At 37.3% G+C, this 265,865-nt stretch overlaps 12 protein-coding genes and 2 long non-coding RNA genes across 15 annotated transcripts in view; 8 read left to right on the top strand and 6 right to left on the bottom strand.

Annotated features, from left to right (window-relative positions):
• The first annotated feature begins 5,929 nt into the window (after window positions 1-5,929).
• Window positions 5,930-10,186, top strand: LOC120464569 (uncharacterized). The gene is made up of 6 exons (XM_089120957.1): window positions 5,930-6,847; window positions 7,296-7,619; window positions 7,849-8,148; window positions 8,345-8,656; window positions 8,861-9,181; window positions 9,680-10,186. The coding sequence occupies exons 1-6, from the start codon at window positions 6,796-6,798 to the stop codon at window positions 9,829-9,831; spliced, it is 1,461 nt and encodes a 486-aa protein (XP_088977083.1). The 5' UTR covers window positions 5,930-6,795; the 3' UTR covers window positions 9,832-10,186.
• Window positions 10,187-18,089: 7,903 nt separating this feature from the next.
• Window positions 18,090-33,903, top strand: LOC120486365 (uncharacterized). Its single transcript, XM_089120654.1, has 12 exons — window positions 18,090-18,225; window positions 21,028-21,186; window positions 21,387-21,575; window positions 21,953-22,255; window positions 24,082-24,375; window positions 28,056-28,358; window positions 28,558-28,851; window positions 31,138-31,446; window positions 31,644-31,934; window positions 32,135-32,431; window positions 32,615-32,935; window positions 33,440-33,903. Exons 3-12 carry the CDS (start codon window positions 21,407-21,409, stop codon window positions 33,529-33,531), a joined length of 2,673 nt encoding a protein of 890 aa, XP_088976780.1. The 5' UTR covers window positions 18,090-18,225; window positions 21,028-21,186; window positions 21,387-21,406; the 3' UTR covers window positions 33,532-33,903.
• Window positions 33,904-34,638: 735 nt separating this feature from the next.
• calr3a (calreticulin 3a) lies at window positions 34,639-39,200 on the top strand. The gene is made up of 9 exons (XM_039682381.2): window positions 34,639-34,831; window positions 35,603-35,704; window positions 35,826-36,029; window positions 36,143-36,237; window positions 36,862-37,071; window positions 37,166-37,279; window positions 37,742-37,885; window positions 38,519-38,611; window positions 38,700-39,200. Exons 1-9 carry the CDS (start codon window positions 34,741-34,743, stop codon window positions 38,904-38,906), a joined length of 1,260 nt encoding a protein of 419 aa, XP_039538315.2. The 5' UTR covers window positions 34,639-34,740; the 3' UTR covers window positions 38,907-39,200.
• A 683-nt stretch (window positions 39,201-39,883) lies between these two features.
• Window positions 39,884-50,762, top strand: rad23ab (RAD23 homolog A, nucleotide excision repair protein b). Of its 2 annotated transcripts, XM_089121097.1 has the most exons (11): window positions 39,884-40,118; window positions 41,217-41,298; window positions 41,494-41,573; window positions 43,895-44,181; window positions 44,258-44,304; window positions 44,376-44,503; window positions 45,226-45,352; window positions 46,523-46,677; window positions 48,471-48,620; window positions 49,484-49,643; window positions 50,158-50,762. In XM_089121097.1, exons 1-10 carry the CDS (start codon window positions 40,050-40,052, stop codon window positions 49,595-49,597), a joined length of 1,239 nt encoding a protein of 412 aa, XP_088977223.1. In that variant the 5' UTR covers window positions 39,884-40,049; the 3' UTR covers window positions 49,598-49,643; window positions 50,158-50,762. The 2 variants fall into 2 exon arrangements, with proteins under 2 accessions (XP_088977223.1, XP_039538859.2); XM_039682925.2 differs by having other exon boundaries at window positions 49,484-50,762.
• Window positions 50,763-52,247: 1,485 nt separating this feature from the next.
• On the top strand, window positions 52,248-56,296 carry LOC120486249 (kelch-like protein 23). Its single transcript, XM_039682137.2, has 3 exons — window positions 52,248-53,842; window positions 55,266-55,674; window positions 55,917-56,296. Exons 1-3 carry the CDS (start codon window positions 52,834-52,836, stop codon window positions 56,221-56,223), a joined length of 1,725 nt encoding a protein of 574 aa, XP_039538071.2. The 5' UTR covers window positions 52,248-52,833; the 3' UTR covers window positions 56,224-56,296.
• Window positions 56,297-56,840: 544 nt separating this feature from the next.
• Window positions 56,841-65,700, bottom strand: cers4a (ceramide synthase 4a). The gene is made up of 11 exons (XM_039683017.2): window positions 65,254-65,700; window positions 64,407-64,586; window positions 63,624-63,741; window positions 62,340-62,458; window positions 62,198-62,255; window positions 60,545-60,595; window positions 59,629-59,721; window positions 59,416-59,544; window positions 58,964-59,070; window positions 58,114-58,270; window positions 56,841-58,029 (listed from the first exon to the last, which is right to left on the bottom strand). Coding segments are annotated over exons 1-11 (1,206 nt in total). The 5' UTR covers window positions 65,256-65,700; the 3' UTR covers window positions 56,841-57,837.
• Window positions 65,701-85,796: 20,096 nt separating this feature from the next.
• fbn3 (fibrillin 3) lies at window positions 85,797-166,207 on the top strand. Its single transcript, XM_089133835.1, has 65 exons — window positions 85,797-85,888; window positions 87,574-87,850; window positions 92,421-92,503; window positions 93,158-93,256; window positions 98,286-98,381; window positions 99,480-99,575; window positions 106,204-106,401; window positions 108,579-108,704; window positions 113,355-113,480; window positions 117,979-118,131; window positions 122,579-122,791; window positions 122,866-123,006; window positions 123,885-124,004; window positions 124,841-124,966; window positions 125,278-125,400; window positions 126,176-126,451; window positions 126,553-126,606; window positions 127,016-127,141; window positions 127,280-127,405; window positions 127,478-127,597; window positions 128,061-128,198; window positions 129,203-129,253; window positions 129,333-129,458; window positions 129,685-129,912; window positions 131,245-131,370; window positions 131,449-131,577; window positions 131,833-131,958; window positions 132,260-132,385; window positions 133,739-133,861; window positions 133,934-134,059; window positions 134,804-134,929; window positions 134,995-135,117; window positions 135,213-135,335; window positions 135,430-135,555; window positions 137,834-137,956; window positions 138,220-138,342; window positions 138,616-138,777; window positions 140,484-140,552; window positions 140,637-140,762; window positions 142,017-142,142; window positions 142,282-142,431; window positions 142,518-142,589; window positions 142,861-142,986; window positions 143,060-143,185; window positions 147,391-147,516; window positions 147,593-147,709; window positions 149,098-149,226; window positions 149,364-149,483; window positions 149,635-149,760; window positions 150,624-150,776; window positions 153,024-153,086; window positions 153,171-153,296; window positions 153,607-153,726; window positions 155,531-155,653; window positions 155,729-155,860; window positions 156,250-156,375; window positions 156,594-156,800; window positions 157,713-157,838; window positions 157,931-158,053; window positions 158,869-158,985; window positions 159,092-159,220; window positions 159,794-159,913; window positions 159,987-160,218; window positions 163,170-163,329; window positions 163,922-166,207. The coding sequence occupies exons 2-65, from the start codon at window positions 87,675-87,677 to the stop codon at window positions 164,294-164,296; spliced, it is 8,628 nt and encodes a 2,875-aa protein (XP_088989961.1). The 5' UTR covers window positions 85,797-85,888; window positions 87,574-87,674; the 3' UTR covers window positions 164,297-166,207.
• Window positions 98,161-109,098, bottom strand: LOC148995694 (uncharacterized). The gene is made up of 3 exons (XR_016169454.1): window positions 108,789-109,098; window positions 108,571-108,716; window positions 98,161-98,428 (listed from the first exon to the last, which is right to left on the bottom strand). It is a non-coding gene; the product is annotated as an uncharacterized LOC148995694 (long non-coding RNA).
• On the bottom strand, window positions 151,020-155,599 carry LOC148995693 (uncharacterized). The gene is made up of 2 exons (XR_016169453.1): window positions 155,510-155,599; window positions 151,020-153,718 (listed from the first exon to the last, which is right to left on the bottom strand). It is a non-coding gene; the product is annotated as an uncharacterized LOC148995693 (long non-coding RNA).
• A 135-nt stretch (window positions 166,208-166,342) lies between the features above and the next one.
• LOC120486832 (cortexin 1) lies at window positions 166,343-188,341 on the bottom strand. Its single transcript, XM_039682992.2, has 2 exons — window positions 188,256-188,341; window positions 166,343-173,416 (listed from the first exon to the last, which is right to left on the bottom strand). The coding sequence occupies exon 2, from the start codon at window positions 172,743-172,745 to the stop codon at window positions 172,482-172,484; it is 264 nt and encodes an 87-aa protein (XP_039538926.1). The 5' UTR covers window positions 172,746-173,416; window positions 188,256-188,341; the 3' UTR covers window positions 166,343-172,481.
• Window positions 188,342-201,815: 13,474 nt separating this feature from the next.
• timm44 (translocase of inner mitochondrial membrane 44 homolog (yeast)) lies at window positions 201,816-210,379 on the bottom strand. The gene is made up of 13 exons (XM_039682967.2): window positions 210,286-210,379; window positions 209,635-209,742; window positions 209,386-209,556; window positions 209,074-209,154; window positions 208,761-208,910; window positions 206,103-206,239; window positions 205,880-205,965; window positions 205,555-205,647; window positions 205,342-205,466; window positions 205,211-205,261; window positions 203,424-203,513; window positions 203,142-203,252; window positions 201,816-202,666 (listed from the first exon to the last, which is right to left on the bottom strand). The coding sequence occupies exons 1-13, from the start codon at window positions 210,313-210,315 to the stop codon at window positions 202,547-202,549; spliced, it is 1,353 nt and encodes a 450-aa protein (XP_039538901.1). The 5' UTR covers window positions 210,316-210,379; the 3' UTR covers window positions 201,816-202,546.
• Window positions 210,380-211,403: 1,024 nt separating this feature from the next.
• Window positions 211,404-216,574, bottom strand: ticam1 (TIR domain containing adaptor molecule 1). The gene is made up of 2 exons (XM_039682927.2): window positions 216,339-216,574; window positions 211,404-213,716 (listed from the first exon to the last, which is right to left on the bottom strand). Exon 2 carries the CDS (start codon window positions 213,617-213,619, stop codon window positions 211,922-211,924), a length of 1,698 nt encoding a protein of 565 aa, XP_039538861.2. The 5' UTR covers window positions 213,620-213,716; window positions 216,339-216,574; the 3' UTR covers window positions 211,404-211,921.
• Window positions 216,575-217,206: 632 nt separating this feature from the next.
• On the top strand, window positions 217,207-230,154 carry uhrf1 (ubiquitin-like with PHD and ring finger domains 1). The gene is made up of 17 exons (XM_039682987.2): window positions 217,207-217,346; window positions 219,072-219,234; window positions 219,709-219,954; window positions 220,736-220,884; window positions 221,242-221,457; window positions 222,587-222,702; window positions 223,467-223,653; window positions 224,152-224,275; window positions 224,352-224,459; window positions 226,022-226,126; window positions 226,212-226,318; window positions 226,425-226,587; window positions 227,547-227,684; window positions 227,772-227,889; window positions 228,291-228,442; window positions 228,824-228,922; window positions 229,663-230,154. Exons 2-17 carry the CDS (start codon window positions 219,082-219,084, stop codon window positions 229,810-229,812), a joined length of 2,331 nt encoding a protein of 776 aa, XP_039538921.1. The 5' UTR covers window positions 217,207-217,346; window positions 219,072-219,081; the 3' UTR covers window positions 229,813-230,154.
• A 2,952-nt stretch (window positions 230,155-233,106) lies between these two features.
• The window catches only part of kdm4b (lysine (K)-specific demethylase 4B), a 59,326-nt gene continuing 26,567 nt past the window's right edge, over window positions 233,107-265,865 (top strand). The window contains exons 1-11 of the mRNA XM_039682986.2: window positions 233,107-233,236; window positions 237,377-237,767; window positions 239,317-239,492; window positions 239,894-240,008; window positions 241,994-242,187; window positions 248,086-248,135; window positions 253,085-253,188; window positions 258,102-258,239; window positions 262,859-263,055; window positions 263,449-263,684; window positions 265,069-265,250. Coding sequence (XP_039538920.2) covers window positions 237,396-237,767; window positions 239,317-239,492; window positions 239,894-240,008; window positions 241,994-242,187; window positions 248,086-248,135; window positions 253,085-253,188; window positions 258,102-258,239; window positions 262,859-263,055; window positions 263,449-263,684; window positions 265,069-265,250 — 1,764 coding nt within the window. The 5' untranslated portion in view covers window positions 233,107-233,236; window positions 237,377-237,395. The remainder of the gene's footprint in view (window positions 233,237-237,376; window positions 237,768-239,316; window positions 239,493-239,893; window positions 240,009-241,993; window positions 242,188-248,085; window positions 248,136-253,084; window positions 253,189-258,101; window positions 258,240-262,858; window positions 263,056-263,448; window positions 263,685-265,068; window positions 265,251-265,865) is intronic.

Here is a 265,865-nt window from a genome sequence, read left to right as displayed (position 1 = left end):
AGTAGCTTAGCAATGTTTCTAAGGTGGGGAAAGGCTGTTCTTGTAACATATGAAATATGATTTTCGAAAGACAAGTTGCAGTCTATAACACCCAGGTCTTTTACTGTAGTGGATAAAGTAACAGGACGTCCGTCTATATTAAAAGTTGTATTGCGAGAGGTTTTGTGAGTAGTTTTTTGGACCAATAAGTCATACCTCCGTTTTATCTGAATTTAATGGGCTGTGTGCACATGCGTAGTTTCGAACTTCCGCTTTAATCAGAAGTCGGCGTATCAGTTTCCGGTCTACGACTGGTCATCCGCATCCACTAATAAACAAACAAGATGAGTTCTGCTGTTGTACGAAAAAAAGAGTTCTTAAACACATCTAAGTTTCTAAGAACTGTAGGTGGATCCGTTTCACACCCGTTTGCAGTGTGTGTTGCGGTGCAGGATCTGTTAGTACGTTCACATATTATTATGAAGCGTTTGCACAGTGAATAACTGATCCGCGGCTGTACAGCAAACACATACTTAATATTTTTATTATTTTTTGCGCGTCGATCAAAATGTCTATTTTGTGCAGCCACTGCGCTCGAAGGTTGGTGTTTATCAGCAAGCAGTAGAAGCTCAAATGGCTGTTAGCGACTTGAAGCAGAGCAAGTACCGCACAGCAGTCTCCGAACGCACCATGTAAACAGGTTAGGGCTTTTACTTTTCACTGATAACAGCAGCACAGCGATCGTTTCCACACCGAATCTATTTCTGCTGTGCTGCAAACGCTGGTGGTCAAAATGATAAAGATTGACCTGAAAATGTAGTAATTTCATCATAAATGCGTTTAATTAAATAAAATGTTGTAATCTCACCATAAATGCACATTTAATCAAGGAAAACTACAAGTTACTTCAACCAGGCGACAGAATGAACTCGTCTCGATCGTGGAGGCGGAAAAATAAGTTTTGTGACATGCAAGATCTTTAAAATTAAGATGCAAAAGAAAAGGCAAGTCCGCTGCTTTTGTCAATTTCAAGTTTTAATTTAAATTATTTGCGATTTTAATATAGGAAATATTTGACCACTTGCTTGAGCAGCCCTACCTGTTGTTAACAGCCCTACCTGTTAGATTTTATATCTTTGAGACATTGTTTAAATTGTGTTTAAACGTGCATACAAAGAATCGCAATGCTGACACAACCTTTTGTTTTTTAAAAATAAGTTGCAGCATAACTTCTGGACTTTAAATAAAAATAATAAGTATGTGTTTGTTGTACAGCCGCGGATCAGTTATTGACTGTGCAAACGCATCATAATAACGCACTAACAGCACGATCCTGCACCGCAACATACACTGCAAACGGGTGTGAAACGGACGTTAGATTCACCTACAGTTCTGAGAAACTTAGATGTGTTTAAGAACTCTTTTTTCGTACAACAGCAGCACTCATCTTGTTTGTTTATTAGTGGATGCGGATGACCAGTCGTAGACCGGAAACTGATACGCCGACTTCTGACAAAAGCGGAAGTTCGAAACTACGGTTGTGCACATAGCCGATAGCAGGAAATTACGCGTCATCCAGCAATTTATATCTTTGAGACACTCTGTCAGTTTAGATGAGTTAGTGTTTTCGTCTGGTCGTGATGAAATATATAATTGAGTGTCGCCATCATAACAGTGGAAATTAATTCCATGTTTTCTTATAATATTACCAGGTGTAGCATATATATTGAGAGAGAACTCAGCTTAAAGGACATCTCAATTCTCTAATTTCACTGCGAGGATCGAGGAGGCTTCCAGAGGAGTCATTGTGAGGGTACACGGATGTATTATGAAGAGTTTTATTGACTAATGACGCACGGTCGCAATCATTTTAATTTATACTTTACCTTTGCAGTTTATATAAAACACACATCTCAGATATTTCAACAGGGCATCTTTCTTTATTATTATTTATTACTAATTTATTAAATAACCAAACTTCTAGAACATAAGGGCAGATCCTTTGAGCGCTGACAGTCGAGTGATCAAGTATTCCAATGTATAAAAAAGCTTTCATTCGATTCCTCCATTTCTTTCCTTTCAGCCTTCCCTCGCGTCCTACAGGGGGTGAGCTGAGATGTGGGGAAAGGAAACAAGGATGCACACATAAGAAATGAGAAGCACCCATGAAGTGTGGGGGAGGTTGGTTATTGCATGCTTGAGTTACAACAACTTCCTGTTTTGAGCACTTGTTTTTCAACTAGAGTTTTAAAAGAGTTATTTTGCTTAGATTCATCAATATATTAAAGTCTGAAGTTATGAACAAGCATTTCTCATCAAATTTCCCCAAGACCAAAACTTTCTGGTAACCAAATGATATTTCTCTGAAAAAAACGATTACATTTACTGTATATTTGCATTAATGTGCGCTAATGGATTTTGTTGTAAGAACACAGGCAAACATTATATATATGATTTAGTGGCTTTTGAGTCTAAATTAACCCTGAAATGGTTTTTCTCTTTTATTTGATCTGTACTAACATCAGTGTGTCTGGTTTGATCTGTACTAACATCAGTGTGTCTGGTTTGATCTGTCGGGGGATAAACAGCTTCTGCTGGATGTTTGTCGTCTCTGTGTGTTGTCAGTATTTTGTGGCCGAAGCGTTTCTTCATTTTCTCGCCAGCTAATAGGAAGCTCACAATCTTCCTCACAAAACATCTTTACACTGAAATAAAGTTAATCCATCATCAGACAAATAAGAGTCACAGGTCAAATATGATTGACAGCTCGCATCACTAAATAGTAGATACAGATATCTAAGCCAATATTTCACTCTTCTGCTGTTAGTTTTGATTCAGGGCCAGAAATCATTTATAAATGTGAGATCAGCAAAAGCTTGTTGATGTTCGTGATGTTAAAGGAGACGAGTGTGTGAGCGGAAACTAACTGATGTTGGGGGAGGATTCACACACAACTTGATAAATATCTCAGTTCAGTCTTCCAGATCAATCTGAGTGTTTCAGACATTAAGAGTTACTATCGTGGGCTTTTCAGTGAACCGATGAAGAAGATGTTTCTCAAATTAGTTTTGCTCTGTTTGTGTTTGTGGCGTCTGGATGGTGAGTTTAAATGTGTTTTCATGACTTCAGTTGTTTCTGTTCTGATGTGATAAATTACTGGTTAAATTAGTCAGAAAGGATTAACATTCACTGCTATTCTCATATAGAACAAATAATGTGTGATTTTGCTGAGAGATAACACTCTTATTTGAGATTAAAGTCGATGTTTTTATTGCAGAGTTATTGATTATATAAAACTGTTTAACTATTTCTCATTTTCATTCATCATATTTTGTGTTTGAACTTCTGCAGAATATTAATCACTTCACATTTAAATGATTAAAAGTATTTTAGGGAAGCTTAATCAAATCAATATCAAGTGATTTTAAAGCTTTAATCTGTGAAAAACTCTGTTCTTCAGGAGGGGTTGGAAATTATGTTGTTTGGACAGAGTTTGTGTCAGTGATAGAGGGAGAAATAAAGGATGATGATGTGATTCAGTGGAGGTTTAAAATCACTTTAATAGCAGAAATCAATGTAACGGGCCGACAGATTCACTGTATATGATGATGTTCTTGATGGGAGATTCAGAGACAGACTGAAGATGGACAATCAAACTGGATCTCTGACCATCACAAACACCACAACTGAAGATGAAGGAGATTATAAACTACTGAGCAACAGTGAGATCAAGATCATCAGATCCAGAAGAGCTGAAGGAGATCAAGCACATATTCACACATCAGGTGCATGATTGATGATGTCATTTCTCACAAACTGATTTGCCAAATATATTTGTGAGGTTTATTACTTTTTGGCTTTATATTTTTTTTAATCTTTTATAGTAAGTACTGAAATCTAAAGCAGAACGCTGAACTTTAAAGGTTCTTCAAGTGTGTTATTTGCTCTTCTACTGTTTTTTTTCATAATAAATACTGAATAATTGAGCTTGACGATTTTTGAGGTTTAAAACAATCTTATGTGTAAGGCTTTATTGTTGATATTTCTCTCAGATACAAAAATAATAATAAAGAGACACAGATCGCACTTTAAACTGCTGTATATTTGCTGTATGTATTTTCTTGCCTTTATCAATAAAGTTTCTCACTCTGAGGTTCAAGAGTCTCTCCATGTTTTATTACATTTATTATGTCGAGCGCCTCGTGGAGGAATACTAACTTTATATAGATATTATTTAACAATACTGATAGGCCTACTGTTTTTCTATCTACAATAATAAACAAACAACTTCCACCTGAGAAAATACTGATTTGGGCCACATTATAATATACTTTGAGATCACAGTGAAATACATAAACACAACATATCGATCCTCCATTTCCTCCGACAGGGAATGATAAAGTCTTTAAATCGCTAGTGTGATTTGTCTCTGTGGTCTCGTCTGAGGAGCAACTCCTCCATCTAGTGGCTCACCCTGAACTCACATGTTATCAGGAGTTATTCACTCAGATCCAGTGATTGTTACTCAAGAAAGCCACTAGATGGCGCTGTGTTCAGTGTTATGTGACGAATACACTGTGCAACGAGTAATGAAGAATAAAAGCACATGTTGAAGTGTTCAGAGAAAATAAACGGACATGTTAAGACACTTTATTCAAATCACTGAACAAATCATGATATTCGGAGTGAACTATCAGGATATTTTCTCTTTTTCAGACCATTCTCTGTAAGTCAAGTCACCTTTATTTATATAGCGCTTTTTACAGTACAGACTGTTTCAAATCAGCTTTACAGAGATAACAGGAAAATAATACAGCAAAGTTTGGAGAAAACCATGATGTCATTGTCCAGCTAAGTTCAGTTCTCATATAATGCTGTCAATGCAGGCAGATCAATAATATTGTTGAATATTAAATAGCCAATGGTGAAAAAGACCAAAATCCATCAGTGACAGAATGGAGAAAACCTTGTGAGAAACCAGACTCAGTCGGGGCCAGTTCTCCTCAGCCAATGAACAAACAGTGTGTGATTATGATTCAGGCAACATTATAGGCCAGAAGTCAGATTGGATCAGAACATTCAGAATATTATCCAGTTCATCTGGTTGAAGATCGGAGTCACGCTGGTCTGGAGCTCGAGTTTGTTGAGGATCAGTGTCGGCTGTCGTGTCGATGAGGGGAGAGTCTAGTTCACACAATCTCTGCTGACTCTTCAGGGATGCGTTGTGGTCGTGTCTAGGCTCAGGTCCACCATCTGATCTGGATACGGCCCGGATCCGGTAGATTACAGTAAACCTTTCGGCGGATCTAAACTATGCAGCCTAACATTGAGTTATAGAAGTCTATAATGTGTTTGCTAAGCCAAAGAGATGTGTTTTTACTCTACATTTACAGTAAACTGACAGACTGTGTCTGCTTCCCGGAGTCGGACAATGCTATGAAGACTTCCAGAGTTTAAAGAGAGGAAAAGGATCTTCCACCAGCAGCCGATTTTGATATTTTAAGATTGCAATAGATGTGAAGGACTATGATGCGTATATAATGTGTATTTATGGTTGTGTGTGAAAATCCCAGTAAATTGGCAGTTTCAGAAAAACTCAGATCAGTCCGAAGTCGCCCCCTACACTCTTAGAAGAAAAGGTTCTATTTAGATCCTTAAAAGGTTCTATCAGCACTACGTGTTTGGAACCCCTAAAAGGTTCTACACTCTTAAAAAAGGGTTCCTCTGGGTTCTAGAACCCTGGGGTTCCATACTTGGCCAATAGAACCTTTTACCAAAAAAAAAAGGTTCTATATAGAACCATTTTGGAGTTCCATATATGAAGCGGGGGAACCATTTCTTCTAAGAGTGTATGTGACACTATTTGAGGGAACAGTACGATGTACATTTTAGGACATCCTCAGATCTCAGTCATATGACAAAAAGGCATGGGGCGAAACGTCAGCTCTTTTACTCTCTTCATGAGTTCAGTTCTTGGAGAGTTGGGGAGGGGTGCGCCAGTGATTCTCTCAGCAGTCCGGACTATATCCGCTGTAGTCTTCTGAGGTCTGATTTGGTAGCTGAGATGATCCAGACAGTTATAGAAGTGCAGCGGATGCGTTCAGTGACGGCAGAGTAGAGCTGTATCAGCAGATCCTGTGGGAAGTTGAACTTCTTCAGCTGGCGAGGGAAAGTACAGTCTCTGCTGGGCCTTTTTTACAATGGAGTCAATGTGAGTGTCCCACTTCTTAAATAAGTGCTCTTGATGACCACTAGAGGAGTCTTCCCGTTTCCCACAATCACTGTGGCATTTTATTAGTCATAGAATTTCGCTCTTAACTCAGTTATTAGTGATAATTAAATAAAATAATGTAAAATAAATAGGCTTATGAAGCTCAAATACCCAACAGCATTAGTTTGAGTTATGTGGGCGTTTTAGAGAACCATTAGAGAAACTCTGAGATCAGTCTGAGAGGAGAAACAATCCAGACATTTGATCAGAAATGAAGAACAAACGTCCTGAAGAGAGTTACAGGAGAGAGCAGAGACGAACACTCTCAGGAAATCAAGACAAGATCAAACTGTTGCTTTAAGATGTTTTTAACATGTTATTGAATGTCATCATTGACTTACAGGAAGTTGAGGCGTACTGGAGCTCAAAGTGTGAAATAATCATCAGAAATAGAGTTTGACGTCACGTGCATTAACACTTACAGGTATTTTAGCTTATTGTAGAGTTTCACTCCACTTTACTCTACAGAGCAGCTTCACATCAGCACGTCTGTCATTTTATCAGTTTTGAAGAGTTTGTCTTTTCATATTTGTGGACTGAAACTGATGAAGATGTTTCTCCCTGTTTTGCTCTGCTTGTGTTTCTGGCGTCTGGATGGTGAGTTTAATGTGTTTTTATGACTTCAGTTGTTTCTGTTCTGGTAACATGTAATAAATGTCTGGTTAGTTTAGTCGAGGAGGATCAACATTCACTGTTATTCTCATATAGAAATAATTAAACTGTGATTTTACTGTCAGATCAACTTTGAATTCAGCTCTAAACTCAGTTATTATTAATTGACTAAAATAATATAAATATTAAGATCAGATAATCAACAGCATTAGTTTTAGTGTGACGTTAAACATTACAGTAAAAGTCGTTTTTTTCGTTTTTCGTTATTATTCCATATATAAATATATTTCTCTTTTCATTCATCATCTTTCGTCTTTGTAATGCTGCAGAATATTATTAATTTAATAATGATTTAAAGTATTTTAGTGAAGCTTCATCAAACCAACATCAAGAGATTTTAAAGATTTAATCTGTGAAAAACTCTGTTCTTCAGGAGGGGTTCACGATTATGGTTTTAGGCCACTGTCAGTGTCAATGATGGAGGGAGATTCAGTCTCTCTAAACTCTGACACAGAAATAAAGGATGATGATGTGATTCAGTGGAGGTTTGAAAACACTTTAATAGCAGAAATCAATAAACGGGCCGACAGATTCACTGTATATGATGATGTTCTTGATGGGAGATTCAGAGACAGACTGAAGCTGGACAATCAAACTGGATCTCTGACCATCACAAACATCACAACTGAACATGAAGGAGATTATGAACTACAGATCAACAGTGAGATCAGAGAGAGATTCAGTGTCACTGTCTTCGGTGAGTCAAATATTTATTTCACTTGTTTTATATTTTAATCACCACAAATATACCATAAATAATTTAAACTGTTTTTTTGCTTTTGAAGTTTGATGATGATATTCATATTTACTTTTATAAACCATCAAATGATTGTTTTAATTTGTGACGAACCCTATTTCTGTTTGTTCTTTGTGTGTGTGTGTGTGTGTGTGTGTGTGTGTGTGTGTGCATGTGTTTGGTGATTCAGTCCTGGTAGCAGTGTTTGAGGGAGATTCAGTCTCTCTAAACTCTGACACTGAAATAAAGGATGATGATGTGATTCAGTGGAGATTTGGAGATGGAAACACTTTAATAGCAGAAATCAATAAACAGGCCGACAGATTCTCTGTATATGATGATGTTCTTGATGGGAGATTCAGAGACAGACTGAAGCTGGACAAACAAACTGGATCTCTGACCATCACACACATCACAACTGAACATGAAGGAGAATATGAACTACAGATCAACCGTGAGATCAGAGAGAGTATCTTTCTCACTGTCAATGGTGAGTTCAAAAATGGTTACACCTGTTTTTTTATTTATTTAAATGAATTCATACACCATTTTGTTTTTCGTATTTTATATTGTTTATTTTTAATGTAAATTTTAAAGTATTCAATTTAGTAAACCATTATAAAGTGATTTAACAGTATTAATCTGTGATAAACCCTGTTTCTGTTTGTTCTCTGTGTGTTTGACAGATGAAGTGAAGTCAGTGTCAGTGATGGAGGGAGATTCAGTCTCTCTAGACTCTCGTCTCACTGAAATAAAGGATGATGATGTGATTCAGTGGAGGTTTGGAGATGAAGAAACTTTAATAGCACAAATCAATGTAACGGCCGACAGATTCACTGTATATGATGATGTTCTTGATGGGAGATTCAGAGACAGACTGAAGCTGGACAATCAAACTGGATCTCTGACCATCACACACATCACAACTGATCATGAAGGAGATTATAAACTACAGATCAACAGTGCGATCAGAGAGAGTTTCTTTCTCATTGTCAATGGTGAGTTCAAAAATGTTTACACCTGTTTTTTTTGTTTGTTTGTTTTTTAAATTAATTCATACACCATTTTGTTTTTCGTATTTTATATTGTTTATTTTTATCGTAAATTTTAAAGCATCCAATTTAGTAAACAATTATAAAGTGATTTAACAGTATTAATCTGTGACAAACCCTGTTTCTGTTTGTTCTCTGTGTGTTTGACAGATGAAGTGAAGTCAGTGTCAGTGATGGAGGGAGATTCAGTCTCTCTAAACTCTGATCTCACTGAAATAAAGGATAATGATGTGATTCTGTGGAGGTTTGAAGATGAAGAAACTTTAATAGCAGAAATCAATGTAACGGCCGACAGAATCGCTGTATATTATGATGTTCTTGATGGGAGATTCAGAGACAGACTGAAGCTGGACAATCAAACTGGATCTCTGACCATCACACACACCACAACTGAACATGATGGAGATTATAAACTAGTGATGTTTATAGGAAGAAGATTGTCATTAAAATTATTCAAAGTTTCTGTCTATAGTGAGTAGAGATAATTTTTCTTCTCTTTCAAATATTCTTATTTACTATTTATATATATTTACTATAATATAAAATAGTAACGGGCAATCATAATAATTAAGTTAAATATAAAAGATTTTTATCACCATCAAATAAAAAACATTTTAGTATAACATCAACTTCTTCACAGTTAACAGGAATCGCAGCTTTTCTTTGTAAATAATACTGAGTTCTCGGAATATTTGGGTCTCGGGACTCTTCTAAAATAGATGATTTTACAGGATGATTTCTTTGTCTCAGAAGAAACTTTACAAAAAACAAATACTATTTACATATTGAATTGTTAAATCGTCTATAGTTTGAGATGACAGACCGTATAAAAAAACTCACTTGCAATAGAATAGATTGTTGATTAGATTTGATCATATTTCTGTATATTCATAAATATTAGTTGATGTCAGCGCTGATATTAGTGTTTATTGACTGATCTGATGTCAGTTTGATGTGTTTATTCCTCAGACTCTGTCCACTGCTGTGGTCCTACTGAAGCTGTGATCCGATTGGTCCTCTCTGCTCTGGTGGGCGTGGCTACTGTCATCATTCTGGTTTATGACATCAGATCCAGAAGAGCTGAAGGAGATCAAGCACATATTCACACATCAGGTGCATGATTGATGATGTCATTTCTCACAAACTGATTTGCAATATATATTTGTGAGGTTTATTAATTTTTGGCTTTAAATATTTTTTATCTTTTCTACTGAAATCTAAAGCAGAACGCTGAACTTTAAAGGTTCTTCAAGTGTGTTATTTGCTCTTCTAGTGTTTTTTTTTTCATAATAAATACTGAATAAATGAGCTTGATGATTTTTGAGGTTTAAAAAAAATCTTATTTGTAATGCTTTATTGTTTATATTTCTCTCAGATACAAAAAAAATAATAAAGAGACACAGATCTCACTTTAAACTGCTGTATATTTGCTGTATGTATTTTCTTGCCTTTATCAATAAAGTTTCTCACTCTGAGGTTCAAGAGTCTCTCCATGTTTTATTACATTTATTATGTCGAGCGCCTCGTGGAGGAATACTAACTTTATGTAGATATTATTTAAAAATACTGATAGGACTACTGTTTTTCTATCTACAATAGTAACTTCCACCTGAGAAAATACTGATTTGGGACACATTATAATATACTTTGAGATCACAGTGAAATACATAAACACAACATCTCGATCCTCCATTTCCTCCGACAGGGAATGATAAAGTCTTTAAATCGCTAGTGTGATTTGTCTCTGTGGTCTCGTCTGAGGAGCAACTCCTCCATCTAGTGGCTCACCCTGAACTCACATGTTATCAGGAGTTATTCACTCAGATCCAGTGATTGTTACTCAAGAAAGCCACTAGATGGCGCTGTGTTCAGTGTTATGTGACGAATACACTGCAACGAGTAATGAAGAATAAAAGCACATGTTGAAGTGTTCAGAGAAAATAAACGGACATGTTGAGACACTTTATTCAAATCACTGAACAAATCATGATATTCGGAGTGAACTATCAGGATATTTTCTCTTTTTCAGACCATTCTCTGTAAGTCAAGTCACCTTTATTTATAAAGCGCTTTTTACAGTACAGACTGCTTCAAATCAGCTTTACAGAGATAACAGGAAAATAATACAGCAAAGTTTGGAGAAAACCATCATTGTCCAGCTAAGTTCAGTTCTCATATAATGGTGTCAGTGCAGGCAGATCAATAATATTGTTGAGCATTTAGAGCGTCACATCCGGGTCATAATCTATAGCTGTGGAATATGAATCATGTGAAGATATCAGAGGACACTTTCATACACACAGTTATAGCAGACGATCTGTTCCTGATCCTTTAAACCATTAGAGAAACTCTGAGATCAGTCTGAGAGGAGAAACAATCCAGACATTTGATCAGAAATGAAGAACAAACGTCCTGAAGAGAGTTACAGGAGAGAGCAGAGACAAACACTCTCAGGAAATCAAGACAAGATCAAACTGTTGCTTTAAGATGTTTTTAACATGTTATTGAATGTCATCATTGACTTACAGGAAGTTGAGGCGTACTGGAGCTCAAAGTGTGAAATAATAATCAGAAATAGAGTTTGACGTCACGTGCATTAACACTTACAGGTATTTTATCTGATTGTAGAGTTTCTCTCCACTTTACTCTACAGAGCAGCTTCACATCAGCACGTCTGTCATTTTATCAGTTTTGAAGAGTTTGTCTTTTCATATTTGTGGACTGAAACTGATGAAGATGTTTCTCCCTGTTTTGCTCTGCTTGTGTTTCTGGCGTCTGGATGGTGAGTTTAATGTGTTTTTATGACTTCCCGGTTCCGGCTGATCTAAACTATGCAGCCTAATTCGAATTTAGGAAGTCTATCAGATTTAAACTGTTCAGACAATTTGAACTGCGGCGCAAACAAACATGGGCTTGGGGCACAATTCCAGTAGTAAGAGAAGCATTAACAATGTTCAAAATGAGAGGACTGATCGATGACAGACACTCCTTGAGAACATAAGTTGGAACAGGATCCAGGGAACAGGTAGTGGAACTCATCGTTATAATTAATTTGGAAATATAATCAATGGAGACAGTTTGAAAACTAAGGAACCGGGTAAGCGGACAATTTAAAGGCTGAATCTCAGGAGGTGCACAGAAAGAGACCGAAGTAATACGCTGATAAATATTCTCAATTTTATCAGCAAAGAATTTCAGAAACGTATTGCACTGCTGCACGGTGGAACAGATGAGTGAATTAGTAGGTTTAAGTAGTTTGTTGATTACTTTAAACATCTTGTTTGGTTTTGCAATACCGTGATTAATGATTTGAGAGTAATATTCGGTTCTTGCTATTTTTGTCATGATCCTGGTCCCTTTCTCGGTTCTTTGTCTCCCCCTGTTGGTTATCCTGTGTTCTCGCTTTCTCCGCTGTTTCATTATCTACAGCTGCGGCTGCTTTATGCTCGTTATCCAATCATTCTTTCACACCTGCTCTCCCTTTTCTCTAATTCTGTCGGCTTCTTTTACCACTGCTTTTCTGTACCTCTTTGCCAGATTATTCTTTGAGCCAAGACGTGTTAGTCTGTGTATGTTACCGCTCGTGCGAGTCCCGTCCTGTCCTGTCCAGCACTGTGCTACTGTGAGTTTGTTCCACTGCTACATTGTCGCTACTCAGCTGTGCTTGTTTCAGAGCCCCTGTCTGATGCCAGCTCACCTCCACTAGCCGAGGCAGGCCCGGTTCTACGGGGGTGCTTGAGGGTGCTAAGCACCCTCAAACAAAAGTGAAAGCACCCCTTAGATTATTTTGCCGACAAAAGAAACACAGTCGGATTTCAAACTCATACAAATAATAGGTTACACAAACTAAATCAATTAACGTGATTTTTCAAATCAGAATTTATTTCAGTATTTCAGTATTATGTTTAATGCATTAAATTGGTTGTGCCCTTTCGCGATCGTATTACCCACAGGTGACGCTGCCTGTCTCTTTAATTGCCCACTTTGTTTGCGTGTGTGCGTCCCGCTCAGGAAATTCGTTAGCGACGGGGCTGCCTTTAGATAGCCAATAAAATGTCTCTATATAAATCGGAATGAATAGAGAGTCTCTGCAACGGCGGTAGATTGAAGTGCGCGCAGTGCGTCCGAGTGAAGATTGCGCGAGACACAAGAGAACTGTATCCATGAAACTGACAGCAGTGGCAAATAGTGCTCAGCTTGATTTCAAAAACATCAAATTTAACCAGTAGCTAGATGTCTTAATTAAGAGCGAACTAAATGAATGCTCTGCTAGTTAACTGGAGATGTTTTATCTGTAGTAGGTAAATCTGTTCCTCAATATTTCCAAAAGTGGTGGGTACAAAATTACTAATGACGAAATCTGGTGGGGATCGACATCGAGTGACCAGCATTTAATCTTTAAACGAGCTGTTTCGTTTAAAAGGACTGATTCATTGTCGTCAGAAACTAAATGTCTAAAATGTACGTTACTTATATTAACTTATTTATTTAACTGCAGAATAAAATCAGTTTCAATACTTCACACATTTGCATATAGGCTACTGCTGTTTTTTGGGGGGGAAAGTAACATTTCTTAAATGAAATGATATGTAAAAGACAAAAACTCATACAGGGACATATGCTACTCGATCATGGATATCGAATATTGTTTAACATTTGAGCACCCTCACTATTTTCAAAAGCACCCTCAGTGATTTGGTTCTAGAACCGGGCCTGAGCCGAGGGATCTTCCTCCCGTGCTCGCCAGGGCTGCTGTGGTTCTTCGGTGTCTGATTTCACCTGCCGCTCTCGCTGGTCAGCCTTTCCACTGCACACGACATTCGCATACGATTGTCGCATGTCGCCCCCTAGTGTCAGTCGCAGGGAACTTTGAAATTGGTCGTGAAGCAACCGTTACCCTAGGATATTCACAATGGTAAAATTAATGATTTTAATAAATGTAATGCATGCATGAATATATCTACACAAAACAAATGACCCTCAATTCATCTCAAATAAAAATATAGTAGTATAAATATTGGTTTAATAGTTATAAAATATTTTTTCTGCTATAGTTAATTATAACCAACATTTTACAGAGCGAGCGTTTACAGAAAAACATTAAAGAGTTAAAATATTGGTAATTCTAGCCTCGCGCTCATAGTTTTTATTAGAATACATCACTTCCGGTTGGCAGGTCGGATACGGTCTAGCCGCAGAAGTTCAGATATTTCAACGGATCCAAAGCCCAAAACGGATCCGAATTTTCCGCATACGCATATGATCGGAACTCCCCGCAGCTCCCGTACGACTCTCCATTGGAAATGAATGACTTCCGGTCCGACGGCGGTCGTTTGTCGTGTGCAGTGGAAAGGCGGCTAAACGCTGCATTCACACTGGCAGTTGAAATCAGCTCCGTAATACGCAATACGTTCCCAACGGACGTCGTACTACACAGTGAAAAGCGTCGGACGCGGGTAGAACAAAAATGGCGGAGAGATTAAAGTTTGTCAGTTCTGTATGATCTCTCTGATTAGGGTTTATGCTGCGTGAGGAAAGTTGCTCAGGACGTTGACATGTCAGGTCGGCTAAAAAATGAGATATAGTGGTCAATAGTTCAATGCCTACCTTCAATTTAATTCTATTAACTGCCCTTATAAACGTTAGAAAGTCATGAAAATAAAAAATGACATCACAACTTATCGTTATAAAATCAATATTTATTTTATTAAAAGTTAATAATTCAGGTTTGTTTATCAGTACCATAGCAACGGTCAACTTCCGCTGGAATTGTCGGATAGGAACCGTCCGTAGTTTTGAACGCATCCGGATGACCAACGGACACGATTTTCTTCGCACCGCACTCGGTCGGACCCGTTTCGGACCCATTCGCATGCGGTCTGCGAATCTCCATAGAAAATGAATGACTTCCGGTCGTTTCGCAGCCGCATCGGAGCTGATTTCAACTGCCAGTGTGAAGGCGAGTCTCGCCTGTTACCTGCTCTGCGGGTCGACCTTTGTTGAACTTTATATTATTTGTGAACAGTCCTTACCTGTGGACATCTTTCCGTTCATTAAACTGACTTCTTGCTGCAAACGCTTTTGGGTCCTCTGTCTGTCTCATCACAATTTTAGGGGCATTGCTGTACTGAACCAAATGCTCATCATACATAAGTTTATGAACGGTGAGCCCTGATTTCTTATACTGTCGTTCCAGTAATACAATATAACTTACAGTATAATACTTACAGTATAATACAGTATAATACTTATACTGTAAGTATTTTAGAACTAAGGGTTTATTATTCTACTATTTCGAGACAACACAATCTTACACTGCAAACCTTCTTGTAATAGTATATTCCAAAACATCGGCTTTATACAAATTATAGGGTTCATATCTGCATTTAGACAGTACTTTCTTTAAACAAAATTGCTCTGAGAACTAAAACTATTGCAACTTTTGCTTTAATACTGGAGAAATAAACTCTTGTTCATGTAGTTACGGAGTCAGTGTGACGTCTGCGGGCTGTACATTAGTGTTGCTTGTTACTCTTTTGTTCCATTAAGTTAATAATAAAACTTTCTTTTATTTTTTTTTCTTCTATATATATATATATATATATATATATATATATATATATATATAGTATTTTTGTGTTATTTTTCCATTTATAAATGTATTTCTCTTTTCGTTCATCATCATTTGTATTTGCACTGCAGAAGAATATTATTAATGTCACATTTAAATTATTGACTTCACCAAACCAACATCAAGTGATTTTAAAGCTTTAAACTCCATTCTTCAGGAGCGTTGGTGAAGTCAGTGTCAGTGATGAAGGGAGATTCAGTCTCTATAAACTCTAATCTCACTGAAATAAAGGATGATGATGTGATTCAGTGGAGATTTGGAGATGAAGACGCTTTAATAGCAGAAATCAATAAACGGGCCGACAGAATCGCTGTATATGATGATGATCTTGATGGGAGATTCAGAGACAGACTGAAGCTGGACAAACAAACTGGATCTCTGACCATCACAAACATCACAACTGAACATGCTGGAGAATATAGACTACAGATCAACAATGAGATCAAGAGATTCAATCTCATTGTCTTCGGTGAGTTTAATATCAGTTTCACCTGTTTTATATTTTAATCAGATACAATTCATAATTCAAACTCCATTTTGCTTTTGGTGTTTAATAATGATATTCATTTACTTTTATAAATCATTAACTGATAATCTTAATCTGTGACAAACTCTGTTTCTGTGTGTTCTCTGTTTGTGTGTGTGTGTGTGTGTGTGTGTGTTCTCTGTTTGTGTGTGTGTGTGTGTGTGTGTGTGGTGATTCAGGACTGATGTTAGTGATGGAGGGAGATTCAGTCTCTCTAAACTCTGATCTCACTGAAATAAAGGATGATGATGTGATTCAGTGGAGGTTTGGAGATGAAAACACTTTAATAGCAGAAATCGATAAATGGGCCAAAAGATTCACTGTATATGATGATGTTCTTGATGGGAGATTCAGAGACAGACTGAAGCTGGACAATCAAACTGGATCTCTGATCATCACACACACCACAACTGAAGATACTGGAATTTATAATCTACTGATGTATTCAGGAACATCAAAAGCATTCAGAGTTTCTGAACTTGATAAACTACAGATTAAGAGTTTTATTTTTATTCTCGCTGTCATTGGTGAGTTAAAATAACGTTTACACCCTTTTTGTAATTAAACAATTTAAATTAATTCATGCACTATTTTGTTTTTGTTATTTTTATTGTTTGTTTATTTTTAATGTAAATTTTAAACCATTCCATTTAGTAAATCATTATAAAGTGATTTAACAGTATTAATCTGTGACAAACCCTGTTTCTGTTTGTTCTCTGTGTGTTTGACAGATGAAATGAAGTCAGTGTCAGTGATGGAGGGAGATTCAGTCTCTATAAACTCTGGTCTCACTGAAATTAGGCTTGAAGATGTGATTCTGTGGAGGTTTGGAGATGAAAAGACTTTAATAGCAGCAATCAATAAACGGTCCGACAGATTCACTGTATATGATGATGTTCTTGATGGGAGATTCAGAGACAGACTGAAGCTGGACAATCAAACTGGATCTCTGACCATCACAAACATCACAACTGATCATGAAGGAGAATATATACTACTGAACTTTTCAGGAAGATCAAAAGTATTCAGAGTTTCTGTCTATAGTGAGTAGAGATCATTTGTCTTCTCTTTCAAATATTCTTATTTATTTGCCTCTTGAATTGTTAAATCGTCTATAGTTTGAGATGACAGACCATATAAAAAAACTCACTTGCAATAGAATAGATTGTTGATTAGATTTGATCATATTTCTGTGTATTCATAAATATTAGTTGATGTCAGCGCTGATATTAGTGTTTATTGACTGATCTGATGTCAGTTTGATGTGTTTATTCCTCAGACTCTGTCCACTGGTGTGGTCCTACTGAAGCTGTGATCTGATTGGTCCTCTCTGCTCTGGTGGGCGTGGCTGCTGTCATCATTCTGGTTTATGACATCAGATCCAGAAGAGCTGAATGAGATCAAGCACATATTCACACATCAGGTGCATGATTGATGATGTCATTTCTCACAAACTGATTTGCCATATAAATGTGTGAGGTTTATTAATTTTTGGCTTTATATTTTTTTTATCTTTTCTACTGAAATCTAAAGCAGAACGCTGAACTTTAAAGGTTCTTCAAGTGTGTTATTTGTTCTTCTAGTGTTTTTTTTTTCATAATAAATACTGAATAATTGAGCTTGACGATTTTTGAGGTTTAAAAAATATCTTATTTGTAAGGCTTTATTGTTAATATTTCTCTCAGATACAAAAATAATAATAAAGAGACACAGATCTCATTTTAAACTGCTGTATATTTGCTGTATGTATTTTCTTGCCTTTATCAATAAAGTTTCTCACTCTGAGGTTCAAGAGTCTCTTCATGATTTATTACATTTATTATGTCGAGCGCCTCGTGGAGGAATACTAACTTTATGTTAGATATTATTTACCAATACTGATAGGACTACTGTTTTTCTATCTACAATAATAAACAAACAACTTCCACCTGAGAAAATACTGATTTGGGACACATTATAATATACTTTGAGATCACAGTGAAATACATAAACACAACATATCGATCCTCCATTTCCTCCGACAGGGAATGATAAAGTCTTTAAATCGCTAGTGTGATTTGTCTCTGTGGTCTCGTCTGAGGAGCAACTCCTCCATCTAGTGGCTCACCCTGAACTCACATGTTATCAGGAGTTATTCACTCAGATCCAGTGATTGTTACTCAAGAAAGCCACTAGATGGCGCTGTGTTCAGTGTTATGTGACGAATACACTGTGCAACGAGTAATGAAGAATAAAAGCACATGTTGAAGTGTTCAGAGAAAATAAACGGACATGTTGAGACACTATTCAAATCACTGAACAAATCAGGATATTCGGAGTGAACTATCAGGATATTTTCTCTTTTTCAGACCATTCTCTGTAAGTCAAGTCACCTTTATTTATATAGCGCTTTTTACAGTACAGACTGTTCAAATCAGCTTTACAGAGATACCAGGCAAATAATACAGCAAAGTATGGAGAAAACCACAATGTTATCAATAATGTTGTCAATGCAGGCAGATCAATAATATTGTTGAATATTAAATAGCCAATGGTGAAAAAGACCAAAATCCATCAGTGACAGAATGGAGAAAACCTTGTGAGAAACCAGACTCAGTCGGGGCCAGTTCTCCTCAGCCAATGAACAAACAGTGTATGATTATGACTCAGGCAACATTATAGGCCAGAAGTCAGATTGGATCAGAACATTCAGAATATTATCCAGTTCATCTGGTTGAAGATCGGAGTCACGCTGGTCTGGAGCTCGAGTTTGTTGAGGATCAGTGTCGGCTGTCGTGTCGATGAGGGGAGAGTCTAGTTCACACAATCTCTGCTGACTCTTCAGAGCTCAGCGCACTTGGATCGGCGTTCGTTGATCGACTGGTAGAGACTATTTTTCCAAGATGGCTTCTTCCTGTATTCTCTTTTTTTTTTTTTTTTTTTTTTTTATGCTTTATTGTAAACATCAAGTAGCATGTACATTGTAATTTCTCATACAACATATTTCACATGCCTCGAAGTTGACTGTGTGTATAAAATATCTTTTTATTAAACTGTTTGGACACTGACAAAGCTCTCAATGCTTCGGTTTGAATGTAGGGACCCTATGCTACCGTGTTACTGTGGGGCTATTTTGAGCCTTGTTAGTGGTAATAACAAGCGATTTTTATTTGTCATTACTCTATACCCTATATACTAGCGTTATAGGCTAAACTGTTTTTAGAGATAAAACTATTTACATTCGGCAATCATGAAAACAAATCTCAGATAACGGTTGACTAGGTAACAATGTGTAATTAGACCAAAGGTTCATTTTGCGCCGGAGTTCTCCTTTAATTGTCCAATCACACTGAACTCATCGTCAATGTGAGCGTATGATTTCCCTTCATTCACTCTCTGATGCTTCCTCTACAGCCCTTGCAGTAACATTATTGTAATGGAAAAATTTGATTTCATTGGTATGTTTATGCAACTGAAATGCAGGAGCGAGACACTTCGGGAACAGCTGTGCCCTCTGAGATCAGAGGTCATCTGGTCCAAGTGGGTCTTAAGGGTCAGATAAATCGAGGCTAGCAGCCATGGGTCCTTTATCTAAGGAAGAATGGCAGAAAGAAGCCCTGCTTCTAGGAAGACCTTAGCTGTGTCTGAAACCGCTCACTCGTTCACTCATTCACTAATCCCTATATATAGTGTATGGCATTTGAGTGCACTATATCTGCAAGGAGTGAACGAGATGAAGTGAGTGATTTCGGACGCTGACGTTTACACTGTGCGTCGGAGAGTTGGAGCTGTCGCAGAAAAGGCTTCGTCACGCGTACTGATAAAACTCCTTTTATCTTACATTACCTACTTTATAAAATAATATTAAAAACAATAACAATCATATTGACTTTATTTTGTAATTATACCTCCGTGCCAGCTTTGTAGGCTCATCGACTGAAATTGTACATAAACTCTCACGTTCACAGATGACGTGTCGTCGAGCGCCCTCCGGCGGCCGTTATTATGTTCAAAACGACGATTAACGGATATTTTTCAAATCCTCCACTGGATGTAATGTAATCTCTGGTTTAAACTTGCTCGCGCCGAACTTTCATGCGCGCTCAGTTCTCTCCGCATTGGATTGTGGGAAATAGGGCTTCAGCGAGTGTACATCGAATGTACACTCGAATTCAGAGAGGATTGTGGGTAAAAGTAGTGAATGATTGTAGGGAATGATGTCGTTCACTCAGAATTCGGACACCACTACAAAATGGCCGACACCCGATATAGTGCACTATATAGTGGATAGGGAGCGATTTCAGACACAGCTCTTGAAATCAGTATGTCCAGTTCTTCCTGGTGTTGTCTCACTCATTCTACAGCATATGCAACATGACATCATGACTTTTGTGTAAACATACACGCCACTTTCGAGTCAAGTGGCGTGTTATCTCTACGCATTTTGAGCTATCCGCGTGTATGCGCGTGTTTGCGTGTATGTCTACGCCATTAACGTCCGCGTCATTCCGCGTGTCTGTACACAACGTCAAATGTCCAGTCATAAATGCCATTAACCCCAGTGACGGTTAAGTTTAGGGATGGGGTTGAGGTAAGTCATATATTTATATAACGTTAAGTCAACGGCGTTCATAAACACGCCGAAAAGCGATTATGCGTCTTGATAGCACGCCAAAAATGGAAATACGAATTGGCGTGTTTACACACGCTACTTCATGAGATCAGTCTGGCATATGTGTTATTCAGGGCCTTCTTGCAAGAATAAATAGCCTACCTTTTAAAAGACAATTGATTCAGTGTCTCTTACGCAGTGATGATGGTTTGATTGAAATTCGTCACAACAATTATATATGGGAACGATTTATCCAAAACTGCCTCTATGCCTACCAGACTTGCATGTGCAGTAAGTTTAGTCTACGCTTTCTTGTTAAAGTGAACTTTTGTTTTCCTCTGGTTCTCTGGCCTCAACCACATCCTGAAACCTTTCGGCGGTCGGGCCAAAACGCCATCTCGCAACTGCAATCTGCAAACAATAGTTATAAACTCAAGCATTTCTTATCATCATATTTATTCAAGACCAAATCTAACATGGAAATCTGAAGTCTTATTTGGTTTCAACTGAATAAATCAGATTTACAGGCTATTGTTCTCATTAAATTGCACTGATTGACTTTGTTATAGCAAAAATGGTGAAAGTCGTTCACTAAATGGAGAGTGTAAGCGGCTGTTTTTGTGAGTCGAAGTGAAACTGCTGTGGTCTGATTTATCTTCAACTAATGTGGTCTGACCTGTTGGTGGACAAACAGCTTCAACATCAGTGTTTATTATCAGATGAATGAGGTCAGTGAGTCTGTTAATTTGTGGGTGAGGCGTTTCTTCATTAATTCTCCTGCTTAAATTAACCAAATAATCAGACTTTCACTCCATACAAAACATCGTTACAGTTAAATAAAATGAATCCAATTATGAAATCATAAATCATTGATGAATCATCAACACCAGTTGGTATAGACATTTAATCTAATATTTCACTCTTTCAGGACTTCCTGTTTTACAGGAAATGGTTTTGAGAATAAACTGTGACGAAGGTTCAGTCTTCATTGGGAAGATCACACACACACACAGCATCAGTGCAGTCGTGTTTCAGATCAATCTGAGTGTTTTTTTTAGTGAACCGATGAGCAAAATGTTTCTCAAATTAGCTTTGCTCTGTTTGTGGCGTCTGGTTGGTGAGTTTTAAATGTCTTTTTATGACTTCAGTTGTTTTAGTTCTGGTACCATGTGATAAATTATTGGTTAATTTAGTTTGAGAGGATCAACGTTCGCTGTTATTCTCATATAGAAATAATTGAACTGTGATTTTACTGTCAGATCAAGCGCAGATAATCAACAGCATTAGTTTTAGTGTGCGTTAAACATTAAAGTAAAAGTGTACTTTTTGTTATTTTTCCATATATAAATATATTTCTCTTTTCATTCATCATCTTTTTTCTTTGCACTGCTGCAGAATTAATAATTTCACATTTAAATGACTAAAAGTATTTTAGTGAAGCTTTAGCAAACCAACAAAAAATAAAGCTTTAATCTGTGAAAAACTGTTCTTCAGGAGCGTTTGCTGATGAGTTTGTAAAGGTGGGAAATTCAGCCTCTTTAAACTCTGGTCTCACTGAAATAAAGGATGATGATGTGATTCAGTGGTGGTTTGAAAACACTTTAATAGCAGAAATCAATAAACGGGCCGACAGATTCACTGTATATGATGATGTTCTTGATGGGAGATTCAGAGACAGACTGAAGCTGGACAAACAAACTGGATCTCTGACCATCACAAACACCATAACTGAACACACTGGACGTTATTATCAACAGATCAACCATGTGAAAAGGAGTTTCTTTCTCATTATCTTTGGTGAGTTAAATATTTGTTTCACTTGTTTTATGTTTTAATCAGATACAATTCATAATTCAAACTCCATTTTGCTTTTGGTGTTTAATGATGATATTCATTTCAAATTTACAACTATTTACTTTTATAAATCATTACCAGGGGCCCGTTTCAATAAGGAGGTTCAACCAACTCTGAGTTAAAGCTTGAACTCAGAGTTGACTTACCCTGAGATGGGAAACTCTGAGTTTTCGGTTACAGAACAGCTGAAATTAGTTAGTTCAATCAACTCTGAGTTGACTGACTCTGAGTTAAGCGCGTGCACCACAGCTATAAAAAGCCATTATCAATGGAGCGCAGATATGAGTCACCATGGCAACAGCGCCAGACTAAAAGAGGTGTTGAGTATAATTAATTACCAAGTAATCTAAATATTGTAATTTAATTAAAGGGATTACTCTTAATTATTCTTTAATTTAAAATAAAATATGATGCAATTACATTAAATAGGCTACTGCATAAACTATAGACCAATTCAGTATAAAACAATAGTGGATTTAGCATACATTTTTAAAAGGTATATTTTTATATAACCTTCTCCATCTACACACTTTGATCAATTCAAGAATAATTCATGCAATTGTATTTTGTTAATTTGAAAGCATTAAAAGTGCAGTTTCTTGTCTCTCCTCCTTGTATTAATCAAGTGGTTGAGGTTGATATAGGATTTAGTAATATGTAGACCAATACTTTCTAGAGATAGTAATTATTACATTAATCTAACTACACCGTTGAAGATGTCATTTGTTGTTAATAATTCATAACTATTTTAGAGTAACTGTTATAATATCAGAGGTGAAACTGGAAGAATGTTATTCAACCTAAAGTAGTCTACTATTACTTTGATACATTTTTACTTAAGTAAAAGTAAAATTACCAGTCTAAAAAATCTTCTCAAGTAAAAAGTAGTTAATTTAAAACATGAGTAAAAGTTGCTGAGTAACTTGTTTAACAGCGGGGGTGGGGTGGGGGACTCCCCCATGTGGGGTTGTAACGTATGAGAGTTTCACAGTATGAGAACCGTCTCAGAAAATATCACGGTTTATGGTATTAAACAATTATTAAATATATAAACTGCATTATTAAATTACGGTTATTATTTTCATCAGTTAAAATGACAGTTAAATAAATTAAACATTTGTTCAATAAAACATAATATCAACTAACTTCAATAATTGATTATGATTGACATCTTATTTTTTATCATTAATAACTTATTAAATTTTATTACAATTTTTTCAATGATTTAATAGAAATATATTATCCAAAACAGTGGTAATCAAATAAAAGTTTAGCAAAAGTTTTAATCCTTTTATTTTTTGGCAAAGTGCTGCAAAACAGATTTAGTCAATTAAACCATGGACAAACAATATATATATTCCTTAAAGAATGTGTAAATACATTTTAGTATTATTGTTGGTGTTTAAACAGCACTTCCTCATTAAAAAAAGGGGAGGAGACCGCAAGAAACTCTGGGTTTACTGAAGAAAACCTGCTCCCGACCAGGTTAGGTTCACAGAGTAAGTTACCATGGTAACTGACTCTGAGTATAAGTTACCTCTCTTTCAGAAACGGGCTTGACTTACTCTGCTTTCTCGGGTTTGATATACCCCCTTTCTGAAACGGAAAACCCAGAGTTTCCCTCATTTCAGGGTTAACATACTCAGAGTTCTCACTTAACCTCCTTTCTGAAACAGGCCCCTGACCGTCTTAATCTGTGACAAACTCTGTTTCTGTTTGTTCTCTCTCTCTCTCTCTCTGTGTGTGTGTGTGTGTGTTTGGTGATTCAGTCCTGGAGGTAGTGATTGAAGGAGAATCAGCCTTTCTAAACTCTGGTCTCACTGAAATAAAGGATGATGATGTGATTCAGTGGAGGTTTGAAAACACTGTAATAGCAGAAATCGATAAATGGGCCAAAAGATTCACTGTATATGATGATGTTCTTGATGGGAGATTCAGAGACAGACTGAAGCTGGACAAACAAACTCGATCTCTGACCATCACAAACACCACAACTGAACATGCTGGAGGTTATAGACTAGTGATCAACAGTGAGATCAAGAGTTTTGTTCTCGCCGTCATTGGTGAGTTTGAAAATGTTTACACCTGTTTTTTAAAGCTGCAGTAGATAGTTTGAGAAAACGTTGACTTTTTGAACGAGAACAACATACAGGTCCCACCCCCTTGCTTTCTGCTGCGCTACTTCCACAGCTCCTCCCCCACAGCTCCTCCCCCCACAGCTCCTCCCCCACAGCTCCTCCACCACAGCTCCTCCCCCACAGTTCCTCCACCACAGCTCCTCCCCCCACAGGTCCTCCACCACAGCTCCTCCCCCCACACCTCCTCCCCCCACAGCTCCTCCCCCCACATTCATAGCCTACTGAAAATCAGCCTTTGGAGCTTCATCATTGGCAGCTCCATAGTAACCATACACAGTAGCAACAGTTTATCAAGGTTTCTTCCATCAGTGTAGCAGCTTGTGTTGGGGACACTGTAATGTAGGCCTCATAAAACTTTGTGCACTTTAGACAGGTTAGTGTTGTTTTGTGTTCAGTGACAGAGTGGATTACTGTGTGCTGGATCATGTTTGCTGGGGCTGCTGTCTACATCTGCTCTGTAACTTAACTGAAGAAGCCCATTTGTCTGGAGCTGAAACATTGAGGCCAGCATTGGTGAATTGCTGTGGGTTATGAACTCTCTGTGGTTCTTAAAAAGTTGGGGGGAGATTGTTAATTCTTGCACAGAACTTTCTGATGGGCCTGTGATGGTTAAAAATTAATATCCTTCATCTTCCTCAATCATACATTCTTCTTCACACACCAGATTTCCACTTCCTTTGCACATCCGTGCATGCCATCCCTGTCTTGCCCTGACTGACTGCATTCTCGACCTAAATAGAGTCTCGAAGTTATGACTTCCCTTTGTAGGCCAAAACGCGTAAGTGAGTTAGCATTTTAGCTAAGTCTTTGAATGGGTTTTTGCTAAATCGCCTGAAATAAGGTCTGTGGTTAACAGAGTCTCTAAATATTTCCATGTTTTGATCTATGACATAAAAACACACCAGTTATGACCTGCTTGTGTTTTTTAAACTTTATTGTGTCTGTGTTTTTTTTACTTTATAGGCTTCAAAATGTACATTTTGCATTAACTTGTAAAGATTATCTTGATAGACAAAACGAGTAAGGGTCACAACTCTTTGTTAAACACAGATCTTATTTTTTGTGATTTCCCAAAAGTCTGTGGGGAAAATGCATTGCTTTTCGACCAAGGGAACCCATGCGCCGCTAGCTTCCGAGTTGTCCTACAAAGTGACGTCATCACTTCGGTACTCTATTGAATTAAATGCTATTATCCAACAATCTTAGGCTAAAGATTTTAAGTGAAGGCTACTTTTATTACAGTTGATATTACTCTTGCCACCGGGTTCGGGGATTGCCGCCTCGACAGGCACCGGAAGTAAAGGATGCCGTCAAGCTGAAGAAGGAGTCCTATCGGGCCTGGTTGGCTTGTGGGACTCCGGAGGCAGCTGACAGATACCGGCAGGCCAAGCGGACTGCGGCCCGGGTGGTTGTGGAGGCAAAAACTCGGGCCTGGGAGGAGTTCGGTGAGGCCATGGAGAAGGACTATCGGCTGGCCTCGAAGAGATTCTGGCAAACTGTCCGGCGCCTCAGGAGGGGGAAGCAGTCCCCCACCAATGCTGTTTACAGTAGGGGTGGGCGGCTGCTGACCTCAACTGGGGATGTCGTCGGGCGGTGGAAGGAATACTTCGAGGATCTCCTCAATCCCGCCGCCACGTCTTCCATTGAGGAAGCAGAGGCTGAGGGCTCAGAGGTGGACTCGTCCATCACCCTAGCTGAGGTCACCGAGGTAGTCAAGAAACTCCTCGGTGGCAAGGCACCGGGGGTGGATGAGATCCGCCCTGAATACCTCAAGTCTCTGGATGTTGTGGGGCTGTCTTGGTTGACGCGCCTCTGCAGCATCCTGTGGTGGTCGGGGACAGTGCCTCTGGGATGGCAGACCGGGGTGGTGGTTCCTCTTTTTAAGAAGGGGGACCGGAGGGTGTATTCCAACTACAGGGGGATCACACTTCTCAGCCTCCCTGGGAAAGTCTATGCCAGGGTACTGCAGAGGAGAATACGGCCGATAGTGGAACCTCGGATTCAGGAGGAACAGTGCGGTTTTCGTCCAGGCCGTGGAACACTGGTTCAGCTCTATACTCTCTACAGGGTGCTGGAGGGTTCATGGGAGTTTGCCCAACCAGTCCACATGTGTTTTGTGGATTTGGAGAGGGCATTCGACTGTGTCCCCCGAGGTGGCCTGTGGAGGGTGCTCCGGGAATATGGGGTCCGGGGTCCTTTGCTAAGGGCTGTCCGGTCCCTGTATGACCGAAGCAGGAGCTTGGTTCGCATTGCCGGTAATAAGTCAGACTTCTTCCCAGTGCATGTTGGACTCCGGCAGGGCTGCCCTTTGTCGCCGGTTCTGTTCACAATTTTTAAGGACGGAATTTCTAGGAGCAGCCAGGGGCCGGAGGGTGTCAGGTTTGGGGGCCGCACGATTTCGTCTCTGCTCTTTGCGGATGATGTTGTCGTGTTGGCCCCTTCACACCTGGACCTTCAGCATGCACTGGGGAGGTTTGCAGCCGAGTGTGAAGCGGCTGGGATGAGAATCAGCACCTCCAAATCCGAGGCCATGGTCCTCAGTCGGAAAAGGGTGGCTTGCCCACTTCAGGTTGGTGGAGAGATCCTTCCTCAAGTGGAGGAGTTTAAGTATCTTGGGGTTTTGTTCACGAGTGTGGGAAGGATGGAACGGGAGATTGACAGACGGATCGGTGCAGCTTCTGCAGCAATGCGGTCGATGTACCGGTCTGTTGTGGTGAAGAAGGAGCTGAGCAGTAAGGCAAAGCTCTCGATTTACCGGTCAATCTACGTTCCTACTCTCACCTATGGTCATGAGCTTTGGGTCATGACCGAAAGGACAAGATCCCGGATACAGGCGGCCGAAATGAGCTTTCTCCGCAGGGTGGCTGGGCGATCCCTTAGAGATAGGGTGAGAAGCTCGGTCACTCGGGAGGAGCTCAGAGTAGAGCCGCTGCTCCTCCACGTCGAGAGGGGTCAGCTGAGGTGGCTCGGGCATCTGTTCCGGATGCCTCCTGGACGCCTCCCTGGGGAGGTTTTCCGAGCACGTCCCACTGGGCGGAGGCCCCGGGGAAGACCTAGGACACGCTGGAAAGACTATGTCTCCCGGCTGGCCTGGGAACGCCTCGGTGTCCCCCCAGAAGAGCTAGAGGAAGTGTCTAGGGAGAGGGAAGTCTGGGCATCTCTGCTTAGACTGCTGCCCCCGCGACCCGGCCCCGGATGAAGCGGAAGAAGATGTATGTATGTATTACTCTTGCCAAGGTCTGATTTCTGAGAGATTCACGCAACGCATAGCAAAAATGAAATGATCACAAATCCGTCTCTCACTCATTAGAGATTTTAGATAAGGTATTTGACTTCGGAAAGACCCTAATCTACTCCAGTAAAAAAATCTGAAGGATGACCCACCCACATTTTTTTTTTGGCGTCTGACGCCCATGCTTGAGATCTTTGTTACACCTCTGCTCTTGAGTCTCATAATCCTCAAAGTTAGCTGACTCAGGAAGAACATCATTTCTGTGTCCAGAAGATCACGATTCTAATCCCACTGAAGACAACATTCCAGGTCTTAGTCTATAGTCCCTACTTCTATATCCTTACAGTTTCTGTTTGTTCTCTGTGTTTGACAGATGAAATGAAGTTAGTGTCAGTGACGGAGGGAAATTCAGTCTCTCTAAACTCTGATCTCACTGAAATAAAGGATGATGATGTGATTCAGTGGAGGTTTGGACACACTTCAATAGCAGAAATCGATGTAACGGCCAACAAATTCACTGTATATGATGATGTTCTTGATGGGAGATTCAGAGACAGACTGAAGCTGGACAAACAAACTGGATCTCTGACCATCACAAACACCACAACTGAACATGATGGAGATTATAGACTACAGATCAACAGTGTTTTCAAGCCTTTTGCTCTCTTTGTCTTTCGTGAGTTAAATCTCCCCCCCCCCCCCCTGTTTTATGTTTTAAACATGACAATTATACAATTAATAATTCAAACCTCATTTTGCTTTTGGTTTTTAAAGATGATATTCATTTCAAATTTCAATTTCAAATTTACTTTTATATACCATCAAGTGATCGTCTTAATCTGTGACAAACCCTTTATGTGTGTTCGGTGATTCAGGACTGGAGTCAGTGATGGAGGGAGATTCAGTCTCTCTAAACTCTGGTCTCACTGAAATAAAGGATGATGATGTGATTCAGTGGAGGTTTGGAAAGACTTTAATAGCAGAAATCAATAAACTGGCCGACAGATTCACTGTATATGATGATGTTCTTGATGGGAGATTCAGAGACAGACTGAAGCTGGACAAACAAACTGGATCTCTGACCATCACAAACACCACAACTGATCATGCTGGTGGTTATGAACTACAGATCAACAGTGAGATCAAGAGATTCAGTCTCGCCGTCATTGGTGAGATCAAGAATGTTTACACCTGTTTTTAAAAATGAAAAAATGTAAACTACTTCATACACCTTTTTGTTTTTACAGTGGGGCCAAAAAGTATTTAGTCAGCCACTGATTGTGCAAGTTCTCCTACTTAGAATGATGAGAGAGGTCTGTAATTTTCATCATAGGTACACTTCAACTACGAGAGACAAAATGAGAAAAAAATAACATTGTAGGATTTTTAAAGAATTGATTCGCAAATTATGGCGGAAAATAAGTATTTGGTCACCCACAAACCAGCAAGATGTCTGGCTCTCACAGACCAGTAACTTCTTCTTTAAGAAGCTCTTCTGTCCTCCACTCGTTACCTGTATTATTGGTACCTGTTTGAACCCGTTATCTGTATAAAAGACACCTGTCCAGAGCCTGCAAACTCAACCATGGCCAAGACCAAAGAGCTGTCGAAGGACACCAGGAAGAAAACTCTAGACCTGCACCAGGCTGGGAAGAGTCGATCTACAATAGGCGAGCAGCTCGGTGTGAAAAAAACAACCGTGTAAGAAAATGGAAGACATACAAGACCACTGATAATCTCCCTCGATCTGGGACTCCACGCAAAATCTCATCCCGTGGGGTCAAAATGATCATGAGAACGGTGAGCAAAAATCCCAGAACTACACGAAGGGACCTGACGAATGACCTGCAGAGAGCTGGGACAAAATAAGTAACACACTACACCGAGAGGGACTCTAATACTGCAGTGCCCGCCGTGTCCCCCTGCTGAAGCCAGTACATGTCCAGGCCCGTCTGAAGTTTGCCAGAGAGCATATGGATGATCCAGAAGAGGATTGGGAGAATATCATGTGGTCAAAATATAACTTTTTGGTAAAAACTCAACTCGGCGTGTTTGGAGGAGGAAGAATGCAGAGTTGAATCCCAAGTACACCACACCTACTGTGAAGCATGGGGGAGGAAACATCATGATTTGGGGCCGTTTTTCTGCAAAGGGGACAGGAAAACTGATCCGTGTTGAGGGAAGAATGAACGGGCCATGTATCGTGAGATTTTAAGCCAAATCCTCCATCCATCAGTGAGAGCCTTGAAGATGAAACGTGGCTGGATCTTCCAGCAATGATCCCAAACACACCGCCTGAGCAACGAAGGAGTGGCTCCGTAAAAAGCATTTCAAAGTCCTGGAGTGGCCTAGTCAGTCTCCAAACCTCAACCCCATAGAAACTTTGTGGAGGGAGTTGAAAGTCTGTGTAGCCCCGAAACATCACTGCTCTAGAGGAGATCTGCATGGAGGAATGGGCCGAAACACCAGCTACAGTGTGTGCAAACCTGGTGAAGACTTAAGGCCAATTTATACTTCTGCGTCGAGGGTACGCCGTTGTGAACGGCGTTGGCTACGCACGTAGGCGACGCCGTTGTGAGCATTTATACTTCTGCGTTCAGGTCTTGGTTGCTCTGCAGTACTGCTCCGAAACACTAGTTGGCAGCGGAGGGTTTTAATGTTCCAGTGTGTTTAGATTCCTCACGGCTAGGTTACTACAAACAATATCGACTGAAAGAGAGCTGATCATGTTGGAGTTGGAGCTTATTGAGGTGGAAAAACAGTTCACTTTAGTGAAATTACTAAAACTGAAAGGCAGAAACGAGAGAAGATGTCGGAGGAGATGGTACGTGCGGAAATCATACACAGTGGTGGAAATGCGTGAGAAGGTACGTGCGGAAATGCGTAGGAGGAAATGCGATGCTACCAAGCCGACCAATCGCCAATCTTGCGGTCTGCGTCGTCGCGACGTGTAGTTACATTTTTGAAGAGGTGCGCGTCAGGCGACGGCGAAGGGTACGCGGTATGGGACGCGTCTGTGCGTATGCTACGCCGTACCTACTGCGCGCACCCTACGCAGAAGTATAAATTGGCCTTTACAGGAAACGTTTGACCTCTGTCATTGCCAACAAAGGTTATGTTACAAAGTATTGAGTTGAACTTTTGTTATTGACCAAATACTTATTTTCCACCATAATTAAAAAATAAATTCTTTAAAAATCCTACAATGTGATTTTTTCCCCCTCATTTTGTCTCTCCTAATTGAAGTCTACCTATGATAAAAAAAATTACAGACCTCTCTCAATATCAAGTAGGAGAACTTGCACAATCAGGCTGACTAAATACTTTTTGGCCCCACTGTATATTGTTTATTTTTAATGTAAATTTTAAACCATTTAATTTAGTAAATCATTATAAAGTTATAGTATTCATCTCTAACAAACCCTGTTTCTGTTTGTTCTCTGTGTGTTTGACAGATGAAGTGAAGTTAGTGTCAGTGGAGGAGGGAGATTCAGTCTCTCTAAACTCTAATCTCACTGAAATAAAGGATGATGATGTGATTCTGTGGTGGTTCGGAGTTGAAAACACATTAATAGCAGAAATCGATAAACGAGCCGACAGATTCACTGTATATGATGATGTTCTTGATGGGAGATTCAGAGACAGATTGAAGCTGGACAAACAAACTGGATCTCTGACCATCACACACACCACAACTGAAGATGCTGGGGATTATAGACTACAGATCAATCGTGTTTTCAAGCCTTTTGCTCTCTTAGTCTATGGTGAGTTAAATACACCCCCCCCCCTCGTTTTATGTTTTAATAAAGATAATAAATAATTCAAAACTTATTTTGCTTTTGTTATTTAAAGATGATATTCTTTTAAAATTTAAAATTTCTAACTATTTACTTTCAGAAATCGTTAACTGATCGTCTTAATCTGTGAAAAAAAAAATGTGTTTGTGTGTTTGGTCATTCAGGACTGAAGTTTGTGAAGGAGGGAGATTCAGTCTCTCTAAACTCTGACACTGAAATAAAGGATGATGATGTGATTCTGTGGTGGTTTGGAAACACTTTAATAGCAGAAATCTATAAACGGGTCGACAGATTCACTGTATATGATGATGTTCTTGATGGGAGATTCAGAGACAGACTGAAGCTGGACAATCAAACTGGATCTCTGACCATCACACACACCACAACTGAACATGAAGGAAATTATCTACTACAGATCAACAGTGTTTTCAAGCCTTTTACTCTCTTTGTCTATGGTCAGTTTAATTTTTTTCCCCTGTTGTATGTTTTAATCAGGATAAATATACGAATAATAATTCAAACTACATTTTGCTTTTGGTATTTAAAGCTGATATTCATTTCAAATTTAAATGTCAAACTATTTACTTTTAGAAATCATTGATCGCCTTAATCTGTGACGAACCCTGTGTGTGTGTCTGTGTATGTGTGTGTTTAGTCCTGGAGTCAGTGATGGAGGGAGATTCAGTCTCTCTAAACTCTGACACTGAAATAAAGGATGATGATGTGATTCAGTGGAGGTTTGGAGATGAAGACGCTTTAATAGCAGAAATCAATGTAACGGCCGACAGATTCACTGTATATGATGATGTTCTTGATGGGAGATTCAGAGACAGACTGAAGCTGGACAATCAAACTGGATCTCTGACCATCACAAACATCACAACTGAACATGCTGGAGAATATAGACTACAGATCAACAGTGAGATCAAGACTTTCTTTCTCACTGTCATTGGTGAGTTCAAAAATGTTTTTTTTTATTTAAATGAATTCATACACCATTTTGTTTTTGTATTTTATATTGTTTATTTTGAACATAAATATTAAACTAATAAATTTAGTAAACCATTATAAAGTGATTTAACAGTATTAATCTGTGATAAACCCTGTTTCTGTTTGTTCTCTGTGTGTTTGACAGATGAAGTGAAGTCAGTGTCAGTGATGGAGGGAGATTCAGTCTCTCTAAACTCTGATCTCACTGAAATAAAGGATAATGATGTGATTCTGTGGAGGTTTGAAGATGGAAAGACTTTAATAGCAGAAATCTATAAACAAGCCGACAGATTCACTGTATATGATGATGTTCTTGATGGGAGATTCAGAGACAGACTGAAGCTGGACAATCAAACTGGATCTCTGACCATCACAAACACCATAACTGGACATGATGGAGGTTATAATCTACTGACGTTTACAGGAGGAAGATTCTCATCAAAAGTATTCAGAGTTTCTGTCTATAGTGAGTAGAGATCATTTTTTTTCTCTTTCAAATATTCTTATTTACGATTTATATATATATTTACTATAATATAATATAGTAACGGGCAATCATAATAATTAAATCAAATGTAAAAGATTTTTATCACCATCAAATGAAAAACATTTCAGTATAACATCAACTTCTTCACAGTTAACAGGAATCGCAGCTTTTCTCTGTAAATAATACTGAGTTCTCTGAATATTTGGGTCTCGGGACTCTTCTAAAATAGATGATTTTACAGGATGATTTCTTTGTCTCAGAGGAAACTTCACAAAAAACACAAATACCATTTACATCTTGAATTGTTGAATCGTTTATAGTTTGAGATGACAGACCGTATACAAATCTCATTTGGAACCGAATATAAGATTGTTGATTAGATTTGATCATATTTCTGTGTATTCATAAATATTAGTTGATGTCAGCGCTGATATTAGTGTTTATTGACTGATCTGATGTCAGTTTGATGTGTTTATTCCTCAGACTCTGCCCACTGTTGTGGTCCTACTGAAGCTGTGATCCGATTGGTCCTCTCTGCTCTGGTGGGCGTGGCTGCTGTCATCATTCTGGTTTGACATCAGATCCAGAAGAGCTGAATGAGATCAAGCACATATTCACACATCAGGTGCATGATTGATGATGTCATTTCTCACAAACTGATTTTGCATATATAAATGTATGTCATATATATTAATGGCTTTATATGGTAATCTTTTTCAGTATCGAAATCGCTGAATTTTAAAGGTTCTTCTGGGTTTTTTTTTCATAATAAATACTGATGATTATTTGAGTTTGTGCTCTCTTTCAGTGTCAAATTTTAACAATGCCACTTCATTGTTTATATTTCTCTCAGATACATAAAAATAATAAAGAGACACAGATCTCACTTCAAACTGCTGTATATTTTATGTATTTCTTGCCTTTATCAATAAAGTTTCTCACTCTGAGGTTCAAGAGTCTCTCCATGATTTATTCAGAGGAATAGAAACTTTATGTATATTTTAAATATTTCAGCAGTGTACCATATACAGCTTTATTTGTACTTCTTATAACAATATGTAAAACATTATGTTTTTATTTTATATACTTTTTGCAATATATATTTCAGTATAAACAACATGAGGGGTAAACAAAAGGCAATTTTGAGAAAACAACGTGTACCTATTAAACAGCTGTGAAGTTTTCCTTGCATTTAAGTTTTTATATTTGGATACTGTTTCTAAATATATTTTTATATAAATTTTATACTGTTCAAAATTTGAGATTTGACTATGAATATAGTAACGGCCAATCATAATAATTAAATCAAATATAAATGATTTTTATCACCATCAAATGGAAAACATTTTAGTATAACATCAACTTCTTCACAGTTAACAGGAATCGCAGCTTTTCTTTTTAAATAATACTGAGTTCTCTCCAAAATATTTGGGTCTTGGGACTCTTCTAAAATATATGATTTTAAAGGATGATTTCCTGTAAATTTTACAAAAAAAAACACAAATATCTTCCATGTTCACTTTAAAACGCAGTCCCACAAATAAGAGTCCTTGAAAGTAATGCTTGCACTTCCTCCGTGTTCCAATCACGTGCTTCGCTGATGCCCCGCCCACACCACTAACTCTTCACTCGTGGTCTCCTCTGATTGGCTGCGCGTCCAGCCAATGAGTCTCAGCCATCTGTGCAGGAACACAACCGAGCCATATTTCCCTGAGCATTAGCTCGAGCGGTTCATTATTATATCAGGATCTTAATATTAATACAGATCCTTTAACAGTGCAGAGATGCGGGTCGCTGCAGCAGTGTGCTTTATATCTGCACTGGCTTTCACTATACACGCAGATGTCTATTTTAAAGAGCAATTTCTGGATGGAGGTAAATCTCTCTTCGTGCATTACACCAGTCACTCACAATTTCTCGGAGATAGCCGATAAATTTCGTGAAAAAAATCGATTTTCTTGAAATAATGTCAAACTAATGTATTTTAAGATGTAGGAAGCTATTAAGTTTAATGCATTTCTGTGATCAAAGTCATTTGTATTGTTTCACCGGTGTCACTTTCATTACTATATTTGAATATTAAACCGTGTTTTACAACATGTCATGCTAAGAATACATGATTTGTGAAAATGATTCAGATTTTTGTCTTAATTCGTGGATTTTGACGTATGAATTTTGAATCAAAGTCTTAGGTTTTGGTTTCAGTTCACTGTTTAGACTATTAAACGGTAGTTGTCGTCTTAAAAACAAATTTAAGACACTAGACTTGCGTATATTATTTACTTGAGCATAATTTAAATGCACCCATGTTAAAATTCCTGCCTGAAAATATTTTCGTGTAATGGCTGATGAACAATACATGGTCAATATGTATCTTTTATAACTTATAAATATTTTTAAATGTTTATCTCTTTTAACATAGGTAGATCTATCTTATAGAAATAGTGCTTTTTTTTACTGTAATATTTTAAGTTATTTCTTGATGACAGCAAAAAGTTATTTAAAAATAGGGACGATATTTGCAGCCACAACTACATATCCAATATCGGTTTATATGATATAAATAAAATAGATAATATTGATGACTCATATGTTGAGCATTTTTGCTATTTTCGCAAACGGCTAAACTAAACTTTGTCTCTCCAGATGGTTGGAAAAGCCGATGGGTCGAATCCAAACACAAATCCGACTATGGCCAGTGGAAACTGACCTCAGGGAAATTCTACGGCGATGCTGAGCTTGATAAAGGTCAGAGGTCACGGCTTCTTTCACCGGAGCTCGATGGCTTATGCAAATGTCATCATCTTTAAAGAAAATTCAAATAGTCAATGTGAGGTGACTTATAATGCAATGGTTTTTCCCCTTCAAGGTCTGCAGACAACTCAAGACGCCCGGTTTTACGCTCTATCCAGTCGCTTTGACTCGTTTAGTAATGAGGGTAAACCAGTCGTGATCCAGTTCACTGTGAAACACGAGCAGAAGATCGACTGCGGAGGTGGGTACGTGAAAATCTTCCCCGCCGACCTGGACCAAACCGATATGCACGGCGATTCACAGTACTACATCATGTTCGGTAAGTCATGGATGGTGAAATGACGTTTTGTTTGAAATAATTTACATAGCCAACACTCATGGCATATACTTTTACTATATTTGTGCCATTTACACTTGTGATCTTCCTTGTAGGACCCGACATCTGTGGCTACAGCACCAAGAAAGTTCACGTCATTTTCAACTACAAAGGCCAAAATCACCTAATCAAGAAGGACATCAAATGCAAAGTATGTTAACTGTTTGAACAAAGATGTAAAAATGCAGGATCCAAACTTTTTTCAGACCTTAGGTACACACATTTTACAGAAATGAAGTGTAAAAAAGTTGTAGAATTGTGCGTTCACTTTAAAGCAAATATAATGTACTAAACTAAATTTATTATAAACAAAATACATATTTTCTAAAATACTTTGGACTCTGGAAATCAAAGCCATAAGTATAAACTAGATGTGTTCCAAATTTGAAGTTGGTATCACAAAAATTGGTTTCGTTTAGGTGCTGTACCAAAAATAGCCACCGGGTGACAAATCAACAATATCAAAACAGTCGCCAAATCTGGAGACCTTGAGTCTCAGACATTCCCGACGACATGTTTCGTCAAGATTAGAGAAAGATTTTGATTATAAAATAGCACAGTATAATATGAAACATGGTTCTGCCTACTAGTGGGAGGAGCTTGTTTTAAAGTACTGTTAGGTAGCACAATGTCTGGTTTTCAAAGGATGGATTTTAAGCTTTCAAATGATGCCTAATTGATTTGTGGTAGGAAAAATGTGTGCGAAATGGCTGTTAATAGGTTGAAATGTTTCAAAAAGACAAAATAATTCAGTTGCTCTGTTTGCGCCCGTCAGGACGATGAACTCACTCACCTGTACACGCTGATCCTGCGGCCGGACCAGACGTACGAAGTGAAAATCGACAACGAGAAGGTTGAGTCTGGCTCTCTGGAGGAAGACTGGGACATGCTTCCTCCCAAAAAGATCAAGGATCCAGAGGCCAAGAAGCCCGAGGATTGGGACGACCGGGCGAAAATCGACGATCCCGAAGATGCAAAACCTGAGGCACGTTGTCAATCGATGGTCACCATAACCTGAACTGTGCAGTATTTCTAAATAGTTGTTCTTAGACATTAATCCATATATCCCTGTGGTTCAGGACTGGGACAAACCCGAGAACATTCCCGACCCTGATGCCAAGAAACCAGACGATTGGGATGAAGACATGGACGGAGAATGGGAACCTGCGATGATCCCCAACCCAGAGTACAAGGTACAAAGCCACAGTCCTCACGTAGAAGATCCTAATCTTAAACTCAACCGAACAAGCCACAAAGTGGTTGAATTGGATTAGTTTGACAGTTGGGGGACCAGCTAAAACCAGTTTAGGCTGGTCTTTCCGGAAGAGTAGGCGGCTAGCAGAAGGTTTTGGGTTCAATCCAAAGTAGGTTTGGACTTTTTGAGAGGGATTAATGCCCTTAATCAACATCACATGGACTATTTCTGCAATTTGCAGTATTTTAAGTGATCGTAAAGGTAAAAGGTTGATCTTCTTGATCAGGGGTGTGTTTCCCAAAGCCAAATATAATTGCAAGTTCTGTCATTACCAACAAGATTTAACGGAACTTGCGACCATAGTTGGTTAACGATGCTTTTGGGGAACGTATCTAAGTGATTGTTTATTAAGCAGGAACCAGTTTCACCAACTGATCTAATGACGTTTTGTTGATTGTAGGGCGAGTGGAAACCAAAACAGATCGACAACCCCAACTACAAAGGCACCTGGATTCACCCTGAAATCGACAACCCAGAGTACACAGCAGACGACGCCATTTACAAATTCGAGAAGATCGGCGTTCTTGGACTGGATCTTTGGCAGGTACGGTTTCGATTGGTGTGCTGTCGGTTTTCAACAGATTTAGTTTGGTGTTCACTGGTAAAATTTAAGCAGACATTTGACAACTTTTTGAGGGGGGTTTTGCGATCAAAATGGCTTTTGTGGTGGTAATTTCTGAAATTGGGTTAGGGTTACGGACACATTTACCATATTAGGTATGATTTTTAGAGCTACAATATCTTACCAGTGTTATTTTAGTATCATTGATGTACTATTATGGTTTTATTAATATTTTGAGGGTTTTTTGGGCAAAAACAAACAAGCTTTCTGCATTTGTCTTACCAAATTCTGACACACAACTGTTTATTTTTGCAAATTAAAAAGAAAACAAAGTATTTTACAACGAAACGTTCGAGAACAGCATTTTCTCATGTTTTTTTTTGGTCAAATTCATGGATGTTTTGACATGTTAACAGAATTAAGAGAAGTGAAACCAAGCGTGCAAGTACCCCATTGGGATCTTTTTCATGCCATAATACATCAAGAACTTTATTTAGTTTCATCACTAAATACATTTTGTCAATAAGTTATATAATACTGCACTTTTTGTAAAGATTTTGTGGTTAAATGGTGAATGATTCAGGAAATTTGATCTCAGACTTACCTTTCTTATAGGTGAAATCTGGAACCATCTTTGACAACTTCCTGATCACCGATGATGTTGAGGAGGCTGAGAAATTCGGTACAGAAACATGGGGCGCAACGAAGGTAATAAATTGGGTTTATCTCCACAGCAATGTGTTCAGTTGTACATTTTGATGATGTGCGTCTTAACGGTGTTGTATTTGTGTATCAGGGGCCAGAAAAAAATATGAAGGACCAACAGGAAGAGGAAGAACGGAAAAAGCGGGAAGAGGAGGAAAAGAGCAAGAAGGATGATAATGAGGAAGATGAGGATGACGAAAATGAGGAGGATGAGCCAGAGGAGGAAGAGCACACAGAAGAACCTCCTGAGGAGGAAGAGGAGGGTGACGACGATACGCTCACCAAAGACGAGTTGTGAAGACTCCCTTGCTGAATGAGCAGATCTGACGTGTTTCTGTTGTGTTTTTCTTTAAATGTGGTGTGAATTATTGGCTCTGCCCCTTCTAGTCAAATGTCGCATCCCTAAACTCAAATTTCTTTTGGTTTTGCTGCTAGAAGCCCCACCCCAACATGTTCATAGTACGACCTGTTAAACTTTAGACTAATAGATGTTTGGGTTTTCTGTTCCCGTCTCGAGGCGTGCAAGGGGAAAATTCTGATGTTGATCATATGTTGGATTTGCACTTTTTTAAATAAATGATTTATTTTTAAATCCTCGTCTGGGTCATTTTTCCTACATTTTCCCTCAGTATGTGGATTTTAAATTGTCATAATTTTAGTTTGAAAGAGTAAGGTCATTTATTAAGCAAAATAAACACTTAAAGAAAACCATTAAAGCGTATTATTCAGTTTGGTTCAGAATTTGCATGATTTATATATTTATTGGTGAGGATTTAAGTAAAACGTTGTACAACTTTCCTGACATAATGACAAAGTCCCATTAAAATACTTTTTAAATTTCCTAATTTAGTTTGTTATCCTTTAATTAAGACCCTATTTTCATGTTGACTTTTTGACCATTTTAAATCATAATTTTGTAACTGTGACGTAGTATGTTATAACTTGGACTTTTTTTGTGGTCATTTTGACTTTCTCATCTTGTCATGATTAAGATTTATCAAAAAAATTGTAAAATGAGCTCTTTATAATAAACGATGTGTACATATTGTCGAAAAATAAGTAAAATAACGTTTTTTATTTAAAAAATAGCCCACTTGAATATATTTTATTTCATTTATAAGAAATTTAAATGTGTTTAAGACAGCTCTATCTTTTTCTTCGTTTCCAACATCGCTGTTTGTCACTGACCTCGTGAAGATAGTTCTGAGGAAAGTTCTAGAAACCAGTTGAGTATTTATTCCGATATTTCTAAAGTCTAAAGACTCTTTGGGGTCACTGTACGTCCACGTGTCTTGTCCTATTCAGCAAGTAGATGGCGTCTTCCCGTAACACTCACACACCCGCTCATCCCTGCCGAAAAGATAGCTGAGTCACATCTCCACACGCGCTCATTCAGGACACTTCCGAGGCTGTTTTTCGCGGGGTCTCGCGCTCGAACACAATGCTGACGATCACTCTGAAGACGCTCCAGCAGCAGACATTTAAAGTGGAGATAGACGAGGAGCTGACGGTGAGTGTGCCTGTTTGTGCCCGTGTAAACATGTCTGTGCTCGGGCATAACGCGCTGGGAAACGCCGCGGCCTCCGGTGCTCTGATACATGTGGGTCGCGAGCGCGGACAGCCGCTGTCATTGTAGAATAATACACTAGAATAGGTGACGTCACAGAGCCGCACATTCTAACGGCTATTAATTTGAAAATAACGGTCGCGTTGTTCACTTCAACGGTCTGTTTACACTCTCGTCTATGGCAAGCAGGTTTAACACCTATTCGATTAAACTATAAGCATTTTATGTTACTTATTTTATTTACTAATCCGATTGTGACTAGTATCTTTTGTATTTCATCGGTTTCTATTCATTAGTAGGCTACTTGTCCCAAAAGTTCGTCACTTATGCTTATTACTTGTACTTGTTCCTTTGGGACTACCACTGCTATCCACACAAGTTTAATTGTCAAACAAATTGTTCATTTTTCCCGTTGACCTCACTGTTAACTATACACCAACTAGTATATTGTTGCCTGTGCATCTTCTAGTTTTTCTATTAAATAAAATATTCCGGTTTTATTAGTCCTTATTAATAAAATATTGTATTAGTTCTTATGTATACTAATATTTATTTAGTAGACATTTGTATTTATCCCAACTGTGACTACTAACATTTATTTTCTCACTAGTTTACTTACCATAAGTGATAACTGGTAAGAATGGCTATTTTAACTTAATATTCAAAAATGTATATTACTAGAAATGCAAAGTATGCTACTAACTAACAACTGAAATAGGCCTACAAGTGTCTAATGAATAGTAGCCATATATCTATGGTAGTTTGATTTTAGGAATAAATATTAAAACAGCTTGCCATGCTTCTGATTTCCTTGAATGACTAGGTTTATTGATTACTGATATACTATATAATGTTATAAAATATTTGTACAACTTTTTAATTAGAGTCAGATTAATGTGTCTCAGTCATTTAAAAAGTCATTAAAAGTTTGAAATAATTTGTGGTGAAAATAATAAGCTGAATCGAATTACTTTGGTTCTTTAACTTATTATATAAAATATGTATCTGATGAAATATTGTCCTTGTATATTGTAAATACAGGTAAAGGCTCTTAAAGAAAAGATACAGGAAGAAAAGGGGCAAGATGCTTTTCCAGCTGTCGGTCAAAAACTAATCTATGCAGGTCTGTTTCTTTCAACAGTTATACAACTTGTTTTCTTCTTCTTTTAACATTTTTATTTCTGGCATTGCAAAATTTAAATATTAAATACCATATTTTGCTTTTCCATGCATCACATTCTTTTTTGTGTGGATCTCTTATAAGATACTATTTTATTTATTTATTTATTTATAATGTGTTTTTCTCCATGAAATGCAGGCAAAATTTTGAATGATGATATACCTCTAAAAGAATACAAAATAGACGAGAAGAACTTTGTCGTGGTGATGGTTACAAAGGTACGGCTGTTTTATTTCTCGCAATCCTCTCATTGCCTTCATCAGGTTTTTGCATTTTAGCATGTTCAACATGTATAAACGCTTCACTTCCATTAAAGCAGAATTAATTCTTTGAATTCTTAAAGTAGCTATGTTTCAATCCATGTATTTTCCTTTTGAAGTTTGCGATACTGCATATAAATCGCTGAATGGAAATATCGAGATGTGCTTAAAATCTTAAAAATGTATGCACATAATAAACAAACATACTAATGCTCAATAAACTTAAACGTTAAGAAAACGTGTGATAGAAACACATTTACAGAATAAATTCCACTATGTGTAAAAAAATCAACAGACGATGTGATTGGATAACTGGACTAACCAGTGGACCAATCGCATCGCACAGCATCTCACATTTTGTTTTAGTTGTTCTGTCATCAAAATGATTTGGTATTAATCCCATCTAGAAGTGTCTCACATTATTGCGTTCACAATTGCAAACATCAGGCGTCTGAATGCAAGAAAACATGACAACAGTTACTATTGCATTTTGTCTGTGTCAAACCAGGCGCGATACCTGATAAAGAGTTTTTGTTCTAAGTTTTGTTAACAGTTTCTATTTCTGGAAAAACGACATATGTTATGTGGGGGGGGGGGGGGGGCAACTTTTATTTGTATCATCGCTAAGGGCCGTACACACCGGGGCGAATATCGATGTGTGTTATTCGCCAGCATTTTTCAGCTCGTTTTTTGTTCACATCCAAGCGATTTTCGCTGAGTGAACATGTAAATTCATTCATTTGATGACGTTTAACGTTAAACAGAAATAGTCGTATACTTGCCGTATATCTTCTTCGCCGTTTCGTATGTGTGCTTTGTGTTTCAGCGCCCCCAAGTCGTGTTTTACTGTAACTTTAGAAGTTCGAGACATGTGAGCAAAAGCGCCAATCTCATTGGTAGGGCTGGGCGATATGGCCCAAAAATCATATCTCGATATTTTTTGGTCAAATGGCGATATACGATATATATCTCGGTACTTTCTAAGTTTTCTATTTAGATAAAGAAAATCTTTATATTTAAAAAAAAAAATATATATATATATATATATATATTTAAAAAAAAAAAATATATATATATATATATATATATATATATATATATATATATATTCACATTCGGCCCAATGATATCCTACAAACAATGTTGATATTGAAGGATATGGAAACAAATATAATATAGGCTATGCAATATATTATGTGCAAAAAGCTTTTGTTTTTATATTGACTAGAAGCTAAACTAAAAATGAAAATAAAAACAAACAAAAGCACAAACTAATTATATTAGCCTGCATTTGATTACCCCATTATAATCACTTTCACTTTCATTAAAAATATATACTTGTAGGTTTAAAATTCCACATATGGCACATTTATTTTCTCCAACAACAAATATTTTAGCAATATGTTTATTTTAGTCAGAATTATTGCGTACTACGTAGTACTATTCACGCGCATGCGCGCGCCGGCGCTCGTTCAAGGAAGCATGAATTTTAGCGGAGATTCACTTCCAGAAGCTCGTCCTCTTCTGACATGGACATATTTGTTGTGAAATGGACATATTTGCTTTACTTTCTAACATTTACAGATGGAGAATATGTGAAATGTAAGTTGAGCACTGAGGAAAGCACCACTCAAACGAATTAAACAGCGCAAGTATATCTGTCAGTCAGCAACAGTGTCTGTCAGAGCATTTGACAGGGCGGCAAGCTGCCTTAAACTTGTTAACTATATCAAAGTGATTTTGACGCAATTAATATAAGCTTGTGTCATGTTTAGGACAAATTGTACTACGTAGCCTAGCTACTTTCACTGCAGCAGCTCACACTGCAACCTCCGCTATTTTTCAGATGTGCTCATATCAAACTACTGTATCGATATAAACGGTATTGCCTCATTCCATATCGTTTCAAAAAATATAACGATACATCGTACATATTCGATATATCGCCCAGCCCTACTCATTGGTCAGTTTTTGACGCGGTGCATCAAACCAAAAAAACTAACCTGAAGTGGTTTAAAAAAAAATTATTATGCTTTTATGCGTGGCGTTTTTCACGTCGGTGTTTACACTCACATTAGCGCCTTTTTGTTTAGTAAAGGCGCGTTAAACGTCTGCGAATATCGCGCGCGAACTTCGTCCCGGTGTGAACAGGCCTATGCTTTGCGCACATTTCAGATGTTTTATGCCATGTTCCAATATTTCGTAAAAGTTACATTTGCAACTTTGGATACAAACATAGCTAGTAGTTCTCTGTGCAGTCCTTGTTTCTCTTTCTACAGCCTAAATCTGCCACACCTCCACAAGCTCCTGCTCCAGTTAGCACATCTCTCGCCGAAACCCCCGTCCATCTACCCACGACTCCTGCCGCCTCCACAGTGCCTGAATCAACCCCTGCTCCCGCTCCTGTAGAGCCAGCGCCCATCACAGCGCCCCCTGCTGCCTCGGAGGCTGCTGCCGAAACGCCCGAGACTCCTGAGACTCCTGTTAGCGAGACTCCTGCTCCGATCTCAGAAGAGGAGAACCAGGCCGCCCAAGAAGAGCAGGCCATCGCCCAATCAGAAGCCAGGTATGGCCACGCCCACAAAAAATAATGTTTTTTATTACTAAAAAGAATGAAAATCTTAATTTGTAATTTTGTGTAGCATTATAGATGAGTTGGGTCTTTTAGAAGCAGCTGCATCCATACTAGGTAAGTTTGGGTTATTTGTTTTTGTTATAAAGGAGAAATGAACTTGACGTCAATATCTGTCGTTTTTTTAGTTACGGGTCAGGCGTACGAGAATTTGGTGACGGAAATCATGTCAATGGGTTATGAGAGGGAACAGGTTATGGCCGCCTTACGAGCAAGTTTCAACAATCCGGACAGAGCCGTGGAGTACCTGCTTATGGTAAGAGTTTTATTACCTGAAAACGCTTTAAATGCATATTTGTGCTTAACGGCAACATGAAATGACATTTGTATCTCGTTTATTTTGGATTGTGACACGTTTCTGAGTGAAACAGGATTTTCTGTTTCAACTGTTCAAGAGTGGGTCCATTTCGTTGGCAAAGTAGCTTATTTAATATGTTGTTTGGATAATTACTCAACTTTTTAAAAAATGACTTTTTAAATGTGTATCTTACATCAATGCAAACCATTTAGATCACCAAACAACTTTTTTTGGTGATCTAAATGGAAATCGAACCTTTAAAAGTTCCAGAAAGATATGTTTAATTTTATTCGTTTGTAATTTGTATTTGAACTAGTCTTGTGTATTGTTGGTGCTGCAGGTAAAAAAAATAAATAACAATATAGTTGCAACGATATTTGTCTGTTCATTCATGTTGTCATGACGACTGGACGCAAGTATGTCACGTAAAGTCCTTTAGTGCGCTCGCATAATTGCAGTGTGAAACCAAACCGAAACTTTCTGAAAACGTGAACTTTGGTTCGGATCTTGGTGCTGACTTTCAGGTGTGACAAGTGTTAATCAAAACATTGAGAAGTCGTTTAATTTTTGGGGCCAAGACATTTCATTTTGACTTATAGCGCCTTGTTTGACTTCACACATCAGTGTAATTCCGATTTAAACCACACAAATTCACGAGTTGCTAATGTCCGTTCCTCAAGGGTATTCCCACAGAATCCGAGCAGCCGCCACAAGAAGTGGTTCAGCCCAGTGCCGTGTCCAACCCCACCCCCCCTGCCCCACAGCGACCTCAGCCTCCACCCGCCGCCACACCCGCCGCAGCCGCCGGTGAGTGGACATTTGTTCAGGACTCATGGAAATAGACGCTAGTTTGGCCTTCAGCTGCCACGTTCTTGCTAATTCCTTAAAATGTTATTTCGGTAGCACAGCTGATGGAGGAGTCTTGACTATTTCAGTACACTTGGATGTACTGGTGTTCTTTACTTAAGTGTTTTTAACTTAATCGTAATGTATTGTGTTGCACATTTGATTTTTAAACTGTTTGAAACACTGGTTAAACTATTTACTACTTCTTGAAATTTGGTGATTTGTTCTCATTTAGGGTCATGAATGTGCATGCAAAATATTGAGGCATAGATGTGTTTTGGAAAGGCTGTACACATTTTGGTGAATGCGATTGTGTTGGACCCCATTGGTTTCCATTCAATTCCCCAAAAGTCAACACTTTGAAAAACAACAAAGAAGCATGGTGAAAAATAGAAAACCTTTATTATAGACTTAAAATATGAAATATGTAAGATCTTTAAGTACATTTTAGAAATGTTCTTAAAATATTTTTTGGCTGTTATTTTTCTGAAAGGATAACAATTACTAGTTGTAGCACTGAAAATAAGTCCAAGAAACAGATATAGCAAAAAGTCAAAATCCATTTACAACAAGTACAAATAGCGATAAATCCTGTTTAGTATCTAGTGTACAAATAATGTTAGAGACTATTTATACCTGTAGTTATTTGCACCTCAGAGTAAAATCAGTCTCTAAAATTTGTTGGAAAACAAAGTTAAAACATTTCTTTGACATGTTTTTTTACGACAGCACAGCTAATTTCGAAAAAAAAAGTTTAACAATACAAGCGTAAGAATATTTTTTAACAGTTCATCATTTCTCAATTTTATTTTTTTTTAATAAATTTATATACATTTGTTTTATTTTAGTAAATGTTTATTTTATTTAAAGTAGCTGTTATGATTTTAGTTTTTAGTTACAATGTTTTTCGTAGTGTTGTTTTTCGCCAGATTGTAACACGAACACGTATCCATATTCTCAACACATACAGTTTAAACACACATTGACATTATTTTTACTTGACATAAATTACACAGTGTTGCAAAAAAAAAAACTAAGTTCAAAACAAAGAAAATCCTTTTTTTTTTCACTTTTCCTTGATTTTTGGTCTCGGGCCAGACTCCTGTACAGCCCTTTCTATACTGTGAGCAGGTGAGTCCGGATCGGCACCGGTGACGGCGAACCCGCTAGAGTTCCTGAGGAACCAGCCGCAGTTCCAGCAGATGCGGCAGATCATCCAGCAGAACCCGACGCTCCTGCCGGCGCTGCTGCAGCAACTGGGCCGAGACAACCCGCAACTCCTGCAGGTGGGCGGAGCTTAGCCGAGTCCCGGCCAATAGAGTGCTGCGGTGACAACTGGGAAATTTTCACATTCGTCTTGACTAGTCAAACATTTGTTTCCTCTGAAATTGTCATGAAATTTTCACACAAAGTATAAAATAGAAATGTTACTTTGGCAACTAGCTCAAATAAATAAAGTTTTTGGTTTAACATTTTACAATTGGGTAGTAAATTAAAATTAGTTTTCTACATTAGTTAACATGAACTAATAATGAACAATACTTCTAAACCAAAAATGAAATTAAAATTAATACGATTTGACAGCACTATATGTTTAATGTATGTATAATAATATGTTTGTGTGTGTACAAACCGATTAATCACATCTAAAATGAAATTTAGTAAAGATATGTGTGTGTATATATTATTTTTATTTATATTTATACACACCCACATATACATACATATTTTCGTGATGTCGTGCTTTAGAACAAAATGTCCAAGTATTGTCAACTTATACCTTATTTTACTAAATTGAAAAACCCTATTATAATAATATATATAATAATAATATATAAAAATCCATAGGAAAATCATGAGGGAAGCAGTGGCGAATTAGTCTCCCGGGTTTTGGCGCATTTACGTGAGCAAAACCACCAATCTCATTGGTCTGATTGGCGTTTTTTTTTTTTTTTTAAATGACACTTTTACAGGTGGCGTTTTTCGCGCGCGAAATTCGTCCCGGTGTGAACTGGCCTTTAGGCTGTTTATTGGTGGGCGGAGCTTAGCCGAGTCCCGGCCAATAGAGTGCTGCGGTGACAACTGGGAAATTTTCACATTCGTCTTGAATAGTCAAACGTTTGGTTCCGCTGGAGTCGTGAAATTTTCACACACCAAAGGAAGAAATAGAAATGTTACTTTGGCAACTAGCTGAAATAAATAAAGTTTTTGGTTTAACATTTTACAATTGGGTAGTAAATTAAAATTAGTTATCTACATTAGTTAACATGAACTAATAATGAACAATACTTCTAAACCAAAAATGAAATTAAAATTAATACGATTTGACAGCACTATATGTTTAATGTATGTATAATAATATGTTTGTGTGTGTACAAACCGATTAATCACATCTAAAATGAAATTTAGTAAAGATATGTGTGTGTATATATTATTTTTATTTATATTTATACACACCCACATATACATACATATTTTCGTGATGTCGTGCTTTAGAACAAAATGTCCAAGTATTGTCAACTTATACCTTATTTTACTAAATTGAAAAACCCTATTATAATAATATATATAATAATAATATATAAAAATCCATAGGAAAATCATGAGGGAAGCAGTGGCGAATTAGTCTCACGGGTTTTGACGCGTTTACGTGAGCAAAACCACCAATCTCATTGGTCTGATTGGCGTTTTTTTTTTTTTTTTAAATGACACTTTTACAGGTGGCGTTTTTCGCGCTCGAAATTCGTCCCGGTGTGAACTGGCCTTTAGGCTGTTTTTTTTTGCCTAGGTCGAAAGACAATGAGACTTTCGCAATTTTACAATTTGCATCTAGCCTGGCTAATGCCAGACGTCGTCTCATTGAGATTGAGACGTGGTCTGGGAACCACATGTTTATTTTCTCGTATTTGAGGCGTGTTTTACGAATGCCCAGAGTACGTAGCTCATAGCCAATCGTGTCAATTATACCAGGTGACGTATGTAGAGCCACAGAAATTATACGATGGGTCCAAGATATATGTGTACACGATGGCGTATGTAGGCAATTATTTCAGGATGGTGACGATTTGTATGCTTGCAGCAAATCACGCAGCATCAGGAGCGGTTCGTGCAGATGTTGAACGAGCCGCACGCTGTCGAGGCCGGAGCCGCCGGAGCCGCCGAAGCGCCCAGCGAACCACAGAGGAACTACATCCAGGTCACGCCGCAGGAGAAGGAAGCCATCGAGAGGGTGCGCGCACACTACCAGCGCTTTTCTAGACAGCTACTGGCAAATATTTCACAAAAATGTCACATTAGTTAAACATTTGGTGTCGTGGAATTGTCACACAAAAAATTACAAAAATTAGAAATGTTGCTTTGGCAACTAGTTGAATAAATTAAGTTTTTGGTTTAACACTTTACAGTAAGTTCCCTTATGTTAACGTTAGTTAACTCTAAACCGAAAATTAACATTAATATTATTAGACAGCACTATATATATATATATATATATATATATATATAAACATATTATATAAACAAACTTTTACGTTATATTCAATTAATCATTTTGAAATCGATTATTTGTGATTAATCGCATCTTTAATGAAAGTTAGTATATGTGTGTGTATTATATTTATATATATATTTACACACACACATATGTATATGCATAAATTTTAAACATGTATGCAATTAATCAATTTGATAGCATTATTATGTATATTTTGTATAATGATTGTACAACGATAATGATTAACTATTACTAAATTAACTCAAATTAAATTTAAGATTATTTACATTATTTAGATACTGTGAAGCTGCTTTGATGCAATCTATATTGTGAAAAGCGCTATATAAATATACTGGACTTACATAAACATGAAATTATTATTACTAAAAATGTATCCATAATTTTTTTATATATATATATTTTATTGTCCTAATGGTCATGTAGTTGTTTTGTGAAAAAGCAGAACTAAAACAATTTAAAATAATGTATTTTAATTGTCATAATAATGTGTTTATTAATTATATTATATTCACATGCTTTTAATTTTTAATAGTTACACATTTTTTTGCCGAATCTTAAAATCTGCTTATGTTTTGTAGTTAAAAGCTCTGGGTTTTCCCGAGGGACTCGTCATCCAAGCCTACTTCGCCTGCGAGAAGAACGAGAACCTGGCCGCGAACTTCCTGCTCCAGCAGAACTTTGACGACGAGTGAACGCGGAGGACGCCGGCGGAGAGGATGCGAGCGTGCGCATGTTGTGGTGCGTTGTGTGTGAATGTGTGCGCTGACGCGAAGAGGAAGTCGACTGATCTTCCATGATGGTTGTCGTGGAGTTTAAACTGAAGCCATGATGTGAGGTTATAGCCAATATCAGCACAGCGTTTTTATTTTGATAGATATAGCCGATCCTCCACGATGTCTGTTGTCTGTCTGGTTTCTGCTGCTATCACTGCTGTGTGCGTCGAGCGAGTTAAACCCCGGCCAAGCTTCATTTTTCGCCATCAGAATTAATGTTTTTAAACTGTAGTATTAATAAATAGGCGATTCAGTCAGGGTAGATGCCAAATTTAGTTTGTCGCCAATGGCGTTGAATAAATATGGCGTGTGCTCTAACTTCTCTAACTGCCATTTTATGTCATTTTTAACGTTTCATCATTTCCTGTCCAGCTTTCATTCAGTGGATGCCACACAGTATTTTGAGCCCACAGTATCGATGGTTGAGAATGCAGTCGGCTACTTACAGTAACTAGATTTTATTTCTGTTATGTTTACAGTCTAACCAACATAAAACCAGTTTGGTATGCAGTAGAAACTCATGCAGTGGTTTTGAACGGAGCCCGAAATGCTGCAACAATCGTAGGTAATGTATGTAGTGAAGCAACTGAATGTGATCGAGTGTCTCAGCGCGTCTCTAAAACCTCATGAAAATATGCATACATGTCATTTAAATATTTGTACATATTTGAGTGAAGGAGAAAAAAAGAGTGTTGTCTTGGTCTCTGTTGTACACGTGAGACAGTGCCAAACGAAATTAGAAACTGAAAATGGGAGAAATTGCTGTGCAGTGTTAAAAGTGGATGCAGAATGCATATATTTTTATATAAATGATGTATCCTGCTCCTATGGGTTTGATTTGTATAGAGTTAAAAGTGCTGGAAGGGTGTTATTTTTAACAGGTATAGGCAAGAGTCCTGTTTACACTATGTGATGTAGTTTTGAGTTTTTATCTCAGCGTTTTGTATACTTTCTTTTTTTTTTGTCTGATGTGTAGAAAGTAAACATGACAGAGTTTGGTCTTAAGCACAAAATGGTTTGCTGAGTGGTTTATGAATGTATTGTTTTAGTGGTGTGTGAAATAAATTGCTTTTAAAAAGCTTAATTGGAGTTCCCTATTGGATGGCCAGTCGCACGTAGGTCTAGAGCGCTGCTAGCCAATAGGAACGCAGGATATTTCAGGGAGGCGGGCCAGAAAAAATACACAAAATCATAGGTTCGAGTCCCGTCTCGACCACAAATACCATACAGTGTATCTAGATTAAAAAATGATTACAAATTCATGTCAAGTACGATTTACATATAATAAACTAAATTTGTGCTGAAAATATAATAAAACTTATAAGATTTGTTCTTGTGTAGGATGTACGAAATGTCCAATTATCTCAATAAACATTTAAATTATAATAGGGTATAGTTCTCTTTTAATATAGAAAATATTTGAATGTGAATAATTGCAAAGAACATTTTGATAATGTTTTAGACCTTTATTTGTTTTAGAGATTTTCACATTATATTTCTTTAACTATGCACAGAAATCCAATATATATATATATATATATGAAATATAACCAGAGTAAACACCAAATAATAAGTTTATCATTTTATTTATAATACATAATACAATAATATACATATTATTATGTAAAACTGAAAAAGGTAATGTATTAAATACCGGGGTTCGATTCCCCGACGGGGAGGTGGCAAACTTTTGACTATCTATTTCCTTTTTATCAGGTAAGGAAAATTAAAGTATCAAAAAACAAATTTACACTTGTTATTTGTACTCTTTACACAGTTCTTCTGCAGTTATACTTGAAGTTAAAGGGTTAGTTCACCCAAAAATGAAAATTCTGTCAGTATTTACTCACCCTCATGTTGTTCCAACCCCGTAAGACCTTCGTTCATCTTTGGAACACAAATTAAGATATTTAAGATATTAAGATCGCTCCTGCATACAGTCCATAGGCTTCTTGAGGGACTGGCTCTTGCTGTCCCCGAAAAGTCATTAAAGACATCGTTAAAATAGTCCAAGTGACTACAGGGGCTCAATCTTAAGTTTATCAAACGACGAGAACACTTTTGTGCGCAAAAAAACAACAAAAATAACGACTTTATTTCAACTATTCACTTCCTTCTCCATGGGCCTGTAGTCAGTTAACGTAGTGTGATTGCGTAGAGCTACGTCACACGTAGGCTCACTATTGGCCGACGCTGGTCATGTGTGTGTGATGCGTGTGACGTACAATAACAGAAGCTTACGCTATAAACTAGTAACCTGACTCGCGGAGAGGAGAAAAATAAACGAATAGTTGAAATAAAGTCGTTATTTTTGTTGTTTTTTTGCGCACAAAAGTGTTCTCGTCGTTTGATAAACTTAAGATTGAGCCCCTGTAGTCACTTGGACTATTTTAACGATGTCTTTAATGACTTTTCGAGGACAGCAAGAGCCAGTCCCTCAAGAAGCCTATGGACTGTATGCAGGAGCGATCTTAATATCTTAAATATCTTAATTTGTGTTCCGAAGATGAACGAAGGTCTTACAGGTTGGAACAACATGAGGGTGAGTAAATACTGACAGAATTTTCATTTTTGGGTGAACTAACCCTTTAAATGTATGAACATTGAATTGCATTATACCAGTGAAATCAAACAAAGAAATAGGATGTATACAAAATTTACAAATACAAAAGGTAGGCTACAATTGTGCAGTTGTTTGAAATGATTTATCTGTTTTTTAAGAGTCAGTTGACGCTAGTAAACGGTGACAAGATTGCAAAAAAGTTTAATGCTATTAATCGAAAATACATGAAATCCTCCATGTAGTGTATTCTCTAAAGGCATTTATTTATTGAGCCATATAGAGATTTGTTTTAAAAAAAATCATCAATATTTCCCCAAGTAAAATCCTCATATGTGTTAGAACATTTCAGTTGTCCAAAATCTACCCCTTGCAGTATTGACTTAAATCTTGCATACGTACACATTTCAAACCTTGATGTGGAGACTGATTCAGTCTTGCAGTGTATAATAATCCTCGAAAAAGATATTCACAAAAGCATTTTGTGTGCTTTTTGAAATCAGGCATTGCTAGCACTGTACCCAAGATATATTTAGCCCTTGTATTCCTTTGCTTGCTGACCCCATTCCCATGGAGAGTATGTGACAGGCTATAAATGTCACATGATTCGCTTCAGCAGAGAAGCAAGTGGTGGGAGGGTAAGTGCACAATCATGGCTTGTGTAAAGCAAGAAGTAGGTACCAATGTTCGGAGCCCAGAACCTGAGAAAGATTTAATTGAGGAGGATCAGCATGGTGTCATTGTCGCTCCTGACGTAGTGCTCCAGGTGGAGGGAGAGTTATTCTTTGTGAACCGCAATCATTTGGCCCAGCTGAGTCCCTACTTCCGAGCCTTGTTCTTCGGTGGCGGTCGGGAGAGCACTAGGAAGCACATTGAGATTAAGGGAGTTGGACTGTGGCAGTTTCAAACCCTGATGGAGTTCACAAAGAACTTAAAGCTGACCCTAGACCGAAAAAACGTCCTTGATCTTCTGGAGGCCGCCGACTTCCTTCAGTTGGACAGGGCTCGGCTACTCTGCTGTAAGTTCTTGGAAAGGCAACTGCATCATAGTAACTGTTTGGGAATGATGGCATATGCTTGGCACCTTGGCTGTCTGGACCTCTACGTCGCTGCAAGGGAAGTAGCCTTGACCCATCTACCTGCCATAGCCTCCGAGCAGGACTTAATGGTCCTTTCAAAGGAAAGCATTGCCAACCTCCTCGCTAGCGACAACTTAAGCATTCCCAGGGAAGACCTGGTCCTTGACGTCGCCCTTCGCTGGGCAGCTTTTGACCCAAGTCGGGAAGAAGACTTCATGGAACTAGTGGGCCTGGTTAGGCCTGAGTGCTTAAGTCTTCCCTACATTACGGATCTTCTGACCAAGATAAACAGTTCAGACCCACGTGCTAAGCTAATTTGTAAACTGAACGATAACTTGCCCTGTAGTTGGACTATGGGCAGGTCTATCCCCAGAACTCGTTCAAGGGAAACTCTGTTTGTTCTCGGTGGGCCGCATGAGCAAGAAGAGCAATTGCTGTACCAGTTCCACCCCTACAGTGGAAGGTGGCAATCCCATCCACCCCTGCAAAAGAAGTGTCTCACACAGTACTCCGTGGCTGCAGTAGGTAACAACCTCATCTGGCCCTATACATTTTAAGTTGTTAGCACAATGAAGTGTTGCATGCCTTTCCCAATATAAGCCTTTTATGTCAGGAGTGCTCAAATCTGTTCGTGTAGATCTACCCAATTAAAAGTACTACACTTGTAGTAGCAGAGAACAGCATATAACCAAAAAAGCTTTGCGATATGAACAGCCAACTAGCCTGGGTTTCCCCATTATGCCACGACGTTATTCGCGCTGCTAGGCAGTCTGGATACCATGAACCAAATTTTCCCCTGAAATAGGGAACCAATCACAGAACGGGGAGGGAGCACAGGCGCATTTGATAGACATTCGTAGCAACCAATAATTCGGCTCTGGCATTCGTAAACCACGCCTCAAATACGAGAAAATTTACATGTGGTTTCCAGACCACGTCTCATTCTCAATTGCCGCGTTTCCACCGCAGGAACTTTCCCCAGGAACTAGGAACTTTGGGGTGGTACTCGGTGTGTTTACACCATAGGAACCAGGGTCTAGGAACCAGGAACCCTAGGAACCCCCCCCCCCCCCCAAAGAAAGTCCCTGCTTGTGAGGTGGTACTTTTTCAGAGTTCAGGAACTTTCGGGGTGGAACTTGTGCGCTGAACATGCTGATTGGTTCTCACCACGCTATTCTTTCTGCCCAATGACGCGCGTTCGTCTCATCCATCTCACGGTCAATGTCCGCTGATAACAAACGTCTACTTTTATATCTAGCATTACGAGCTTTCTGAATACGCTTTGGGTGCTCGTCTCTTTTCTGCCGTTTTGTTAATTACCTCGTTAGTAAACCAATCGCACACAAAAGCAGCACAGCTTGAATCTCCTCCATACAAAACTCAAAACAAACGCGCAGGCTTGGGAAGAGCAGTCGCACGCAGTTCAACGTCACTACTAATCTTCCCGCCCCAGACCGGTACTTTAGTTCGCGGTGTAAACGCAGTAAGCAAGCGGTCTGGGGGGAAAAAGTTCCTGTGAAAAAAGTTCCTGGGACAAATAGTTCCTGGTAATTGCTGTGGAAACGCGGCTAATGATACATGATCTGGCGTTAACCAGGCTAAATAGCCAACCAGAACTATTACCAATTATTGTGCAGTCATACTTGAAGTTAAACAACTTTATTTGTTCTCTGTGGACATGATAAGAAAGAAATGCAGTTGTAGTATCAGTTTCACCCCTACAGTGGATGGTACCAATCCCATCCATCCCTGCAAAAGAAAAGGTCCTTTCAGAAGAGTTCAGTTCCAACCCTGCTCCCATACACCTGTTTTGTAACGATCTGAATGAGCTTGTTTAGGTGTTTGATTTGGGAACTTTGCTTTAAGGTAGATCTCTAGTATCAGAATAGGGACGTTATTACGCATTCTTTGTCTTACGGTCCTCACCAACGCTATTTCTTTCTCTAAGGGGACTGCATAGTAGTGACTGGAGGCTACTTTCGGGATGTGTTGTGGTACAACGTGGATTGGGTGAGCATTTATCAATGTGCCAATGAGCAGTGGGTGGATGGCCCGGCGATGCAAAAGTCTAGACACAGCCACTGCTCAGCGGCTCTGGAGTTCCAGCTGTTTGTGTTTGGCGGTAGCACGGATGAGGGACCCGTGGCTGACGTTGAGAGGTTGGTTCTGGGAGCAGAAGAATGGGATGCCGTCAGTCCTATGGTGAGGGCTGTGGAAAGGGCGGCTATTGTCAGTTTGGGGACTTGTATTTACGTAGCATGTGGTCTGGATGAGAATGGCGACGTTTACAGTGGGATTCAGAGGTACAGGCCAGAGGTTGACCAATGGGACGTGGTGTCATATTCTCCATTCCCACGGTGAGTAAACAAAATTGTGTCCAATTTGTTTAAGGGAAGAGTAGGGCAACTCTGGCCCTCACGGTCTGATAAATCAAGTCTGATAAATCAGGATTACTTGAAATCTGATTAGGATTGAAGGTAAACATTGCAGTACAATGGACCTCGAGGGCCAGAGTTTCCCACTCCTGTTTTAAGGCCATACACAAGTGCCACTTAAACCAGTCCAGTATCAGTTCTGTACACATGTACTTCTTTTCCAGTTACGACCTTCTCGCAACAGAGCTCAATGGTGCCCTCTATCTGCTGGGAGGACAGGCTCTGCGCTTAGACATCGACACAGACGAGTGGACCATTCTTCAAGAGGACTGTCTGGACAACAAATTCTTCACAGGCTGTGCCACAGTAAACGGGCAGGTTTACATACTGAGCGAGAGGAAGATTAACAAAACATTCCCTAACATGATCCTACTGGACCCTTACATTGACACTTGCTTAGAAATTGATGATAAAATACCTTGTCCCGTACCCATACGAGGTTCAGTCACAAAGCGTGTGAATCCCTTCTGAAGCCACGGTTCTTTCAGCCAAATGACACAATAAACCAAATTTTGTTGAGCAAGGTTGGGGATAATTATTTATGTGAGGAAGTTACGACGTCACTCTGTAGGCCAAAACGCGGAAGTGAGTTAGCATTTTAGCACTACGGTTCCCTCGCTCTAAAGCCTATGGGATTTTTGAATGTTTTTTTGCTAAATCGCCTGAAATAAGGTCTGTGGTGAACAAAGCCTCGAAATATTTTCTCGTTTTGATCTATGACATAAAGCACACTGTTTAAACCTGCTTATGGTTTTTTAAACTTTATTGTGTCTGATTGTGTTTTTTAAAAATATTTATATAGGCTTTAAAATGTATAAATTTTGGATTAACTTGTAAAGATTATCTTGATAAACAAAACGTGTAAGGGTCACAACCCTTTGTTAAACACAGATCTTATTTTTTGCGATTTTCTGCAAGTCTGTGGGGAAAATGCATTGCTTTTTGACCGAGGGAACCCATGCGCCGCTAGCTTCCGAGTCGTCCTACAAAGTGACGTCATCACTTCGGCACTCTATTGTTCTTATTGTTATTCAAAAGGTCAGAGAAAATGGGGGAGTGAGAAACAAGTATGCAATAATAACACAATATCGAAGATGGAAGTTCTTATTTCATAATATATCCCACTTCTGTCGTCGTTACAAGTTATACAACATCTGCAGTGTGTTAGTAAAATCCCAATAACTAAACATACAAAAACAATCTCAGGTCATTTTAAAACAAAAGTCAAACAGTGTAGGACAGATGCACAGATTTCAGACAAAGGCTCAGTTTATGGATATTGTGCAAATAAACAACTCGTATTCTAAACATTAATACATTTCCAGCCCTATGAAGAACAACAAAAACATTTAGCCCTTGGAGCAGATTCAATAATCAAGGGGTCTACATAGGAGTCCTCAAATCCCACTGCCCACTTCTATGCACAAATCATCGCATTTCTTGTATAATAAGGCAATGCACAACAAAAAATACTATCTTACAAAACAACAAGCCCCAGTAGTTCCTTGCAACAGTAGCAAAATCACAAAGACGATTGGATATTTCACCAATAGATGGCGCTCTAAGTCTTTTCTAAGCGGACCACAAATGCCCGTTTAGAAAAACAAGCACAGAGCTTACACTTTCATACAACCCAGAAGACTAAAATATCCATGTTTTCTTCTATTAAAAATACTTAAAAAGAATGCCACTAAATATTATGGGTATCTCTCGTCAGGAGAGCGGACTTTTGTTAACTTAACAGTCTAACGAACAGTCGCCACACATTAGCAACCTAATTTAAACAGTTCAATAAGTGTTTGTGAATCTTTTTTATGCACCCAATCTGTTTGATTAATTAGTCTAACTTTAATTAAACCAATTAAAGACAGCGCTTTGAACCCATATATCAAATATACTCTAATGGTAATGGAATAATACAAACAAGTAGTATTTATTCTACGCAATCAGTGCATTAGATTCTCCATATCACACAACCAAAACATTGTTAAATCAAAGTTGGATCTTGACAAACAAGATAAACCAAGAGGAGTGGAGGTGATTTAACATGTTTAAACATAAAAAATACATACAGTAAAGTAGCTTCTATCTGGCTTTAGGCATTCTGCTATTCATTTTTCGTCTCTGATTGGTTAAATTGTTCAAAACACAGTTATTGGCCAATGATGCCAATTTTGAGTTAAATGCACCCTTTTTCTGCTCCCTACTGCACTCTTCTTCTCCAACGTCATCTTCATCAACCTCACTCTCTTCATCACTCCGTTCATCGCGTTCCACCTTAAAAACACGTTGACGTTTCTTAAATGACCATTCCGTAACACTTAGAAAAAAAGTTAAAGACATGGCGACTTTGATACTTACTTTGCCCAAAAATACAAATTTGTGAACCATTCGAAGAATCAACCAAGCCCAGAAGATGTGCAGTGCTTGAAGAACCAGCAATAGGCCGTTTAAGAAATAATAACCGGAGTACGGAGGAAAGACGTCCAAAGAATCCACCACAGCTGTGTAGATAACTCTGGAAATTAAGTTTATAAGTAATGTTTTAAGCCATCTGGACATCTGAGAATGTATTCAAAATCAGTAGTTCACTTTTAAAAAACTTTAGCTGATAATTTACTCACCCCCATGTCATCCAAGATGTCCATGTCTTTCTTTCCTCAGTCGAAAACAAATTAATTTTCTCCACATAATGGACTTCAATGGGGTCCAAACGGTTCAAGGTCCAAATGAGAGTTTCAGTGCAAACTGTTCAAAGGGCTTTAAACGATTCCAGACGATCAATAAGGGTCTTATCAAGCGAAACCATCGCTCATGACTCGAAAAAAGATTTGAAACGAGTTTAAAAAGGAGTCACAAACGCGCATCACAGAAAAGAGCAAGGCGAGCATTTGTGCTTAAAAAAAACTTTTTTATTTATTTTTGAAATGACCAATTGTTTCGCTAGATGAGACCCTTATTCATCGTCTGGTGTCGTTTAAAGCCCTTTAAAGCTGCACTGAAACTCTCATTTGGACCTTGAACCGTTTGGTCCCCATTGAAGTCCATTATATGGAGAAAATCCTGGAATGTTTTCATCAAAAACCTTAATTTCTTTTCGACTGAGGAAAGAAAGACATGGACATCTTGGATGACATGGGGGTGAGTAAATTATCAGCAAAAGTTTAAGAAGGCTTTAAACGTGCCTTCATATATGATGCGATGACGTTACCTGCACGGGAAAACCACGAGGCGAGTTAGCAGGAAAACCACAGCGAAAATGACAAACAGGGCATCGCAGGTCTTCCTCCATCCAGCGTAATTGAACATTTTGGCAGACTGCAAATCAACAATTAAACAAAGATGACATTTTAAGGTTATTTATGTGAGCGATAAACTGATGGAAGTCAAGGTCGTTTATGCGTTTCTGTTACTATTAAGGAAAAAAATAAAATTTTTGAATCTATAATGTATTTCCTGGTATTTATTTACCCCTGAAGCAAAAAGAACCTGAAACTAAAATAAATCTGACAAGATTTAAACTATTTTTACGATGAATTTTGTGGACATTTTAATGTTTGACTTAAGTGCCAATCGGGACTATAAAACTATTGTTTCAATTGTATTACTAATGTTTCCTAAGACTAAGACTCACAGAACAGCCAATCAAATTCCTCGCTTTACCTCCAGCAGGAAGTCCGAGGAGTCGTGGACGAGCATCACCAGGGTTCCCACTCGGACATAATTGGCACAGTACGAGAATGCGATGAGGAAAATGGTGGCGATGTGGTGAATGATTTGCTCTTTGAAGTCCTAAAAATCCAGGACAAAAACACATAAGCACAATTCATCACTTATAAGATCCTTATAAGTTCATGCTGAAGAAGTCAAACTTACTTTGCGCTTTATGTCCACAGACACGCAGAGCAGAAGCGAGAGGTAGAAGGACAACTCCATGATGTAATACCAGTACTGAGCTTCTGCTACGCCCTACAGATCAAATCACAAATAATCAGGAAAAGCACAACTAGGAATTTTGTCTATCTGTCTATATATCTGGCCTTAAAACCTACTTTTAAATCTACTTTTTAATCTACTAAAACCTACTTTTAAAATCTACTTACATAAAACTATTTCAGAATTAAAAGATTTTAAAACTACTTCAATTTTTCGCCAGCCTTTATTAAGCCAAACATCGAAGTTTGTCTTGACTTAAAAAACATATTTATATAGTTTTAAATTAACATCAATATTCAAACAAGTGAAAGGTAAAAAGTTACAGAAACATTTTATCCTTAATTTCTGAAAACAAAGGGGATTGATGGTTCAATATATTTCTATGATTGTTTTGATGGTATCGCACTAGTTCCTAGTTCAGCTCAACAGAGTGGGTTAGGTTCGGCTTATTGCATTTTGTTCATTGTAACTGTTTATGTTATGCACATGAGTCTCCCAACGAGAGATTTTGTAAATTGTTTTTTTTTATAAATAAATGTGTTCAATAAAAAAATAATAATAATAAAAAAAAAAGAGAGATGAGAGATCATCACCCCCACCTAGCGGCGAACCAATTGCATTTCCAAACAGTAATGATGTTCATCATTGATGACGTAACAAAGCCTCGTTTACTGAAATTGAACTCTGAATCACTGGTTTATTTATTTTTTGTTGTATAATGTTTGCTTACGAACTGTGATGCTTGTATGTTTGTAACTTGTATTAAAAAAAAACATCACTGATTGAAAAAAAAAAAAAAAAAAAAGGGTTAGGTTCACAGGAAGTGAGCGTGTGTCGAGAGGCGTTTGTTACAGACCTGTCTTGGGTATCCGTGCCAGCATTCCCGATGATCCCAAAACCATGACGTCTGAAGAACATCATCAAAAATGATTAATTGAGAATGTGCAAAAGTTTTGATAACAAAAACACTTTTTTGGAGTAACATGCACCAATTTATAGGGATGCGCGGTATACCCGTACTGCAAAAATACCGGTATTTAATATATTGCAAACGGTACAATATCATAATTTTGTTAAATTCGGTATTTGATGCGCTGCTGTTTCGAATTTCTCCACTAGGCGGCAGTGCGCTACCGAAACTGACGCGGGTCACGCGAAACCGGCAAACGCTGACGAGGAAACACGGTGGATCAAACGAAGCTCATTCAAATTTCTTCGTGCCCGAAATCAAATAGAGAGAGAGCCGTATGAGTGAAATAAGGCATTACTTTGCCTAAGTTATGAGAATAGTAAAGAAACAGAGCTCAACGAACCACTCGGCAAACGTTGCTTTAAATAATGTGTTGACATGGGAGGAGGCAACACATCAAATCTGCCGAAGCGCTCGTGAGTTCCTTGTTCAAAGAGTTCAGAGATCGACAGGTGAGTTCATCATTCAACTGATTTAATTTAGACTTTTATTGAACACTGAACAGCGCACACACATAAGAGCGTATCAATTAAATATGATACGGTAAACACGAAAGCTCAAATCTTCTTGCATGACACGCTAGAACCAATTCAGTTTACGTCTCGTAATTTTTGCACTTTCAAACAAACAAACATATGAATTTAATTTGAATGAATAAAGTATACAAGTGATAATAAAACGAATGGCATATGCCACTGTGGCAGAGAGAGAGAGAGACTGAGCGATTAATATTACTAATATTACAATTAAGCTACATAGATTTGTCAACATTCATTTGGTACCCTGGCCTAACAATATAGCATTTATTAATCTAGATCAATTAGTAATAAAATGACCTAAAAATGTTATACTAATACATGTTTAGCATCTTAACATTACTTTATACATTGTATACATAATATAAACACAAACCAAACAGTAACCAATCCAAGATGAATGAATGCTATAAATGTTGATAATTCTCTGTTGATGCATGACAGCTGGTTCACGTGTAATTTTATTTTTCGATTATTATTATTATTATATGTTAATCTAAATAGATAATAACCTATTTTAACTAATTAATTTTTTAGATTAAACGTTTTTGGTTTTTTGATACTTTTCTTTCCACATAGTGGAGAGTTTGAAGCAGTGTTTAATAAAATTTTTCAATTGACTTAAATTGAAACTTTTTTTTTTCCGACTGTAGTATCGATTTAGTATCGATACCGAGGTATTATGTTCTGGTATCGTACCGAAGCCAAAATTGTGGCCATCCCACTGCTACATAAGTGGAGAAACTAAAACTCATTTTGAGAGATATGTATGCATTGTAACTGAAATCTACAGACACAAATAGACAGTAAAATAAATATTAAAATGTGTATTTGGGATGTTTTATTTCCACAAGTCTAAAATAAGACAACTTGTCTTACAACAAAAACCAAAATATCTTGATATTTCTCTCGCAAAGGTGATCATGAGGGGTTGATTCTGAGGAAAGAGCTGGTAAGATGCTTTAGAGATCACAGCAGAGTGAAAGTCGTTGGAGATACTCACATTAATCAGGGAGATGAGGCCAGATGAGAACGCGATGAGATAAAAGACAAATCTCCACCTGAGAAACCAGACAGAAAGGACCACTCTAATCAAATGCAAACCAAGCACTAATTATGATGTGGCCAGAAATATGTGAGCGTACGAAGCTTCGCAGAACTTCCTGGTGTTGCTGGGTCTGTCCTGGTTCCGGCGCTGACGCAGCCAGGTCTGGATTTGGCGCTGTGTGAGTCCGCAGCGCTTCTCCAGGACCGCCAAATCATTCTGAAGAAAAACACACACACACACAAGAAATACATATTAAAATTGAATGCATAATTACACTGGAACTCATTATATTCTTTATCACTACTATATATACAGTATATACACTATTATTTACAACAGACATTTATTAATCTGTCTGATTTAATTAGGGCTGTCAAACGATTAATTGCGATTAATCGCATCCAAAATAAAAGTTTGTGTTTACATAATATATGTGGGTGCACTGTGTATAATTATTTTATATATATATAAACACACACACATCCATGTATATTTAAGAAAAAAAAAGAAAAAAAATATTTATATATTATATAAATTCTATATAAATCTATATACAGTATATACATGAAAATATTTCTTAAATATACATGCATGTGTGTGTGTTTATATATATATAAAATAACTATACACAGTATAATTATTTTAAGAAAAAAAAAATTAATATATTATATAAATTCTATATAAATCTATATACAGTATATACATGAAAATATTTCTTAAATATACAGGCATGTGTGTGTATTTATATATATATATATATATATACAAAATAATTATACACAGTGCACCCACATATATTATGTAAACACAAACTTTTATTTTGGATGCAATTAATCGCTATTAATCTTTTGACAGCCCTAGATTTAATAATTATTTAAATGTAATGATTTTTAATGAACTATTTAGTTTAATTAATGATTTATTTAAATATTGATTTAATTTTAATTAATTAATTAATTTTTTATTATTTTATAAAATATACTATAATTATCTTAGAGTATTAATTATCTTATTACACTTTATAATCTTTAACAATGTCTAAAAGTTTTTTTTTTTACTAAATAAATGTTTAATATTACATTCTAATCTTCTGCTGCCTGCACATCTCAGCACTGAATGTATAATTCAAGGAGAATGCAATCCCAAAATGCATTGCAAAAAAAAAAAAAATTAAAATATTTTTGTTTAATACTGAAAAATATTGCTAAAACAAATATATTTGACTAAAAATGCACAATTGTACCCAATATTTGTGTGCTACATACTCGTCGTCTTCATCAGCTGCCTATGTAGGGTGTGACAGTGACATCAGATCCTCTGATGTTGATAAACAGAATTAAATATCTCATTTTACACACAGGTGCACATGTGACTCACTAACCTGTGACGGCTGTTTCTTCTTCTGCAGGTAAAACGCCTCCAGCTTCGGGACAGGCGTGACATGAACCCAAACCCTGTCACGGACGCCCAACCATCGGCTGAGCGGCAACGCCACAACCCTACGGGACACACACAATGGCTTTTGTTAAAGGTGCGACACGGTTCACAGCAAATGAAAAAGATGCACTTTTGACAGCTGATGCTGCCTGTAACTCATGATCTTTATTCAAACGCAAGGTGGTGTAGACCCAGATATTGGGGACCATCTGATAAATAAAGGCCAAGATTTAGTTTCAGGAGGACGTAAGAAACAGCTGTCGTTGCAACCAGGAGAGAGTCGCACCCTTTAGCAGGTCTACGCTTGAGCCGCCCATCCAGATTTACTGGCAAACAAACTTGACAACTCGAGAATAATTGTGAATGTAACTGTAAAGGGCGAGTCCTTCACCTCACAACCAAAGGAAATCAATCAAAAAAATATTCAGCATATTTGGTGTAGACAAGCAACATTTTGTTGATTTGCAATATGCTTGTTAGCCCCGCCCACAGCGAAACTCATTGGTCCAAAATATTGCTTGTCATAAATATGCGTTTAACATGAAATATCTTCTGATTGGTTGACATTGTTTTCACATCGCACAACAGTTTTGTGTCAATAAGCCACATTGCGTAGAAGCAAGCTTTAAAGCTACAGAGCACTATGTTCTATAGTAATGTAATATATTTAATTTAATGTTATTTAATCTAATAAATAATTCAATGAAGACATGATATTGATATCGACCTTTCGAAAACAAAGCGCATCGCGATGAAACCCAGGGCCAAGGGCAGGCAGATGAGCAGGTCACGGGGTGCGGGATGCCGACTTCCATCTGTTGCCCCGTCTGCGATATCTTTCCATGTGACGCCAGGAGGAAGCCAGAAGTCCTGCCGCCAAATCCACTGGTTTACAAGTTCCTCTAGCCTACAGACACAGTATGAGGAGAAAGTCAAAAAAGGCCGCAAACTAATTACAACATATAAACCATCTACCGATGACGCAGATAATTCCGTCAGCAGTAGCTGGACTAATATCATTCACAAACTCTATATAATTAATAATCACAGAGTTTTGTTGTTGTTGCTTTAACTGTTTAATTTTGAGCAGTTGATGTGATAAATGCATTACTCTCTCTGACAGCTGAGTTTAAACTATATAATATTACGAGAAACGTACAGTACATCTAGATAATCGGCCTCCATGACGTCACGAGTCCACAGCGATTAGTCGATAGTTTTCAGGCCGATATTTACAACAAATCAGATTAAATCGCGATCTAATACCACATATTTATTTAATCATATAGATTTTTTTAACTAATCAAGTGGGTTATTAATCTTTTTTTAAGACGTTCAACAAAATCATTAATTATTCACGATTAAATAAGAAGAAATGCAAAAAAGCTCTGCAATCTAATTTTTTTTATGATAAAGAGTTAAAGTTTACTACTTTCGACTCTTTGCTTTCGTCTGTCATATAATAAGACACTTAACGTATAAAGAAAACAACGAAAAAGTCCTTATATTACTATTTACGTTTATAATTACGCGATTATTATAATAAATACAAAAAAATCATTACAGTAGCTTACATGCTTCAATGATGAGGATGAGAGCTGATGATCGGTTACAGGCCTTTTCAAGGCGTCTTTATTTGAATTTAGTGTTCTTAACAATAATAATAATATTCCCGATCTTCGATATAAACAGCATCCATCATCATGATCGCTCTACATCGAAATAAAAACAATCCCTCGCGCAGATTCTTCCGGCGAATTCGTAGGAATGCGCGCGACCGCGTCGACGACATCAACTCGCATCCACAACATCGACCTCTGTTTTTGAGTCTTTTAGAAGCTCCCACGAATAAAACTAGTCCTGCATTCATGAAATGATCCCAGGGTCGCGAGAATCCATGAATCCGCCAGAGAAACGGGAGATCTCGACAGCAGAAGCAGCATCTCCTCCGTCTCTCTCTCCATCAGGGAGGAAAGGAAACATCCTGCTGAGTCTGAGTGCTGCTGACTGTAAGGTGCTTTGCTTTCCATTAACACCAGTATAGACTCCGGCTCCCCCTACCGACCATTAGATGAACATACACTATCTATCTATCTTTCTACGTGTGTTGACTGATAATTTTCTAAAGATCAAGCAAAATCTGGTTTTGCTGAAATCTCTGAAATCCCCCTTTTCCTGTTTAGTGTTTCTGCCAAGAAAATGACTGACGGGTGTTTAGAGGCTCTGCCAACTTAGTGTCAATTAAGTCCTGTCTGTCTCGCTCATTACAATCCATCCACTGTCTGTTTTCATATCAGAGGGGATTCCAAAAGGAGGAAAACAACATTATTAATTGTTGAAAACATTTCTTAACTAAACCATTTAGTGCTTTGTAAGTAATCAGCAATATTTTAAAATGTATACAATGTTTAATAGGCAGCCAATGCAGTGTTGACAGAACCGGGCTAATATGGTCATACTTCCTGGTTCTGGTATAGGCCCAACAGACTCTTACCAACAGGGAAAACCATCAACAATAAAAAATGCATGATTATGTGGTGTCATGGAATCAAAAAATGTGGTTATAATGAAAGTCAATGGGGCAAAAACAGCCTCGAACGGGAGAAAAAGTTCAAATCTGATGCTGCACAAAAATTTCTAATCTTTGACATGTCCAAGACTGTGATAAAAGGTTAAAAAAAATCCAGTCCAAAATCACATTTTAATAAGTCATTTTGTGTGTTTTTCCGCCAAATCAGTGACATCATTTATGAATTTGGCAATTTAGTTTTGATCAGGACAGAGGTTGATGAATAGATTTATGCAAATAATTATGAAAAAGTAGTGTCTGTTTTCAGCCGTGAACAACGAAGTGTAGGGAATTTGAACAAATGCACAACAGTTAAAAGAGCTCGAAAATGTCAAGCGCACGATGTTCATTATTAAACAGCAAGCACAAACTATGCAAAAGCAGCAGTCCAAATTCACTCACTCGTTTTCATTCACTCCTTGGGAATAGCAAATCAGGGGGTGATTCGAACATATTTCATATTTATCGTTCTTGATGTGAACAGGCCTTCATTATTTATATTCTGGGAAATAATAACCAGTCAAAATAAATTCTGGGAAATAAATTCAATCAGTTTTGAAGTCTATAAAAATGAGTCAAGAAAAATAGTTAAAATGCAGTCAGTAGCCTATTATTTCTGCTTTATACTTTGATTGTGGAAACGGAAACGTCAAATTGAGGGCATTGCATTATGGGATGCAAGCATAAAGAAAAAAACAGCAGGAATAGTGTGAGTATTCTGAACAAAGCCACAGATTCATGTTTAATGGCTGCACGTCTGCTGTAGTTTCAGCAGAGGGCGCAATGCCACATTTGTTAAGTCACGTTTCTTTGTTGGCAGTTGCAGTCGCAGCACGAGAGACCTTTGGCTGTTTAGTGCATGATATTAGTGTATTGCGCAAAAACATGCAATCTTTCAGCAGTGAGCCGTGTGTGTTTCTATAATGTCATGCCAAAGCGGTGTCTCTGATTGTGAAATTTATTTGCTCAGTGAAAAACAAACGAGAAGACCAAAGAGGCTAAATCAATTTCATATTTTGGTCTTTTCTACATCAAAAATGAATTTAGACAAAATCTAAACGGATACGACCCAGTCTGGCCTTTCAGACTAAACCCCCCGCTCCCATTCCTAACATGTTGAGCCAATATTTCCAAGTCTTATCCTCTCTGCGGAGGCAGCGAATGTCTTGTGGAGGTGTTGAAGAGAAACAGGGACAGGGAGATGAAGTTCGTGGTCCTTCTGTCCCCAAACAAAATGCACATAGTGAAATAATCTAATGTTCAGTGACAATTAACACAGATGTAAGTAGCTAAAAACATTAAATCAGCCTAGAAACACCCAGAACACACATGTAACTGCCTAGCAACCAGCCAGGGAACCCTTAGAAACCACATAGAACAACCTAACAACCAGCCAGAACACTCAAGCAACTGCTTAGCAACAAGTTAAAATACTCTAGTAACTGCCTAGCAACCAGCCAGAACATCCTAGAAACCACCTACCTAGCAACCATCCAAACCGTTAGCATGTTTAGCACCCAGCCAATCCATTATGGCACCGGTCTACCAACTAGTCAAAACAACATAGAAACCACCTAGAACAACCAAGCAATTAGCCAAAACACTCTAGCAACTGCCTAGCAACCAGACAGAACACCCTAGAAACCATCTAGAACAACCTAGCTAGCAACCAGCCAAAACACTCTAGCACTCAGTCAAAATACTTTAGTAACAGCCTAGCAACCAACCAGACTACCCCAGAAACCAGCCAGAACATCTAAGGCACACCCCAGCAACCACCTAGCAAGGTCATAGCAACGAGCCATAAACACCACTAACAACTTCCTAGCAACCACTCAGAATACCCAAACAACTGCTAAGATGGCAAGCTCTCAGAACTATCTTGGTTTGAATGGGTAAATCCGGTTTGTTTGGATTTCTGGAAGTTTTTCAAAATGCATATATTGAACAAGTACATCATGAATCCATTTTCCAAACCATGTTTTCATCGTATCATGAACCAGATCTGTTTCTTAACCACTAGAGCGCCAACAGTTACAGGGTGTATCTTTAAGATGAGTCACTGTATTTGAGAATAGTGTCTGTTTTCTTTCATTTTTCTTACTGTTTTCAGCTTGTTTATGGGTTTAATTACCAAGTAAACATTAGCTCGAATAGCATGCGTCATATTTACTGTTGAGGCTGAATAAACTTTCTGGGGGGCAAATACTTGAAAGTGATTCTCACTAAGCGAATGTTTAGAAGCCCATCCTGCTTCTAATTTACAAGGAATGGTTGTAATTCTATTAAAAAACAAATACTTTGTCATTTGTCTCGCTTTCAAATCCTGAGGTAAGTAGACGGAGATCTACTTACCTCAGAAAAAAGAGGTCAGGCATCACTTGGCGGCCATCTTGCTAACATCTTCAGCAGCTGTTTTCTATGGGCAATATAAGTTAAAAACAATGCTATCATGAAATTGTACATAAAAAAGAAGAAGAAAAAAAGAAAAAAAAGTAATTCTGTCACCCAGAACATCCAGTAACCGCATAGCAACATGTTAAATCCACACTAAACCCCTCAGCAACCCCATAGCAACATGATAAAACCACTCTAAACAATCCAGCAACCGCATAGCAGCATGTTAAACACACTAAACAGCCCAGCAACCGCATAGCAACATGTTAAAAAAACGTACTAAACAGCCCAGCAACCGCATAGCAACATGTTAAAAAAACGCACTAAACAGCCCAGCAACCGCATAGCAACATGTTAAAAAACACACTAAACAGCCCAGCAACCGCATAGCAACATGTTAAAAAAACACACTAAACAGCCCAGCAACCGCATAGCAACATGTTAAAAAAACACACTAAACAGTCCAGCAACCACATAGCAACATGTTAAAGCATCTCTAAACAGCCCAGCAACCGCATAGCAACATGTTAAAAACACACTAAACAGCCCAGCAACCACATAGCAACATGTTAAAAAACGCACTAAACAGTCCAGCAACCACATAGCAACATGTTTAAGCATCTCTAAACACTCCAGCAACCGCATAGCAACATGTTAAAAAACACACTAAACAGCCCAGCAACCACATAGCAACATGTTAAAAAACGCACTAAACAGTCCAGCAGCCCCATAGCAACATGTTTAAGCATCTCTAAACACTTCAGCAACCGCATAGCAACATGTTAAAAAACACACTAAACACTCCAGCAACCGCATAGTAAAATGTTTAACATGTTGCTATGCGGTTGCTGGAGTGTTTAGAGTGATTAAATCATGTTGCTATGGGGTTGCTGAGGGGTTTAGTGTGTTTTTAATATGTTGCTATGCAGCTGCTGGGCTGTTCAGTGTGTTTTTTTAACATGCTGCTATGCAGTTGCTGGATTGTTTAGAGTGATTAAATCATGTTGCTATGGGGTTGCTGAGGGGTTTAGTGTGTTTTTAACATGCTGCTATGCGGCTGCTGGGCTGTTTAGTGTGTTTAGAGTGATTTAACATGTTGCTATGGGGTTGCTGAGGGCTTTAGAGTGGATTTAATGTTTTACTATGCGGTTGCTGGGCTGTTTAGTGTGTTTTTAACATGTTGCTCTGGAGTGTTTAGAGTGGATTTAACATGTTGCTATGTGGTTGCTGGGCTGTTCAGTGTGTTTTTTTAACATGTTGCTATGCGGTTGCTGGGCTGTTTAGTGTGTTTTTTTAACCTGTTGCTATGCGGTTGCTGGTGTGTTCACACTAAACAGCCCAGCAACCGCATAGCAAAATGTTAAATCCACTCTAAACCCCTCAGCAACCGCATAGCAACATGTTAAAGCATCTAAAAAAGACCCCAGCAACCCCATAGCAACATGTTAAATCACTCTTAACACCCTAGCAACCCCATAGCAACATGTTAAATCCACTCTAAACCCCTCAGCAACCGCATAGCAACATGTAAAAAAAAACACACTAAACAGCCCAGCAACCGCATAGCAACATGTTAAAGCATCTAAAAAAGACCCCAGCAACCCCATAGCAACATGTTAAATCCACTTTAAACACCCCAGCTACCAAAAGGCAACATGTTAAAACCACTTTAAACACTCCACTAACCGCATAGCAACGTTAAAACATCTCTAAACACCCCAACTGCATAGCAGCGTATCAAAACCACTCTAAACACATTAAAACCACTCTAAACACCCCAGCAACCGCATAGCAACATGTTAAATCCACTGTAAACCCCTCAGCAACCACATAGCAACATGTTTAAGCATCTCTAAACACCCCAGCAACTGCATAGTAACATGTTAAAAATCCTCTAAAAACCCCAGCAACTACAGAGCAATGCTGCGATATCCATCCACAATACATAGTATCATGGAAATGTATTTTTCTTTCTTCAGTGTAGTTAAATGTAACAATAAAATGATACAGGAATCGATTTTTAAATGCATCAGAAGTTTAGTTGAGTTTAGAAAAATGACTTGTTTATTTACATTTTTTATTTTTAAATTAATAAATTGAAAATGTATTCTTTGTCTGGCCCCACTGTTATATTCAGAAACACCCTGTTCAGACCGGAAGTATTCCATACAGACATGAGGTTTTGTTGTAAACGTTAGCTGGTTTGGTCATAGCATTTAACCATCAAAAAGATCAGAGAGATGTAACAACATGCTGTTTCCCTAGTCTTTCATTGTCCTCAGATGATCTCAGGACTTCTCTGCGTGAGATCATCGCTCGTTGTCATTTCATGAATGATCATCATGATCAAAGCAGTTAATTCTGTTCCAACTGAGTCATCTACAAGGGCACACTGGCCTGAGGATAATAGCCACCATGTGTGGAAACACATTTATGTTATGAGGATGACTGCAGTCATTGAGAAGCTTTCTGGCACAAAGTTGTTGTTTTTTTTGTTTTTGTGTATTACTTCATTTGATATAATGAGGCACATTTATAGAGTTTAGCAGGTCAACAGTGTCAAGACAAAAGAGGTTCTTGTTTGAAGTGCCCCATTATGCTATTTTAACTATATTATCGATTCTAAACGATTAATCCATTGTTCTTGTTCGTATCCCTGGGTATCAAGTTCTGAGGAAGAGCTGCGTTTCAGATGTGCTTATACACGGTCGTTTCTGAAAGCAGTCACTGGGCCATCTGAACAATCAGAGCAGAGTAGGCCAATCACAACAGACTGGGGCATGCCTAGGTCGTCCAATCAGAGCAGAGTAAACTCTTGGAAAGGTGGTTTATACGTAGACCAAATCCTTTTTTGAACCATTTCAGCACTGTGAGAAAAGAGCTGATTCAGCAATATATACAGTATGAGAAAATTTAAGTTTTTTTTTTTTTTGGATGCACGTAAACCTATTGTAGAAGATCTCCAAAACAAAATTAGTAACCATTTAGACACAATAAATGGGAAACAAGTGCCACTTTGATTTGTTTTTACATGACATCACAATAGTTACAACCTGTCGAACTCGAACTGGAAAATTGTAAACGATAATTTCAACAGGCTATCTTGGTATCTTATGTAAAATAAATACATTTAAAAATTAATTATATATATATATATATATATATATATATGTGTGTGTGTGTGTGTGTGTATAATAAAATGTAAAACATTTTTCAATCAACATCACTAAATCTTTATTAGTGATGTTAAAAAAATGATTAATTAAAATAAAAAAGAAATGTAAAAAATAATCATACAAATCTCTTATAAGATGCCAGTGTTCTAATTTAATTTATTTATTTATTTTTAATACTTCTATCACAATCTCACATGCTCCTTGCAGTTTCATTATGAGCCTCTAGGGGTCCACTAACCCCTGGTTGGGAAAACCCTGCGGTGACTCAGGAATATTCAGAAATAACATTTGATAGTTTATTGAGCAAGGTTAACTAGGTTGCCCTTGGCTTTCTGCAGGGGGTGGATTGTCTCAGCTGTTATTGAAAGGTGCTAATCAGTTCCTCATTAGAGGCCACACACAACACTGACAGTCTGCCCTGCAACAAAAGGCCCAATTGACAACTCCCAATTCACAGGCTAACCCCAAATCAGCAGGACACAGCATCTATATCCTGCCCCATCTAACCTCACATACACACACTCTTTGGGTTTCCACAGATTTCTAGAACAAGCCTGATCGCGGTCAGGAATTCACCTCGCTTCACGGTAAACCTCATAAGAGACAGGATGAGGTGAAGTACCACTCACCCATAAAACTAACCAACTACAGGCAACATTTCATGAAACTTTTATATTAACGCATATAAACGTAACTTTTAAGGTAACTAATTTTGTATAATATATAATTATTGGGCACTAGAATTTGTTTTCACATTCATATTGATATGAAGTCAAAATTTAAACAATAAGACTGAAAGTCAGAAAGTTGTAATTGTGTGAAATAAAGTTGTAACTATATGAGAAAGAATCAAAATGGTTAAATAAAAAAATTGCAATTAGAAAGTAGGTCAAAATAACAGTGGCAGCTGTGAGAAACAAATTCGCAATTTACGAGAAATCACTATTGTGAGAAAAAAAGTTGCAATTAGAAAAGAAGTCGCAACTACAAGAAATAAAAGTTGCAATTGTGAGAAATAAAGTTGCAATTTCCAAGAAATATTTGCAATATAAGATAAAAAGATGCAATTATGACAACTAATCACAATGGTGAGATATAATTTAATATTTTAAGTCACCATTATAAGAATTAGAAAATAAGTCGCAACTAAACTACAAGAAATCAAAGTTGCAATTGTGAGAAATGAAGTCACAATTTACGAGAAATATTTACAATATAAGATAAAAAAAGATGCAATTATGAGAAATAGTCACAATGGTGAGATATAAAGTTGCATATTTATTATTTTAAATCACCATTTTAAAGGCCATTGCACGCTGGGTCCGTAATTTTCGTATGCGTTTTTTCGTATTCGCGATTCGTTGGCTCTGAATTCTCAAAACACCATTCAAACTCCATTCAAACTGCTTGCTACAGATGCGAAAAATGCAGAAAATCGAACCCGATTCGATTTTTTTTTTTTTTTTTTTTTTTTTTATGACGGACGAAAGTTTCGGAGGCGGTGTGCAAGCATGATTGACATAATGTGAGGTCGCATTTATTTTTTAATGTGCGGAAATTTCAAATGCGAATTTCGGACTCAAGGGCCTTTAGAATTACAAAATAAGTCGCAACTAAACTACGAGAAATAAAAATCACAACTATGTGAAGTCGCAATAATTTTCTTTATTTTGAAGTGGAAACAAGTTTCCATTGGATCTCAATTAAAGTGAAAGCATTACATTTTAAACAATTAAACTTACAAAACCACCCTGAGTTATATTGCCTAATGACGAGCGGTAATAATAAACTCCATATTTTGCTAGAAAAGAGCTCACACCACTATACAGTTTTTCACGTGGGCCTAACTCTCATCTCATCCAAATTTTCGTGCCCATTCAATCTTGTATTGGAATTCGGTCATTTGAACGCAAGCCATGCTTAAACGTAACCGAGCGAGAAGTCTGTTTAGGCATCCGTTTGAAAAATGACCTCTCCGTGCCGGCCGAGAGTGAGTTTCGCTGAGGAAGACTGCATTCCACTCCCATCTTAAGTGGCCGTGCCCTGCTAAATGTATCCCATGCTGCACCGGGCTTGCTGTGGCTTCCAGAGCTGGCAGAGTGCAATCAAAAGCCAAACTTCAACAACTACCAGATGGCCGAGAGCATGTTTGAATGAGACTTCCCTTTCATGGACCACACACCTTCTAAAACAATGGTTGTTTTCTTAATGTTGCTAATATTAATTCTGGGAATATGCCGAAAATCTCCCTGAAGAGCATTTTAGTGCTCAGATTGCTCTTTTAGAGATCAGGAGATGTAATGCAGATCTGGATTCATGTTTCACTTAAGTATCATCTTATAAACCCAGTGCACCAAACCCAAATGAAGCCACGTGGAGGAACAAACACAGCGAAGCAGATTCATATCCGGCTCAGATGTTTCCCCTAAAAATTACCAACGGAGAAATACAAACAGACAGAAATGGGTCTTCTTGACATAATAGTATAGATAAATGAAATTTAAGTAAAGATAAATAGTGTTAATAATAGCCTGATAGATGGACGGACAGACAGACATACAGACAGGTAGACAGAAAGACACTTTGTCAGATAGACGGATGGGTGGATAGATAGATAGATAGATAGATAGATAGATCGATGGATGGATGGATGGATAGATGGATGGATGGATGGATGGATGGATGGATGGATGGATGGATGGATGGATGGATGGATGGATGGATGGATAGATAGATAGATAGATAGATAGATAGATAGATAGATAGATAGATAGATAGATGGATGGATAGATTTTCTCAGAACAATTTCTAAATTTTTGAGAAAATATATTTAACTTTGTTGAGCAAATATTTAATCCAAACTTTATTCCAAACTTGACCAATAGTGTAATGTCCCAATAAACAATACATTACCTGTCAAAGTGAATATATTATGCTTTAACTACAGCACACAATAGAAGGTTATGAACTTCAAAATGATCCCATGTGTGGCATCGAACAGCTGGTTGGGTTGACCCGTCAGTCGACGAACGGATCCACCCCCGTCCACACACTCCCAAACCGCGACTTCAAAGCAGCCGCCTGGGAATCCCACAGAGGTGCCGCTGCTCCGCGGCCTAGCCTGACAGGATCGCACTTGCTAATGCTAAGCAAACAGACGTTTGACTGTCTTTGAGCGCCGTCTTCTCTCCAAGCTTACGGGATAAAATTCACAAAGCGGAGCACCTCAATATCTCGTTTTTTAATTGGAAAAGTCGTTCTCCAATAATCCCACATCTCTTCTTTTCTTCCTTAAAATCAATACTTGAGCTGAATAATGAGCTAATGTTATGAAAAACCTTTTTCCTAGTAGCGTATATAGACCAAGTCAAGTTAATAATGTTCTCAACAGAATGTTTTTTTTTTTTATGGTAGACCAAATACAAAGTCTATTATTCACCCAGTCAACTTGTGAGCAATAAAACATCCTCTTGAATCCAAACAAAGGACTACATAATGTGAACTACATAGGAAACGACAACAAAACCCCAGGCTGTATATTCCAAACTATTTGCACACTTTATTTCCCTGCTTGTGTTTGGCGTGTTTGCACAAGGGTGTTGGTGGGTTTGATGCACTGGGTTTCCTGCATAGTTGTCAAGACACATGCAAACACAGCTGGCCTCCTGATTGACTCTCAGCAATACTGACCCACTACAAAATGGCGCCAAACGTGACCACACAAGTCCAGGGGGAGGGGGAATGGTGTCTGAGCTCATTTTGACGTCTTGAGCATGAGACTGTTGTAGTCTAGGCTTATCTATGGGTGATCCGAGGTTATCACAGCTTGGTAAACGTACATTCTTTACAGTATATAACAGGGCCATAACGTTCTCAGAACTTTGGCTAATATTCTGTCTCAAAGTTATGAACAAACGTTCTTCCACTAACATTAATAGAATGTTCATTCAAATGTTTTAGTTCATCAACGTTTTTAGAATGTCACTAGTTCTAGAATGTTGGAATAACATTCAAAAGTAACATTCCCATATTTTTTTTTTTGCCAAACGGAATGTTCCTGCGATTGGTAACTGGGTAAAGTACCAAAATAGTCAATCCACAAACACTGACCTTTCATTCCTGTGCTATGAGGCAAGTTGCATTAAAAACAGCTGCAGGAAACGCCGTAGACCGTGGGCACAGGTAGGATATGCTGGTGATCGAGCCGTCGAGCATCTGTTCTTCCCGTCCGTAATGATATTCCAGGCTGTCTATCCATTTGTCCAGGGTACACCTGCTTTACTTGATTTTCAAACCCATAAAAGAGGCTGTTTGGTGCTGTTTCCACTGTGCTGGAACTAGTCATTTAGGGCTGTTAAGGATTGGGTGCTATTAGAAACAGTTGAGTTCCATGCAATTGTTGCGTAAACCAAGCAAACCAAGATCCAGGATTTGCCCTAAAAATCATTAAGAGAAATAATAATTAAAAAATCCAAAAGAGACAATTGCTACAAATTTGAAAATTAGACAATTTGACATTTAAAGGTGCACTAAGATTAATTTTAACTTAGAAAAGTTTGTTCATATTCACTTGTGAATTTCATTATTTTTTAAACTATAATAAAAAATGAGTAAAAGATACCCTGGACCACAATAAGCTTATGTGTCCATTTTTTTAAATTTAGATTTATACATCACCTGAAAGCTGAATAAAAGCTTCACATTGATGTATGGTTTGTTAGGATAGTTGGCCAGGAATCTGAGGGTGCAAAAAAACTAAATATTGAGAAAATGGCCTTTAAAGGTTTCCATTTCTGTTGGCAATTGTGCTGAATCCACTTACAAAAAAAAGATTTATTTAAGGTAGGAAATTTAATAAATATCTTCATCATGATCTTTACTTAATAGCCTAATGATTTTTGGCATAAAAGAAAAATCAATAATTTTGACCCATACATTTTTTTGTTGGGTATTGCCACAAATATACCCAACTTAAGACTGGTTTTGTGGTCCAGGTCATTGTTGAGTGAGAGCATATGTAACAGAATTCAAAACTTTGAAAAAAATGAATTGCATAACCTGAATTTTCCACCAAATCTGAACGTAACGGTTTAAAGCATATATGATATATATGGTCAGATTGTGTGGTTCAGGTTTACGCCATTTATCCTTCTGTTTTTACGTATTAAAGAGTACAAACAATTAATAGAAGGAAAAACAAACAACTAACAATTTTCAGTTTCAATCACAGATGGCGATAGGGAAGCTAAAATTATGTAGAAATGTTTGAGTTCACAGTAGCTTGGTAAGTAAGTTCGCATAAAAGAAAAAAAAAGGGCGAATTATGTGCATTTCCTATCAAGTTTTTTGAGCGAATGACGGTGGTATTGGTAGCCTAGTAACCAACAGGAGACAGCAGATTGGTCATGTTCTACGGCAGAATTTATTCGACAGATGCGTTTCAATCTCCCATTATATCGATTCACGAGTTAAAAACCACCTCAAGCAAGCATAAAACTTTTTTTGCAAATTAAAGTTGTTGTTTTTTTTGCAATTTGCCACTTTCATCACTCCATCATGATAGTTCAAAATTTGCAGTTTGATGGAAACATAGCTAGTGACAAAGATTTTGGTATCTTGGGAAGTCTAGACAGTTTGAGCCGTTGTCAAGATCTCTTCTGAAACTCGGGGTGTTTTTCTCAGCAGAAGTAGGAGAAGTTTCTCCAGTTTATCTGAATTCCATCTAGGCAAAGCATATTCTTTGCTATTGGAGCTTCATACGTTCAAAGCCCAACTACGCTACTCCCATTTAGTATTCCTCCAGTGGCATTATATAACCCACTTACTTTGCAATATCTCACAGCTTTAGCTGTATGTGTTGGAAAAGAAACATCTTTGTGTTTGCTTTTAACGTCTTTTTGCGTGAGTTGTGACGCCATTTTCACCTCAGCCATAAGGGGGTCTGGTGGCCACTGACTGAGCCATATTTTCAGGGTCATTTTCAATGTAAACAACAAGCACTGGAGTGGCTGAGATGGGGAACCGCTGTGTAAATAATCAGAGATCTGGAGCACGTCCAGGTTTATTATTGCTGATCTAAATGACTCCCTCGCTCTGGCTTTCTCATAGTCTCAACAACACCCTCTATCCATCTCATTTAAAGAGGACTTATTACTTTTCAACATTTTCAACTTCCAACTAATGTTGCTATTTTAGCATGAAAAAGCATTGAAATTAGCGGTTATTATAAAGGGCATGGTATTTTCTAAAACACGCTCAAAGCGCTTGACCAATCACAACACGCTGCTCCAGCCGACCAATCAGCTTTTCAGAGGGAGGGGCTTCATAGAGACAGGAACTAAACAGAGCGTTACTGACAGACTGGGAAGAAAGGCGCTGCAACAGTGTCAAATATGGGAAAAATAATGTTTGTTTGTTTTTTTTATCATACAAGCATCTCTAGATAACCCCCAAAACTAAATAAAGACTAGTTAAAGGGCATGGCCTTTTTAAGAAAGTATTAGATGTATCACAAGCAAATGTGAGGTAGCCAAATTAAATACACAGTGAGAAAACACACAATTCTGCTTCCAAATGCTAAAACCTTTGACAAAAGCTTCCCTACAAAGAGTTAACGTCTGCATAATAGACATAAGTCAATTAAATGCTATCTCACTGGACTTAAGAGAGGAATGTGTGAGGATTAGGTCCTCAGCAGGACGCTCCTCATGGTAAGGGTCACTGTCTGCCGTCAAATATAGTCAAAACATATCTGTTACCCTACTAAAAACCAAAAACGGACCTACAAGACCACTTGAAACCTGATTTGCACACAAGTTCGCCCAAGTTTTGGGGACTGCAAAATGCTGACGAAACCATTTCCCAAATGGAACCAGGTGTTTCGAGACCCAAATGTTGAAACAACATTGCAGATGATTAGGGTTGGGTATCGAGAATCGGGTATCGAGAATCGGGTATCGAGAATCGAGTATCTGGTATCGAGTATCGAGAATCGGGTATCGAGAATCGAGTATCGAGAATCGGGTATCGAGAATCGAGTATCGAGAATCGGGTATCGAGAATCGGGTATCGAGAATCGGGTATCAAGAATCGGGTATCGAGAATCGAGTATAGAGAATCGGGTATCGAGAATCGAGTATCGAGAATCGGGTATCGAGAATCGAGTATCGAGAATCGGGTATCGAGAATCGAGTATCGAGAATCGGGTATCGAGAATCGGGTATCGAGAATCGGGTATCAAGAATCGGGTATCGAGAATCGAGTATAGAGAATCGGGTATCGAGAATCGAGTATCGAGAATCGGGTATCGAGAATCGGGTATCAAAAATCGGGTATCGAGAATCGGGTATCGAGAATCGAGTATCGATTGGAACCAGGACTAACTTTCAAATTTTCCCGGAATCGTTCAAAAGTTAAAATTTCGATTCTTAGTTTCGATATTCACAGTCCACCGAGCGGAAGAAGAAACCGCTGAACAACACCAAAGAAGAAGCGTCGGCATAACCGCGCGAGTCGAAATTGAGTAGCTTACGTCGGTGGTCCAAAGTGTGGCTTCACTTTTCTAAAAATAACGAAATTTCGGCAAAATGCTAAATTTGTGACAAAAGGAGTATTTGTGACAGAAGGAGTATTTCCTTCAGAAAGGATTATTTCCTTCAGAAATACCATTGGTTAGCAAGGTTAGCTAAATTTGTTTGACCCTGCCTCTTAAAAGAATCGGAATTGAGAATCGTTAGGAACCGGAATCGAAACAAGGAATCGGAATCAGAATCGTTCAAATTCGAACGATACCCACCCCTACAGATGATTATGAATTATTACTGGAACAAACTTACATGACAAGTTTACGGTCAGGTTAAACCAAAAAACATTCAGGGTGTACCAAGACAAGTTGGTTCCCTGGAGCGCAAATAGTTCTTTTAGCATGGCTCCCTGTCCACTTGCTCTAGCGACTGGATTTGAGTTATCAAGGAGAAGCCGTTGAGATCAACGTCCTCCAACCCTCGAAATTAACTACAGATGCGAAAGTTTCATCCAAACCTGGAAGTGCACATCCGACCTTTTTTAAGATTAACGACCAAATTAAGTAAGGAGTCAAAGTGGTTTTTCGTTCCCTGCATGAATGGCGTTTATCTAAACGGATCTGTGGTTTTTCTGAGGGTGTGAATGGATGTGTTCTCTCTGGGGTGGAGATATGTTTGGACATTGGAAAACCACTGATGCAGAGTATTTTTAATCAGGACCGGATATTTAGTAATCTCATGACCTTGTGATTCCTTGTGTTTACTGAAACAGAAGGCAGCTGTCGTTGGTTTAAGACAACGTTTAAGCAAACTGGCTCAGTCTGACGTCCAAGACATTGTTACATCACATCTGATGATCTAGAACAAATTCAAATGAGTGTTACTGCGCATTTAAAGGAACAGTGCAACTATAAATGTACAAAATCATTATATACTTCAACAGGAACGATGTTGTAGATGTCACAGCTGCACTTTTCCAAACAACAAAAGTCTTTATAAGGACAAAAGAAACTGCATAAAAAGTATTTTAAAAGTGGTTGTTGCGACTTGCACACTTCATTCAATGGCATCTGAAACCATATGATAGCTTTGTGTGAAAAAAGTCTGAAATTTAAGTAGTTTTTCACTGAAAATGTACCCATCCATTGTAGGGCTCTCATTTTCGCACATTCAAATATTGGTGAAAATAAATGTGGCATTAAAAGATAACATTAAAATATGGCAGAAGAAGCATGCATTGCACCAAGTTTGACATCACCACAAGACATCAACTAGTGATGTGACTCATTTTTACGACTCATACCTGATGCAACCAATTTTGGCAAGTTCCCACTTAATGCATCATATTAGAGATGTTGCACACACTTTTAATAAACACTTGCCTGGATTCCTGTGGATACTGAGCAATTTGAACACTGTTTATCTCTCTTTCAATGTACAAAGTACACAATGGGGAAGAGAGCACCACTTAGAATAAGCAAAGTCTTTGGGTGTTAATGCGTTCAAGTCTTTAATTTATCCAAAATAGCGTCAGAACGTACACATCTTTAGGGTTTGGTATGGCTGCGCGCAGTAAATTCCTGCCGTTTCTTAGATTCCCGTTCGGCAGAATGTTTTATGTGCGCTTGAGAGTGCAAGACATGTACATCTGAAATCCATTAGTCCACAAGCAGACGCTCTGAGCGCTCTATTGGAATTCCAACTCGTTGCCAATTCCCTTTTCTTCCTTTACTCAACATTTCTAGCTTTGAGTAGGACCATGGATTTGCCTTCTGGGAACTTGTCGCAGAACTTGTCTGTCACTTGGTAATTTGAAGAAGCAATCTCATATAACACGTTTTATCAATGCAGAAGCTGTTCTCACGTATGCAATTCCCACTCATGCCTTAAAGGCGTGTGATGGTGTTTGGCATTGGAGCACGGCTTTGTTTCCTTTTTTCGGGATGACACAGGTTGAAAACAGCTTGTCTATGTCCTCCTTTCCGCCTTTGAAGTTGTGCATTCTTACCTTGCTACATCACGGGAGGTCTACAGCTGCCTCGGAGGAAGGTGAGGTTAGCATTGCTGAAACAGATACGTATAAAAAAGAACAAGGTGTTTCGGTCAAGAACAAAGGGTTCTCGAGATGTTAAAGCACCAGAAATTAGAGTGACGTAAGAGCTTCCTACCAAAAATAGCGATGTTGGGAAACTAACAGAATGAAATTCAAGGACTTTATGAGGTATGGTGGATTCTTTCAACCGATGATCACAAATTACCTCAGTTCTTCACCCTTGTGTCATTCTAAACCTTTCCTCAAAAGAAGATGTTTAGCAGAACTCCGGCGCAAAATGAACCTTTGGTCTAATTACACATTGGTACCTAGTCAACTCAACTTATCTGAGATTTGTTTTCATGATTACCGAATGTAAATAGTTTTATGTCTAAAAACACTTTAGCCTATAACGCTAGTATAACGCTAGTATTTAGGGCATAGAGTAATGACAAATAAAAATCGCTTGTTATTACCACTAACAAGGCTCAAAATAGCCCCACACTAACACGACAGCATAATAAGGGTCCCTACATTCAAACCGAATTATTGAGAACTTTGTCAGTGTCCATACAGTTTAATAAGAAGATATTTTATACACACAGTCAACTTCGCGAATTCAGGAAGAAGCCATCTTTGAAAAATAGTCTCTACCAGTCGATCTAAGAACGCCGATCCAAGTGCACTGGTGAGATGTGAATAAGGTGAGCGCGAACAGTAGTCTACGTGTACATATTGAAGACAAGAAAACGGTTTGTGGTTGTGTTTCTTCTGGAAACAACGGACCATATGAGATCTGCATAGTTCAGCGCACTTGGATCGGCGTTCGTAGATCGACTGGTAGAGACTATTTTTCAAAGATGGCTTCTTCCTGTATTCGCGAAGTTGACTGTGTGTATAAAATATCTTCTTATTAAACTGTATGGACACTGACAAAGTTCTCAATGCTTCGGTTTGAATGTAGGGACCCTTATTATGCTGTCGTGTTACTGTGGGGCTATTTTGAGCCTTGTTAGTGGTAATAACAAGCGATTTTTATTTGTCATTACTCTATGCCCTAAATACAAGCATTATACTAGCGTTATAGGCTAAACTGTTTTTAGAGATAAAACTATTTACATTCGGCAATCATGAAAACAAATCTCAGATAACGGTTGAGGTAACAATGTGTAATTAGACCAAAGGTTCATTTTGCACCGGAGTTCTCCTTTAACTATTCATTTAAAGAGATGAACTATAATGCTTTTGTACCTGTTCATCTTTCTTTAGTGTGTAATGTTGAGCATTTTAAAGTCCCTCCAGCGGGAGTTCTTCTCTATATCAGTGTCAGAGTTTCTGAACCCCTGAAACGCCTGTATTGTAGTCTTGAGTTTCTTCCAGAACGTACATGTCACAATATTCCTCATTTAAATAATTAATATGCAGAATAAAAGGGGCATGGTTGAGTTAGTTAGTAGTGTGTTGAAACTGGCAGTTATGGGAAGGGGCGGGACATTTCCCCAACACACTCGAAGAGCTTGACCAATCACAACACACTGCTCCAGCCGATCAATCAGCTTTTCAGAAGGAGGGGCTTTGTTATCACAACATATTTTCTTTCGTCAAATCAACTTTATAATAATTAATTTAGTTGAGATAACTTATTATTTTGAGTTTCTGATGATTAAATTAATATCCTTCATTGTATTAACTCACTTTTTCCAGTTCAATCAACTTTAAATTTTAAGGCAACCCAGGTTACTTACTTTTTTAAGTTAAACCAACTATATTTTTTTACAGTGTAGTAATCACAACATTTTTTTTTCTTGTGTCAAATCAACTTAAATAATTTATTTAGTTCAGATAACATATAATTTTAAGTTTCTGATGGTTAAATCATTCTCCTTCATTGTATTAACTCACTTTTTCCAGTTCAATGAACTTAAAATTTTAAGGCAACCAGGTTACTTACTTTTTTAAGTTAAACCATCAATATTTTTTTAGGAAGTAAACAGAGCGTTACTGACAGACTGGGAATAGACGAGCTGCAACAATGGTGAATATGAGGAAAATAATCAACATTCAAGCAGGAAAACCTGTTTTAGCAGTGCTCGGAAACAAAATCAAGACTTTGTAAAAGAGCAGACCAAATTTACCACAAAGATGCTTTAATTTAAACTGTCAAGTTGTTTCTCCCATGGCTTTAACGCCATGACACAGGGTTGCTAACAGGGAGCATCTCAACACTGAGTCACGCTCCACCCTGACCCGTGCGGTCACCACCACAAACCTAGACCTGGACCCAGTCCAAACCTTATTGACTCAATACTTCACAACATATTATGTGAGTCAAGGCTACGACGTCAAATTGCAAGTTATTCATGACCCAAACAGAAAAAAAGACCCTTTCACTTTTTTTAACTGGCCTAGATATGTCCGCCAAAAACTGAACATATGTGCGTGCTTATAGCTTTCACAGAACTAATGTGCATAACATTCCCCATGTGGCTTGAATCAAACATCTTTCCAAAATAAATGACAGCGGTGTCTCACTTCTCCCTCAGTTGTGATGCTCTTAGACATACCGATAACAGATTTCATCTGAGATCTTTCATATATCAGGACCTACAGACGTATCTGGTTTCCTAACAAAATGAAACGGTTGCTCAAAAAAAATGAAATTCTAAAACAAAAAAATGGGGAAACAATGACTCAGATGCAGAATCTGCATCGAAGCAGCATCGACTGTGAGATTGAGGCTTTACCATAGTAAAAACAACCGGATTATCGTCTTGTTTGCGAAGTATTTGTCATCCCTCATCAACACACCATCTTCAGGGCTCCAGCCGCAGCACAACACCACCTCAAATCCTGCTCGTAATTATTGCCTTTCTAACAAATATGCTGGCAAAACACGAGCAAAACACAAAAAAGTTCTTTAACGCATCTTGAGAACACATTTTGAACTCTAAATATGGATTTACTAAAAAACATCCAGTTTTAAAAACACTTTTTTTCTTGGTTCTGCGAAAGCTACGGGAACATTCCATTTCGCGAACATTAATGGAATGTTGCTTTTGAAAATTCTCTGAGCGTTCTAAAACAAGAAGTAACATTTAAAAAAAATGTTAGACGAACTAAAGCGTTTCAGAAAAAAACGTTCCGAGTGTTGTTGACAATGTTATTAAACGCCATATAACTGAGTAAATGTTCTATTATGGAAGAATAACGTTGAGAGAACCTTGCCAGAAAGTTCCTGTTCGCAAGGATGTTATGCTAATTATTACATTAATCGAAAGCAGACCGTGTTCAGGATTTTCATATGTTTATAGTCGCCTGAGATTAGTCACAGAAAATGTCTCATTCTTTATCATCTTCCTGGAAAGACTCTGCGCCGCATGTCGCATCCTCTTTGGGCGCAAACACACTGTTCAACACAACCTGTCAGATGTTAAGAGGGAGTCAAAAGGAAAGGGAAAGCGGGTTCAGCGCACAATGTGGTTCTGTTTAGGGGTGAGCCGTGTGGGTCTTGGAGAAAGGTCTCTGCCAAGAACATTGCTCCTATCTCATTTCGCTGCAAACAATCCGAGAGCGAGGGGGATCGGAAAACACGCCACAAATCATTTCTACGACCATGTATTTTACATGACGTAGGCGATTTAATCACGAGATGTGCTCCAACACAGTTCCGCGCTGATTTCTTCCATTAACTTTTATGACATTGGGAACTAACTTATTTTAACGTAGTTTTTTCCCTTCTGAGAGATAAATGAACGGGTGATGGAGGCTGTTCTTGTAAATGCTCAGACAACAAAGCCATCTATGTTTTTCAATCCTGCAGACTCTGCAGTTCCAACAACGTTGACACTCACTTTGGGTTGCGCTCAGCTGTTTGACCACCCATGGTGGCGCGTCATCCTTTTAATTAAAATTAGGCAAGCAAGAACGAAACAGAGTGAGAAAACAAAGCTTTTCATCTTGTTGGGGTACAACTGAATTATTCACCCTTTTAATTGAGCCTGAATGACCTTCCATCAGATTTTGACCTTTAATGGCTTTTGAGCCATAACAATATATTAAGTTTAGAACAAGAAAGAACTGTAAAACAACTTTTTTTGTATGTTCAATGGAAATAAAGTTTGTGTAAAACATAATGTGTTGTTGTATGCGTGTAGGCTATAGTGTTCATTACTTTTTCATTAATTATTAATATAGCAACCCAGTTAATCAATCAATCAATCTACTACATCAATTCAGTGTTGTTTGTTCTGCAGGAGAAATGTTGTAAATGATATATTTAACTTTTCTTTTTCATTCAGGCTTTCAGTCCTGTTAATAATGGTTGGTTGCAGAGCAGGGGGACAGTCAGTGGGTTCAAACCCCCTCCTCTTCAACCAAAGCACCTCCCCTCGACCTATCAGGGTAATTCACTCACTTTTCTCTTTCTCACAAGGGCTACAGTGCAGTTTTCCATTCAGGGGAACATATCCCGTGACAATAACGGACTCCTTCAGGCATTCCAAGACATCTGAGGTATTTCGGCTTTAATCTCCTGATTATTTATGCATCAGTTTCAACGAAGCGCGCATTATATGCACGCCGATTTTAATTTAAAATTAAGGAAAGAATGGGATTAAGAAGTTGGCTTCTTTGCAAATATTTCATTTGAAGCAAAAAAAAAAACAAAAAAACGGGTGACGTAAACCGGCGTTTATTTCCCTCAGTCTGTTGACCGGCTAACTCAATTAAAACTCGAATGCAGGTATTATTCTGGTACATGACGGAAGAGAAATTAAGTTTAAAGGTGAGAAAAGTTTAAATATGAAAAAAAAAACGTAACTTTCAATGAGATTGTTAGAAATAGACGACTTTAAACTGTTTTCGTGTTGATCTGCAAATTTCCCATTGATGTTCGTGAAAATGGATTAAAATACAACAATTATCAGCGGAATATCGGAAGCCTTTTAAATGTTGCCTAACTGTTAATCGCGAAATCTGTCGTAAGGCATCGTGAAATCGCTTGACTCAGCAAACTCAACTTTTTTCTTGTTACTTTTTTTTCTTTTCCTCACAAAGGAAACGCTCACGTGCTGTAATTTTTTAACGTTATAACTAAAGCTCAAGATGTTGAATTGTGTCTCCGCGTCTGACGTCATTAATCGCGGAAAAGCGGACGATGTAATTCATAATACCTTCGAAAGATGATTGATTGTTGTCATTGATGTTTTTTTCTTCTTTGTTCGCGTCGCGATTAGCACCGCCCACCTGAAAATTCCTCAGACTTTCCCTCTCAGATTTACCAGACCTGTCATCATCAGATGAACTGATTTGATCGACTTTATCATAATCTTATCATTAAACCAACTTTTATCAAGTAGACGCAGTTTTTGATGTTAAACAATATTGTATTCAAAGTTCATCAGAGTATGTAGGCCTATGTACATATAATGAATAAGCTTGTTCCTGTTTTATGTTTTTTTTTTTTGTAGCAGATCTGCCAACTCTTCAAACTTTCCTTCTCAGACTTACTAGCCTACTAGACTGTCATCTTAGATGGAGTACTGTAATTTAACTACCTTCTCATTAAACCAACTTTTTAAGGCTTTGATGTTTGTAAAAGCAACGTACAGTGCAACAAATATATATATTTTAATATGGAAAACCATTAAAGATTTGTGGAGAGTAGACATCCAGTTTACCTTTGTTAAAGAATGTCCTTAAGCAGTATGCCCACTTTGCAGAGGTTTTATATTTGCAGTTGTTCCTTAACACAAATATATCATGCTGAAAAGAAAACCGTAAAATCTCACTGTGTCGTTTTGCCACTCCCTTTCTGCCATGGCTCTAAATCTTTTGAGGCCCATTATTTATCCTAAAATCGTAGTTTTAATGAGCCAGTTGAGGACAAATCCAGGAGTCCAATCTTGGCCAGGAGTTGGTTATTTCTACAGCGAACGCACACTAAGACAGTCTAAGTGGGCCTGTAAAAGGATGCTGGCTGGCGCTTAAAGTGGCGTACAGTTTGCCTGGAATAATACTACACTTTATAAAAAAACTCCATCATCGGCCGTGGGCGATTTATTGGCTAAATTTATGAGGGGGCACATTTGTTCGTATGTTCACTGTATATACGCCAAATAGACTAAGCGGTAAAGGTACAAACAATGAATATACGAATGCAAAGGTAATAGTAAGCTTTTTGTCTTCTCTTTTTACAGCCTTCAGCCTGAAGTGCTCTTGGATCACACAAGTTCGCATCAGAAGAGCTCATTGGAAAGGAAGAGTTTTAAGGAGTTAAGGAGTCGCACAGCAGGGGCCAATGGGAGTGTGGAAGCTGGCCAAGGTGGTTCTCGGATGGGCTGCGGTCTGGTGGGCCACGGTCTATTCAGTGCAGGCACAAGGAGATGGAGACATCCAGGCCAGCCGATTCACTGGAAAACCCGAGGGGGAGGTGCAACAGAGGGTCCGTCGGAGAGGCCAGGAGTCCCTCAGGGGGTAAGAGCTTTTTCAGTCACGTCCTGCTCCTGTTCTCTGTCAGTTTCATTCTTGAAGTGGACATGTTAATGGTTTAATCTTGAGGCGGAGGATTTAACTCAGCTGTTAAGAATAATCATTTCAGGGTTGGTGTATCTCATCCTAAAAGCTTGAATTCAAAGCTAGCATAAGTTTCTTCAGACAGTGCAATAAATGCCTTTTTATGTTGTTGCTGCAGTTGATTTCTGATGCAACCTGCTGTGCTTTTTGGGTTAGAGCCAAACTGGGTTGAAAGCACGATTGGTCTCTAAAAAGTGTTATGAATACGCTGTGAAGGAATTTTAAGTACCGAAATGCCTTAGTATGTTGGTCATGACAACAGGAGGGTCATTTCCAACTGATAACTTAAGCTGTTGAAAGACATTATTGTCTGGCTATCGCAAATTTTACGTCTACATAACTCCTAGACGAATGCATTGTGTTTTATGTCTCAAGTTTCTGCTGAAATTTGAGGTAAACACACTTAAAAATATATTGAATTGATTGTCCAAGCCCTCCAGTGCCTCTCAAACTTTGCATCTGCATTTGTCTCCACAAAGCCTAAGCTGTGTATTTTTCTCATTTTGGGGAGAACAATGGCTGTTTTGTGACGCGCTGCCCTCGTATGTTCGAAACGCTTATTCCAATCATCCTCTCATCTGTACTTGCTTATAACTGCATACTGCAACAGGAAATGAGGTATTCTGATTACCCGGCTGGGGTATTTGTCTTCAAGTAGGTGAGAAAAAGCATTTCTCCACAGAGACATGTCTCCAATTCATGGAGACCTTATTTAATCAGGAAAGGGGTTTACAGTTTAGGTCTGAAAGAAATCAAGATTAGCTCTGTGGTTAGCGGTCCAGTATATACTGAATTCCAGAAACAATAGCGACATTCTGTACATGTACACCAGTTCATGGTAATTGACCTGTATCGCACCCAAAAGTGAGTTTTCCAGGGACAATCTGATCCGGTCCGTGAAGCAGAACCATGTTGCAGCGAGTCAATTGAGAAATGTGCCACAGTGCCCTTTTGAGAGCCAATGCTAAACATAAACTAGCCCAAAGGGATGTAGGGACTGTTTCCAGATTGTTCCCGTCTAACAATTCCCTTTGTTCATGAACTTAAGACCCTTCATACAAATGGTGTAGCTGTTTTGTCGTAAAGAAAGGTCTAATCACGATCTGTAATCCTATTTACATACCAACACAGTACGCTGATTATAATGATGTGGCACAAAATTGCACATTTGATCAACTGCACATTTGAGTCACTGGCCAAGAAAGCCATGTTATCCAGGGTCAGACCGTTTAAGAGAGTTACAGTATGTGATCCGAAGCTTACTGGCTCTCCTTGCTAAGCATAATTTGCCTGTCAGATTTGAGTAGTCTGATCACATTGCATTTGGGGGCCTCTTAAATGAAGGTAAAGTCTGGGAGACTGCTGTAAAAGCAATGGGCTTGGGGTGAGATTATGATTCTGTGGTTCTCGTCTATGGATGCCAACCCTGACAAGTTTTGATGAGTACAAACCCAGGCACCGTGCTCATGGTTGATGTTTTTAGAAGTGGCTTGGCCAGGGTTTCCCTTCATTTTCTCAACATGTCTCTGAGGCAATGTCAGCTCCACTGGACTCCAAAGATGGACTTGAGTTCTTCCAGAACGCTTGATGTTTGCATCCCAAGAGAGTTCTTTGTCTTGGATTTATATTCTTTTAACAGCTGAAAGAACATGCCAGTCAAAGGAAAACAATCCGTCTTGGACACCAAAGAGCTTGGTTGAAAGCCAACAACATTCTGTTGTGGAATTGTTCTTTCTTAGCCTGGTTAAAACCAGACCATTCTCATTTGTAACTGAGTTATGGTCTGGCAAAGCATCATTGACAAATCATTTCCAGAGGGGCGTCACCAGCGGACGTCGCGGGTAGACCTAAGACCAATCAGAGCGACGAAGGAGATGACCTTTGCAGAGCGGCAACCGGCGGAGAAACATCTCAGAGTGTTGTTCTTTGCTCGGTTTTTAACAAAAAGGAAACGTTCAAATCGCTTAAAAACAGACGCGATAGCTGATTCGAACGAGTGATGTTCGACGGCGGCGTCCATCTTTGTAATGTAGGCTACAAACTCTGTTTCAAAATCCCAGCGCTGTCATCATCGTGTAAAGCCCGCCCCAACGTTTCTGATTGGTGCCGCGATTTCTGTGGAGTGGAAATGGGTTTGAATGAGCTCTTTGCCAGACTAACTTTCAGAGCAAACCTAAATTTGCCGGAAGTTGTCTGGGTTTTCCCAGGCTAGTTCTTTCTGGAAATACATAAGGAATATGAACAGAATAAATGGCCCATGGAAATGGGGCCAAATTCCTTTCTAATATCTCTTGCGAAAATTACCCAACTGAGAAAAGAGAAAAGCCTTTTAATTTTTTTTCAATGGGGTTTGTCATCTAACCAGTGGAAAGGAAGACGCAGGTCTGATAAGTGTATCCTTATGTGTGCATAATTGCATGCCCAGAAATTCTTATCGTCTTATCAAATGTACTCAAAGTGTATTGTACCAAACAATAAAAAGCTAATTGCTTTCTGGTGTTTATTCACGATACCATCAGTCGCTCCAGAAAGTGTCTTGTAGACCAGCTTAGGCAAGAAAGACGTCAGTATCACATGGTTTTGAGACTGATGCATGAAGTCATATGGTGCGACCCCCTCTTTCCCCATTTCATTAAAAGTGTATAGTCTAGACGGCAGTGTGATTTGAGTTCATTAGGGCCAGGGGCTTGAAACAGGCCAAGTTGGACAAGGAAAAGGTCTTCGAGATCCAGAGGCTTTACGCACTGGGATCTTTGTTAAAACAACCATTAGCTCATTGGCTCTGGACTGGAGTTTGCGGCAATCGTGGGGGCTGGGAGCAAATGTCTCTAAAGTGACCTATAACCTCTTTAGGAGTGGTAACCGGTGGGATAGAATTGTGCTATCTTTCTACGCCCTCTCCATGATATCCCACAAGCCTCAGTGAGAGCTCCTGTTCAGTTTTTATGACCTCAAGGAAAACCGGCTGTCAAAGCATACCGGTTTCCTATCTCATTCTTGTCCTGACCTTTTACCTTACTGGAATTCAAGAATCCAGTATCGTAAAGTTGACCTGCTTTATCCGGAGATCTTTGGCAGAGAATTGCTTGCAAATCTCTTGCTCGAGGGCTGGTGGACCCTGTAAATGAAAAAGGATTTGACCAAGTGAAGTGAAATGAATTGATCCATGTAGCTGAAGAAGTCACATGGTCTTTCCAAGGTATTTGCCTTGTAGCAAAGAACCCGTTAACAATTTATATCTCTCTTTGAGGTGCCGGTTTGTGTTTGAGATGCTGTTAGTAGTGGTATATTTGTGGTACGTTTAATAGTTTGCACAAGGAGCGCATGTTTGAAATGCATTTTTCTATGCTTCAGAACCACCCAAAACAGCATTCCAGCTGAACACACTGAAAAGCATTGAATTTAAGAACGAAGAGATTGGTTTGCGTCCAGGGATAATCTTCTTGCCTTCATCCTGCAGGAGTTTTAGACTTAATTTTCAGGATCCAGTTGAGAAATAAGACTCGTTGGTTCCACACTGCTGATAATTCATCATCTTCTGGCCTAATTTCCGCTGCTGATTTTGTGTTCAACGGCACCCCCCCCCCCCCCTTTCCCCAAACTCTTCACTTCCACTTGTTTTCTTTACCTCCCACTGATTCTTGCCCTTTCCCCAGCATTTTCCGTTTTCATGTTCCAACATCTAGCCCTCCATTGGCCTCTACTCTTCCGAGTCCTCCACATCTCTCTTGGTTTTTGCTGTTAGTGGTTGTGTCGTCTGGCAATGTGTTTTAAAATCCATCAAAAGATTCAAACTACAGCTGGTTGTCCCCAGGTGACTGACATTAGTAAACATCTTGACTTGTAGAGGAAAGGAATTTATGCGTGTGTGTGTAGAAAGACAGATGTACCTTGTGGGGTTTTTTTTAAGGTCCATTTACGACAGGCTTAACTTGGTGCTGATAGAAATAAAACCGTTTTCACAGTGAGTGTCCAGGTTTGACAGAGATCCTAAGGGCTTATTGGAAAGAAACTGAGGGCGATTTGGCTTCAAGCTGTCAATTACCACTTAGTCGTCCTGGATCAAGTCATATACACTAAACAGTGAGCCCCCAAAACATGGCACATGGTTTGTTCATGAGAAGCACTGAACTTTGGGCTCGGTCCTGTCATTAATCAAATATATCATGACTAAGACCGACGCTTTTGTCTCTGTGAGAAAGTTGCCAAAAAAACAGCTAATGGATGAATGCAATTGGGAACGTAAGAGTAGCTTTAGTAAATATTTCTGTCTCAGGAAGTTTAGTTATGGTCCTACTCAAAACAAACTCTTTTTTTATGTCGTTTCCCGGGAAAATCCTTTGGGGTCATTGTGTGCATTGAGCCTGATTTACTGCAAAGGGTCAGAAGGTCTTTGAGACTGCAGATATTTCATTGTGTTGTATGTTTCTTAGCTTTCTGTAATTTAATGGACTTGTTTCCGTTGTTTCAGGCCCAATGTATGTGGTTCCCGCTTTCACTCCTATTGTTGTCCAGGATGGAAAACCCTTCCCGCAGGGAACCAGTGTATAGTTCGTAAGTACCTGTTTGTTTGTTTTTTTTAAAGATGCATGCCAAAGATGCCATTTAAACAATTATCTACTCACTTACAGTACACTCACCACAGAGTAAGCGTTTAGCCTTAGGTTAACTGTGGTTAAGTGCCTACAATGATAGCAGGGGATTTGACCCCAAAGCCTTAAACCACAACACAACCCCCAAAAGATAGAGGCTTAGCTTGGGGAGATAAGGGAAACACCCACCAAGACCCAGGCTATGTTTAGTATACACAGTATGCATATACTCCCTACTTTAAAGTGTTTGTGTGCAACGAGTAACTTAAAAAAATTAATTAATTTAACAGAATTAATGCTTCTGGTGTTTTTGCATCCATTCAAATACCAGCCATCTTGGAAAACTACATGATTATTTTATTCTATGCATATATTGCACTGCATTTCTAGTTGGAGAATAGGAACATACTAAACATAGCCTTTTGTGGGAGAAAAAAACTAATTTAAACCCAGCCTGACCACCTAAAGAACTGACCAAAACCCCATCCTGCTAAACCAGATATGAACCATCTTAGTCCTAAAGATGCTAATGATTAATACTTCTTCTGTGCTATATCTCTGTTCAGATCAAAAGGCCTTTGCTAAGCACTTCTCATGAATATTTTTGCCTCTCCAGCAATCTGTAGGAACTCGTGTGGGGATGGTTTTTGTTCGAGGCCCAACATGTGCACATGCTCCAGTGGTCATCTTGCCCCTAGCTGTGGGGCGGCCGCAGGTGAGTTCAGTCATTTCGGTCTGCTTTTGTTCTCTGTTGGCCATTATAAATCCACATTATGAATCGTTAATTGCATTAATTTAGCATTTTTGGGTGCTTTTATTCATAGGCGTAGTTTAGAAATAGAGAAACATGATATGAAAATGACTTATAACAACGTTTGGAACATGCGTTCTAACCTCTAGTGCTCTGACTTTAGATGTGTTTTTTAAAGGTACACTATGTAAGAATAGAGTACTTAAGCTGTCGTAAAATAAGGTGTGGCCCCTTTAAGAGCTACACGCGCAGGGTTAATTCTATTCGATGCTCATTCTTATCCTATTTTAAGTGAAAGCCTGAACCAGTGAGACTATTGTCCGTTTTTTTCACGCAATAAGTTTCTCGTTTTCTTTTCCTCGACTCTTGCGAGCTTGTGGTCACGTGACGCTCGTAAAGCGATACGGTCTCCAGGCATTCAACAGGACACATGACGGTCCGTCTTCTCCAAACTTGCATAGGCGCTATTTCAAGAGGAGCATTGATAGTGTCAAGAGCTCTGTATTGGCCTGAGGAATCATTTAAAATAACTTATTTGCGTCAAATCTTTTGGTCAAAAGTTACACGGTGTGCCTTTAAAGAGAAACTTTTATGCATTTTCTCAATTTTATAGTTCTTCTAGTTTTATAGTTACACAAAGTCCCTCCAGAGGGAGTTCTTCTCTATATCGGTGTCACTGTTTCTGAACTCCCTGAAACTTTGTTTCTTTAGGTTTCTTCTGAGGACGAACACGTCACAATATTCCTCATAGAAATCATTTAAACGCAGAATAAAGGGACGGGGCCTGTTTGAGTTAGTTAGTAGTGTGTTGAAACCAAGCAACAACCTTTTGGTCCCTCTCTTGAATCCAACACGGTAGTGACTTAAACTGCAATTCATCGACTGGCCACTAGAGACAGGCTGCAAAAAAAGCGTCAATCCCATAGACCCCTAATATGACGAAAAATGTGGTTTTGAGAGTGACGCGCTGCCAAGATGGCGACAACCAGCTCCGCCCACTTTGGGCTTCATAAATGCTCTTCAGAAACCTACGGTTGACGTTATTTTTTACAGTCTATGGTTGAAACTCGCTGTTGTGGTAAGGGGCGTGGCATTTCCCAAGAGCTAGACCAATCACAATACATTGGTCCAGCTGACCAATCAGAGCACATCGTGCTTTCAGAAGGAGAGTTTAGGTCTCCATAGAGACGGGAACTAAACAGTCGTTACTGACAGACTGGGAAGAGAGGAGCTGGAGACAATGGAAATTATGGGGAAATCAAGACTTTGTAAAAGAGCACAATAAGTCCTCTTTAACGATTCTCTCTCTACTCTGCTTACTTCCTTTGTGGTTTGAAGGACTTTAAACGTTTCTTCGACATTTTCAGTGATTTATCTGGATACAGATGGCTGGAAATACTGTGAAATTCTTCTCTGACAGCGTGTAGTGTTTCGTCCACTGAATCATTGAGCTAATGTCAAGCTTAGAGTGTTTTCTGTTGAGATATGTTAAATTTAAGACCACACGTCTGCTTTTTTTTAACAACAGACTTAGAAAAACGTGATTGATTGTGTTTAGATGGCACTGGGGAAAGTAATGACTGTTGGTTATTCATGGATGAGGTGTTTAGCATTAGCGCAGGTTTCTCTTACTGCACTTGCTCTCTGCCAGCCGTTTCTCAGCGAATGCCCGGAATATGTGGTCATAGACAAATAAACCCAAATGCACCAAACCATAGGTTTCGGTCTCGTAAGCTGTAAACCCAGAGTCAATTTATTCGCCAATGAGAAATTGACCATCTAATTTAGCTGCCAGTTCCTTGTCTGTTTGAAAGCAAATGCTAAACATACGCTCGTACTCTGTTTTGGCAGCCTTATGGGTTTTGCGAGATCGGTAATGCTGTCATTACGCCCACCCGACCGCGTACCGTCTGCAGTGGTTGGGAGCGGCCACATTTATGAGTCAGTTATGAATCTGCAATTACTCCATAAATAACAAGCCGCCACACAAATGTTAGCATCCAAAACAGCGCTATCCTCTTTCTCTTCATTATTAGCGTCTGGTTACCATACATCTCAATTTAAGCTATTTAATGTTATTTTTGTATACATTTTTCATTTCAGTTTTAGTTATTCTTCTTAAACTCAGTGTTTTTTTAGTATCATTGAGATACAACGCTAAGCTCCGCTTTCCTTTTAACGTGAACTTGACGTTGACAGGCCACCGAAAGAAAGAAACGGCCATAAAGGACCTCTGTTTCTCGGCCTCGCTCATGTTTCCTGCTGACAGCGTAGCTTGTAAAAAGCTGACAGATGTGACTGCTGCATACAGAGGTGCATTGTGGGGTGGGAGCGTTTTGTGTGTGTGCTAGCGTGAGCGCTTCAGCACGTGCAGCTCACTTAGCATGGGTCAGCGAGCGAGAGCGTCGCCCCTCCACCTGTAGGGGGCCGTCAGCAGGTCTAGCCGATGAAGTCATTTCCTGTGCTTCAGGAAAACACGGCCAGTGCGCAAACATTTACAGGCCTTGCTGTTGAAAGCATGCCATCAGTGAAAAAAAAAACACGTTTGATCTCCATCCAGCAGGATTTTTCATGTGAAATCAAATAAAAATAGGCCAATTTTTAGAATAAAAACTTTCAACTTTTAGCCTTTTGTTTTGGTTTATGTTCATTTGAAAGGATTAGGTCATGGCAGGCGAAGATGAAAGGAATAAATGAGAAACTGCTATATTTACATATCTTTGTCTGGGATAAGTAGTAGGTTGAATTATGTTCGGGCTGAAAGGTAATGGCACGATGCCTTTGTTTAGACAGAACGAAAGAGCTTGGCAAGAGCAACGTTTTGATGCGACCAATTGGAAAATCAATCTTTTTTTAAAACTCATCCCATGATTAATTGTGCTTATGTCATCTGTTTTTTCTTCTGAGTGCAATTTTAAATCGCAATACACAAACTCTTTGCTAAGTGATTCTGTCTGTGCCGAGAAATTTCCAATTTCGTGAAAATTGCTGGAAAATGAATCTACTCGTTGAGGATGAAAATAGGTTTTTGTTGGCCAAGAGTAGTAAAATTACTCTTACCAGGAATTCGAATTGGGACTTGCTGATATTGGAAAGACAATAAGAAGTTTAGTAGGTCTTGCTCAAATACATTCTGTAAACATGACTGAGGTTACAGTGAGGTTACAGTAAACTGATCAGTGTAATGGCAAATGTAGAGTTAAAGAACTAAAATCTAGTGTAAAAAGCATTTCTCACACAGTTTTTCATGATCTTTTAATTCAAGAAAAGAAAATTTTGGTGAATATGTTTAAGGGATGACATGAAAAAATTAGTTTTGAATCAATTTCAAATGCCTTTATCCAAAGCGTCTTACAGTAAAGGAACATAATAATGCTGTTTTAAAATAAACCTAATTTAATTTTTTCTACTTCAAATGTTCATGTTTAATTCTATGTGTTACTTGCTGTTTCTTTGTAATTACTTACTAGCAGTAAAAACTGATTTAAAGTTAACCCTACACCAACTTTATTTTCAGTACAGATGCAACAATATTCGTAGTGTACTATGCCAAGTTTATAAAGCAGTTTGAACCAATCCATGGAAATTAATCAAATTAAAGCTCTAGGACGAGTTAGATATAGAAATTTCTGAGTAAGAAGAATAATAATAACTAGAAAAAAAAATAAAGAAAGAAAGAAAGAAAGAAAGAAAGAAAGAAAGAAAGAAAGAAAATGATTGGTTAGAAACAAAGGAAAGATTAGTTCGAAAGAAAGATAGATAGATTAGTTGGAAAGAAAGATAGAAAGATTAGTTAGAAAGAAAGATAGATTAGTTAGAAAGAAAGATAGAAAGATTAGTTAGAAAGAAAGATAGAAAGATTAGTTAGAAAGAAAGATAGATTAGTTAGAAAGAAAGATAGAAAGATTAGTTAGAAAGAAAGATAGATAGATTAGTTAGAAAGAAAGATAGATTAGTTAGAAAGAAAGATAGATAGATTAGTTGGAAAGAAAGATAGAAAGATTAGTTAGAAAGAAAAATAGATTAGTTAGAAAGAAAGATAGATAGATTAGTTGGAAAGAAAGATAGATAGATTAGTTAAAAAGATTGATAGATTAGTTAGAAAGAAAGATAGATTAGTTAGAAAGAAAGATAGATAGATTAGTTGGAAAGAATTTAAGAACGATAGAAAGATTAGTTAGAAAGAAAGATTACTTAGAAAGAAAGAAAGAAAGAAAGAAAGAAAGAAAGAAAGAAAGAAAGAAAGAAAGAAAGAAAGAAAGAAAGAAAGATGGATAGATAGATAGATAGGTAGATAGATAGATAGATTAGTTAGAAAGATAGATAGATTAGTTAGAAAGAAAGATAGATAGATTAGTTGGAAAGAAAGATAGAAAGATTAGTTAGAAAGAAAGATAGATAGATTAGTTAGAAAGATTGATAGATTAGTTAGAAAGAAAGATAGATTAGTTAGAAAGAAAGATAGATTAGTTAGAAAGAAAGATAGATAGATTAGTTGGAAAGAAAGATAGAAAGATTAGTTAGAAAGAAAGATAGATAGATTAGTTAGAAAGGTTGATAGATTAGTTAGAAAGAAAGATAGATTAGTTAGAAAGAAAGATAGATAGATTAGTTGGAAAGAATTTAAGAACGATAGAAAGATTAGTTAGAAAGAAAGATTACTTAGAAAGAAAGAAAGAAAGAAAGAAAGAAAGATGGATAGATAGATAGGTAGATAGATAGATAGATAGATAGATAGATAGATAGATAGATAGATAGATAGATAGATAGATAGATAGATAGATAGATAGATAGATAGATAGATAGATAGATGTTTTTGGCAAGAAGCTAACATGATTAGCATGTAGCTAGCTTGATGCTAATATGATTTCCAAGCCATTAATCTGTATAATTTTTGGGGTATTCCTGATTCCTAAAGTTATCTGCGTGGAAGGTGCATTGTTATATTGAGCACTCCAGATGGTTTATAATCACCTCTCTTGTCTCTGTACAGTCCAGTCCTGCAGCGTCAGATGTATGAATGGAGGGATCTGTAATGAAGACGCCTGCTCGTGTCAGAAGGGCTACACAGGAAATCACTGTGGACAGCGTAAGTGAACTTACACCCTTTCAGAGCGTCCAGACATCAGCACATACCTGAACAGACAAACACAACAATAGATGATTACACCTTCAAGAGTTGGGCTTACAGACACGAAAGATCTCAGAATGTGTTTAAACTAGGGTTAAACGCGTTATTAACGGCGTTAACGCAAACCCATTTCAACGGCGTCAAATTTTATTGCATGATTAACTGTCTTTTTGTCCTAGCAAACTTTGTAGTTTTGTCACATCCTTTTGCAAAAGGACGTGGCATGTGCGGTGTTGCGCTATGAAACCTATTAATTTAAATGGCTTGCATCGCGAGAGGACGTTTTGTTGCTTCGTCGACCAAACCGCAAGCGGATCTAGCTAGACCGGAAACAAAACAACAGGCACGCCGCACACACTCGTTTAGGCTTGCGAGACGGCCAAATAGTAGATTACCGTTACGTTTTGAGTGACGAGCGCAAGACGCCGAAATGGATGCCAATAAGTTTCTGAATGGAAATTTTACTTTTAAAAGTTGCCAAATTCCATTGTCAAGACCAAAGTGATCTGTGTGTTTTGTTGTTGTGAACTGACTGAGCTATTACACTGTAAAAAAAAATTGTTGGTTTAACTTAAAAAATTAAGTAACCTGGTTGCCTTAAAATTTTAACTTGATTGAACTGGAAAAAGTGAGTTAATACAATGAAGGAGATTGATTTAATCATCAGAAACCCAAAATAATAAGTTGTCTGAACTAAATAAATGATTTAAGTTGATTTGACAAAAGAAAAAATGTCGTGATAACAAATCTTGAAAATATTTTTTTACAGTGCATCATCGCAGCACGTCCAGTCTGAAACATCACTTGATGATGGCGAAATCATGATGAAAAAGACATTTCGAACAGATTAAAATGTGCGATTAATCGCGAGTTAACTATGACATTAACGCGATTAATCGCGATTAAATATTTTAATCGTTTGACAGCACTAGTTTAAACCCAACTATATCTTCATCTCTAAATGCAAGAGAACTTCAACTTCCAACCTGTGGATCACTGAACTATTAAATTAAATAAATATTATCCAATGTAGACCAATTTTGCAACTTTCTGCAGCTGTGTGTGAGAGCGGATGTCAAAACGGCGGACGTTGTATTGGACCAAACAGATGTGCCTGCGTCTATGGTTTTACTGGGCCGCAGTGCGAGAGAGGTAAGCCACTGCTATCCTTCCAAAGTTCATATTTTCTCAACTCTTAATTGTGTTGACGTCTGTGAGGATGTGCGGTTTGTTTACCGTCTCAGGCTTGCTTCAAGAATGTGGTAACAGTGTGTCAATGTGACCCAGAAACGCTCAGAAGGGTTATTTACAGTAGTTTTGAGTCAGTGTGCTTCCCCCCCTTCACCGTAGCTAGTGTGAAATTAATTCTACAGTTTACATTGTGGCCACATCTCTCAGAGCTGGAACAGTGAGGTAATCTGGGGCGGAAAAAAAAGGCCTCCCTCATGGGTGCTCAAGACGTTCTATCAGAGGTGAAATCCTTGGCTGGAGTTATTAGAAAATGACAGACTGAAAGGACCGTAAAGGCAGTTCCCATCAGGCCGTGTGAATTGTGGGAGAGGAGCGCCCCAGGCACTCTAGACCGAATACCTAAGCCCTTTTTCTGTACCCCACCCTCTTGTGTCTGGCTCTCTCTGTAACCCCACCCCTTCACGAAGTCCCCTTGTGCAATCGTAGGCCGGTTTCCTTTGAAAACCCAACACGGGGAGGTGGAAAAATTTGGGAGACATCTGGCAGTAGATAAAGTAGGGTGGAAATGACAAGGGAATGTTTCTGTGTGGAGCCGTAGACTATCCTGACAAGTAAGGGTGGTGGTGGTGGGGGTCTCTAAGAAATGGAGACCCAAGCTGTGTATACACAGCCAGGCCTGAACTAGAACAAACAATCTCTTGACATGGAGAGAGCACCATCCCCGGCAGCTCTCATCTCCGAGACCCCCAGATTCCCCCTCAAGGTCCTTGCTTCTAGGATGTAAAAACGTCCCAGATTCCCCCTCAAGGTCCTTGCTTCTAGGACTTAAAAACGTCCCAGATTCCCCCTCAAGGTCCTTGCTTCTAGGATGTAAAAACGTCCCAGATTCCCCCTCAAGGTCCTTGCTTCTAGGATGTAAAAACGTCCCAGATTCCCCCTCAAGGTCCTTGCTTCTAGGACTTAAAAACGTCCCAGATTCCCCCTCAAGGTCCTTGCTTCTAGGATGTAAAAACGTCCCAGATTCCCCCTCAAGGTCCTTGCTTCTAGGATGTAAAAACGTCACACCAAACAATTAACTAAACTCTTTATTTAGCCTGTTTCAGTCACTCTTGTTTATCATCAAAGGACTGCTTTTCATAGAATTGATGATCTTCCAAAAAGATGATGCAGTTTTTTGCAAAAAGGCCTGATGTCAGTCGCTCTATTTGGTTCTTATGAAGAAGCCAGAACAGTCTTCAAAGAAAGAGGTAGTAACAAAGAAATTGGATCCTGAAAACTGTGCAGCACAATAGTTGGCTGGCGTTTTTGGAAAGTCAGAGTTTCTGCAAACACAGTGCAAGCTCAGCTGTGAGTCAGGCACGGTTTATAGGGAGAGTTAAGCAAGTTAACGGCGAGAATGGTGTTAGTCCCATCTAATTAGTTTTCTGTGTAGCTACGCGTGCTCTTACAGCGGCCCACACTGAAGAAAGACATGCATAGTATTCATTTCACTATCGAAGGGTAACTTTGCTCAAGGGTGTGGTCATTTAAGTCCATTTAAGTTGCATCAATTACCACTGGTTTGGCGCAGATGCTATTGTTTTTTGTGTGATGCAATGGATTCTACAGAAAAAGGTTTTTCCGAGCAATAAAGCGTGACTAATCCTCCTGTAACCACAAGAGTATGAATGAAAGTATTAAGGGCTGAGGCTCAGTGGATTTGCTGTGGACTGACTCATTTGGGAGTCATAAAACTGTTGAAACCTTGACTTGTTGGATGTTTGTGACAGAGATAAGATGTGAGGAGATTGCCTGATTTAGCCATACTGTAAATCACTGAGCAGTAAAAGAGTTTGTTGAAGTCGTTCACGAGCCCCTTTTTAGGTCGAACCCCTTTTTTTCTCCAGACCTACATGAATGAACTTCTGCTTCTCCCCAAGTGAAAACACATTTCTTATATTGGTGTGTGCTCTGATTAAACCAAAATAGGTCACAACAAAGTGAGCGAGCGACTTTTCCCAGTCATTGAGCACGTTTTTGGCTGCGTTCGAGGTTTCCACCTGCAGGCTTAGCGCTCCAGACTAGATTAACTTTCCTTTGGCTGATTTTTCATATCTTAGAAGGTCTTTCATGACAGTCTACTCCCTTTCGGTCCATAAGCACTGAGGATGATGAAAACACGCCAAGTCGTTGGAGTGTGAAGAAAGCTGGAATTCCTCCTGCCAAATTACGCTGCCGGACAAGTGTGAATGCCACACATCAGCTACCTCCCGAGGCATCGTTTTTTTCCCCAACTTGCCTCATGATTCATGATAATCAACGCTGCTAAATAGTTGGCAGACGTCGCTGGCAGGGAAACACTGGTGACTAAATGGAAAGTAGAGGTGAGTGAGTGTTTGGTGGGATAGGGTGTAGGTGAATGGTTTTGATCTGACAAGCCACTTGAACTGTAATCAAGGCAAAATTACTTCCGAATGTTGTCCGCATCACAGACACATCCCCCCGTCTCTGGAATATGAGTCTGCTTGCTTCTGGGAAGCAAGGTCTGTGCACTACTTCCAAGTTTGCCAATGTGACATTGAGGTTAACCGGTTTCCCTTTTGCCTTGTAGATCTATTGCTGGTGGAGATTGCAATCTCAAAAGAGACCAGTCTTTAGTGTGGACCTACCGAGTTACACTGCGTATTTTCTTATGGCGGTGTGCACGTATAAACGGTGCTGTGCTAAAGTTGGCTGATTCAAACAAGGCGACGGTTTCCGACTGATGTTGGCTGGAGCTTTCAGACTCCCAGGCTCCAGTTTCATTGCAGATCAAAGTTTTGTTAGATAGACCTAATGTTCTCATGACAGACGTTCTCAGTTCTTCATTATTGTCCTTCAATAATGGATGCAACTTATGGCATCCATGTAGTCCTCCACCCTAACTACTTGGATGTCCAGATCAAGCGTGCCGCACAAGCCCTCAAAAGTGAAGCCAAAACGTCTTGATCGCCCCCCTGTGGTCGGTCCTAGTATAACTCATAAGCCCCGCCTTTACTGTAGTTTCTATCACGTTGATTGTAATTTCAAGTGTTCGTTTTTAAAATAATTTTGTTTTTAGTTAGTTACGTGATGATAAAATAACGGTGCTCTGACATCATGATTGACAGCTGTGATTGACAGGTTCTCTGTGCGAGGTAGTCACTGAAGCACCAGCGGACTTTTTTAAATAATGTTGATTATGTGGTTAGTAGTTGTATTTAGCTTATTTTAACGAGGTTCTGCAATCAGCAGACATCATTGGAAAAGAACGAAGCAGATAGAGGACACTTCATGAAAGTGCGGGGCGTGTGCTTGCGTTTGATACAGCGAGAATGAGGGCGCGGCCTTGATTTCGCGGCTTTACTTCCTGCTCACGACTGCGCATGACTGGTCACTGCGCATGTCAGCGTCATATCGAGACACTGGCAACCTCAGTTCTCTCTGATGGAAAAGAGCGAAGGGGCGTCGTCCATCTTTTTTTACAGTCTATGGTCCAGATCAACCCTTTTTTTCTTTATCTACATAACTCGCTATTTATATGTGATTCACTACTAGTCTAAAGTCCCTAGGTTGTTTTTGCTTATAGCCACTTAAACTCACCTATAGCACTAGATTTGTTTCTTCCCAACTTCTAAAATGACCAAATCCATAAATCAAGATGATTTGGACTTTATAGATGCATCCCAGAAGGCTTTACCCATATGAATATCATCACTCACAATAAGAGCCAAAGTTGCAATATAGAGAGGCTGATGAATTGGCGTATTGGATATGCATGGACACATCTGGGACTTAGCTTGTCCCACCATAGTCCCGACCAGGCGCAATTCATCAATCCCAGATGTGCATAGGATGCTCGCAGTGGGTCGCCTCAACTTGGAGAGGACCTGCATTCCTGGACTCAAATTGTCCAGGAAGAACGGTCAGGTCAGGGGATCGCAGAAGAAGGGACAGTGAAAGGATTTAAAGACACGTGAGGAGGATATCTCTATAGTCCTTCTTCCTTTTTTTCTTCTCCTCTTGACCTAGTTTCTCAGTGCCATTTCCCCCCCTCTTGGCTATGGATATATGATTTAGCTTTTGTTTCGCATGCAATATTATGAAGGATACGGAAAGATTTGTTCATTCTCTTGAGGAAAGACTGGGGAGTCAGGAACTCATTCATATCCCGCCAGAGTAAACCGACTCTCGCTGTATAACGAATGTGGGATTTCGTTTAATTACATTTTCGAAACATACTAGCAAACACTCGGAAGATGCATCAGGGCATTTGTTTGAGCTTAAGATGAGTTTTACTAAACACTGAAATGATTGGGTCCTTATTTCAGTCTCGAATTGGTTTGTTTGAAGCTTAAAACATTGTTAATGACATTGAAATGTCTCAACTGGCAACCAGCACAAAGGTCCAAGCAAATTGCCAAATCTCCAAATGTCAAAACAGCGCTAGTACTACTATCCTACATTTCGACCTCAGCCAAAAAAACAAGAAGGTTTGTCATGGAAATTGCCATTATTGATACCATCCAGAAATTTCCAAGCCATTATCTAGTTATCCTATTATAAGACAGTGAAAGAGAACCACTGTCGGAGCATTCCCAGACGGACCTCCAGCATTGGAAACAGCTGCATGATGGAGAAGATTAGCCTGCCAGCATTCTTTGCTTTCTTTACCAAAATGTGATTTCTTGTCCTAATTCCTTAGTCACATAGTGCTTATTAGCGCTTGTCTTGACGTATCATTGAAGGGTTTTGTCAGGCTATGGTGTCTTTCTGCTTTATTCAAGTTTAGCTAGCTAGTCAAATAAGTGCCACCAAACTGGACCAACATGACTAGTGGAAACTGGTGTCCAGCACAGGGTTAGCACGCATAAATATAAATATGCCAATGGACTTCCTGTGATCAATAAACATAAAATAGACACCACATTCTCATTTGTAGCGGATTTGGTTAAACATTTGTAGCCAAAACCCTTTTTTCGGACAGCGGCCATATTGTATTTAGGGAATTTGGGGAGTCCTGATATACCCAATCATAAATGGAAGTATTCATATGGGTTTCCCATAGCCAGAAAAGGTAAAATAGACATCAAGTTTGTATTTGTGTCTCATCTGGCTCATAAGCTATAGTCGAATCCCTTTTAGGCGGCGGCCATATTGGATTTGGCCGCCATCTTGGTCTCAGGGACCATTGGCTTGGATGCCCTGGCTGAATCATTTCTGTATGCCCTCAGCTACATCTGTGCCAAATTTGGTGCTTGTAGATGAATTTGCGCGAACAATGGTATGTAAGGCCCCATTCTACAGCCCAATCTACTTTTTTGGACAGCGGCCATATTGGAATTGGAGGATCAAGGGGTCCAAATATACTGGGTCATAAATATAAACATTTCGATGTGTTTTCCATGATCAATTAAGCTGAAAAACATAGCAAGTTTGTATTTGTAACTCATGTGGTTCAAAAGTTATAGCCGGAACCCTTTTCGGGCAGCGGCCATATTGGATTTGGCCGCCATCTTGGCCCCGAGGGCGGCTGGCTCCGGCGCCCTAGCGAAATCATTTCAGTATGACCCGAGCTACATCTGTGCCAAATTTGACGCTTTTAGATGAATTTGCGCGAAATTACCTATTTATGTGCTTAAGGCCCCCAACTAACACCCTTTTAGGCTAGTTTAAGCTGTTTTTATGTTGACTACATTTACATTTATTCATTTAGCTGACGCTTTTATCCGAAGCGACTTACAATTGCTAAATATGTCAGAGGTCGCACGCCTCTGGAGCAACTAGGGGTTAACGCCGCCTTCACACTGGCAGTTGAAATCAGCTCCGATGCGGCTCCGAAATAACCGGAAGTCATTAATTTCCAATGGAGATTCGCAGACCGCATGCGAATGGGTTCGAAACGGGTCCGACCGAGTGCGTTGCGAAGAAAATCGTGTCCGTTGGTCATCCGGATGCGTTAAAAAATTTGAACTCGTGCGAAAAGCTACGGACGGTTCCTATCCGACAATTCCAGCGGAAGTTGACCGTTGCTATGGTACTGATAAACAAACCTGAATCATTAACTTTTAATAAAATAAATAACGATTTTATAACGATAAGTTGTCATGTCATTTTTTATTTTCACGACTTTCTAACGTTTATAAGGGCAGTTAATAAAATTAAATTGAAGGTAGACATTGAACTATTGACCACTATATCACATTGTTTAGCCGACCCTCGACCTGACCCTCGACCTGACCCTCATCAGAGAGTTCATACAGAAATGACAGAATCAACCTTTAATCTCTCCGCCATTTTTGTTCTACCCGCGTCCGACGCTTTTCACTGTGTAGTACGGCGTCCGTTGGAAATGTATTGCGTATTACGGAGCTGATTTCAACTGCCGGTGTGAAGGCGGCGTATGTCTTGCTCAGGGACACATTGGTGTCTCAAAATGGATTCGAACCCAGATATCTCACACCAAAGGGCATGTGTCTTATCCACTGCGCCACCACACCTTGGCTAATGGTTTGAGATGGTATTTTACCCCAGAAAAGTCTGTTGTAGCACATCCTAATGTTTTATTCATGTATATATCTCCCACAATCAGACTACCGGACCGGGCCGTGCTTCACACAGGTCAACAACCAGATGTGCCAGGGTCAGCTAAGTGGCATCGTGTGCACCAAGACATTGTGTTGTGCCACCATTGGCCGAGCGTGGGGTCACCCGTGTGAGATGTGCCCTGCCCAACCCCAACCTTGCCGAAGGGGTTTCATTCCCAACATCCGCACTGGTGCATGCCAAGGTAAGGTATCTGATCTCTTTCCATCTCAGTGTCTGTTTGTTGAATTCTTGCCCTAATGACCAGCCTGACACGGCAGATGACACTACCCAGACAGCAAACTGACATTGAATCAACGTGGAAACGACGTCTCTCATGACATTGAAACAACGTTGATTTGCTCATCGAATTAACGTTGAACCAACGTCAGACGCGGCATTCTTCAAAGCTAAATGAAATCGAAAATTGGTTTGCTTTCATAACGTTGAAACAACGTTGATTTCAAGTTGATTTTCCGTTAGTTTTGAAAGAATGACGCGTCTGACGTTGGTTCAACGTTAATTTGATGAGCAAAACAATGTCAGATCAACGTTGTTTCGATGTCATATTTCCACGTTGATTCAATGTCAGTTTGCTATCTGGGTAAGACATGACCTCTCTAGGGTAAACCAAACCACTCCAGTCCATGTCCAAAAGGACACTTCCCCATTGTGTTTCTTAGTAGCGTCAAATATTTAGAAGACTTCCATTAGGGGTACTTTAAATGGGATTATGTAATGGCTTGTCACATTTATTTACAATTATGGGCGTGTTGTTTGATTTTCAAGGACATGATTGAATTATAATCACATTATACATCTTATTCACTTTGCTCATGAATTTAGGTAAGGTAGCCGTTTTTTTTTTTTGGTAAACCTTTCCTTTGCAGTGGGTGCAAGCTGTTTTATAGTATAATATTAAAAACTGCTCTTCAAGTCCATTTGCTTCACCCTCAGAGAACATTTCGTGAGCCAAAATACCAAATGCCACCCAGTCTTCACATATCATCTCAAAGACGCCCCTCCTAAAAGACGTGCTTAGAAATGTCTCCTCTTTTTTATTCTTTTCCCCCTTTCGATATACAACATAAGCGACAGCTCCAAGTCTGGCCTGGATTTGCCTAAAGACGGAGTGCTTTTGCAAAAGTCTGTCTGGCAACAGTACAAAGCACACACATGTGGTAGGATTTGTGTAACGTGCATTGGGCTTTCCAGAGTCTCTTTGCGTTCAATGGCATTGAATAGGAGAAGTTATTTTAGGACAATATTAGTAGACAGACCTGATTGGATACAGGTTAATTCCTGCCAATTACAGTAAATCAATGTAAAGAAACAGGGCAAAACAGATAAATGCAGTTTTTGCGAGCCAGCCAAATATGTAAGTGCCGCTCAACCACAACAAAATATATCTGTAGTTGTTCCATGAAGTCTTAAAGCGATGACTTTAACTGTTTAACCGTCTCGAATATCCTTAAAGTGATTGAAACTCATAATTGATCTGATGCTGCTTTTGTTGTCAAAACTAGTATTTCCTTTCCGAACAAAATACTGTATATATTCCAGTGGTGGAATGTAACGAAGTACAAATACTTTGTTACTTTACTTAAGTACATTTTTCACGTATCTTAAGTAGAATAAATAGTGCATGCTTTTTACTTTTACTTCGTTACATTTTGCAGCAATTATTATACTTTCTCCTCCACTACATTTCTACAACTTCTGTTACATTTTCTGATCAGTTTTTCCCCTGCCAAACCGTAATCTGACCGTCCGTTCGTTGCACGTTTGTCTCACCAGTGACGTTTGGTTGCCATAGATACATCAACTAAATGCGTCTCGCACGCAGTGTGTTTATCGTGCAATTTATACGCGAAAATTTGTTTTTACGTGGATAGGAAACACACTTTGTGTAATATACGTTCGGTTAGGATTATGGCAAGCCAAGAGTTTCAGAATAACACCATAAATTAATCGCGTTTACTGCCAAACATAGTTATTAACATATAGTAAGGATAAGTATGATGCGTAGCTTGCCTAAAACTATTTTTTTCCTTCATTATTGAACATCATTATAGGAGTATTAGGTTGAATGAGTTACAATTAAATGTTTTATTAATCATTAGAAAATAGACATTAAGAAAATAAATTATGCAAGTACTTTTACTTTTAATACTTAAAGTACATTTAAAATCAGGTACTTTTTACTTAAGTATGGTTGTCATTGTGTTACTTCTACTTTTACTAAAGTAAATATTTATCTGGATATTTGTACTTTTACTTAAGTACTGAGATTCAGTACTTCTGATATATTCTGAAAAGTAGCGTTCACACTCGTATACGGGTCTAATGTGTTTGCTTACGCTCTTCTCCTCACCCGGTTAGACGTGGACGAGTGTCAGGCCGTCCCGGGACTGTGTGCTGGAGGAAACTGCATTAACACCGTGGGCTCGTACGAGTGCAAATGTCCCGCGGGTCACCGGCAAAGTGAGACCAGCCAGAAGTGCGAAGGTACGTCGCTCACTGCACAAACCCAAAACCTGTCAGAAAACAGCATGAAACATGATCATGATCTCACTCCTGTTCATTACTCACCATTGGAAAGGAAAGTCCTGCACTTGGCGGTTTCATCGACATTGTAGGCTTTCCAAAGATGTTGACGTCAGTGGATTTCCAGCTGGAAATTGGCATGTAAATGTAAGGTGTACCTGCTTGACTAAGTTACAGGATTAAAAACCAAGTCTTTAGGGTCTTTGACAATAGATCGTGCCGCTTGTGTGGAATTTAAACAATGCCGAGTGAAAACAAACAGCGTGTTGTAAAGCGGGGGTCTGCTTTTCTTGGATCCAACCCTAGACAGAGCGATTTTTTTAGGTTATTCCATACCTATCAGATATTTCTTTTTTATTTATCGCCTATTTTAATTATTAGAATATGTGTTATATTGGTTTTTATTAAAATGCATTTATTCGAAATTATTATTTTATTTTATTTTATTTTAAATAGCAAATGTGAGCATTGATTACAGCTTGCATTTTCCTTTTCCAAGCAGTCTTTTCATTAAAAGAGTCCTAGCAAAGGTACAATATTCTGTTTCTTAGATTCATGTTTCATAATGTTTGTCAGAAAATTCTTGACTAGAAACACAAAAGAGTCAGTTGTTGACATATATTAAAGGGATAGTTCACTTTGAAATACATTTTTGGTATGTTTTGACTTACCTCAAGGGCATCCAAGATGTAGGTGTCTTTGTTTCCACAGTATTTTCAATTTTGATATTTTTAGGTCAAACCGTTCTTGTCTGTCAGTCATATAATGGAGGTCTATGGTCACCACCTCAAAGAGCATGCACAGAGAAGTCCAAATTAAACATGATTTAATGACTCGTAAATGTAAGTACACATTGATGGCCTAAGACACGAAACGAGCATTTTTTTGCGCCGGAAGTGATCTTTCGCGCGTGTACGTCACTCGTTGTTTACACAGAGATTTCGTAAGGGTCACCCTTCACTGTGAAGATCTAAACATATTTAGATATACAGGAAATCGCAATAGAAGACGATTTCGATACATCAACAGACAACGTTGAATTTTTTTTCGCAACCGATTTTGATTTTTCCGAATTTTTTTTTTTCGCAATAGTTTTTTTTTTTCGCAACCGATTTTGAAATGATCTTTAAAAACTGAAAGATCACTTCCGGCGCTTTTCGATGCTTGTGCAGACCGAAGCGCCCGCGCCCTCAGATCACTTGGACGTGGCTGTGATTACAAAGGTAAAACGGTATAAATACCGTTCGTTTTCTCACACAAACCGCTCGTTTCGTGTCTTAGGCCATCAATGTGTACTTACATTTACGAGTCATTAAATCATGTTTAATTTGGACTTCTCTGTGCATGCTCTTTGAGGTGGTGACCATAGACCTCCATTATATGACTGACAGACAAGAACGGTTTGACCTAAAAATATCAAAATTGAAAATACTGCGGAAACAAAGACACCTACATCTTGGATGGAGGCCTTTGAGGTAAGATAAAACATATCAAAAATTAATTTCCAAGTGAACTATCCCTTTAAGTGAAACTTTTATTTATTTATTTAACTTTATTTAACCACAGTTTTCAAAACGTGTTCAAGTTAAGTGTGTAAAATGATAAGATTTGGCGCACTTTCATTGGGAATCCTGACCCTCGAGGTTATTAGTTTATCTCCTAATCACATTTTGACCCCGAATGACGTGGACATTGCTAAAACAACGGTTTGGAGAAGAAGCAGACCTCTGTCTGCAGGCTTCACCCTAGTAGACGTTTTCTCAAGGAAACGAGAGAGAAACTTCTGCAAATTAGATGCTCAAAAACACCCTGAACTTTGGGTAGGAATAGAAGTGCTCCTCTGTTCTTTGAAGCTGCGTGGAGGTGGTAGTTGTGGGGCACTTAATTACAAGACAATGATGTGGTGGAAAAAGTCTCGCCCCGGGCCAGGAGGTGCATAAGGCATACCTCGTACTGCTTACAGGGCACTTTCTGAGGAGAGACATCAGTTGCAGAACGTTTCGGAGAAAGTACCTCTGGAAAGTTGAAAATGTAACGTTAAGTTTGGTAACACTTTATTTTACAGTGTTGTTACCCATGTAGGAACTGTAGTAATAACGAACCGCAATCCTAAACCTACAGTATAGTTGGTACATGTAGTTAATTATTATATTTTTTAATGTCTTTATAATAATGACATTGTAAGAACTCAGAATAGCCATTTTTAAGTTCTGATGCTATAGACGAACCTTATTTATTAAATCATACGGATTGAAAAGTTAGGTAACACTTTATTTTACGGTGTCCGTGATACAGAGTAAAAGGTACTATATTTCGTTATTACAACTTAAAATATTCTCTTACGGCATCAAGCTGTAAAAACCTTTAATTTGAACCATTTTTAGTCCAGTTAATTGTGCAGCGAGTCAAGGAACCCAAATAATGGTGCTAAAACGTCTTAAACATGCTTTTTTACAATGAAAAGCTGAACCAAACATAATAACATTTTATCAAACACTCTCAGAAAAAAAGGTAAAAAAGCGGTCACTGGGGCTGTTCCTTTTCAAAAGGTACACCAAAGGCTGCATATTGGTACCTTAGTGGTATATATTAGTACCTAAAATGTACATATTACAACCTAAAATGGACATATTACCACCTAAAATGTACATATTACAACCTAAAATGGACATATTGCCACCTAAAATGTACATATTACAACCTAAAATGTACATATTAACACCTAAAATGTACATATTAACACCTAAAATGTACATATTGACACCTAAAATGTACATATTAACACCTAAAATGTACATATTACAACCTGAAATGTACATATTAGCACCTAAAATGTACATATTAGTACCTAAAATGTACATAATATTAGCACCTAAAATGTACATAGTAGCACCTAAAATGTACATATTAGCACCTAAAATGTATTAACACCTAAAATGTACATATTAGCACCTAAAATGTACATATTAACACCTAAAATGTACATATTAGCTCCTAAAATGTACATATTAGCACCTAAAATGTATTAACACCTAAAATGTACATATTAGCTCCTAAAATGTACATATTAACACCTAAAATGTACATATTAGCACCAAAAATTGACATATTAACACCTAAAATGTACATATTAACACCTAAAATGTACATATTAGCACCTAAAATGTTCATATTAGCACCTAAAATGGACAAAAGTTTACCTTTTGTAAAGGTACAGGACCAGTGACAGCTTTTGTACCTTTTTTTCTGAGAGTGAAGCCCCTGCAATGCAAAAACGTCAAAAAGTAGGCCTACTCTCCTGATGTACAGTTACTGCGGCAGTCATTAGCAGACGCTTCGCCCTGAGTAAAGTCTGCCTCTGGGGTTTGTTTTCCAGAGGTTTTTATGACTTCAGCTGGGCCGTTTTCAGCTGCTGTGGGACTCCCGCTTTCCAACACACGAACACATCAAACACTTAATCGCTCCTCATGCTCTTCCCACATCCCGCCTCAATCTCATGCGACAAACCCGACGCACAACGTCCACATATAATTTTACTAAATAAATGTAATTGCACGTGTGTATAAATATAAGAACGACACGCAATACAAACCATCCAACCGCTTTACCATCTGTTGACCTTCGGGTTGAGTTAGCGCCCGTAGTCACTTTACGGACCACAAGGAGGTGCCGATTGCTTCTCCTACTATAGATGAGATGTTTCTCCTCTTAGACAACAGGAGTAATATCAAGTGTGTCTCCTCTCGTTTGGTTCATTCTGTTGGGTTTCAACTGGAAGACTTTAGTGTTATACTTCCCAAACCAAACCAGTTAACTTCTGAAAGAAAAGAGTGTGTGATAAGAGCTTAAAAAGGTGCTTGCGATGGCATCAAATAAGCTTTTTTAAGTTATTTTGCTGCATGAGAACCTTTTCAAGTTCTCAAGTCATAAAATAACCTTTTTGCTACATCATATGAATTTACAATGGCTCTTCTATGGCATTATACAAATGTAAAAATATCCTTAATTCTTAATTCAGGAAATTAATAAGTCCTATGATGGCGTTACAGAAACTTAAAAAGGTTATTCAGTGACATCGCAATAACAAAGTTCGGTAACACACAATTTACAGTGTTCTTGTTACATATTTTACGTGTATATTTACCAAATAATAACAGTAAATTATGCATAATTACATGCAACAAACCCTAAATCAAACCCTAATCCTAAGTACATGTAGTTGCTTAAATTACTGAAATATTTACTTAAAATATATTTTTTAAATTTATCTTAAAAATATATAATTACACCATAACAATGACAGCTTAAAATAAAATGTAACCCTAATTTCTTACACTAAAAAGTTGCTGCCTACATTAAGTATACTCAACTTAAATGTTTAAGTCATTTCAACTTAAATTGCATTAAACTGACTTAAAATGAGTTGAATCTTGTAACATTGAATTTTGTATCTTGTAAATAACTTGCATAAATTGCTTGATTTATTTTGATGAATTGACGGAGTGTAAAAGCATATGTTGTTATAACTTATTGATCATATAATGTTTTACAGTGAGGTCATGAACGAACTAAGAAACGCATCACTGCTTGTTTTACGTGTTTGCGTTTCAGATATCGACGAATGCACAACCATATCCGGAGTGTGTGACGGCGGAGAATGCACCAACACCGCCGGCAGCTACGTGTGCACCTGTCCGCGCGGATACATCACCAGCACAGACGGGTCCAGATGTGTCGGTGAGACACACACACATCATCCACACACACACATGCACACACACGCTTGTTCCCGTGACCTCACGCTCCTGAGCCGCGCTTCACATCGCCTGTGTGACTCACAGGATGAACTTTTGTCAACCACTTCAAGTCCGGGAAAGTGTGTGTATAGTACTAGTATCGTAAAGTACCTTTACCAGCAAACAGGGCAGAAATGTTGTTTTAAAAATCGAAATAAACCTAGTTTGGATGAGCTATTTTTTTATAGTGGCGCGAAATGGAATTGCAATTTTTTGAGCAGCCCTATTAAAAAACACAATTAAAAAATTACACCTTTATTTTAAGATGTCATTGTTATAGTGTAATTATATATTTATGTACTGAATAATATTACTTACTTAATTACTTAATAGTACTTACTATAGAGTTAGTATAGCATTAGGGTTTGGTTTGCTCAACGAATAATGTGAGTTTGACTTAGGACAGTATTATTATAGTTTTATCAATATTTTGAATCAGCTTTAAAATGTATATTTTATGTTAATTTTTTTTTATTAATTCCTGTATGTGCATTTATTTTTGTAATTTATGTTTAGTTTTTATTTATTTCGGGTTAATAATTGTATTGCTTCAACTTAAACGTATTAACATAAACATTAAAAATGTTTCCGTTAACTGCAATAAAAAAAATATTAGTTGAAAAACTTAAAAATGTTTAATTTCTCAAATTGCGTCTCAAATTATCTGCGTCTCAAATTAACGTTTTTAATTTTCATTTAAAGTTTTTCAACTAATATTTTTTATTGCAGTTAACGGAAATATTTTTTAATAGTCTTAGGTTAGGTTAGGATTATTAATATGTTAGTTTGTCTAAACCTTGACTTGACAATATTTTTGACATTGCATTTTGTGCTCTTACAAATTGGTGTATTATTTTGAGAACTGGACATCTTTAAGTGTCAGAATTAATTTACCCATTGTTCATTCATGTTTATGTTAATATCTTGCTAAATTTATTGCAATCTGTGTTGTTCGAAACCGTAAAATAGTTAATTTTAGCAAAAGATGGCTCTTCTGCAGCTTTGCATAAACGTAAAGTTAATCAATGGCATCATAAGATTTTACAAGAACATTTTGAATTCAAGTGTCATAGGAGAACATCATTAATGTATTATAAAGTTTATAAGAATTTCATTATAAGTATTTAAAAAAGAGAAACAAATTTGATTAATATAAAATGTAATTACATAATAAAATGTTTTCTTTTAGCATCAGGCTGTAAATTATTATTTGTTTAAATCCTTGATAATTCTTTTTTGTAAAGTGAAAGACGTTTGTTGCATTAATAAGGACATATCTTGCTCAAGGACATTTCTCTGTGCAGGATATGATTGCGAAATGAAATTAATTAAAAAACCCGGGTTGTCTTGACATCTGTTGGGCGAAATATATCTTGCAATGATTGTTGTTCTACAATAAGAAAAAAAGGTTTGTTTTCTTAATCTTTAATCAGGACTTTCTGGGAAACACAAGCAGAGACAACTTCTGCATAACTTCTGTATAAAGTATTACAATATTATTGGTTTTACAAAATATAAATTCTGCTTGTTTCAACCGTTCTGCCCTTAAAAATGAACTTTCTTTTCTGTCGACGTCACAAAGTTCACATGCACTGACAAATATAAATGTCGCCATTTAATCAGTTGTGCAAAGGAAACCGTTTAAATCCAGAATAACTAGTCTTTCTTTAGTTTGAAGCCAGGAATAGTTTGTGAACGGGTCTCGATCGGGGATCAATCATCAGCCACATGGATGCTATTTCCTCCTGCTAGCATTCCTGTACAGTGAGGCAAACACACTGTTGACTCTGGCAGGGCCTTTTCCCTTCACTGTCCGTTTCCCTCACACTCCCTTCTCTCTATATATATATCTGTGTATATCCATCTCTTTTTATACTCGCCGTCTTGAGTTTCTCACTCCGGCCGCCCCATACGCCTCTCGTGACCCCCTGATCTGACGGGTCCCCGAGTGCGAATAAAGAAACGTGAGATATTGGCCCTTGATGACGCGTTGACGTGGCCCTCATACATTCCCAGGAACACGTCTGGATTTGCAGTAAATGTTAAGCGAACATATGGATCCCGTCATGGTGGAGAACGCGGGCAATCTGTATGTTGACATACACAATTAAAAGATTAGTTCACTTTAAAAAAAACTTTTGCTGATAATTTACTCACCCCCATGTCATCCAAGATGTCCATGTCATTCTTTCTTCGGTCGAAAAGAAATTAAGGTTTTTGATGAAAACATTCCAGGATTTTCTCCATATAATGGACTTCAATGGGGTCCAAACGGTTCAAGGTCTAAAAAAAAGTTTCAGTGCAAACTACAAACTATTCAAAGGGCTTTAAACGATTCCAGACGATGAATAAGGGTCTTATCAAGCTAAACGATCGCTCATTTAATAAATAAATAACAAAGTTTAAGTTTTATAAGCTCTAATTCTCGCTTTGTTCTGTGATGCACGTTCGTGACTCTCCTGTTCGAACTCGTTCATCAAAGTGAACAAATCTTTTTCCGAGTCATTTCGTTCCTTGAATCAACCAAATCACACGAAAAAAGATTCGTTCATTTGATAAACGAGTTCGAACGTGAAATCAAATATGATCCGTTACTATTACTTTCATAATGAGTGTTATTGGTTACTTCTAGGATACATTTCTCTACATTTTGACCGTCTGTCCTCACAAAGAGATTGTTTTTTTGTCCTGCGAAATCTGACGCTTTGTTGTGTGGACTGTGAAAATTGAGATTTTAGTCACGCGACATTAGACATTATAGTTATGCTGACATTGTTGTGCCTGCTATTTAGTTTCATAGTGTTGTTAATAATATTACATTACATTCATACCATATTACATTCATGCAAAGATGACCAAAATAAATTACAAAAAATTTGTGTTTTAGACCAATAAAATGATCGTGGCAGAAGAACTTTATTATGTCTAGTCTGGAGTGTTTAATGCATTTTACGCAATCACAGGAAGATGTTTTAAGCATTAACCGATGTTTCGGGGTGGATGAGAAAGTTTCGGAAAGTGCTAGTGTGGACGTCGTTCTAATATGCATCCGTAGACGTAGCCATCGTGAGCATTTCCAAACGCGTTCTCACCCGAGGGCGTCATATAGTGACGCTTTTGATATTTCGTGTAAAACCAACGCACATGGCACCCTTTAGCGTCAATATAACACGCTTCGGTTATGGGTAGGTTTAGTTCTGGGGTAGGGATAGGGTTAGACCACTAGGAGGCGCCTCTGGCGCATATATATCTGCGTCTAGCATCTCAAATTGACTCTACAGGGTGCCATGTGCGTTGGAAGTAGACGTAATCTCAAAATCGTCAGTATATGACGCCTTTGGATGAGAACGGGCTGGCATTTCATCAGTGCAAGTTATTCCAAAGAAGCTGCGAATGCAGACGAGCTGTTCAGACATTGTTTAGGCCTGAAACCAGTGGCGGAAAAGTTTCGTGTTATCTTTGCATTCGCCCCCTGGCTGGTGCTCTGTATCGCACAGAACCAGGCCGTAGGGAGTCGTTTAGCCTGACGCTAATCAGCGTTAATGCACCGTCGAGACACTAGAAATCTCACGTCAGAAGGTCTGGTTCCAATTGAAGCCAGCATTCCCATCACCACGTCGGGTCGATCCCAGGGGGTTGCAGTTCTGGAGTGAGTGCCTGCAACAACCAGACCAAGGGTTGTGTCCGACGTAATTGACCAAGATTACTCCACACGGACTTGATTTATGGCAGAGTGCTGGCTCATTAGTCGAGTTAATCGACTTTCACCCCCTTTTCCACATGGTTCAGACACACTAATGTAGCAGTGTATGCAAACTAGTACCCGATCTCAACCAGCCCTCTCGTTGACCTTGACTGGCTGAAGCGTCCCATCTCAACCTTGTTCCCGAAGCATGCTTTGAGTCCTCCAGTGGCCTTCCCAAGCTCCCACCTCATAAATTAACTTCCTGCTTGGGGACTGTGTAAAGGGCATGCAAGGGCCTGACTTCCTGTGAAGTGTGACTGTACTCTCGAAAAGCATTTGTGGTATTTGGAGGTTAAAGCACATTTGAATAGGAGAATTTACATACAACATATTCTGTGTATAGTATAATAGGTAACACTTTACAATAAGATTCGTTAGTTAACATTAGTTAACACGAACTAATAATAAACTGCACGTATACAGCATTTATTAATCTTTGTTAATGTTAATTTCAACATTTACCAATACTTTATTAAAATCGTGTTAACATTAGCTAATGCACTGTGAACTAACAATGAACAAGTGTATTTTTATGAACTAACTAACGTCAACAAAGATGAACTATTACAGTAACATGGATTGGTCGTGGTTAACTAAAGTTAACTAATGAACCTTATTGGAAAGAGTTACTGTATAAAATGAGCATATTGTAAACAGTATAGTATGCTGATCTCTCTCTCGCTCTCCGTCACAGATCACCGGGTCGGTACGTGTTTCTCGTCTTTGTCGAACGGCCGCTGCGCGGGTGAATTGTCCGGTCAGTACACCAAGGGACAGTGTTGCTGCGACACGGGCCGCTGCTGGGCACTCGGACACATCCCAGAGATGTGCCCCGTCAGAGGATCTGGTGAGTAGGCTAATGCTAATCACTAGCAGTGTTTGCTAAGTCAAAGGTTACTACTACTATTGCTAATATCAGACAGTTTCAGCACTTTTTAGTCCTTTTTAATGGCATCCCAGTTCGCTTATTGATCCACTATTCTATGCCGTTTGTAGTATAAATAGTGTGAAAAGTGAAAATTCCACTGTTCGTACTGAAAATTCCAAAAATTCTGAACATTTTCCAAAAAGATAAAGTGATGCACTTAACTAACCGGGAATGGAATGTTGTGGAATGATGGACGCTTAATGCGCTCAACTGTCACAGCTTTCCTTATAAGGGAAGGGGGAGGGGCTAACAGACTCTGGTGTTGAATGACTAAATAACCGTATAAATTTCAAATGCGTAGTGTGTAGCATGTCATTAGCGACTCGCGTCTGTTGGTTTTAAGGCTAACATCTGTATGCTAGCATACCTTTAAAATATATTAGCAAGTATTAAAATCAGTAAATTTCCAAAAATACCGATGACGTCATCCTGGGTCTATATTTTTCCCAATAAAATGTTTTTTTGTCAAAGGTTACTACTACTATTGCTAATACCAGACAGTTTCAGCACTTTTTAGAACTTTTTAATGGCATCCCAGTTCGCTTATTGATCCACTATTCTATGCCGTTTGTAGTACAAATAGTGTGAAAAGTGAAAATTCCACTGTTCATTCTGAACATTCCAAAAAGATGGAGTGCACTTTAAATGATGCACTTAACTAACCGGAAATGGAATGTTGTGGAATGTTGGACGCTTAAAGCGCTCAACTGTCACAGCTCTCCTTATAAGGGAAGGGGGAGGGGCTAACAGACTCTGGTGTTGAATGACTAAATAACCGTATAAATTTCAAATGCGTTGTGTAGTATGTCATTAGGGACTAATGTCTGTTAGTTTTAAGGCTAACATCTGTATGCTAGCATACCCCTAAAAGATATTTAGCGAGTGTTAAAATTAGCAAATTTCCAAAAATACTGATGACATCATCCTGGGTCTATATTTTGCCCAATAAAATGGTTTCTTGTCAAAGGTTACTAATACTATTGCTAATACCAGACAGTTTCAGCACTTTTTAGAACTTTTTAATGGCATCCCAGTTCGCTTATTTATCCAATATTCTATGTCGTTTGTAATATAAATAGTGTGAAAAGTGAAAATTCCACTGTTCATATTGAAAATTCCAAAAATTCTAAACATTTCAAAAAGATAGAGTGCACTTTAAATGATGCACTTAACTAACCGGAAATGGAATGTTGTGGAATGTTGGACGCTTAAAGCGCTCAACTGTCACAGCTCTCCTTATAAGGGAAGGGGGAGGGGCTAACAGACTCTGGTGTTGAATGACTAAATAACCGTATAAATTTCAAATGCGTTGTGTAGTATGTCATTAGGGACTAATGTCTGTTAGTTTTAAGGCTAACATCTGTATGCTAGCATACCCCTAAAAGATATTTAGCGAGTGTTAAAATTAGCAAATTTCCAAAAATACTGATGACATCATCCTGGGTCTATATTTTGCCCAATAAAATGGTTTCTTGTCAAAGGTTACTAATACTATTGCTAATACCAGACAGTTTCAGCACTTTTTAGAACTTTTTAATGGCATCCCAGTTCGCTTATTTATCCAATATTCTATGTCGTTTGTAATATAAATAGTGTGAAAAGTGAAAATTCCACTGTTCATATTGAAAATTCCAAAAATTCTAAACATTTCAAAAAGATGGAGTGCACTTTAAATGATGCACTTAACTAACCGGAAATGGAATGTTGTGGAATGTTGGACGCTTAATGCGCTCAACTGTCACAGCTTTCCTTATAAGGGAAAGGGGAGGGGCTAACAGACTCTGGTGTTGAATGACTAAATAACCGTATAAAATTCAAATGCGTAGTGTGTAGCATGTCATTAGCCGCGTTTCCACTGCCGGGCCAGGGCCGGGCCGTGCTAGTGCGTGCCAGGGCCAGTCGCGTTTCCACTGTCACTTCCGGGGCTTGATCGGGGCTTCCTCAGGGCCAACGGCCAGGATTTCTGGCCCGTCGAATACCTTGGGCCAGAGGGGGCCAGCTCGGGCTAGAGGCGTGCTCAAGGTAAAAGGCGGAGTTTATCGGTGTTATGGAACGTTATGATCTGAAGCAAGATGCACATGGTGTCCATGTTTAACCGATAACCGTTTAAAATTGCATAACATTTTAATTTGAACTGTAGGCCTATGCCAAATGCTGCGCAACAATATATAGGCTATATATAGCTACATATCGACGAATTTTCAGATATTTGTTTGATTTTTTTGCCCCTTAAACATTTAAAATATTTGACAAATTAATATGAAAAAAATATATATTTTACTGGTTTTCTGAGGCCAAATTAGAACCTGGAAATGATATTTTCCCCGCAGTGCTGAATGAGAAGAGCCGTACAGAAAGGGGATTTATGGGTGATTTATAGGCTATAATAAATGTGTCTGATAATAAAATAATATAAAATAACGAGGCATTAATTGTTTATTAATAAAGTATTGTTTTCTAAATGATTTTCGGCTAAAAACATATCTCCATCTCCGGATGCACATTTAGAGAGAAATTAAGCTACATAAACATAGAAGATATTGGCTTTCGATTCGAATTTGTTCTTTTTAAATTGGACATTTAAAGCTTTAATCTACAAAGGATATAACCCCTGTAGACTAAAGCTTTAAATGTCCAATTTAAAACGAACAAATTCGAATGCGGTGGCTGTTTCAGGTCTCGCGCTTCAGTTCACGGAGATCATGAAGCGCGTCTTGATTAATTGTTAAAGCACAACGTTTTCTTGTTATAAATAAATTTATTTGCGAATAATGTATTATTATTTTCTGTATGACCAGAAATTAAAGAGTATTTTAAGTTGTTTCCACTGAAAGAAATGCAATGAAACTGTTCACATGGGCGTCTCGCAGCCATCAGTGCGTGCTCCACACACACTGGATATGCGCTGATATTTGTCAAAAATATTGTGTTTATTTGTGCTCTGTTCCTTTTTTGGATAAAGGCGTCTTCTACATATGCAGCCTAATAAAATGTTACAATAATGATGATGATGGTTATTATTATTATTATTATTATTATTTGCAGACACGGAGTTTTTGTGAAATGGACGTTTTGCTTATTTTCAATTGGCAATTTCAGTTTGAAGGGTGATGGAAATGCGGCTTTAACTGCTCCGTACTTGCTGCGTTTTATTTCTATAAATTAATTTCTTTAATTACTTGTTATATCGCGCAAAAAATCGCTGCTTGAAATGGAGAATCGCCTGTACTGGTCTCGGGACACTATTGCAGCCACTACGGCAGTTGAGTTAATATACATGCTATCTTCCTAATTTAAAAAATAAATTAATTCATAATACCCGCTGAAATGGGTTGGGTTTTATGACGTTTGATCCTGAAAGGCGTGTTAGGGGTGGGGTCTGGGGCAGCGCTGTGGGGCTACTGGCCCGGCAGTGGAAACGCAAGCCTGGTGCTTGAGGCCCGAGGCCACTAGCTCGGCCCGGCTCGCTGTTAGCTCTGGCCCAGCCCTAGCCCGGCAGTGGAAACGCGGCTATTAGGGACTCATGTCTGTTAGTTTTAAGGCTAACATCTGTATGCTAGCATACCCCTAAAAGATATTTAGCGAGTGTTAAAATTAGTAAATTTCCAAAAATACTGATGACATCATCCTGGGTCTATATTTTGCCCAATAAAATGGTTTCTTGAATGAAAACGTCCCACCTGGCTCTGAATAGCGATAAGTGTAGTTAATGGCTGAAAGTTGGTCAAACTATTTCTAAAAAGAACCAGACTTCCTTTTTCAACAGGATGTGCAACAATAGAGCAAGTTATTGTGTGGTATTTGAGTGTAGTTTTGAACCGCATAAACTTTAAATTACGTTATGATCCTGATACGGCATTACAACAAAAACATCATTTCAAAAGGAGGAGTTTCTTCAGGTGTTCGACCTTTGAAGAATCGCTCCTCACTGTAAAATCCCGATAAACACATGTCAGGTCAGCAGTGATCTTCTCTCAGGATAATAAAACGCTCTCTCTCAGTCCCACACCTTCACACCCCAGTGTTTTACGCTCTTCCCTCCTCTTTGACACCGCCATGTTTCATCCGCAGGAATGCATGAGCCTGCCAAATCCGCGGCTAACGCTTTGATTTTTCTTCTTTCAGTCAGTAGAGCTCAGTCTGCGCATTATCTACTTGTTGTTTTCCATGTTGAGCAACTTATATAAAATGTATTAGTTGCAACATGATATACAGGCAAACCTAAATGCATTCACACACCTTCAACATTTCTCACATTATCAAAGTTTATTTGCTGCAGCTTAGAAAATGTTGATCAAGAACTCGTAAATTGCAATTTAAAAACGATGTCTTCCTGTGATTGGCCGCTTGTATTGTTGATTTGTAGATGAATACAGGCGACTGTGCATCCAGAGGCTTCCTTTTGGCACCGGCATCATCCACGACGGCAACAGCGGTCTGAACATCGGCGGTTACGGCAAAGGACCTTCGCAGAACGGAAACAACGGCGGTGGCAGCTACATTTACGGCGGCGAACACAACAATGGAAACGGACACGGGAACGGGAACGGAAACAACGGCGGCCAGAAGATTCAAATCAGTGAGTTGAAATCAGTGAAATGACTCGCATGTTCGAAGCTGAGAAATGAACGGTGTGTTTTGGTTTGCGCTCAGGCCAGCTGAACGAGACCACGATCGACGTGTGCAAGCATTTCACCAACCTGTGCCTGAACGGCCGCTGTATTCCCACACCGACCAGCTACCGCTGCGAATGCAACATGGGCTACAGGCAGGACGTGCGCGGCGAGTGCATTGGTGAGTCCACGTATTATTATTATTAACACAACGCCTTATTAACACAAACCCATTTTAACGGCGTTAATTTTTTTATCGCGCGATTAGCAGTCTTTTTAGCCTAGCAAACTTTGTAGTTTTCTTTCACATACTTTTGCAACAGGACACCAGGTTTTTGTTGGTCAATGCCTCAGTCTATTTCAGTTTCTTCAAAATAGCAATGTGCCTGAACACACTCGTTTCCAAGATGGGCACAAACGCATTTGCTATTTAAACAACGCAGGACGTGCGTTGAACGCCCACCAAACAGGCCTGCATTGGTTTGTGACGTCTAAAACCTATTTTATGCCAAACATTAAATATAAAATATAAATATTTAATATAAAAAATAAATATAAAATATAAAATAATAAAATAAAATATATAATAAATATAAAATATTATTACAGTATTTAGTCTTGTGCTTCGGGCCTAAATTATTATAATTATTTTTAAGAAATTTCGTACTCAAACTATAACTAAAAATTATACTTATAACTAAAAAATGCTTAAATACTGGTAAAAATGGTAAATGGACTGCATTTATATAGTGCTTTCATAGACCCAATATTTAAACAACGCAGGACGTGAAATGATAACTTCGTCGGGCTGAAACTAGCAAAGAACGCTTGCGTCGCTTGCATAGGGCCCATGGTCTAAAACAAGGGTGCCCAATCCTGCTCCTGCCGATCGACTGTTCATCTCCAGCCCTAATCAAACACACCTGAAGCAAACAATGATTCGGTCTAATACGTCCTCTGCTGCCATCTGTAGGTGGTTTGCTTGACTGCCAGTATTTTAACTCGTATATTTGATTAATAGTGCTGATAGGTTCTCCTACATCTGTCTTCTACCCTCAGACGTGGACGAGTGCAACAGTAGCCCGTGTGTGAACGGAGACTGCGTCAACACGCAAGGATCGTATCACTGCAAATGCCACGAGGGATACCAGGGAACGCCCACCAAACAGGCCTGCATTGGTTCGTGACTTCTTATTCTGGTTTAAAACCAAAAACTCATTTAATGCCTAACATTTTTACATTCAAAATGTTTGAAGACTAAAAAACAGCCTTAAATATAAAATATCATTACAGTATTTAGTCTTATGCTTCGGGCCTAAATTATTATAATTATTTTAAAGAAATTTCTTACTCAAACTATATCAAAAAATGCTTAAATACTGGTAAAAATGGTAAATGGACTGCATTTATATAGCGCTTTCATAGACCCAATGGCCACCAAAGCGCTTTACAACTTAAATACTAATTAGACTGTAAATGCATATTTTAATTTCAGAAAAAAATATAAATATGTATTTTTTAATTCTGAAAGGCAAGATGATATTACTTATTTTAGTATTATTTATATGATTTATTGTTATACTATTATATTATTTATTAATTATTTTATTTTAGTAATTTTGTTGTGCTTTTAGGAATTGTATTAACTTAAACTTGCTTTACAAAAATTACTGCAAATGCACTAAAATTATTTAAATAACTTAAATGAAAATTAGCAATTTAAAGTTACGTTTTTTTTTATTTAAATTTTATATTTTATTTAATTTCAAGTTTTTAATTATTTTTAATAGTTTCAATTTTATTTTGAACACTAGATTTTTGTTTGTTACATTTTACATTTTAAAAGTTATTTTGCGTTACACACTAAACAGACAAAAAAAACCTACCAATTATTGTGACAGTTTAATGTGAATAATCCATTTTCAATGAATCAAAGTCAGCATATATTCACTTACTGTATATGGCCCAGCGCCCTCTGGTGGACAACTGTAACTAATACATTCCTGTTGCTTCAGACATTGACGAGTGTATTGTGAACGGTGTTATGTGCCGAAACGGACGCTGTGTGAACACCGATGGAAGTTTCCAGTGCATCTGTAACTCTGGCTTTGAAATCAGCCCTGATGGGAAGAACTGCGTCGGTAAGAGCTTAAACTGCGACAGTCTGTGTTAAGATATCTGAAAAGCCTCATAAATATATATTTAATTATTTTTTTTCAATAACTTTTCATATTTTTTTGTTTTCAGACAAAATTTCATTGTTTGGTTGTACACTATAAAAACCTGCATTGAAATGTTTGAATAAAACGTTTCAGGGTTTGTGTTAAGGATTGGTGGAGAGTGTTAGAAGGTCCACATAATAGTTTTTCATGAATGATGACAAATCAATATAAACACGAATCAATATCCACCATTTGTTTTTATAGTCTAACTGTGTTTTCTTGTCCTCCAGACCATGATGAATGTGCCACCACCAACATGTGCCTCAACGGCATGTGCATCAACGAAGACGGAAGCTTCAAGTGCATCTGCAAACCTGGTTTTGCGTTGGCACCCAATGGACGCTACTGCACCGGTGAGCATGTGTGGGAGTTGACGGATTATTAAACGGTTAACTCACCCTCACGTCTGTCAAGCGCCAAAAAAATGACCAAAAAACAACTTAATAAAAGTGCCAAGAAAATAGTTTAGTAACATGTATGATACTGTATATTCTAAGTTTATATGCTAAGTCATACGATAGTTTTCTAAAATCTCATTTCCATTTGCGCATTTTTTGCAAGTTTGACGTCAAATCTTACGTAACGCATTTTGTATGTCTTCGGTTCATATGGTGGTAAGTCTTTAATCAAATTTGAAGTCGTTATTTTCTGAAAATCTATCATATGATGGTTTTGTGTGAGAAACTGATGGTAAATCGCCAAAATTGCGCATTTTTGTGAGTTTGACGTCAAATCTTACGTGGCGCGTTTTTGTTTCTCGCATCTGGTGAATATTTGTCAATGCAGTTTTAATAACCAAAATTTAAATCGCTATTGCGTAAATCGTATTTGCATTCGTGTATACACACGCTATATTGTCCTGAAATCATACGATCGTTATGTGCGAGAAACAGAGGGTAAATCGCTAAATTTTAGCTAAATTGCGTCAGTGGTGCATGTTTGGCGTCAACTGAGGAAAAGTCGTTAAAAAAAGAACCAATTAGATTCGTTGTCACTGATGTCAAACCTCAAGACATATGACACTAGTTTTCATGTCAGTGAAGTCGCATCTCATGCCATGACGTATTGTTCGTATTGACGTATTGTTCGCTAACGTTTTACACCATTTCCTCCGTTTAACCCTGACAGACATTGATGAATGCCAGACCTCGGGCATCTGTATGAACGGCCGCTGCGTGAACTCCGAGGGCTCTTTCCGCTGCGAGTGCCCGCCAGGCCTGGCCATCGGCGTGGACGGGCGTGTCTGCATAGACACTCACATGCGCACCACATGCTACGGCGCTATAAAAATGGGCACTTGTTCGCGCCCGTTTCCCGGGGCGGTGACGAAGTCTGAATGCTGTTGCGCCAACCCAGAACACGGCTTTGGGGAACCCTGCCAACCCTGCCCGGCATTCAACTCAGGTAGACTGCAGGGATACACCTTCCAGTCCAGAACGATATTTTAATATTAACGCTAAATATGTTAGCTTTGACTTGTGTGCTAACATTTTGTTTGTCCGCAGCCGAGTTTCAAGCGGTATGCAGCAGCGGACCTGGGATCACCGCAGATGGACGAGGTAAGTCTGTCTTCGTTACTATGCTAGTATGTTTGTTAAACGCTAACGCTATTAGATTTCTTTGTGAATGCTAAATGCTAACGAACTGTAATCACAGTAATTGGATTTCTTTGCAAATACTAAATGCTAACAAACTGTATTAGATTTCTTTGTGAATGCTAAACGCTAACGAACTGTAATCACAGTAATTGGATTTCTTTGCGAATACTAAATGCTAACAAACTGTATTAGATTTCTTTGTGAATGCTAAATGCTAACGAACTGTAATCACAGTAATTGGATTTCTTTGCGAATGCTAAATGCTAACGAACTCTATTAGATTTCTTTGTGAATGCTAAACGCTAACGCGCTGTCTTTGACTTCTTTGCGAATGCTAAGTGCTAACGAACTGTATTCGATTTCTTCGCAGACATCAATGAATGTGCTTTGGATCCAGACATCTGTCAAAACGGTATTTGCGAGAACTTGCGCGGGAGCTACCGTTGCATCTGTAACATCGGCTACGAGTCTGACGCTAGCGGAAAGAATTGCGTGGGTGAGTTGCGTTACTTTTTAAAAAAGTTACGCAAAACGTAGCTTCTACTAATGTTTTGTTTTATGTACGAAATACATTTGAACAACATGCATTAACAAAAATTTTATTAATTTAGTGAATTTCTTGCGCATCTTTCAGACATAAACGAGTGTTTGGTGAATCGGTTGTTGTGCGACAACGGCATGTGTAGAAACACGCCCGGAAGTTACACTTGCTCTTGCCCCAAAGGATTCTCCTTCAAAGCCGATTCTGAGACGTGCGAAGGTAACTACGACTCCTTTTTTTCAAAAACCTTTTTTCATAAATTTATATCGTAATGTCATATATTTCGTTCAGACATCAACGAGTGCGACTCCAACCCCTGCATCAACGGCGTGTGCCGCAACATAGCCGGTTCCTTCAATTGCGAATGTTCCCACGGCAGCAAGCTGGACTCCACCAACACCATCTGCGTAGGTGAGTACGAACATTCGTTTTAGGCTCGTTTTCGTTTTCGTTCTAATACAGCGAGTTCTCTGATTGGTTAATCTCTTATCGATAGTTTCGTGGCTATTAAATGTTTTTAAAAATTGCTCAGAAGATGCTAAACAAGCAACCAGCCACTTTATTTCCTTTTTAAAGGTAACTGGATAACATTCTGCTACTGTTACCCATTTCTAGCCAGGCGTTTTTTTTATTCTTTGTCTGAAACCGAACATCGTTTGATTGAAATTAATGGAGTATGAAGGCAATAGGTCACGCGTTTGTGCTTTCAGGATGAATGCCCACTGTGATCTCATCCCGCTAGATATCCAAGTTGGTTTTTATATATCTGCAGAAATGCATCGATTCTCCACAGGGGAGCCGCTTCAAATGTCACAACGTCCATTTGTCATTGTCACACTTTCTTGGTTCTCATGCACGTATTTGCCTCACGCAGACAGCATGAAAGGAACCTGCTGGCTGAACATCCAGGACGGCCGCTGTGAGGTGAATATAAACGGGGCGACGCTGAAGTCCGAGTGCTGCTCTACGCTGGGGGCGGCCTGGGGGAGCCCATGTGAACGCTGTGAAATCGGTTAGTTCATGTGCAAAAACAAACCAAAAATTATATATATGACACAATTGAAGAAAATTAATATATACTTTTTATTTTTTATAATAATTTATATATATGATTTTATCATTTACATTTTTTTTAAATATATAAAAATGTCTAAAAAGTATTTGAAATATAACTTTTGCTTAACTTTTGAAATATATATATATAATTTTTTATTATAATTTATATATTATTTTTTATTATTTAAAAAATAAAATTTTTGATTATGTAATATTTAAACTATATTTTGCTTAAATATAATCTTATTTTAATTTTTTTATTATAATTGATATATTTTTTTAGAATATATATGTCTATATATACAAACACATTTAAATATATATATATATATATATATATATATTATTTGATATTTAACTTTTGCTTATATATAATTTTATTTGTATTTTGATTATAATTTATAAATAATTTATCATTTAAAACATTAAAAATTATATATATTTTAGAAATGTATTTTATCTATAACTTTTGCTTATATATAATTTTATTTGTATTTTATTATAATTTATAAATAATTTATCATTTAAAACCTTAAAAATTATATTTTTTTAGAAATGTATTTTATATATAACTTTTGCTTATATCTTTTTTATTATTATACTTAATATATAATTTATTATATATATTAGAATACATAAACAAAATAATTTTTTTACATTTGATATATAACTTTTGCTTATATATATATATATATATATATATATATATTTGTTGTATTTTTATTATAATTTATAAATAATATTTATCATTTAAAAAATATATGTATTTTTGAAAATTATTTGATACATAACTTTTGCATATATATATATATAAGTTTGTTATTAAGATAATGATACTCTGCAGACAAAATTACAGCGAAATGTAAATACAGCATATATGTAATTTTGTCTTCGAAGTAAACGCGCTCACGTACACATAATAAACCGTACTGACAAGTGTTTGACTGATATTTTCTACAGATCCTGCCTGTTCGAAAGGTTTCGCTCGCATGAAAGGTCTCGTGTGTGAAGGTACGTATACCCATAATCCCTTGCTGCATTCAGCTGGTGCGCTGCATGACGATGCATAACTTCTCTGCTCCGTCTACAGATATTAACGAGTGTGAGGTTTTCCCCGGCGTGTGCACAAACGGCCGGTGTGTGAACACCCAGGGCTCGTTCCGGTGCGAGTGTGCCGAGGGACTCACGCTGGACGGAGCCGGACGCACATGTGTTGGTCTGTGAACTGAACATGCATTCAAGACTTATTTAAACAAGTATAAAAATCATAATCGTAATCATAATCGATTCATAATAGTCCTTTGTGTGACTCATTTTAGCCAATAGGATCAGAGGAATCTTTTAGAATTTGCATAAATTTGTCTCAGTGTGAACCCGGCTTTACTAAGTCAAACTTTCCCTCGATCCGCAGCCGTGATGTAAAGTGTGTGTGTGTCCCGCAGACATCCGAAGCGAGCAGTGTTACATGAAGTGGGACGAGGACGAGTGTGTGGAGCCGCTAGCGGGCCGTTACCGGGCGGACATGTGCTGTTGTACGGTGGGAGCGGCGTGGGGCGTCGACTGCGAGGCGTGTCCCAAACCAAACACTCCCGAATATAAAAGCCTGTGCCCTCGTGGACCCGGGATCGCCAACCGAGGAGACATCCTGACTGGGAGACCCTTCTACAAAGGTCGTTTACTCATAGAGATCAACTCAATATAGAAATATATCAATAAATAAATATAGAAAAAAAAATAAAAATATATCAATCAATCAATATAGAAATATTGACCCATATGATGACGAGAAATGTTTTAGATATTGCCGATATTATACATCAACATTTGAAAACATCGTTTTAGCAGATAATTTTGAAAACAAAAACCGATATTATGGCTGACATTATCTATATATATTTTACGACTATAAAACATGACAAATTATGTAATTTATCATATAAAATTATATTAATTTTATATATTTTTTAATTATAAAATGATATGATTATTTCTAAAATAAGTGTTATTATATATACAAATATTTTCTTGTTTAATTTTTTTCAACTGAACCAATGAACCACAATTTTGTTTGTCTGAAGTTTGGGAATACGCTTATTTATTATTATTATGCGTTATCTATATTTGGGCTTTATATAATAAATTTTTATTTATAAAATAAAATAATAAAATATATAATTTTTACATTTTTAATATATTTTTTACATAAAAACTTTCAAAAATGTTTCTTAAATAAATGAAAATTTTTTTTATAAATTATATAAAAATGATAGATTTATTGGTTAACAACAGCATAATACATAATTTTATTAAAGATGACTATATTTTTAAATCAAAACACATTTGACGCTTTATTAAAACTAGCTTAATTTATTAAAACGTATAATTAAATATAAATCTTCATTTATTTCATTAGTATTATTAGTTTCTTTTATTAGTTAAGTTATACCCTAAGTTACAGTTTATAAGTTAACAGAAATAGTATTAAAATAAATATACCATATATAATAAATAGTATTAATTTATTAGAAGTTGTAGCAGGATTACCACCATTTAAATATAAATTGATCTATTAAAACGTGTCTATAATATAAAATATATATATTGGTAATATTGTATAGTTACATGTACAACTATAATTTATGCATAATTACATCTAAATCCAATCCTAACCCGACATGTAGTAAATAATTATTATTACACAGTACTTTTAATTATATAATTACACCTTAAAATAAAGTGTAACCAAATTATTGACCATTTTCTGCACTTTTGTCCGTTACAATCACACTGACATAAACAAATCAGACCGTAAGAGTTAATATTGCCCATATTTTTGAGTGTGATAACGATGTAATAATCAAAGACTTTACAAATAGAAAGTCGTTGCACTCATATGACTACGACTGGGAGAAAGTGTAACTAATGGCAGCTTCTAAATGAAAGAGTCTCTTTAATAAAGCCATGGGTTTGCGGGACTGTCCTAAAGCCTGTTCCCCCTGCAGATGTGAACGAGTGTAAGGTGTTCAGAGGCCTGTGCACTCACGGCACGTGCCGAAACACCATCGGGAGCTTCAAGTGTCGCTGTGACAGTGGCTTCGCCCTCACCATGGAGGAGAGGAACTGCACAGGTGCACATCTCACACACACACACACACGTCTGAATCACACACACACACGTGGCTCACGCTGTTCCCTGTGTCCGGCAGATATCGACGAGTGCACCATCTCCCCGGACCTGTGTGGACAGGGCGTCTGCGTCAACACGCCGGGCAGCTTCGAGTGCGAGTGTTTCGACGGCTACGAGAGCGGCTTCATGATGATGAAGAACTGCATGGGTGAGACAGCAGAGGCCTGACCAATCAGCAGCCTCCATACAGTCACAGTGTCTCTCTCTCGCTCGCTCGCTCACTCTCTTTACTGTGACTATAAGTAAATCAGGGAGTCTGGTATTTAATTGGAATTTAAATTGGAATTCTTTTTTTATTTATTAAATTAGTAAATTAAAAGTTAAAAAAGTCTCTCTCTCCTCTCTCACCCTCACTTTCCTCTCTCTCTCTCTCTCTCTCTCTCTCTCTCTCTCTCTCCTGCAGACGTGGACGAGTGTGAGCGGGACCCTATGCTGTGTCGTGGAGGCGAGTGTCTGAACACTGAGGGCAGTTATGAGTGTGACTGTCCTCCGGGACACCAGCTGAGCACTGAAGCATCTGCCTGTGAAGGTACACGCGCTTCAAACACACACACATTTACTCTATGTGAGTGAGTGAATACATTGTTGGTAAACCTATTTTTCCAGTTATCCAGTTAAAATTTTGACCATTTAGTAATATTTCTTATTTTTACCAATTTATATTTATTTAAAATAACTAATCATTTATTTTCTTAGCTTTTTGTTAGTAGTTTATTTAAATGGTATTTTTTTTAAACCATAGTATTAAAATAAAATATAAAAAACATGATTGTTGTTTTTATTATTATTATGTCAAACCTTTTTTCGTTCTTTATTGTAATTGTTTTCAGATGTGAACGAGTGTCAGCTGAGCGATAACCTGTGCAAGAACGGTCAGTGTGTGAACATGGTGGGAACCTACCAGTGCTCCTGCAACACGGGATACCAGGTGACGCCCGACAGACAGGGCTGTGTGGGTGAGCAAACATTCCCAAAACATCCACAAAATTCACAAACTTTCCCAAAACATGTGCACACATCCACCAAAAAAACATTAACAAATTTACATTTTTACCAAAAAATAAATAAATTCCTAACTTCCGTAAACATTCCCAAAAAATGTCCAACATTCCCAAAACATCTGGAAACATTCCCTAACATCTGGAAACATCTTCAAACATTCTAAAAACATCCTCAAGCTTCCTCAAACATTCCCAAACATTCGCAAACATCTGGGAAACATTTCCAAACATCCGCAAACATTCCCAAACATCTGCAAACATGCTCAAACATCCCCAAAAAATTCCAAACATCCACAAACATTCCCCAAAAATTCCAAACATTCCCAAAACATCCTAAAACATTCCCAAACTTCCGCAAACATTCCCCAAAACATCCGCAAATGTTCCCAAAAAATCCAGAAACATCCGCAAATGTTCCCGAAACATCCGCGAACATTCCCAAAACATCCGGAAACATCTGCAAACATTCCCAAAACATCCGGAAACATCTGCAAACATTCCCAAAACATCCGGTAACATCTGCAAACATTCCCAAAAACATCCGGAAACATCTGCAAACATTCCCAAAACATCCGCACACATTCCCAAACATCTGCAAACATCCAGAATTTTTTTTTCAAACATTCCCAAAACATCCTCAAACTTCCTCAAACATTCCCCAAAACATCCGCAAACATTCCCAAAACATCCAGAAACATCCGGAAACGTTCCCGAAACATCCGCGAACATTCCCAAAAATATCCACAAAATTCACAAACTTTCCCAAAACATGTGCACACATCCCCCAAAAAAACATTAACAAATTTACATTTTTACCAAAAAAAAAAAAAAAAAATTCCTAACTTCCGTCAACATTCCCAAAAAATTTCCAACATTCCCAAAACATCTGGAAACATTCCCTAACATCTGGAAACATCTTCAAACATTCCCAAACACCCTCAAACTTCCTCAAACATTCCCCAAAACATCCGCAAACATTCCCAAAACATCCGCAAACATTCCCAAAAAAATTCCAAACATTCCCAAAACATCCTAAAACATTCCCAAAACATCCCCAAACATCCCCAAACATCCTCAAACATCCTCAAACATCCCGAAAAAATTTCCAAACATTCCCAAAACATGTTAAAACTTTCTTAAACATTCCCCAAAACATCTGCAAACATCCAACAATAAAGTAAATAATATTTCATTTTAATGCTTAGTAACCTTGATTTGTTCCATGATTTTTTTAAATGAATATTTATGTCTGTTCTGTAATAGAAATAAGAATAAGTAGACTCACTAAGTAAGTGTGTTTTGTGGCAGATATCGACGAGTGCACCATCATGAACGGCGGTTGCGACACACACTGCACAAACTCTGAGGGAAGTTACGAATGCAGCTGCAGCGAAGGTTACGCGCTCATGCCCGACCTCAGGACCTGCGCTGGTGAGACACACACACATACACACACACACACATGGGGCGTCCTCTCAGACTGACCCTCGCCTCCTTCCGTAGACATCGACGAGTGCGAAGACTCGCCCGACATCTGCGACGGCGGCCAGTGTACGAACATCCCCGGAGAATATCGCTGCCTCTGTTACGACGGGTTCATGGCCTCCATGGACATGAGGACCTGCATCGGTGAGACGCGCGTTTATGGAGATATAACCTTTAAATGATAAAAAAATAAATATTAAAGTCATTTCAAATATTTATAGTGTGTAACTTGTGTTCATACGTGTGTGAGGACAAGAGACTAAACTCATATATACGTTTGTGTATATCACTTTTAAATTGTTAAAAACGCAATTTATTTATTTAAAATCATTTTTATTTGTTTGTATGTAGTTTAGTTATAGTTAATTAATACAAATATTACAAGTAACAATTTACTTTAAAGTAAATAATATCACATCATTTCATTTTGATCTGTTATGATTCATTTAATTTTTTAATTTAATTATAATTTACATTATTTTATTTGTGCATGTATGTATTTTTTTTGTAAATTGCTTTCAATTAAAAGTTACATATTTTTTTAATTATCAACTATTTATGAATGATTGGTTTATTTAATTTTTTGTGTGCGTTTGAATTATTTCATATTTTATTATTCTTGAAATGTAGTAAGTACTCGTTTACTTTTAATCAAATAATTTGGCCATTATTTAATTTTAATGTGTCGCAACCTCGATACCTTTAAACATCTTGATTTATGTTGTAAAATACAATTTATTAAATAATTTATATTGATTTATTTTATGAGTATTTAATTTCATCCATTTTTTTTTTGTCACTTCCAATTTATTGTCTTTATATATTTTTATTCTGATATTTAGTAATGATATTGTGCTGATTTTTGGTATTACTCCTGATCTGGTCCAGATGTCAATGAGTGCGACCTGAACCCCAACATCTGTCTCCACGGCGACTGTGAGAACACTAAAGGCTCCTTCATCTGCCACTGTCAGCTGGGGTACTTCGTCAAGAAGGGCTCCACCGGATGCACAGGTACGAGTCTCCAGTCCCTCAGTCCAGCTTTTTGAAACATGTTTGATTTATTTATTTTTCTCCAGATATCGATGAATGTGAGGTCGGTGCTCATAACTGCGACATGCACGCGTCCTGCGTCAACGTCCCCGGGAGCTTCAAGTGCCGCTGTCGCGACGGCTGGGAGGGAGACGGCATCAAATGCATCGGTGAGTGGCGAGCGATCATCATCCTTCATCACTGAACGCAGTCTGATGTTCTATCGCTAGCGGTCACTGAGTCGGTTCTGATTGTGTGTCTGCAGATGTTGACGAGTGTGTGACTGAAGAGCACAACTGTAACCCCAACGCCGAGTGCATGAACACGCCGGGCTCGTACCGCTGCACCTGTAGAGACGGATTCAACGGAGACGGGTTCACCTGCTCCGGTACAGCTCACACTGACACACACTCTTTATTACAGTTCAGATAGTGACACGGTTGTTCTGAGATGTGATGGAGATTGCCGTCCGTTTACTGTAGACATGGACGAGTGCGCGGATAACGTCAATCTGTGTGAGAACGGCCAGTGTCTGAACGCCCCCGGCGGGTACCGCTGCGAGTGTGAGATGGGCTTCACCCCCACTGAGGACAGCAAGGCCTGCCAGGGTACACACACACACACACACACACACACTCTCACAATCACACACTCTCACTCAGACACACACACACACACGCGTCCGGTTTACTATCTTTCTCATAGATGTAACGTTTTTTATACATTCTCTCTCCTTACGCTAACCCGACTCCTAAACCTGCCCGTCACACACACACACACACACAGAGAGAGAGAGAGAAAACTCATTCTGTATGATTTATGAGCTTGTTTCGTCATGGGGTCCTACATTTAGGTTCCCACAGTGACTCAAGTCGCTGTGAGTCTGTGCATTCAGATTGAACTCCCCTCTGGGATAGAAAACATGTAAACTCTCTCTCTCTCACACACACACCTACACCTACAGTAACACACACACACCTACAGTAGCACACAAACACCTACTGTAACACACACCTACAGTAACACACATAAACACCTACAGTAACACACATAAACACCTACAGTAACACCTACAGTAACACACCTACAGTAACACACATACAGTAACACTTACAGTAACACACCTACAGTAACACACCTACAGTAACACACATACAGTAACACACCTACAGTAACACACATACAGTAACACACCTACAGTAACACACATACAGTAACACTTACAGTAACACACCTACAGTAACACACCTACAGTAACACACATACAGTAACACTTACAGTAACAAACATACAGTAACACATACAGTAACACATACAGTAACACACATACACACCTACAGTAACACACATACAGTAACACTTACAGTAACACACCTACAGTAACACACCTACAGTAACACACATACAGTAACACACCTACAGTAACACACATACAGTAACACACCTACAGTAACACACATACAGTAACACTTACAGTAACACACCTACAGTAACACACCTACAGTAACACACCTACAGTAACACACATACAGTAACACTTACAGTAACACACCTACAGTAACACACCTACAGTAACACACATACAGTAACACACCTACAGTAACACACATACAGTAACACACCTACAGTAACACACATACAGTAACACTTACAGTAACACACCTACAGTAACACACCTACAGTAACACACATACAGTAACACTTACAGTAACACATACAGTAACACACCTACAGTAACACACTTACAGTAACACACATACACACCTACAGTAACACACATACAGTAACACATACAGTAACACACCTACAGTAACACACATACAGTAACACACATACAGTAACACTTACAGTAACACACTTACAGTAACACACATACAGTAACACACCTACAGTAACACACTTACAGTAACACATACAGTAACACACCTACAGTAACACACTTACAGTAACACACATACAGTAACACACATACAGTAACACTTACAGTAACACACTTACAGTAACACACATACAGTAACACACCTACAGTAACACACTTACAGTAACACATACAGTAACACACCTACAGTAACACACTTACAGTAACACATACAGTAACACACTTACAGTAACACATACAGTAACACACCTACAGTAACACACCTACAGTAACACACATACAGTAACACTTACAGTAACACACTTACAGTAACACACATACAGTAACACACCTACAGTAACACTTACAGTAACACACCTACAGTAACACCTACAGTAACACACATACAGTAACACTTACAGTAACACACCTACAGTAACACACCTACAGTAACACACATACAGTAACACTTACAGTAACACACTTACAGTAACACATACAGTAACACACCTACAGTAACACACCTACAGTAACACACATACAGTAACACTTACAGTAACACACTTACAGTAACACACATACAGTAACACACCTACAGTAACACTTACAGTAACACACTTACAGTAACACATACAGTAACACACACTTACAGTAACACACTTACAGTAACACATACAGTAACACACCTACAGTAACACACCTACAGTAACACACATACAGTAACACACCTAGAGTAACACACCTACAGTAACACACATACACATCTACAGTAATACTCACTCACACTTACAGTAACGCACCTACAGTAACACACACACACATCAACAGTAATACTCACTCACACCTACAGTAACACACACACACACACACACACACATCTACAGTAATACTCACTCACACATACAGTAATACATACAGTAACACACACACACCTACAGTAACACACACACACACACACACTCACACATACAGTAACACACACACACACACACACACACACTCACTCAGCGCTGTGTGTCTCCCGTCAGATATCGACGAGTGCAACTTCCAGAACATCTGTGTGTTCGGGTCGTGCCAGAACCTGCCGGGGATGTTCCGCTGTGTGTGTGACTACGGCTACGAGCTGGACCGCAGCGGAGGAAACTGCACAGGTGACACACACACACACACACACACCAGCAGATCATCAGCTCAGTTCAGCAAACGTCTTCAAAAGGGCCTCATGGCTACAATATATACGTGTTTATAAGTATTTATTCATTAGTACTTCACCTTTAATTAAATAATACAACTAATATAGTCCCTGAACGTGAGCGCAGCCTCAGTTTCGATTGTCACAACCACAAACCCCACTGGAAACACAGAGAGTGTGTGTGTGTGTTATTTCTCACCGTCTCCTCTCCGTGTGACTCAGACATCAACGAGTGTTTCGACCCAGTGAACTGCATCAACGGAGTGTGTGTGAACCTGCCCGGCAGCTACCTGTGCAACTGCCCGCCGGACTTTGAGCTCAACCCGTCCGGAGTCGGCTGTGTCGGTACGTCACACAATATGACTAAACCATTCAAGCGCTGTTCTCTGTGTGTGTGTGTGTGTGTATCTATACTGGGCAACTCTTAAAGTGACAGTGCTGATATTTATTAGCTAACTAATGATTTGTGCTCATTATATTCAGCTACAATTAAATGAGTTTTTTTACCTTATTGCAATCAAAATTCCGATTCGATAAAATTCAGACGATACCCAGCGCTGCTCATTCCTGTCATGCGCTGCGATACGTGTGAGACTAAAGATCCTCTGTCCTCGTCAGACACGCGTGTGGGAAACTGTTTCCTGGACACTCTGGACCGGGGCGACGGCGGGATCTCCTGCAGCGCTGAGATCGGAGTGGGCGTGACCCGCGCGTCCTGCTGCTGCTCGCTGGGCGGAGCCTGGGGGAACCCCTGCGAACTGTGCCCGCCCATCAACACCTGTGCGGGAACACACACACACACACACTGTCATACACACTACAGATGCACTGATACTGATGCGAAATTTATCCGCCGATTATTCCGAATGATTTCGTCCGATAGTTTAAATTTTTCTTAAGAAGATGCTGTAATATTAGAGGTTAAAATTAGCAACAGAGCAACTGCTTTATTCTAGAGCCCGACCGATAAATGATTTTGGAGGCAGATACCGATACAAATATTTTTGGGTTTTAAAATCCGATATTCCGATATATCGGCCGATATTTTATTTTATTTATTTGTTTTTTTTAAACTGGACATGATAGTCACAAATTTTGTCATTTGAGTTTAGAGAACTGATGGGGATGTTCTTTTAATTGTTATTCAAGCAATGTATGTATCGTGACCAACTCAACGAGTGTTGCCAACAGGGACGGTGTAGAGCGCCCTCTGGTGGACAAACTATACAACTCCAACGCTCATGACATGGTTCAAGCGTGTTTCGTCCGTTTTTATTGTATTTTTGAAATATTCATTTATCGGCCATTATAACTGCCGATACCGATAGTTTTGAAAATGCCTAATATCGGCCGATAATATCGGTCTACTTTATTCAACTTCCAGATATAATATTTACACTAATAGTTTTCATAAACACTTCTTCATGGTAAATTTATTCAGACACGCATATATAATTAGCAGTAAATAAGCTCTTCTGTGGTGTTTTATAGCGAACTAACACACTGAACGCAAACGCGACATTACGTGATATTGTTCTCAAGCTGTTTTATTGACGTCTTTCCGCGGTTGAAACACACATTGAACGATTACGTGAGACGTGATACAGATTTCAGTAAGTTTTACTGTGTCGTTCAACATACCTTCTGATGTTCATGCGTTTTTTTCTAGATATAACTCGTATTAACGTGAACTGAAGCGCTACAGCATCCGAACGCCACATTTAAGAGCGTCAAAACGACATTTATTGTGTGAATTTTGTGATAAAATGTAGAATTTAAAAGCTGAGGTTTCTAATCAGAAGTAACAGAGACAAGCTCTTTGTGATTAATGGACCGTAGATGCTATATAATAATGTTTAATGTGGGAAAAATGCAGATCTGGCAACCCTGACTTGAACTACGGGTGATCCAGAGGGTCAAATAAAGTCTGCATTAACTTCGCTATTTTATAACCGTTTTAAAGCGTTATCGTCATGTTAACTTGCCCTAAATTCAAGAGATTTTCGAGTTGCAGTTGGACACGTTTCATAACCTTTTGATTGACATATTTGATATAACCAAACTAATAGCTATCGTCCGATACCGATTATTGGCCGATATATCGGTGCATCTCTAATATACACATTTAAATCTGTAATATATACTATATATATACTCAGAAACACTTTACAATAAGCTTCAGTAGTTAATGTGAACTAACATGAACTAATAATGATCAATAGGCCTTCATTCGTTACTGTATTAGTTCATCTTTGTTAACGTTAGTTCATTGTCAGTTCAGTTGTTAATAAATACAACCTTTGATTTGAGTAAGGCATTAGTAAATGTTAAAAATTAATAGTAACCAAGATTAATAAGTTTTGTAGATGTAAAGTGTTGCCATGTACTCTAGTCTAAAAACACATAACAGTGAAAAACGCCAAATAAAGTCTTTGTGTCATGAGCGAACATGAGCGAACGCCCTGACGAGTTCTGTCTCCTCACAGCCGAGTACAAGACCCTGTGTCCCGGAGGAGAAGGCTTCCGGCCCAACCCCATCACGGTCATCCTGGAGGGTAAGTGTGGATCGGGCAACAGGATGAAGCCTGGAGAGGTTTGTGCTAATGTCTCTCTCTCTCTCTCTCTCTCTCCAACATCAGACATAGACGAATGCCAGGAGCTGCCCGGCCTGTGTCAGGGGGGAAACTGTGTCAACACCTTCGGCAGCTTCCAGTGCGAGTGTCCCGGCGGATACTACCTCAACGAGGAGACGCGCATCTGTGAAGGTCATTTCAGCTGAGATTCATTCCATCCACAAATGTTCACCTTTTAGTTACCTAGTAAATTCATTTCTTAAAGGATTAGTTCACTTTTGAAAAAACTTTTGCTGATAATTTACTCACCCCCATGTCATCCAAGATGTCCATGTCTTTCTTTCCTCAGTCGAAAAGAAATTAAGGTTTTTGATGAAAACATTCAAGGATTTTCTCCATATAATGGACTTCAATGGGGTCCAAACGGTTCAATGTACAAATGACAGTTTCAGTGCAGCTTCAAATGGCTTTAAACGATTTCAGACGATAAATAAGGGTCTCATAAATAAATAAAAAAGTTTTATAAGCACAAATGCTCGCCTTGTGTTTTGATCGATTAATTTTAATGTTTTCATTAAATAATAATAATAAAAAAATTAACATTAGTATTTCAATTAAATGTTTTAATTTTTAGTAACCTTTGTTTTTTTATGAATTAATGTATGTAAATTAAATAAACAATTAATTAAACAATGTATATTCATATTTAAATTAAATATTTAAATTAATATTTTGATATTAAATATTATAATATAATATAAACCTATTAAATATTAAATATTTTATTCATATTTTGATTGATTAATTGTATTATATTTTCATTATTTTTATAAAAAAAATGTGTTTGTTTATTTGTTCTTTAAAAATAACTATACAATTTAAATGTAATTTTTTATAATTTATATATAATATAAATGTTGTATATAATTTAAGTGTTATATTATTTAAATGTAATTTAAATCATTTATTAGATTTCCTTTAAATAAACAGTTAAACTTTACATTAAACTTTATATATTAGCACTTCAATGAAAATATGTTTTAATATATTAATAATTGTTTAATTTGTGAAACTAATTAAATAAACAATTAACCTAATTAATTCCTTTTAAAAAATATATACATATTTTACATTTATAATTTAATAGACTTTTTTATATTTATTGAAGTTTAATGCTTAGTAACTTTGACTTTTTTACTTTATTTCAAATTAATATAATTAACTCATTTTACATTAAACTTATATGAGTATTTTAATTTATATTAATATTTTAATCATTTAATTTACTTAATTTTAATATTATATATGTATTGAAGTTTAATAACTAACTTTGATTGAAATAATAAAAAAAAAAATGATTTTCAGCAAACATCAAAAAAGGGGGCAACCGGCCCGAAAGAGTTGGAGTGTCTGAATACTGATGTGTTTTGACCGATTCTCACACAGATATTGACGAATGTACGGCACACATCGGCATCTGTGGCCCGGGAACCTGCTACAACACGCTGGGAAACTACACCTGCGTCTGTCCACCCGAATACATGCAGGTCAACGGAGGAAACAACTGCATGGGTAAGACATCGCCATCTAGTGTTCTGGACAGTTCACCCAAAAAAAATATAATTAGCCCATGATTTACTCACACTCAACTTGCACTAATGTTCATTTTCTGGGGCATTTGGAGTCATTTTGTGTACTTTTGGATGTGCAGATATGAGGAAAAGCGTGTGTTATCGTAACTTCAACGACACCTGCGAGAACGAGCTGTCCTTCAACATGACCAAGAAGATGTGCTGTTGCTCGTATAACGTGGGCAAAGCCTGGAACAGACCGTGTGAGGCCTGTCCGACGCCGGCCACCAGTGAGTGTGTCTCTCTACGGGAACATACACCTGATCCTGCTGCTGCTTTCAACATTCACACAGATCTGTGTTTCTGTCTCCTGTAGCCGAGTACCAGCTTCTGTGTGGAAATCAGGCTCCTGGGTTCATCATCGACATTCACACTGGAAAACCTACTGGTGAGTGAACTCCAGCTGAACCTTTGAGCCCAACAGGAGTGTGTTTCCCCAAAGCATTGTTAGCCAAATATGGTCATTATGAGCCGTTCAACGAGTCGGTGTTTCCCGAAACCATCATTCGTATAACCAACGCGGTTGAACGGCCAATTTGCGGCGATACGGTTTCGGGAAACAGTCGAGACCAGCTCGTTGATTTCTTCAGCGATGCTATCGTAGTGAAGCAGCGAGTTACGAAACACACCCCTGATCATACGAACTTTTCCTCCGTCAGACATCGACGAGTGTCGCGAGATCTCGGGCCTCTGCGCTAACGGCGTGTGCATCAACCAGATCGGGAGCTTCCGCTGCGAGTGTCGCATGGGCTTCAGCTACAACAACATCCTGCTCATATGTGAAGGTAACCACGCATTTTTACCAAAGACAGGTGTCGTGTTTCTCGACTCACGCCTTCTGGACTTTATCCACCACAGATATCGACGAGTGCAATAGCGGCGACAACCTGTGCCAGCGCAACGCTAACTGCATCAACATCCCCGGGAGTTACCGCTGCGAGTGTTCGGCCGGATTCAAGCTGTCGCCCAGCGGAGCGTGTGTGGGTGAGTCTCCAGCTCTCAACAATAACATTCAACATCCACAGGGGAATTTACACACTAGAATTTGGCATTCATAGAACTGTGGTATAATAAAATAATTTAAGCTGTCATAATTTACTTAATGATTTCTGAAATTTTGCTCACAATGCACCATAATAAATGTGCTATAATGTGTCTTTTAGAATGCACTCGAATGTGCCATAATGGAATGCACCGTTATAAAATGTGTCATTATAGAATGCACCGTTCTAAAATGTGTCATTATAGAATGCACCGTTATAAAATGTACCATAATAGAATGCACCGTTATAAAATGTGCCATAATAGAATGCACCGCTATAAAATGTGCCATAATAGAATGCACCGTTATAAAATGTACCATAATAGAATGCACCGTTCTAAAATGTGTCATTATAGAATGCACCGTTATAAAATGTGCCTTAATAGAATGTACCGTTATAAAATGTGCCATAATAGAATGCACCGTTATAAAATGTACCATAATAGAATGCACCGTTATAAAATGTGCCATAATAGAATGCACCGTTATAAAATGTGTCATTATAGAATGCACCGTTATAAAATGTGCCATAATAGAATGCACCGTTATAAAATGTGTCATTATAGAATGCACCGTTATAAAATGTGTAATTATAGAATGCACCGTTATAAAATGTGTCATTATAGAATGCACCGTTCTAAAATGTGCCATAATAGAATGCACCGTTATAAAATGTGTCATTATAGAATGCACCGTTATAAAATGTGTCATTATAGAATGCACCGTTATAAAATGTGTCATTATAGAATGCACCGTTATAAAATGTGTCATTATAGAATGCACCGTTATAAAATGTGTCATTATAGAATGCACCGTTATAAAATGTGCCATAATAGAATGCACCGTTATAAAATGTGTCATTATAGAATGCACCGTTATAAAATGTGTCATTATAGAATGCACCGTTATAAAATGTGTCATTATAGAATGCACCGTTATAAAATGTGTCATTATAGAATGCACCGTTATAAAATGTGTCATTATAGAATGCACCGTTATAAAATGTGCCTTAATAGAATGCACCGTTATAAAATGTGTCATTATAGAATGCACCGTTATAAAATGTGTCATTATAGAATGCACCGTTATAAAATGTGTCATTATAGAATGCACCGTTATAAAATGTGCCTTAATAGAATGCACCGTTATAAAATGTGTCATTATAGAATGCACCGTTATAAAATGTACCATAATAGAATGCACTGTTATAAAATGTGCCATAATAGAATGCACCGTTATAAAATGTGTCATTATAGAATGCACCGTTATAAAATGTGCCTTAATAGAATGCACCGTTATAAAATGTGTCATTATAGAATGCACCGTTATAAAATGTGTCATTATAGAATGTACCGTTATAAAATGTGCCATAATAGAATGCACCGTTATAAAATGTCATTATAGAATGCACCGTTATAAAATGGACCATAATAGAATGCACCGTTATAAAATGTACCTATAATAGAATGCACCGTTATAAAATGTGCCATAATAGAATGCACCGTTATAAAATGTCATTATAGAATGCACCGTTATAAAATGTGTCATTATAGAATGCACCGTTATAAAATGTGTAATTATAGAATGCACCGCTATAAAATGTGTCATTATAGAATGCACCGTTATAAAATGTGTCATTATAGAATGCACCGTTATAAAATGTGTCATTATAGAATGTACCGTTATAAAATGTGCCATAATAGAATGCACCGTTATAAAATGTGCCATAATGGAATGCACCGTTATAAAATGTGCCATAATAGAATGCACCGTTATAAAATGTCATTATAGAATGCACCGTTATAAAATGTGTCATTATAGAATGCACCGTTATAAAATGTGTCATTATAGAATGCACCGTTATAAAATGTGTAATTATAGAATGCACCGTTATAAAATGTGTCATTATAGAATGCACCGTTATAAAATGTGTCATTATAGAATGCACCGTTATAAAATGTCATTATAGAATGCACCGTTATAAAATGTACCATAATAGAATGCACCGTTATAAAATGTACCTATAATAGAATGCACCGTTATAAAATGTGCCATAATAGAATGCACCGTTATAAAATGTCATTATAGAATGCACCGTTATAAAATGTGTCATTATAGAATGCACCGTTATAAAATGTGTAATTATAGAATGCACCGCTATAAAATGTGTCATTATAGAATGCACCGTTATAAAATGTGTCATTATAGAATGTACCGTTATAAAATGTGCCATAATAGAATGCACCGTTATAAAATGTGCCATAATGGAATGCACCGTTATAAAATGTACCATAATAGAATGCACCGTTATAAAATGTGTCATTATAGAATGCACCGTTATAAAATGTGTAATTATAGAATGCACCGTTATAAAATGTGTCATTATAGAATGCACCGTTCTAAAATGTGCCATAATAGAATGTACCGTTATAAAATGTGTCATTATAGAATGCACCGTTATAAAATGTGTCATTATAGAATGTACCGTTATAAAATGTGCCATAATAGAATGCACCGTTATAAAATGTGCCATAATGGAATGCACCGTTCTAAAATGTGCCATAATAGAATGTACCGTTCTAAAATGTGCCATAATAGAAAGTACCGTTATAAAATGTACCTATAATAGAATGCACCGTTATAAAATGTACCTATAATAGAATGCACCGTTATAAAATGTGTCATTATAGAATGCACCGTTATAAAATGTGTCATTATAGAATGTACCGTTCTAAAATGTGCCATAATAGAATGTACCGTTATAAAATGTACCTATAATAGAATGCACCGTTATAAAATGTGTCATTATAGAATGCACCGTTATAAAATGTGTAATTATAGAATGCACCGTTATAAAATGTGTCATTATAGAATGTACCGTTCTAAAATGTGCCATAATAGAATGTACCGTTATAAAATGTACCTATAATAGAATGCACCGTTATAAAATGTGTCATTATAGAATGCACCGTTATAAAATGTGTCATTATAGAATGCACCGTTATAAAATGTGTCATTATAGAATGCACCGTTATAAAATGTGTCATTATAGAATGCACCGTTATAAAATGTGCCATAATAGAATGCACCGTTATAAAATGTGCCATAATGGAATGCACCGTTCTAAAATGTGCCATAATAGAATGTACCGTTATAAAATGTGCCATAATAGAATGTACCGTTATAAAATGTGCCATAATGGAATGCACCGTTCTAAAATGTGCCATAATAAAATGTACCGTTATAAAATGTACCTATAATAGAATGCACCGTTCTAAAATGTGCCATAATAGAATGTACCGTTATAAAATGTGCCATAATAGAATGCACTGTTCTAAAATTTGCCATAATAGAATGTACCGTTATAAAATGTACCATAATAGAATGCACCGTTATAAAATGTGCCATAATAGAATGCACCGTTATAAAATGTACCATAATAGAATGCACCGTTCTAAAATATGCCATAATAGAATGCACCGTTCTAAAATGTGCCATAATAGAATGCACCGTTCTAAAATGTGCCATAATAGAATGTACCGTTCTAAAATGTGCCATAATGGAATGCACCGTTCTAAAATGTGCCATAATAAAATGTACCGTTATAAAATGTACCTATAATAGAATGCACCGTTCTAAAATGTGCCATAATAGAATGCACCGTTCTAAAATGTGCCATAATAGAATGTACCGTTCTAAAATGTGCCATAATAGAATGCACCGTTCTAAAATGTGTCATTATAGAATGCACCGTTCTAAAATGTGCCATAATAGAATGTACCGTTATAAAATGTGCCATAATAGAATGCACCGTTCTAAAATTTGCCATAATAGAATGTACCGTTATAAAATGTACCATAATAGAATGCACCGTTCTAAAATATGCCATAATAGAATGCACCGTTCTAAAATGTACCATAATAGAATGCACCGTTCTAAAATGTGCCATAATAGAATGCACTAGAATGCACCGTTATAAAGTGTGCCATAATAGAATGTGCCATAATGTGGAGTAATAGAATGCACTAGAATGCATCCTGTTATAAAATGCGCCATAACAGAAAAAAATAACGAAATGACAAAATTGCATAATGAAATGACTGAAAATGAAAAATATAGAAGTTGTAAATATGAATGCAATCCTCAGACCGCAACGAGTGCCAGGAGATCCCGAACGTGTGCAGTCACGGCGAGTGCATCGACACGCAGGGCAGCTTCCGCTGTCTGTGCCACAACGGCTTCAAGACCACGCCGGACCAGACCATGTGCATGGGTGAGTGTGTGTGTGTGTGTGTGGCGCTGCGCGTCGCCCTGACGCCGTCCTGACTGTGATGTCATTGGTCCGGCAGATATCGACGAGTGCGACCGGCAGCCGTGCGGGAACGGCACGTGTAAGAACACCGTGGGCTCGTACAACTGCCTGTGCTTCTCCGGGTTCGAGCTCACACACAACAACGACTGCATGGGTGAGTCACACACACACACACACACACACACACACACACAGGAGAAACATCACTACACTACTGGCAGAATATGACTTACACACCAATAATCTGTTACCATGATTCACTGTTTTTATTCATATTTTTAACTATTTATTATTTTCTGTTTTGTTCTTTTTCATTTTAGTCAAAATGTTAGTCATTTTGTTGTGGGGTTTATATAATTTGAATACATTTTTATTTCAGATTTAGTTATTTTAGTGCAATCAAGTTTAGTTTTTTGTTTCAGTTAATTATAATATACCTGATCTGATTATGCCTTTTTCATTTGATCTAAACAGTTTTAAAATGTGTGATTTTGATCATTTAAACTCTTGAAATGGTAAATTAACGATTTAATATTGTAAAAACACGCATTTGTCAGCAGTATCGATATTTCCTTTCCTTTAATCAAAATGAAACTTTAGCCAATTTAAAATACACATATTTTGTTGCAATTTTAACAATTTAAAGTTTTTACATGCATATAAAAATGCACGAATATATATAAATTTGCATGTCAGCAGTCAAACCTTGATGTGGCAACTTGTATTTGTGTTGTAATGTGAACAACAAATCTCTTTAAAGGTTTATTTTACGAAATATTTTGTAAAAATGCACATGTGTGTCTTTTTTTCCAAGAAGAAACGTCCAAAAAGTAAATATATTTTTGGCTATATCTCATTAAATATTTTTTTACAAAACATTTAATATAAAAAATGCTCATGCTTTTTTCCTTTTCTCAAGATAAAATGCCCATATGTTCTTGTTTTAATAAAATAAATCCACATACATTCTGCCATTTTAAGATAGAAGAGAATTAGTTTTGCATATAATTTATGAAATATCATTACAAAGGATTTAATCAAATAAATGCACATGCTTTCTACCTTTTTAAGATAATGAATTTTTAAGAGCGAATATATTTTTGCTTTTATTTATAATTTTATTTGTGTGCGGCATAACCTAAAATGCAATTTAAAATGCCAATGAGGAAATATATTTTTGCATATAACGGTATATTTATTTTCTTTTTACTATTAAATATTTACTAAAAAAGGCAGAACGCAATATCCGTTTATTTTAAGACAAAATACGAAAACATATATTTTTGCACTTATTTTAATAAATAAAAATATATACTCATCCTTCTTTGGCTTAAATGCCCTTTAAAACACCAAAGAGAGAATATATTTTGACATTAACCATGTCTAATTAGTTTAAGCAATCATTTCAGATTTTGAAATATGACATATGCTGTGTATGAGATGTAAAAGGTGAATATAATGTCATGTTGGATATGTTAATCAACATTATAAACAGATTGTAAAGACTGTATAGATGATGAACGCGATGTGTGTGATTGACAGATGTGGACGAGTGCAGTGTTCACTCCAGTCAGGTGTGCAGAAACGGCCAGTGCATCAACAGCATGGGCTCCTTCAGGTGTCTGTGTCTGGACGGGTATAACCTGACGCCGGACGGCAAGAACTGCGTCGGTAAGAGCAGATAAACCCCAAACCTTCCTGTTAACCTAGACCGACCGGAACAGAGTTCAAAGTGTAAAGCGTCTGATGATTGTGTAATGCGGTTAGCTTCCCCACATGTTTAACCCTGTGTGTGTGTGACGGGTCAGATATCAACGAGTGTGTGACGCTGCCGGGCGCCTGCCAGCCGGGAACATGCCAGAACCTGGACGGATCCTTCCGCTGCATCTGTCCTCCGGGATACGAGGTGCAGAACGACAAGTGTGTGGGTAAGAGTGTGTGTTTATATACCCTCATGGCACGAGTCGATACCACATTATCCTGATATCCATAGACATACTGTTGGTTAAAATGCTACATTTCATACATTGTCACTATCCATCATTTTTGTATCATGATCATGTGTGTGTTCTTCCTCAGACATCAACGAGTGTAACGTGGAGCCCAACATCTGTCAGTTCGGCTCGTGTAAGAACACGCCGGGAAGCTTCCAGTGCCTCTGCCAGCCCGGCTTCGTCCTGTCCGACAACGGGCGCCGCTGTTTCGGTAAGATCCCGGAGAACACGACTCTCACATCTGATTGGACAGAATCTTGTCATCTTATTAAATAGATCTGTGTGAGCCATTTTATTGCAGAAATATGTTTTTTTTTTTTTGGCAGCGAGTTTATCATATTAACAGTTAGACATCATATTATTCATATTTTATGTTTTATGTTGACATTTATAGCTGTGATTTTATTTAATAGTATTAATAATATTTTATTTAATTATGTTTTATTAGTTGTAAATATTAAATATTAATGCATGTATTTTATTATATTATTCATATTCTGTTTCATAGGGTATGTTGACATTTATAGCTGTTGTTTTATTTAATATTAATAATATTTAATTTAATAATGTTTTATTAGTTGTGTAAATGTATGCATTTAAATACGGATACTTATACTTTAAATATATTTTGTTTTATGAAATATTTATATTATATTATTCAGATTTTATGTTTCATAGAATATCTTGACATTTATAGCTGTTATTTCATTTAATATTAATAATATTTAATGTTTTATTAGTGGTGTAAATTGTATGTATTCATATGTATGCATTTAAATATTGATACATATATTTTAAATATTCACATTATATTGTTCACATTTTATGTCTCATAGAATATGTTGTCATTTAAAGCTGTTATTTTATTTATTAATATTAATAGTTTGAGTCTTTTTTAATGTATTACTAAGGGTTAGTATTAATTCTTGTTATTGTTAGTTCATGTCAGCTAATGTAGAGCGTTACCAATGTTTTATTCAATACGTTGCCCTTTATAGTGGTTATTTTCGGTGTGTAAAGTATGGTGTTTTATTGGTTTATGATGAACATGAATGTGTGTTTGGATGCCCTCAGACACGCGCGAGAGCTTCTGTTTCACGCGCTTTGAAGCGGGTAAATGCTCCGTGCCCAAACCACTGAACACCACTAAAGCCAAGTGTTGCTGCAGTCTGATGCCCGGAGAGGGATGGGGCGACCCCTGCGAACTGTGCCCGCGCGACACAGAGGGTACGTCACACTACAGAGTATACACTACAGAGGATACACTACAGAGTTTACACTACAGAGTATACAATACAGAGTATACACTACAGAGTTTACACTACAGAGTATACACTACAGAGTTTACACTACAGAGTATACAATACAGAGTATACACTACAGAGTATACACTACAGAGTGTACACTACAGAGAAAGAGTATACACTACAGAGTATACACTACAGAGTAAGAGTATACACCACAGAGTATACACTAAAATACATTTAATAATATACACTACAGAGTAAGAGTATACACTACAGAGTGTACACTATAGAATATACACTTCATAATATTCACCACAGAGTAAAAACTTCTGAGTATACACTACAGAGTATACACTACAGAGTGTACACTACAGAGTAAGAGTATACACTACAGAGTGTACACTACAGAGTAAGAGTATACACTACAGAGTGTACACTACAGAGTAAGAGTATACACAACTGAGTATACACCACTGAGTAAGAGTATACACTACAGAGTAAGAGTATACACCACAGAGTGTACACTACAGAGTAAGAGTATACACAACTGAGTATACACCACAGAGTAAGAGTATACACTACAGAGTATACACCACAGAGTAAGAGTATACACTACAGAGTAAGAGTATACACTACAGAGTGTACACTACAGAGTAAGAGTATACACAACTGAGTATACACCACAGAGTAAGAGTATACACTACAGAGTATACACCACAGAGTAAGAGTATACACTACAGAGTAAGAGTATACACTACAGAGTGTACACTACAGAGTAAGAGTATACACAACTGAGTATACACCACAGAGTAAGAGTACACACTACAGAGTAAGAGTATACACCACAGAGTATACACTAAAATACATTTAATAATATACACTACAGAGTAAGAGTATACACTACAGAGTGTACACTATAGAATATACACTTCATAATATTCACCACAGAGTAAAAACTTCAGAGTAAAAACTTCTGAGTATACACTTCAGAGTACACAGTTCAGAATATACACTTCAGAGTATACACTACAGAGTATAACCTTCAGTATATACACTATAGAGTATACACTTCAGAATATACTCTACATAGTATAGACTTCAGAGTATAGACTTCAGTGTACACTATAGAGTATACACTTCAGTCTATACACTATAGTGTATACACTTCAGAATATACACTGCATAGTATACACTTCAGTACACACTTCAGAGTATACTCTTCAGAGTATAGACTTCAGTGTACACTTCAGAATATACACTACATAGTATACACTTCAGAATACACTTCAGTGTACACTTCAGAATATACACTACATAGTATACACTTCAGAATACACTTCAGTGTACACTTCAGAATATACACTACATACTATACACTTCAGTATACACTTCAGAGTATAAACTACAGGGTATACACTTCAGAGTATACACTACAGAGTATACACTTCAGAGTAAACGCTTCAGAATATACACTTTAGCATGTACTCTACATAGTATACACTTCAGTATACACTTCAGAGTATACACTACAGAGTATACACTTCAGAGTAAACACTTCAGTATACACTTCAGAGTATACACTATAGACTACACACTTCAGAGTATACACTATAGACTACACACTTCAGAGTATACACTATCGACTATACACTTCAGAGTATACACTATATACTACACACTTCAGAGTATACACTTCAGAATATGACATACAGTCAAACCGAGACCAAGGGAACGTAACCGTTCAAATCTACATTTGTATTCAGACTCCTTCAACATTTCTCTCATTATCACAGTTTATTCGCTATAGTTTAGAAAATGGGAATGAAACATGAGCAGAACTCAGTGGATATTTGACTGGTGTTGGACTCTCACACATGAATTATGTTGAATATCTGTTCAATTGAACTACACAATTAAATAATAGCAGTTTAGCTCAACCAGTGACCAAGCAATGCTTCATGTTGTTCAGTGTGTGTGTAAAAAGAGCATTAGCACTTACAGAAAACACACTTCAGCAGAACAGTGTCTGAATAATCTTTTGGTCTAAAAAGTTTCTACTAAATTTAATTTAATAGAAAACATCTGTAAAAAAAAAAAAAGTTTATTTGAACATTTAGCATGTCGAACCCATCCAAGATAAATTTAAATGTTCTTAAAATGAAACATTTAATGTTTCCAGGATATCTTCTGTGTGTTTGACACGTTTTTGTCCCTTTCTCACCCGCAGCTGCGTTTCACACGTTGTGTCCCTACGGTCACGAGGCCGTCCCGAGCTCTGGAGGACGCGAGGGTGAGAACCTGCTCATCTTCTGCCAGCGGGAACACGTCTCCGTCCACCAACACTGCTGATCTAACGCCATCTCTGCCTCCACAGACATGAACGAGTGTGTGGAGAACCCGGGCATCTGCGGAAACGGCCTGTGCATCAACACCGACGGCTCCTTCCGCTGCGAGTGTCCCTTCGGATACAACCTGGACTACACCGGCGTTAACTGCGTGGGTGAGTTCCCCTGCAAACACACAAGCACATTCCTGGAGCTCAAACAGGACAGCGCTGGCGCTTGCAACGCCAAGGTCATGGGTTCGATTCCCAGGGAAAGCAAGAACTGAAATGCAATTCAAGAGCATCTGTCAAATGCATAAATGTAAGCACTTACTAAAATGAAAGCTCCTAAATGAAAGCGGGAAGGTTGTGGGTTTAAATCCCACAGTTTACACGAGGACTGTCCACCTCAACTATCACTCTGGATTGTGACCTTTGATGAGGGTTGAGGGGTCTTGGGCCGATGGTTGATTTGTCCTCTTCCCAGATACGGACGAGTGCTCCATCGGAAACCCTTGTGGAAACGGGACGTGCTCAAACGTTCCTGGCGGATTCGAGTGTTCCTGTCAGGAGGGATTTGAACCCGGACCCATGATGACCTGTGAAGGTACTCTAGATATGAGCTAAAGTGTGTTTCACTATATATATATACTCTGAATATAGACACAATTATACAACAGACAGACAGACAGACAGACAGATATAGATAGATAGATAGATAGATAGATAGATAGATAGATAGATAGATAGATAGTCAGATAGATAGACAAACAGACAGACAGACAGACAGATAGATAGACAGATAGATAGATAGACAGATAGATAGATAGACAGACTGATTGACAGACAGACTGATAGATAGATAGATAGATAGATAGATAGATAGATAGATAGATAGATAGATAGATAGATAGATAGATAGATAGACAGACTGATTGACAGACAGACTGATAGACAGATAGATAGATAGATAGATAGATAGATAGATAGATAGATAGATAGATAGATAGATAGATAGATAGATAGATAGATAGATAGATAGATAGATAGATAGACAGACTGATTGACAGACAGACTGATAGACAAATAGATAGATAGATAGATAGATAGATAAATAGATAGATAGATAGATAGATAGATAGATAGATAGATAGATAGATAGATAGATAGATAGATAGATAGATAGATAGATAGACAGACTGATAGACAGACTGGCAGACAGATAGATAGATAGACAGATAGATAGATAGATAGATAGACAGATAGACAGATAGATAGATAGATAGATAGATAGATAGATAGATAGATAGATAGATAGATAGACTGATAGACAGACAGATAGATAGATAGATAGATAGATAGATAGATAGACAGACAGACAGACAGACAGACAGACAGACAGACAGACAGACAGACAGACAGACAGACAGACAGACAGATAGATAGATAGATAGATAGATAGATAGATAGATAGATAGACAGACTGATTGACAGACAGACTGATAGACAAATAGATAGATAGATAGATAAATAGATAGATAGATAGATAGATAGATAGATAGATAGATAGATAGATAGATAGATAGATAGATAGATAGATAGATAGATAGATAGATAGATAGATAGATAGATAGATAGATAGATAGACAGACTGATAGACAGACTGGCAGACAGATAGATAGATAGACAGATAGATAGATAGACAGATAGATAGATAGATAGATAGATAGATAGATAGATAGATAGATAGATAGATAGACAGATAGATAGATAGATAGATAGATAGATAGATAGATAGATAGACTGATAGACAGACAGATAGATAGATAGATAGACAGACAGACAGACAGACAGACAGACAGACAGACAGACAGACAGACAGATAGATAGATAGATAGATAGATAGATAGATAGATAGATAGATAGATAGACAGACAGACTGATAGACAGACTGGCAGACAGATAGATAGATAGACAGATAGATAGATAGATAGATAGATAGATAGATAGATAGATAGATAGACAGATAGATAGATAGATAGATAGATAGATAGATAGATAGATAGACTGACAGACAGACAGACAGATAGACAGATAGATAGATAGATAGATAGATAGATAGATAGATAGATAGATAGATAGATAGATAGATAGATAGATAGATAGATAGATAGACTGACAGACAGACAGACAGACAGATAGATAGATAGACTGATAGACGGATGGATGGATGGATGGACGGATAGATAGATAGTCAGATAGACACAGATATAGATAGACAGACATAGATAGACAGATAAATAGATAGATAGATAGACAGATAGAAAAACAGACATATAGATAGATAGACAGACTATAGATGTTGCTCTTTGTCAGTATAGAGTTCACACCGTTTGTTCTTCTTCTGTCAGACATCAACGAGTGCGCTGTGAACCCGCTGCTCTGCGCCTTCCGCTGCGTCAACACCTTCGGCTCGTACGAGTGCATGTGTCCCACGGGTTACGTGCTGCGCGACGACAACCGCATGTGCCGAGGTGAGCTCAGACCCCACTCCGGTCCACGGCGCGGAAACATTAATATTCACACTCTCTCTCTCTCTCTCTCCGCAGACCAGGACGAGTGCGCTGAAGGCCTGGATGACTGCGCGTCCAGAGGCATGGCCTGCAAAAACCAGATCGGCACCTTCATGTGCATCTGCCCCCCGGGCATGACCCGCCGCCCTGACGGAGAGGGCTGTATGGGTGAGAAACCAGCGCGCGCACGTGTGTGTGTGTGTGTGTGTGTGTGTGTGTCTGACATGCCGAAAGAGAAGCTCTAAAGATAGAAGGAGGCCTCTGTGTTGTCATGGCGAAATATTCGATAATTTAAGCGAACGCACTTACGAGTTTTTCACCTAAAACGGCATTTAAAAACACACATCTACAGACCATAATAATAATAATCATGGTAATTAATCACTTTTTGAGCAATATTATGCAATTCAAATCTTGAATATTTTATTTGATGTTACCTAAACCATTGCTTGATTGATATAATTACAATTTCAAGTAATTGTGTCACTTTTACATAGTATGCACAACTCTCTCTCTCTCTCTCTCTGGGTCTCTCTGTGTCTCTCTCTCTCTCTCAGACCTGAACGAGTGCCGCAGTAAGCCGGGGATCTGTAAGAACGGCCGCTGTGTGAACACCGTGGGGAGTTACCGCTGCGAGTGTAACGAGGGCTTCGAGTCCAGCTCCACGGGCACTGAGTGCATCGGTAAGAGCAAGCGGCCAATCAGAACGCGTGTATCCACCAGTTTCCCACTCATAAGCATAACATACAGTCAATCCAAAAAATATTCAGACGCCAGATCATTTCCGATCATTTTTTTCTTTACTAGTGTGTGCAGGACGCTATAGTTCATTTATTTCAATTCTGATATTATACTCGTTTCTCCCGTCGTGTAACGGTTCTGGAACTGCTGTGTTTGTCAGACAACAGGAAGGGCTTCTGTTTCACGGAGGTCCTGCAGACGATGTGCCAGCAGTCGTCCACTAACCGCAACACCGTCACCAAGTCCGAGTGCTGCTGCAACGGGGGTCGCGGATGGGGGTCGCTGTGTGAGCTGTGTCCTCTGCCCGGCACCGTCCAGTACAAGAGGATGTGTCCGCTCGGCCCGGGATACACCACTGACGGCAGAGGTCAGAGGTCGCAGACACAGCACTCTACTGAATGTCCTCTGAAAGACTTAAATCTCTCACTGACAAATCAATGCAATGATGTGCAACTCAATTAATTTAATATTTATATACTTTTTTTTTTAAAATAATTTAATGTATTTATTAAACAGATCTGTATTAGGTTTCATATGTTTACATTTGAAGCATTTTTTTAGATATAGAATAATAAACTGTTATAATAGACTTTTTATCATCGTAAAAACAATACATGGACTAAAATGATCAATTATTATCGGAATATATGAATGTATTTGTTAAATAGATCAATTTTGGAAATATTTCTTACTTATCATATTTACAGTATATTTACATTCATGCATTTTTAAAAATTACTTTGTAATAATAAATTATTCAAATAAAATTAACACATTTTTTTAGTCATATTTGCACGTATTTATTAAATAGATGATGTAATTAGTAAATAGGTGTTTACAGTTATAATGAATGTTCACATTCATGCATGTTATTTTTGGACAAAAAAAAATATTTTTTTTGTAATATTTGAATGTAAATATATAAATATTGAAAATATGTATTACTTTTCATTTTTTTGTTATTATGAATGTTCACATTCATGCATTAGGGTTAGAATAATAGGGTTGTGTTAATAAATTAATTATCATAATACTAATACTAATTATACAAAGTGTAACCATTTCTTTGGTAGATTTTGATGTGATTTATATTGTAGAAATAGAAATATTTAGAAATATATTTTAATATGTATATTATCTTTTTTTTTCATTAGTAATACTAAAATAGTCATATTGATATTAATGTTTTTTTAAGTGCAAAAGATGTTTAATAGCCATTCCTTTGGTAGATTTGAAATGTATATGTGGATGTTTTTACCATATCGGATGTGTTTTGCAGACATCAACGAGTGTGTGGTGATGCCCGACCTGTGTAAGAACGGCCAGTGCATCAACAGTGTCGGCTCCTTCCGCTGCCATTGCAACGTGGGTTACACCGATGACTTTACGAGCACTTCCTGTGTCGGTACGTTGTCCTCGCTCACTGTAACCCATATTAAGCCTGTTTTTCCATGCAATATCAGCTAAATATTAAAATGCTTCATGCCTTTCAATTAGATCAGGACGAATGCTCTCTGTCGCCGAAACCGTGTAACTTCTTGTGCAAGAACACTGAAGGCAGTTACCTGTGCTCATGTCCCAGAGGATACATCCTACAGCCTGATGGGAAGACCTGCAAAGGTTAGTTTGTAATTCATGGGTACCATTAGTCGGGATAACATCAGCTACTAACATCACTAGTAATAATCCATCCCAACGTCAAAACGTGCTAATATCAAATACAGTCAAAACTAAAATTATTCCGACACCAGATATTTTTTTTACTAGTGGGTGCAGGACACTATAGTTCATTTATGAAAGTGAGGAGAGCAAAATAAAGTAAAGAGTAAAGTCTTCATATAGTGAACACCAGTAATTTTTTTTTTTTTTTTTTTTTTTTTTAAAGGAATAAAATTGTGGAATGATTTACCGCTTTAACTCAAAAATGTAAATACTAGAGGGGCTTTTAGATATCAAGTTAAGGCTTATTTATGGATTAGAGTTGCTAATCTTCTTAATTAGAGTTGCCTGATTATTCTTGTGTCTTATGTTTTTAGAATGTTTTTACTTTGGATGATTTGTGCTCAGTGTTTTATTTTTTGTCTTGTAATAGTTACATGTTTGTATGTCTTTTTTTTAACATCAAGGACCATGTTGGAAATAAGTGTTTACACTTTATCATGTTATCCTTTGGATTATGGTTGTCTGTCCAATCCATAATAAATCAAATCAAACATACAAATTTGGGACCAAAATCTATTCAAATTTAGCCTTTTTACACCACAGACTGAACGACTTGAAACATTGCTTGGTAACTTGTCGACCTAAATTGGTATTATTCAACATAATTCATCTGGGAGAGTCTAGATGAACTCATATTTTAATACCATTTTCTAAAATATAGTGAATAAATTTTGATAATGTGAGAAATGTTGAATGTACTTATTTTGTCCCAGATTTGGACGAGTGCTCAACCAAGCAACACAACTGTCAGTTCCTATGCGTCAACACGATCGGTGGTTTCACCTGTAAATGCCCCACGGGCTTCACGCAGCACCAGACGGCTTGCATAGGTGAGTGATATGAACTCAAACCGCCCCGCTAGCATGCCTAGCCCAGAGCCTAAATAATTGAGCAGGTCATTTGGAGCTAAAATTGCCCCCATGCTTCATCCCTTAGACAACAACGAATGCGGCAATCAGCCGAACGTGTGCGGTTCCCGCGCCTCCTGCCTGAACACGCCCGGCAGCTTCAACTGCGAGTGTCAGAAAGGCTTCTCACTGGACGACACTGGACACAACTGTGATGGTTAGTTTCCCCATTTTGGGCTCAGGTTGAATATTTTTGCACTTAAAGGAGTAGTTCACTTTTGAAAAAAACTTTTGCTGATAATTTACGGTGAGTATCTTCGTCGCCCGTGAACGTAATTACGTATTACGTGACGTTACAAACGCGCCTCACAGAATAGAGCAAGGCTAGCATTTGTCCTTAGAAAAGTTACATTTTTGGAATAAGTTTTGAAGTAAGTGATCGTTTCGCATGATAAGACCCTTATTGGTGTCGTTTAAAGACATTTAAGGTCTTTTGGACCTTGGACCGTCTGGTTCCCATGTAAGTCCATTATATGGAGAAAAATCCTGGAATGTTTTCATCAAAAACCTTAATTTCTTTTCGACTGAGGAAAGAAAGACATGGACATCTTGGATGACGTGGGGGCGAGTAAATTATCAGCAAAAGTTTTTTCAAAAGTGAACTACTCCTTTAAGGTATTGGCACCAATCTTGCTAAGGGCCCAATGTTTATTCATGAAATTGGCCCTAGAACCACCCCGCCCATGCCAACCTGAGATCAGTTTATGCCAGTTTGGTTTGTTTCTTACAGACGTGGATGAATGTGGCGGAAACCACCGGTGCCAACACGGTTGCCAGAACATGTTGGGAGGTTATCGCTGCGGCTGCCCGCAGGGTTATGTTCAACACTACCAATGGAACCAGTGTGTGGGTAAGTCCTTCTGCATGGGTGACGCGACATGTTTTCATTGCGGATTGCTAATTTCCGGCTCCCTTCAAACCAGATGAGAACGAATGCGCCGGGAACCAACTCTGTGGGTCGGCGTCTTGCTACAACACTCTGGGCAGCTATAAGTGCGTGTGCCCGTCAGGTTTCGACTTTGAGTCTTCTGCCGGCGGCTGCCAGGATGTTAATGAATGTTCCCAGGGCAATAACCCTTGCAGCTATGGCTGCTCCAACACAGACGGCGGATACTTGTGCGGATGTCCTGGGGGCTTCTACCGAGCAGGACAAGGGTGAGTATTTGGGCACGTCTAAAGACCGTTCTCTGGATTATCAGAGTTCATTACGCCAATCCTGCTCCCGCAGAGATGCTTATATGCCGAGTTTCAGTCCAACCTTCACCAGCACACGTGTCTGGATGTTTCTATCAACCCTACCTTAAGGAGCTAAAGTCGGTAGGAAGGTTCTTACTTAAAAAAAGCAAGTTACCTCTGGATTACCAGAGTACGCCTTAGTGCCAGGAGTGTCCAATCCTGCATCGCTTTTATGCAGAGATTCAGTCCAACCTTCTACGGCAAACATGCCTGGATGTGTCTAGTAACCCTAAAGACCTTCCTTAGCTAGTTCAGGAGCTAAAGTCTGTAGGAAGGTGGTCTTTAAGTTTACTTGGTTTAATGTCAGAAGTGCCCAATCCTGCTCCTGGGGGGCCGCTTTAATGGAAAGTTTCAATCCAACCTTCTCCAGCACACATGCCTCGATGTTTCTAGTAACCCTAAAGACCTTCCTTAGCTAGTTCAGGAGCCAAAGTCGGTAGGAAGGTTCTTACTTAAAAAAAGCAAGTTACCTCTGGATTACCAAAGTACGCTTTAGTGCCAGGAGTGTCCAATCCTGCATCGCTTTTATGCAGAGGTTCAGTCCAACCTTCTACGGCAAACATGCCTGGATGTGTCTAGTAACCCTAAAGACCTTCCTTAGTTAGTTCAGGAGCTTAAGTCTGTAGGGAGGTGGTCTTTAAGTTTACTTCATGCCAGAAGTGTCCAATCCTGCTCCTGGAGGGCCACTTTAATGGAAAGTTTTAGTCCAATCTTCTCCAGCACACATGCCTTGATGTTTAGTAACCCTAAAGACCTTCCTTAGCTAGTTTAGGAGCTAAAGTCTGTAGGAAGGTGGTCTTTAAGTTTCCTTAGTTTAATGTCAGAAGTGCCCAATCCTGCTCCTGGAGGGCCGCTTTTATGGAAAGTTTCAGTCCAAGCTAGTTCGGGAGCTAAAGTCTGTAGGAAGGTGGTCTTTAAGTTTACTTCATGCCAGAAGAGTCCAATCCTGCTCCTGGAGGGCCGCTTTTATGGAAAGTTTCAGTCCAACCTTCTACAGCAAACATGCCTGGATGTTTCTAGTAACCCTAAAGACCTTCCTTAGGTAGTTCGGGAGCTAAAGTCTGTAGGAAGGTGGTCTTTAAGTTTACTTCATGCCAGAAGAGTCCAATCCTGCTCCTGGAGGGCCGCTTTTATGGAAAGTTTCAGTCCAACCTTCTACAGCACACATGCCTGGATGTTTCTAGTAACCCTAAAGACCTTCCTTAGGTAGTTCGGGAGCTAAAGTCTGTAGGAAGGTGGTCTTTAAGTTTACTTGGTTTAATGTCAGAAGTGCCCAATCCTGCTCCTGGAGGCCCACTTTTATGGAAAGTTTCAGTCCAACCTTCTACGGCAGTGGTTCTCAAACTTTTTCAGGAGGAGGCCCCCTTGTGTAGGGTGAATCCTTTTATTGGCCCCCCAAAAGAAAACTCATAACGAAAACATCCTCAAACGTACAATTTTACTTACAAATTTTAGATTGTACCAAAAACAAATGAATTTGTACAATGCTGGAACAACAGTTCTGTTTGTAGCTTTATGTCTTTGAATATACAAAATTAGTTAAATTGTACATTTCATTAAATATAACAATTTTTTATAAAAAATGGTTTTGACAGTTAACAGTAATATTGTCTGAAAAGTGCAACAAAAGTATTGAATACTGAACATTTGTGATGTTCATAGTAAAAGATGAACACTGAAAAATTAATTTGCTGATTGTAAAAAAGTGCATTAAACTTCTTACATTTTAGGTAGTAAATGACAGTGGCTCAAGTTTGGTTTGCAAATTTGAATAGCAATCTGTTTTTTCAGCAAGAAACAAAAAAAAAAAATTCTACTCTACTTAAAGAAATACTTTTTCAATATAGAAGACATACAATTTTACACAAGTTTTACAATATAAAAGAAATCATGCAATGCAGATTTCACATAGGACAATCCAAACTTACATACAGGTAAAATAATTTTTAAAAAAAAATTTCATATTCTAGAATTTCTTTGCGGCCCCCCTAGCGCCATCTAGTGGCCCCCCAGGGGGCCACGGCCCCCAGTTTGAGAACCGCTGTTCTACGGCACACATGCCTGGATGTTTCTAGTAACCCTAAAGACCTTCCTTAGCTAGTTCGGGAGCTAAAGTCTGTAGGAAGGTGGGCAGGAATGGACACTCAAATAGTTTAACATATTCTATATAGCCAAGTATGTTGACACCTAAACTTTCTTGAGCATTCAGAAACATTGGCAGCTTCCACTTTTCTCAACATCAGTGTTGTCTGGTATTGATCTTTGTAGGGGATTGGTTTGCAATCGACGTCCCAAATCATTCCAAAAGTGTTAAAGAAGGTTCAGGTCCCGCCTTGGAGTAGGCCAGACCAGACCTGTTAATTAGAAGGGGATGTCTACATACATTTACAATGCAGTATAGATCAATTTGTTTGCCTGAAAGAGTGAGGTCCTGTAATAAATTCCACCCCTAACCCTTGTCTGAGTCTTTAAGTCATTGTCCAAGTTTGGTGATGCACAGATTGTCGAGCAGTAGTCTATTGTGGAGTCTGCACCAGCATGGGTGCAAGTACCCTTCTAGACCATACAATGGGATAATCTATGATCTTGTGGTCTCCATAGAGCTATGCAGGGAAAGACAGCATATTAAGGGCAAGGAATAAACCAGGGGTGTCGAATTCTGCTCATGGAGAGCCACTGTCCTGAAGAGTTTAGCCCTAAATAAAAACCTGAGCCAAGCTAATAAAGGTCTTTAGGATAGCTACAAAATTCCCCCAAGTATTTTGGGACAAGTTGTAGCTAAACTCTAGACCTCTAGGACCAGGATTGGAAATCACTGGCTTAAACTACACTTGCTTTAATATTCAATGGATCACCTTTTCCTTTTCTAGGCACTGCATCACAGGAGTGGGCTTCCAGGGTCAGTTCGGCTCGGAGGGAGCGGATGACGAAGACTCGCTCTCACCAGAGGCCTGCTATGAATGCAAGATCAATGGTGACCTGGGAAAGAAAGGCCGTCATAGGCGCAATGCTGGTGATAATGAGCTCAAGGTACTTTTGAGGCTGTGGATGTGTTGGCCAGATACACTCTGCTATCATTGACCTTACCTCTAACTAGGGTTGGGTATCGTTTGAATTTGAACGATTCTTATTCCGATTCTGATTCCTTGTTTCGATTCCGGTTCCTAACGATTCTCGATTCCGATTCTTTTAAGAGGCAGGGTCAAAAAAGTTTAGCTAACCTTGCTAACCAACGGTCTTTCTGAAGGAAATAATCCTTTCTGAAGGAAATACTCTTTCTGTCACAAATACTCCTTTTGTCACAAATTTTGCATTTTGCCGAGATTTCGTTATTTTTAGAAAAGTGAAGCCACACTTTGGACCGCCGACGTAAGCTACTCATGTTCGACTCGCGCGGTTATGCCAACACTTCTGATAGACGCTTCTTCGTTGGTGTTGTTCAGCGGTTTCTTCTTCCGCTCGGCGGACTGTGAATATCGAAACTAGGAATCGAAATTTTAACTTTTGAACGATTCCGGGAAAAACGAAAAGTTAGTCCCGATTCCAATCGATACCCAACCCTACCTCTAACCCTAAATTAAAAGTCCATCAAGAGTTTCAACCAGTTCTTTTCCGCCCTCAGGAGACGGTGAGCATGGCCAGCATGGATGTTCAGACCTCCATCCCCATGAACCTGAGTCTGGCGCAGCTACAAAACAAGGAACCCCTTCTTGAGTTGCTTCCAGCCCTGGAGCCGCTTGAGCACCATGTGCGCTACGTTATAACGCACGGAAACCAGGGCGAACACTTCCGCATCCTGGAGCGCCGCGATGGGAAGAGCGTTCTGCGGCTGGGCCGGAAACCACCCACTCCAGGTTTGTACCGCCTGGAGATCGCCAGCTTGCGCCTGTTTGGTCCGCGCAAACTTCAGGACCTGGAGGACCAGCATGACAGCGACTACTTGCTGGGCGAGATCGGTGATGCACTGCGCGTCAAGCTGCACATCCACCTGCACTGAGACTGACCCTTGACCCCGTGCCCTTCACTGCAGGGCGTAAGCTCTGAGAAACTGTGTCCATTTACCCCCACATTTTGGATTCGTTTTTATTCGCCATCCCTTCACGTCAACGCCCACTGATTCTACCAAGTTTGGTGGAAAATGTACACACAAACCATCTTAAATTAGCCGGAGTGCGTTAGCACTAGTATTAGCGCCCACTTTTACAAGAAATTTCAGTCTTTAGTGCACATAAAACATTGCATTATAGATGATGACTTTTCACTCATCTCATTATCTCAATGCAAACTGGGGTCAAAGTTTATTCCATTCAGTATTTAGAGTCAAGTATTGTACTGTTAACGATGAAAAAAAGAGGTCACACAAAGGACTGCAGCAACTACGGCTATTTTTCAGGTTGAAATGAGAGTTGAGCGTTCAAACAACTCGAAAATGAAACACGTACTTTTAGGTTTCTGGGATTTTCTGGAGTGTTTGCATGAGCTGCCACATCGCGTTACCTCATTTTATACACATATACATACAGCCGTTAGGACAGGAGTGGTGCTAAACGCTCAATTTGCACTAGGGCTCCTCTGCGTGTTTAAATCAGGGAAATTTCATTCCAAAAATGGCACCATCCAAAGGGTTTTTGAATATGCGTGTGATGTAGAACAAACACACGCACATACAATTCAAACCATTTTCTTCTCCATACTTGTGTGCTCTTGTCTTTGTATTTGACAGACACAAACAAAGCATACATGAATGGAGAATTGAAAGCCTGCTGGGTAAACCAACCAGATGCCATTTTTGATTGCAGCTTGAGTCGTGCGGTCTCAGTGGTACATAAGGTTTGTTTGGCAAGCTGTCCTCCAAAACACTCCAGATGTGGACATGCAAACACAACTTTTCAACTTCATCGTGGGAACGAATTCTTAGTTTCTCAGTAAATCGCATGGTGCTATGATTCCATCTTCCGTCGTACTACGAACGTGCTTGATTTGTGGATTTCAAACGTGACGTTTTTTTTTTCAAAGGTCTTTTGTGTTTTTATTTTTTATTGTGTGATTGTCTTTTGTACTGTCTCAATGCTGAAAAAAAAATCAATACTATCAAAGCTTGTTGAAAATTTAAATTGTATATTTTAAAGTGAAATGTAGATTTTGTTTGTGTGTATTCTTGAGCATCAAGACTGCCGAACCAAATATTTACTTGTAAACATTAGATAAATAGCCTCTAAGAGCTGTTGACTTTTTGTTTTTCCTCTGAAGACGGACAATCAATGATCACAGCGTCCTTAACTGTCACTGAGACGTCACTGTTTACATGAGTCTGTCCATCCATCATCTAAACGCGTCATTTGGTTAATACTGTTGTTTATTGCGACGACTGTTTTCAAAGGCTGTGCCCTGAATTTAATCTTCAGGACATTTGATTTAAACAAGTAATTTGGCCATTTTGATGAAATAGTTTCTTGAACATCAGAGTAACTGCACTGTACGACAGCCTGAGCTATATTTATGCATAACCATTGGGAACTTTGTATACTTTACACATCTTTTTGGTTTATTGATGCCACTACATGTAAAAGAGCGAATGTGCGTGACTGTACTGTATGTCAAAAATCAACAGCAAACTTGAAATAGTCATCAAGCTGGTGTTGAGTTACGAACTTCAGACCAAAGAGAGTGGACCAGGTCGCTCAGGATAATGATAAATCTCTAAGGGCGTCTATATGAAATTTTTGAGCCATAAAGATCCGTGACGGAGAAACCTGAGCGCCTGCTAATGAGTAATTCCAAATGCAATGTTTTTTATACTGTTTTCGATTGGATGCATCCATCTGTCAGATCCGAGTGATCCGCACAATGTTCATAAACATCTGTATGAAACAACAAATGGCAATAAAACATTGGTTATATTTTTAAACCTGTGTCTTTCTGTTCGCTGTGTGCCAAGTTGAAGAGATTCAGCGAGTGTATCGAAGTAGAAATGGCTTATTGATCTCGGGGGAGTGGAAGGCACTTCGGTCCACTTTGTCCAGAACATACTGGAAGCCTTAAGTGAATAAACCCAGCTTTATTTCAGACAAAAAGGAATTACGAAAATATCCAATCTACTTACAAAACTCACAAAGCAAAGCAGGCTCATCCATTTCCTGGCACATTAGCACATCGGTTCAAATGACGGCAACAAATTCGAGATGACATGTTACCAAAAAGGAACTCCAAATCCGAGTCAGGATATAAAAATAAAGTTACACTAGTTTATAACCCTCTCTTAGCTCACGACAGATTTAGAGAGCTCGACAGATTGGCAAACAAACAACCAATGACATGAACACCTTTGAGAGATGAGAATATATGGCTTATATACATATAGCCTAGTCAAAGATGACAAAGGAGTCAAAAGGCAATAATACAAGGATTGCCACTGGAGTCTTAAAGGGTTTTTGTTCTAAATCCACAACATCCTCAGAAATATTAAAGGGACACTCCACCGTTATTTGAAATAGGGCTTATTCACATTCTCTCCTACATTTAGATATGTGTTCAAATGCATTTTTGTCTCAGTGCATGCATTGTTTTAGTTTGACAGGGTCGGCGCTAGCTTAGCTTAGCACAATGAATGGAATCCTTTGTTGCCAACTAGCATGTCCTGAGTAAAAGTGATTAAAAAAATTAACAAACCCACGTAATTACTTCTTGTGGCCTGCGTATTCACAACGAGTACAAATAGCGATGCCGATTAACACTAGATATTGACTTGGGACTATATTAGGGGGAAGCACAGCTGCTAAGGCTTTTTTTAATGCTTTATTCAATAACAAAACATACAATCATTAAATACAAATCAATAATAGAATTAAATAAAATCAAATTAATACAACAATATATATAAAAAACGCACTGTTGCTAAGGCGAAGCACTGCGACTTGTGCTGCGTCCAGGGAAGTTCGTCCGTACGAGGTGGGAAGTCGTGTTTACGACGCGAGGTGCGTTCAAGTCAGTTTTGTCGGAGCAAAATGGCGGTGTACCTTCTTTTAATGAATTACACGACAATACAGCAAAGGTTTGTTAACTCTGCTAATAAAAAAAATGCAGAACAAAGAATGCGCATCAGGTGTGTTTTTCTTTTTATGTTTTTTATTAGCTTATGAAGCCAATGTAAACTCTATCATTAGGTATAATTTTTATATTATAATGATATCATATTTTGTGCAGAGAGCTTGCTTTATAAATGAAAAAGCCTTACAATGTCAATGAGTAAACATTGAAATTCAATTAAAATGTACCGTCAACAGACGTTGAATGAACGTTTCTCACTGACACGCCCCCAACTCGTACAGATCGGGGCTTAAAGAAAATCCCGAGCTCCCCACTGGTATTTACGACATTGTGGTGGCGTTCAAGTGCGTTTAACTCGTATTTACGATATATACGAGATGACTTGAACGCAGCATTGGACGTAGAGACGTCACGCAACACATGAAATCACACGACTTCCGTAAACATACCGGCGTTCAACGCGTCAAAAAAACAGAAGAAGAACATACCGACGTGACCTGCACCGAGCGTCTTCGCTTTAGGACTATTTATTTTGAGAAGTTACAACAAACATGGTAATTACCTGCGTAGCAAAAGGTTGTGAGAACAAGCAAAGACCTACACGAATGTAATGTTTCACAGAATTACATCGAATGTGGAACTGAGAAATAAATGGCTAGCTGGGATCTAACGTTACATCAACGCCTCTCTACAAAATAAATCAGTTTTGTGTTTACGAAGAGAAGTCATTTTGCACCAGAGGACTACTTTGAAAAAATGGATGTGCCCAGAAAGACGGGAACGTATACGGCCATCGCATCTATTTTCAAAGCACAGACAGAACAAAGTGCACATGTAAGTTGTCTTTTATTACTCTCCTCTTTATGTTTATCTGTGTCTTTATTTTGTCGTACGATCGATGCTGAGAAGCTGTATCTAGACTACGAACATGTTGAATTCCACCTGTTTAGCATGAACAACCTGTTACATTTGGTCCATTCGGCGTGGGGCGTTTTTTCCAGTTCACCTCATCACACCGGGGATAAAAACGAGTCCTGCAGGCTGGATCCTCAGGCTCGACATTAAGGCTTGTCTGGGACAAGTGGATTTTTTGTAGGACAAGTAGAAGAGAAAATTAGTTGTCCGACCGTCCGAACATAAAATGCCATGTTACTTAACGTTATGTGCCACTTACAGATTTAATTTTACCGATTTGAAACGAACACATTTTTCGCGCTGCCTGTGAATGTCTGAATGTGTATGTATAATGCGCATGCGCACAGACCGCGCGCGCCATACTTTCGCGCTTGAACGAACATCAACAACACACACTGTCACACAATTAAGCCAAAATGCCATTTGTCGAGTATCTTCATAACATAAGAGCAGTCTTAAGTTATGATGGACATTTGTGACTCGTGAGAGAATGAGGCGCGGGTCCACAGCGGCTGCTCTTAAAGGGCCAGCTACCAATAAAGCGTTCTGTCAGTAAAGTTAATGAAAGAACAAAGGGAACAGAGAAAATTACTCACTGCTCTTGACTAAAGAACTTGTGTAGCTTTAATAAGGAGTAGTCTATATATAATTTATAATTTATGCAGTGCAGACTGTTTGATAACTTTATTCAATTTCTGTATATGTCCTACATGTTAGGCAGTTAATTTTTATCCAGACATCAATGACTTATTGATCACTATAGGTGTTATCAATCATTTAGTTGTTATTGCTAATTTCAGAATTATCACTAATCTGTGTGTGCGTTTGGTTTAGAACCAAACAAGTTGACTCATGAAACCATTTGTTTATTATATCGCAATTAGCACAACTGCAATATTGACCTCAATAATCGCAATATGACATTTTCCCCAAATCGTGCAGCCCTAGATAAAATTATAAATCTTTACCCGCCACAGCACAGACACTCTAGTTCAGTCAGCATAGGTTGGCAATGGCATATTCCCCACATTCACACCACCAGTTCGTGTCGGCTCTCATCCTCACGTCCTCAGGCTGTTGAGCGATCGCAACATCCTCCTCCTGTCGGTCTATTTCTAAAGCACGCAGCTCCTCTTCTGTAAACTCTGGTTCAAATAGGTAACGTTATGGCTCTGGCTCTTGACTGTCTGAGAAGTCTCCCTCTTCGTCTCTCACAAAATCAGCCATGTTCATCGCCACTCATGTACTGTAAGGAAAATATTCAGGCAGCTACTATTCAAGCCGGTGTGTTTACGGAAGTCGTGGGATTTCATGTGTTGCGTGATATATCTCAGCGCCCAAGTCGCAGTGCTTCGCCTGTGCTTTCCCCTAATATAGTCCCAAGTCAATATTTACCTAGTGTTAATCGGCATCGCTATTTGAACTCGTTGTGAATACGCAGGCCACAAGAAGTAATTACGTGGGTTTGTTTATTTTTTTTAATCACTTTTACTCAGGACATGCTAGCTGGCAACAAAGGATTCCATTCATTGTGCTAAGCTAAGCTAGCGCTGACCCTGTCAAACTAAAACAATGCATGCACTGAGACAAAAATGCATTTGCACACATATCTAAATGAAGGAGAGAATGTGAATAAGCCCTATTTTAAAAAAACGGTGGAGTGTCCCTTTAAGCACAGAGTTTAGAAAGGATCTTTCAAAGGCAGTAGGTATGTTGGACATCCTAGGGCTTTTCAACAAGGCTGAAGATGTTTCAGCACAACATTTTCATGCTAAAATAGACAATCATCCTAAATGGACCATAATCTGGGTAGATGGCATATTTTTTTAAACAAAAATGAGGCTGTGAAGGTGGAAATGGTTTATAAAATAGGCGTATAACAAAATGTAAATTGTTTGCAAAACCACTTCTTGCGTAATTTTTTCAGTGCAGCGATTAACAATTTAGCGACAGATTATGGTGTAATTTGGTCAATGAACCATGGATTCATGAAAAAAAAAAATAACTTAAGGCTTAATAGGTCTCAAGTTCCTAAATCATGTAATCGTTTCATTTAACACAAATTATTATTTTATTTTTTTACAAAAATTTGAGGGTTTTTTTTTTTTTTTGTCCACTGGAATTTTTTGGTAAATACAAAGTTGTGTTTATACATATAAACCTACAGACAGAAATACACTTTTACACGCCAATAGTTATCAACCAGTTGCCTTGAAGAAAGGTTTACCAATTAGTCAGAAAAAATAAATATTTTTTATTGAAATAATGTTGTCAAAATTTAGATCCAAAAAGCAGATCTTAAAAGTCAAGATATGCTTGTGAGTTCTACCAAAATATTCGAGTATATATTCAAAATATTCAAGACTATATTAAGAGTTTTATAACATGCAAAAAAAAAAAAAAGTGATTTAAATGATTCAATATCCATGTAATAATTGTTGGTGAAACATCTCGTTCATCAAAAGAGAGGATGAGAGAACGTAGAAATGTAATGGAAAGGATCGAAAGAGTACTGTTTTTGTGAGTGTAACCATAAAATATCATATTTTTTTCTTTCTTGATATTGAAAAGATAAAACAAAGTACAAGAGATGGAAACATTGATCATATGATGAAAAACAATAGGCTCAAAAAAGCTATAAATGAGGATTTTTGTGTCTTCCATTTTATGAATGGAAGATGTGAGCTTGTTATTTGATGACTACATTTTTTATGCTGTAGAAATGGGTAAAACATGCCAATTTGACGAGGATGTGTCCTGATTGGGTGACTGTTTCATTTTCAATAATTAACCTTTTTACCCACTAATGTAACGGCTTGAGTGGAGATTGTAAACGGTTTTTAACTTTCTTCGTGTAACTCAAAATGTAGAGGTTTCAAAATCTTCATGCATTGTGTCTGTTGTGTACCCTGAGGAAGGCTATCAAGCCGAAACGCGTTTCTCTATTAAAACTATTAAAGTGTGTCTGAATTCCCTTTTTGTACTTGTAAATTAGGGATGCACCGAAAATTTTGGCCGATACCGATAACCGATAATTCTTTATATTTGAAAGCCGATAACCGATATATCGGCCGATAAACTTAAATCCAAATTTTTATCTAATTTTGAGAGCCTGATTACAAAAACAAAAGTCTCACAATTAAATCCACGTCCCAAGCGCACAATTATAATGATGTTCTCATTATAGTGCTGTATAGCCGATTTGACAGATTTGCGTTGCACATTTGCGAAACAGATTTTCATTTTTTGAAGAGATTTCAATCATATTTCAAGAAATTCAACCAGGCCGATAACGATAACATTAAAAATGAACATATATCGGCCGATACCGATATGCTGGCCGATATATCGTGCATCCCTATTGTAAATACATTGTCAATGTTTCATTGGCTGATCATGGCGCGAAAAACGTAAAATTTGTTTGACGTACATCTATCGTTATTTTCAGTTGCGTTAAATTAATTATGCCACCTACAAAGGTCCATCGAGAAGATTCATCATCGTTTACAATTAAGATATCTACATCAACAATGAAATATGTACAGTCGTCGACTTTGTGAAGGGTAGTAGCAGTTCACAGTGAGTGTCGTGTTCATAGATATGTATATAAAGGCTAGATGTGTTACGGCGGAGTTTCCATCGTCATCACCGGCGGCCATCTTGTCACAGACAAGCTGATGTAAGATGAGTGGTCAGCACGAACACAAATACTCTTATCTCGTTGAAATCTTGACGGATTTACAAACGGTTCGGTTTCTTACAAACGTTATTAACGTGGCTATAATTATCTGGATGATTATTTATTTATACACTCAGTGCAGTGTCATAACTACATCTCTGACGTTTATAACAAAACAAACCGTTTGAAAATCGGTTATGGTCATTTAAAAAGTACATGTACCATTAACACAATGTTATGAGTGAGCGAGCTGACTGTGACAAGATGGCCGCCAGGTGCAGACGTCGACCTCCATTGGCCAGCAGCGTGGATGACATATCTAGCCTTTATAGTGTTGGGCACCTTGAACCACTGGCTTCATGCTCCGCGTGCGTTTGTTGAAGACCGTCCTGAGGAAGAAGCAGCTACAGCAGAAGAAATGGACGACCCTGTTAATTAAGATGTGTTGGGAAAGTAGCGTACATTGGTATGCGCAACTTTCAAGGTGCTTTGCCTTTGGCGTAGTCGGCGCCATTGGGCTAAGGCTCTCTCGGTCATGTGACTACACCAAGGCATAGTCAAACTGGCCCCGCTCGAAGCCGTCCTTATGATCGGTCCAAGAGGAAGCGGGCATTCGGCTGTAGGGATCCAGCAATATCCGGAAGCAACGCACCAAAAGGAAAACCAAAAACAGCATCAGGAGACCAACGAACGCGAAGGCCGTCCTTTGCTCGGTGTCTCCGCCGAAAGGTGGGCTGCTGGGAACCCCAGCGAACGAAGGCCCCGGCAAAAGCAGCTCATAGTCCAGAGTGGACACATCGCTCATCCTCCAGGGAGGGCGACGGCAGAACTTGCACGCTGTCTGGAGGGTGGGTTGGACTGAGAGGTTGGCCAGATTGGTACAGTGACCTCGATGTGGACAACCAAGGCCAAAGTCAACCCTCGCGTGACGGACACGCAAACTGACACAAGTGGAGCAATCCGGGACTTTGCTGCTCAAAACGACACGCCTGTTTATTTCAGACCTGTCACATCTGATCTGACCCTCAAGTGGCACGCCGCAAGTCGATGGGACATGGCACAACAGGCTGCCACGGTGGATAAAAACAGCAGCGCGGGCAGGGACTCGAGTCACACACTCGCTCCTCGCTGCAGGGTTGGGGCTAATTGGATCCAGATGGGACGCGGTATGCAGGTGTCGTGCTCCACGTTGGGCGCCACGTTACACTAAAGCAAAATTTGCACCGACGGCAAGTTTCTCATTTCTGGCTCGATCAACATGCGAACCTCTGCGAGCGTTATGCAGAGCAAGTTTGATTAGTGAGCTGCTGTCTGTCCATTAGGTTGGTAAATCAGATGATCTGCTCCTTCCTGCGTTCTCTCACACAGAAACGTCTTGCGAGGTTGGTACTATCGATCGGGTTGGGATTAGATGTAGGCAGACGGCACAGAGTCTTCGCTGCAGTGTTTTTGACCTCTGGTCTGTTGTACTTCACCCTGTAAACACACAAAATACACATATTCAACATTGAGTTCAGCCTAGTGACATGACCATTAACTGATCCTAGCCAAAACCTCAACATGAAGTAATATCATATGCTTTTGAGAAGTGTTTTTACTTTAAACGACTTTTTTACTGCATCTTAACAAAATATAATCAATAAGTTAATTTTGCATGTATATTTTTGGGGAAATATGGGGGGGGAAAGTTAATAATCAAGGCATGTTTTATATACAATAATAAATAGTAATTTATATAATAATTATATAATATATAATTATATAACAATACAACTTGTAAGTAGACACTTTAAATGAATAAAAAAATTATATTAAATTTTATAAATGCATATCGAAACTAAAAAAATTTAATATTTAAACCAGACGAATTTGTATCCATATGAATACATGTATTTAATACGAATATTAATATACATGACAAACACGCACTAAATATGGTACGAAATATTATGCAAACATTGCAGCAATTATTAATTTTGAATCATCTGTAAATATAAAACAGTAACAATTTAACCATATAAAAGTGAAATCGGTGTTATTATAGATAGTATTATAGTTTTTATTTATATTTTGAGTTAGTTTTAGATATTTTCAGGAAGTTTTAAGTTTCAGTAGTATTTTTGTAATTTTTATAAAACAAGTTTCAAGTTTTTTTATAAAGTATGTCTATATAATTTGTATTTCGGTTTCATTTATTTTAGTAAATCAAGTTAAACTAAATGAAAAATATGAGTCATGACAAACACGCACAATATGGTACGAAATATTATGCAAACATTGCAGCAATTATTAATTTTGAATCATCTATGTAAATATAAAACGGTAACAATTTAACCATATAAAAGTGAAATCGGTGTTAATATAGATAGTATTATAGTTTTTAGAGTTAGTTTTAGATATTTTCAGGAAGTTTTAAGTTTCAGTAGTTTTTTTGTAATTTTGATAAAACAAGTTTCAAGTTTTTGTTTTATAAAATATGTCTATATAATTTTTATTTCGGTTACATTTATTTTAGTAAATCAAGTTAAACTAAATGAAAAATATGAGTCATGACAAACACGTACAATATGGTACGAAATATTATGCAAACATTGCAGCAATTATTAATTTTGAATCATCTATGTAAATATAAAACGGTAACAATTTAACCATATAAAAGTGAAATCGGTGTTATTATAGATAGTATTAGAGTTTTTAGAGTTAGTTTTAGATATTTTCAGGAAGTTTTAAGTTTCAGTAGTTTTTTTGTAATTTTGATAAAACAAGTTTCAAGTTTTTGTCTTATAAAATATGTCTATATGATTTTTATTTCCGTTTCATTTATTTTAGTAAATCAAGTTAAACTAAATGAAAAATATTGCCTTGGCAACCAGCTGAAATAAAATAGGTTTTTATATATTTTACATTTATTTCAAGCAACAACAACAAACAAAAAAATCCTTTTAGTGAAATAAGTCAAAGATTTGCCTTCAATATCTCGGATATATGCGATATACCATAAAAAATAATATTTCCAGAAAAGACTAAAGGGGCAGAGGACATGAAAGTCATATATAGCAGGTTTTTCAGTAAAGTGTTAATCAAGTTAATGATGTGGAGGCTTTAGAAAGCCAATCATCAAATAGGATCTAGAGTGAATGAGTGTTTCGACGAAAACTCCCATAATTACCCTGACATTCTGCGTAATGGTGAAACTGATTACACAACGGTGATACCAGCAATACTGGATGTTGTAAATGTCGTGTTTATCCATCAGCGAGGCGTTTTAACGAATCATTAGCTGACTGTTGGACGAAATCAAACCACCATTCATGAATACTGCGAGTTAGACCGTCGCTAGTCTGGATCACGGGATGCGAAATGTCAGCAGACAATTATTATTAGTCGTGAACAGCGACGGCGTGATTAAAGCGATCGGACAAAGACGAGGGGAAAGATGGATGGTGGGCACAGAAGTGGCTGCGCTGAATGGACGTGTCTCCGTGTCATGATGGATGAGAAGAAGATGTGAAGATGTGTGTGTGGCGACGAGTCTCTCGGCCACTTCAAGCCTCTTCATCAACAGGACTTAATCAATCAGGCCTTCACCCGAACGCAGCGTCCCACTGAACAGAGACAAATGCTCAGAGAACACGCAACTATGAAAGAATAAATCAAACAAAATACTACCGACTACTCGAAAAATGTGCTATGAATTATATTGTTATGCTTTTATGTATTTTTATTCATATAATGATTATTATTATAATGAAATGAATAAATAAAATGCAAAAAATATTGCTATTATACACATTTCATTTATTCATGCATTTAATATATATATATAGTTCAGATGCAAAAGCCTCTAAATGCCATTTGAAATTTTCTTCCAAAATGACCATTTTTTATCAAGCTTGTATATTTAAGTTCAGTAATTTCACTTAAATGACAATTAATAGGTAATCGTCATTGCCATTTAAGTGAAATTACTGAACTTAAATATACAAGCTTGATAAAAATTATCATTTTATAAGAAAATTTCAAATGACACTTAGAGGCTTTTGTATCTGAACTCTTCATATATAGTGAGGTACATATTTTAAAATGAAGATATTTCATATTCATCACCATCATACTATATACATAATTATAGTAGTATTGAATGAATCATTAAAATATATTTTGAAATTAAGATATAAATTGTATTTTTATTAATTCATAATATAACGCGCTGTAAATCGTTTCATTATTAGCATTTAATTCATTATATATATATATATATATATATATATATATATATATATATATATATATAAAAGCATGTTATAACTTATATTTCATCATTAGTAATTATTTTATGTCATAAATAAATACGTAACAACATGCTTTCATTTATTAATAGCATTTTTCATTATTAAATAAAAAATTAAAAAATATGCTTTAAATTATAATGTGCATAAATGTTAAATATTTACCAAAATATGTTGATTTTAATAATACTACTACTAATAAATGCGATCATCTTATCTGGGGTGATTCGCATAAAGAAGCCTGAGAGTTTGACGACGAATGTTAACCTCGAATTCTGAACCTCGAGAAGAAAAACGTGAGAAAATCTGTCCATGTGACCTTGAGACACAGTTGAGATGTTAAAGCGTAATGTTACACGTGTGTTTTGAGCAGATGGTGCCCCAGCAGGTCTCCGAAATCACAGGTCACACAATCAGAGGACACTAAACCCTCTCAATGACTTCAGTCTCACTCCCAACTCAAAAACACGGTTCGGTTCGACTGAACTCACTCAGAGACGAGCGCTTGACGAATCGCCTGTCAGGACGTCCCAGCGTGTGTCTATGCAAATCACAGAGAAGGACCTTTAACAACATTTATCATTATTTCCCAATAACAAGGCCGGTTGCCAGATCCTCAGACTCGGCATCATGTTTTCCATTACGGTAGCAACTCAAGCCTGTGTGTGTTTGAGCAAGACTCTTGCTCATCATTTTACATATGACTCTCGGTGAATCGGCGACGGCCTCAGAGCCTCTGGGACGCTCATTTACTGCCGAAAGAGTCCGTGTCGAGGGCGAAACAAGCTGCATTTCATTAACCAGCTCCTCTGGGATGTTTTTGCTTTCATTTCGGCCTCTGAGGAAAACGACTGAAGGCGATCCCATTATTCACTGACCCACGCTGGAGCAATGACGCGGCGAACGCACAAATTTGTCATTATTTGTGCCGAAAAGCCTCTTGAAAACTAATTAGAGGCCAAAATCGGATGAGAAATGAAGGTGGATGGCGTCAAACCGAACCGAACCGAGGGCTAAGGGCTGTGCAAAGATTAATTGCGATTAATCGCATCCAAAATAAAAGTTTGTGTTTACATAATATATGTGTGTGTAGTCTGTGTGTAATTATTTGGTATATATAAATACACACATATGCATGTATATATTTAAGAAAAATGTGTTATATATCAAATATTTAAATTTATGTATAATATTAATTTTGTATAAATACATATATATATAAAGTATATACATGCAAATGTTTACATGCATGTGTGTGTATTTATATATACAAACTAATTATACACACTACACACACATATATTATGTAAACACAAACTTTTATTTTGGATGCGATTAATCGTTTCCCAGCCCTAATATAAAATATAAATATATATAAATGTATTAATAAATATACATGCATGTGTGTATTTATATATAAAAATAATTATACACAGCACTAACCCTAACCCTAAAACTGAGCATGAAATATATAATTAAAAAGTAACGAAATTCGCGTAAATGAAGTAAAATAAATGGCAAAAAAATAAAAATAAAACGGAGCATAAAAACATAACAAAATTGTCAAGTGAGAAATATAATAAAGTAAAATAAAATATAAAGCAGAGCATAAAATAATAAAATGTATTCAAAATAAAAATATTATTAAATAAATCAATAAAATATGCAAGTGGTCACCGTTTTCAACTAAAAACTAGGGCTGTACTCAACCAATGAAAATCTTGGTCGACTGTCCCGAGATTTCGACTAAAAATCGACTCTGTAGTAATTCGACGATTTTCACATGACCGGCGACTGGTCAGCCTGACATACGACTGAACTATCCCTTTAACATCCTTAGAAAACCGGACTTTTTCAATCTTTAGCACACACCCTTGCTGAATGAGGATTTGCTGAAATTCTCCAGCCAAGTGTGTGTTATCAAGATGAAACGGGTCTGTAAAGGAAAGCCATGTGCAGGTCTGAGGGAAAAGCCTCGAAACAGAGCTGACGCCATCCATCACAGCCCTTACTGGTGACATTCTTTGATTTTTCCTTTTATATTTGGGTTTGTCCGTGTTCATTCATCAATAACGGATCGCTATCGCCGCATCGGCAGGATTGTGGGAAACGTCCAGGTCACCTTGAGCTCGGGACAAACTCAAAGTGTCATGCGTGATGGAAAACCACACTGTACCGCTCAAGCACCAAGAGCTTTCCCTGAACATACAATGGATATATAAATAAATATATACAAAATTGAACAAATTTACAGTAAAATTAGGGCTGTGCAAAGATTATTTAATATATTAAATATTATTTAGCTTTTGTAATTTATCATATTTCTACATTTTGTTATACATTTGTTCTCTTATTTTTCTTTAATTATTTTAGTTTTTACATTTTATTATATAATTTTTTATATTATAAATTATATATCTTTAATGTTATTACATTTTTACAATATGTACATTTTATTATTTTGCTTTTTTATATTATTGTAATTATTTATATACATTTTATTTTTACATTGTTTTGTTTATGATTTTGCATTTTTTTTAAATTAATAGTATTTACATTGAACTTATTACATTATTTTTTATATTTTTTAGGTCTGTGCGGAGATTAATTGCGATTAATCGCATCCAAAATAAAAGTTTGTTTATAAAATAAAAATAATGTAATAAGTTAAATATAAATAGTGTTAATTTAAAAAAAAAGATAAAAAAATGCAAAATCATTAAAATTAATCAATATAAATAATTACAATATAAAAAAGAAAAATAATAAAATGTAATAAAATAAAAGATATAATTTAATATAAAAAAATATTTAATAAAATGTAAAAACTAAAATAATTAAAGATAAATAGAAGAGAACAAATGTGTAACAAAATGTAAAAAATAAGAAATATGATAAATGACAAATATAAAAAAGTGAAATGTAAAAATGTAATAAAATAAAAATAATAAACAAATAATATAATAAAATGTAAAAAAAGCTAAATAAATAAAAAATAATTATATAATAAAATGTGGGAAAAGTATAATATAATATCAGAAATATTACAATACAATTTAATAAAAACAAAAGTAATATGTAATAAATATAATATAAGAAAACATCATAAGTCTCAATTTGATCACAACATTAAACATATTAAAGAGAAGTCCTATTTTATTTTCTATAGGAGATGCAACAAATAACTCGACTTGTGCGACAGTTCGAGACCAGAGGGTCCTTTTCTCCTTCTCGATCTAATCTCATCCCTGTTCGAGACAAACAACTGGGACATTGAAGCGATCTCACTTTATTATATTTGCTATACGGATTTCCATTTGCAGGAAAGACATTGAGATTATTTCTGACGGCAAACATCAGAGTTTGAGACACTGAAACAGAAGAGCGTGTTCAGCAAAGGCTCGAGTTGGTCTCCATCTAACCCAATACGGTCTATGAAAGACAACAGGCTTATTAAGAAGAGATTATCCGAGTTGTGATTTTCTTCCCTGTGGCTGTACACGTACACCGGGAACGCGTCCAAACTGTCCTACAATGGGTTTATTTCAGTTCACAGCCGTCATCATCTCTGTAAAACCCTACTTTTGACGGCCGCAGACAGAAATCTCACCCCACGCGTTTGCTGAGTGGGCAAGAAGAGGAGAAGACATGAAGACGCTCAAACTGCTGACCTTCCAGAAACACCCTGACAGGAGGGAGACAGCTAGTTTGATATGCATGCGTACGCTCGGGTGTGTGACGCCTTGAGAAATGGGGCTCGCGGATACAGAAAACTAGGGGTGGTTAATCTGTCTGATTTCCCGATTCGATTCGGTTACGATTATTGAAGTCCCGATTCGATTACAGTCGATTTTCGATTATTAACGATTCTCGATTACCGATTATTGATTTTCCATTTCACAACAGTAAACGAAAATACACTAGATCAACATGTGATTATATTAGCAGCAGCAACATTTTGGTATTAATTGCACTTTTTATTTGTTTGATATTCATTGAAAATATAATGATGGTTAGTGAGGACATGCAAACATGCTTGTTGTCTACTACTTAGGCAACTCATTATCTTTACATTTATTAACTTTAATTTTTTTTTCAAAAGCAATTTTGTTGCATTATAATGCAAATGCACCTGGTTATTAATTGACAGCATTAAAATGTATTTTGTGATTTCCTTCAATTGAAAATATTTGAAGCAAGTTTGGGGGACTTGAAGGGTACCCGATTCAGAGAATCACCTAGAAATTCAAAAGAACAGCATTTATCTGAAATAGAAAGCTTTTGTAACATTAAACAATACCGTTCAAATGTTTGGAGTCGGTAAGAATTTTTATTAAATTTTTTGGGCAAAAGAAAAAAGAAATCTATACTTTTATTCATCAAGGATAAATTAAGTTGATCAAAAGTTAAAGTACAAGACATTTATAATGTTACAAATCGATTATCTGAATCTTTTGTGTGTGACTATAAATAATTTGCTTTAAAAGTACAAATTAATGACCCATAAAGAATATATTTTATTAACATTACAAAGAACGACCAGGAAAATAAATGTGTGCCTGAACTAGGAGCATATACTTGTAGTAAATAAATAATATAACGACTGGTGCAGCCGAGTGTTTTTCCTCCTCTGGCTGGAAAGGTGTCGTATGGCTTATCATATTTGTCGTGTTTCCGTCGTTGGTTTTATTCCACAAAGCGTACAACTAGTGTGGCTCTTGTCCAGCTCCTTTCCCCCTTCAACTTCAGAAGCCAAAATATTTCCACACGTCAGCTTTTAACCTAACAAGGAAAGTGTTTGGATCTCGCGTTCCATCTCATCTCTGTTATGTGCACGCCACAGACGGTCCCGCCACTGCACTTCCGCGCTTTAGAGTTCCGTCTTTCGCGTTCCGTCAATATTACGTTATTATAAATACATATCAAAAAAAAAAATTTTTAAATCGATTTTTTGGATCGTCCACGTCCGAATCGCGATGCATCGAGAATCGATTTTTTTCCCCACCCCTACAGAAAACAGTCTAGCAGTCTCGTATACGTCTACACTAGGGATGACACTTTACTTTCGAAAACCGATCGGACCGACCAACAAAAGTTTCGAAAACGAAAATAGCGATTTTAACCGCCTTTTTTTTTTTTTTTTACCAAAAATGTGTTTTAGGTGGACAGATCAATACAGAACATGTAGGATGCTGGGAAATATGTCTTTTCTGTTCACCAAATGCTTTTTAATATTCGCTATTACTTCAATGCAAGTGAACAAGCGCGTAGTGACGCGTGTGTTCAAGTGCGCCAGAAATGTGCAGATTCTGCAATACGCTGCATTTAATATCTCATGAGGATCACGAGTTGCGTATTTGCGCTAAATCCGCGCGGATTTGTCTAACACGAACTTCCCAGCAAAGTGAGTAAACATAGAAACACGCCAGATTTGACAGCGTTTCCCGCCAAAGTTCATTTGTACCCGCATTTGGCGAGTCGAGGGAGTTAATCTCAATCCCTGAATGATTAATATAATATTTATTTATTTGAGCACAGTTTGAGACAACGCTGAGCTCTTCCTTTAGGTTTATATGTAAGGAAATGTAGAATGAAAGTAGTTATAAAAAGCATTTAAATAAAAAGAATGTAAGATATATATAAAACTATATAATAATCATAATAAAAAATCTTAAATATGTAACAAAAATGTAAATATAATACATTAAAGTAATTTTTAATGTAAACTAATACAATTATATATAAAAAGAACGTAAATATATTGTAAATACATACAAACACAATACTTTAAAAAAAGGGTAAAACGTTTTTTTAAATGCTAAATCATAAAAATGCATAAATAACACAAAAATTTTATCAAATGTAAAGATAAATTATTTGCAATAAATTATACGACGTAAATAATTGTAAATAAAAATACTTTGATCAAATTTTTATTAACTTTTTAAAGAAAAAAAATTTGAAATATATTTTCAGAAATACAAACACAAATATATATTTTAAAATATGTAAAATATAATGTAAATACACAAAAAATATAATGTAAAATAATGTAATAAAGCGTAACATAATATATGATATAATATAAAAGTTTATCTTTTAAATACTTTTTATTTGATAATTTTGTTTAATTTTATTGTTTTATTTTCTATGTCAGTCTCATACGATCCGTGTGTCCAGTGCGAAAGATCTGTCTCGTTAGAAAAGGTTATTAACGTTAACAAAGAAAGCAGAGTTCTCCACGGTATCACTGAAGAATCATTACCGTAACTCAACAATAGCCGCGTGACTCTGAGCCGCCGCGCAGCGTAATGAGACGGATGCGTCAGACACAGCTGGCCGCCCGTGCGATTTCCCCCGTAAGTGGCCGTGTCACCGATATCTGTCAGAAGCGGGACCTCTACAGACGGCCTGCTGCTGATGGGAACGCTTTTAAGAGCTTCGGTCCTCAGTGTCAAACACACACGTCTCCTGCTGCCGAGACGAGCACAAATATAGACACGCTCCACATGATAACTGCTCATCTAAATGAAATGGGTTGGGGGGTCTTTAATTTGCACACTCTCAAAGTTTGAATGTGGGTCTTTCCATCTCAAATATCCATGTTTAAACATAATTCGGTGAAAATACTGACATTTAGATAAAAATATTGCATTTAGAGCGTCGTGAAGTAAAACTTTGTAAGTCCACAGACGGGATGACAGAGGAGTTGGTGTCAGCACTCCTGACGTCTTTAATTCACATCCCGAATCAAAGCATGAATTATTGAGCCGCGGGAGGGGATGATGGACGGATGAAATGGCAGCGAGTGAGCGGGTCGGACAGCGCTGGGCCTTAGTGGACCGGGACATGTGTGCGAGGAGGACTTTTGGACCACATTACTACATAAACAGACATTTACAGTAAATACTACTAATAAAAATATGCAATTTAATCAAAAACACTGTAGTTTTAAAGTAGCAGTTTTAAAAATAAGTACTTCAATAAAACAAATGATGTGTACCACGAAATAATGGCGAGGAAAAAATTTTGTTTCATGAACGAATACTTTTTTTAAAACGTCTCAGGTTACGACTGTAACCTATGTTCCCTGAGAACAGGGAACTAGACAATACGTCGAATGACGCAATGGGGAACGCCTCAGGCGTCATTTGACGTATTGCTGAGTTCCCTTCGAAAGGGAACTGGTTATTTTTGACGATTTTAAAAAAATACTGCACTATCAATCTGGTGTGATTCACACACACACAAAACGTTAGTGAAATAAATCAAAAGCATACAGTGCAACCAGCACAGTCTCATTTATAAACAAATGACTCATTTGACTCACTTAAACTGGTTCTTTTTAGCGAATCAAAATATGCAGCGTAATCGGTGTTGTATGATTCAAACAAAATGAGTCATTTAAACCAGTTCTTTAAGGTGAATCGAAATATTCAGCATAATCCGTGTTGTGTGATTCAAACAAAATGAGTCATTTAAACCAGTTCTTTAAGGTGAATCAAAATATTCAGCGTAATCAGTGTTGTATGATTCAAACAAAATGAGTCATTTAAACCAGTTCTTTAAGGTGAATCAAAATATTCAGCGTAATCAGTGTTGTATGATTCAAACAAAATGAGTCATTTAAACCAGCTCTTTAAGTTGAATCAAAATATTCAGTGTAACCAGTGTTGTATGATTCAAACAAAATGAGTCATTTAAACCAGTTCTTTAAGGTGAATCAAAATATGCAGCGTAATCAGTTTTGTATGATTCAAACAAAATGAGTCATTTAAACCAGTTAATTAAGGTGAATCGAAATATACAGTGCAATTTACGAAAATGCCTAATTTAAACACGAGTCACTAAAACCGGTTCTTTTTAATGAATCAAAACACACAGTGTAGTGCGATTCACTCAAAATGAGTCACTTAAACCGATTCTTAATAGTGAATCAAAAACATAGTGCAACCAGTGTTCAATTGACGAAAAAATTACTTTGAGCCGGCCCGTTAAATGAGACGTTCAAAGGTAATCACAAGCTCACATTATTGTAATTATTATAATTAAACACATTGCTATAATAATTGTTTTTACAAGAAATTACTAATATTTTAATTAATATTAAAAGGAAAATCAAAGCATGATTCCCATTGATAATTATGTAAAAATGTATATGTTTGTAATATACAGCAGCATTAAAATAGACAAAAAGTTCAATAAATGGTCAAATGAATTAGTGGCGAATCAAATTCGAATAGAATTAATCTCGTCAAGTTGTTTCCAGAAGGGTCGGAGGTCACTGTGGGAAGGTTGGCAAACGCAAACAGAGTTGCCTGAGGTGAGCTGACAAACGAGTGCACGCAACTGAATACTGAACAGCACTCGCCCCGCGGGGAGAAACATGCTGCGTCACGTCAAACCTCAGCAAATATGAGATGAAAAGTGTGTGACGCCGTCGCTCGGGAGGGCAAGATGGAGATAAAGCAGTTCCAGGCAAATCTTCACAATGGGAGATCCCAGCACAGATGTACAAGAGCACAGCTATTAAGAACAGATTATTAAATCACCACAGATGGAAAAGAAAATGCTGATTGCAGGCAAACGCAACATCACTTTGCCAGCGCCCTGAAAGCTCAAATTCATTTTTCACCAGAGTCAAAAAAACAGCGCTAGAGGCGAAGAACGGGACAAGGTTAAAACCCAGCTTTTCCAAATCCTTTTGCCTCACAGATATATTGCAAACTAAACAAATCTAAAGAAGAAACGTCTGGTGAAACATATACAGGACTGACTTTAATACCATTATAACACTGTTTTGCCAATGTTCATATGTTACGAAAACGTTATTTCTGAACGTTCTTCAATAAAAACTTAACATGTTAACTAAAATTATCAATGTATAAATGTACATAATAATTTTTTTTCTTACCTGTAAGAACGTTCAAAACATCCAGTTTTGTTAAAAAAAAAAAAAAATCTTGGTGACGCAAACGTTACGTAAACATTCCATTTTGCTAAAGCTGCACAATTAATGGTTAAAAGATGGTGATCTCGATTCAAACTCTCACGAGATCTTATTCTTAAATGAAAACGCGTCAATAAAACATTTGACAAAATCACATCGTAACTTTCAGATCCGAATTTGTTGGAACGAATTCCGAAATTCGAATATAATTTGAATATTTACAAACAAAATCAATACTATTCGAATGTTTTTTTAATATGCAATCTTGCCTTTCTCGCCGCTTTGGCTTTCACGCATGTGAAAATGAAATGTATTTGTTTTGTCTGATGAACAATATAGTTTTTGAATTGTAACGCAATCGTGCACGTTATCCATGCTGCGTCATCATAACAACACTGGCAAAAATAGCAAATGTTTAACAACGTAAAAACCACCCCACAAAGCACCTGTGAAGCGAAAAACGCAAATATCTCAACGGATTCGGCGAACACAAAGCTCGTTGGAAACTACTAGTGGAAAAGAACGATATAAGTTTCTGAATTTTTGTTTTCGCAGAGATATCACATTCACGCTTCAACCACATTCAGCACAAATAAAATGTTTATTAGATGTCCCTCTAGTGGACAGATCGTGTAACAACAACCACATGCTATAGTGGCGTAAATATTAATAATAGGATGAATTTGAGCATTTAATATTCTAATATTACTCGAATATTAAATAAGGAATGGAATTCGAATAGTATTATAGAGGAAGATTGACAGCCCTAGTATAGTACAAGTATGAAACAGCTTCACAAACAGTTTTTTCAACCACGTATTGTTATTTTTGTGTAACAAATATTCATATTAACACAGAAGAACTGGGATTAAATGTTTTTCGTTCAGATATAAACGCTGATGTCTACGGCAGCGATCAAAATAGAGTAAATCCCCTTTTGAAAGCAACTTGATGCTTCAAAAAATTATTGTATCATTCCATCGCTACACCAGTAGGTGGCGACAAGTTACTGTTAAAACATGTATGTATCATCGAATCATTCAACAGTCTCGTTCAAAAAACCTAATTTATTCAGTAATGAAACAAGTTTCAAGTAATTGTAACCAATTTCTTATTATTTTAATTTCTACAGTCCTCCTGTTGTGAAAATCCAGTTTTTAATGTTGTTTATGTGGTGTTTTTAAGACAAAGCATGTGTAAATTCATAAGTCGACAGCATTGCTGAGTATTTCCTCCTTAAAACGGCAGTGAACCAAAGACAGTCTCAAAAACACGGTTTGAAAATCGCCGGTGTTTCTGACGTCACAAACGACCTTGTTACCAATCAGATCAACGTGTTTTAAATTTTCAAAGCTCTAACATTATGGGATTGATGCTATTGAATATTTTCTGGACAGAGTAGCATTTGAAAAATGAAATATCCAAATAAAAAGTTGCAAAAAAGATAAATGAACGTATAAATATTGTAACGTTTTGAGAACATTATTAAAGACCAGATAACTTTAAATAAATATTCTTTTAACATTACAGGAAGAACGTTTTGTTAACTGGGTAGTTTGCTCCCTAATCTAGACTTCTAATAATCTGCCATTGGAAGATTAGCCGTTTGTTCCTCTTTTGTACACTGCTTTGGATAAAAAGCATCCGCTAAATGCATAAATGTAAATTATAACCTAAACAAACTAAAATAATCAATCCCAGTCCTGTGTGGATTATCAAACGCTTTCGAAGTAGGTGGTGATAAATGTCTTCATCTGAACTCTGCAAACCACTGCCAGCTGTAATACGCAAATGGAAATAAGTGCATTAACTAATGAAAAAGTATTCAAATGTGATTAAATTCACATCGCTCGTCTGATCAGGCCTAAAGATGTGCATTATCATACGGCTACGCCCCATCCGTCACATCAAGCTAATTTTCGAGTGTAATTGCCTGACGCTTTAATTAATTTTGACTGAAGCGTGTACTATTTTTGCACCGAAAATCTCATGAATTGTTTCTGCCGTGTACTTGCTGACTAAGATTAATAACGCTGAACTTTACAGCAAAGCTTTATGGACATGGGAGACAGACCTGCAGATCAGCAGCAAAAGTTTCCCAATGAGAAAAATGATCCCAGATCAGAGTGAATTATCTGTGCCATAATATCTCCATTATATCAACTAGGCTTATGTTTTATAGTCCTATTTCATTAAAAGCAGATTAGTGCATTATTTTAGAAGACTTGGCTTTAAGCCATATTCATCAATTGAATTCTTCAGGGTTTTTTTATATAGAGCTAGGCTAAATTTTATAACATACTGATTAAATTTCAAGATTTCTAATATATAAATCATAATGTGTATGGTGAGAGAAAAGATGTACATTTTTGATGGCACGTAGAAATGTGCCATCAAATGTGCCTTTAAATATTGACATACCTGAAATGAGATATTGCCTTGATTTAATTGTATTGAAAATGACATTTGTATTAAAGCAATATGATCATGGATATTATCAACTGAACGAAAAAGGTGCTATATTTATAGCATGGTACTGTGGTAAAAATACTGTGGTAACGTGACAAGTGTATGTCCAGAAGAGTATGGTGGTCATAATAATGATACCTAGAATATATGGGATGGTAACATGTTATACCATGGAACCAATTTCATACCATGGTACTGAACGGTTTTCATGTGCAACAAAAAAAAACTAAGTACAAAAACACACTTAAAGTACTATAGATACTTCAAAGATATAATGGTAGCCTACTACTATAGTAAATGTCCAACAAACATGATACTTTTTTACTACTTTTCTGTCAAAACGAGGCTATATCGATCAAGCTTAGACAAATACATCCTGTATAATATCGATTGCCTTAAGTTTAAATGGAAATTTTAGACTCGATATGACTGAATAAATTAAAGTTTCTCATATTTCTTCTAAGATATTTAGTTCGTATTCTGCATAAAATAAATGATATTTCATCTTTACTCGCATATATGCAGTTCAAAACGCTTTACACATCTAAATCCCCCTCAGATATTTATGATTACAGATTAAAATGACATATAAAATGTAAAAACTCACCTGTATTCTGTTCCATCTAATCTGTGGGAAGAATCGCCTCATCTGCGTCTGGCGCGAAAACTGCGCGTGCACGCTGCCGCTCCAACAGACAGCGCGCGTGCAGGCGCGCGACCTGCTCTTAAAGAACCAGCACGCACCACAGAAACCAATCACAGAGGGATTCCTTTCATTATTATTTATTTACAGAGATTGTCTTGTATCTTGCAGGTTGAATGTGTTACTATTTTATAAACACCTAATCATTAATAAATCATAAACAAATAGAAAGAATAACAAGGATAAATATATGTTTTATTTTTTTAAATAATTAATAAAATAATCTGATTATTTTAAAATATTTTTTTTAGATTATTAAAATATTTGAAATAAATAAATAACTATATATTATTTTTATAGGCCTATATTAATAAAAATTATTAATTTAACATAAATAAAACATATAGCAGTTTATATATAGAAATGCAATAGGCTACTTGAAATATTTAATACTTTTTATATTTTGTTTTTCTGGCATTGTGACAGTTTCAAACACAAAAAATAATGTTTTTTTTTTCAACATTAAAACTAAAAATCTATTAAGTAAGCATGAATTTATTTAAAGAGTCACCAGCATCGGGGGTTCATGTGAAGTGTCATAAAAAATTATGTTTTGACTGCTCAGAAATAACAACATAACATGTCCCTCTGTGATCAGTGTGGCCCCCCATCTGTTCATGACAGCATCGCCATCTGTTGCCAACAATAAACCACATCCGCCCCATTAAATAACATGGATCTTCCCTAAATTACTCAATTTAAACAAATATGATGCAAACAAAACATAATATATCGAACAAACTGGTTAGAAAAAAAGCATGTGAATTTGTAGCATTAATATTAGGGCTGTGAAAGCATCAAACGCATCCAAGATAAAAGTTTGTTTTTACATAATATATGTGCGTGTACTTGTACTTTGTATAATTATTTTGTATACAAACATGCATTTAAGAAAAATGTGCTATTTATATATAAAATATTTATATATAATATATATAAATTACATATAAATACATTACAGTATTTACATGCAAATATTTCTTAAATATAAACAAGCATGTGTGTGTGTGTGTGTTTATATAAAATAATTATACACAGTACACACACTTTTTAGTTATATTATTCATATATACACAGGCCCCTCCCCCTTCACGAGTGGACACGCCTCTTACTGCTGATTGGCTAAAAGTGTGTTTTGGTGCTGGGTACAATCCAGTTTCTCAAAAATCGCTCACTGCACCTTTAAAAAATCTATTTTTTCTGGAGATATTCCACGGATTTTAAAGGTTCTTCATGCGATGCCAATAACGAACCATTATTTTTAAGAGAGTATGTTGAATTTCCCTCAGGTTTCCACTTTCCAGTCTATTTATTGGGCCTAACCTTTCTATAGGTCTTAACCTTCCAGAACAGAGCGAATCCTCCAAGCGAAGGTGGCGACTCGGCCATCTGTGCTACAACACTCTCTGCCAGCTCTGACTTGTGCCAGTCTATAGTGAGGTGTATTGGCAAGCTCGCGACTAATTTCCTCAAATCACCTCAGTTTGTCTTAATGTCTTTAATTTTTCTCTAATACCGTAAAAACACAAATTACTCGAGCGCTAATTAACAGTTTCTCATATATCTTCCAAACCTGTCTTGTGAGTTGATTTACTGTGTGTGTGTGTTTTTTTTCTGAGGAGAGATCTGAATGTTCTTCATTGAAAGTTGCTGACAAGCCAGCTCGGAATTGATTCATTATGCATATGATATTAAAATTTAATTGGGTCAAAGTCCAACCAAAAAACTTTTCAGACATGTAGGCTACCAAGACAATTCCATGGTGTTTTTAACATATACCCAAATCATACTAAAACACACTTGAAATAATATAATAGTGCACTATTTGAGTCGACAGCCATTTGTAGTGGTAAACCATCAAGTGATTTAATCCCATAATGCCCCTCAATAACGGTTTGAATGCACTGTGAGCAAAATATCTGAAATTATTAAAAATTCTGTAAGAGTTATGTGTTGTTGTTTAGGGTAACTCCAAGTTATAAGAATTTAATTTTCTTTTTCATAAATTGTATTCACTTAGGCATCATAAATTAAGATATTTTTAATGAAATCTGAGATAGCTACTCTCCATTGACAGTTGCGCAACTACCACTTTCAACTTCAAGCCATTTAAAAGTAATAAAAACATGTGACTCAAGTGGTTTAACCTCAGTGAGAGGAGTTCTTTGTTTGAACAAAAAAATATAAATACCACTTTACTAAATAATATCAATCGCCACCACGTGTTTCCGCAACATCGCGTCACGGGTTTGGAGCGACAATGAGGATACGACATCATTTTTATTTTTGCGTGAACTATCCCTTTAAAATTATGCCTCGTTAGGTTTCTAAACAGAGTGTGTGTGACGGCCCGTCCCTCGGAGGCAGGCAACACAGCAGCTTGTTGCTCGTTAAAGTCCCCGTGAAATCAAAATTGAACCTATTTACTTTGTTAGCCCATATTACTAGTCTTGTGGTGAACAATTAATCCGTGCAAGTGAATATATATTAAAAAAATGTTTTACCTTAGTAATCTTTAATCAAAATCTGAAAAGTTACTTCCGGTCTGGAACGGTTTCTTTTTCTGATGACGTAGGTTTCACAGTTTGGGTGGGGAAACGCTTAACCACTCCCCTCAAACCGTTAGTTTGCTATGAGCGAGAGATGGAGAGGAGGAGCGCTAGAGTAAAACCCTGCCCTCTGTTCAATATTCCGTTTCACTTGGAAATACGTCACAGCACTGGAGAAAAATCGTTTGCAACTTCCGGTTCACGGGGACTTTAAAACGAGAAAACGGAGTGTCGGGTCGGGTGAAAGCAGGAGGGCCGGTCGAATCAATAATATCCATAATGAGATCCGAGATCCGTGGGGCGTCATTACCGTGCGGGCTCCTTCTTCCGCGACGAGCGATAAACACACCGCATTAACCTTTACAGGTCTCTCCTCATCCTCAAGATATGTAGCCTACAGTATGGGTTTCTAAAATCAAAAGTCAGTCCGTAACTAAGACTGTCAGCCATATCGTGATGAGGGCTTGACCAGAACATGTTGACAGGAGAAGGGAAGTCTCTCGACGGGTCACTTCTGAGCAGTGTTGAACAAAAAGCAGCTCAATCACCTCTTTTTGTTCTTTGTCATTTTATTGTACGCCTACTTAGACATTTGACAGCCTCGCCCTTTGAAAAACAGAAGCTTTTAAGTTTGAAGAGGTCAGCTAACAAAAATATCATCTTAGAATGTTTGGCTAACCTTTAGGTTATGAACACATTATTTGTGAACATTAAAAACATCCAGTTTTTTTTTTTTTTTTCTTAAGTAGGATCTTGGTTTAGCCCATGTGAATAGATGAACATTCATATTATCTTGAAAATGTTATGAAAAAGTTTTTTTTTTCAGTACAGGCCTATTCAAAATTCCAGTTTCTTAAATGTTCTTACATCTTGGTTGTGCAAAAATTTGTCAAATTTGACTTTGACAAAAAAAAAACAAGGACGTTTCATTAAAACGTTTAGGCAAACATTTAGCAAATATTAATAAAATTGTAAGGATGTTCCAAGAAGAACGTTTTCTTTAAACATTACGAGAACATTCATCTAGCCTACAAATTAATTTAAGGTTCATCCAGCCAGTTCTCCAAATAAACTGATCTGATGATCACCTTGCCTGGGTTTATCCAACAACCAGCTGGGATGTACATGATCCCTTTGCAACTTGAACCGTCTATAAACATTATTTAAGAATGTTTTGTCCTAAAATTTACATAACTTTTAAATAACATTAGTGAAAGTTAACTTAGAAAATTATCATGGTTTTACTATACTGATTAACTGTGATTTTGTAGTAAAAACCATAGAAATGACTAGCATAACTCGTCGAATGACCATCATTCCTCTGCTTTATGGCACGAATGTCATTTCTCGTGGCATTTATACGCCAAAAACAGTTTTTGCGTGTATATGGCACGCGATTTTCGCGTACATATGATACGCACTTTTTTGCGTATAATACGCACGAACTCCCCACCCCCCTCCCCCCTAAACCTAACCCAGGGTTTTTTAGTGCGTACCATATACACGAAAAAAAAAACACTTTTGGCGTATAAATGCCACGAGAAATGACACTCGTGGTATAGATATGCATCTTCATGAGACTGTGTTTGTATTTTTGTGTCCATGGCATATGTTAAGACATTGGCCTAATAGTAGTGAGAGTTTGTTGCCTAACTGGAAATACAACCAACCAAGATGTTGAAGAGAAAACCCAATCTTTATTTTTGCAAATTCGCTCAGGACATCTACATCAAAACACTTCCACAACTGATTGTGGTGTCTTTGAGCTGTATGAAACTGAGTATCAGCTCTGAGCTCGCTGAATTGAGTTGGACTAATGGTCACTCATTTCCCCGTTTCCAGAAGGCCAGCAGGTATCGATCAATATCAGAGACATCCATCAATCCCAATATTCCAATGTGAATGGTTTTATTGTGAGCGAAACAGCCAGGCGATAAACACATTATGTCTCTCAATAACCTTGGGAATTGAGTTTTGGAGGATTTATGCGTTGAGACTGGCTCCATCGAATATGCATAGCCTAATATTATAAATATTGCATGAATGCTTAATGGACACAAACAGTCGATCCGCACCTGAATTAACAATATGCTTGGTAGCCTACGAAGTTTGTAATATGTAAATGTTTAATTAGGTTGCTTGCATTACGCAAAAGTTGAACCCATCTATCTTTCAATTTTTGGGTTCCTCGACATCAAACACATATTTGCGCCGCCGCCACGACTTGATTTAAAAGCATCTGAAGGCGTTTTCCCAGTACAGTGAATAAATTAAATGACATTTTCTTCATTATTACCGCCACTCTCTGAGCGCTATAAATAATGAACGAACGATGTCGCTCACGCCGCGAACTCACCTATGGATTTTATTGATTGATTCTATTCAATTACGCTTTTGTCCATGATGAGAGTGACGTGGGCACGGGATCCCTTGGGTTTAAGGGGACACGTTAGGATCTCCCGAACAAAAGTTCAGAGCGATTTAAAAAATTGCAGCTGATCTTTAATTAGCAGAAATAACCTGGGAGGCTAAAATTAGAGACGGTTATAAATAAATTTTAATATTTTTGTCTGGGTTTTAAATTTCCTCTGGCTTGCGTTCCCCCCTCCTCTTCTCCGTCTTGTTATCTATCATGCGATATGACTTTAATATGCTTTACGGCAGATTTAAGCTCATTTATCATATAGAGCAGGACCTTGCAGATTTCATAGGCCAGTAGCGATGCTCATCTCGGGCTGCAGAGACTCTAATGCGAATATTTGTCCCAACAGACGCGCCGTTGCGCGATCCGTCAGCCCATTCATTAACAGAGGCGCGCGAACACATCCACAAACTCATATCCATAAAGTCCTGATGACATTTAGGCCTCACATGTGAGCAGAGAGCAATGCAATGAATACACTTTTTAGTTGACTTTACTTAATTGTAAATTAATTGCAATAGTGTATTGCGGCTTAGCAGTCAAGCTATGCTTTTTTTTAAAGTACTTAGTTCTAACACATCGCTAACATGTTTGTTTCAACAAGTTTTTTAGCTCATTGCTAGCATTTTTTGTTATGTTGCTAGCATGATTTAGTATGGTGTTAACATATATAGCACAATGCTGACATTTTAAGATGATGCTAGCATGCTTACAGCAATATTTATCACATTGCTAGTATGTTCAAACATGTTGCTAGCATGATTTATCACATTGCAAGCTTGTTTCTATAAATATTTAGCCATATTGCAACATTTTCTAGAATGATTTAACAAATTGGTAGCTTTGTTTTAACATGTTGCTAGCATGATTTAGCATGTTGCTAACATGTTTATAGCATGGCTTAACATAATTGCCAGCATGTTTTGGCAATTTTTAGGCATATTTAATGTATTTCTAGCATGATTTAGCACATTTTTGCCATGTGGCTAGATGGATAGAAAGGTAGGTTGACATGTTGATATATGGATAGATAGATAGATATTTCAATGAAAACATCTTCATTCTCTTTTCATCTTCTCAGTGATCCCGTACATGTCGATAAACACTTGCTCGTTCAATTAGCACATCTTGATTTAATGTAACCTGGAGACTCGTCATAAAAATAACGTCAATTATTATAGCCGGGTAGCAGCCAAGAGAGACTCTTCTGTAACTGGTTTCCCAACCTCCGGCCTTCTGATTTACACCCATAGATTAGCTGTCTTTCCACAGAGCAAACAAACGCCTGAGAGGGCGTGACGAACTGCCCTGGGGGTGGATGGGAAGATATATATAGGCCTGTACTGGGCATGCTCACATCTACACCCACTTCCCACAAGGTTTGCCACCCCATTAGGCTTGTTTTCCAGACACTCGAGCCTAATTTCCCGTCTCTTGTTGATTTCTTGGACCAGGCTTTTCCTGGAGTTGTCTAATCCAATCTCAGAGTTCCTCAGGTATTTTCAGAACAGGCTACACAAAATGCTCACACACCACCCAAAGTAGCTAACTTTAACTTTAAACTACTTTAAATTGAGTTTATGAAACTTCATTTCAGCTATCTACTTTTTAACTAGTAGCTAAGTAAACGTTGTTGTTTTTTTAAACGTTCGTTCTTGGTTATGCAAACATTCCATTCCATCATTCTTTAAACATCATGGAGATGATTTCTAAACATTTTGAAATAAGTAGTAACATTTAAATAATGTCAAACAAACTTTCCATGAACGATGAGTAATGTTATTGCGCTAACGTTTTAAGAACATTCTTTAAAACGATCAATATTACAGTTCGATTAATTTTTTTTTTTACAATGCTAGCATGTTTTAACATGTTGCTATCATGATTTAGTATGGTGTTAACATGTATCTAGCATTATTTCGAACATTGACGTTTTAACGTTTTTGCTAGTATGATTTAGCACGTTGCTAGCATGTTTACATCATGAAATAGCATGATTTTACGGAGGCGTATTGCATTCACTTGAAGAAAAAAAATCTACTCTGTTTTTCTGAATTAATGAGTTAATTTTTCATGAGAAAATATTTTTTTCTCTGTTTTTCTGAATTAACTCGTTAATTCAGAAAAACAGAGCAAAAAAAAAAAATTCCATGAAAAATTAACTCATTAATTCAGAAAAACAGAGAAAAACTTTTTTCTCATGAAAAATTAACTCATTAATTCAGAAAAACAGAGCAAAAAAAAAATTTCTCATGAAAAATTAACTCGTTAATTCAGAAAAACAGAGCAAAAAAAATTTTCTCATGAAAAATTAACTCATTAATTCAGAAAAACAGAGAAAAAAATTTTTTTCTCATGAAAAATTAACTCATTAATTCAGAAAAACAGAGCAAAAAAAAAAAAATTCCATGAAAAATTAACTCATTAATTCAGAAAAACAGAGAAAAACTTTTTTTCTCATGAAAAATTAACTCATTAATTCAGAAAAACAGAGCAAAAAAAAATTTCTCATGAAAAATTAACTCGTTAATTCAGAAAAACAGAGCAAAAAAAATTTTCTCATGAAAAATTAACTCATTAATTCAGAAAAACAGAGAATTTTTTTTTTCTCATGAAAAATTAACTCATTAATTCAGAAAAACAGAGAAAAATTTTTTTTTCTCATGAAAAATTAACTCGTTAATTCAGAAAATTTCGTTAATTTTTTTTCTTCAAGTGAATGCAATACGCCTCCGTATGATTTAGTATGTTGGTAGTATTTTTCTAGAATTATCACATTGCAAGAATGTTCCTAGCTTGATTTGGCTCATTTCTAACACATTTTAGCATGTTGCTAACACGATTAACTTGCTAGCATGATTTAACACACTGAATAAATAATTATTTTATAATTACTAAATAATTAAGTTAAACGTCGATTTTCGATGTTGAAATCTCTAGCCAACCTGTGAAAATCGCAGATGCCAGCAATGCAAGTTCTAGAAGATGAACATCCACATTTAAAGTGAAAATCACTACTGATTTGAGATCGCTGGTGTTTCTGACATCACAAACTACCTAGTAACCAATCAGATCAACGTGTGATCATCAACTGAGTGGAGCGAATGGAGGCGGGGCTCATTTGCATATTCATAGAACCGCGTATGCTAAATGAGGCAAGGGTGTCGAGTTACATTCAAGCTGTTTTAAGGCATGAAGACACCTTTTTTTTAAGGAAAAAAACGTTTAAATATGTAATTTTGGTGATCAAAGATGAGTTTGAGGGATACAATTATTGACACAGGGGGGCTTTAAGAAATCAAAAAACCTTTCCAAGTCAAAGTTCCTACATTTTATGATAATAAATCTTGCCTGGCAAACATTTCCCTGGATAAGCGAGTATGTACCGAAGACACTATCTGCAATCGTCTTGAGGAAGTGTTCCCATGCTGACGACAGTTTCGACAACCTAAGAAGTTGTTTGTGTGGTTTCAAAGCTAAGCTTGAATTTACACCAGCAGGAATCGCCCCCAGTAAATCCCTGACAGAACCCAGTCGTCCTCCGCATTAAACTCGTGACAAATTGCCTTCCTGAAAGCCACTAACAGGAGAACCGCAGGCAGAGGACCTACTGATCAATAGAAACCGGATTTGCCATTGTTTTCGTCCTTCAAAACACATCCATAGATCCTCATAAAGAATCTGCCGCTGGGATGGGGCGATCGTTCGTTTCATTTCATTTCAAGCGAGGATACGCCAACGCAGCCCTAGACGACCCCCTCATGAGGAGATTGTATGCTGATCCACAGTGAAAACTGTTGAGAAACCCGTCGATTTGCAGATAATTTGTTGTCTTTGAGTAATCGCAGGCCTCCTTGACCTTTGACCTTCCATAAATAAACTTAAATCAGACCAATTGCTTGGTAAAGTACCAATAAGACGCATGCATTTGCATGCCATCGAAAGCAATTATTTGCTTTCAGCAGCATGCAAAAACACTCACCCAGAAGCCTAAAGGTCTAATAAATGAGCACTGGAGGGGTCTCATTAGCAAGCCGCTAACTGAATGCTAATGCTTAGATTTGCATATGTAAATGAGCGCACTTGTGCGTTTGCGGGCGTATGTTCCTGACAGGACTGACATTGGGTTTGTTTGGAACGTGTGCCGCAATACAACCAGAGCACACTGCGTGAACACTGTATCCCACAATGCAGTGCGCACTGTCCGCTTGACCTTACAAAAGGGAAATGTTTGTACGGATAAAAATATAAATTTTGCTGGTCCAATCAAATATTATGTCAAAAATAAGTTGAAAACATATTCGCATTCATTTGTCGTCCTTGAAATGACATGACGCAGTATCCATACTACATACCTAAAGAGTAGTATAGTAGTACGCAATCTAAACAAACAGGCAAATAAAATATATTTTATTAGAATACTCGTGTTCATACTCAACTCATAATGAATCTCATGTTCTGAGGTGGATATTGTATATTTTCTGTAGGCTTGACGGGTCAGAATATACTATCCGTCTGCAGATGTAGGAAAACTTTAGGACAAGTGCACACCTCAGCGGTCTCCTCGAGCAAAGGAGATCCATCATGAAGCAGATGCGCTTGTCACACTGTGAATGAATGGATGAACGAATAGGAAAACCTGGTTATCGGGCTTCCTCCATGTTTCCAGAGCCCTGGCAATAAATCTGACCGAGTCAAAACGGCGCGCCCACGTTCACGGACGTTGGCGAGAATCAACCCACAGAAACCAGGAGAACAATTCTCTGAAACGCATTACATAACAGCATTTTCTCACTCTAAATAGCTAAATACCGCCAGCTACATTAGCTGCTAAAGTGAATTAGCAGTGTATTCTAGTCCAATGTATGCTTAGGTAACAGCTTAGCGTTAGCATAAACATACCTTTGTCAAACTACAAGCTACTTGATTAACAGTAAGTTTAATTTGAGTCAAGCAAACAGTTAAAAAGTAGTTAGCCACACTTAAAAGTGTCTTACAAAAACGTGCTAACTGTAATAATGCTACAAACAAAAACTAGGCCTAGCTATACCCCAGACAGCAAACTGACATTGAATCAACGTGGAAACGACGTCTCTCATGACATTGAAACAACGTTGATTTTGCTCATCGAATTAACGTTGAACCAACGTCAGACGCGGCATTCTTCAAAGCTAAATGAAAATCGAAAATTGGTTTGCTTTCATAACGTTGAAACAACGCGTTGATTTCAAGTTGATTTTCCGTTAGTTTTGAAAGAATGACGCGTCTGACGTTGGTTCAACGTTAATTCGATGAGCAAAACAATGTCAGATCAACGTTGTTTCGATGTCATATTTCCACGTTGATTCAATGTCAGTTTGCTATCTGGGTTAGCAGTGTATTCTAGTCCAATGTATGCTTAGGTAACAGCTTTGCGTTAGCATAAACATACCTTTGTCAAACTACAAGCTAATTTGAGTCAAGCAAACAGTTAAAAAGTAGTTAGCCACACTTAAAATTGTCTTACAAAAACGTGCTAACTGTAATAATGCTACAAACAAAAATTAGGCCTAGCTATACGCCATTTCAGTTTGCTATTTTTTTTGTAGGTAGCGATATACACTTTAATTTCAGCTAGCTGGATTTTAAAAAGTTACACCTTCAGTTAGTTTTTATGACTATAAGTAGCTGTATGACAATAATGACGTCACGCCACTGCGTTGCCATGGCGCGAAATGCAGATGGAGGGCAGGAAGTGATTTTCTATATTTAGGAAGCACTATAACAAACTCAAAATGCTTATGTTTTGCGTCGTTTATGGTTGCTAAAATCGATCAAACCACGAGGAGTTTTTATCGTGTGCCAAAAGTTGTTGTTCATAAGGGGGGAAAATACAATAAATTGACTGGAAAATGCCTTGCAAACCTACGTCTGTGGTGGGGAGGAGCCGAATGGGAAAATGCCCGTGTGTGTGCAGTGATCACTTCGTCAAATGTGAGTTAATACATTATTTATGTGGCTTATAATTATTATTCAGGTGTTTAAATACACTTATGTGGCTGTTTGTGTGACGTACCAGTTTCCGAACTTAGTAAAGTCAAAGCGTGTCTGTAAGACGAGGTATTTGCTGATATCTACAGCCTCGACGGCAGGCAAATTTCTCAATTGAGTCGAAAATCGCTCCTCTTCATAACGTAAGGATCATGTCCAACATATGTTTCGATTTTTAGTTAGCTAGTTTTTATAAGTAGCTATACCTTCATTTCAATTAGCTAGTTTTTGTAAGTAGCTATACACATTTATTCCAGTTAGCAAATTTTTGTAAGTAGCTATACACAGTAATTTCAGCTAGTTTCTATAAGTAGCTATACCTTCATTTCAGTTAGCTAGTTTTTGTAAGTTGCTATACACTTTTTTTTCAGTTAGCAAGTTTTGTAAGTAGCTATACACGTTAATTTCATTTAGCTAGTTTTTATAAGTAGCTGTACACGTTTATTCCAGTTAGCTAGTTTTTGTAAGTAGTTATACACGTATATTCCAGGTAGCAAATTTTTGTAAGTAGCTACACACGTTTATTTCATTTAGCTAGTTTTTATAAGTAGCTGTACACATTCATTTCATATAGCTAGTTTTTATAAGTAGCTATACACATTAATTTCATTTAGCTAGTTTTTGTAAGTAGCTATACACATTTATTCCAGTTAGCAAATTTTTGTAAGTAGCTATACACGTTTATTTCATTTAGCTAGTTTTTATAAGTAGCTGTACACGTTTATTCCAGTTAGCTAGTTTTTGTAAGTAGTTATACACGTATATTCCAGGTAGCAAATTTTTGTAAGTAGCTACACACGTTTATTTCATTTAGCTAGTTTTTATAAGTAGCTGTACACATTCATTTCATATAGCTAGTTTTTATAAGTAGCTGTACACATTAATTTCATTTAGCTAGTTTTTGTAAGTAGCTATACACATTTATTCCAGTTAGCAAATTTTTGTAAGTAGCTATACACGTTTATTTCATTTAGCTAGTTTTTATAAGTAGCTGTACACATTCATTTCATTTAGCTAGTTTTTATAAGTAGCTGTACACATTCATTTCATTTAGCTAGTTTTTATAAGTAGCTGTACACATTAAGTTCATTTAGCTAGTTTTTGTAAGTAGTTATACACATTTATTCCAGTTAGCAAATTTTTGTAAGTAGCTATACACGTTTATTCCAGTTAGCTAGTTTTTATAAGTACCTACACGTTTATTTCAGTTAGCTAGTTTTTGTAAGTATCTGTACACGTTAATTTCAGCTAGTTTCTATAAGTAGCTATACCTTCATTTCAGTTAGCTAGTTTTTGTAAGTTACTATACACTTTTTTTTCAGTTAGCAAGTTTTGTAAGTAGCTACCCAGACAGCAAACTGACATTGAATCAACGTGGAAACGACGTCTCTCATGACATTGAAACAACGTTGATTTTGCTCATCGAATTAACGTTGAACCAACGTCAGACGCGGCATTCTTCAAAGCTAAATGAAAATCGAAAATTGGTTTGCTTTCATAACGTTGAAACAACGCGTTGATTTCAAGTTGATTTTCCGTTAGTTTTGAAAGAATGACGCGTCTGACGTTGGTTCAACGTTAATTCGATGAGCAAAACAATGTCAGATCAACGTTGTTTCGATGTCATATTTCCACGTTGATTCAATGTCAGTTTGCTATCTGGGTATACACGTTAATTTCATTTTGCTAGTTTTTATAAGTAGCTGTACACGTTTATTCCAGTTAGCTAGTTTTTGTAAGTAGCTATACACGTTTATTCCAGTTAGCTAGTTTGTGTAAGTAGCTATACACATTATTTTCAGTTAGGTAGTTTTTGTAAGTAGCTATACACATTATTTTCAGTTAGGTAGTTTTTGTAAGTAGCTATACACATTATTTTCAGTTAGGTAGTTTTTGTAAGTAGCTATACACATTATTTTCAGTTAGGTAGTTTTTGTAGTAAGTAGCTATACACGTTTATTCCAGTTTGCTAGTTTTTGTAAGTAGCTATACACATTTATTCCAGTTAGCCAGTTTTTGCAAGTAGCTATACACGTTTATTCCAGTTAGCAATTTTGTAAGTAGCTATACACGTTTATTCCAGTTAGCCAGTTTTTGTAAGTAGTTATACACGTTTATTCCAGTTAGCAATTTTGTAAGTAGCTATACACGTTTATTCCAGTTAGCCAGTTTTTGTAAGTAGTTATACACAATTATTCCAGTTAGCAATTTTTGTAAGTAGCTATACACGTTTATTCCAGTTAGCTAATTTTTGTAAGTAGCTATACACGTTTATTCCCGTTAGCAAATTTTTGTAAATAGCTGTACACGTTTATTCCAGTTAGCTAGTTTTTAAAGTAGCTATACACATTTATTTCAGTTTGCTAGTTTTTGTAAGTAGCTATACACGTTAATTTCAGTTAGCTAGTTTTGTAAGTAGCTATACACACACCTGACTGAAATAAATCAACATATCAGCACATCTTTCAAGGTGAGTGGTGAAGCATGGAATAATTTTAATAATATACATTTCATGTTTTTGATTCAAATAATCAAGTTCAACATCAACCAGAAACTCCTTTATATACGATACTCAACATACTGTAATTTTTGTATATATATTTTTAAAGACAAGCTGCTGTTTTAGCCCCACACGAGGCGGAAATTAATAAAAGACTATTTGATGGCTTATTAAACCCGTTGAACTCTTCCAAACTCTTCCGACCTTAAAGATACAGTCTGTAATTGATAAAACTACACAAACTGTCTATCAGGACCAAGTCGTTAATAAATATGCTGCTATGGCGGCCACTGGGTTTCAAGTCGGTGGGGAGGTCAGGTTATCTTCAGATTCAATCCAATATAAATAAAGTACTTTTATTACAATTATTATTAAACATCGTTACTAATAGCTGTGTAGAATGGCACTTGATAACCACTCGACATAATCTTCCAGAACAGTTAGACTGACAGTACACACAAACAAACAAACAAAAACGAGTCTCTCAGTTTTTCAGACTGATGGGGTTTCGGTCCAATGGCGCGAGTCCAACCGTCGGCCATTTTGGCTCAAACTCGAACTACCCTGCAGTTGAGTCAGGGCTCCTGAAAAGGCTCTGGAAGAACCAGGAGGCGGAGTTATGTAAAACAAGTGGATGTGTGTGGCTCCGCCCCCTGGCTAAGCCCCGCCCCCGAGTCCCTCTGTAGACCTGTCTTTACAGGATCTGCTCAGTACTGGATGCGGAGATGTCTAAGAGTCTCCAAGCAGCGTAGGGGTTCAACTCGTCCTGATCTCGACACAACGCCCAAACGTACATCATCCTCAACACCTTATCCTGGGAAACAGAATGGATGAACTTCATTAACCCGTTCGCACACTCAGCGCTCAACTACTCACACACATTATGTTTAATTTAGGTTTCAGACATTTAAATACACATAAGTACAAGCAAAACAATTAATTTGAGTTTGTAGAAGCGGCAATGATAATCCTTTCCATTATAATTAGACGACACGCTTTATTCATATCAGATACACGACATGAACATCTTGGATGGCGCTGGGCTGAGAAAAATTTTCAGGAAATGTTCATTTTGAGGTGAACTACTCCTTTAAGACTTATGTGGAAAGGGTTAAAGCCGTCGTCTTCAGCGTTTCTAAGCCCACGACTGCCTGAACTAAATGACTCGAGGGCGGCGGAGCGCCATAATTAACTACAAACATCCCTGGTGTGCCGTTTCATTGGGCCGTTTAAGAGATTTATACCCTGCGAACAGCGAGTGAGATCATGGCGTAGGAGCCGTTACTCACCGGGTCTCCCTCCACGACGTCACCCTTCATGTTACGGATGACCATCACCAGCTGAGCCTGGAAGGTGATGATGAGGACGGGGCCTTGCTCCATCATCTTCCCCATCGCCAGCTTCACAGAAAACAAAACGAGAGTTATTTTAAACATTTGTATGTCATAATGGAATCAGATGCTCTCCAGATTATCCTGCATTATCCGTCCATCAGGACGCTCAGATGGAGTTACTGAGCCTGTAAGATGCAGCAGACGGGTATCATGTGTCTGTTTTCCTTCGGTACTCACGTCAATGTTATCAATGTCCAGGATCTTGGAGTGAAACAGGAGGCCCATGGCTTTGGCTTGCTGGATGGGGTGCGCCAGCTGACTATACGTCTGAAACCAGAACCAGTGTTAGAGCGTCAACCTTAAAGGGATAGTTCTCCCAAAAATGAGAATTATCCCATGATTTACTCACACTCAAGTCATCCAAGGTGAATATGACATTCTTCTTTCAACACAATCGGAGTTATATTAAAAAATATCCTGGATCGCCTGTTTTGAAGTTCATAAAAGTGTATCTATCAATCATAAAAGTGCATCTGTCCATCATAAATGCACTTTTATGATGGATGGATGTACTTTTGTGATGGATAGATGTACTTTTATGATGATTGATGCACTTTTATGATGGATAGATGTACTTTTATGATGATAGATGCACTTTTATGATGGACAGATGCACTTTTATCATGGATAGATGCACTTTTATGATGATAGATGTACTTTTATGATGGATAGATGTACTTTTATGATGATTGATGCACTTTTATCATGGATAGATGTACTTTTATGATAGATGCACTTTTATGATGGATAGATGCACTTTAATCATGGACAGATTTACTTTAATGATGGATAGATAAACTTGTATCATGGATAGATGCAGTTTTATGATGGATAGATGCACTTTTATGATGATGTACTTTTATAATGAATAGATGTACTTTTATGATGGATAGATGCACTTTTATGATGGATAGATGCACTTTTATGATGGACAGATGCACTTTCATGATGATGTACTTTTATAATGAATAGATGTACTTTTATGATGGATAGATGCACTTTTATGATGGATAGATGCAGTTTTATGATGGATAGATGCAGTTTTATGATGGATAGATGCAGTTTTATGATGATGTACTTTTATAATGAATAGATGTACTTTTATGATGGATAGATGCACTTTTATGATGGATAGATGCACTTTTATGATGGATAGATGCACTTTTATGATGGATAGATGCACTTTTATCATGGATAGATGCACTTTTATGATGGACAGATGCACTTTTGTCATGGACAGATTCACTTTTATGATGGATAGATGCACTTTTATGATGGATAGATGCAGTTTTATGATGATGTACTTTTATAATGAATAGATGTACTTTTATGATGGATAGATGCACTTTTATGATGGATAGATGCAGTTTTATGATGATGTACTTTTATAATGAATAGATGTACTTTTATGATGGATAGATGCACTTTTATGATGGATAGATGCACTTTTATGATGGATAGATGCACTTTTATGATGGACAGATGCACTTTTGTCATGGACAGATTCACTTTTATGATGGATAGATGCACTTTTATCATGGACAGATGCACTTTCATGATGATGTACTTTTATGATGGACAGATGCACTTTTATGATGGATAGATGCACTTTTATGATGGATGGATGTACTTTTATGATGGATGGATGCACTTTTATGATGGATAGATGCACTTTTATGATGGATAGATGCACTTTTATGATGGATAGATGCACTTTTATGATGGATAGATGCACTTTTACGGACTTAAAACAGAAACGGTCATTCATAGTCATTATAAAGCTTGGAAGATCCAGGATATTTATTAATATAACTCTGATTGTACTCGTCTGAAGGAAGAATGTCATATACGCCTAGGATGAATTGGGTATTGGAGTAAATCATGGGCTAATTTTAATTTCTGGGTGAACTATCCCTTTAACACTCAATTCACATCTAGAAAACAGGGTTTCCCGGGACACTCACGGCCTCGTAGCACCAGTCTTTCAGCACGTCCAGTTCTCCCTGGATCATGGCCTACAAACAGAGCGAATGTTCAGCGTGAATGCTCTTTCGATGTTATCGGAGCGATGTACGCTGGGGTTTTTGTCCCTCACCTCTAGGATGTTGGGAATGATGTCTGTCTCGCACAGCTTGAGGAAGGAATCCTTGTCGAAATTCGGATCCACCTTCAGGATCTCAGTCAGAACCTCAGACATCTCGGTTTTAGAGAACAAACCGCCTGAGAAGAGCAGAGGACGGTTATGATGACGGAGATAGATCTATCCATCTATAAAAAAAAGTAATCATAACTGCAGTGGTGTGTTTACCGATGATGTCGGTCATCTTCTCAGTGACGGCGCGTGACGCTCTAACGAAGGCGTTGTCACTCTCATCGTACTTCATCTTCATCTCGAAGAACCCTGCAAGGAGAAAAGCACAGATTCGGCTCAACCCCACGCTGAAACAAACATCACACCACGGTCTGAGCAACACGACCCTCTCCTCTGGACAATCCTTCGATCATGACGGGTGCTCGTTACTCCAACTGATGCCGTGAACTCTTCAATTACACACTCACATCCAGAGCCGCTCAGAACATGCAGCTCTCTGCGCCATCTATTGGTCACTCATGTGCACTGCAGCTCAACTCACTGTTAAAGACCACATTGTTGTCCTTGAAGTCCTTCCACTGCTGATACCACTTTGAGTCCTTGTGAAGCACGACCCCCATCGCCTCCCTTCAGGAGAGAAAGAAAACATCAGAGTTAACACTTCCTGATGATTTACTCCCGCTCATCCAAGATGTTCATGTCTTTCTTTCTTTCAACAACATACATTCTTCTTAAAATAAACATCTGGATTATATTGGACGTACTCGTTGGCCTCGAAGACTCTGTCTTCAGCGCCGGCTGTCTTGGACGAGAAGTCGCTCCTCTTCCTCAGTCTGCTGGGCGGCCGGTACGGGCCGCTCTGTCCCAGGTCACCGATCTCCTTCTTCACGCTCTCCACACCCTGAACACAGCGAGATCAAGAGGGTGAGAGCCCAAACTATCCATAGATTCAGAACAGGGTGTGTTTCATCCACGTTCACAACATAGAAACTCATTGCTTATGATATAAACAGCATTTCTCTTGATTTGACAGCTAGAGATGGACCGATGTATCGGCCAATAATCGTTATCGGCCGATTAAAGCTATTGTTTTCACTCTCGGCTGATTGTTTTTAATCATTTAATCCTGTCAATCATTCTTGTGTTCAATTTAGGGCAAGTTAACGCAAAAATAACACTTTAAAACAGTTATAACAGGCTTTATTTGAGCCTCTGGATCACCCGTAGTTACAGCCAGGGTTGCCAGATCTGCAGTTTTCCCACATTAAACATTATTGTAGTGTCTCCCGTCCAATAATCACAAAGTTTGTCTCTGTTACTTCTGATAAGAAACCTCAGCTTTTAAAATTCGACATTTTATCACAAAATTCACACAATAAATGGCGTTTTGACGCTCTTAAATGTGGCGCTTCAGTTCACTTTAATACGAGTTATATCTAGAAAAACACATGAACATCAGAAGGTATGTTGAACGACACAGTAAAACTAGGGATGCACGATATATCGGCCACATTATCGGTATCGGCCGATATATGATCATTTTTAATGTTGCTGTTATCGGCCCAACAAGAACATTTAGCCGAAAAGCCGATAAATAATGTATTATTTCCTTTAGATGTGCACTGTTCAACGTGATGCTTTTAAATACGATTGAAATCACTTTAAAAAAGGAAAATCAAGTTAAATAGCAAAAGTCTGTCATATCGGCTACACGAAAATCATAGAACGTCATAATTGTGTTTGTATCTTGGCTTTTAATGAGGAAACTTTTTTTTATAATCCGGCTCTCAAAAATTGTCTAAAAATGTGGATTTAGATTTATCGGCCGATATATCGGTTATCGGTTTTCAAATATAAAGAATTATCGGTTATCGGTATCGGCCAAAATTGTCATATCGGTGCATCCCCAAGTAAAACTTACTGAAATCTGTATCACGTCTCATGTAATCGACCACGGAAAGACGTCAATAAAACAGCTTGAGAACAATATCACCTAATGTTGCGTTTACCTCAGGAGAGTTATTTGGCGTTCAGTGTGTTAGTTCGCTATAAAACACCACAGAAGAGCTTATTTACTGCTAATTATTAGGTCTGGGCAACGATTAATCGCATCCAAAATAAAAGTTTGTGTTTACATAATATATGTGTGTGTAGTGCGTATAATTATTTTATACATATGCATGCATGTTATTAATATATCAAATACTTATATTTATGTATAATATTAACCCTTGTGCTGCGTTAGATTTTTAACACCGTTGAGTGCATTAAGGACCAAAAATGGCCACATATTAAACATTGCCTAAAATATTATATATTATTATTATTTTCCACTTTTACCAAGGTAAATCTTTAACCGGCATCAGTCCTCATCATAACTACCAAAAATGTATTCAATTTCAGGATTTTAACCCTTTAATTACCAGTTTTGTTTGCGAAACCATCGATTTGTATAAGAGGAAAAAACACAAAAATTCAATTATTTTCAATAAACTAAATGCAAAGAGAAAACTTTAGATTTGGATTATCACAGTCCCACTTTGCAAAAAATCCCACAAAAATGGCCACCTATTAAACATTGCTTATTGCCTAAAATAAGGTGCATTTGCACCCATAGGGAATAAATATGTAGTGACGTCATCTGGTGGAATACACTATATAATGCAAATATAATGCTTTTGCTTCAAAATGAAAGGATGTTTGTGCAAAAATCATGTTTCATGTATTACTGACAGCCTCAGATTTAAACAACGTTTTAATGGGTTTCAATGGGCCATTTTTGGTCTTTATGGTGCTGAGTGTTACTATATGATCTACACAGTGTGTGTTATACATATTTTGCAAAATGGGATCACATTTTTTACATGTATCCAAAAAGTCACAATTTTGCCAAATTTCATACCATTTGCATTAAAACAGCCAAAATGGTCAAAGAAATTAAACTGCAAAAGACCAAAAATGTCCCTAATGCAGCATAAGGGTTAAATATGTATAAATATATATAAAGTATATACATTCAAATACTTCTTAAATGTTTACATGCATGTGTGTGTATTTATATATACATAATAGTTATACACACTACACACACATATATTATGTAAACACAAACTTTTATTTCGGATGCGATTAATCGCGATTAATCGTTTCCCAGCCCTACTAATTATATATGTATGTCTGAATAAATTCATCATGAAAAGTGTTTATGCAAACTATCTTAGTGTAAATATTATATCTGGAAATAAACAGCAGTTAAATATCATATCTCTGTTAATTGTTTGCAGCATTATTTCGAAGAGATTTTGAGATAAACCAAACTATCGGTATCGACCGATATTATTCTGAATCTATCGGTAACGGCGGAGACGTTTAGTATGGTTCATCTCTCCTGTCAGAAGTGCAGGACTCGTGGCTGTAGAGACCTGTGAGATGGCCCGAAACGCTCCGCTCTTGCCCAGCTTCTCCCCGCCCTTAGACACCGTCTCTGCCGAATGCTTGGCTGTTTTAGCGGCCTCCTCCATGCCTTCCTTGATCTTCTTCCCGATGTCCGAGCGACCCACCTCTTCCAGACCCTGAGGAGAGTGCAACATGAACTACAGTAACCCAACACTCACTCAGTCATTGCGTTTTCCACACCAAATGTCATCCTTCGCAGAACATCACATTCGCAATAGTGCAGCGTAAACACTCTGCAGAAACGTAAATGAAAAAACGTCCTCTGATTCCCACACACACCTCCTTCACCGTCTCCGACAGCGTCCCCAGCGTCTTCTTCAACACTTCTGAGGTTTTGACTGTTTCAGACTCGATGGTTTTCTGGAAGACACACACAATCAGCTGTTTTATAACCACGGTCATGTTAATATTAGGGCTGTCATAGGTAATGCACAATCACAAGTTAGATGATCTTAGAAGTCATTGCAACTGTGTTTGTATTATGTGGTAAAAAATTCGTCTATTTGCTGGATATAGACAAAATAAATGTGTTAAACCTGATAAAAAGCTTAATTTCACGATTCATTGCGTCATAAAAACACTCATACGCACATATTTCCTCCTGGCTTGCTTGAGGGCTTCAGATTCTTCTAGTTTTTTGGCCTCCTCACGAAACTTCTTGATGTTCTCCTTCATCTCGTTGTTCTTGCCCAGTTCCTGCTTGAGATTGTCCAGAAACTCTCCAAGAAAGCCCTTCCGACCACCGCTGGACATAAACCTGGCCTGCACATCATCACACGCGTCAAAAACACGGTAAACCCCAAACCTACCCTATAAAACCCAATGGCGCGCCACACTCACCTGTGCCGTACTGGCCGCCGGGCCACATATCCTATACGCGTGAGCTCTGTCGTATAGCGCCGCATACTGGCGAGTGACTAGCAATGCAGGACTTCGCCTGACACAAAGCTGAGCACAAAAACATGCATAATAATACAGTCATATCATAATTATGAAGGGAAAACACCAGATAAATGTGTTTAGAGGGTTATCTGATACTGACTTCACTTACAAATATGATATTATACATACATTATTCATAGTCATAAAACTCAGATGGCACTCCAAAGGATACTATGGTATTTTCATGGTATTTATGTTATAGTATGAGAGTTTATGTTTAAGGGGTATAAACATAATGATAATGAATCATAAATAATAAACGATAATGAATACCTTCTTGGTGCTTTTTTTTGTGAATTACACATACATAATGTCATTTTAGAAAGTTTTATTAGTTGTGTTATAATATTTAATGCTCCATCAAGGCCAGAATCATGTTTCATCAGCATGACTAGTGAATCATTTTACATTTCTACATTAAACACATGATCGTTCTAGGGTATCAAACGCGCGCTCGCGTTGCTTTAATAGCGAACAGTACGCTAATCGGGACGATATTGATCGCGCTGTTCATAAGCGCTTATTAAAAGGTTTAAATGAGAAACTCACCTGGTAACACTGACATAAGGAGGCCGCCATCTTGGAAGCGCTGCGAGTGACCCGTTTGGCTGCTGACCTTGCGACGTAATTCCGGGGGAGGAGCGACTTCAGGAAGCAGCCAATCAACAGAGGCCTGGTTTCTGACGTCTAACTAGGTATATATTTTAATTATATTACATGTAATTTTCATTTCTAAGTTGTTTGAAACATGTTTACGAATTTAGCTTTTTGATGTTGTATTTTTTTTTTTTTTGTACAGGACAATGTTGACTCCAAAAGTACCATGTGCTTCCTTATACAACTTTTCATATTACTTGGAAAATATCACATTCATGTGAAAAAATGGGCTAAAGCTAAGCCAAGCTTTGAACACTTTATGAAAGAGATTAAACTATATGGTAATTCATTAGATAAAATGAAGAACAAAAAAGCAAGAAAGACCTATGAAGTATTTTGTAACTTTAAATTATTATAACTTTACCCCTGGCATGATTTTTCTCCTTTTCTTTATTTGTTTTCTTTTTTCCTTTTATTTTCTATTTGTTGTGAGCTGTATTGTCATGTAAATCTCTTTGTATATTCTATGTTGCAATAAAAAAAAAAATACATGTAATTTATATATATATATATATATATATATATATATATTAGGGCTGTGCAAAAGTTAATTGCGATTAATCACATCCAAAATAAAAGTCTGTGTTTACATAATATATTTGTGTGTGCTGTATATAATTATTTTGTATATATAAATACACACACATGCATGTATATATTTAAGAAAATGTGTTATTCATATATAAAATATTTATATAATATAGATTATGTATTTATAAATATATACAGAATTTAAGCGCAAATAATTCTTAAATATATACATGCATGCATAGGTATTTATAAATACAAAATAATTATATACAGCGCACACAAATATATTATGTAAACACAGACTTTTATTTTGGATGCGATTAATCGCAATTAACTTTTGCACAGCCCTAATATATATATATATATATATAAATATATATTTTTATTTATATATATATATAAATGCAATGTAATGCCTCAAATAGTCAAGTTAAAATAATTAGTTTTTATTCAGAAATTAAGAAAAAAGCCATCTCAGGCACAGATATACAGAATAGTTTATCATAGTTTGTCATGAGAAAACATAAAGTAAATAATACAACAGTCATATGGTATTAATGATTTTAATTAAAACATGTCTTTACCACACAGTAACACTCCAGACATTTTGTTTTCAGTTCAGTTTTTTTGTGTGTGTCGACATCAAAGTTTTAAAAGCAAATCTTTTCTGTGATTAGCAACATACAAATTGTAAAAGCTTAGACTCCGATAATAATTCAAAAACAATAACCTAGTACCATGAACCAACATGTGAAATGCAAATAGCCCTAATTATGAATTAATACAATTAAGTGTGTTTATTTTGCAAACTTCAACAACAGGCCTTATCCAAACCCTGCCCCCAAAAACATATCAACCAACTGGATGTGAGCATGCAAAACGACTGACAGGAAGAGAGTGTTCTGATTGGCTAAAGCAAGAATTCCGACACAGAGACAAATGAGGTTTCTCACTTTCGTTGGACAAAAATCCCTTTAAACTGCAGCTGATTTAAAAGTCACTCATCAGCTGAGTTTTTAACATGATCAATATTCATATTCGAGTTATTCCCGATCATAACATTCTGCGCGTTCTCAATGTGGATGCAGGACGATTGCGGCTGCCATGAGGCATGTTGCTGAAACATTGCTCCATTCAACGGAGTTGGTGCAGAAGGTGCATAAAACGTGCTATTCTGCCGCATTTCGCTTTCTAGTTTCAGTAGCGCTAATTTCGCTTGTTGTAGTTCCGCATTTCTGACGTTCTCCTCGATCAATCTCTTTTGTTCCTCTTGTAGTTTCTTCTTATGCTGGTCGATTAGCCAAACCTTCCTTTGCTTTTCCACGTTGTCCGGGGTGATGGCCCTGGAGGCTTGGCGTTCGAACATCTTGTTGCTTTCGTCGAGAGAGAACTTCGTCTTGAGCACCAACGGAATCCTTTCGCGCGACAAACGGTTCTTGCGAGGTAGCAGCGGAATAACAGAGTTCAATTTGTGATGCTTTAGCAGCGAATTCATTATCGCTGAATCGGCGGTGGTCGCGCTGAAGTTGGATTTGAAGTTCTGCGTGAGCAGCAGCAGGGTAAACGCAGAGTTCTCGATGGCGTCTTCAAGACATCCTAACCTCGACCTTCCCGGTTGGGCGAAATCGTCGGAAAATGTCGCACCAGACGCAGAGGTTATGAGTTCGAGTCTGTCTCGTAGTCTTTGCGCCTCATCCGCGTCTTCAGCTTCGTGGAGGATCACAAAGGCGTAAAATGTTTCTTCTGTGTCGCTTTGGCTCGCTTCTGGAGAGCAAAAACTGTTAGCTTGAATTGGTGCTTTGCAATCGTTAGCATTAGCAGCGTTTAGTCCGGACGAAAATCCAATATTCGGGTTTTGGGATGTCACAAGTTGGGAGCTTCCGGTTTGGTTAACACACTGTGTTGAATTTGTCGCGTGATTGGCTTCTGCTGTCTGTAGTTGGTTGTTTGTGTGAATATTCGTAGTTGGTTGGCGTAGTTGGTCTTGATTGGTTGTACTTTCGCTATTTGTTGGCGTGCGCAAACTCGATGGTTTATTGGACATGTTGGATTCTGAAGCAGTCGGTGAGCTAATTTCGAGACTATACGATGAACTGCAGCCCGAACTTAATTGCTGAGTCAACAAATGGCTACCGTTTCGATTAGATACTTCTGTGGACGTCAGTTGGGAAGTAGTAAGTTCGGTGTCGGATTTGTCGATCGCATCAGGACCGCAGACTTGCTTTACTTCCTCCTCGATGTCTAAAGAACTCAAACCAGCCGTTCTGCTCGACACAAGAGCCGCGCGGTACGCTTGATCTCGTAGCGACTCGTCGCACAATCTCTCCTGCACCAAAATAGCGAAAATTCTTGCGATATCCAGTAACGTTTTAGCATCTGTTGCCTTAAAACCGGCAACATGGCCGCCGTTCAAACGTTGTCCGTGCATTTTGAGCATTTCAGCCAAGTAGTTTCCAATGCTGCTGTCGGCGTTAGCTGTTAGCTTAGCATGCGCGTCGCTGTACCGCTTCAGGAAAAACAAGCAGATGGCGTATACCAGCTCCTCGGGCTGTTTGTGGCCGTTCTCGGGGCGTTCACGACCCATTTTGAAGGTGAGGCTAACCCATCGCTCCTGCCCGGCTCGGGAGAGGACCTCAAACGCTTTGGCGAGATTCGCGAATCCTCGGTCCACAAGCTCTACTCCATCTTCTGCCATTGTTCACACAAGAATGAGCGATCATTCGTGAATATATGCACTCATATGACATGTTCAAGTCATTCCATTCAATTTGAAGTCACGTAGCTTCTGAATGCTGAAAGACAAAGTAAAAGTTGTGTCGATTACCAGTCTATTTCAATATTTCAACATCAATTTTTCACATATTTATTTGAATTCAATTTCAAGCTGTATATTTCATGCACCAAAAGTATTAATTAATGATGTACAATAAAATAAAATATTAAAGATAACTTTATTGGAGTCTGTCCCTTTAAATCCTTGAGCCTGTTATAGCAGGATTGATTCTAACCAGGGGCTCGTTCTTCGTACGTTGCTTAAAACATCCGAGATCAAATGAGACATCTAAGATGATATCATCGTGCTAATCATGATCCGGCTAATTGGGTTCTTCGAACACACCTGTTGTTTATGATTAGTATCGCTGGATTGAGTTATCTGAGATAACTGCGCGTTCTCGCGTTGGTTTAAAAGGGGACATGTATCGATAGCAGAACCAGTGATCAGCAACGCTGCTATTGGCTGTTCAGCATGGCCAAAGAACACGCCCAGTTTTTCTCCCAAGCAGAGCAAGCGCTTTTAATGCAAGGTTATGCCGAATTTAAGTCTTTAATGAAAACGCCAGGGAACACCTCAAAGTGTGCAAAAGCGAGGAGAGAGTGCTGGCAAAACTAGAAGACAAATTAAATGCGTTTGTGGTGGCCATGTTAGATGTTTTAATAAATTATTATTATTTTATTTTTATTTTCATAATTTCATAATTACTTTGTTCATTGTGAAGTCGAGTCACCGCACTATAACAATGGACATGGTGAAAATGAAGTACAAAAATATTCTACTTAATGGTAATTTTAGGCCTTATAGGCCTACTAGTCTCTTTTAAAAAGGCACTGTTAAATAAATGATTGTCTGATTATAAAAGCAAACAGGAAAAATGCTGAGAAAAAAAATAATAATGATGCTCCTGACCCTGGCAGAAGAGCTGACCCTTGGGTTGAATGTGAATTGGCCTGTTGTGAAGGGTTTTTAGACATTGAAATCTTCCCTTTAGTTGGCCAAAGCTCATGTCATTGTGTGCCCTTGTCCTAGAGCTGCATTGTAACTGGTCTGGGGTTTGGGTCAGGGAATGGGGTCATAAAACACCTGTCTCCATGCAGGATCCTGTTGTAATCAGGATAATGTAATCCTGTTTAATGGAAAAATGCAGTTCTCAGCATAAGTGTATGTAATACCGTGAGTTTGATATTTATAATTTTTACTTACCATGTTCAAATAATGTTCATAAATGTGAATCTCTTAAAATTCTTGAGTCATGCACAGATCCTGGCCATTTTGCTTTCACACTGATTTGTGATATAGAACATGGTCACACACCATCTAAAAGATTTTACTCAGTCAAATGCCTTTTAAAAAAGTGATATAATATTCCAAATCTGGAATATTAAAAATTGTAATAGTAATTTGGCTGCACTGTATAAGCCCCCTTTCTGCTCACAAAATCCCTTCATTGAGGCTGATGGGAACATGTGTGTAGTCTACAGTGTATGGCACCAATCACGTAAGTTAAGCCTGAGGGACTGTAAGTCATAATCGGCATGGTCATCATGATTTCATTATCTTCATTAAAAATTATAATATACCCTAAGTTGGCAAAAAAAAAAAAAAAAAAAAAAAAAAAACTAAGAGCACTACTTTGTGAATGGCACGACAGAAAGCTTATCAAGTTCTCCGCATCTCCAATAGTGTAAAGGAAGCCACTCGCAAATAATTTTAGGGCAATGCAAACATTTTGTGCTGTTGTTGAAGCCCGATATCGAATCGAACATTAATGTGCATTTCCAACAAAATAATAATGTATTTAAACGACACCCTCACGACGATCGTTTCACGAGAAAACAAAAATAAATCTCAGAAATTAAGCTACACTATCGCGCTGCGCTGAAGGACTTCCCGTATTAGCCGTGATCTAATCCTGTTTACATGAAATAAGCCTGCTCGCGAGCAGGTTCAAGCTGACGGACCTGTTGCTATGACAGCAAGTCCAGGATGAGCGTCGAAGAACCAAACGATCCAAGATCATGGCAAATCGCCAACAATCAAATCCAGCTAACTGAGTTAGCGACGTACGAAGAACGAGCCCCAGTTCAGTAGTTGTTGGAAGTTTTTTTTATCATTCATTAGCTGGATAAAATCGTTATAAGTGATTACGGCTATATTAATTCAATGTTTTAGCTGGTGTGTGGACTCTTAAATATTAAGAATGATGTTTTGAACTATGTCTTATCGCGGTTAGTGATTGTCCTTGATGTGAATGGGACTACAAAATTATCCTAAGTGTTTCAATGACTCATCGAGTCTTTAATGGCTATAGCCGTGACGTTGACAAAATAATTCACAAATAAACACTACACACCCAGGAAACAGGAACGTTTTCAAAACTTTAGCTAACGAATTCATTGTTATTACCTGAAACGTTTTAGGTGGACGTTCATACCGTTTTAAACGTTACTACTTCAAAGTAACGTTAATGTTTGAAGAGTTTTTACATTTAAAATGTTAAAACTGAACGCTCACAAAACATTCAGAAATTATGTTTTTTTTTTCTGAGCACTAACGTTCTTTGAACATATAATTTTTTATTTAGCCGGGTATTCATAGTATAAATATTATGATGAAACACAAACACCGTGTGACTTACCTTTGTAATAGTTCTGCGTTAATTCAGAAGCAGGAACTGGCCAACAACAAAACATACACCTTCGCAGAGGAAAAAGCGAATATGTTGAAAATTTTTGATTATAAATCACAAAGACGCTTATTTCCCGGTTGTTGTATTACTATAGCATTATGTTACTGATGGTTTTTGAGACTGAATGTTTTTCTTTTCCCTTTCTCGTGCAATGCGGAAGAAGGTAAACACCGAGTGGACTTTGTAGGGCATCACTTGTTGAAGATGACCAAAAGATGGCAGTAAAAATTACTGGGAAAATTTACACTGCTGGTCTTGAAATAAAACATCTGTTGATCTAGTTCTAGTCTAAGGAACATACTTATAACGTTACCTTATTTAGCATACATTTTAAAATATGTATGCCTCATATAGATTAAAAAAATCCCCTTTTATTTGAAGAAGAGGCTTGTTCTTGTATGTATTTTTATGTATTAAGTACTGATTGTGTATCAGCAATGGGGAATAATAATTTAATCCACTTTTAATATCCATATTTGAACAAAAATGTTTTTTTTTTTTCAAAATTCAGTCAGTAGTCACAAACGCCAGTTATTACGTTAAACGAATCGGCAATTAAATGTTAATTATACATTAATTATAAATAAATAAAAATTCTTTGAGCATGCTCTTATTATAGAATTGCAAAGCCCTGGGCTACCAAATTGCGCGAGATTACAGCAGAGCCAAGCATGTGGGATAACGAGAGCAGGGTTTCGCGCGCTGAGCCTACGCGCGAAAGTGACGTGTAGCCCAACCAATCAGCGAGAGCTTCAGAACTCCTCTCCACCAATCAGGAGCGCGCCGTGCCCGCGACAGGAGGGAAAACACGTTGTTGAACACTTTTATTGATTCGAGTCCTAGTTTCTGTGCGTTTCGCGGCAGGATTAAACTGTAACAAAAGTGCAACATTTTCACACTTTTATCACATTCATTGAATTAAAATCACGTCTTCTGTTTCCAAGAAGAAGATTACAGGTAAAGATCTGCATTTAAATCTCTTTCGGTATATATTTAAATGTATTGTCTGTAAAACCATGCGCACGCGCCTTATTTTGCTGTATTAATAAGTAGAAATTTGCATATTTACCTCGTGTATGTTAATATTTATGTAACCTATAGCTTTTTTTAAAATGTTTCTGTCTTTGCATACTTCACTAGTTTATTTGTTATCATAGTCAGACCCCGAATGAAGTCTAAATATCCTGTATTGTTATGGACAAATGGGGTTTTGCCATTAAATAACTCAAAATGCTTCTTATTAATGTCTTGTATGCTGAAATAAGTAGCCACAACAAACCAAAACAAAGACAGGAAAGTGTTTGTGAACGTCTAACTCGAGTGACTAAGTTAGCTAATGCAGGGCTAAAGAATGGCGTAACGTAACCGATGCATTAACCAATTTTATACCATTATAAATGATAAATGTGTAATAATTAGACGCACATTGTGTAATTCTTAGTTTAGGTTTGACATTTAGGGGTCTGTTTTTGATACAAGACCACCCACGTCATGGCCAACAACACACAACCCCTCATTATTTAAATGAACTCGATTCCCACTATATAATTCCTCTTTAAACGGATCGATTTCTGCAAATAAACATTTATAGCTTAACTTGTTTATGACGTTTATGTATCATTCCAACTTCCTGTTTTGTTTTTAAGTCGACAAATAAAGATGTTCTTTCACCCGATGCAGTTCTTTGAGTGACAGTTAGGGGGCGTTTCCACCATTTCCGCCAACAACAGGCGAGGTTTGATGTCAACAAGCTTTTCTAAAGCTGTTATTCACGCTTGCACACCCATTTTAAATTGAATCTTGAAAGGTACCATGGTATTACTATGTTGTTTTTTGGGGCATGCATCACGGTAATACCATGTTTTTGGACATTTACCATGGTAAAACCATTTTTGGGGCATTTACTGTGGTAGTACCATGGTTTTTGAGCAATTGTTTCGGTAATTCCATGGTTTTGTGGCATCTACCATGGTAATACCATAATTTTGGGGGCATGTACTTTGGTAATGGCTAATTGTTTTGGTAATACCATGTTTTTGTGGCATCTACCATGGTAATACCATAATTTTGGGGGCATGTTCTTTGGCAGTACCGTGGTTTTTGAGCAATTGTTTTGGTAATACCATGTTTTTGTGGCATCTACCATGGTAATACCATAATTTTGGGGGCATGTTCTTTGGTAGTACCATGTTTTTGGGCAATTGTTTTGGTAATACCTTGTTTTTTTGTCCATTTACCATGGTTATACCGTGTTTCTCCATTGGTAGTCTTTGAGATATCTTTGAAATACCATGAATAGTAAATGTAATCATTCAGTATTGTGTAGTCTGGTTTTTAAAAAATAAAATTATAAATGGGAAAACTTGTGGAAAATATTGGTGAAATGGTGTGAGAAATGCTCATAAATCAAAGTAGGTTGGGTCTTACCTTTCAATGGTCTCACTTTACCAAGCTAGCGCCTGTTTTGTAAGCGTAACAGGACTCTAAATAAAGTCTTAAAGAAATGTAGATGGTTTCAAAGCAGCAGCAGCCGAACGAGGAAAAAGCTGCGGTGTTGCTCACGTCACTGTGAAACGAACACCTTTTTCCTGCTCGTTTGAAGCTCCTGGCTTCGGGCCATTGTCTGAACTATAAAAAGGAAGGTGTGGAAACAATCTCACTTTATGATGTCACTTGTCCCAGGTTTGCCGCCATGTGGATCCAGGTGCGCACTATGGATGGCAAGGACACCCATCGGGTCGACTCCCTGTCCAAGCTCACCAAAGTGGACGAGCTGCGTGTGAAGATCACCGAACTCTTCAGCGTCGAACCCGATCGGCAACGACTCTTTTACAGGGGCAAACAGGTGACGTTAGCTGTTTTACTTCCATAATGTGACGAATTTGCTTAAATCAAAGTCATTTTCAGAAATCATATTGATTATTTATCATAATTAGACCCGATTGTAAGGTTGAATTCCCTTTGAGGAACTTTGGGTGAAAAAGGGGCGTGGCTTGGTTTTATCCGTCAAATTCAACATTCGTCACATTTTTTTCACGCAAGTCAAACAAATTTACGTTGATTGCGCATGAAATAATTTTGGCGCAAATTGTCACGTTCATTAAGCAAACCAAAGTAAAAAAAAATTGACTTGATTCTACAGTAAACGTTTCGTATCTTTAGGTTAATTCGTTAAATTCGACTCTTGTATGTTTAAATCATTTTTTTTTTTCACACTAAGCTCTGAAATAATTTGTCAAATGTTGAATCTGTCTAAATCGTTCATATTATGCACATGACGTTGTTTTAACATTGTAAAACACTTCTTTGGCTTCGACAGATGGAAGACGGCCACACCCTCTTCGACTATAACGTGGGCTTGAACGACATCGTTCAGCTTCTTGTACGGCAGGCGCTACCGAAGGACAAAGAGGCCGAACTCTCCGACTCGGACTCCGGCTGCGGATCGGCCCAGAGCGAGTCCGATAAAGGGTCCACGCATGGCGAGAGCGACGGCCAGAGCGCCGGGACCTCAGTCCAGACCGACACACCGGACCTCGTCGACCCGGGCTTTGGGTTTTACAAGGTGAGATTGGCGGGAAAATCAGATTTTGTCGTTTTTGTCACAAAGGGCTGTTGCTTTTGCGAAAAACGTGGATTTTTGAGACACAAGTGTTCATAGAATCGATTTTCCAAGTCTAAAGACGTTTCCATTTTCAATACCAAATATCGTGAACTTTACGGACTTGCATTGAAGTAATAGCGAATATTTAAAAACACATTTTTGGTAAAATAAAAAAAAAAAGGCTGTTAAAATCAATTTCCTATTTTCATTTTCGAAACTTGTGTTGGTTGGTCCGATCGATTGTGCAATAGGTATTTGAACGTAAAGTCAAAGCCATTCTCGCGCAAATTGTTGCATGCGATAATCAAATCAAATTTGATAATTGTTGATTCCTCTATAAATGTCTCGTTGGCCATCTCGCAACGTTTGTCTTCTGTATATTTAAATGTATGATCTACAAACAGAATTATTTTAATTGCGTAACGACAAAATGTTATTTTTATTAACTTACAGTTAATGTTTCATTTTAAATTTATTAAATATTTACTTTTTCCCATTAGTCTCTAAAATTGTCTGATTCGTGTGAATCGGTCAAAGTGTTCGTAAAAACGCAAACGTGTGATGTTTGTAAAATCACTAAAATCACGCAAGTTGTATCATTCGTTTAACGGAACGAATTTGCTTTAATTCCTCATGAAACCTTTCAAGTCTTGTTATTGGTTCCAATGAATTTGTTTTACTTTCTGTCGGATGTTGGAAACTTAATATTTTAACACTTTTTTTTTCTTTCTTTTTCTCTCAGATAAACGAATTTGTAGACGCTCGAGACTTGAACATGGGCGCCTGGTTCGAGGCGCAGATCGTCAACGTGACCAAAATGGCGAAGACTTCAGGAGAAGACGGAGAAACTGATGGGGAAGAGGACATCATTTACCATGTCAAATATGAAGAGTGAGTCTCAAAGTAATTGACAATGACAGCTAAAATAAAAATGATTATTTTGCAGTGGATTCAAATTACAAATCCAACAACTGATTCACTTTCGGAAGTCGTTTTCAGCTTAATCGTTTTTTTTACAAAAAATATTTGGTTATTCGGCATCATTATGGCCAATAAGGTTGAATTGAAACTTTGCATAAGTGTTTGACTCTTTTCCACACAGGAAGCAATAGTCTACAATTTGTTTTCCCTTCAATTCTACCAGATTCGTGCACCTGTTAACATCACGTTTCAGTCCTTCCTTTCATCTGTCTTAAACTGTTGATCAAAGGCCGTGTGTTGAGGCGAATGCTAATGTGCTCTGTGCAGTTACCCTGAGAACGGCGTGGTGCAGCTGCGCGGGACAGACGTGCGTCCGCGGGCGCGAACCGTGTACCAGTGGCACCAGCTGGAGCCGGGCATGATTGTGATGGTCAACTACAACCCGGACGATCCCAAAGAGCGCGGCTACTGGTACGACGCCGAGATCCAGAGGAAGAGGGAGACGCGCACTCAGCGCGAGGTGTACGGCAAGATCCTGCTCGGGTAGGACACGCTTTAGCCTTTCTGAAGCCAAGCTTTTCGTCAATGCTCAGTTTGTGCGCTGCAAGAACAGAACAAATTTGCTTTGATTGCGTATGAAACAATTTGTCGGCACAAATTGTCACATTCATTGAGCAAATAATTTTTTTTTTTTAGTTAATTGCCACGGTTCTACTATATAAATGACTTGCTGGCTTCTTTTTTCGTTTATTAATTTTATTTGTTCATTATAAATGAATAATGATTTAAAGTTATTTGTGTAAGTTTTTTATGGCTATTTAAAAATGATTAAGTTTTTGGTTGCACTAGGCTCTAAAATTGTTTGTAAAATGTCAAATTTCTGTAAATTGTTCGTTAATGCAAAAAAAAAAATCGTGTAATTGTTGGTTTGTTCGTTCTTTTAATATATATATGTATATGTGCGTATATTTATTTATTTGAATGTTAGCTACAAACTTAAGGACTTTAATTTCTATAATGAACAGTTAATTATAAACTAAATTGCATAATAACAGTTAATTATATGTAGTATTAAAATGATTAAATATATTTAAAACAATTTTTGTTGCTTCAGACTCTAAATTGATTCGTAAAATTGATTTCGTAAATTGTTTGTAAAGTGCATAAATTCATATTACACATTTGTTGTGCAAAAATAGTTTTATGAACAATTGTTTTGAGAAAAAAATACATTAATTGCTTGTGAAATGATTTATTGCGCGTTTAATAAGCAAATAACAATTTATTCCACTGTAAACTTCTTGCTTTGTTGGTTTGCTCACGAAATTCCTCTTAAATTAAAAGTATTTTAATTTATTTAATAAAGTTTATTAAGCAATTATATAGACTGAGTTACACTAAGTTCTAAAATAATTTGTAAATCTCTCATAAACTGTTCAAATTCATTCTCGCGCAAGAACAAATTTGTAAAATCACTTTTTGCGCAAACCGTTGCATTCATTTAGCAGAACAAATTTGCGTTAATTTCTCATGAAACCATTCTCACGCAAAAAGTCGCTTTCAAAAAGCAAGTAAAACATTAGTAAATTATTTGAGTTGGTGTAAACTTGTTGTCATTTCACTATAAATGTCTTGATGGTTTGATCACAAAGTTTGTCCGCAATTCCTACAGGGAAGCCGGTGATTCTCTCAACGACTGTCGCATCATGTTCGTGACTGAAATCTACAAGATTGAAGAGCCGGGAAGTTCGGATGGTCCCGGAGCCTCTTCCGACAGCCCTCTCAAGAGTGAGTCTGGCTTTAGCGCTGCGCCAAACCTATGCTTTCATATTAGCATACTCGTACAATTCAGTCTGTATAGGCTCAAATGATAAAGGAAAACTAATAACAAATTGGTACGGAGTCGACCGTTTCTGGGATTTGTTTTCATCATAATCGAATGTAAAGTGTTTTATCTCTAAAAACTGTTTAGCTTATAACGCTAGTATATAGGGCATAGAGTAAGTCAAAAGAAATCGCATTTTATAGGTATAATAAAACTAAAGACTTTTTGGAGATATGAAGGATGCAATACTACTCTATAGGTACTCAAGATTAACACGAGATTACGCCTTCAATACCACTAACAAGGCTAAAAATAGCCCCACACTAACTCGCTAGCATACTTAGCACGGCGTTCGACTGGTCGAGACTGTTCTTCAAGATGGCTCCTGCCTGTATACGCGAAGTGGTCTTTATAAAATATCCTCTTATTAAACGGTCTGGACACTTAAAGTTCTCAATGCTTCGGTTTGCATGTAGAGACGGTGTTAGTGTGGGGCCATTTTGAGCCTTTTTAGTGGGATTAGCGATTTCTTTACTTATTCCATGCCCTATATACTAGCTTTATAAGCTAAATGGTTTAGACCAAAGGTTCATTTTGCGCCGAGTTGTCCTTTTTAAAGGGTTAGTTCACTCATATAGGAAGGAAGTCATATGCACCTAGGATGGCGAATAATTCACCGTTATTGAGTGAACTAACCCTTTAATGTGTCTCGTTTTTGTCTAATCAGGGTCAAACGGACCCGAATGCAAGGTGTGCAAAGACGACCTGAAGAAGAACTGCCGTGTGTGCAACTGTCACGTGTGCGGCGTGAAGCAGGACCCCGACAAACAGCTGCTGTGCGACGAGTGCGACATGGCGTTTCACATCTACTGCCTGAACCCGCCGCTCACCAAAATCCCCACCGACGAGGACTGGTGAATGAGTTTACCGGCACTAACTGCACATCACACACAAATATAGTTCATTCCACTATAGTATTGTTTGAATCAAGGATTTCGATTCTGCTTATGTCTAACGTTTGCCTGTGGTTTAAAAACACCATAGAAAAACTAGCCGAGCCAATATACATTTCAAGCGTCAATAAAGACAAGTAAATTTTATTAGCAATCGCAGCTAATAGATTAAGGTACATTGCACTTTGTACATTAAATATACTCACAGAAGTTATTGAGTCAAGAACGAGTGAATTTTCTCTCTTTTGTTGTTTGGTTAGAGTTATTATAGAGACGGCAGTAGGAATATCAGCGCTGTCGCTTTAAGAGTTGCCCAGTATAGATAAACACGCAGAAAACAGCGCTTGAATGGTTTAGTCGTATTGAAATGCTCACAGAAGAATCGTAATTTAGATTTTATAACAAATGACCTCAAATATTCGATTCCCGACCTTAACTATAAATGTGTTTTTCTCGCAGGTATTGTCCAGAATGCCGCAACGACGCCAGCGAGGTGGTTCTGGCTGGAGAGAAGCTGAAGGAAAGCAAGAAGAAGGCCAAGATGGCGTCTGCGAGCTCTTCCAGTCAGAGGGACTGGGGGAAGGTGCGTTTCAGCCCGGCAAGCTTGCGAGTAGAGTCGTTCAGATGATGTGTTAATGAGATGGTGTTTTGTTTTGTAGGGTATGGCGTGTGTCGGCCGCACCAAACAGTGCACCATTGTTCCCTCTAACCATCACGGGCCGGTTCCTGGAGTTCCAGTGGGAACGCTGTGGAAGTTTAGAGTGCAGGTGGGCGTCTCTCATAGATGGATATTTAATGTTTAGGCCTCTTTTGTGGACAATCAACCAAAGAAAATCTTGGTCGACTAGTTCAGAATAGTTCATATCTCACAATTCTAACTTTATAACTTGCAATTGTGAGAAGTCGCAATTACCTTTTATAGTTTTGGTTTTTCGCGAGCTAACTATGACATTAATGCGATTATTCACGAGTTAACTGACATTAATGCGATTAATCGCGAGCTAACTATGGCATTAATGCGATTAATCGCGAGTTAACTATGGCATTAATGTGATTTATCGCGAATTAACTGACATTAATGCGATTAATCGCGAGTTAACTATGACATTAATGCGATTAATCGCGAGTTAACTATGGCATTAATGTGATTAATCGCGAATTAACTATGACATAAATGTGATTAATTGTGAGCTAACTATGACATTAATGTGATTAATCGCGAGTTAACTGACACAAATGTGATTAATCGCGAGTTAACTATGACATTAATGGGATTAATCGCGAGTTAACATGACACAAATGTGATTAATCGCGAATTAACTATGACATAAATGTGATTAATTGTGAGCTAACTATGACATTAATGTGATTAATCGCGAGTTAACTGACATAAATGTGATTAATCGTGAGTTAACTATGACATTAATGGGATTAATCGCGAGTTAACATGACACAAATGTGATTAATCGCGAATTAACTATGACATAAATGTGATTAATTGTGAGCTAACTATGACATTAATGTGATTAATCGCGAGTTAACTGACACAAATGTGATTAATCGTGAGTTAACTATGACATTAATGCGATTAATCGCGAGTTAACATGACACAAATGTGATTAATCGTGAGTTAACTATGACATTAATGCGATTAATCGCGAATTAACTATGACATAAATGTGATTAATCGTGAGTTAACTATGGCATAAATGTGATTAATCGCGAGCTAACGATGACTTTAATGTGATTAATCGTGAGTTAACTATAACATAAATGTGATTAATCGTGAGTTAATTATGACTTTAATGTGATTAATCGTGAGTTAACTATGACATAAATGTGATTAAACGTGAGTTAACCATGACGTAAATGTGATTAATCGTGAGTTTACTATGACATCAATGTGATTAATCGCGAGTTAACTATGACATTACTGTGATTAATCGTGCGTTAACTTTGGCATTAATGCGATTAATCGTGAGTTAATTATGGCATTAATGCGATTAATCGCGAGTTAACTGACATAAATGTGATTCATCGTGAGATAACTATGACATTAATGTGATTAATCATGAGTTAACTATGACATAAATGTGATTAATCGTGAGTTAACGATGACATTAATGTGATTAATCGCGAGTTAACTATGACATAATGCGATTAATTGTGATGAAATACTTTAATCGTTTGACGGCACTAATTAAAACGCATCATACTCTGTGTGCAAGGTTTTGAATTTTTAGGATGACAAAAAATGAATTTGCAAGGACTTCTTCACTCCCTGGCGGATGGATCCATGAATATTAAATGTGATGTTTTTGTTGGTCAGGTGAGTGAATCCGGCGTCCACAGGCCTCACGTCGCTGGGATTCACGGCAGGAGTAACGACGGCGCTTACTCTCTGGTGCTCGCCGGAGGCTATGAAGATGACGTGGTACGTCTCCGAACACTCGCTCCGAACCATCCTTCAGGTACTCCTCTACTTCCTCCGTTTACCTGTGACGCTTTCCTCATTCCAGGACGACGGCAACGAGTTCACGTACACGGGCTCCGGGGGTCGCGACCTCTCAGGGAACAAGAGGACGGCAGAGCAGTCCTGCGATCAGAAGCTCACCAATATGAACAGGTCAGAAAGTCGGATCTAATGTTAACGTGTCTTGCAACCATTTGGCCTTAATTGATATGAGCCGAAAAGGTTATATATCTATATATGAATGTGATTGTTCTTGCAGGGCTCTGGCTCTGAACTGTAACGCGGCGGTGAACGAGAAGGAAGGCGCGGAGGCTAAAGACTGGAAAGCTGGGAAGCCCGTGAGAGTCGTGCGCAGCTCCAAGGGACGCAAACACAGCAAATTCAGTCCTGAAGACGGAAACCGATACGACGGCATTTACAAGGTGAGCATTTACGAGTGATTCTATTCATCTTTATTTAGTTTATCCTTTTATTGATTGTGTATTTAGGCAAGTTCATTTATATTGCACATTCAAAATCCTTTACATAGAAGAAATTAAAATAATCAAAACAATTAAGAATAATTAACACAGTTTAGAATACAAAATATTTATTTATTTTCATACATTCACAGGCCTGTATATATTATTTAGGATTTATATTTCTTGATTGATTCATTCCCAGGCCTTTTATGTCATTATTGATTCCTATATAATTATTTATTAATTTTATATTTATTCTCTTAGTTTTATTCAATCATTCCCAGGACTGTGTATGTATTTTTTTTTTAAATAATTTAAGTGTATTTTTATTTATTTATTCATTCATTCACGGGCCTGTATTTAATTTCCTCCTTTTCTTGGCTTTTATTTTATGCATTTATATTTATGCATTTTATATTTATTTATTCATTCTTTTGCCTGTATTTTAATTTATTTATTTTTGTCATTATATTTATTCATTCCAATCCTATTTTTACTTTTTTCAGGAATTTATTTATTCATTCACACTCACTAACATATATACATATATATAATTATTTGTATTGTTTGTTTTTCTATTCATTGACAGTCCTGTATTTATTTATTTATTTATTAATTTATTTTGTTATTCCTGTGTTATTTTTTTTTTCTTTTTGGTAATTATATTTACTGGCAGGACTGTATATTTATTGATGTAATTTTAGTAAAATGTCTTCATTCATAGGCCTATATTTAATTTCCTTCCCTTCTTCTTCCTTTTTTGCCTTTCTTTCATTCATTTATTCCTTTCATGCAGTTATTCATTCATTGAATAAAAAAAAAAATCATATGTTTTTTTCTTCCCCCCCCTCCCTCTATTTACTTCCATTAATTAATTCCCAGGCCCGTATATGTTCATTCAGTTATTTATATTTAATTAGGTGGTGAAGTACTGGCCAGAGAAGGGCAAGTCCGGCTTCCTCGTTTGGAGATACCTGCTAAAACGAAATGATGACGAACCGGCGCCGTGGACCCGCGAGGGCAAAGAGCGCATAAAGAAACTGGGGCTCACCATGCAGGTCGCGTCACGTTTCACCCCAAATCACACTCCCGTTTGTATTTCTTGGTTAAATTCATCCATTAACCCTGGTTCTCTCGTGCTGCAGTATCCTGAGGGTTATCTGGAAGCCGTGGCTGCCAAAGAAAAGGAGAAGGAGAACAAAAACGAAGAGGAAGTTGAAGAAACGCCCACTAAGGGGAAGAGAAAGAGGAAATCCCAGACCGGTAGGTGAAAATCTCCCGATATAAGTCCCGATCTTGTGGGTGTTCGTGAGAAACATGTTGAAATACCACAATACTTAAATTGTTTAGCAGTGATATTATCAGGCTTTTCGGTTTACAGTGAAGTAAGCTAATTTCCTGCCCAGAATATGATGGGATTATAATATAATAATGCAATGTGTAACGATAAAATTTGCAGTGGCTTCATAAACTAATGTACACCTGATATACATTTCTTTGTTCATTTTCTAGAACTAGAGTTAATGTTTTTATGTATTTAATGCCGTCATGAACTCGACATCCCACCTCGTAAATACGAACTTTCCAAGAGGACTTGAACGCACCAATTTACCAGGCCTGAATATCCATGTTTACGTCTAACATCCTCGTTTCCCTGATCGTAGTTGACGAAAAGAGTTCTCCGGCCAAAGGCACGCCTAAGAAGATGAAGGTGGAGGCGTACAAACTGAGCAAAGAGCAGAAGGCCTTGATCAAGGACGATGAGCTGAACAAGAAGTTTTGGGACGAAGCCATGCAGTCTCTCAGCCTCGGACCTGTACGTATTCATTATTTAGCCATGCACAACCTGTCATGTGAAGGGATGTATGACATTCAGATGAATAAAATCGGAGTTATATAAAAAAATGTCCTGGCTCTTTCCATAATGGCAGTGAATGGGTTTTTGGAAGTCCTTCAAGGTGCATCCATCCATGATAAAAGTGCATCCGTCTATCATAAAAGTGCCATTATAAAGCTTGGAAGAGCCAGGACATGATTGTATTCGTCTGAAAGAAGAACCTCCTCGGATTATTTGAGGGCGAATAAATCATGGGCTAATGTTCATTTTTCGGTAAACTGTCCCTTTAAGATACTGGGAGGATTATTGTGAGTTTAATATCTTATATATTTATACATATATCTTCATATCGCACTGTAGCGCTTCCTAAATAAAGTGGAGGAGATCTTCCTGTGTATCTGCTGCCAAGAGGTCGTCTATCAGCCCATCACCACAGAATGCCAACACAACGTCTGCCGGGTGAGACACCGACGCCACTTGATTTATTTACAGTAATTTAATTCAAAAAGTGAAACTTGTATAATGCTTGCATTCATTCCTCACAGACTGATGTATTTCAAGTGTTCATTCCTTTTAATTTTGATGATTATAACTCCCAAAATCAGTATCTCAGAAAATTAGAATATAGAGAAAAGGTTCAATATTGAAGACACCTGATGCCACAGTCACACTTATTTTAAAAACAAACACTTGAAATTACATCAGCGTGATAAACTACAGTAAATGACAGAAATATTTGAGAAAACGATGTTTAAAGTGAAATTTAATTGTTCAGTTGGTCTCATGTGCCGTTGAATAACACGGGGAGGCGGGGTTTATGACTATACTAGGACCAACCACCGGGGGGCGATCGATATGCTTTGACTTCACTTTTCAGGGCTTGTGCGGCATACTTGGTCCAAACACATTGATGATATTCTAATTATATGACCAGCACTTGTATGTGTGTGTGTTTATCTCGCTTAAGTGAGGCCAATTGCATTTTTTTTTTAAAATTAAGATAAAATCAACAAATTTGTTTGATTTACTTCTATCATTTCCCTTTTTTGACAGCAAATTAAATTAGAAAAAAAAAAGCTGGCAACTTTTAGGGTTTATAGCAGGATTTGAAACTCAAAACCTAATCACTTGCTCAATGATTCGTGCATTTAAAAAAAAAAAAAAAATTAAAGCCTGACACGATTTTCTTTTCTTCACAGGAGTGCCTTCAGAGATCTTTCAAAGCCGAGGTCTACACCTGTCCGGCTTGCCGACACGACCTGGGCAAGAACTACCAAATGACGGTGAACAAACCTCTCCAAGCCATCCTCACTCAGCTCTTCCCCGGATACAGCAGCGGCCGGTGTTGACGCGACAATTCCACGAACGAAAAATGGATTTCGTTTTTTTAATATATTTAACAAATGCATCAGGTTGTAGGATTGATCGAAACGCCTCCGCCTACTTGATCTGGCCCTGTTTTGTGATCTGCCTCTGTCTATCCACTAAACTCGCACCGTTACTAAGATATTCTTCGTATTTACGAGGAAATGTGATTCTAGTTGTGTTTTATAGCTATAGACACTTCTTGTACCCTAAACCAGCACAATGACCTGTAGCTATGCACAATTACGATGTTCCTTAAACACCTTTTCACTGTAATTTGTCATTACAATGATTTGTATCAAAAGCACCAGCAATAAGAACTTGTTAAAACGAGCCCGTCGGGATTGATCGAAACGTCTCCGCCTTCTTGATTTAGCCGGTTCGTGATCTGCCTCTGTCTATCCACTAAACCTCAGACCATTATTTGTATATTCTTCGTAATCCAGAGCTTCGGATTTACGAGGAAATGCGTTTCTAGCTATCTAGTTGTGTTTTTAGCTATAGATGCTTCCTGTACTCATAAACTGCACAATGAACTGTAGCTATGCACAATTACGATGTTCCTTAAACACCTTTTCACTGTATTTTGTCTTTACAATTTGTATCAGAAGCACCAGCCATAGTAACTTGTTGAAAACGAGGCCATCAAGTGCGTTTGACGTTTTTATTGTTCCATTTTTAAAAATCAATTTTAATAAATTAGCTATGCATTGTGACGTTTGCGATTTGTTAATCTAAAACTTTTTTTTTCGAATGGTTTCGTAATTTTTTTTGACGTTAACAACCCTTTGAATGAATTCTATTAAGATCCGCGAGTGCGCAAAAACAATGTTTGTTAATTAATTTCGCAAGCAGTAACGATGATTTGTACGAAAGCGCTGGTTCTAGAATCCCGGTAAAACAATCCTATCAAGATCAGTGCGTTTCATGTCTTTCACTGTGCAATCATTAGCACTAAAATTGTTAAATTAGCAATGCATTGTGTTATTTGCTATGCTAATCTCGAACTTTTTTTGCCTGCAATATTTTGTCACTTGTGATTTTTAATGCTATTACGATCTTAAGAGCTTTATTAGCGCACAAAAACAAATTCAATGTTCGTTAATCATCGTTACTGTTTGCGGAAAATGATTTGTACGAAAGTGCTGGTTCTAGAATCCCTTTAAAATGATCCCGCAAGATCATTGTTTGTTTGTTTTTACTGTACCATCGTTAGCGTTAAATACATTTAAATTAACTAATTAACTGCCTGCAGTATTTCGTAATTTGAGACATTAACAAGTCCTCATACGAATGACCGTCAAGTCTAAGTTGCCGTAGCTTAACTAGCGCACAAATACCAATACGATGTTCGTTAATTTTTCGCAAACGGTAACAATTTTTTGATTGAAAGTAATGTTTAAAAAACCACAGCTTTACTAGCGCACAAAAACAAATACGATGTTCGTTAATTAATTTCATACGCAGTAGTGAGAATTTGTATGAAAGTGCTGGTTCTAGAATCCCTTTTTATTGTACAATTGTTACCAGTAAATACGTTTAAATTAACTAATTAACTTTTTGGCCTGTGGTATTTCGTAATTTGAGACGTTAACAAGACTTTGTACAAATGCTATTCAGATTTAGTCTAAGTTGGCGTAGCTTTACTAGCACACAAATGCCAAAACGATGTTCGTTAATTTTTCTCAAGCAGTAACGATGATTTGAACAGCTCTAGAATCCCGTTAAAACCTTCCTGTTTGAACAACCCTTTGTATGAATGCTGTTAAGAGCCGTAGTTTAAGTTGCTCTAGCTTTACTAGCGCACAAACGTTTTTTTTTTTTTTTGGCTTTATTAAAAAAAACTAAATCAATCTACTGCCATTATTGGTAACTTGATAAATTTATTCAAAAAATTGACTCATTTTAACCTAATATTAATTAAGTTACGTAAAAAACTGAACTTTCTCCATTTTGTTAAGTGACTAATTAATACGCTCTGAAAAATAATAGATACTATCCCTCTTTTCCGTTTCATTTATTTGCTTTTAGCTGTTTAACTGCTGTATGTGCTTTACAAATTGAGTTGGGTTTTTTGTTGTTGTTGTTGTTTTTTTTTTTTTTACTAATTTCTGCCGTTATGCAAACAGTGGTCATGCGCGTAAAACCGTTCCGCGATCTGCAGTCCGGATCCGTTTTTAAGCGCTCCTAGTCTATCTTGACTTTTCGAAGGTTTTCGAGGTTAATCCGTAAACTGTTTTCCGCACAAACCTTGACAGTTTCTCATTCAGGAAGTATTTAAATGTATCGTCTTTTTCACCTATTGATGTTCTTTGCTTGTAAGAGGTATTATAGCATTTGCTAAATAAATGACTGAGGCTACGGATAATTTTTTTTTTCTTAGTTATACCTCAACTATTTCTAATATTTGCGTAGACTGGAGCTGTATATTCTAAAAATTTGAAATTGTATATTTTTAGCACTTGTATTTAGCTATTTTATGTAGTGGTTGGTGCATAGATATTTTTTTTGCACTGGGATGAGTGCTATATTTTTCAATAAACTGTATTGAACTTTTATATAAACCCACTGTGTGTAAGAGCTCTTTTCCTAATAAAACGCTGCTGTGTGTGTAATGCATTCCAGTCACTCATAGATGTTTGTGTGGTCATTACCTTAATGTTTTGCCAGCAATAATGACACTAAATACATCGTTAAAGGTGAAATGAGAGTTGAATCGTGCACCTCTTTGGTATAAAACTAATTTTTTTGAGTTTTCAACCTATTTGTATTGAGTAATAACAAAGAGCACAAGTTAAGTCTTGGCAAAGAACCTGAAACCACTTTCTTGTAATCCTAAAGCCTTTTTTTGTGTGAAACAAGCTGTTCTAATGAATGAACGAATGAGTGAGGTATTTATATAGCACTTTCATGTGTACTACTGTACACCCAAAGCGCTTCTTAATGTAATCTGTTATTTGTGTATAAATATTCTATATTTGTGTCTAAATGCTCGATTTGAACATATTTCCGATGGTTTTCGTCGAGTTTTTCTTCTATTTGTAACGTAATGTGCTCAAAACATGTTTGAAATGGGAAGAACGTGATATATATGGGACATTAAACGTATTAAATATGTCATACCGGAAGACACTTGTTAGTTCGTTATTTCTTGAGGTACGTGTTTTCCGTGTTAGTAGAACGCACAAACACAAAACAATAGGCCGGTTGTGCCATCAATCAAACACGCCAGCCAATGGGCGACTACGCGATACGTCTCTCCGGCCAATCACAGCGCACGTTGCACTGCAGTGGGCGGAGCCGCGGCCCAGCGCTGCTGTAACACTATCGAGCCTTTCGAATCGACAAAACGGACAGAATCGAAAAGAAAACAGCGAAAAAAGAGCGAGAAACGAGCCCGAGCAGGAGGTAAAGCGATAGATACCGTTGATGTAATGGTTTCGGGTCGAACCCACGGGCATTGGATGAGTTTTTATTGTTATTTTAGATGCTACAGAGCAGCTGTGTTGATAAGCTTGTCAAACCAGCAGCATAAACGATACTAACGAGAAATACGACCACACTAAAGCTTTTGCTCGTAAATACAGGCGTGAGTTTATTCCATAGGTCACAGTATGTGATGTATATGCACGGGTTTAATAGTTTAGGTGTGAATTTTCAATGCATTTTGCTCTAGTAGCCATGATGAATTTTGCTACACAAAGGCCATTTAAACCCCCTCCATATCTAATGCTGTTTGAACTTGAGCTGGGATGAACACTGCCTATTTTACATTGATATCGTGTCTAATAAAGCATAGTGAGCGAATGTTATAAAATAATTGGTATGTATTTGAGCTGAGATACATTTTGCATAACGTACACTTATTGATTATTTGTTGAATGCATGCAAATGGTAGCACAGATCGTAGGGTGATTGATGCATGTAACGTTTGTTTTTATTTCAATGCATAGGTAATATTTATGCTAATACATATAGTCCATAATATGGTTTTTAAAATGAGCAATGGAAATCATTTAACATTTAGATGCAAAATCATTAAATATATAAATAAATAACATACTAAATGCTGTACATTCAGTGAAAGGCAAAGAAAGCAGTGATAGATGCATGTTATTTACTGAGTTTTGTACGATGTTATTGATTTAGTTCAGTTATGCATGACATTCTCTGTTGTAAAAATCAGCGATGGCTTGAATATTAATATCTAAACAAAGTCACTGTTAAATAAAGCTGTCTACTTGCTTGGAATGAAGTTAATATTTATTTCATGCATGCATAATCTTGTGAAGTCGTTAAAATATAATACAATATAAGATGGTGATTTAAATTAAAGTAGTATCTGTCTGGCTGTGACAAGCAAAGGAAAGCTTTCTAGCTATTATTGATAATATTATAAGTTAGTCATAAATATTTCTATTTAAATCAAGCTTCCTGTTAAACTCACTGTCTTGTGCATAAGAAAAAATCATGCAAAGCTTCATGCTTGTCAGGCTGTTTTATAATGTTAGCTATTTGAGTTTAGTTAACTTTTTTATGTTCTCATGGTTGGCGACTTGAAAATTGCTGATGAAATGATAATAAAAAGTATAATATAGAATTATTTTTGCATTTGTACTACTACTACAGCACTAAAACTGCATCTTTGTTGTTCAAAATGTGTCTTGAATAATGAGAAGTAATATTTGCATTTGCCAAAACATGTAAATTCAGTGCAGAACAGATTGTAAATGTTTTTGTATTGATGTGTACGTGTTTATTAATTTAAACCCTGTCCACAAAGATCCCGTTTGCCCATATGTTTAATAACTGAGCATGTTTTTCATCGTTTTTGTGGCGGTTTGGCTAATGTTTTGTGTGTTTCTGATGAATGCGACAGGTCTGATATGAGGAAGTAGTCAAGTCTGGTAGTTTCGCTTTGGTAATTGCACTGTTTTGAAACGTTAAGGTTTTTTATGCTTTTATTTTATGCATTTTGATCATTTTTTAAAGACATTTACACATGGATTGTGTTTTGTAAATCCGAGTTTGCACTTTAAATTACATTTTAAGAGGTGACATGCTATAGCCGTAATCTAAAAGTGCTTTAAACAACATTTTTCTATTCTTGAATAATTTATTCATGCAGTTTTATATTAATTAAGAGACTACTGGAATATTTGTACTTTACTGGTTCATTTCAAAAGGCCCTGTGATGTGAGATTAATTATTAAAGATATGAATAGATGAAAGATATAAATAGTAAACCCAAATTATTCCCCACCTACTAACTAGATCTTGAAGAAAACAATGTTTTGATAACATTTTTTGATAATAAAAACATTGTTTACTTCCAGAAATTAGGCTATACAAATTTTATAGCCTAATTTCTGGAAGAAAAAATTGATTCATAGATTAGTTTTATTGTTAAGTTTATTATAGTTAGTAAACTCGTTTCTCTCAGTACAGTTTGAATTTAAAAAAAACGTTTTTATTTCTTAAAATAAAGTTTTTTGTCACACTAGCTGTTTCCATCACCCTGTTTTTATGCGCATTTTGAAATATCAGAAATTAAATATCTGACTTTTTTTCTCACAATTGCGTGGTATAAATTCAGAATTGCGTGATATGCGTGTTATAAAGTCAGAATTGCGAGATATAAAGTCAGAATTGTGAGATATAAAGTCAGAATTGCGAGATATAAAGTCAGAATTGCGAGATATAAAGTCAGAATTGCGTGATATAAAGTCAGAATTGCGAGATATAAAGTCAGAATTGTGAGATATAAAGTCAGAATTGTGAGATATAAAGTCAGAAATACGTGATATAAAGTCAGAATTGTGAGATATAAAGTCAGAAATACGTGATATAAAGTCAGAATTGTGAGATATAAAGTCAGAAATACGTGATATAAAGTCAGAATTGCGAGATATAAAGTCAGAATTGTGAGATATAAAGTCAGAATTGTGAGATATAAAGTCAGAATTGCGTGATATAAAGTCAGAATTGCGAGATATAAAGTCAGAATTGTGAGATATAAAGTCAGAATTGTGAGATATAAAGTCAGAATTGCGAGATATAAAGTCAGAATTGCGTGATATAAAGTCAGAATTGCGAGATATAAAGTCAGAATTGTGAGATATAAAGTCAGAATTGCGAGATATAAAGTCAGAATTGCGAGATATAAAGTCAGAATTGTGAGATATAAAGTCAGAATTGAGAGATATAAAGTCAGAATTGCGAGATATAAAGTCAGAATTGCGAGATATAAAGTCAGAATTGCGAGATATAAAGTCAGAATTGCGTGATATAAAGTCAGAATTGCGAGATATAAAGTCAGAATTGTGAGATATAAAGTCAGAATTGTGAGATATAAAGTCAGAATTGTGAGATATAAAGTCAGAATTGAGAGATATAAAGTCAGAATTGCGAGATATAAAGTCAGAATTGCGAGATATAAAGTCAGAATTGCGTGATATAAAGTCAGAATTGTGAGATATAAAGTCAGAATTGTGAGATATAAAGTCAGAATTGCGTGATATAAAGTCAGAATTGCGAGATATAAAGTCAGAATTGTGAGATATAAAGTCAGAATTGCGAGATATAAAGTCAGAATTGCGAGATATAAAGTCAGAATTGCGAGATATAAAGTCAGAATTGTGTGATATAAAGTCAGAATTGCGAGATATAAAGTCAGAATTGTGTGATATAAAGTCAGAATTGCGTGTTATAAAGTCAGAATTGTGAGATATAAAGTCAGAATTGTGAGATATAAAGTCAGAATTGCGTGTTATAAAGTCAGAATTGTGAGATATAAAGTCAGAATTGTGAGATATAAAGTCAGAATTGTGAGGTATAAAGTCAGAATTGCGAGATATAAAGTCAGAATTGTGAGATATAAAGTCAGAATTGTGAGATATAAAGTCAGAATTGTGAGATATAAAGTCAGAATTGTGAGATATAAAGTCAGAATTGTGAGATATGAAGTCGAAATATCGATAAAATATCGATGTTAGAAAATCAAAAAACTACAGTAAAGTTACCAAACACCAGATATTTTTTCTGATTGAATGATTTGAAGAAAAAAAGGGTTTTGTAGATTAGTTTTATTCTTAAGTTATATGTTTATTGATTTAAGCTCACTTAAATTAATCTAACCTAAAATATTGATTAAGAATTTTTTTTGTTTTTACAGAAAAGAAAAGTTAATCCTCAACCTGATATCATTTCTGATTGACTGACATGAGAGAATAAAATTATAATACATCGATTAATTTATTATTTTTATACTTATAATACATTTTTCAGCTTTTCTCCAAACATTTTAGCTGCTTTGTGTTTCGGAAAGTGCTGTGGTGATTGGATCACACTCAAAAAATAAACGTTTGCCTCTTGTTCAATTTAAGTTTAAGTAACACGATTTTTTTAACTTTTTGTTACAACTTAATTTAGTTGTGTTCAATCAACCTAATATATTTAAAACTTAATTTTTTTAAAAATTGACTTAATTTGTGTGAAAACAAAGTTTGTTCAACAGCTTATTTGTGATCTGTGTATCTCCGTCCGCAGCATCAGCTGACCTGCAGTCATGGACCCGTCTTTACCTCCAGACCCGAACCCCGAGGCCCTCGCAAAACCCGAACCCGCTTTAGACGTGACTCCGCAAGCAGAAACTGCTCCAGATTTACCAGTAGACTCCAATCCACAGCCATGCGAGGAACCGGTTTCAGATCCAGCCCCGGAACCGGCCCCAGACATAAAACCAGAACCATCGGCACCAGAAATCACACCAGAACTACAAATCCCAGAACCACGAATCCCAGAACCCGCTCCTCCTCCAGCGGCGAACTCCTCCTACAAAATCATGACCTTCAGACCCACCATGGAGGAGTTCAAGGACTTTGGAAAGTACATGGCCTACATCGAGACTCAAGGAGCTCATCGTGCGGGTCTGGCGAAGGTACCGATAATAGATCGTCCGCCTGTTTAATCCCTTAAAATCATCTTTGATCACCAAAATTACTTATTTAAAAAAAAAAAAACTTGTCTTCTTGCCTTAAAATATCTTGAATGTAACTCGACACCCTTGTCTCATTTAGTATGCGTGGTTCTATGAATATGCAAATGAGCCCCACCTCCACTCACTCGCAACGATCGCACGTTGATCTGATTGGTTACAAGGTGGTTTGTGACGTCAGAAACACCAGCGATTTCAAAGCGTGTGTTTGAGACTGTCTTTGGTTCACGTTGTGTGTCTTAAAGCGTATTAAAAACACCACATACACACATAAACAACATTAAAAGCTGGAGCTTCATGACAGGGGGACTTTAAGTTTAAAAAGTTTCAGTATGCAAGATGGTTACAGTCAATTAATGCTTTAATTATACTGAATAACAATGAACTACACTTTTTAAAAGTATTTATTAATCTAGGTTTATGTTAATTTATAAACACGCTATTGATGATTCATGTTCATTTATGTCTAAATAGTTATTTAGTTCTTTAATTTATACCACTTGAAATGTATTAGCATAAGTAATAAATGAACACAAACCTATGAGTTAATGGCCTGAAACATTAATTATTGTAATTGTAATTAATGTTTTAATTATCAATAATTAATCAATAATTAATGTTTTAGGCCATTAATCATTGTAATTTCATGCGTATTTCAGTAAATTGTTGAAAAGTTTTGATGTCTAAAACTGACAATAGCAATAATGATAATTTTTATACAGTTCAATACTAATTTTGTTAATAATTTCTATTATATACCATAATAATGCAACATCATTAAAATAATCAAAAAATCTAGCAATTTACGTATTTTTATATGCTTTTTTTATACGTATCCATGTTGGTCATTAAAAACTGTTTATCGAACAATATTTAAGAGCCTTTATCCAACCTATCTTCTCCAAAAATTTAAATGAACAAATGCACCTAAATTATTAATTTTTATTTAATATTTGTTAATTTTTTATTATTATTAATTTATTAATTATTATTAAAATTATTAAAATGATTCATTATTGTTAAACATTATTAATTATTAATTTTTAAAATTAGTTATATATATATATCAGTATTATCTTTATAAAATATTAATAATAAATTAATTAAATTAATAAAAATATATATATATTTATTAAGTATTGTACTTATAAAAATTTATTTATTATATTAGGTTAATGTATTTTCTAACATTTCAAGTTGCATTAATAAACATTAATGTATTATGCACAATTATTATAATGTATAGTGTAAACATTAATACACATTGCCATTGATTTGTTATGAATGGCAATGAACTATATATATATATATATGTAAATTTACATGAACCTTGATTAATATTTGCTGAATGCATTAATTCATTGAGAAACACCAAGATTGTCATTTGTCTTCTAAGGACTTGAACAAGCATAATGACTAAATCTAACTGTAGATTTGTTGATTTATTAAAGTACATTAATCCTTTTTATCTTCCTCATCTTCCGACGCTCAGGTTATTCCACCGAAAGGCTGGAAGCCACGGCGCTGCTACGATAGCATTGAAGACATGGTCATTCCCGCTCCCATCATGCAAGTGGTGACCGGCCAATCGGGACTCTTCACTCAATACAACATCCAGAAGAAGTCCATGACGGTCGGGGAATATCGCAAACTGGCCAATAGTAAAAAGTATGGTTTGTTTTATCAGAGTTTTTTTATAAAGTTTTGGCTTATCTGTAAAAAAAAAGTGAGTAAAATTGAACTGAAATGCACCGTTTGGCTAGTTAAAAACACGTTTTCATGTGTATTTTGACAAAAAAAAAAAAAAAATTCACCCAAAAATGAAAATTCTGTCAGTAATTGCCCTCCCTCGACCCTGTAAATCTTCAGCACCCAAATTAAGATATTTCTGACGGCAAGTTTCAATCCCGTAGAAGCCTATGGAGGAGTGATCCGGCTCTCAGATTTAATCACAAATATCTTCATTTGTGTTACGAAGACGAACGGAAGTCTTGAATTAATGAAGTTTTAATGTAGATTTAAGATGCCTCAAACGAGTGTTTCCCTTCGGTCCTTCATGATTCCCGCAGGTACTGCACCCCTCGACACAAGGACTTTGATGACCTGGAAAGGAAGTATTGGAAAAACCTGACGTTCGTCTCGCCCATTTACGGTGCTGATGTCAGCGGCTCGATCTACGACCCGGTGAGTCAGTCTGTAGCACACACACTCTCCTAAAAACTCTGGTCGACTTTTCTAAAACTAAAAACACAGGTACATCACACTTAAATTTGGCTTAAAATATAAATGGTGTCCAAAATTCAACATGTTACAAGTTTAAAATGTGATTGATCGTTTGCTGACCTTGACTGTAAGTTATAACCCATTTAAAGCCATGTGACTTTTGCACAATACACACAAGGGTGCAAGAAAAGAATAATATAGAAATATTTATGTATAAAAAAGATAACTTTTATTGTTGAAAATATCCATTACGTCTGTGAGGAATAGCTAATGTTTATCAGCGTAGAGCCATTGCAAAATGAAGATATTTGCAATTTTACATAAAAAAAATAAACTGGTATAATAAGGTATTTTTGTGTTTTTATAGCATCATTTTAACGTTGTTAAAGTAGAAATTGCGAAGCTTGTATTTTTCTTCATATTTGGTTTATTTAAAGTTACTTTTTATGGTATGTTTGTGTGTTTATAGCATCATTTTAAGGTTGTTAAAAGTAGGAGTAGAGTTTTTTTATTAAGTAGTGTAACAATTCGTCTAGTATGCACACTCAGACCAATTGCCACAAAGTTTTAGTTAGGGAGGGAACCGCCAGCTAATCTCTGTGTTAGTCTAAATACTGAGTAAGACACAAAATAGATGCAAGGGTGAGTATTATTCATATAAGAAAAAAGTAAAGAATACATTGAATAGTAAATACATGAGAGGGAATCACACATATCATGAACAGAGTCAAAACATTTCAACATGGAAGGAACAAGTCACATATCAACAAAACTAGCAGAACTAAAGTTCTTATCTGGATGGATAGAAAAGTCCATTCTGCTGTACTTATGTGCACGAAAGTCTACAAACGGCATGGTTGGAATCAGTCCGATACAATTCATCATAAACCATGCGAACAACTAGACTTTTCTCCTTGTCCGTCAACCCTTCAGATATCAAGGAGGTAGCAGTAGGGTGTCCTCAGGTTAAACAGTTCTTTTGGTGAACAGTCCTCCTGGATATTATCAGTAAGGACTAAAAAGTCCTTCTACAAACAAACAAACAAACAAAGATCATCATACTATAAGTGCATCCACAGAGGCCAAAAATAACCTTGAATAAAACATAAACAAACAGCAAATCTTACATTGACTGAGCAGAAAATCCCATAGATTCCCAGTCTGGACTCTTAAGAGTGGCACACAAGCACAATGCTGTTTGTTCCCAAACCAATCTCACTTCTTCTATCATTGCCTTACTGATATCCAAAATCAATAAGCCCACTACCTCCCCCTAGTGTCAGGTCTAAGCCTTACATACCAAGGGACAACTATTGTGACAGGTCAAAACTGTTACAGTAGTTTTTAATCCGTAAAGTTAAATTTGTACGATTTTTTTGTTTTTTATTTTGTGGCGTTATTGTAAGGTTTTATTTTTGTTAAGGACTTCTTTAAATGTTTTGTTTTTCATTCAATTGTTTTTGATTTTTTTTTTTTATTCAACATGTTTTCATTTTTGTTAAAGGTTAGTTAAAAGTAGAAATTGTGAAGCTTGTATTTTTGTCCCTAGATCCTTTAACTTAAATGTTTTATCAAATTGTTTTTCATCCAATTACATTTTTTTTAAGGTATTTTTTATATAATGATTGTTGGGTCTTTAAATGTAGAATTTGTGAAGCTTGTATTTTTGTTCATATTTTGTTCCTTTTAAATAAAATAATTGTTATTTAAGTTAAAAAAAATTTAAAATCTAATTTAGTTCTCATGTATATCTTGAAAAGAAAACAAAAAAATAATTCCATATAATTCCACAAACATTTTGTTAAAATATTGCCATTTCAGGAGTGTTTATACATAATTTTCAGGCATTGCAGTTGAATTATTATGCAATTTTTGTTTTCTTTGCTTATGCATTCAGTAAATATTGTGTATAATTATTCATATAAATGAATTTTTTCCTCGTAAAGGAAATTACGGAGTGGAACATCGGCCATCTGAACACTCTTCTGGACATGGTGGAGCAGGAGTGTGGGATCGTCATCGAGGGGGTGAACACCCCGTACCTGTACTTCGGCATGTGGAAAACCACCTTTGCCTGGCACACGGAGGACATGGACCTCTACAGCATCAACTACCTGCATTTCGGGCAACCAAAGTCCTGGTGAGCATCCTACATTTACCACGTCGTTCACATTTAGTTGAGTTTATAGGGCTTTTTTAAACAAATAAAATAGATTAAATTGGCTAAATATGTTAGTTATTTAGCCGAAAGATTTATTTCCACGTATAAGTCTTGTGAAGATAAAATGGTGGCTCATTAGTTCAAGTGACAATAAGTGTCCAACAGACTAATTATACACAAATTTTACTGCATGCACAAGCAAAGAAAACAAATATAGCATCATAATTCAACTGCAATGACTGAAAATTATGTATAAAAACCTAAAATATTTTTGACAGCATTTGTGTAATTATATGGAAATGTTTACCTTATATATATATATTTTTTTTTTAAGATATACATAAGAGAACTAAATTAGATTTATTTTTTTTAATAACCCCCCCAAAATTTTTATTTAAAAGGAACCTTAAAAATGACCTTTAAATAAACAAAATATGAACAAAAATAAGATGATATAAGACCCAACAATCATGATATTAAAAAAAACCTAATTGGATGAAAAACACTTTGATAAAACATTTAAGGAACTTTAATGTAGATCCGCGTTTGACCACATGGGGGCGCTGTAGTCATTCACATCAGCTGTGAACGTTCAGGATGATGTCATCGAGAGAGATGAATCATGTGTGCTTTATCTCGCTCTTGCCGCATTTAAACTCACAACAGGCTCTTTATGACAGAACAAATCGTTTCAGACACTTCGCTGTGAAGTAAATCCTCTACAGCATTAGATGGACGTAAACGAGAAGTATTGTGTGGCCAAAAAGTATTATTCGTTAGACAATATTACATTGTGATGTGTAAACCAAGCGTAACATCCCTCGATCGAAAGCAAAATGCCTTTGAAATGACTTGGTATTCTGTTGTTTTGTTTCCCTGAAGTTCAACTTGACTCTCCTTTCCTGGGGAGAGACATTTTTATACAGCATTTTGAGGTTCAGAATACACAATTTTCCAGCTGGATGTCTTTCCCGTGCTGGGAGAGTTCAAATAAACACGCTTTAAGGGTCCTTTTTCCACATGTGAGCTCAGTAAAGACAGTTCTCCCTCTCATTCCCGGTGTTTGGTCTCCTCCCTGGTGTATTCTGTCATTTTTTTCCCCCTTCTTTTGAGAAGGATGAATGTGTGTTTTGCATACTTGCACACTAGTCCTTTACGCCCTTGGCTTGCGTCGTCTTGAAGTTGCTCTCAAACTGAGCGTTCATCAGACGCAGCATCTCGGGCTGTTGTACAAGGTGATATTTCATCCATCTGTGCATCCCGTGTCTTTTCCTCAAGCTGGAAATCAGTAGTCAATCAGACTGAGAGTGAATCTTTGTGGGGACTGTAAAGGGCTTCAACACAAACACCGTGTGTGACGTGAAATCTTTTTAAGGAAAGTTTGGAAGTTGGAAGTTGACGCGGTAAACAACAGGGTTCCCACGATCACGAAAATACCATTTAATGATGCTCTTGCATTGGTGGTAATGCTGGTAAGTGTGTAAAACCTATTTAACTCTACAAGTTTTTATTATGAACTTACAAAATGACTTCCTTTTAAAGGGATACTCCACTTTTTTTTTGGAAATAAGCTCATTTTACAACTCCCCCAGAGTTAAAAAGTTGCGTTTTACCGTTTTCGAATGCATTCAGCCGATTTTTTTCTGATATTTAGAACTGGTAACCAGACAGTTTCTGGTCCTATTGACTTCCATAGTATATTTTTTTCCTACTATGGAAGTCAATGAGACCAGAAACGGTCTGGTTACCAGTTGATATTCTTCTAAATCTCAGAAAATCAGCTGAATGGATTCGAAAACGGTAAAAGTCAAACTTTTTAACTCTGGGGGAGTTGTAAAATGAGCCTATTTCCAAAAAAAGTGGAGTATCCCTTTAAGAGCGCAAGGACAACTAGTGCTTTTTGTACCCTTGTAAGATCAAGCATCAGTCACCCGTATCCTCTAAATCAAGTCAGAAGTACATCAACACACCAGTAAGTGAATGTTTCACAGATGCATAAGTTAAAACCGCATCTGTTTCAGGGTTTCCGTTGTCCGGTAATTACCGGACATTGGCCGGGAAAAAAATGAAATGTCCGACAAAATTAAATCTCTCCGGTCAAATTGTCCAATTAAAATTGCCTAATAATCCCGCCCCCCTAACACAATCTGAATTAGAGAATAAGCCTAAAATATATACATTTTAAAAAATACACCGACCTTTGGCAATGTTATAAAGGAACAGGCTCTACCATTTGAATGTTATTAAAGACGGCACACATACAAGGATGTCGTAGCGACCGCTACATTCAAGCTTTCAAAAAAGCCAGGGAACGCTATGTTCAACGTCTGATAGATGCCTTGCAAGGTTCCCCGAGGATTGCATGGATCTACACTGCCTCGATGCCCTTCTGAATCTCTAGATATCCGCAGACACATTTGTTAAACTAACGTGAAACCATAGTAAAAACAATTGCCGTTGATTAACGCCAATCGGACGTTCATGTTTTCATGGTTTCCGTCTATTTGAAAGTTATGCTAATAAACGGTGCATTCTATAGGCTACGGCCTGATTATGTAATTTTTTAAGTTACATAGCCTGCCTCCAGTTTTCCCCAACTTGATTAATTAAGAGGCGATATTTGACCGGCATATCATCAAAATGTCCGTTAAACTAAACCTAAAGTGACCGGCACCATTTTTTTCTTGCGGAAACTCTAAACTGTTTCTTTAAGGAAAGTTAAAAGAGTGTTGTTTACCATATTTGTTATGGTTAGGAAAAGAGGCCTTGTATGTAAAAATACTATTCCCAACTGCGTTGTTTCTTTAAGGAAAGTTAAAAGTGTTTATATATATATATATATATATTTTCTGTCCTGTTACAATTTGGAAAAGTTACTTCTTAACCCGTAAAAATACTGTTTCCCCCAATAACAAGCTGTAATGAAACCCTTTAACTTCTAATCCTTGACCAAAAGATGTGGAATCCAAAGGCAAGAGTTAACATCAAGGATTCCTTATTTAAAGTTGCATTAGGGCCAGATTTTATGCTAGTGCTTTACGCTTGTGTCCGTAGAGTTTAATCATGTAGCGTGTTTGGTTCCTGGTCCGGTACGCACAGTTGTCCAAATGGATAAGGGTGCAAAACCATGATTCTTTGAGAGGTCTTACTTGAGTATCTCTCCGTCTCCATTTCTTCTGTGTCCTCATATCTCTCTGAAGTGTTAGATGTCTCTAGCTAAGCATTCTCTCTTTCTCTCGCTCTCCGGAGGCCTTATCTCAAGTTAACTTTCCGTCGTTTCTCTGCATAACAGAGAACGGCAAGACTCTTGCTTGGGGGGGAAAAAAGCAAAGAGGAGAGAATTTACTCGCTCTTCAACTCGGCTTAATGCAACTATGTGTCCTCCCCACCCAAACACCCCCTTCCGCTTTTTTGAAATTGAATCCGTTTTACTTTTCTGGTAATTACAGTATGTTAAAGTGTGTGTGGTAGATGTTTGCCTAACCCTCTGTTCAGTCACTGTGAAATTAACTTCATTCGCCTCCAACTCTCCTCCCATCAAAGTCATAATTCTCGCCGCCTCCTGAGATCTGGTGTCAGATTCTTAAAGATTGCGGAGCGGCCCAAAGTGTTGCGCACCCTGCCGGAAATAATCGCCGGGAGAGGGAGTGTCGCAACCGAGGGGATAGCTTGATTCTTATTGCTTGTTTTCTTGTTCCGGTCCTCTTCAAGATGATGACAAATAAAACCGTAACGCCGCCACTTGCGGCGATGCCGTTTGGCAGGTTGGGGTTTTGTGTTGCCAGCATGGGATTGGAGAGTTATCACATTTGGGAAGTGAAGTATGGAATTGTTTTATGGGTTGTAAGCAAGGTAAATGGGATGCGTCCCTTACAAATGCCCAGGCTCCTAAGTACCCTTGTCTCAAAATCTCAAACGGTGTTTATTGGACGAATTCCTTTGTTCTGGTGGTACTTGAGGAACCACAAGAGACTAGAGGCGTTCTCCAAATGGGCGTTTCCAGTCACACCAAGTCAAACCCCTTAGATTTTGCTTGATTTCTGGTGCCCTAGTGTGATTTTCATCAATACTTGCCTTTCCCCCCCCCCCTGACAGTTCCAGATCGAATCGAGCTTCTGCATATATCGGTTGCCAGATTGAGTTACTGTCAGCTTTATCTAGTGGGGCTAGTGGGGTGGAAAGATACTCCTGCTGGCAGGAAGTGTTTCTACCCTAATTACAGCCACCTATCAGATCTGGCTTTTATCTGCTAGAAAAGGAGAAAGAGACATCTAATTATTATTGATCTGTGGTGGCACCTCAAACACCAAATTAAATCTACCACTGCCAATGTCTTCAGAGTTGTTGGCGTTTGGGGCACTTCTGAACAGCCGTTCGATTTCTTGATGGCTCCGTCTTTGGTGTTTCAAGGCATTGGAAGAGATTACCCAGCAACCAATAGCCGTCATTTCACCGTCTAGGTTAACTATAGCCCCGATAGAGTCCGGCTTTGATTAACCCACTTCTATACAAAACAACCTTGAATTTGGTTCCATGTCATTTTTGCCAAATAACTTGCGAGATGTTTGATATTCCATCATTTAAGCAAAGTCAACCAAGATTACAAGGTGTTTGATTTAATTTCTTTGACATGTTCATTTCTATGTTCAGATGTCTAGGCTGTGTTTGGACGGCTATTAGACGTCTTTTAAACGTCAATTTGCTTGCTGGGTGGCAACCATGTTTGTTGCGGGTTGAATTGGTCTACTTTGGACGTCTTGGGCTGCTTTGTAGTGTTTTGCGCCATGAGAAACAGATTTAAGACACTATATTTAAGTTTAAAGTTGTAAAACTTTCTCGAGATCCAGTTATATTGCGTTTAGATTATGTCTAGATGTTTTTGAATGCCTCTAGTAGTTGTGTAGTAGGGTATCAAGAGAAACGTTCAGAGCTCCTTAACTATACTCGCCATCTATTTCCATCCTGTTTTTGTTCTTGTTTGGTTAGTTCATGCACAAATTCAAGCCATGGTGTTCTTTCAGTTCCAGTCCCTCCTTGTACCTTTACTCCTTCTACTTCAGTAAAATCAACAGCACATTATGAAATAAAACAAGCTCTTCCTTTGAATCCCATCAGCTGCATACAAACACAACCTTTTAATCCGTCCACTTGGTATTCAGTTGACTTTCAGATGATCCTCCGTCTGTGTAAAGAAAACCACTGCTGTGAAATTGGCCTGTGTTTAACTTGAAGTGCTTGTAAAATCCCTGTTTTGTCTCCTGCCGCCAGTAGAGGACAGTGTGACGCAGCTCAAAAGCCTCCCAAACTCATGTTCTCCTCATTGTGAATGTGTGATTTGAAGCTGGAGCCCAGGGCAGGGTGATGCACCGGATTTACATTTGCGTTCAGGGCCTCGGGAGGGTTTCGGCTCCTCTGGAAACTTGAGGAAATAATTAGGCTAATGCAGGCAATGTCAATAACCGCATCAAGCGAAGTGAACCTTTAGCGGCACAGAATATATTGTACTGTTTCCATCTGCAGCAAAATAATTTTAAAATTAAGCAGCACAGTCTGTAGCTTCGGGTGGAATGTTATTATTGCGCGTGTTTGAGCCGATTAGCCTAAATAAATTGGCCCTCGCGCAGTAATTTTCCAGGCTTTGTCTTTGTGACATTTGAGTAGCTTTTTCTTTAAACCACCGTGTGACTGGTGAATGTGAAATAGGGGTGAAATGTTCTGTGTGCGCGTTTCATGTTTTCGAGAGCTGTAGAAAAGCGTATGATGATCAGAGGATGATTCGCACAGAGGCGTCTCGCTGTGCGTCCCTCCAGTGTCTTTCCCTCTCGTCTTTTCCATTGATCCCATTAATTGATCTGGGTTTTTTCCTCTTCACCGCAGGTATGCGATTCCTCCCGAGCACGGCAAGAGGTTGGAGAGGCTGGCACAAGGTAAGACCTCACATCCGTTCATTATCATGTCTTCAAGCTTAGCTGATCAAATCATAGGCCCTTTATATAACAATCTTAAAGGCACGGGAGAAACAGGAATAGTTCCTGTAGGACACTCGATTCCTTATTGCTCAACTTTCTTTCATCGGTGCAACAAGAATTTGAGATATTTCACTAAATATTCAAGCTGCTTTCCATATATTGATAGACAATGGGAATAAGTGCAGTTTAAGCTGATTTGCATATAGAAATCTTAAAGTCACAGTAGCGTAAAACATGAATAGTTCATGTAGGAACCTCAATCTCTTATTGCTCTAAACTTTCTTTGGTGCTACAAGAAATGCAGATATTTTACTAAATGTCCAAACTTCTTTATATATATTGATTGAGAATGGGAACATGTGTAGTTTAACCTCATTTGCATATAGAAATCTTAAAGGCACAGTAGCGTAAAACATGAATAGTTCATGTCGGAACCTCAATCTCTTATTGCTCTAAACCTTCTTTGGTGCAACAAGAAATACAGATATTTTACTAAATGTCCAAGCTTCTTTATATATATTGACAGAGAATGGGAACAGGTGTAGTTTAACCTCATTTGCATATAGAAGTCTTAAAGGCACGGTAGCGTAAAACATTAATAATTCATGTCGGAACCTCAATCTCTTATTGCTCTAAACCTTCTTTGGTGCTACAAGAAATGCAGATATTTCACTAAATGTCCAAGCTTCTTTATATGTATTGACCGGTATTGGGAACAGGTGCTGTTTAAGCTCATTTACATATAGAAATCTTAAAGGCACAGTAGCGTAAAACATGAATAGTTCATGTAGGAACCTCAATCTCTTATTGCTCTAAACCTTCTTTGGTGCAACAAGAAATGCAGATATTTTACTAAATGTCCAAGCTTCTTTATATATATTGACAGGGAATGGGAACAGGTGCTGTTTAAGCTGATTTGCATATAGAAATCTTAAAGGCACAGTAGCGTAAAACATGAATAATTCATGTGGGAACCTCAATATCTTATTGCTCTAAACTTTCTTTGGTGCTACAAGAAATGCAGATATTTCACTAAATGTCCAAGCTTCTTTATATATATTGACAGGGAATGGGAACAGGTGCTGTTTAAGCTCATTTGCATATAGAAATCTTAAAGTCACAGTAGCGTAAAACATGGATAGTTCATGTCAGAACCTCAATCTCTTATTGCTCTAAACTTTCTTTGGTGCTACAAGAAATGCAGATATTTCACTAAATGTTCAAGCTTCTTTATATATATTGACAGGGAATGGGAACAGGTGCTGTTTAAGCTCATTTGCATATAAAAATCTTAAAGGCACAGTAGCGTAAAACATGAATAGTTCATGTAAGAACCTCAATCTCTTATTGCTCTAAACCTTCTTTGGTGCAACAAGAAATGCAGATATTTTACTAAATGTCCAAACTTCTTTATATATATTGACTGAGAATGGGAACAAGTGCTGTTTAAGCTCATTTGCATATAGAAATCTTAAAGGCACAGTAGCGTAAAACCTCAATCTGTTATTGCTCAACTTTCTTTGGTGCTACAAGAAATGCAGATATTTTACTAAATGTCCAAGTTTCTTTATATATATTGACAGGGAATTGGAACAGGTGCTGTTTAAGCTCATTTGCATATAGAAATCTTAAAGGCACAGTAGCGTAAAACATGAATAATTCATGTAGGAACCTCAATATCTTATTGCTCTAAACTTTCTTTGGTGCAACAAGAAATGCAGATGTTTTACTAAATGTCCAAACTTCTTTATATATATTGACAGAGAATGGGAACAGGTGCTGTTTAAGCTGATTTGCATATAGAAATCTTAAAGGCACAGTAGCGTAAAACATGAATAATTCATGTCGGAACCTCAATCTCTTATTGCTCTAAACCTTCTTTGGTGCAACAAGAAATGCAGATATTTCACTAAATGTTCAAGCTTCTTTATATATATTGACAGGGAATGGGAACAGGTGCTGTTTAAGCTCATTTGCATATAGAAATCTTAAAGGCACAGTAGCGTAAAACATGAATAGTTCATGTAGGAACCTCAATCTCTTATTGCTCTAAACCTTCTTTGGTGCGACAAGAAATGCAGATATTTCACGAAATGTTTAAGCTGCTTTCCATATATCGGCAGAAAATGATAATAGGTGTCAATAATACAGTCCATAAGAGCCATACTCTATTTATCAAGTCTTTTGTAGTCGTACAAGTTTTTTTCGTACAAGTTTGTGCTTTACTGAAGTCATAGGGGTTTGAGGGCGAGTAAATATTGACACCGTTGTCAATTTTGGGTGAACTATTTTATTCCTAAAACAGGAAAAATGCTGATCCGTGGGTTTTTCCGGCCCCAAATTTCTGCAGGCGAAAACATCGTCATAATCCTGAACGAGGTGCGAGTCGGCGCTGAAATTTTGACGTGCTGTCTAGGAAAAGCCCTCACGTCTCCCTTTGGATTACGAGATGTGAAGATGTGTTTGTGCCTGTCTGAGATCTGAGGCTGTGAAAGCATCTGTGTGCTGTTGAACTTCCAAAACGCTACAGCGCAAGGAACTACCATAACTATATACACGATCCTGTCCCACTTAAACAAACACCCCACAAATAGCGCAGATGTGTGCTTGAAGCAAACGACAGGGTTTTGATCTCCGCTGAGATGTCGTATAGAAAAAGCCACAGCAGAGTTTTGATCCCATGACTGTATCAAGTCTTGTTTTGGTCCTCTTTTGGTTTGCATCGAACACACACCATCCCAAGGAAAGCATTGCACACATTCATGGCATCCCGTGTGATGAACCTTTCCGTTATGCAAGGCGTGACACCCACTAATGGTTTATGCAAAACTCCAGTACTTCAAATCCTCGCATAAAAGCACACTCCATCGCGTCAGTCGCCTCGTTTTTACCGTCGTTTTCATCTGTTAAATCTGCCTTAAAGCACAAAACAAAGCCAGTCCCGGCTCTTTACGATAAATTAATGATGTGTGCCGTTGAAATCATCTCTCACGATCAGCTTCCCACACCTTCGGCAGTCAATTCGAGCTTGTGCGTTTGACAACACGATATATTATCAGTCGCAGTGACTAAGGACGTTCGTCTTCTGTACTTTGGAAAAGACGCGTCTCAGTTTAATGTTGTTTTGGAAAATGTGAGGCTTCTTTTCATGTCATGTACCTTGTTGCTGCTCTTTCTGATGTACGAATAACTGGAAAAAATCAATTATGCGCGACAGAAACGTGCTAACCGGAGAAAGTCTCGTAAACTAGCTAGATTTGGTCATATTTTTGGCTTTTAAAATTTTGCAGTCAACGTTTAAAGGGATAGTTCACCCCAAAAATGAAAACTCAAAGTATTTACTCTCCTTCATGTTGTTCAACCCGGTCAGACTTTCGTTCATCTTCGCAACACAAATTAAGAAATTTCTGCTACTTTCTATCGCTACTTGGACTATTTTAACGATGTCTTTAATAACTTTTCTGTGCCGGCCAGTTTCGATCCCTTAGAAGCTTATGCAGGAGTGATCAGCTTTCAGATTTAATCAGAAATATCTTAATTTGTGTTGCGAAGATGAACGAAAGTCTGACGGGGGTTGAACAACATGAGGGAGAGTAATTACTGACAGAGTTTTCATTTTGGGGTGAACTGTCCCTTTAAGAGTTCTGGAGCATATATCTCGGTAACAATAGAGCGGAAAACCAAGAAAAAAATGGCCGTACGTTGGTAACTTTGGAAAAAAGGGCTTCAGTAAGTTAAATCGAACCAATATCAGACATACGTAAGCTGAGACATCCACTTGTGGTAATGACAGAGGACACTCTGAAACGCTGTGTTTGCGCTGTTGGGCCGATTGTCAGACGTTTTGCCGTGTTGAAATGACCCATATTGTAGTCTGTGGGTAGGAATGAGGGAGATGATTATAATAATTAAAGGCTTTCAGAGTGATTGAGCGCGTGTCTGATGTACTGACCCGGGCCGGACCAGACTGACGCACGCAGAGCTTTTACCGATAACCTCCAACAGGCAATTATACGTTACGCTCGTAATCACGACTTGCTCTTGTCTGAATCTCCAGATGATGGTTCTAATGTAATAGCTTTGCATTGGCTCTGTACTAAAGTCTCCCTGTTTATGACCTATAGACCGCATGCTGACCTTGACTGATTAATTTATTGACTGATTGATAGATTTGATAGAAGTTTTGCATTATCTAATAATGGTATAATATACACCGTAATATTGGGTTAATCCATTTTTAATGTGAAAATAATTTATTTGTAAAAGTATGAAACAAATTCCATAAAGATTTTACAAAATACATGCACATATTTATTGTTTTGTAATAACTGAAATAAATAACTTTATCTGTATAAATGGCAATTTATATCTGATATTTATATGAAACGTGCAATATTAATAAACTAAGTTTTATTATTATAACAATTCATACAAATTCATACAAATATATAATTAGGGCTGTGCAAAAATTAATTGTGATTAATCGCATCCAAAATAAAAGTCATGTAAATTCATACAAATATACAATTAGGGCTGTGCAAAAATTAATTGCGATTAATCGCATCCAAAATAAAAGTCTGTGTTTACATAATATATTTGTGTGTGCTGTATATAATTATTTTGTATATATAATGCATGTATATATTTAAGAAAATATGTTATTCATATATAAAATATTTATATTTATATAATATAGATTATAATACAGAATTTAAGCGCAAATAATTCTTACATATATACATGCATGCATAGGTATTTATATATACAAAATAATTATATACAGCACACACAAATATATTATGTAAACACAGACTTTTATTTTGGATGCGATTAATCGCAATTAATTTTTGCACAGCCTTAATTATAATATAACTTAATGAAACTAAAACTCTCTCTCTCTCTCTCAGGTTTCTTCCCGGGAAGCTCTCAGGGCTGCGACGCGTTTCTCCGGCACAAGATGACCCTCATCTCTCCATCCATCCTGAAGAAGTACAGCATCCCGTTCGACAGAGTGAGTGACTGATTACATCACTTCCTGTCGCTATGATCTCCTCTGGCATCACACCACAAATATTCAAATCATATAGCTGGAATAAATGGAGAATGATTTTATACATAAAAATGTTAATTAGTGTTATTATGTGATGATTATATTATGATAATTCAATTTGGCACCGGCGGAGAAGCGTCAGTCAGGTTTACCAACAACCGGTTTCTAATCATAATTTGTCATAATAATCATATTTAAAATGCAGTTTATATTATTTATTAATTTAGTACTTTATACAACATCTAGATTATTAATATTTTACATAATCGTTATAATATAATATTTGTAATTCTTATTAAAGTAAAAATAAAACAATAATAATGTATTATTAGTTTTAATAATATACGGTAATAATACAATTTATAATTTCTTACGTTTTTGAAATAATTGGAACAAAAGAATAATTCAATCGTCATTTCTCACAGTTAGATTCTGAATTGATCTGAATATTGCAGAGTTTATGTAAGATAGCATGTTTATAAAGACTAGTTGTTTTTTCTTTTGTTTGCATTTAATGAACGAGGCCTTTATGCGCATAATGTATCAAGCTTTAGTCGAAATGATCTAGCCTAGCTAGCTTGACATAATGTCGAAGCGCTAATGCTAATTAACTGAATTAAATGCAACAATATTCAATTTAATGTACAATTTACACAGCTTCGTTCCGTTTGTTTTTATTATTATTTCATTAAAACACTGACGTATTAATAATGACTTTTATAATTTGTTCGTAAAACCATTTGCATGTGCAATTTCAGTAACTTGTGAAAATTCATTAGCGTTTATTATCATCGCCTTCTGCTAGCGCTTCATTAGTATGCCAGTAAAAGAAGTTAATAAGCTAATTTTATTAGCCTAGCTTATTAGCTTATTAATGAAACGATTGAAGCGTATTTTCTGTGTGAAATTGTTGATAAAACAAACATTCTTACGCTTTTCATCTACGCAAACTCCTTGGTAAGATAATTTAAGGAACTTGTGATCTGGACGATGACAAACATTTCAGGTTTTTACCTAGCGAACCATTTCTATGTATTTCAGCAAACCTTAGGTTTGTGTTGTGCACATATTAGCCCCGCTAACGTCATACACACACTTTAGACTTTTTCTTGTGTGTATTTCAGTTTATGTTAACTCGCTGACTAAATTTTTTGTTAGCTTTTATGTAGCTACGCTAATTTTTTGCACTTTCGCACATTAATAAGTGTGTGACAAAATGCTAATTCGATTAATTCATTGCTAATTCGTTTCACAAAACCGTCTGCTTGTTTCATTAGCATGCCAGTAAAAGCTAATAAAGCTAATTTAATTAGCTTATTAATGAAGCATGAGGTGTTTTGCTAATGTTTTTCATTAACATTTAGGTAGCTACTATTATAACTGTAATGGTTAATGATAACAACCACGCTTAGCTGTCTGAAGTGTCCGAAGATGCGTTTTGAAGGCTAATGTTAATGTAGCCTGGAGCGCTAATCTCATATAACTGTTAACAATAACAACCACGCTCAGCTATTTCACACACTTGTACAAATGTCTGAAGGTGCGTTTTGAAGGCTAATGCTAATGTAGCCTGGAGCGCTAATGTCTCAGACCGCCTGTTGGCAGATATTGTAGCGTCAATGCTTAGCTTCCCTCACACACACATTTATTTAGTGGCCCTTCACACAACGACAGCGAACGCACTTTATACTCCAACCACGAATTACATTTCAATTTACTTCGCCGCCGATTTCCGCAAATTAGTCACTGCGCTGGTTTTTCTTCTCCATGGATTATTCCCATTGTTAGCAGCCAGAGACACTCGTGATGATTTCAAGCAGGAGATTAAACTGGGATAAATCTCTATAATGAGGCTAGATAAAGTTCATACGTTGCCCTGAACTCTTTTTTCCTGTCATCGGTGCTGATTCTCACTTTCTGCCGCTCCGCTCGTGGATGTTATTGTCACTTTTAAGTCGACGTGACACTCATAAAACAGAGAAAGAGACAGTTGAAGTGTTGATCTCAGCTGGAAAACTGTCTCTCTCTCAGTCTCTCTCTCTCTTTCTGTCTCTCTCTTTCTTTTGTCTCTCTCTCTCTCTCTCTTGGTCTCTCTCTCTCTCTCTCTCTCTCTCTCTCTCCGTGTCTGGGGACGTTATTAAGGCTTCCAGCTCAAAGCTCCTGCTGGGGAACCATCATCGAGTGTGAGGTGGAATTGAGGAAGAAAAATAATATATAAAATCTCATCCACTCCGCCAGTATGGTGACATTTAAGACCTGTAGACCAAATATCATATATAACGCCAACATATGTCACGATTCATATGCTTTTTTTTTTTTTCTAAGTAGGGTACAATAACATAGACAACATGTCATTTTAATGTACTATTTTTCTTGGTTGTGAAATATTTCATGTTCATTTTAAAGTTGAGAGAATTGTTTCTAGAGAACTTTTCCATTAATTTTTCAATCTCATTTTCATATTTTGAGAGAGAAAAAAATCTTTTATAAAACTGAAAAAGTTTAATACAAGTAAATATATTGGAATACGTGTAAGTTTACATTTATTTTAAATGAAATTTGTAATATATTATTTTTAATAATAAAGTTAGTTAAACTTTAAAAACCGTTAAAACATATAAAACATGTAATTATATTAGTTGATGTTTAAGTAAATTGTTTATAATTTTGTAGTTTTTATTAAATTATTTATTTAATAAAATATATGTATAAATGTATTAAATCGATTAAATAATTGAATAATTTGTTTTTGTAAAAAAAATGTATTTACTTTAAATGTTTTTTATTTTAATTTATTATGTAAAAAATACTTAATTTCTTTTTATTTTAGATTTACTGAATATTCTACCTTTTTAAATTTTAATTTTAAAGGTATACATTAAATTTTTTTATGCGTTTTATATTGTACATTTTATGTATTTAAAATATTTTTTTATTTATTTACTCGACACCACACTATATATCGTTCTCTACAGTTGTGGAAATAATCTTTTTTTCTTCCGTTGAGTGTATAAAAACCAATTCTATGAACTTACCAGAAACATGTAGAAGTGAAATATCGCTCTGAATGCCGTTAATGACTGACGCCATGGCGACGCTGAAGCTTCAGCCGCGGCAAAGCAAGGAGGGAAATGCTAATATTCATTAGCTACGGACGGCTAGCTCGCGCCATGCTCACTGGCTCCACCTTAATTGCGCTTGTACTGCCTGAAAATGGCTTTAGCTTTTCCTTTGGCCGCCGGCAGCTGAAGCGCGAGAGATTTGAAGGAGACGATAAATGTAGGGAGAAGACGTGTGTTGATGAGAGGGGAGGGAAAGATGTCTCTTCCCATCAGCCGCTAATGGTCACTGATATTAATGTTGGAAGCCGCCATGTTGCTCCGTCTCGGCTGATTTTCCCGCGTGGGGTTTTCCCCCTCTGATTCTGAAGTGTCGTTTGCAGTTTAATTCAGCGGTTATTGGCTCTTTCATCAAAGCACAGTTCACCGAGTCCTTTAAATGTTGCCTTCGCCAAGATTGCTATCAACCAAGCTCGATGAAATTAATAATATGTTGTGGAGTAACGGAGCGATGTCTGGAGGAAAAAATAAATAAAATGAAACGTCCTCCACTTCCGTCTTCAGAGACGCATGTTGAGGATGCTTTGAAAAGTTCAGCATTATTAGTTTCAGGACATATGCAAGATTCAAAATAAATATATTCAGAGTCTCATTTTTTTAATTAAATGTATATGGAATTTTCACAATTTGATTTTTTTTTTTTTGTAATGCACATTTATACTATAATACCTACCTTTTTATTTTAATTAAATGTAATTAATTTTAAAAGTACATTTTATTTTATTAATTATTTTTATATAATAATATATCAATTGATTAGGCAAGGCAAGTTTATTTATATAGCACATTTCATACACAGTGGCAATTCAAAGTGCTTTACATGGAAGAAATTAAAATAATCAAAAGAAGTCAGAATAATTGAAACAGTTTATAATTAAAAAAAAATCATAATAATAAAAATAAAATACAGTGTCAAAAATAAAATGTACAGTACAGTAACAGTCGGACGAACAGTGGCACAGTGCTCATTCAGTAAATGCAATCAATATAAATAAAAACAGTTAAGAGTAAAAATAAAATAAAGTAATACCCCTATCTGAGATGGAAGAGATTGAGCTGGTTTACGGTGCTACTAGGCCTCCATTAATAATAGTTATAAAAGAAATACTATATATATATATATATATATATATATATATATATATATATATATATATATATATATATATAATACTATATATATATAATTTCATTAATTTAGTTGACTTTTAAATTATTTTTAAAAATTAAGAATTATTTTTTTTAATTAAATAATAAAAGTAATAAAATAAACTCTTTGTTCCTTTTGTACTCATTAACATAATGTTTCTGTTTTCATTGTTTGATCTTTCACATACATTTTTTTCACATATATTATTTTACGTTTTTTTTTCCTTCAAAATAATAAAACTAAATTAAATTTAATTTAATTAAATATAAGCTGATTTCATTCATTTAGTTGAATGTTTTTATAGATTTATTACTAATTTTCTTAATCAAATAGTAAAAGTAATAAAGTTTGTTCATTTTTTTTTGTTCATTCTTTCGTTCACGTATTTTATTTATTTTTTTGCAATAGTAAAATGGTGTATTTTTTACAGTTACACCAACACTGCCGTAAGAATGTAATATTCATAGTTTAACATATTTTACTATTAAATAAATTGTGTAATAACAAGATTAGAATTATACGGAATAATCAGCGCAAATAACGTGAAAAGTTTAACAAATTTTGTGGGATTCCTTGTATTGATTTAGACTTTCTTTCTTTCGTAGATCACTCAAGAAGAGGGCGAGTTCATGATCACGTTCCCGTACGGATATCACGCCGGATTCAACCACGGGTTCAACTGCGCCGAATCCACCAACTTCGCGACCCTACGATGGATCGATTACGGCAAGATGGCCACGCAGGTGAGTGTGTTTGAGTTTCACACCCCACACGACGCCTTCGTATGTTTGTTCTTAATTACATTAATTAGTTCTTCACAACTTTTAATTCATTTTTTTCGTTTTTGCTGCTTTAATTTGTTCAGTAGTTCAGTCTTCCGTTCTTTCAGTTTTGGTTTTTCTTCACTCATTCTGCCACCTAGTGGTCAGGAGATATGAAAAATGGCTCTTTTTGCTTCTGTAAAGTTTGGCCAAAAATAACAAGACTGGTCTCTTTAGATTCGGCATAACGAGTCAAAATACCCAATTTTCCCAAATCTGCCATTTTGTGTGTTGGCCATTTAGAATTTTATCGTAAAATGCTATATTTCTCGAACGCATTGGCATATCATTACAAAACTTGGTATGTGTCTTCAACAGAATAACCTGAAGGTACTCAAAAGGTTTTGCAGTAGTGCCACGTTGTGATTAAAATGTAATGTCAAAAATGCTAATAGCTTTTGATTAGTTTAGCCTTTTATCATAAGACTGGTCTTGATGGATTCCTTGGATCATGCCGAGAACATCGATACCAATTTTGCCATAGTTGGCTGAACTTCCTGTCAGCCATCTTGATTTTTTACTACTTTTTCGAATTTGACTCAGATCATCTTTAGACTATGCTAGCAAAAACGTATGGATTTCGTGCCAATAGACGAAAACGTTTTCGTTTAACGCATCAACAAATTTGTTGGCGTAATGCCAAACTGCATCTGAGGCTTTATCTCTGCTAGGCTTTGGCATATTGACACCAAACTTGGTGTGTGTAACTGTCACCTCACACACACCACACCACATCAATTTGGTGTCAGCGCCACCTATTGGTCAAAAGTAATAAGCAATTATGTCATTGAAAGTGATTGTATTTATGGGTTTTCAAATTTTTTTTTAGCTCTTTCTTGATCCTTCACATTTTTATTTATTTCTCTTATTGTCTTGCATATCTACATTATTCACAATAGCAAAACACTACTTTTTTTAATTAAACATATGCTAATTTTATAAGTTAATTTTTTAATTATTTTTTTAATTAACAAAATGTAGTTAATACCTGAATTTGTATTAATTAAACAATAAAAGTAATTAAAGAAATTTCATTCATTCGTTCAAATCATTTTTATTTATTTTGTTCTTTAACATTAACGAAATATTAAAATTTTGCGAATATAATTTTTTTTTTTTTTTTTACAAAAAAATTCTGCATTTGACATTTTATTGAAATTATTTTCTCTCAGTTATATTCGGTGAGACATGTTCCACATCATTACCTTGTCTGGCATGTAAAGATTCTTCAGCACGTTAAACTTGAACTAAATGTTAAAGCGTCTGTGGATTTGCAAGTTGTGTGAGAGAACGAGAGGGTCAAAGACGCACACAACATCCGCTAATTAAAGAACAGCAGCGTCTTCAGTGAGAATCTGCTCACGGTCCTCGTCATTATTTCACTTCTGATGGAGCAGCTCATTAGCCAGAGGTCGTTAAACCTTCACATTCATCTCAAAACGCTGACTTTTAGCATGTTGGAGAATATTTCTGTGTGAAAATGGTGGACTAAAGCGATTAATGTGGAGCGCCATTTAAACAACTCTGTTTTCAACTATGAACAGAAAACGGTTTATGCGTTTTGGACGTTCATTTACACGACGATGGCGTTTTGGGTCTGAAACCGCAAAGCTTTTGAAAATGGATACAGTTATTGTCTCAATGTAAACTACGAAAACGGTGATGTCGTGCGCACCATATTACAGGCGTGTGGTTTCTTTACGTCGCCATCTACTGGCCTGGCATGAGAACGCAGATGTTTTCGCGGATCTGTGTGAACAAGAATCGCCTTGACAATGTTGTCATATTCAAAGAAACATAAAGAAAAAACATTTAGGTTTGCAGTACTTTGTTGTCTAATCATACCCTAAATATGATTAGACGCCCCATAAATATAATTAAATTAAATACCCCAGCCTTTTGGTGATATTCAGGATATATCACAATAATATTGAAGTATTTAATCTCAAATGGCATAAAAGTGTGTTTTGTGTCGTTTTTTTTTTTACTTTCAAAAGACATTATTGCATATTTTCAAAAAATGGTGTAAATATATGGTTTATATTAAATTCTAGTTTATGTGCACCCTTAGTCATAAATAAAAAATATTTACCATACGATTTAACACTTTTAATTTTGTGGTGCCACAAACGAATCACTGAATCAGAGAAATGAGTTGAATTTACTTCAAATTTCAATCAAATGCTATTAAAATGGATGTATTTAGCGCCTTACAATTGTTGTGGTATTGCTAAATTTGACATCATTGTGAATGTAATGTGAATATTTCCCCCATCTCTTGTAGTCTGTGTGTGTGTGAGAGATCCCGAGAAGTTGCTGAACAAATGAAGATGCTAGTAATAACACACCTGCATCACGTCCAAACGGCTCTCTCTCTCTCTCTCTCTCTCTCTCTCTCTCTCTCTCTCTCTCTCTCTCTCTCTCTCTCTCTCTCTCTGAGAGAGTGAGTTATTCACATGTTTCTCAGAGACTCACCGCTCTCTCTTCGTTTGCATTTATTCAGTTAGCAGCGAGGAATAAAGCAATACAAGACATCGATCCCAGAGACTCCAGGCTGGAAATCATCATTTGTTCTGTTTTTTTCATTTTACACTGTAACATTTTGTCTTTATTATCATTTGTTTGTCGTTTTATATTTTCATTGTTATAATCTGTAATGTGTTGGTTTGGTATAAAAACACACACACACCCAAAAATGCGATTTATATATAAATATATACACACACACTTTATACTAAGAATATAACATTTATACTAAAATATAAGATTATATATATATATATATGAAGAGTTCAGATGCAAAAGCCTCTAAATGCCATTTGAAATTTTCTTCTTTAATGATGATTTTTATCAAACTTGTATATTTAAGTTCAGTAATTTCACTTAAATGGCAATGATAATTACCTATTAATTGTTATTTAAGTGAAATTACTGAACTTAAATATACAAGTTTGATAAAAATCATCATTAAAGAAGAAAATTTCAAATGGCATTTAGAGGCTTTTGCATCTGAACTCTTCATATATTATACATTTACACTTTATACTAAGAATCTAACATTTATACTAAAATATAAGATTATTATATATATATATATACACTTTATACTAAGAATATAACATTTTTACTAAAATATAAGATTATATATTTATATATATACACTTTATACTAAGAATATAACATTTATACTAAAATATAAGATTATATATATATATATATATATATACTCACACTTTATACTAAAAAAATTTTAGAAACTAAAAATTCACTTTTTAAATGCATATGATTATTTTTATTTTGTTATTTTATCTGTACTCTCTTTTTCCAGTTTAAATTTTGATTGTTACAATCACAATGCATGCATGTTTTACTATATATATATATATATATATATATATGTGTGTGTGTTTTTCTCCTTTAAAGGGGGGTTAGGCTGTGTTTCTGATACACACTTCCAGTGTCAGTTGTCGGCGTGTTGTCTCGGGTTCTCTAGTCGCGCTGCGGTTGCATTTCTGAGTTTAATACGCCAGACCTGGAGTTCTGCTGCGAGTCGTTGACATTTGGGAGTGAAGAATAGCGCTTGTTGCCGTTATTACACACACACACACACTCGGAGTTAGCGTTGTTTGTGTGCGGCCTGTCTTCTCTTCAGCTGCAGAATGTTTCTGGTAATTGAACAGCAGCTCGAGCGAGATCTGGAAATAAGGGCCAGATGTAATACACCCGACCGCAGCTCCAGGAAAATGACTTTTACTCTCATCCGTCTCTCTCTCTCTCTCTCGCCGTGTTGATTGAGAGATGTTGGGTTTTCACTTCAGCACAAACTCTGCGATTAAAAGGCTGTTCCCGCCGCAGTCGTCAGCACTGATGATTTAATAATCTGCCGTCTGCACACCTGGATGATGGAGACGTGTTTCATCTCATCATCTCTCTGACGCCACGTCTTTTCCAACCCCAAATTTTTTGTCGTTTTAAGGGCTTTTTTAAGGTAATTTGAATATTAGAATAATGTAATTATATTAATTATTTATCAACAATTTTACTCTAAATCTACTCTTTGCAACTTTTCAACTTGAATCTACTTTATGTATTTTAGCAAGACTAGATGGTTTTGATCCCCCAATTTGTCTTTCAAAAAACAGTAATTTTAGGTAATTTGCATAAGCATTTGAATAACTTTTTAGATTATTTATTTTTTTCAAATTTCGTTTTCATTTTTTAAACTTATTTATTATTATATTATTATTTTTTTAAATGTATTTATATATTACTTTGTGTTTTTCATTATTGATTGATTTATTTTATTATATTAATATAATTTTGGTGTTTATTACATTTTTATAGTTTAATTGTTTATATTTTTCACCTCCAGTTTTGTTAAATGTAATTCCAGAACTATTTATTTATTAGCGATATCCGTTGTTGTGCCGATAAGCCCCGCCCACAGTGGAATCTCATTGGTCCAAAGTGTTTGTGATCCAATCAGGTCTGTCTGTTTTACATATTGTGTGTTTAGAGTGTGTTTGTTTGTTCTTCTGCAGTGTACGTGCCGTAAGGACATGGTGAAGATCTCCATGGACGTGTTTGTGCGCTGTCTGCAGCCCGATCGCTACGATCAGTGGAAGCAGGGCAAAGACACCACGGTCCTGGACCACCAGAAGCCCACGATCCTCTCCAGCCCTGAGCTGGAGCACTGGAGGAAGAACAGGGTCACGTTCAGAGAGAAGCTCCTGCGCAGGTGCCAAAAACAAACCTCCACTTTTACATTACATAAGTCAATTCGCACAATAGAGAGCCTAAACCCCTCCCCTTTGTGTGACGGTTCGGTACATTTTCGATACTGCAAAAAGAAAGAAATGCCAGAGAAAATCCGTTGTTATTAAATTTTTATTAAAACTAACATCATAAAGTATGATATTTTTTTTTACTTTGAGCAATGATGGAGCTATACTTTAAAAATGCGTACCGAAAGCCGACACCCCTAATGACAACTCGTCACTTTGTGTCAGAAATTAGCGGAGGATAAACTCGCCCTTACGCATCTGTCCAAGGGAAAACACTATAATAAAACAAACTTAACTACTTTGGTTCAAACTAAAAGTTGTGTATCCGTTTGCATTGTGTGCTGCAGATCTCAGGCGAAGCTGAAGCAGTTCCGGCGCCTGAAGCCGGAGGAGGTGAAGGTGCTGGTGGAGGAGGGCGTGGAGCTGGACATGAGCGAGTACATGCGTAAGGTGGAGGAGCGAGAGGAGCAGCGGCGGCAGCAGCGGGACGAGCGCATGGCGAAGGAGGCGATGCTCACGCTGGAGGCGCTGGAGAAGGAAGAGCAGGAGCAGGCTGAAGCAGCGCTCCGTGGAGGAGGAGGAGGTGACGCAACCTCAACATGTTTTATTAATGATAAAAGTGCATCTATCCATCATAGAAGTGCATCTATGAGTGCATCTATCAATCATAAAAGTGCATCTATCCATCATAAAAGTGCATCTATCCATCATAAAAGTGCATCTATCCATCATAAATGTGCATCCATCCATTATAAAAGTGCATTTATCCATCATAAAAGTGCATCTATCCATCATAAAAGTGCATCCATCCATCATAAAAGTGCATCCATCCATCATAAAAGTGCATCTGTCCATCATAAAAGTGCATCTGTCCATCATAAAAGTGTATCTATCCATCATAAAAGTGCATCCATCCATCATAAAAGTGCATCCGTCCATCATAAAAGTGCATCTATCCATCATAAAAGTGCATCTATCCATCATAAAAGTGCATCCATCCATTATAAAAGTGCATTTATCCATCATAAAAGTGCATCTGTCCATCATAAAAGTGCATCTATCATCATAAAAGTGCATCCATCCATTATAAAAGTGCATTTATCCATAATAAAAGTGCATCCATCCATCATAAAAGTGCATCTATCCATCATAAAAGTGCATCCATCCATCATAAAAGTGCATCCATCCATCATAAAAGTGCATCCATCCATCATAAAAGTGCATCTATCCATCATAAAAGTGCATCCATCCATTATAAAAGTGCATCTATCCATCATAAAAGTGCATCCATCCATCATAAAAGTACATCTATCCATCATAAAAGTGCATCTATCCATCATAAAAGTGCATCCATCCATTATAAAAGTGCATTTATCCATCATAAAAGTGCATCCATCCATTATAAAAGTGCATCCATCCATTATAAAAGTGCATTTATCCATCATAAAAGTGCATCCGTCCATCATAAAAGAGCATCCGTCCATCATAAAAGTGCATCTGTCCATCATAAAAGTGCATCTGTCCATTATAAAAGTGCATCCATCCATCATAAAAGTGGATAGCGAGGGGAATCGATTTTTTTTTTCTCCTAGCCGTAGCTTTCATGCTTTCAGGAGGCGTGGCTTTGGACGATATGCTAAGTTAAAGTTAGCATTTTCTCATATGTCTTACTGCACATTTAAAACACTCCTGAAAGCTTAAATCCCACGCAGCAGATGAATGCCAATGCTAAAGATGCATTTGAATTTGATGAAAGCCCCTGACGCATTTTGAAAGGGAAAGCATCTTTTGTACAGCTTTGATTGTGCTAAAATCTTACAATAACATCATAAATACGAAGTGAAACCTATAATTATCAGATCATCTGTGTCTTCCTGTCGATTTTCAGCTTGTAAATGACAAAATAAGCTGAATAATACCATTGAATGGACTTAATTTATTCATTCATCTTTGTTGTCATTCACCAGAGGAAGATGGGAAAACAGATTTGCAGGATCCTCCGCCGGAAAATGGAGAGAAGAAGAAGAGGAAAAAGAAGAAGCCGAAGCATCCCGACGAGATCTCCTTCCAGCAGGCGTTTGAGCAGTTCGCCGCGGTGAGCGAGATGCAGACCCAGAGCTCTGGAGCCGCCCCTCTGTCTGGCCTGCAGGTGCGCCGCCCCCCCCGGTTCACTCCAGACGCACCGATACCAACAATCCTTTATATTCCAAAGCCGATAACCGATATATCGGCCGATAAATCTAAATCCAAATTCTTATATAGTTTTTGAGGGCCTGATTACAAAACACAAAAGTCTCTCCATTTAATATGGAAGTAAAATAATGCCAAATAGTTTTGAAACAAAAAAGCCTGTTGAATTGCACTACTTTAAAAAATATAGAAATTGCGTTAACCAAGTATTTTTGTGTTTGTGTTTTTAGGGATTGCATTTTTTAAGCTGTGATCAATATATAAGCTGTGAATATTTCAATTCGATACATTTCAAACACAATTAGTTCAATTCGATACATTTCGATACAATTAGTTCAATTTCGATACAATTAGTTCAATTCGATACAATTTCGATACAATTGGTTCAATTCGATACATTTCGATACAGTTAGTTCAATTTCGATACAATTAGTTCAATTTCAATACAATTTCGGTACAATTAGTTCAATTCGATACATTTCAAACACAATTCAATTAGTTTTTATGAGGGGTGTAACGGTTCACAAAAATCACGCTTCGGTTCGATGCGATACAGTTCGGTACGTTTTCGATA

The sequence above is a fragment of the Pimephales promelas genome, chromosome 2 (assembly GCF_988280905.1).
Source record: "Pimephales promelas chromosome 2, fPimPro1.hap1.1, whole genome shotgun sequence".
In the NCBI taxonomy this organism is placed as follows: Eukaryota; Metazoa; Chordata; class Actinopteri; order Cypriniformes; family Leuciscidae; genus Pimephales; species Pimephales promelas.
The sequence above is the reverse complement of the archived record's forward strand: the minus strand, read 5'-3'. Positions and strand labels throughout refer to the sequence as shown.

Bases quoted from the DNA above. Each gene is read 5' to 3' on its own strand.
- fbn3 (XM_089133835.1), top strand. From the start codon at position 87,675: ATGGGAGTGTGGAAGCTGGCCAAGGTGGTTCTCGGATGGGCTGCGGTC. The intron at 129,459-129,684 runs GTCTGTGAACTG...TGTGTCCCGCAG, and splicing joins AGCCGGACGCACATGTGTTG to ACATCCGAAGCGAGCAGTGT. The intron at 133,862-133,933 runs GTGAGACACACA...CTCCTTCCGTAG, and splicing joins CGACCTCAGGACCTGCGCTG to ACATCGACGAGTGCGAAGAC.
- LOC120486249 (XM_039682137.2), top strand. From the start codon at position 52,834: ATGTCACATGATTCGCTTCAGCAGAGAAGCAAGTGGTGGGAGGGTAAG. The intron at 53,843-55,265 runs GTAACAACCTCA...TCTTTCTCTAAG, and splicing joins GTACTCCGTGGCTGCAGTAG to GGGACTGCATAGTAGTGACT. The intron at 55,675-55,916 runs GTGAGTAAACAA...CTTCTTTTCCAG, and splicing joins TCATATTCTCCATTCCCACG to TTACGACCTTCTCGCAACAG.
- uhrf1 (XM_039682987.2), top strand. From the start codon at position 219,082: ATGTGGATCCAGGTGCGCACTATGGATGGCAAGGACACCCATCGGGTC. The intron at 220,885-221,241 runs GTGAGTCTCAAA...TGCTCTGTGCAG, and splicing joins TACCATGTCAAATATGAAGA to TTACCCTGAGAACGGCGTGG. The intron at 226,319-226,424 runs GTCAGAAAGTCG...TTGTTCTTGCAG, and splicing joins AAGCTCACCAATATGAACAG to GGCTCTGGCTCTGAACTGTA.
- timm44 (XM_039682967.2), bottom strand. From the start codon at position 210,315: ATGGCGGCCTCCTTATGTCAGTGTTACCAG. The intron at 205,467-205,554 runs GTAAACACACCA...TGCTCTTCTCAG, and splicing joins GAAGATGACCGACATCATCG to GCGGTTTGTTCTCTAAAACC. The intron at 205,262-205,341 runs GTGAGGGACAAA...CTCTGTTTGTAG, and splicing joins TCATTCCCAACATCCTAGAG to GCCATGATCCAGGGAGAACT.
- LOC120486365 (XM_089120654.1), top strand. From the start codon at position 21,407: ATGGTTTTGAGAATAAACTGTGACGAAGGTTCAGTCTTCATTGGGAAG. The intron at 21,576-21,952 runs GTGAGTTTTAAA...ACTGTTCTTCAG, and splicing joins CTGTTTGTGGCGTCTGGTTG to GAGCGTTTGCTGATGAGTTT. The intron at 24,376-28,055 runs GTGAGTTTGAAA...TGTGTTTGACAG, and splicing joins TTTTGTTCTCGCCGTCATTG to ATGAAATGAAGTTAGTGTCA.
- LOC120486832 (XM_039682992.2), bottom strand. From the start codon at position 172,745: ATGAGCGATGTGTCCACTCTGGACTATGAGCTGCTTTTGCCGGGGCCT.
- ticam1 (XM_039682927.2), bottom strand. From the start codon at position 213,619: ATGGCAGAAGATGGAGTAGAGCTTGTGGACCGAGGATTCGCGAATCTC.
- LOC120464569 (XM_089120957.1), top strand. From the start codon at position 6,796: ATGAAGATGTTTCTCCCTGTTTTGCTCTGCTTGTGTTTCTGGCGTCTG. The intron at 8,149-8,344 runs GTGAGTTCAAAA...TGTGTTTGACAG, and splicing joins TATCTTTCTCACTGTCAATG to ATGAAGTGAAGTCAGTGTCA. The intron at 9,182-9,679 runs GTGAGTAGAGAT...TTTATTCCTCAG, and splicing joins ATTCAAAGTTTCTGTCTATA to ACTCTGTCCACTGCTGTGGT.
- calr3a (XM_039682381.2), top strand. From the start codon at position 34,741: ATGCGGGTCGCTGCAGCAGTGTGCTTTATATCTGCACTGGCTTTCACT. The intron at 35,705-35,825 runs GTCAGAGGTCAC...TTCCCCTTCAAG, and splicing joins CGATGCTGAGCTTGATAAAG to GTCTGCAGACAACTCAAGAC. The intron at 36,238-36,861 runs GTATGTTAACTG...TGCGCCCGTCAG, and splicing joins AGAAGGACATCAAATGCAAA to GACGATGAACTCACTCACCT.
- cers4a (XM_039683017.2), bottom strand. The intron at 59,545-59,628 runs GTAAGTTTGACT...CTGGATTTTTAG, and splicing joins CTGTGGACATAAAGCGCAAA to GACTTCAAAGAGCAAATCAT. The intron at 58,271-58,963 runs GTAACGTCATCG...CTTAATTTCCAG, and splicing joins CTCGTGGTTTTCCCGTGCAG to AGTTATCTACACAGCTGTGG.
- rad23ab (XM_089121097.1), top strand. From the start codon at position 40,050: ATGCTGACGATCACTCTGAAGACGCTCCAGCAGCAGACATTTAAAGTG. The intron at 44,504-45,225 runs GTAAGAGTTTTA...CCGTTCCTCAAG, and splicing joins CCGTGGAGTACCTGCTTATG to GGTATTCCCACAGAATCCGA. The intron at 48,621-49,483 runs GTGCGCGCACAC...TATGTTTTGTAG, and splicing joins AGAAGGAAGCCATCGAGAGG to TTAAAAGCTCTGGGTTTTCC.